Raw genomic sequence first — 288,358 nt, forward strand, 5'->3', positions numbered from 1 at the left:
AGTTAATTATACTAAAGTGGAAGCCTTTGTAGTGGAGCTCTTTAAACTTGAAGAAAATGAATTCAATTCAAGCAAGTAAATTAATTGATGACCCGGTATCGAAATACGGGGGAAATATAAGTCAAACAGCACTTGTCAGCTTACTGTGACCATTTTTTTCCCCATTCCTGAACCTTGCTAATGTACAGCATTCAGTGTTTTATTAAGTAAAAAAATAAAAATAAAAATAAAAAAATAATATTCTTTCCACTTACTGAAATCGATGATTTCAGGAATCCTTTATTGCAAGATGAACAGGTTACACTAGTATCCCGTGACTCGCTCTGATTTTCGGACGTCGAAGTCATTTCAGATGATTCTAATACATAAAATAAGAGTTTCATATTAAGGGTTTAAAATTTCTCTCTAAATGATAATTAAAAACAGTTTTCTCAGTTTAGTTAAATATAGCTATATAACGATATATTAGAATATCAAATGTAAATGTAAAAAAGAAAAACAAAACATTCTAAAGCTCATTTGTCATCCACGGAGAGTAGCATTCTTTTTATTTTTATTTTTTTTTAGCATAAATTCTAAACGTGACACCAGATATTAATACAATCGTGTTCCTAATCCCAGTTAGCATTGTTTTAGGGTAAATTATTTTGAATACTATGATGGACTTAAAAATCGTTTTTCAGCAAAAAAAAAAAGTTCCTGTGGTCACTCACTGAAAGACGTTTTCTCTTCTGAGAATAGGCAACTAAAGCTATTAATGATAAAATATAACGTAATAGTAATGATAAAACATAAGCGATGAAGTTAACCTTAACTTCATCGCTCAAAGACACATAACCCCTATTTATCATTATAATCGATTTACCATGAAGTTCTGTTATTTACTCAGGCTTGTACGGACAAACAGAACTCTCTGTGAGCAGCAATTGATCGAAGCATTTAATGAAAGCTAGTCCCAACCATATCTAACCGACCTATGCTCAGGGAATTGGTATTGGTAGTTGCATGTTTATATGGGAACCACCGTTTTCTGCGAATAACTGGAAAGTTGGGGTACAATGGTGTCAGGAACACTGTGAATGGACACTAGAAGGCTAAAAAGTCATGCGATCCAACGATTAACGGTAAGCAGAGAATTTGGCAGAAGCTCCATAAAGCAGTGAACCTAGATTGTCCTGTAAACACAACTCAAGGGTCTGGAGGTGGTGTTGTGGTGCGAGCATGTTCTGTTGATACGGGACGGGTACCCTGATATTGCTAGAAGGTCGGGTATCCTTCAAGAAATATCTGAACGTTGTTGCCGATCAAGTCATTCCGGCAAAGTTGACTTTTTGTTCAGCAGGTACGGTTGATTCATGGACGACAATGTTACTATCCATCGCGCTAGAATTGTTCAGCTGCGGTTCAGCGGACATGGCAGCTACTTCCACCATCATCCTTAGCCACCACAAAGCTCGGATCCTATTGAGAGTGTATAGGACGTGTTAGAAAAACAGATCCGGGAACAGAGTAAGTCATCTTCCATCAAATCTGAGCCAGTTAAGGGTTTGTTCTGGTGAACGCTTGGTACGTTGTAGACTGAGATGCAATCCAGCACCTTGCGGGCTAAAGGAGATCCAACATGGTATTAAATAAAAGTTTCTAATTCAGTAGCCAGTATATGTATTTGGTATTTAGATTACATTCCCACGTGAAAAACTATTAAAATAAGCGACATATTAAATAAAATTCTTTCCCTTTCAACTTATCGGTATATGATTTAAGGAAGATGTTATTATATCTACCATAAATGATGATAACTAAAGACGTTATAATAAGAAAGATATAAATTCATACATTGCTTTTATGGGGTGAAAGCATAGAGAAAAAATAAATAAATAAAAATGCGAAAAATAGTTGAATAACTCACCAAGAGACATGATGAAAAATCTTTTAAAATACGATGAAAAGAGTTAAAATAGCATCCACATGAAAAGACAATTTTCTGTGATTACAAAGTACGCTTCTCCCGTATTTATAATTGTCTCAGTCCATGCAACATCACGAGTTAGGCAATTTTTGATCTGGTATCAGTGATAGTGACTCATTTCTTTATCACTCTCCTTACGTCTGTCTGCTAAATATGTAAACGCCAAATCGATGATTTTTCATGAATGTTTTATGCTATCGAAAATGGTAATAATAAAATTACGCCAATTACCGCATATAAAATAATACTCGACGCATGTGTAAAGTAAATACAGGGTGTTCGGGATAAATTTGACAGTTTCGTAAGGAAAAAGAAAATCTTCTTTGTATCTATTAAATTTAATGAATTGACAAAAAAACATTACAGGCAGAGTTAATTACAATACTATCAACAAGATTTACTCAAAATAACCACCATTAGCATCGATCACAGCTTCAATTCTGCTTCGGAACCTCGAACAAGCTGATGCTACAGTCTCCCTGGGAAGGGCCGCAAAAACTGTTTTAATTTTATCCATTAACTGGGCTTTTGTATTACTGGAAGTGCGATTGGTGTCTTTTTCAACTGCGCCCCATACAAAATAATCCATGGGGTTAAGGTCTGGGGAGTTTGGAGGCCAAACATTTGGACTGGTGAAGTCGTAGAAATTTTCAGACAACCATTTTTGACTTTTCCCAGAGGTGTAGCAAGGGGCCGAATCCTGCTGCCATACATACGGCCTACCATTGGCTACCCTTGTTATCCAGGGCTTGACTACAGTTAGCAACTCCACGAACAAAGCCCGAATTCCAATGCCAGGGTTCTTCAACACCTGTTCCTGCAGATTTGCGAGGAATTCTGCTGTACGAACGCAATCAGATCGTCTGCTAGGGATCTTTCTTCTTGCTACATCCTCGTAGTCACCATTGCAAGTCTCTAGTTCATGCCTGATTGTTTTTACTGTATTCAGGGAGCATTGGGCAGCAGTCGTAATATCCTTATTTTGATGGCGGGCACGAATCATCATGATACAAGTTATTCTCTTCCATGATTCAGGTGGGTTCCAGCTATCCATCCTTTCTGACATCTTGTATATGAATGAAGAAGGGTCCAAACTTTTAAATGAAGAGAAGTGTGTGTTAATACATGTAACTTACGGAAAAATATAATTAATTATAAATATGTCAAATTTATCCAGAACACCCTGTATATGTTCTTCATTTCTTTCAGTTGGATTGAGATAGTAAGATAAACAAAATACATGAGAGTGAATGGTATCAATATGCTTTTTTTATCAGCCAAAACTTGTCCAGTACAGAAGCCAAGTTTGTTTACGGAAAATTAATCAGTATCGCTGTTAAGAGGAAGTGATAAAAAAAGATCTGAACCTCCTCTTATCTCTCTTTCACAGGTGGTAAATGTCTTTTATAGGTAGGAACAATATCAACGCGATCAAATGTATATATGCGAGGTAATTTCCCTTGGTAGGTAAGTAGTTTTGGTTCTTCTTTTATGCTAACTTGAAAACCAAACGCTTGAAAGCCATGTTTTTTTCTTTGCTTTCTAACTGTGGCCTTCTTATATACATGTAAATCTTTTCATACTTTGGAAGTTCTTATTGTATCGTTACGACGAATCAATCTCTTTATCTTTGAGTTTTTTAAATGAATTACTAACGCTATTATGTAATGTACAGAGTTCAGAATTTCTACTAAAATATGTGGAGTCGTTTTATCTGAACCATTTGAACAGGAAAATTAGAAAAAATTAAATAATTTCTACATATGCCAAAACCGGCAGTGAATATTTCTCTTTTTGGATGTGATTGGCATACAAATAAACCTCTCTCTCTCTCTCTCTCTCTTAACACACATTTCACAATGTCATAAAGCAATGACACACTGAAATACACACTTGTGTTCAAATCTTTTAAGTCATGTACAAGTTTATAATTTTAATAAGTATTAACTTTGAATTCTCTGTGGGACGCAGAATGGGTTTGGAAGCATGTTGACCATTAGCACGAGGTAGGCTGAGCTTGATTACAATGAGAATAAGGAGCAGTAATCAATGGTGTTACTGAGAATAATCAAAATTAACACCCACCTCAAGAATTCACACACGATCCATGCGGAGTGTCATACAAACCCACAGCCTGTTGCTATCAAAGAACCAAGATGCTGTCCGCTAGGCGGCAGTAATTACTTTACATTGTAAGCACATTTATAAGATACCTTGCAATCACTCGAGTATATATACAAAGACGATAAAAGGTAAGAAGCAGGGTTCATCGACTGAAGAAGGGCCCTTAAGGATCAACCACTTTGGATTTGTCGTGTATTCTGGAACAGTTCTGAGGCGAGTACAATATTTGTAGTATCACTTCTTTCCGAATATGCACGAAATATTTCAGTATCCTTTTAATACTCGCGAAAACCAGCTTTCTCTAATTATTAATAATCCTGCAGCTTTACCCTCAAAGGACAGAGGATGTGCTTATTTACAGCATGTTATCCATACTTTCAAAATGCCACACGAAAGAAACTTGGACAGGTTAAAAAAAAAAAAAAAAAAAGACATCGGACCTCCGCGCAGGAGAAACAATTTGTCTGCAACTTTATTCCTTCGTTTTACAAAGACGCAACGTTAATGCAACACCAGATCGTAAAGTTTGATATTCAGAAGGTTTACTTGGCCATTCCATCATGTGCGGAAGGCATATTCTGAATATGCGCACTTACTTTTGCTTGAGATATATTCCTAATTTCTTGATGTAATAGCTACAATGACAGGGCAATGTATATATGTCGCCTACCATCCGTTTCAGGTGAGGTACAATATACAGTTAAAAATACTGATATGGTCATATTTAAGAACAATTGATAATCATTCTCCTTCTATATTAAAAGTTCCATAGTTGGAGTGATTCATGTCGAAATTTCTGAATTATGTCGACACAAATGAAATAACCAGTTTAATAACTAAAATTAGAAACCTGACGTTTCGCCAGCTCAAGCTAGCATTGTTAAAGGCACTTTTAAGATACACGCTTAACGGAGACTAGAATTAGTCGCCCCTGTCGCTTCCATGCACTTGGCAGTCTTGTTTAGCCAATGTAATTCTAGTTTCCGTTTTAAAAATGTAATTGATAATGCCAGTTTGAACTGGCGAAACATCGGGTTATAAATACTTCATTTAGGTATTGGATTGGTTATTTTATTCTTGTTTCTACGTAGTTTATCCAGAAATTTCAACATAAAGCAGTTATTCTCGATCTGGTGCACAGTAGTTATAAACTTTTCCATGTTTTAAAGCTAGTATATGTCAAGACATGTTTCTGTCATAAAATTTTATTAAGGCTAAGGCTTCAGTATGGTTAGATAAAAACACCGGTATCTGACTAAGAAGCACTTGTGTGCTTCTTAGTCAGACACAAAAAATTTCTGCAACTAACAATAATACCATGATAGTAAATGGAGTCTAGTCTTTGTTAGTTCATATTTGTGGAATTTCACTACTGTGATATTATTTCGAATTTTTTGGTTCTATTATTGTCATGATATTAGCTCCATAAAAAAACGTGCAATCACCGGATTTAAAAAAACATTTTTCTCATTAGTGCAAACATTAAGTTGCCTTCATGGCCGATAATATGAATATTTTAACCACCAATCGACATTGCCTCCGCCATTCAGGAAGATTCATGAATTCGTAATAATAGCGAAGATACGTCTCCACGATAGAACTACTCGCCTTTTGTGAATCTCATCTTCACAACTTCAATTCAGAAAATCAAATAGAACCCCAAATATGCATTGCACATTGAGCAACCGAACACAACTAAACCAAAGTGGTGAATGTATGCATTTTGTGACTGTGGAACGCTGACGTTCTGTACGTTATGGTGACAAACTACTACATGTTCCAATGGTAGCAGAAATAGACATTAATTATGTACACTCTACATTTCAATTTGTCACTCATTTGACAATAGGTGTGTTGCATTCGTTTACTTTTAAGAGTGAATTTACAATCGAGTTTAGCTACGTAAAATTACATCACAACAAACTACACGTCTGAAGAATGAGTTCCTAACGTATGGTCCATACTTCGCATAATATAGAACCAGAAATGGACTGAGTTACGTAAGCTCCATAGAAAACCAATAGCACGAGGTGGACTGAACTTGATTACCAATGAGAATAAGGAGCAGTAATCAGTGGTGTTGCTTAGAATAATCAAAATTAACCTCCACCTCAAGAATTCACACAAGATCCATGCGAAAACGGAAACGAAAATCAGGCATAAAGAAGTTTATGGTCTCACGCCATCCATCAATTCATTGGATACCATCAGATGCCGGATAGTCACTGTTGTATGCCCTTCTGGGAGCTTCAACTGGCTGAAGATCAGTCACTTCACAGCATTCATCCATCCATCTCATTGAGGATCTACTACTCCCATTCCTTTTTTCCCAGGAACTTTACCTTCTATTACTGTTCTGAGAAGTCCTCCTTCCATCCTTTCAATGTGTTTCAAGGAAGTAATGTTACGCGTCTCTTTAATTTTTAATTTATACGATATTATTACTCTAGTTGCTCTTTACTAGCGACTTTGAGTTTTCTTTTACCGTTATAAGCCCTGAAGAAGCCAAACAGCTCAGTTGGCAAAACCTGTAGGCGTTTTATATGTTTTAAAATCTGGTCAATTAATAATTGACTCAGATTCAATCTTAACGATGTTCGTTTCCATCTGTAATCTGGCAAACCACATTTTTGAACAAAAAAAAAAAAAAAAAACTCAAATTTCATCTTCTTTGACAATTGCACACTCTGAGTGTTCTTGTCTCAAACGTGACAATTTGAACATGTGTTCACTTTTATATTTGTATCATGTTTGATCAAAGAGCAGAGAATCTTCATAGAAAATGATAAAACCATGGCCAATAACTATCCCGAACTTTTTCATTTTCCTTTTTCAAATATTGTTAATTAATAAATCCATTTTTTTCATTCACTATAAGTGAAATTAACCTTCCTTGGAGATTTTATTGACAATGTCAACATGGATGATCTTCATGACTTCTCTGCCATATTTGCTTCGATGGATTATTGCTTTCCATCTACTATTCAAACATTTCACTGAAGCATCAGTCATACACTTCTTATTGTTCTGGAAACGCATTCATTCTTCGTTTCACTTCGTTTCATTCCTTATCTAAGCCTTAATTTTCGAAGAAGTGTCCTAGAACTGTACCACAGAAGAATCAAGCATATTTGGGGAAACGAAGAGGGCGCGTTGATGGTAATACTGCTTTTGAAAAGCTCTGAAAGATAAGTTATTTAGTTTGTTTTTTTAAAAAAAAAATAGCACTATTAATTTAAAAATTATACTAGAATTAGAATATAATGCGGAGTTAATTAGTTTGCATTAAAAAGGTTGTTTAAATAGATTTAATTTAGTATTTTGATAAGACACGTTAGATACGTAGAGTAGCACATGGCACCAAAGCGAAGAAAGGCAATGGTGTCCAATTCGTCGTATTTGTTTGAAGAATTTAACCAAAGGGAATTCGTCCAATGGAAGGTCTGTGGAATGTATGCTTTGCCGAGCGTGGCTGGAATTTGGTTTGAGAGCTGTAGTAGTGGGAAAGTGTACGAAAGTGTCATGAAAGCGAGGATCTGAAATGTGTCTCAGGTCGCGAGATTGATGACGTAGTGGATGAAAGTCAGAATGCGATAGAAAATTGTGAATGTGTGATAGAAAATTGTGATGTAATGCCATATAGCATATAGAGTGAGTTTAAAAGTGATACAGTTGATGGTGAAAGTAAAAGTTCAGAGCAAGAGAATGGTTTGACTGATAAAAAAAATGAAGAGTTAGCTGCAATGAAAGAGATAGCTCGGTTGCGCGGAATGATACATAGGGCGAAGCGGCAGATTGAGCGATTACAAAAATGTCTACCGAGTGGATCAGCTAACAAAAAGAAGCAAGTGAGTGATAAGATAAATGAGAACATGACCAGGAGTGAAAGAAAGAAAAATTAAGGAGCAATTGTTATATGGTGATTCAGTAGTAAAACGTGTAATAGATGAGAGTTTGATAAAACCGTGCTTTCCGGGTGCGAAAATTAATAATGTAAGTGAGGCTATTAGGGCACAGAAGCATAAGGTGAAAGAAATGATAGTAGTAGCAGGAAGGAATGATTTATAAGGTGAAAAATTTGCTATAAAAGAGGACTTGAAAGAATTACTAGCGGTAGCAAAAGGAAAAGAGTGAGAGAGTTAAGATAGTGAGTCTGTTGCTGCAGTAAGACAGAGTAGAGTTGAGAAGGAGGGCCATAATTGCGAATGACTCCATGCGTAGGTTATGTAGGAGGAGTAGTGTGGAGTTTGTGGATGTGTGGAGTGAGTTTGACGGGTGAAAAGGACTTATACGAGAAGGATGGTTTGCATCTGAATGGATTTGGTGTTCAGAGACTGAAAAAATTGTAACTGAATGAAGTGAAAGTGGATGTGCAGAATCAGGGAAACTAGAGCTTTTAGGGAGGGTGGGATGCTGTTAAGTGGACATGCAGACATCAGTGAGGCAGTTGAGTGTAAGAATGTGTATAATATGCCTGAGTTGGGATGAAGGATAACAAACCAAAATGGGATAGTTAGTATAAGATGTCAAAATAGGGGTGAGGCTAGGGTACTTCTGCACTTTATGTACACTAATGCCAGGAGGATTCGGAATAAGAAGGAGGAATTTTTGGCCTTGGTTAGTTCTTCCTGACCACAGGTTATTGGCATTATTGAGTCCTGGCTAACAGAAGATGGTATATTTAATTGGATAGAATGTGAGGGGGGTAGGTAGTGTGTTCAGGAAAGACAGAGAGAAAAGAATGGGAGGAGGAGTGTTATTGATGATAGCTGATGAACTGCAGCCAAATAGAATAGAAGTTCAACTTCAGGACAGTGAAAGTAGCACATTTGAGGCTATCTGGTGTGAGATTGTGGTCAGCAGAACAAAATTTACATTACGGTGATGCTATAGACCAGGCGATGGAATAGATGATGGAGACAATATGAATAGGTAAATAGACTCAGTGAGTGGAGGATAGGTAATTATTATGATTTCAACTATGGTAACATTGATTGGAGGGAGGAGAGGATAAATGGAAGGAAGGAAATGCATTTTATGCAGTTACTAAGGGTAACTACCTGAGACAGCATGTAATGCAATATACTAGGGGTTCGAAAGTGCTTGACCTAGTAATTGCATCTTAGAAATTTACTATTATGAATATAACCATATTGACACCAATTGGTGAGAGTGATCATAAGGTCTTGACCTGGGAAATGGCTAAATGTGTGGAATTTTAAGTTAAGACTGGGTATATGTGGAATTACCGGGCTGGTAAGTATGACAAGCTTACGAGATTGCTTGAATCAGCGCCATGGCATGTAAACCTGCAAGGGATGGATATTGATAGTTCATGGGCAGTGGTTAAGGAGCATTTGAGGGAGGTGATGGCTGACTACGTACCTAGAATCCGGAGAGTAAATCAAGTAGGAGTTAAATGGATGAATAACACCATTAAGTTTGAGCTGAAAAAAAAAAGAAACAATTGTGGATGAAATTTAAGGAGACAGGTGACCTGCAGGCACACTAACAGTACAAAGCACAGACCAGAATGATAACTAGTATGGTAAGAAAACCAAAAGCAGATTATGAAAGGAGATTAACAATGCAAACTAAAGTGAATCCCAAACAGGTCTTTCGATATCCATCCACCCATCCATCCATCCAATTTAACAGGCCTTTAAGGCCCACAATCTTCCAAACATGCTTGGATTTCGTAACCGAAATACGAGGATACGATGGTCAGCCCAATGCCGCTACGTATTCTTGACTGTGATCCATGTACATTTACGGGGCCGGTTTGCCTGCTTTGCGGGAGGAAAAACCCCAGGATAAACTGGTGGAAAAAACCCTGCTGTCCACACCCAAGACCGGCTAACTTCGCTATGGCTGAGGAAGATCCTTATGCTCCTCACGTCGCAGACGGGAATCGAACCTAGAACACTCCTTCCCCAGGCATATGGTTGCGAAGCGCAAAGCCACCGGCCTAACCCCGAGGACGTTCTTTCGATATGCTGCAAGTTAAAGAAAAATGTATATGGCAAAATGATTCTAAGGAATGACGATGGCAGGGAAGTAGCTAAATCAGCTGAAATAGTAGAATTACTAAGCGAACACTTTGCAAGAGTATATCATCCAGGCTATGATATTGAAGGAATCAGAGAACGAATGGCTGATACAAGAATTAAAATGAATGAAATGGAGGTGAATAGTATCAGAACCTTAATGTAAATACATCTATGGGATTGGATGGTATACCATCTCGAATCTTAAGTGAAGCAGCAAAAGAATTTTCAGTTCCCTTGACCATATTGTTTAATTTAAGTCTCAGCTCTGGGTTACTCCTGAGGGGGTGGAAAGAGGGGAAAATAGTTCCATTGCATAAAGGTGGTTCAAAGACTGCTGTTGCAAATTACCGACCAATCAGCATATCAGGAATCGTTGTCAAGATTTTGGAGAAAGTAGTCAAGGGGAAAATACATGAATGGATAGATGAAAATGGGATACTTCATCTAGGACAGCATAGTTTTGTGAAGGGTAGATCATGCCTCAGCAACTTGCTCACGTTTTATAACACAGTGACGGTTGAACTGGATAAAGGTAATGGATTTACTGTGAGCAAGTTGCTGAAGCATGATCTACTCTTCATAAACCATGCTGTCCTCCATGCAGTATCCCATTTTCATCTATCCATCCTTTACCACTAGTAAAGGCCTTATTCAGGAGTGGAATCCAAAAGAAGGCCTTTCTTAGAGGTGTGCTGCAGGGTTCTGTTCTTGGACCACTGCTGTTTAATTTTTTCATTAATGATATAGGAAAAGATCTGAGAGGAACTGATGATGATGCAAAGTTGGGTAGAGCAATAGTGAATGCACATGATGTCAAAATTTTGCAGGATGATTTGGATAAATTGGCAATCTGGTATAATGAGAATGGATGTCAGTTTAATGTAGCAAAGTGTAAGTTTATGCATTTTGGGGTGAAAACATTTCACATTGGTGGAACTGTACTCCAGGAGGTTTACGAAGTCAGAGATTTGGGTGTGTTAGTGGATAGGGAGTTGAAGTTTACGGGCACATAATAATAAAAGTGATTAAATTAGCTCATCAGATCACTTTGTTACTGAAGAGTACTTTGACTAGCAGAGATAAGCAAGTTATTGTTCCTCTTTATCTTTACCTTGATAAGACACCATCTTGAATACTGTGCCCAGATCTGGGCCCACGGGTTTCTTTTTGATGGGGAGGAGGTAGAGAGGATCCAGAAGTGAGTGACCAAGATGATAGCTGATCTATGGAATGAACCTTACGAGAACAGGTTGAAGATCTGTGGGTTACAGAAATTGGTTGATAGGCAGAAAAAGGGTGATATGATTGAGACATTCAAATTACTGAAGGGTTTCTAATAGATTAATTCAGAGGAAATTTTTCAGAAAAGTTCTGGTATTTGGGAGAACTAGGAGCCATCCATGGAAACTGAGCAAGGGTGTAGTTAGCAAGGGTGATAAAACTAGGTTTTTTACTTGGAGAGAGGTGAATGAGTGGAATAAGCTGCCAGAATTTGTTGTGAGTGCCATGACTGCGAATGAGTTCAAAGCAAAGTATGATAGATACTGTGCAAATGCTGAATAGTTCTTAACATGATGTTTAGGGCCTCCATCGATGAGTCTAGGGGCTCCTTGGAGTTGCCCGTAATAATCATAATAATAATAATTATTATTATAATATCGAGTTGGTTTTCACCAAAATTTCTATTTTTTAATTTTGTATATACTAAAGCTCAAAGTAGTCGCAAGAAAATTATCAACATATCCAAAATTAATTTTGAAAGACGCAAAATCAAGAAGTTTTCATCACGTCCAAAGTGATGGTCATGCATACTGTAAACTGTCGTGTAGAAAAAAAAATTTAATATTTTTTCTATGTCGATTTTTCATGGGCAATTAAATTGCAATTATATTTGTAAGTAAAACAATGTATAACTCACTGTTCTGAGATAAATGTTGTAACTAAATGTTAAAATATTTGAATAAGAACCACTAGATTTGTAACTAAAATTAATCTCAGACGAATTAGGCTAGGAGACTTAAGGCTAGCAACAGTCGCGATGGTCACCCGATTATGAATTTTCCCGCCAAAAACCCAACGATAGCGTGGGTGATAGAGAAAACCCTTCAGTAAATCTAGGGGACTTACGAGAAGAAGCGCCAAGGTCGGGAGAATGATATAAAAGAGTACAGTTCCACCAGAGATTGCATGGCTAGGAGGCTCTCGTTTCGAAGTTTGTTCCTGTGCCAGGTCTCTCCGAGGACGTGGAGAGTCCGTTCCTACGAGAAGCAGTTCTGACGAAGATGGGAAGTTCGTTAGGAGCATAGACGGCCATTTCAAGATATCGCAACGTGAGATTCCCCGATGATCTACTTGTGTGCTGAATTATCGCAGCCGTGTCCTAGTGCCCGATCGAAAGTTCGATGGGAAGAAGCAGAACGTGCCCATAAGCCTTGAGGATCTGTGATTGTGTAATTAACTAGAGAGATTGTAAGTAGAATATCCTAGATTGTGAAGTTCAAACGACAAATGTTAGTTCTGTTATCTAGTGGCATAGAAGATGTTAGAAAGAATCAGAAAGTCGTATTTTAGTTTGAGCGCGAATAATAGAATACAGAGATTTAAAGATTTGCTTATGTTATGTATTGCTAAGAGTGAATGTGGTTTGTGTTTTGCCTTTTATTGTTTACAATGTGAGGAAAGTTTAGGTGTGTTAAGTATCATCCAAGTGTCTGAAAAGTTATGTGTAATTATGATTTCTTTGTCTTAAAGCTTATGCGAAATGCTTAATTGATTTTGTGGAGAATTAGACACGTGACAAGTATTGTCACGTATCCAATGCACTTCTCATAAAAATATTGAACCTGTGTGATCTTAGAGTAGTAATAGCTACGACTGACTAATTAATAGGAGTTGCTTGAGATAGAGTTAAATTAAGATTTATTATTGTGTGCGGCCTGAAAATTTCTCTTATATGTAAGGGAAGGAAAAACAATTCTTTTAAGCGATCCTTAAATGGCACAGTCGATAAAAAATTAAATTTTTAAGGATCAATACAAGTGAAATATGGGAAAGTAGATTAAGGACTTCGATCCAGCCAGAGGCTTTTCCTAAGTCTGCAATTCAAGCACGTGCAAGAGCATACCTATAGCCTTGAGAGAGAGAGAGAGAAAGAAGGGGGGAGTAAAACTAAGTTACCGACTAAAGGATTAAGATTAATTGTGAGTTATATATGTGAATTAGAAATTGAAGTCTATAGACAGTTTGAACTAGCTCAAGCAATTACGATATAAAATAAACGTAGAAAAATATTACAATGGCGCAGTAGACATCCATTCGTTAAATCATTAAATAAGAAATAAAAAATATGAATATAAAAAAATTAACAGTGGTGCCGCAGCCGACAGGATTCACTGGGGTCTCCCTGTGCAGGGAGACCCCAGTGAATAATTTTACAATAGACTTTCTAGAGTTATTCAACTTTAATTTTTGTCAAATCTGCTTTTGTGTCTATCCCATACATGGAACAATCTTCTGACTTCTTATGTTTCCTTAAACGTAAGCAGTAAGAATCATTTCCAGTGATTGCCAAAATGCCATCTAAAAGATTGACAAAAAGAAAAGTATCTTTGATTCTTCATCAGAATCAAATCAGAAAGTAATCAGAAAATTCTTGTCCAGTTTTGATACCAATGCATTTCTTGATCTTATAGTATTTTTCTGTTCCAAAGATTTGTGCTCCCTCATCTTGTCCTTGTTTTCTATCATCTTTTTATTCTCTCTTATTAAACTGCTATTTATTCTACAGCTTGGAACCTAATCCATATTCCATATATTCATAATGAGGGCAACATGCTTTACCATCAAATTACGCCAAATTTCTTTTATTTCAAATCTTTCTAACTTCAGAAATCTTCTACTGTGTCTGAAAGCCTGTTAACTAATTAACGATCGCGACCATTGATTCCATAAGCATTCCATTTCATTGAGCCATAAGCAAGAAGATTCCCTATCGGTCAACAGGGAATCTTGCTAATGATTCCAATCTTCGGGTAGTTGGTATAGAGAAGTTAGCACATGGATCGGGCCAGCGCAATGGCCCATTAATTAAGATCCCATCATAAGGTCTATGTTATGATTTCTGTAACCTGATTTTTCGTTGTCTCTCTGGATTAATGTTCCCTCTAACATGAGGGTAACCGAAATGCTACCGCGCACAAAATAACATCGAATTTTTTTTGTTTCTACATGAAACCATGTAGCGATGACACTATGTAGAGATGCATGTAAAAGTTCGGTTAAAAAAAAGTAGCATTGCTCTGTGTATACATTCTGTATAATGTCGAAATGATTCTCAAATTATTCTCAAACCTTGCGAACTAATGCTGGCGTATAACAGGGTGCTTTCTTTGGGGAAAACAGAATGGAGAAGGCTGTTCCAGAAAACAGAAATTAATGAAATGAAAGAGAAGGCAGAGAAGTTGTCTCGGCGAGCTTCAAGCTGGACTGTAAATGGGTGTTTAGCAGCAGCTCTTGTTCGTTTGATTTCGGAGAAAATTGAAGGAATAACTGTGGCGAAATCAGTAGAGCCCTGTCCATAAACGTATCTATAGAACATGAATAAGACAGAAAATGAACGATTTGGGTGAGGGATTAAAGTGACTCTGGCATAGAAAGCGATCATTAATTAAACGGATTGCCTTCTTGTGGCTAGCATCGAACGACGTTAGAGGATTTCAGTGCACCATTTTCACCACGCTAAATATGGGAGCAATATTCCATTGCTAGGCTGATTTGGACTTTGTATAGAATTAGCAACTGTGAAGTAGTGTCTTGTACGAAAACGTACGCCAATTTTTTGGCGGCTGAAGAATCTATATTTGAAACGTGCTTTTGCCAGGAAAGATCACAAGTGCAGGTCAATTCAAGAAGAGAAGTCTGATCGTGTTTGGATATCTCAGTATTACTGAAGGTAAGAGGAAGGAACACGAAATCTTTCTTGCTAGAGATCAGAGAAGAATGAGTTTTGGTGGCATCGAAGTCTACAAGATTGTCTTCATCCCGATAAAATATAGCTAGGAGACTGAATTCATTGGATCGGTCATGATGTTCTTGAGGGTTCTAATAACTGCCCACTATAAGGTTTATCAAATGAAAAGGAGTGGAATATACTCTCGTCAAATCCTATCCATAGTTTTTATGGATAGGATTTGAAGTGTTGAGAGTAGAAGTAATGTGTCCTGCTATAAGTACTGCTTCTTCATCATTCAAAAAACCAGATTTTATTTTTTCGTTCAAGGCATGACATTATCAGCGAAAAACATTAAATTCTATACAGAGTATAATCTACCCAAATGTTCAATTTTGTTCTCATATTTTTGCTGGTGTTCCTAATAATCTCCGGAAATGTAATTTAAAACAATCCAACACTAATTCATTCACAGTTCTTATGACGAACAGTTTTCAACAAAATATCTGTTTTTACTTTCTACAGATATTTTGTAGAAAACTGTTCGTCATAAATGTATGAGTAATCTCTCTCGCATTCTCGCCGCATGTTAAAGCGTGCTGACTAGCTGTTTTAACAGACTTGGAAACTTAGACCAATATCGTCTTTGTTCATTCTATTTACTATTGTTCCCTTGAGTATCTTCCTTTTATTGCATTTCGTAAAGATTTCAACAGCAGGTGCTCAGATATAAAGTTAACAAGTTTCTTCTTTGTCCGCTACTTTCGACACTTTCATGGTACTAAAATATTATGAGTTAGACGGCGTATCACGTGTGTAAATTTCCTTTGAAAATAAAAAAATCATTGATTGAATGATTTTTGACTTTAAAGTAAAGTCAAAAGATTTCGATTTCGTCTTAACTTTGTTCCCTGCTATTATTATTATTTTTAATTGTTTTGTTATTAAAAAAAAAACATTGAGCAATGAATCATTCACATTTGTTGTAGTATGATGTATAATGTCTCAGAAGTCTTCTCAAACAAGGCTTATTATGTCGTGTAGGTGTTAGTTGTGATTTCAGTAAATTTGTTGTTAAACAAGTAAAATGACATAGAATTGTAGGCTACAACTAAAAAAACTAAATAATACACATTGCATTACAAAAGACAATTTAATATTTAACTGTTGCTATAATGATTGCAACAATCAATTCGTTGCAAAAAAATACAGTTTTATGATTATCTTATATCATTCTAACATGATGATGTTGATGGTAATGGAATGCATTATCTGTAGTGGATGGTTTTCCGCCAGATATCAATCCATTTATATTTCAAGATGGAAAAAATTGTCAGAACATTCTGCTTTTATTGCCTTTTTCCTTCCTAATATGACACTCTTTGGTTTACAGCACAAATAGCAAAAGAATAAGCGATCAGTCAAAATTCAAATAGTTCGCGGGTAGGACTAATTAAGGTGTTGTTGCATATACTTCCTTAATTTATTTTCAGTTAAAATAATGACTATTATTTTTACGGCTATTTTTGCCTGTTTTCGTTTAGGAATGCTCCTTTTTTTTTAAATTCACTGGCTTTTTACTCAAGAATTCTTAGGGCATTACAGACGTCTTTTAGAGACCAATAGATGCAGAATAATGGAGGAAGAAAATTTGCACACTTTCATTTCACACTTGCAAACAACAACATCCAAACACCTTGTTTGGATGTTGTTGTTTGATTGTCTTCATTCTAAGATGTGCATACTTCTGCTGTTGGGCTGTTAAAAGAGGGGAGAGGGGGTTTGGAAAAGTGGGGAGTATGAGACAAAGTTGGAGAATTAATTTGAAAAAACCCTGGTTATTTTAAAATAATATATACATATACTATTTTTAAGGGCCTTTCTTTGAGGAAGGGGAAGGGTTTATGGGAAAAGGGGCTGGGGAGAGAGAGTTAACAGGGTGCGAGCCGTTTCGACCGTGGTGTGTCATCATCGGTACATCTTAGAATAAGTGTAGGCTATCTAAAGTTGACATCCCTACACTTATCTCAAGATGTTCCGATGATGACACACGGTCAAAACGGCTGGCACCCCGTTAACTCTCTCCCCAGCCTCTTTTCTCATAAACTCTTCCCCTTCCTCAAAAAAAGCGCCTTTAAGAATAATAATATATGCATATATTATTAAAAAAGAAACTGGTTTCTTTTCAAATTAATTCTCCAGTTTTGCCTCAACCCCCCCACTTTTCTTAAACCCCCCTTCCCTTTTAACAGTCTAACAGCAGAAGTATGCACATCGCAGACGAAAATAACCAAACAACAACATCCAAACAAGGTATGTGCAAATTTTCTTCCTCTATTATTCTGCATCTATTGGTCTCTAAAAGACGTCTGTAATGCCCTAAGAATTCTTGAGTAAAAAGCCAGTGAATTTAAAAAAAAAGGAGCATTCCTAAACGAAAACAGGCAAAAATAGCCGTAAAAATAATAGTTTTAAAGAGGAATAACATGGGAATTTTCCCAGAAATAATACCTATAAAATAATGACTTTATATTTATGTTCTGCATTGCCTTAGGCGTAGTTACACAGCTGATATAACTCTGACTATATGAAAAATGTATCGAAATCCAATTTCCTACAGTTTTTTTTAAATAAAATTAAATAAATTAAATAAATCCTCTAACGCCTTTTCATTTCCAGAGGAGATGCAAGTGGAGCTTCCAGTATACTAACTAACTTCGAGTAAAGTTGGAATCTGTTCCTCATAGTTTTCTCATGCTGCAGAATTTTTTGTGATCCTGTAAAAAAAGATAAAAGATTATATATATGAATAAATTAATTTGCATACTTATATAATTGAATTCGATAAAGAAATAGAGCAAGTGAAATATCATAAAGACGGATGTTTTTCTGTCATGTTATTTTTATGAGTTAGGATACAAATTTGATGCATAGAGCCTACATCCAAAATTTTCTCCATTTCACTGTGGGAAGAAAGTAGATTTATATTCAAAATATAAATCTACTTTCTTCATAGTTCGCAGGCAGGAATTTTTAACTTTTACAAAGTAACACACAAAAAAAGCCACAAAAAAAATCCAGGTGATTTAGTGTGGCGTTTAGTTTTATGATATTAACGCACGGTGGGGTGTCACTCTCTGTGAGCTAACGAGTACAGCTTCATTCTAATGCTAATGGAATAGAATGATTTCCTTACATCCATACGGATGGCAGGGGCAGCTATGCTACCATACTAGGGACGTGACTATGAGCAAGGTAGTTCCCCCCTTGCCTTCCTTGCCGTGCTATGTCCTATGGCTGTATCCTGTGTGTTCACCGGTCCGGTTTGCTTGTTTGCGGAATGAAAACTCCCCGAATAAACTGGGGGGGGGGGAACCCTGCTGTCCACGCCCAAGACCGGCTAACTAACTTGGCTATGGCTGAGGAAGATCCTTAAGCTTCCTCACTTCTCCGACAAGAATCGAACCTAGGACACTTCCCCAGGTATATGGTTGCGAAGCGCACAGCCACTAGGCTAACCGCGAGGATCTAATGCTAATATCTAGTAGATATTAGATATAGTAGAATCTAATAAATGCTATTGTCTAGCAGATAACAACATCTACTAGACATCCCGTGAATTACTAAAGTGTATTAGCTCATCCACGTTACTAATTAGTATTAGTAACGTGGATAGGCTAAGGATCATTTAATCCGAAAAGCTCTACTTAATAAACCGCACATCCAACTTTTTTAAAGCAAATAACAGGATGGATGTCTTACATGCAGGCGATAATGTTTATTTACCACCTAATGATATTTCATAAAATATCCAAGAAAAAAAATTATGGAAAGTATGGAAGCTGGATTAAGTGACAGAATTACTCAACGTGAAACACTGACGAAATTTCTGCTACAGTGATCTGACTTAAAACTATATCAACTTTAATATATGTTTAATTTAACCCTAGGAGCTTACAGTGCAACTTACAAATGAGCAGAAGCTCCAAAAACAGAAAATTCTTGTAGAATACACTAAAGGAGAAATGTGATCAGCAATCTCATGAGCAGTACAAGAATCACACAAGAAAGATGACCAGCATAGTTAGGAAAGCAAAATCACATTATGAAAAAAAATATTTCCAGCAGGCCAAGGGACATCCCAAAGAATTTTTCCCCATCCGGAACGTAAAAGGAAGATTGACTATGGAAGAATAAGAACTGATGGTAACGAGCTACCGGAAGCAAACAAAATGATCACGTTATTGAGTGACTTCTTTGCAAGGGTCTATCATCCAAGCGAGATTATTGCTGCGATAGATGTGACAGGAAAGGTGAGAATAGCGAGTAAGGAACTGAAGTATATAGAATATGCAAATCAGACCGTGGGATTATATGATATTACGAGAATGTGCGAAGGAACCCTCATTGCCTTTAGCTAAGCTGTTTAATTTCGGTGTCAGTTCTGGCAAAATCTCAAGGAGGTGGAAAGAGGACAAAATAACTCATTTGCATAAAGAAGACTCTAAGACTAAAGTAACAAATTATAGACCAACCAATATCTCAGGAGTAGTGATAAACATACTGGAAAAGTAGCTCAAAGAGAGAATTCAGGAGTGGGTATATCTGAGTACGAAACTCTATGCTGCCCCTCATAGAGTATGATACTCTATGTGAGGCAGTATAGCTTATGAAAGTTTGGTCATGATATTTTACTAATATTTTATGACAAATCGGTGGAATAAAGAGAATGGCTATATGATGATACTGCTGGATTTTGCAAGGATCATGACAGAATATCACATGGAATTCTGTTAAGCATATTAAGGGAAAGACATTGATACGAAGGTAGTTGATGAACAGAAATAATCAGTAGTATACGCAAAGCCTAATCTATGTTTTAATTAGGCTGAGAGGATTGGGAAACGATAATTGGCATCAGATTAATGTAGGTAAATGTAAAATTATGCATTTTGGGATAAATAGATTACAAGCTGTGTACCACATTAATGGAACTCTACTCCAGGAAATAGTGAAGTAAGAGATATGTGGATGTTAATAGATATTTGAAGTTAACCCCCCAACCGGCCACGACGTCTCGTCGAGATAAATTTGGATGCGAAGCTCTAAAACCCATTGAATAACATGGATAAGAAGTGCAATTTGGTGTCACTATTTCATCCACGTTGGCGGAATATTGCTGCAACGTTGGACCAAGGTAACATATAGAATTACTTGGTTATTGAAGAACAGATTAGCAAGCAGAGTTAAGGGGGTTATCATTCCTCTTTATAAAACCTTTATACGACAACATCTGGATTATTGTGCTCAGATCTGGTCACCTGCAGAGAATCTGAAGGCGAGTGATGGTGACTGGTCTACGGAACGTTCTCTATCAGGATAAATTGCCGGTTGGTTTTTCGCAAAGTTTTTCAATAGGCATAAAAGACAGAATATGACAGAAAATTTTAAGTTACTTAAATGGTTTTAGAGGATTCATGCAGAAGATATATTGCAACATTCAGTTAGAAGGGGTAGAACAAGGAGACCATCCCTGGAAATGGAGTAAGCAAATGTGTAAGGAGTATATTTTTCACTTGTAGAACGGTGAAGGAGTGGAATGGGTTGTCTGAGTCAGTTATAAATGCTCTGTCTAGCGATGCGTTTATGGAAAGGTGAGACAGATGATGTGTGGATAGCTTTGGATCCCCCGATCAGCCTCAGGACTCAGTGGAGACATCTGTCTCCAGACAGATATAATAATAATAATAATAATAATAATAATAATAATAATAATAATAATAATAATAATAATAATAATAATAATAATAATAGAAGCCAGTGACATTCTCCTCTCGAAAGGTAAAAAACAGGCAGCAGCAGAATACACCAAAAGAGTTAGAAATATTCTGAAAACAAAACTAAATAGATTAAAAACAATTAGAGCAATGAATTCTTGGACTACACCAGGGATCCGATACACAGCTAGCATAACAGATTGGACAAAAGAAGACCTGGAAAAATTGGTCCGCAAAACTAGAAAACTAATGACTATGCATCATGCATTACATCCACGAAGTGATATTGGCCGGTTGTACCTACCAAGGAGAATAGGTGGATGGGATCTGCTGCAAGTGAGACAGACAGTGGAAGAAGAAGAAATTAGCTTGAAAGTTACATCTACACTAACTCTGAGCCAATGCTTCAAGCAATTACACAAGAGGGCCTTCTAAAAGCAACAGGAAACAAATCCGATTACAAAAAGGAACAACAAAATATCCGATGTGTGCACTGGAAAAATAAACCCATGCATTTCCAATTTCTTCGAGATACTGAGGACAAAATTGACGTGAACAAGACATGGCAATGGGTACAACACGGATACATTAAAAAAGAAACAGAAGGATTTATTCTAGCAGCTCAAGAACTGGCATTACAAACTAATGCAGTGAAAGCGAAAATTTTGAACATCAATAATAACAGCAATCAGAAAGGTGAGACTGTAGAACATCTAAGCAGAGCCTGCAGAAAAATAGCTCAAACTGACTATAAATACAGCCAAAATCAAGTGGTCAAAATAGTTCATTGGCATGTATGCACAAAATATGCCTTTCCTACTTCTGATAACTGGCGGCAGCATAAAAGAGAGAGATTATTAGAAAACGAAACAGTAAAAATTCTCTGGAACTTTCGAATACAAACTGATCGGCATTTGGAACGCAATACGTTTGGATTATCGATATTGCAGTACCCAGTGATAACAACATTAACAACAAAGAACTGGAAAAAATTACTAAATATCGAGATTTGGCAACAAAGTTGGCAGGCTGTGGCTTAAACACACCAAAGTCATCCCAATAGTTATCGGTGCACTTGGTGGAACTTCAAAGAAGCTATCCAACTATTTACAGTAATTAAACATTAATGAAGTGGCCCCATATGACCTACAAAAACTGCATTACAAGGAACAGTTCATATTGTACGACGCTACCTGACAGACTATTCTTAGATTCTTGGGTAGAATTTGTTGTTTAAATAATATTTGTTGTTGATGTAATGTTGTTTAATTAAATCTTGTTTTGACTGTGTATCAATTATGTGAATAATAATAATAATAAATAACTTTATGTAATAGAATATCAGAATCAGTAGTTAGGACTAGAAAACCAGCGCACACAAATTCATTTTAAGAGAAAAACTCAACATTTAACTTACCTCGACACCAGCTTTTAAGAACACCGTTTCACAATGAGGGCACATCTCATGCTCGTCCACTTGTTCTTTCATATATTTTTCAAGCATGATTACGTTGCTGAACATTTGTTCATGTTTCGGCTGGTTACATCTACGTTCATGTTCCTGTGGAAAGTAAAATAGCCAATTATTGATATGAAGATTTAACTGATAATTATGTTTAATAGCATAAAGTGCATGGACAAATCCATTCAACTTATAATCAATATGGTATAATACTAGACAAGAGCTCGTTTCAATGGACTCAAAACTCGTAGCAACAAAGGCCTACGTATATTCGCTTACTTTCTGTGATACGAAGTTACACTTAAAAAATACATATAAATAGTTTGATTCTAATTGTGAAGTAAAGACGCTTAATCCATGATTCTCTCTCTCTCTCTCTCTCTCTCTCTCTCTCTCTCTCTCTCTCTCTCTCTCTCTCTCTCTTTCTCTCTCTCTCTCCGATCAATTTCACAGTTGGTCTATTTTTTGGTCAGCCGACAGCCGATTTCTCTACTTAAAGAAACTCGTGTTGTTCTCCACAGAACTCATTAAAATTCACCGTACGTAGAATACACAAGACTACATACTAATAAACATCCGTTAAGATTAAAGAAGATGTCTTTATATCTCGCATACCGCAGAAATACATTCCATTGAGCGGAATGTATTTCTGCGGCATGTAATGTGTAATGGTTGGCTACCGAATGATTTTCAAAAGTTAGGATTAAACGATTCCCTCCTACTAGTTTTGTGGAATAAAAATCTGTTAGCGGATTACTTGTTTCTATCTCTAATAAGAAATTAATATTTAAGTATACAAACAATTCTCGTTATCGATTAGGTGTGGTTTGTTTTACTGAGTTCACACTTACTGAGCGTTCAGATCCTGTAAACGTGACCAAACAAAGTGGACACGTCAGAAGAACTTTTGAGCAACTGTTGTGCAAATGGTCATTCAAGTATTCCACATTTAATTTCTTGTAGCAGTAAACACATGAAATCCATATTATCGAGCAATATTTCTTGTGTTCCTAAAGGAAGGAAAGACAAATTATTTTAGAAGTTTTATAAATTATTGACTTTTATACAGTATGCTGTATAAACATCACACATAAGTATCGAATTGATGGAAGTAATTCAAATAATAATTAAAACTTACAACAAATTTCTCTTTAACTATTTTTTCGGAACAGTGGGGACAAATCTCCCATTCTGCAGGGCATGAAGACTTCAGATGGAGCTGAAGTTCTTTGCGAATAAACTGAACATCGCATTTCTGGCATTTAACTGGTGAAAGATCGCAAATAGCTTTGTGTTCCTGTAAATAAATAAATAATACAATATAATTAATAATTAATAGTACACACACACACACACACACACACACACACACACACACACACACACACACACACACACACACACACACACACACACACACACACACACACACACACACACACACACAGTGATTTTACATCCCTGTTATATAAAGGCCATAAAAAAGAAACTATCCTAATAATCTTGGAAATTAAACAAGATAAATAACTTCCGGTTATTCTCAAACCAATCCAATTCCACATAAACTTTTATCTCGTTAACCACTTGTGAAGTGCGAGAGTTTTCACTTTCTGCTATCTCGATGACGATTGTCGAAAAACCGCCGATGCACTGTCATATCGCTTGTTGCTACAGTTATACATTACTACAGTTTATTATTTTAAATTTTGAATTCTTAACCTTTCATGTCCATGTTTTTTTATCATTTTGTTTATCCTGTTGTGTTTCAATCATTCTGTCTTATCTTTCTATTTATTGGTTCTACATCTTCACATTATTACAAATCTAATACTGTTTTTGGTGTCAATACCAAATTTATGATCTTTACCTCGAAGGCACGTTTCTGTCCTAATACTTTTTCTAATTACTATTTTTTCAAGTAGATCTCTGACAAGTGTCAGGGATCCACTTGAAACATCGATGTAAAAACATCGATATTTTACATTACAAAATGAGTTCATATTTACTGAATTGGTTTATATACACTTTTATTATGGAGTTGCAACGGAAATGCGCATGAAGCTCGTTGAAATTTTCTGGTCGTCGAATTTCATGCGTCTCCAATGTTCCCTCACCTTCATCACCGTGTTTGTGAGCGTGTCACATCTGCATCACGAAATGAAGAGTGGGAGGGAAAAGAAACCGTCAGGATTTCGGAAACCGAGGAAAATACTGCGTCTGCTGTCACAGAATCAACGCAACAGCTTACGGAGGACTGCAGTGGAATAGGATATGTTCCAAACAGTTGTATGCAGGGCATTGCATTAAAATCTGCCTAAACCTACTTCCCAGCACGTCCGAGCATTTTACAGACATTCATAATCGTCGGTTGCTATTTTGTCAGTGGTTTCTATAACAGTGTACACAGCGCCAATAAATAGTTCGTGCAAGATGGATCTCCATCGTACTTCAATGTTGAGGGGAGAGAGACATCATGTTCGAAGGTTTCTTCAAAGATGGATTGGTGAAGGTAGGTAATTTACATGGCTTCTTCGGTCACCATTCTTAAATGCTTCGGTGTTTTATTTGGGGCAACATTTGGAATCGTTAGTGTACTGTTCTCCAATAAGGAATATAGATAAACTGCATGAACTTGTTGAATATGCATGTACTGCCATCAGACACTAACCCAGGAACTTTCAAGCGTATGGTTTCATTGACGTCGTAGCTAGCAACGACAACGGAGATAACTGAACAACTATTATGAGATGTATGCATCTTATAGCATATTTTTCAGTTATCAAGAGATTTATACATATTTCTGTATATCGCAAATGGAACGTTTTTTGTCATTATTTGGACATTTATGTTAGTTTTGAAGTGTAGAAACTCTCTCTCTCTCTCTCTCTCTCTCTTTCTCTCTCTAACATAATCTGAAGTTATATTTTATACGCAATGTTAAACATAGAGCTATATTCGAACTTTTCTTTGACTTACATGAATAGCCGTCTTTAAAAATACTTCCAAGCAATATGGACACTTCATGTGCATTTTAAGATATTCGTTGTTCATGAGTTCCATAAAGCAATTGGCAACCACCATCTGAATTATAGCTACCCTTTTCGAATGTAAAATTACACAGTCGAGTTCGTGTTCCTACCGAAAAAAAAAGTCAATGGAATTAAATAATGAATAAAATGAATATTTAATTATAATATATTATGAGAGAAATAAAATAATCTGAACATATAGCTAAAATAAAGTAAAAATTCAATTGTGTACTTTTTCCAACAAGAAACATGCAGTATCTTGTTAATGATGAGAAGACGGAAGACGTGCTGATTGGAAGACTGAAGTGGCATGAAAATGTTCCATGTTTGATCTCTCAGGGTTTCCGAATTACGTAAAAATAAATTTAAAAAATATATAAAATTAATGAAAACATAGAAGCAATCCTTAACCCGCTCATAGTACGAATGTATTATAGTTTATATAAATCTTTCGTGGGCAGAAGGCACATAAAAGTTTAAAACGTAAATAAAACTTATTGTACGATGACAGCTAAAAAAGGTCCTTGGTTGAGTTTGGGATTACATCTAAGTATGTTTTTAAAAGAAAACATATACAAGAAAAATGCATTCGAGTTAATACACCTTCTAAAATGCGCAAACGTTTGCACCTCTCGTTAATATGCTATTATTTTTTTATGAAGCAGCACTCACACACACACACATAACGCAATTTAAGAAAACTTGTGTGGACTGGAGTGTCCTCCCGCGATTAGTCTTTGGAGATGTCACGTAATAATAATAATAATTTGTAAATATAAGCATAAATCCTTTTTTCATCAAATGGTGACTTGTTTTTTCTTTATTTTCTAACTTAGGTTATCCATTATATCATTAAAATTAAATAAAAGCTAAAATAATAAATAAACGTTTTATTCTTTAGACTTCACTCCCTACGTTCCTTTAACATTCGAGATATCCTAAAATTTCCTGGATAGACTGAAAATCAAAACGCAGATTAATTTAATTAAAGATATTATTATTTCCCTCAGATTAGTTCTTCTATTTCTGATGAGAACTCTCCTGTAATCTTTCCTTCAGATCATGTTCAACACTGGCTGTAATTCTGTCTGAATGTCTGAAACGTTTCGTCCTTCAAGCATGCAACTTTTATTGCTAATGCAACTGGAAATACTGTTAGTCGATAGCTTGGCTGTAGGACAGATCCTTTCACAAAAAAATTATCATGCTCTTGATCTTCGACTGGAGTTGTGACGAGAGTTGCAAATAGTTTGGAAGCAGTTTTATTTAGTTGGAAAACAAAAATTAGAACAAACGTTTTGCCCTTTCATATCACTCCTATCAAATTACAATGGCAGCACTCAACAAACAACTCATAATGGGTAATAAAGCAATACTTCGTAGTAACTAGTCGTACTGCCTACCTGTTTGCAGTACGCAACCTTTTCAACAAGTCCCGAAATTTCTGTTTAGAAGCACCTCATTCGATGCGAATTGAAATATTCGAAATAGTAAGAATATTGAGAATATACACTCATAAAAAATAAATAAATAAATAAATAAAAAGTTAATATACTCATACTAGTATTCTTAATAAATCAATGTCATCATCATCCGCAATATATCGTATCTCACTGATATAATATATGAGTAATAAGCGAAGATAATGTACATTTAATCATATTTTCAAATACAAAAGGAGCCTTTATATTAATCTTTATCACAATGTATGTATCGAAATTCGTACATTATTTTTAATATATTCGTAAATTTTAAAAGTATTTCTGCATTTAAAACTGGTAACAATAACACTGATATTCTACTTGGAGAATTTTATGCAAATTACAAATGTTTATAATTATATTCATCCTTGCTCAAGATCAGTGGGTTCCTGATCTTGAGCAGGAGTGAATATAATTGATATAATCAGTGGTGCCTCTGTAACCCTGAGGGAATAACATGGCTTTTGCATCTATAGCGCATCCCCTCTCCCCCAAAGAGTGACTGTACTATGTTCGACTCTGATCTTCAACTAGAAGAACTTTTCAAGACTTTTTTCGACCGGTTACCGAAATTGTACATTTGTGGCACGTGCAAGAAGGGTTTTTAACTGCCAGGAACATGGGTTCTTCATCCATAAACTCAAGAAAACCGACCCTGCCTATCACATCATTACAGACAATAATGCAAGTACCCCCCCCTCTCTCTCTCTCTCTTGAAAAACTTTGATTTATTGATATGATCGTTTGGGCTTGTTATCAATAAATGCCTGAAGGATGGAGATTGGCTGCCAACTATTCTTCAAAAGTCATTTCTCGCTAAAGAAGTCAATGCGTGGCTTTTAAAGTATATTGACTCAGCATAAAAAACATATCGTATCTCACCGATATGATATATGGACGATAAGTGAAGAGATAATTGAAATGTATAAAATATATTAATTATATGAAGAGCCAAATATTTAATTATAAAAAGTATAAAATATATATTTAGATAACAATAAACGACTATTTCGTAATTTAGAATATTTAAAAAATAAATGTGCAACGTATGAAACACAGTATAAGCAGGGGTGAATTTATCACAAGGCATCAATCTGAAAGCTAACGATCCCCATTTATTATGATACATTCTATATTTTTAAAATCATAAAACCGAATGGATTAGTTAAATACGTGTTTTCAAACTCTTAAGATAAAATTTCATTAAATCAGTTTCCTTTTCTAAATAATAGTAAATTAAACTTCAGACGTTTTTGCCATCTTACCTTAATATAACGCCTGGTATAAGGCATCGAACAATGTGCACAATATTCATTCATCATAAGACAACGCTTGGATAAATGCTCCAGGATGTCCTTGCGGAAGAGCAATGTTTTGCATGAAGGGCAATTGATTTTAGACATGTCACAAACAGGCTCGTGTTCCTTGAATGAGAAAAAAAAATTAATATAAAAACGCGTATCTTAAAAAACGTACTCCACATAAAGAAAAATCGAGAACCTGACAAGATATTCCGTAAATTGTATGGAATCTCACATAAATTCATCAAACACATTTAGATATATTTCACATCGATTTATCAGACTGTTTCATGCTGAAGTATTCATGACTTACTTGCGTCATTTCCTCATATAATTGAAAATTCAAGCGTCAAGGACAAGAGATTCATTGTATTGTCCTCACCTTTAGTGCTACCAAAACGCAGTCTTACCTTTTCACTTGCAAAACTGCTCACCTACCCTTACCCCCAATAATACACAAATCATCAGAAAAGACCAGATTTCTCTGCTCGGAATAACATTTGTCTTCAGTCTCTCCCAGCATAAACACATCGCGTCAACATCTTTTTAGCATCCAAAAAATTAACCATCTTTCGTTCAAGGTGCTACTTTACACTCAACCAATTCTTAACTTTATGCAAATCCCAAATTTACCCATATCTAAAATATTGCTCACAGTTTTGAGATTGTGCACCTAAAACGTCCATGAAAAAAAATTCTTGACGCTATCTAGAGAAGATTAATTCGGCTCATAGATCATCGCTCTCTTACAGATTCACTTCAACCTCCACCTTGTAGGTCCTTCGTATATGGAATCAATCTAATAAAAAAATACAGTTTGATCGGGGAAACCGCTGCAAGCTACAAATTTTCTAAACTGAACTGTTGCACAAAGGTGAATTCCTATGATAGTGGCACGTTTTGAATTTCTTTCTTTAAATGTTGTTTTGCTCCAGTGCAACATTCTTTTTAATAATGAGGACCTTCTTTTTTTGGAGATTTTAATGTTTTCGGAGAAAACTAGCTTACCAGTTACAACTACATAGATCAAAAAGCTAGAGAGGCTGAGACATTTGCTATTGCAATGACCTTACAAAATTGTTCACATCCTCATCAGAATATCGGATAATACTAACCACTCTTCAAACAATTCTAAGTATAATCGTTCTAAATATAAAGTGGACATTCTTTGTCCTCTAGGAAATTCACACCCTAACCTTGTGTTGATTTCTTCTATGGAGACGCAGTTGCTATCATCCGCGTGTTGTCTGGCATCATAATAATACCAAATAGAGACTTCTTTGTGACTTCTTTGCCTTATGTCTTTATTTGTCTTTAACAGTCGACTACTAGTAAACACTAAAGTCATAGCTAAAGAAAAATATGTAGCAGCGTGAAGTAATATTTATATTAATGTTTATATACTAGTGGAATTTTTACATTCTTGTTTTCTTAACAAATGATATTTTCGTATGATGTATAGTTGATAAGATATCACTCCAGTAACAAGTATCAAAAAATAATTATAGGGCATTTTTATACTGTGGAATGATTTGTTGGGAAAAGTAAATGTGTAATTGTTTTCCTTATATTACATAATTCCTTGAGAAAATTATATTCACTTACCATAATTTCCTGTTTCTCGATCTTTGTAGCACAGAGCGAGCACTCTATGAAATGACTTTCAAAGTGCTCCTTCAGATCTTTTGGATGGAGTACAGCTTGACATTTTCTACATTCGAGCATTATTCCTTCACATTCTTCTATATGTCTCTGTATTCATAAAATAAAGTTGAAGATTGCGTGAAAATTACGCATAGAGAGTATTGAAAAATTCAAACATAAAATACTTTCTTCATTCATATTTCACGTCACTTTTATTTCGAGAAATTAATAAATGTCACAGTTATGGGATTAGACATCAGATATCATGAATGGGTCAAACTTACTTTCTCATCTTTCCTGAAAACCACTTGTCCACATTGTAGACATTGCCCTCTCTTCATGGGGCATGTGTTTTTCATGTGTTCAGCAAGATCTGTTTGTTTCATCGTAGCGTCACACATGGGACATGAGCGACTCGGAGATTCACATTTGTGTTTCTATATAAGTTATAAAATGAAGAACAATGTTAATAATGGATATCTAACGCAAACCATTGCGATTTCTCGTTCCGAATATCAAACAAGCGTCAATATTACTATTCTCATAGTAGGAAGAAAATATTTAACCATAACAAAGCGTCTAGAAAAGTTTCTATATTAAAACTACACTGCTTGAAAAGAAGTCAATGGACACCTCCCATAGGTAAGGTGCATCATGCCATGTAATGAGTCACGTGTTCGTAGCTGGTATAAATTTGAGGAATATGATGTTCTCAAGTCAGTACAACGGTGTCCGAGTGAAGTGGCTGAGAGAGGGAACTGACCGAGTTTGAAAAAAGCGTTGTGATAGGATGCCATGTTACAAGACTATCTGGTAGAAAAACTATTGGCAAATTGCGCCATCCCAGATTAAGAATCAATGATCCCTTACTGAGATGGAAGTGTATGGAGTGTCCACTAGAAGTGTGTCCGGTGAACGTCTCTTACTAGAGTGCGCCAATCCAACTATGAATTTCAGAGGTGGTGGTGTGGTGTTTTTCCTGGTTTGGTCTCTGACCTCTGTTGTTTGTGGTGCCACGAACTCTGAGAGGTATCCGAATATTCTAGGCAATGCAATGCAATGCTTCCTACTATGTGGCATTTCTACAGAGCTGACCATTCTTTTAGACAATGCACCTTGTCACAAGGCTGCTGTTGTAATTTAGTGGTTTGTGGACATGAATGTCACCACACTTCAATGGCCTCCATAACCCTATTGAATATCTGTGGGTTGAACTGAGGCATCGAGTTAGGTCAAGAAACGTCCATCCCACAACAGTCCAGGACCTGATTAGATGCCTATAGGAAGAATGGTCCAAACTTCCATTGATCGCTATCGTACGGTTCTGGAAAGTGTGCTCTGTAGGATTGCTGCAGTCATCGCAGGGAAAGGAAGTTCTACATCATATTAAATTGGGTGCCATAGGTGTTTGTTCCTCACGCTATGGTGTCATTAACTTCTTTCCAAGCAGTGCATATGAATTTCTTCATATAGCATAAAGTTTAAAAAAAGTTATACGTCATGTTAGACCATAAAATTCATGAAACCTTGGAAATGACTTTCTATTTATTAAAGAATTTTAATAATTTTTATTATTAAAATTCTTTACACTGCAAGTAATTCAACTTTCTAACAAATAATCAGTATAACTAATTAACTACTAAGAATGCAGGATGAACTCACCTTAATTTCTTTCCATTTAAATTCTGATGTACAACGTGGACATGTTATCATTCGTTTTGGACATAGATTCTTTAAGTGATGATCCATGTTCATGCGCTGGACACTTTTTTGGCATTGCAAACAATTAATTGGTGACATGCCACAATTCTGTTTGTGTTTCTGCAAAAGAATAGCAAAGGAAATCCGATTCCATGAATTATGTTTTTTCAAATAAACTGAAATATTTAAAAATAACGTGTATGTCACATATATTGAATTAAGAAACATATTCAAACTTACACTCCAATCTTTCTGGGGAAATTGTTCTTTACATTGCGAGCAATTCACGCATTTCATGGGACATTTGATGCGTAAATGTTCATCTAGATTTTTCCGTTTCATTTGAACCTTGCACTTGGGACAATGAACTAGTTCAGCTTCACATTTAGCTTCATGTTCCTGTAAAATTGTAATCGCCATAAAGAAACTAAAAAAGACTTCAGCTTAACAACGATAATTAAATAACTAAATAAAGGCAATCAAAAGTGTTGAGTTATCTGAAATCCAGTAGGAAATCCCTGCTGGAATCTCGTATAACTCATTTTCAGGTGAAATTTTCTGACTTTAAATGCTCTGTTGAATCTTAGATGCGATTCGAACTCAGGTTTTTTCCAAGAGGCTTTGGATAGGATATTGGGTAATATACCCTTTCACGAGTTTCCTCTGTATTACTTTACTTAAAGTGACTTAAGAAGAATGTTTGCTCTTTTAGTAGTATATTAAGATAATCTGTCAAGTAATGTTGAAAAAAAAAGTACAAATGATCATCGAGATTGACAAGTATCTTAGAGTTGGGTAACACAGCATAATCCTGAATGAACTGCAAAACTGTTAACAGGAACAATCTGAAAATCTGTAGATTCAGACAGAAGAAAAAGACCACGTGTGACTTGTATGCCATGTGTAGAATACTAACGGAACTTGATATCGAAAATTAGCAACTGTTATGCTAACCGCTTTATAAATGTTAGCACGAAATATTAACAAACTGTGAAAATATAAACATAAGACAGTTTATTCGTAATATATACACACGCACACATAGATAGTTCGATCTGAAACTTATATCTTTGTTTAACCAACAATTCAAACGTTAGAATAATATCACGGGTCTCACATTGAGATACGAGATCGATTTAAAGATATATTAAAATTAGTATAAAGTTAACAAAAAACATTGATTTATAGTTATTAAGAAAAAGACTCCCTAAACGCTTAATTATGAAACACAATCATAGAGATTCAAGTTAGGCTGATGTTGTAGCGCTTCAGCACTCTCTTTGAAATAAGCATTCAGATATAAAATAGCATCTATGTAAGCGACGCGTCTCTGTTCAAAGGATTCTGTGGTCAGTGTCGACTCAGTGCTGAGCAAGATCAGATTTGTGGAATTTCTTATAATAGAAGTATCAATGATGTTCTGGAGTCTCTGCTTAAACAGAACGTTCTATTTCGAGAGACGACAATCACAAGTGACTTGATAAACTCCTCGGAGGGACATTGGAAATGGTTCATTCTTGGTGAAACGTAATATAGAGAAGAGTTCTTGAGAATGTGTTGCTGTTTTGCATGGGTTAGTTGGACATTTTTGTTAATTTTTACATATTTTATCTGTTAAAAATTTATAAAATATATTTTATTACAATTTTATATTTTTTTATTAATAAATTAGACTTATGCGGTAAACTTACCGAAATTGAACGTTCCTGAAACTCCTTGCCGCAGGAAGAACAATTCACATTCTTTACTTGATCTTCCTTACTGGACGACGAAGCCATGTTGACAAGCTTAATACATTAAAAATGAATTAGACACGAATGCTTTTAAAAATTATTATATTCCAATAAGATCGCTGTTTCACAATAATTAAAATCGTTTTGTCGATTACTGCTGAAGTTATATTATTAGATGTACAATAATGAATAATTATATTCAAAATATACATAACATTATATATTTATATTTTGAATATCACAAACCACGAAAGAAACTAATTTCCTTTGGAATTATCTGCAATGTTCGAACACTATCGTCCGTAAATGTCTTTAGATGCTAGCCTTCAAACAAGTGAGGACATATACATCCTTTCGAATGCATAACCAAATACAAAAACATTCAAATAGCTCTAATCCAGAGAATTTTAATAATAAGAACAAACTGCAGCTTACCAAAAAGACAGCAAGGAAACACTTGACAGTATTGTAATGGAATGTCAGCTAATGTGTTAGCTAAACTCCCTTTTGTCCTATCTAACATTAGTTTCGGTTTTCAAGATAACTTTGATACCAATCACTTTGTAACAGATATAAAAGGTAGTCATCACTAATTTCGTATTCCCACCAATCCCTTGTTTCTGTAAAAACACATCTGCCAAACAAGCGACTTTTATCTTGTGAATGATAGAGACACATGAGATAGCAAATGGTGACCTCGTCAAGTTTTTACACTCTTTCACTAATTGTATATGGGAAATATATGACTTCTGCATTATTCAACCTTGATATTTCGTCTGGATCTGGCTACCACTGATGAGACTTCAATAAAGGGTTGAAAAACCGGTCGGAGTAATCACCTTTTCCATAATGCAAAGCATTATGGAAAAGGAGTTAGCAAAGAAGTTGTCACCAATTTTAGGGTTATCAAATTAAGAGTCTGTGATTTTCGCAATTGTGAACACAGGCTATTACACTGGGTCTGGGACTGGTAACTTGAACATAAAATGTTTTTCGCTGGCGCATGGTGGGGCAAACAATTAGACGCCACATGCGTTCTATGTATTGCTATCCTCCCTCCGTAAAATCACTCACCTTTCAGATATTCCCTCAAAAGAATCAGATATCATTTAGAAAATCAGTAATCAGCTAATAGAACTAACTACAAAATAGTACTACAGCATAATTTAAATATAAACACTCATAAATGAATAACTAAAAACAAAAATCTTTTTATGTATTTAATTATAAACAGCAGCTATTAATTCATGGGTATAGGTTCTGTTAACGATTTCATAAACAATACGCAAAAATTTAATAGCAAAGAACAAACTGTAGCTTACCAAAAAGATAGCAAAGAAACACTTAACAGTATTGTAATGGAAAGTCAGCTATTGTATTAGCGAAACTTCCTTTTATCCCATCTAACGTTAGTTTCGGTTTCAAGATAACTTTTATATCAATGATATAAAAGATAACTTTTATATCAATGACATTGCGAATATGCAATTAGTGGTGAGTAATTTCATATTCCCACCAATCCCTTGTTTCTATGAAAAAACACCTGCCAAACATGCGATTTTTATCTTGTGAATGATAGAGGCAAATGAGATAAGCAAAGGTGACCTCGTCGATGGAATTAAAATCGAATAAAGCGAAACTCCCTTTTGTCCTATCTAACATTGGTTTCAGTTTCAAGATAACATTTGTATCAATCCGCTGTGATAGATATGAGTTAATCATCACAATTTCAGATTCCCACCCATTGTTTTTCTCTCTGTGATAAAAATCATGTGCCAAATATGCGACTTTTATATTGCGAAAGATAGAGACAAATGAGATAATCAAATGGTGACTCGTCGATGGAATTAAAATCCAAATATCAGGCAGTATATTTTCTAGAACAAATTTATACATGATGTTTGTCAAACGAAATGACAAAACTATGAAAATATTAAATATAAAGCACTTGATTTTTTTCCATTTTTAATTGTTAGCAGCTGTAAGCTACTATCATTGACTGGAATTACAAACATTTCTTTTTTAGATTAGTAGACAGATGTGTAGAGCCTCGGTAGCTCAGTTAGTGTAGACAAGCCCTTTGGTTGGGAAGACAGGATTCGCATCCCGTCTACGCCGCGAGGAAACTTCAGGTCTTTACAAATTACCCGCTGTTATACGAAGGTAGCGATTTTTTACTCCCGGAAACTCGGGTTTTTCGTCTGCTAAAACAGATAGATCAGCCCTTAGGGGATTCAGCAGAGGAGTGATGTGCCTGATACATTAATTTGTCGTGACTCCTAATCAGGGGACTATACCCACCCTAAGGGACGGATGGGTTGAAGAATACAAATGTGTCTGAATTGATTTTACAAGTGCAGTAACTTATTTTAATATTCAAAGATAAATAAAGGACCAAATAAAGAACAATTATTCATACATGGAGGATGATTTTTTACAGAGTTCTGGTTTCTATTACTACGACAAGTATAGATTGTGATTTTGAACATGACGCACACAGCACCCGCTTATGACACATCCGTAAAGATCGGTATTATTTTGTAACATCTGTGAGAGTAAGTCCACAAAACGCAAACTCACATGCGCTTTTGATAATGCCACATTCATCATAAAACATGAACTCGAATTACTGATATAACACGAACACATAAAATAACAAAACATTCATCACAAACAACAGAATGATAAAAATAACATAACCAAGTAACTTCAAGAAATTCCACTAAAGAAAGGCATGAAAAAACAGTTTATGCGAAAGCAGAGAAACTGTTTTGCGGAAACCGTAAGGATGTTATGTTTCATTTAGGGAAGGTTCCAGCGAGCTAACAACAGCTTTATGTTAACTTTTTAACATGAATTTTAGACTGGCCCAAGTTTCAAAGGAGTGTAAATAGGGCCAAATTGTTCCACTTCATCTAGTTGGAGGTGGGGGGGGGAGTAGAATAAGTCTTCGAATTATAGGCCCACCTGCTTGTCTGGAGTTGTAATCAGGGTGTTAGAGAGGACCAGGATTCAGAACAGGGTTGACAGCAGTTCTGCTTGCTTATTATAACAAAGTGGCAAATGCATTGAACAAGGGGGATGCGTACAGTACTTAACTTAATTTAATTAAATGAAATTAAATTGGAACAAACGGAGTTTGATGGTAGACTAGTGCTTTGGATTGGAGATTGGCTGCCTGACAGGTAATAGCAGGTGTGTATGTGGGAGCCATATCCCAGAAGGAAATCATTACAGGTGTGCCCACCGACCATTGTTGCTGTTTAATTTATATGTAAACGATATTGGAAAAAGCTTGAATGGTGATATACAGTTGTTAGTAGGGAAGAGTGATGGGGAGTAGAACTGATGCTGTAGCTTTGGAAGATATTATTATTATTTACATCTGACTTCAATGATTTTTTCTAAGTTGGTAACAGTGCAATGTTATTGCCAAGAATACACGATGTATTAATATAAATTCCCTTAACATGGGTATTTTTATTTATTATATTTAATTAAATAATTAAATTATATTATATTAAATAATAATTACACACACACACACACACACACACACACACACACACACACACACACACACACACACACACACACACACACACACACACACACACACACACACACACACACACACACACACACACACACACACACACACACACACACAGCTCATCTGACCGTGCCGTAATGTGTCTACATTCACAATACACTCAGACAATACATTCCATTCACCAAACATTCCCCATGTAAAGAATCCGCTCCTCTGCTCACACCTTTTAATACAGCTTTCAGGGATGGCTTCTTGTTCTATCCCGCTCTCCCAGTCTATGAAAAATCTTTTCCATATAGACCTGATTACAATCACTGACTACCTTATATGTTTCAGTCATATCCCCACTCCTATTCACGAAGCTTTGCAACTTACATTCTCTCAATCTGTCCTCGTACTCCACATTCCAAAGACCACTTACCATTTTTGTGAATCTTTTCTGTACCCTTTCTAACAAAAAAACCTTACCAGAAAAACCTGGTGGGCAGATCTGTACACAATAATTCATACGATGCCTGATCAAGTCCTTATACAATGGCATCATAACCAATTTATTTCTGCATAAGACGCTCCTCCGCATCATTTCCATTATCCAATGTGACATCTTCAGAACCTCTACAATGTGTCCCCTCGAATTTCAGGTCCTTGTCCATCATCAGCACTCCCAGACATCTCTTCTCTCTCCTTTAAAGTTTCCCCACTAAGACTATACTTCGCATCCGATCGTTTCTTACCAAATTTCAAAACCTTATAACTTGCAACATTGAACTGACAGTTCCACCTACCTGCCCATTCATTCAATCTATTCAAGTCGTTTTGCAAAGCTATAACGCCGCTTGATTCTGCATTGCTCCTCCCAATTTTGCATCACCTGTAAACAGCTGCATATCACCTGTTAATCCCATCCCAATATCATTAATCTACAAACTGAACAACAATGATCCCAAACTGATTCCTGCGGCAAACCAGTGACCTTTGTCAGATCTTGAATGATGGTTCTATCAAGAATAGAACTGCTCCATTCAAGATTTAACAAGAACAACCATATCAAGCAAAAGCACACTTGTATTTTTGGCAAAACAGACATAATATGTAAAAATGCAGATGTTAACTTGCTTAAGAAGGGAATCAAAATATAAAGGAAGAAATTGAATCCTAAATTAAAATGAAATTGAAGAAGGAAATAAGTATTAGATTGTACTATGTTTAAAGTATTGTCTAAAATAGATGGAAATCTTAAACTTTCAAAAGCACCAATATTAAACTATTCATGTATAAAATCGCGTATTGTCGTGCGAACGAAAGTACAAAGGTTGCTGTGTGACCACCAAAGATGACGTAACGAACGATGGGTAGACATTCGTGGAAGGAGCTCGAATTTCGCATTCCCCGAAGAGAGCGATCCTCGTTCAGCGAGGAGGTGACAGCCAATTGAAAAGCGTCATAGACAAGCTTAGAGTACGGAAGAGGGCGCTATAGAAGAGTTTAAAAACGAACTCACGGGGCTGGAGACTGTTTCTTGGCTCCTTCTACGTTTCTGGTTTTGGTTTCTGTGGTGTTCCCCGGTCGCGTGTGCCCCCCCCACCCCCGTGGGTTACAGGCTCGTAGTTCCGAGGCGGGTCAGCACGGCTGATATCTGATAAGATGGCATGACGGCAACGTAACTCTAGTTGCTAAGTGGGGCGAATCGAAAAAGTTGAGCACGAGATGACGATATTGTTTCGAGTTTCGGCCATCGGTCTGGTTCTAACCGATGAGAAGGCAGCAAATGATTCCTTTTGAAGATGATTTGTGTTAAAAGCAGCGACGGGAAAAGTTTGTAAGCCCAGAAGAAACAAGGAAAAAAATCGGGACGAGCATGTGACTCCACGTGGCGGCAGATCACTGTACAGAGAGACAATCCATAACAAAGAACAGACGGAAGGATCGAGAAATCGTCTAACAAGGTGGTAACGTACAAAATCTTCATTTTATGTGTTATCTATTAGTGATGAGTGTGAAAAAATGGACAGAGATTAGAAAAGAAGATAGTGAGAATTTAGAGACAATTTCATGTGTTAAGTTGGTTGAATTGGACTGGTAGTCTACGTTCTTAGAGTGTCTAAACCCTAGTTAACGTGAATGGGTCGTTAGTAGCAGTAATTTAGTTTGATATCGAGAACCATGTTTGTGATTTAGATGAATCACGAGCGTGTATAAATAACTTGCCTGTTTGATTACCACTGCCTTGCTTTACCTGTTTTTTAGTATTGATCTTGATTAGCTTTGAATATACGTGATACTCATAGTGATCTAATAGTCTGAAAGCATGAGAGGATGCAACGCTTAGTTGAATGTGAATTGATCTTTGTTAGCAAGTTTTATTTAGAATTTGAATTAGTGTATGATGAATGTGTACTCATTTAACCTAGAGATGTAAGATTAGAGTATTTTGATAATTAGAATGTTCCTTATTGTTTAGCTAGTAAATTAGAATTTTGATATGACATATCTTTGATGTGTGGAAGCTTAATGTATGTAATCTTGATAATTAATAAACATGTGTTTCCTATGTAAGTCTGAGTCTGTCTGAGCATGAGATTGAAATTACCACTCGCTAAAGTTCGAACCTGTGAATAAGGGAAAATTAAAGAAAGTTTAGAAAGTTTAGGCCATGACTGCAATGTTGAATTTCTATAGGCACTTAATACTTTAATAAGATTAGGTAATACTTAAACTCTGGGAAGGTTTCTTTGTACAAGAACTCTTCTGTAGTAGGACTCTGGCTGGCGCAGCTAAAATAAATAAATTTTGTCAGAGTTCCGAATAGAGAAGTAGCCCCACAGAGATAGGTTAGAGATTTCGGGCTTAGTTGGTACGACAAGGATTTAAGATAGAAAATTTACAAGAAAGTGACGCCACACAAAGACGAAGAAAGGCGGTATAACACCTTCTTTGGTGATAATATACTTCCATATATAACCATCTGACACCCATCTGAGCCAGTCTTATCAAATTCACGTCTGTTATCCAATCGCATACGTTTCAATTCATTTAACAGATTGTCATGTGGCAGTTTATCTGAATTGATCAAACGCTTCTGCATAATCTAAGTGTACTACTCTATATGCATTGTTATGGTACATATGTCATATATGTTATATGTCACTTTGTTATAGTATATAAGTAAGTTAATGGAACATGATCTCCCCTTAACAAACTCATGCTGCTAACTACAGAGAATACTGCTGTTATCAACCCATTTCTGTATACTACTTCTCACCAATCTCTCTAGTACCTTCACCACAACTCCAGATTTACAGATTAGCCTCTAATTTGAAGTCACAATCTTATCATCGTCTTTATGAATTGGAACAATTTTACCTTCCTTCCACTCCCTTGGATTTTCTGCTGTTGTAAGACTAAACAGGCATGTCAATGCTACTGCCAATTCCCTGGAACATTCTCTTAAAATGCATGGTGATTATGTCATCAAACCTTATCGCCTTATTGACATCAACGTAATTTATTTCTTCAAATACTTCCTGCTCATTCACAATTAAGCCATCCTCTTTAATGTCCTCTATACTTAATTTCCTCATGATTTCACCCTGATCAGGATGAAACACCCTTATAAATTGATCACTGAATACTTCAACAATCTCTTCTGTAGTAGTTACCATTCTACCACTTTCATCCATTAACATCATCTTACCATGATCATTCTTCCTTCTACTTTCAACATATCCCTAGGGTTTTAATTCGCTTGATTTGTCAATTTCTGCTCATACTTCACTTTTGTTTTCTTTACTAAATGAGTCGCTCTCCTGGCTTGTTCTTTATACTCTTCATGTAACTGATTACCATTATTCATCTTGTACTTCCTCCAAAGTACCTTCTTTTTCTAGATTTCATGCTTAAGCTCCACATTCATCCATTTTACAAATACCTTATTCAGCCTTTTGGCCTTTGAATACATTCACACATTTATGCTGTTATGTATTTCTTTGTTAGTTCCCGTGCAACATTTATTTCCTTACCGCTCAACTTTTCGTTCCCTGTTAATAGCTCCAAGCTGTCTCCTAAGCTTATCATAATCCTCAGCCTAATAATTCCACATATATCCTTTCCTCATAGACGGTGATATTACTTTCACAATGTTCTTTACTGATTTACTAATCACAATGGAGGTGATTATTTCATCATCAGTCTCGCCAACTGCAGAAAAGTGCGAAATCCCACTCTTTTGTAAGATAAGCAGGCATATCAATGCTACTGCCAATTCCCTGGAACATTCTCTTAAGATGCATGGTGATTATGTCATCAAATCTTATGAAATCATCATCTGATGAAATGATCAAATCTAAAACTCTCAATCCTCACATGCCCTGCTTTACATACTGACGGAGATAGTTGTCTCTCAAGAAATTCATTTTTCTTATTTCCAGATGCTACTCTTCATTTCAGTCTATACCACATAATTAAAATCGCCCATAATAATTACTCTTCCTTTGTTCACTAATCCAAATTGTTTACGCATCCCGTCATCACCACTCTCCATATTCCCTGGACTATAACAATGTTTAGATACTTGAATTAACTGGATGAATGGGCTAGTTTGTGGGGGATCCCAGATCAATGGAGCAAAGTGTAAGGTTTTAAAATTCGAGAAACAAAGGCGGGGTGCAGATTATAAGATTGGTTAGGGTATTTTATAGTAGGTGGAGGAGATAAAAGATCTAGGAGATGACGGTGGATATGGACCTGATATTTCAGGGACATTTTGTTAAAATAGTGAGAACAGCACAGCGGAATATGACAATGATGTGGAAAACGCTGACATGTACAAGTAAGGATGTTTATGATTCATTGTGCATTGCTTTGATCAGGCCACATGTAGATTACTGTGTATAGATTTGGTTGCCTATATGACATTGCTGTGCACAGATTTGGTTGCCTATATTATCATTAGACCTCCATGGAGGTCTGATGATAATACAATAATTCTTCAAATCCGCGCCTTCAGTTTTAACGTTTACCAATGGCATCAGCAATAGACATTACTGCTAAACATACTCCATTATTCAATTTGTGAACTTTATGACTGTATCAGGGTTTGTTATGCGTTTATTTTTAATAAAAAATTTGTGATATTTGGGCCTTCAGTTTTGACAAAGTTAGTTATTCCAACAAAGTATACTTTTCAAGAATGAGTTCTTGATGTGAGGATTACAAGTAATAGTATTTTGGATATTCTGATACATAAATATGTTGTTTGTTTCTTTTTGAATTTAATTTTTCGCGTAATAATAATTAAATTTAATGTACTTTTTATTATCCTTTCTTTTCCAGTCCGCTGTTTAAAAATAGTTTCGGCAGACCTGCAGCTAGAATACTTTTTATAGTGAATCCAACTACAAAAAGTTAAAAATCTTATCGTGGATCGTCTAAGCGAAAAATTCCTGAAATCCTGCTATACAGACTAAACATGCAACTTTTGCACGTCACTTCAAGCATCCAATAAGCAGGACCTGAAACTTGCAAACTAATGTTGGCATATAACAGAGATCCATTCGTTCACCTACCTCTTCCTTCGTGTGTCAAAGGCCATTTGACTACAAACTGGTTTGTTGATTAACAAACTAATCAAAATCGTTGATTGAGTTTGTCATTCAATTTGAAAAGCGTTCACCTACAAAAAATCATCAAAACAACCAGAAGACTTACTACCACAGCACTGACTTCTCCAAATTCTCTGATCTCCAAACTCAGCCCTCTCTTATTTCTCACACACAGACAGGTATATTTCTTTCACTTACAGGCTCCTTTTATCAATATTCAAATATCTAGACAACGGACGGATTTAGTTTCTTGATATAATTCAAACTCAATCTTTATTGGCATGAATATATCACAAACATTGTTTCCTCAGCATTCAAGATGGATTTTCCTTTTTTGCTAAAGGCATGCTTTTATTCCAGAAAAATATTTGATTCTACACCCTCTGTCCAAAAAAGAAACAGAACTTTTCGAAAATAGAGGAAACTAGTGGCGTCACCTGTTGTATCTTTCTGTTGTCGAAAGCGGCAATTTTTATTAGTGTTGCTTCAACTGTTTATGATATTTGTTTCATTAGAAGCCGAGTTATGGTATCAAGAGTGAGAGTGTGTTTTGACGGACGGTCGGAAAATGAGTTTCAAACAGAGAGCTACGATTGACTTTTGTGTTAAACTTAGTAAAAGTTTTACCGAAACGCATCAAATGCTTCAAATAGCATACGGTTATGAATGCTTATCCTGCACTCAAGTTTACGAGTAGTCTAAGCAATTTCAAAGTGGTCGTGAGACGCTTGAGGACGACGAAAAGCAGGGTCAGTCCAAAAACTGGACTGAGCGAAGTTAACATCCAAAAAGTGTGATTTCATTAAAGAAAGCCGGAAATCGTCTGTGAGATTGATTGAAGATGAATTGGGAATTCCAAAAGCAACTGTGCACAAAATTTTGATCGAGAGTTCGGGCCTTCGTAAACTGAATTCGCGATTTGTTCCCCACAAGTTGACGACGACCAAAAAATGTATCGAATTGAACACTGCAAGTGTTCAATTCGATTGGAATAAAACAAAAATATAAGAAAGTCTCCAATTGCTATTTTGTTTTTTTATTACAAGAGAAACATTAATCCAAAACGATTAAAACCGCTCGTAAGGACTCAAACTTCCTTGCAACGATCAGTACTGGTGACAAAACGTGGTGTTTTGAGTATCATCCCGAAACAAAGCGCCAGAGTGATGAGTGGAGACCACCAGAAGAGGGACATCCGAAAAAAGTCGCGTGGAGAACTCAAAAGTAAAGACAATGCTGATTTGTTTCTACGATTCCAAGGGCATTATCCACAAAGAATTCGCTAAACCTGGCTAAACGGTCAATGGTGAGTCGTCTCGAAGTTTTCAAGCGATTGATAGTGAGAATTCGTCGCGTACGGCATGAATATCGTGACGACCGACCGTTCGTCAAAACACACTGTCACTCTTGGACTATAACCCTGCTTCTAATGAAACAAATGCCATAAACAGTTGACACAACACTAATGAAGGTTGCCACTTTCGACAGCAAAAAAAAAGATACAACAGGTGGCGCCACTAGCCACTAGTTTCTTTTAGTTTCGAAAAGTTCGGTTTCTTTTTGGACAGATGGTGTATATAAACCAAAAATCCTTCAAACCACTGAAGGGTTTGGGTTATATACCACTCTCTTTGATTAAATAACTTTTGACTTTTAATATGAAAACCGACTTCGATTTTACTGTAATTTTGCTTCTTTCTAAGAATAAAAATCTTAATTATTGTTACTTTTTTTGAACAATGAAGCATTCACATTTGTGGTAGTATGTCGTATCAAGGAGGAGACAGAAATTTTGATTTGAAACTCGTAACGAACACTTTTAGACAGGTTCGGATTAGATCGCGCCCTGAGGAAAACAATTAAATATCCCTCTTACGGATTATAAGACAAAAATATAAGAAAGTCTCCAATTGCTATTTTGTTTTTATTACAAGAGAAGCATTAATGAAAAACGATTACATAATCGTTTTGCATTAATGTTAATAATATTACTTAAATAATATCATTAAATGTTTGCTCTACGAGGATATCGCACAATAAAACTGTTCATAAGCTCTTCTAAATTTAAATTATAAGCTATGTCCGCCTCTATCGATATAGATGCTAGACCAACCAATCTTTCTTGGGTCATTGCTATTCGCAAATAATTATTAATCAGTTTAAACTTGGAAAATCGCCTTTCCAAGCTGGAAGAAGAATTAAATTTCCAAGAAGATTAAGTTATTCTTCTTCGTCCGAACATTTTTTACTCTGGATGGACGAATTTTACTGAAATTTGGTATTTAGAATTTCAATTAGGATGTGTCGAGTGGTCCCGGTTTTGAGCTGTCAAATTGTGTCAAAATTAAGCAAAATGACACCAAAATTGTATGCTATTATTGACAAAAACTAAATTATCTACATTGCATTACCAAAGCCGATTGTTTAATTTATGCTATAAAACATCACAATGCAGTAATTTGATTGCAAAAAATACCTGTTTTTTTTTTTATTGTTTTAGATCATTCTCGTATGTGTTTTTGGAAGACTGCTTTAATCTTCCCTCTAGGGTGATTTGGTGATAAACCATACGTTTAAAAATTTAAGCATTTCATAACATATTGTCGAAAGCTTGATCATTATGATAATGGAATTCATTATCATTATCTGAAGTGGATGGTTTTCCGTCAGGTATCAATCTACTTGTATAGTCCTTCCTAATAGCATCAGTGTCCTCATCTTTAATTCCTACAATTTTATTATTATTTTTTAAGTAAAATAATGATGTCGATTTTTTTTATGTTCAGTGTTGTGGCAGGCTATCAATAAGTTACACAAATTATATAACACTGAGATTTATAAATGCAATATGACCCACGTAGACTTTTGAATGAATAGCCTTCGCTGCAATGATGAGAAGAAAAAAAACATAATAAACATCCATTACGTTAATCACATTATAAAAAAGCAAATTTATTCCATAAATAATTTTAATAATAACAGACTACTGGGAACATGCTCAAATACTTGAATATGGTCCGATTATTATTATTATTATTATTATTGTGGATAGCTACGTCACTGTCTACGCTACCATTCGACTGCTATGTAATGTATTAAATGTATTTTTGCTTGTTAAACAAAAATACATCAACATTAAGCAAAGCAGACAAGTTTTCTGAATCTTGTCTGCTTTGCAAGAGAAAAATATTGCTCTCTCTATAGTGTAATGTTACGGAAAAATTCTGCATTTCTGTAAGTTATATAAAATCAGATGACTTATCTTCTGTGAAGAATGAAGACTTTATCGCTCCTTGTGATATCTGGTTCCTCTGCATCCTGAGCGTCTTGACGTTTCCTTGAGTAATTCTGCGTAAAACATAATGCACAAATAGCTACAGGTTCGTGTATCCTGCTCAGGATTTATCAAAATCACGAACTACGATGGACGGTAATCAGTGTACAAGAGTTCTCTTGATATTACTAGTTCGTTATAAAATACAGAAAACTTCGGCTTTTGTATACAGATTTAATGTTATGTACATCTAAACTAATTTCACATCTGGATACGATTAAACTATGAACATTCCTATAAATTATGACAACTAATACAGAAAACTAATTTAAGAAACTCATTACCCAACCCATTCTCACCTATTTGTTTCATATCCCTTCTGAGGTTTAGATGATTATTGTATGAAGATCCTATTTACATCCAACATTATATATCAAAATTCATATAAATTTTATAGTAATCGGATTGCTTAAGCTCTATGAAGCTTCATAATTTTATTAAAAAAAAAAAAAAAAATAGGCAGCCTATAAAGTTGAAATGGCATCTTCACAGCTCTTTCATACTGCAAGATTTTTTGTGTTCCTGGAAAGAAAAAAAAAAGTTAAATAAATGAGATAATCATATGGTGTTATATAACATTAAAGATTACCTGATTATACAGATGATATATAAACAAATTTGAACCATCGAGTCTCTCTGCCAAAAATTTTTCCCTTTGTTTGTGAATGTAAAATAAACTATGTTAAAGCCCAAACTCGCTTCTACAGGATAACTTTAGAAGCTGAATTTTATGCGCTTTTTAGTTTTATGGCATGCAGAGTGGGGTTTTTACTCCCTGTGCGCTTAAGCATGTTACCTCATTATCCAGCAGACTCCTTTCTTCAATAGTAAAAATTTAATATCTGGTACATACCCACGTGGATAGTAGATGACTAATCATAGCGCCATCTTATGCACTCCTATATAATACTGATAGCAATAAAATGCTTACTTAATTTTTTATTCTATATAATAGAATGTAAAATTAAGTTTTATTCAAAATTTCATTCAAAACAAATGCTGAGTTATAATTCCATGTTTCCCTGACCAAAATGTTCTACTTGCGTCTACCAGGTGGTATAGTAGTCACTATTTCAGCTGTCTTCACTACAATATCGTACAACATTGAACACCATAAAATATTCAATTCTGACAAAAGTAACAATAAAGCCAATGCATCATGTCTCTAACAGTAGTCAGTGTGCTAGTTTTGCAGAATTGAACTTGAATTTCCATAAGGAAAAATCTTTATAAAAATTCTTCACGTCATAAAGTGAATTCGACCCAGATCTTTCAACCATACAGGGCTATTTTGACACAGATTATTCTCTCTCTCTATGTTCACTGGGCATCTACAGATGCCGTATGGTCACTCCGATGCTCGATGATGTTCCACACCAGGGCTCGCCATGTAGTCCTGTTGTTTGTTTATCTGGCAGCCTCAACTCTCTGAAGATCAGTCACTCCACACACGCCATCCATCTCATTGATGGTCTACCCCTGCCTCTTTTTCCAGGAACTTTAAATTCTATTACTGTTCTGAGAAGTCCTCCTTCCATCCTTTCTATGTGTCCAAAATATTTTAACTTTCCTCTGTCAATATCCTTAAGGAGCCTTAAAGTTCTACTGATCTTTTCTAACACCCATTCAGTATATGTATGCCTTTCAGTATATGATATCCTCAACAGCCTTCTGTAACACCACATCTCAAAAGCAGATATCCGTTTCTTATCAGACTTCTTTACGTTCCAAGTCTCGCATCCATACGTCGCTGTTGGCAAAACAACTCTATCTAAAATCCTCAACTTTGTACCCATGGAGATAGATCCATCCTTCCAGATTTTAGACAAGTCTCTGACTGTTGTTTTAGCCATTCCTAACCTTTTTCTTCTGAACAGCAATTCTTCACATTAATAATGGACCCCTAGTACTCAAACTTGCTGACTTCCTCAATTCTTTCCCCATTAAGATACATTTGTTTCTCAAGAGTTTCTCTGGTTGCTTTTCCTTTGAGAACCATGATCTTTGTCTTGCTAGAATTGAGTTGAAGTCCTCTGTTATTATTGATCCTGTTAACTTTGTCAAGAATTAGTCCTAGTTCTTCCATGTCATTACAAATGAGTACTGTATCATCAGCGTACCTCAGATTACTGATCAATCTACCTCCTATCGTAATTCCTGTCCTGAGCTCATCCAATGCTTCACGCATGATGTCTTTTGCATATATACTAAACAAGTGAGGAGAAAGTAAACATCCTTGTCTAACTCCTTTTCAAACTTGAAGCCAGTCAGTCAATCCAACACCTGTTCTAACTGTGGCTTCTTGCTCCTTATACAAGTTGGCTATCAACCTGATAGTGTGTTGAGGAAAACCCATTATTTTCATTACTTCCCACAGTTTCACATGCTCAACACAGTCAAAAAGTTTAGAGTAGTCTAAGAAACACATTACCAGAGGGAGTCTGAATTCTTTATATTTTTCTATGATCTGTCTAAGGCAAAGGATCTGATCTTTGGTGCCCCTACCTTTCCTAAAACCTGCTTGTTCCTCGTGCATCTCTGCCTTAACTTTGGCCTCAATCCTATTTTGCATGATCTTTAATAAAATTTTGCTTGCATGAGATATCAAACTAATAGTTCTATAATTCTTCCATGCCTTCATATCACCTTTCTTGTGTAGTGGTATAAAAACTGACTTCTTCCAGTCTCTAGGCCATGATCCTGTCTCCCATATCCTTGTAATCAATCTATGAAACACTCTTATCCCTCCATTCCCTGTGGCCTTAATTAACTCTGCTGGAATTTCATCTGCACCTTGGGCCTTATTGCTGTTGAGCTGCTTGACTGCTCTTTCAACTTCATGCCTAAGTGGAGAAGGTTCCAAATCAAAATTTTCTTGGTGGGAGGATTCCACATTTTCTTTATCCACTCTGCTGTACAGTTCCTCACAGTATTCTTTCCATCTGATTTTGATTTCCAACTCTTCTGTTAGTAATGATCCATTCCTGTCTGTGATGACATTCAATTTAGGCTTAAACTTGTGCTTTAAGTCACGAACTAAATAAAACATCCTTTTATAATTATGCTTTCTCATCTGGAACTCTATTACTTCACATTTATTGGTATAGAACTTTCTCTGTCCTGCTTGATGGCTCTTCTGATTTCTCTATGTAATCTCTTGTATTCTTCGGTCCCTGTGTCTCTTTGTTTTTCTAACCGCCTTCTTTTGATTAGTTCCCATGTTGAATCTGATATCCATGGGTCTCTTGGTTTTCTTATTGGGCCGAGATACTTCTTCGCTGTATCCTGTATTATCACATTGACTCCTTCCCAAAGCATTTCTGGTGAGATTTCCTCATTGGTCTTCAAAAAATCATCCAGCCGAGTTGATGTTTCTTCTGTGAATCCACTAGGAATTACTCTAACATCCAGTCTAGTGGAATGTGCCTAACCTGGAAGTTTTCGGAGTCTTAGTCTTACTTTGGCTCTTACCAGCTGATGGTCTGTACCACAATCTGATCCAGGACAAGTATGCACATCAGAGATGCTTGTCTTCCACCGCTGGAGAGCCTGGATGTAATCAATCTGGTGCCTTGACCTATCAATGTTAGATGTCCAAGTATAGGTCCGTCGTGGGTTTTTCTGGAAACAGGTATTAGTAATAACTAATCTGTTAGCACGGGCAAATTCCAACAGTCTTTCACCATGGTTGTTACGGTCACCCAGACCAAACATGCCACACTCCGGCCTGACACTCATACTCTTTCCCACTTTTGCATTTAAGTCTCCTAAGATTATTCTAAGAAATGTAATTCTAAATTTTCAGTGGATGCATCATGTAACTATTATAGTCTTGTCCCTTACACATAAAGTATTTTTGATACTTTCCCATCTGTAATATCTGTAAAGATCATTATGAACATGATTTGGAAATTGCTGGATATAGACAGTTGATTGAGTGAAAGCGTTGTGAGCTTAACAACATACTGATGGTTTTTTTTATTTTCCTTTGCTGTATTACATTAATATAGATAAATTAGGACTCAGAAATATTTTGGCATTAAACCTGTTTATTTCAATATGTTTTCTCAAGCTGCGCTGCAATTATGTTCCATAATGTCGAAGTGATTTGATAAGTTCTAAAAAAGCTGTAAGCTTCTCTTACATGATTGAATATAATGAAATTTATAAAGACTTTTTTACGAATGGTAGAGATCCATATAAAGGTCATATATATTTGTAGAATTTTACATTACGTGCTGGATGTGTATGAGTGTATACGCACACACACTACTACTGGGTAAAGATCCCAAATACCAGCTTTAACTCATCTCACCTTCTCATCATGCATCAGACTTAATAGTTGATGGAACTCTTCCAACAAAGAATTCATCAACTAACAATTTCATAAGAATATAGAAAATGATGGTACAACATGACAAAATTTCATGCCGGCTAGGCGTCGCCCGGTTAAACAAGGCCCCTGTTGTTTTCGCCAGGGACCCAGGGCGTACAGCGAAAAGTCAGCTACTGAAGCAAATCTGAAAGCACACACCAACTCACATCATCAGAGTTAAAGATCGGTACTATCAACATAAAAAGCCTGAATGGCAAAGAAATGGAGCTAGTTGAAGAATTAGATAAGTACCAGATCGACATAATAGGGGTGACTAAAACAAAAAAGACAAAAACTGGTGAGATCTTTCTGAGCAATAAATACAAAATGTTATATTCAGGAAATGACAATCAAGGAAAAGAAGGAGTAGCCATATTATTCAACACAATTTACGAGGCTAATCTTCTTGAATGGCAGGCAGTCTCAAGTAGAGTGATGTGAGCAAATATCAGAATGGGGAATTGGACAATGAGACTTATTTGTACCTATGGTCCCACAGAAGTTCTACTAAGGTAGAATTGGAGGAATTTTTTGATGCTTTAGAAAAAGCAACTGACACAATGAAAAAGGAAAAGTTGGTCCTTGTTGGGGATCTAAATAGCAGAGTAGGAAATGATTGTGAGACATACAAAAATATTTGGGGAAATTTTGGAGAAAAGACCAAAGCTAATAATAATGGCAAATGCCTGTGATTTCTGCTCAGGACATGGACTGGTTATTACTAACACCATGTTCCAACATAAAAATGTGCACAAATTCACATGGATAGAAGAGGCAAGGAATAAGAAAAGACTCATTGACTACGTTATTGTTGATAGTGATGTTTTCTCCCTGGTGCAGGACACCAGAGTGTACAGAGGATTTGAAATTGGAAGCGACCACTATTTAGTCTTGAGCAGGATAAAATTGAATTTCTTATTGAAAAGAATGACATATAAGAAAGTTTTAAAGCAAATAAACGCTGAGCAGCTCTCAGATGTGAACTGTAGATTAAAATACACAAAGATTATTGAAGGAAAAATGAAAGTTTGAGAACAGAAATCAAACCTTGGAGATTCAGTTGCAAGCCTTGAAGAAAGCCCTGATTGATTCAGCCAGAGAGGCATGTGGTCAGGTTGTCTGCAAGGATAGAAAAATCAGAACTCCATGGTGGACACAGGAAGTTAAAGAGGCAGTGAAGGAAATGAAGAAAGCATATCAAAAGGTCCTGGCAAATAAGTCAGCTGGTGCTCTTAGAGAATGCAGAGACAAATGTAAGAAAGCAAAACGCTGTGTAAAACTAGCTAAACAAAAGTAATAGGAGGATTTTGGCAAGAACATAGAAAAGAAATATCAAGAAGGTGGTAAGATAATCGGAGGTTGTTGAAGAAGCTTAGAAATGGAGGAAAGAGTGCTGTAAAGGGAATTAGAGATGATAAAGGTGACATGAAAACAAGAGAAAATGATATCCTTGAAGTATTGAGTAATTACTTTGAAAAACTGCTAAAAGAAACAAGCAGTGATGATAGCACAGTTGTAAAAAAACACTGACCATGCATGCAGTCAGTAATACATATCCATACTTGAAGTAGAAACAGCCATCAAAGGCTTGAAATGTGGAAAGGCAGCAGGAGTAGATGATATTCGACCAGAAATGCTAAAGTATGGTGGTATAAAAGTCTTACAATGGCTGCACTGCATAGTTCAGAAAGCCTGGAAGAAGGACGAATTCCCGATGATTGGAGTAGAGCTCTAATAGTACCTATATATAAAAAGGAAAATAAAACTGAATGTGAGAATTACAGAGGTATTTCCCTACTGAGTGTTCCTGGCAAGATCTATGCAAGTGTACTTGAGAAATGGTTGAAAAGAATTGTGGAAGAAAAGCTTGGTGAAGAACAAGCTGGATTCAGACCAAATAGAGGCTGTCAGGATCAAATCTTCACTTTATGACAAATAGTTGAAAAAGCATGGGAATATAACAAAGATCTGTATTTAAGTTTTGTCGATCTGGAAAAGGCATACGACAAGGAGCCAAGAGAGAAGCTATTCAATACGATACAGTTATATGGTGTCAATGGTGCATTATATCAAGCAATACTTATTCTTTATTTGAGTTGTAAGTCAGCAGTTAGAATTGACGGAAGTTCAGGAAGATGGTTTAATGTGAAATCTGATGTGAGACAAGGATGTACATTATACCCTCTGTTATTCATTATCTATATGGATCACATTATGAAGGAAAGTGGTATTAAACAGGATATCAAAATTGGAGATGTTAATGTCAGCTCTTTGCTTTATGCGGACAATATTATACTTCTAAATAAATCCGCTACAAGTTTGCAAAATTCCCTCACTAAATTGAATAACTGTTGTAATAGATATGGTATGAAGGTCAGCATTAAAAGACAAAGACATTGAAAATAGGTAGAATTGGCGAAAATGTCAACTGTGTTGTGTACGGGGAACCTGTGGAACAAGTAAAATATTTTAGCTACTTAGGCATGATTTTTACTGAAAATGGTAAATTAAACATGGAAATAATCAACAGAATTAAAAAAGCTGTTATGGTAGGAAGTCAATTGAATAAATTCATATGGATCAAGAGAGAAATTAGTCGGAACACTAAAGCAGCTGCATACAAGACGGTGATCGAACCGATTTTAACTTATGGATCTGAGAGTTGGGTCAGAAGTAAAACACTTGACCAAACACTAGAAACCGCAGATATGAGAGTCCCGAGAAAGATTAGAGGCGTGAACAAATGGCATCAATGGCAATAATCAAAAAAAAATCAGCTAACGCCTTTTTATTCCCGTATATACGGGAGTAGGCGAGGCCATTTAGCCCTGTCTAACTTTTGGAGACTGAGTGGGCAGTTCAATCTCCACTGGTACCCAATCAGAGACAGATGGCCCAAGGCTATCACTAATTAAGCGGTACAATCCACCATATAGGTGGATTGATGCGGTACAAAGTGCCTTAGACGATAGAAATATAAGATCTGAAAATGTTGGAGTCTTGACAAGTAACAGACTGATTTGGAGGAAAATTGTATATAAGAAGTTAGTAATGATGTAAATTTTTCATGTAGTACTATCATATCCTGTACACCCCTTAAGGGTACATGTCAAGAATTTGATGATGATGATGACAATTTCATAGGATGCAATGTTCCAATGCTCATACTGACGACTTTGATATGAGAATGAACACTATTTCAATAACCATCCTTGAGTAGGTTTCTATTGAAATATTCTTTTAACATTAATTTAATATGTTCTAAAAAAAAAAATCAGCTAACGCCTTTTTATTCCCGTATATACGGGAGTAGGCGAGGCCATTTAGCCCTATCTAACTTTTGGAGACTGAGTGGGCAGTTCAATCTCCACTGGTACCCAATCAGAGACAGATGGCCCAAGGCTATCACTAATTAAGCGGTACGCAGTGAAGAGAGACGGCTCAAATGTGCCGCCATCTCGTGGTCTCTAACCCTAACACAATATATTTAATGTCTGAAATAATGTGGGTTCTACGGTCGATTTTCTTGAGTTTACAGGACGAAAAACCCGAGTTTCCGGGAGGAAAAACCTGCTTGCCCGTGCCAGAGATCGACTAACTCGGGAACCGGTCGAAAAAAGGCTTAGAAAAATTTCCTCTAGTCGCCGACTAGACTCGAAACCAAGACTTCCTTCGTGCGACCTAGCGCGATGGCGTGCAAACGCCACATCCACTGAGCTACACAGGCTCTAATATGTTCTATAACAACTAAATTATATTTAAATCTAACAAGTAAATTAATAAATGCTGTGAAAGAATATCCTTTTAGTACTTAAGCATTCAAAGAGTGACACTCTTTTATTACTGAAAACTGCTAGGCTGCCCGTTTATAGAGTATAGGACAAAATGCCTACGCCACTCAAGATACAGACATCATATAGAAGTGTCATTGAAACTTAATAATCATTTTGTTGCATTTTACAGCATTTTATATAAGTGTACATACTGCTTTATTGTGCAGACAGCGATTTACGTGTATGTGGAAAACAAATATCGTTCTATCAAATTTTGTCACAATAACACTAGTCAAACTGAAATAAAACTTTAACATATATTTTAATTGTAAAATTTCAATAAATTTCATCCAGCCAGAGCCGAACTGCAATATCATTTCGAAACTTCTTCACGAAAATGCTATGATAAAACTGATCGATTTGGAACTAAAACTGAACTGTGCAGACAGCTTCTTGTACCGAGAATTTCTGCGAACTCCACAAAGTCCCGAATTAGTTGAACAGAAAACTGAAAAGGTTCGAGAATTTTTTTGTTCTGAGTTATTTATTCTGAGTTAAATTATAATTAAATTCTGCATTAAAATTAAAAAAATCAGCTAACGCCTTTTTATTCTCGTATACGGGAGTAGGCGAGGCCATTTAGCCCTATCTAAATGGCCTCGCCTACTCCCGTCTCTAATGGCCTTTTAGAGACTGAGTGGGCAGTTCAATCTCCACTGGTACCAATCAAGACTGATGGCCCAAGGCTATCACTAATTAAGCAGTACACAGTGAAGAGAGACGGCTCAAATGTGTCGCCATCTCCTGTCCCTAACCCTAACACAATATATTTAATGTCTGAAATAATGTGGGTTCTACGGTCGATTTTCTTGAGTTTACGGGACGAAAAACCAGCTTGCCCGTTCCAGAGATCGACTAACTCGGGAACCGGTCGAAAAATGGTTTAGAAAAATTTCCTCTAGTCGCCGACCAGATTCGAAACCAAGTCTGCCTTCGTGCGGCCAAGTGCCGTGGTATGCAAACGCCACATCCATTGAGATACACATGCTCTTGAGCTACACATGCATGAAAATTAGTTTTAGCAAATGTTCAAAAATGTGTATACATGCTTTTTCTTTACACCGAAATTTCTCCATTTTAGTTTAGGAAAATTATCAGAAAAAATAAATAAATAAAATAATAATAATAATAATAAAATCCAAATCGAATAAATGTCATAATTAAGGGGTTAGATGTATTGAAAGGACCAAACTTACTTCCAAACTTTTCTTTAAAAACCTTTGACCACATTTTCTACACTTCATTCTATTCATTGGACACGTGGTTTTCATATGTTCAGAAAGAGCAGTTGGATTCACCATTGCGTTGCACAGTGGACATGGGAGCAACCAGGATTCAGGTTTCTATATAAGTTATGAAGAATGATTGATATTTAAGCAAAACATTGTAATCGCTTATTCTAAATATCAATGTTAATACTGTTATTTTTATATTAAAGGAGAAAATGGTTAATAATAAATAACTTTGTTTACAAAAGGGTGGTAGAAAAGCTATCTATCAAAACTATATGAAATTCTTCAGATAACGTAAAGTAAAAAAAGAAGTTATATGTCATGTATAAAACGATAAAAATGTTCGTCTATCGTTATCGTTATTGATTCAAACTTACATATAAATCTCTCTTGGGAAATTGCTCCCCACAGTGTGGGAGTTTCGCGCAATTCATAGGACATCTATTCTGTAAATGCTCATCTAGTTTTTTCCGTTTCATCACAACCTTACACCGAGGACAATGAACTAGCTCAGTTTCATATTTAGCTTTATGTTCCTGAAAAAAATGTAATCGTTTTAAAGAGACGAAAAAAGACTTAATCTCAAAAAATTATAAATAATGACAATCCAAAGTGCGCATCATGAAGTTAAATCCCTTTTGAAATGGATTCAAAATATTCAATTTGAAATGAGGTTCAGTTGATTACTTAGAATTTCTACAGAAGCAACCAAAGCTGTGAGTCCAGTGCATTGACAGTGTAAGTTGTGGCCCGTGTTCACATTTTCCAGGATGAAAAATCTAATATGGAAAAAAAACTCTTCTGCCTGGGTATAACCCGGATAACTTATCTTCAAGCGTAAACTCCTAATAAAGAGGATTCAAAAGATCAAAAATACATAAAGAAGTTCCTCTAAGCCAATCATGGACTGCACTTACCATCCTACTAATCGCATAGAGAAGTTTCTTGCATTTGATAAGCAATCATTTGTTCACTTCCGTTCTTTTATATAAAAATCGTCGAATTTCAGGGTTAAAATTTTAAAAAAATAATAATAATAAACTTATCGCTACGACCTACAGATATTATCATCAGTTTTAACATTTAGTTTGAAATTACCAACAGCTGAAACCCTTCGGCTGAAACCTTTCAATTGCTGTCACTATTCCCATCTCATATATTTAACCCCTTAACATACAAAGACGTCTGTGACACATCTTTTGTTTATTGCACCAAAATTGATTTTGAATTTTGGTTTCACATATACAGGGTGTTCGGGATAAATTTGACATATTTATAATTAATTATATTTTTCCGTAAGTTACATGTATTAACACACACTTCTCTTCATTTAAAAGTTTGGACCCTTCTTCATTCATATACAAGATGTCAGAAAGGATGGATAGCTGGAACCCACCTGAATCATGGAAGAGAATAACTTGTATCATGATGATTCGTGCCCGCCATCAAAATAAGGATATTACGACTGCTGCCCAATGCTCCCTGAATACAGTAAAAACAATCAGGCATGAACTAGAGACTTGCAATGGTGACTACGAGGATGTAGCAAGAAGAAAGATCCCTAGCAGACGATCTGATTGCGTTCGTACAGCAGAATTCCTCGCAAATCTGCAGGAACAGGTGTTGAAGAACCCTGGCATTGGAATTCGGGCTTTGTTCGTGGAGTTGCTAACTGTAGTCAAGCCCTGGATAACAAGGGTAGCCAATGGTAGGCCGTATGTATGGCAGCAGGATTCGGCCCCTTGCCACACCTCTGGGAAAAGTCAAAAATGGTTGTCTGAAAATTTCTACGACTTCACCAGTCCAAATGTTTGGCCTCCAAACTCCCCAGACCTTAACCCCATGGATTATTTTGTATGGGGCGCAGTTGAAAAAGACACCATTCGCACTTCCAGTAATACAAAAGCCCAGTTAATGGATAAAATTAAAACAGTTTTTGCGGCCCTTCCCAGGGAGACTGTAGCATCAGCTTGTTCGAGGTTCCGAAGCAGAATTGAAGCTGTGATCGATGCTAATGGTGGTTATTTTGAGTAAATCTTGTTGATAGTATTGTAATTAACTCTGCCTGTAATGTTTTTTTGTCAATTCATTAAATTTAATAGATACAAAGAAGATTTTCTTTTTCCTTACGAAACTGTCAAATTTATCCCGAACACCCTGTAAATACAACCGAATATAGACGCTAGACAATCTTTGCCTATTTCCTTTCAGCCGAGAAAAGTTTAAAAAAAAATCAACTAACTCCTTTTATTCCTTAATAGGAGTAGGCGAGGCCTTTATACCCTATCTAGCTTTTGGAGACTGAGTGGGCAGTTCAATCTCCACCGGTAGCCAATCAGAGATAGCTGGCCCATGTTAATCACTAATTATAGCAGCCACCGATGAAGAGGCTGGCAAACAAGTGCTGCCATCTCTTGGTAGCTAACCCTAACAAGATATGTCACTGTCTGCAATAATTTGGGTACAACAGTCGATTTTCTTGAGTTTACGGGACGAAAAAACCGAGTTTCCGGGTGGAAAATCCCGCTTGCCTGTGCCAGAGGTCGACTAACTCGGGAACCAATCAAAGATAAGCTTAGAAAAAGTTCCTCCAGTCAGCGACTACACACTTCAGCTGAAAAAAAAAAGCAGATGGAGGGGAATAATGCTGAGGAGTAGTTCATTCTCCTCTGGTATTTTTTATCTTGAACATTCTCAACTATCATTTCACGAACTTTATATTAAAGATATTTTCGTTATCAAGCTATATCCTGAAGCTACTTTCTTTTCTTCCAAGAAAAAAAAGCAACAACTTACATCCTCGTATTAAATTTCCAATGGAAAATGAAAAAAATATGGAGAATTAGTCTTCCTTGATATTCTTCTCCCCACCTTGGGCCTACAGTCCTAACAATTTTGCTCTATATATACTAACCTGGTTGGCCGAGTGGTCAGCATATCTGCTCTCCAGCCAAAAGGCTGCGGGTTCGAATCCCGCCATGAGCATGGATGTTTGTGACTGTCTGTGAAAATAATAGTAGTTGTGGTGGTCGGAAGTAGATGGCGTTGGTGTATATGGTGAAAGTACTTGGTGGAATGAGTGGTGAAGACGGAGAGTTGTGGAGTAGGTGCCCTTTCTAGATGAGTCTTTGGACTCCCTGGAGGTGTCATATAATAATGATAATAATAATATATCTTAAATCTAAAAGCAGTCTGTTATAAACAGGATTCAGCACATCATCAGTCTCAAACAATTGTCATAATCAAAACCCCATAGAGAGCAAAACACATAGAGCAGCACATGTCATCTGCCTCAAGCGTCGATTACCTAAACAGTAACTAGACACTATCAATACGGCAGAATGGATGGTCTGAACACAAAGAAGATTCTGTTATCACAAATACAAACCTAGTCGTAGGAACTCCAGTTCTAAACATGGAGTCTTAATATCCTACATTACTAGCATCCTAGCCTACGTTTTTGACAGTCAATAAACTGTCATTCTTATTACCTTTGGACTAAGGAGAAACACTCTTCACTCCCAGGAGCCTACCAAGATAGATTAAGCGTAAACCAAAATGAAATAAAAATATATACATTTCTAACTGTAATATGTGTATTACTTCTTTGCAGTTGTTAGTTGGATATTTTGTTTATTAATTTTTGTATATTTTATATACAAAGCATACACAGAGTCTAAACAGAAAAGATATAAAGCCCGGATAATCTCAATATGCCCGGAACGGTGGTGTCAGGGTGATGTAGAAGGCCCTGCGGTATCGTCAGTCATTGACTACTATAAAGAAACTCAACGCAGAAATTGCTTGAATATTGCTACTTGGAATGTAAGAAGATGGAATGAATGTGGAAAATTGGCTAATGTGATGAGAGAGAGATGGAGAGATTGAATATTAGTATACTAGGAATAAGCGAAAACCTTTTGGAAAGGATCATCAGATTTTGAGTGGAAACTTCCAAATGGCAAGATATATAAAGTACATACGTCAGGTGGTGAAATACCAAGGAGAGGTGTAGTGTCCATTGTAGAGAAGAAAACTAATAAAAACATTATCCATGTCATCAAAAAATCAGATAGAGTAATGGCAATTCTAGTGAAGTGAAACCTAGAGATATGCTGATCATTCAGATATATGATCCTACAGAAAAGAATGAGGAAACAGACCTCCAACTTCCTTCACATACCATTCTATTTCAGCATGTATGGTGAAATAGAATGGTGTATAAAGGATGTTGGAGGCAAGAAAGATCGAGTTATTTGTGCTATGGGTGACTGGAATGCGAAAGATGGATCAGAGAGAACATCTACACACATGGGCGCATTTGGACTTGGAATGAGAGAGGACAAAAACTGATTGATTACTGTAACAAGCATAGTCTCATCATAAATAACACTTATTTTGAGCAAAAACCAACAGCAAGATACACATCGCAAAGTCCAGATGGAAGATATAAAAATCATTAAGACTATATTGTGGTCAGTAAACGTTACTTCAATGGAATACAGAACTCAAAGGTGATGACATTGCTGACTGTGGATCTGATTATTGACTGGCTTAATGAAGATGAATATTCGCCTGAAAACAATAAAAATTAAAACAAGTCAAGCCTTAAAATGGGATCTGCAAATGGTACAAAATCCAATAGTAAAATCAAAAATTAATGACAATGTTTCAGAACTGCTGTTTGCACAGTTGCAAAACGAAAATGAACCCTTTCGGTGGAATAGACTACAAGCAGATATCATAACATCTGCTAAAAATCACATCAATAAACAAGAAAGAAAGAAAAAACCATGGATTACACAAGAAGTAATCAACCATATATCGATGAACGAAGAACATGGAAAAGTAGAGCAAATGAAGAAGAAAGATTAAGATATAAAAAACATTGGATAAAAGAATCAAACAGTTGTGCAGAAGATTGAAGAAAACTGGATAAATAGGCAAAGCACCGAGATAGAAGAATTACAAAATAGGAACAAAACTAGAGAAGCATTCCTGAAAGTGAAAGGACTAAATGGAAAAGCAAAACGTACACAGTCTAATAACATCAAGGACAAAGAATGAAACATAATCATTGATAATGAGAAGATAAATGGAAGATGGGTGGAGTACTTATCAGAACTCTATGACGATGATAATGGTAACATGATAGATAATTCACGACACCTTAAGTTAAACGTAACAACAGATACCACTCTAATAGAAAGATCACTTGAAAGAAATAGGAACATTTGCATATGCTTCATAGACTTTCAGAATGCCTTTGACCGTGTAAAACGTAATAAAATGTTCAATATATTAGATAAATTAGACATAGAAGATCATGCACTTAAGATTATAAAAAGGATTTACACCAAACGGAAAATGCAGCTGTTTAACTCTGAGACTTCTGAAGTGAAAATACAAAGAAGAGTTAGACAAGATTGTATCTTTTCACCAAATCTATTTAATATCTATAGTAAGGCAGTGATGAAAATGAATGAAAAACAAAAAATAGGGATTAGTATCAATGGTATAAAATACAACAATCAGATATGCTGATAACACCATTCTAATTGCAGAAAACCGAAATAAATTAATCAAATTACTGCAGCTACTAATTGAAGAAAGTAAAGAATCTGGATTAGATATAAATGCAAAAAAAAAATAAGACCAAATTTATGAAAATCTCAAAAGAAAACAGATTCGAGCCAGATATACACAGAATGCAAATTTTTAGTCACCTACTTTACTGCATGAGCCTGTGTAGCTTAGTGGATGTGGCGAAGTTGTTTGGATAGCGACCAGTGCAGACGTGTTTTTTTGTGCTCGATGTCTAAGCTATTTTCCCATTGTAAGTGGATTAGTTCGGCTTAAGCCGATCACCAGTGTGATTGCCCGTGTTCCCGAAAGTAATTGCCGTAGGAATGTCGACCACAGTTAAATCTGTAACTCAACCCTGCAAGTCTACAGTATCCAGTTTGGCCACTTTTATTGGAAAAGAAAATAAAGTAAAGGATTCTACAATGAAATCTCCAGAAACGTCGCCGAATAATTCTAAGGATATCGGAATGGACGTCTTGAACTCGCTAAACCTACCTGAAGAACTTGACTGGACAAAAGCCTGCATATTGAAATGCGATCCTGTCGGTGCCCCATACACAGAGGAGGATATAATAGAAGGTTTAAAAGCAAAGGTAAAAAGTTTAAGGTTCAAAAAATGACCGGAATAGTCATAATTCCAGGATGGCCTCCGGCATGTTTCAGATGCAGGAAAATTGGACATTTGCGAAAGCAGTGTACGGCACCTAAGTGTGATAAATGCAAAAGAATCGGACATGACACGGAAGACTGTAAAGGGCAAACATATGCATCAATGTTGGTTAAACGACCAGCAGTAAACCAACCAAACCAAGAAGAAGAGCTAGAGTCAGTAGATGATGTACAAGAAAATAATAATACTGTACATCATCTAGAAGAAGAAAACCAAATAGGCACTAACGAGGAGGAATTGGAGCGGGGTGATTCTCAAAATACATCAATTGTGACACCACAACCAGTGGATCCAGAAGGGAAAAAAACAACGGAAGAAAGAGAAAGGAATAGTACTAGTTTAGAAACAGATAAAGATCAGGTATCTATGAGAAAAGAGGAAGAAAAGAATATGACACCTGACGAAAGGGGAAAACATGAAGCAAACGGCAGCGCTTCTACCCCAGGGAGACGTAAAAAAATCCAGTTCGTACCTAATGTAAAAGCAAAAAGAGAAAAAGGAAAAACAGAAAGAAATAAAGCCTGCTAATATATATACAAAAAATGAAGAATAAGCCAATTAAGATAATTACAATGAATTGTAATGGATTGAATAACCAGGTTTCACAAAAATTGCTAACAAACACAATATATCAGATACCCAAGTAGATATAGTAATGCTACAAGATACCAGATTAAAACAAAATTCAGAAGCAGAACAAAAACTACACAGAAATCTGCAGTGCCACTACTACATTCTTGGCAAACAAGCCCAAAGTAATGGCATTCCAGGTTTAATGACTTTGATAAGTAAGAGAAGTAGCATACAATTATTATCACACTCTGCTCTAATAGAACACAGAGTGCTAGAGGTTGAAATAGTCTGGGAAGATGAAATAGTGTCGTTAATTAACGTATACGCTGAACACACACACAAAAAACACTTTTGGGAGACCCTAGAAACCAAACTAGCAAACACAAGAAATATAATTGCGGCCGGTGACATGAATTTTGTAGAAAACAATATATTAGACATAGAGGTAAAAAATGCTACAACAAAAAACAATTTTTCATACATTATACAGCGATGTCAACTCAAAGACATATTCCGAGAATTACATCCAACATGTAAAGCTTATACTCCTTATTCCCCCACCAATGCCTCACGGCTAGACAGAATCTACATAAGCCGATATATGGGATTAACTTAAGGAGGTTTGTCACTTGTCATTGACTTTTAGTGACCACTACATGGTTAAGGGCAAACTTTCCCATGAGGCTAACGACAGAAATATATACGCCAACAGAAACTACCCACTCTGGAAGCTAAACAACAGTATAATCAACACAGACACATTTACAACAGAAATAAAAAGAATATTAGACAACATAACAGAAATAGAAAATCCAGTGTATGCCTGGAACCAATTCAAAATACATTTAAAACAGGCTGCTATAAAAATAGGAAAACATAAGAAATATACAACAAACCAAGAAAAAAGAATCATAATCAAAGAACTAACACGATAATACAACACAGACAGAACCCTCCCAGAAAATAAAATAGCTATCAACGCTCTTAAAGCAAAATTGAAACAAATAGAAATAAAAGAGACTGAAGGGGCCTGGATACGTGCAAAAATCAGAACAATGGAACATGATGAAGGGAAGTCCAAAGCAGCTTGGCTCTTTGAAGAGCAGAGAAAACAAAAAAACACCATTCATAAAATAAAACATGAGGGGACAGAGGTCGAGGGAGATGCAAATCTCCTGCGATTCTTCCACTCACAATACACAACTACCTTCTCCCAAAAACAAAGTGATAAAACAGAAACATAAAATTTGTTAAAAACCTTACCGAGATTATCAAAGTCAGAAGCTGAAATTATAGATTCCCCCATTACAAAAACTGAATGCAAAAATACTATAAAGTCCCTGTTACTACACAAATCTCCAGGACCTGACGGTCTGACGGCGGAATTTTATAAAGCTTACTACCCCCTGTTTGAGACACTATTTGCGAAAATGCTAAACGAAATACAGAATTCGGAAAGCATCCTAGAATATTTCAACCTCGGTTACATAACACTCATACCAAAAAATAAAGACACCACAAACAACGCAAACTCACAATGGAGAGGCATTACACTCCTGAATACAGACTATAAAATCTTATCCAAAATCATATCACAACGAATTCAAATACCCATACATAAAATAATATCAGGATTCCAAACCTGCGGCGTTAAAAACAGAAAAATAGAAGATAATATTCTGACAGATAGATGCATATATGAACACAACAACCATGCCTGTTGGTAAGTCTGGACATAGAAAAAGCCTTCGATTCGGTTAGTCACCAGTACCTGAAAGAAGTCATTAAAGCTGCAGGTTTCGGGAAGAAATTTCAAAACGTAATGTCAAACATATATAACACTGCACAGTCACGACTCATAATCAACAAGAAACTGTCGGCACCTGTTAAAATTGACTGCTCGGTCAGACAGGGAGACAGCTTATCTATGATCCTATTTGCTCTTGCTTTAGATCCGGTGATACGAGCGATATCGGGACATCCCGGCATAGCGGGTACTCATATAGGAGAAGAAGGTAAAACAAAAGTACTAGCCTATGCCGACGATGTTACGTTAACGCTAACCACAGCCGAGTCCTTCACGATTGCTTGTAATGTATTTAAATCTTTTGAAAAGGCATCCGCATTAAAACTCAACTTTCATAAATGCCACGCGATGTTCGTCGGCAGGTGGGCAAATAAGCCAACCGTGCCAAACGAAATTAAAATTAATGAACACCTCCCTCTTTTAGGAATCACCATAGGGGACCAAACTCATCATAACAAGCAATGGGAAGTAGCTCATAACAAAATTACTAAAAAAATTTCACAAATGAGACTCAGACAACTATCAATTAGAAGCAGGGCAAAAATATGTAACCAGCTCTTACTATCAAAAATATGGTACCTTGTAGCCAACATTAATTACAATGGCAACGAAGTTGACAAAATTCACAGAGAATGTGCAAAATTTATTTGGGATTCGAAATACGAACCCATACGAAGGTGTACAATATTTCATGATATAGAAGCTGGAGGACTTGGTTTAATAAATGTACATTTAAAAACTCTAAGTGCAAGAGCAAAAATCATAGAGAGAGCTTACTCGGAACACAAAGCATGGAGTGCATATATCATACACTACATGCAAAGAATAATGCCCCACCAAATAATTTGTTCTCTTCCACAATCGAATGGCAAAATACCAAAAATGTTCATTGAAGTTGCGGAGGTGTACAAATTCATTAATAATCATATAGCAATAAAAGATTTCCTCAAAATGAAACCAAAAATTGCATTGCACTTATCACTCTCAAGCGAGCAGTTATACCACCACCACAACACCGAGAGTTTGAAAAAGGTAAAATTAAATTATCCAATGTACTCAAAAAGGCATTCAGATTACCCATACACCCGAAACTAAAAACATTTTATTATAAAGTTCACCACGCTTGCTTACCCACCAGAATGTGGTGCGCATACAAAGGTATTCCACTTCAAGCCCCAGCCAAATGCTACTTCTGCCCTGAACTAGAAACACTATATCACATAATGTTATACTGCCCCCACACCTCTCCAATATGGAACACTGTTCAGAAATTTATAAAACACAAAGTACCGGTCGGTCACAGAACACACACTATTCTGGCTAAAGGACGGAAACATAACAATAACCGAAGCAATTGTAATTATAACAACAATGTACTCTATCTGGACATACAGTTGTGACAGAATTTATGGAAGAGATACAGGCCCAGATATAATGCAAAAACTTAACAAACAACTAAATGAAATCATAACAGACACAATAAACAGAAAAAAGATAATCAAACACCAATGGCGGAAGACAGGCCTTATCTCTGATGACCCACCATAAAGAAAAAATGAAAACAAGCCAATACAGTTCACTCTGAAAGAAAAAATAATGGAATAGAAAACTAAACACATAATATAAATATGTATATATAAGTGTAGAAATATTGTATAGTAATGAACAGAGCTATTTGCATAAGAGGAAGTATATGTCTTATAATTTTCAGTTGGTAAAAATATGTTAATATTTCAATGGATGTTAAATGACAAAATAACTGCCCAAAAGATTGCACAGGACTCTAGGTGAAAATAGATATTGGGAATGTTATCATGTTGTGAAAAAAAAAATGTAAATAATAATAAATAAATCAATACATAAATCAAAAATGTTAACTGAAATAAGCATGCCATGTACTTATTGCATATATGTTATTGTATATTGTATTATTTTATTGTATTCATTGTCATACTGCAAATGAAAATTGTTAACTGAAATAAGCATGCTATGTACTTATTGTATATATGTAAATAGTTCGTCCGAATGTACATAGATGCTTTTGAGAAAATAAAATATTTTGGATGTGGCGTTTACACAACACGGCACTTGGCCGCACGAAGGAAGACTTGGTTTCGAGTCTAAATTTTTTTAAGCCTTTTTTCGGCCGGTTCCCGAGTTAGTCGATCTCTGGCACGGGCAAGCGGGTTTTTCCTCCCGGAAACTCGGGTTTTTCGTCCCGTAAACTCAAGAAAATCGACCGTAGAACCCACATTATTTTAGACATTAAATATATTGTGTTAGGGTTAGGGACCACGAGATGGCGGCACATTTGAGCCGTCTCTCTTCACTGTGTACCGCTTAATTAGTGATAGCCTTGGGCCATCTATCTCTGATTGGTACCAGTGGAGATTGAACTGCCCACTCAGTCTCCAAAGGAGATAGGGCTAAATGGCCTCGCCTACTGCCCGTATACGGGAATAAAAAGGCGTTAGCTGATTTTTTTTTTTTTTTTTTACTTTAGATGGAAAGCAAGATAAAGAAATAAAAATAAGAACAGCCATAGCTAAAGATGCCTTCTGGAAAAATAAAGATCTCCTCAGAAGTTCTGTGGGTATCGAGACAAAGAAGAGAATGATAAGAACATTAGTGTGGCCAATTTTCACATATGGAAGTGAGACCTGGGTATTGAAGATGAGAGTAAGACAACAGATAATGGCCTTTGAAATATGGTGTTATAGGAGAGCTCTGAAAATCTCATGGACAGAACATGTGACAAATACAGATGTCATAAAAAGAATGAGAACACAGAGATATTTATTACACGAATGATCCAAAGAAAGATGTGATTGGCAGGACATGTACTGAGAGGTTCAGCATGACAGAGGATACTAAGAGTTTTAGAAGGGAAAATTATGGGAAAAGGATCAAGAGGCAAAACACGAAGGACATGGCTTAAAGATATAAGATCATAGTCAAGATCACATGGCTATGCAGAAACAAAAAGGAAAGCCACCAACAGAGAGAACTGGAACGACATGGGGCTGCACCCTCTCACTGAGGAAGCTACATGAAGAAGAAGAAGAAGAAGATATTTTATATATAAAAGTAATAACATATTTTATTACTTTTTATATTCTTATTAATAAATTCGACATATACGGTATTAACGTACCGAAATTGAACATTCCTGAAACTCCTCGCCGGAACAATTCACATTCTTTATTTGGTGGTCTTCCTGGCTGGACGACGAAGCCCTGTCGACAAGCTGAATACATTAAAAAAATAAATTGGATATCCATGCTTTTAAAATTATTATATTCTTATGAGATCACTGTTTCACAATAATTAAAGTCGTTTCGTCAGTGTTGCTGAAGTTATATTAGATGTACAATAATGAATCATTATGTTCAAAATATACATGAGATATTTAATCTCATGTATTTTGAATACAGTATTTTGAATATCACAAACTACATAAAATTAATTTCATTTGCAATCAATTAGCAGACAGCGAAGAGATTATTATTATTATTATTATTATTATTATTATTTCGGGCAACTCCAAGGAGTCGACAGACTCATCGAGAGAGGCCCTAACATCATGTCAAGAACAGCTATTCGACATTCACACAGTATCTATCATACCTCGCCTTGAACTCATTCACGGTCATAGCACCCACAACAGATTCTGGCAGCTTATTCCACTCATTCACCACTCTCCAAGTAAAAAACCTAGCTCAAACACCCTTGTTAACCACATCCTTGCCCAGCATCCATGTATGTCCCTTAGATCTCTCACTACCAGTCCTATTCTCAAAAATATCTTCTGGATTAATTTTATAGAAACCCTTCAGTAATTTGAATGTCTTAATCATATCACCCCTTTTCTGCCTATCAACCAATGTTTGCAACCCAGAAATCTTCAATCTGTTCTCATAAGATTCATTCCACAGACATGCCACCATCTTGGTCATTCGTCTCTGGATCCTCTCCACCTCCTTCCCATAAAGATAAAAACCCTGGCACCCATATTGGGCACAGTAGTCCAGATGGGGTTTTATCACACTCATTATAGAGGAACAATAATTTGTTTGTCTCTGCTTGTTAAAGTATTTTTCAGTAACCAAGTGATTTGATGAGCTGATTTAGCCACTTTTGCAATGTTCCTCCTAAACTTCAACTCCCTATCCACCAACACTCCCAAATTAATAGCCTCATCAATCTCCTGGAGTACAGTTCCACCAATGTGATATACTGCTGCTAATCATTTCACTCCAAAATGCATAACCTTACACTTTGCCACATTAAATTGACATCCATTTTCCCCAGAACAGTCCTCCAAACTATTCAAATCATCCTGCAAAATTTTGACATCCTGTGCACTCACAATTCCTGTAGCCAACTTTGCATCATCGTCAAACAAGTGAACACTTCCTCTCAGATCCTTTCCTATAACGTTAATGAACAAATTGAAAAGTGGTGGTCCAAGAACAGAACCCCGCAGCACACCACTAGTCACAAGCCGTCTTTTGGACTCCACTCCTGAATAAACCACTCTCTGGTATCTCTCCATCAACCACCCACCTATCCATCTCACCAACCCTATATCCATCCCTATCTGCTCCAGTTTACTGATTAGAGTTCGGGTATCCTGTCAAAGGCCTTCGCAAGGTCCAGTAGAATCACTGTAAACCCATTATCCTCATTACCCTTATCCAGTTCAGCCGTCACTGTGTTATAAAACGTGAGCAAGTTACTGAGGCATGATCTACCCTTCACAAAACCATGTTGTCCCCCGTACAGTATCCCATTTTCATCTATCCAATCCTGTATTCTTCTCTTGACTAGTTTCTCCAAGACCTTGACAACGATTCCTGATATGCTAATCGGTCGGTAATTTACAACAGTAGTCTTGGAACCTCCTCTATGCAGTGGAACTATTTCCCCTCTTCCCACCCTCTCGGGACTAACCCAGACCCGAGACTCAGATTAAACAAAATGGTCAAGGGTACTGACAATTCTTTAGCCGCTTCACGTACGACACGCGCTGGTATGCCATCCAATCGCACAGATGTATTGACATTGAGGTTTTGCAATAGACTACTCACCTCCACCTCATTCACCACAATTCCCGTATAATCTATTGGTTCATTCATTTCTGCAATGTCACCACCTGGATGATATACTCTTGCAAAGTGCCCACTTAGTATTCAACTATATCAACTGATTCGGTTACCTCCCTACCATCGGCATTCTTTAAAATCATTCTGCCATATACATTTTTTCTTTTACTTCCAACATATCGAAAAAACTGTTTAGGATTCTCTTTAGCCTGCATGGCCAATGTTCTTTCGTAATCATTTTTGCTTTTCTTGCCACACTCGTTACCCTTCTGACCTGGGCTTTATACTCTGTATGTGCCTGCCGGTCACCTTTCTCCTTAAATTCACTCCATAGTTGTTTCTTTTTTTGCAGCTCAAGCTTGATGGTGTTATTCATCCATTTAACTTCTACTTGATTTATTATTCGGACTCTAGGTATACAGTCAGCCATTGATTTATGCAAACACTTTTTAACTGCCTCCCATGCACTCTCAACTTCTAGCCCTTGCAGTTGTGCATGCCATGGCACTGTACCAATCAATCTCCTAAGCTTGTCATACTTACCAGCCCGATAATTCCACATGTACCCATCTTAATTGTAAATACATTGACCACTAGGTGCCAGCAGAATCAACTGTTTGTATGGAAACAGCAGATTGACGTCACAACAAATTTTATTATGTTGTGACGTCATAATATTATTTTATTATGCTTTTTTGTTGCAATAATTTATTTTCATTTCATGAGAACCAAATTTAGAAAACAGAGACAAATCTATTACGATTTCCAATTTTCGAAGGATAACCAAGCATTTCGTTTCCTATGGAGTAAATGTTTACTGAACCCATCAACACTCTCGAATTATATTATTTGTCCCCTTCCAGTCATGCTTCCAACATTCAACGTTCCCACTCGCAACATTCTCTCCAGCTGCTGGGCTCGCTTCTTTAATCGCATCCGCCCTTGATGCAGTTGCCCTCGTCCACTTCTCAGAGCTGTAGGGCGATGTGGTACGTGTCGCTTAAGGGGTACGCCCTAGCCCTTGGATCACTTTCTTTTCGACTCATTTGATCATAGCTAGAGCTGGCAGTGAAGTTTTATGACCGGATGCCCTTCCTGACTTCAACCCTTGCCATTTATCCTGGCTTGGGACCGGCACCTATTGGGGCCAGCTTTCCCCCTTCAATGGCTGCAATAGGCGAAATGACATAGCAAAATATGAAAGATTCACCCCCTTGCCCTCGAATACTCTAATAGCATTGGGGGTAAGCAGCAAGAAGAAAAGAAAGAAGCAAAGAAAGAAGGGGAGAGGACCAGTCTACAGATAATATAACGGATGTATATTACATGATGTAAGGCATGGTTCAGCATCAGGTACCTCTGGTTTGCCATGCCTGTACTCACTAAAGTGAGCCCATGAGGATATTGTGTTCAAAATATAGATGAGATATTTAATCTCGTGTATTTTGAATATCACATACTACATAAAATTAATATCCTTTGCAATCAATTAGTAGCAATGCCGATAGCTATTGTTCATAAATATTTTTAATTGTTACCTTTCAGACAGCAAAGAGATACATTGACCACTAAGTGCCAGCAGAATCAACTGTTTCTATGGAAACAACAGAATGACGTCACAACAAATTTTGTTATACTATGTACACTTTTTGTTGCAATAATTTATTTTCATTTCATGAGAACTAAATTTAGAAAACAGAGATGAATATAGCACGATTTCCAATTTTCGAAGGATAATCAAGCATTTCGTTTCCCATGGAGTAAATGTTTACTGAACCCATCAACACCTTCGAATTATATTATTTCTTATAATATTATTATAACATTAATTATATTATATTAAAAAATTAATAAAATAAATTGATTTTTTTTGGAAGAATAGTGTATTTTGTCGATAATTTTCAGCCATTCAACTATAATAAGATATTATTATTATTATTATTATTATTATTATTATTATTATTATTATTATTATTATTATTACGTGTCAGATCCAGGGAGTCCACGGACCCACTATGGAAACAGAAAAACCCCGCTACATTCGTAAACGATCGGCTAACCCTCCGTCTTCAAATGAAAGATTCCTTAAAACGATTATTCCTCCCTTCAAGATAAGAATGGACACACATTACTTAAAGTTACATTCTTGAGCCTTTCCAAGCTATGTTGTAAATGTACAATTCTTTTAAAAAATTATGAAATATCGAAGTATTTTAATTGCATAAAATTTTATGTAAAAATCAAACCCTTAAAATTTCCTGATAAACTAATTTATTTTTATTTTCGTTTTTTATTTATTTTTACTTAAGTAGCTACATAATATCAACATCAAGAGTTTGTAATCGAGAAATAAATTAAATAGTGGATTATACTATCATTTAGTAATTTTACAGTCATTTGATCCGTTCTAAATTATGTTAAAGTAATACGTTTCGGATTCTAAATTTAACATTTTCTTTTAAAAATATTTTGGTTCTAGCCTGTAATGCCATTCTTCCACTGTAAAATGATTCACTTTTCAGACTTTCCCTCAAAAACAGGTTATGATATCATTAGAAATTCGGTAATTAGCTATTAGAACTAACTGCAAAAAAGTACTACAGCATAATTTAAATATAAATGCTCATAAATGAATAAATACAAACAACAACAGCTTTATGTATAATTTAATTTTAAACACAACAGACCAACAGCCATTAAGCCATTGGGTGGAGTCCATTCACGATTTCATAAACGTTAACTCAATATATATTGTTATTATTAGACACCTCCAGGGAGTCCAAAGACTCATCGAAGGAGGGCACTTCTAATAGCAAAGAAGAAACGTGAAAAATTGCAGCTTACCAAAATGACAGAAAGGAAAACACTTGACAGAACTGTGATGGAAAGTTTGCTGTTATGTTTGCAAACACCCTTTTGTCCTGTCTAACTTTAGTTTCGGTTTCCAGATAACGGAATTACAACATCACTTTGTGATATACATAAAAGATAGCCACTGATTTCCTATTCCCACCCGCCCCTTGTTTTTCTCTCTGTGATAAAAACCATGTGACTTTTTTTTCTCGAGAATTATAGACAAAGAGATAATACAACGGCGACACGTAGATGGAATCAAAATATCTGATAGGTTATTTTTTAGAGCAACTTTATGCATAAAAATGTTTGTCAGATGTTCAAATAAAAATATTTGTATTTTAAGCATTTTTTTCTCTCATTATTAACATCTGTGGGCTACTGACATTGATTGGAATAATAAACATTACTAGACAGAAGTGTCTGACTTTAATTGTTCAAAGATAAATAAGGGATTAACGAATCATCCATGCAGTAGGTACCAGATTTAAGTAACTTTCTGGTAGCTGCCTGTTTAGAATGCAATCTGATTTATTTCTTTAGTTCGTCTTAGGTGGAATAGTTTTGTTTCAGTATGTAGTCCTGATTGCTTACCGATAACTAATCAATTTATGATTACAACAATCCTTCAATTTTTACTCGTTATCATTTTCCACGGACAGCGCATGTTTTTTTATGTAAAGCTATAATTAGCTAAGGACTATGATACGTCAGGTAAACGGGAGAGTTTTAGTTTGGATTTGGTACAGTAGTAAAAGACATTGTGGATTTTGTATAAACGGGTAATTTTATATTTCGTTTATATTTATTTATTGCAAATTGCTCAAGTTGCATTTTTGTCGATATGAACTTTTTAACGCTATGTTGGCGTTAATGGTTATGCTGCTATTGCTGATAAATTTCTTGTTGAAGCGCTAGCCTTTAAATTAGCACAGACGAAAGCAGTGTGATTTTGTCTTCTGTTGTATGAATGTAACTTGATAAAGAAGTGTATGCTGGCTATTATATGACTAATAAAAGTGGGTTTGTACCTTTTTTTTTTTTTTTTTTTTAATTTCAAAAAACTAAGTTTTGCGGTTGTTGACATAAAATCTAAGAAGTATATATTAAAATGTGACCTTTCAAATTCCAGATATTGCTGGACTGGGTGGGGAATAATTCTGAATGTTTATTGAAGGAGTTGAAAGGTAAGCATGTTTTAGAGTAGATTACTTTCATATTTATGCGATACTACCGAAAACGATTTGCAGCGCTGAGTGGTTGAATACACCAGTAGAATTTGTAGCTCGTTTATCGGATAAACAATTTATCAGTTGTTTTTCAGCTGTACTGTAGTCTTCGCTCATGGTAGCCATAGTTCGGTTCTGTTATGGATAAGTAAGTTGTTTTCTAGCTACGAAGGCATTCAGTGCTTCATATTCTATCGACAACTAGAAACTGTCATGATTTTTTTAAAAGTGACAGTACAGTGTTATTTCTGAGAATAAACACATATTAATATAAATTCCCTTAACAAGGGCATTTTTTTTTTTTTTTGCTTATTAACTCTATAGCGTTTATTTTTATTTCATAGTTTCTTCCTATTGACATCTATTCATCACGAAATAAGTTTTGTATTAAACACTTTATTTTTCGTTACTTGACTTGCTACTTTTCAGTCAGCTCATTGAATTATACATTGTGTAATGTTATTATTATGTGACATTACACAATGTATAATTCAATGTATTCAATAATTCAATAATTTTTAGTCTCATCTTAGTGTTTAGAATGATGTAACATTAAATTTTCAGTTACTTAATATGCTATTTGCATATATATAGAGGGTTCCCACTCACAAGAAAAACGCTAGAAGTATTTATTCATTATTTTTGGCAGATTTTGCTAAATTAATTAACTCTTCAGAAATAGTAAAATCTGTAGCTGATGAATGTTTCAATTTTTCTTTTGTCAAAAGGAGTCCATTCATCAACGGAGTTTGTAGTTGATTTCTTATTTTATTCTTTTTATTTATTGTTGCTGCTGATGAATGAGGGAGGCACAATACAGCTTTAACTAATGTTGCTAAATTAGGAAACATTTGTTCTTCTACAGCATTTTTCATTTCAAAAACTTTATTAAAAAAAAAACATGAATTCTTGACATTTTTTAATGCTTCTAAAGTCTTCAATAGTTGCCCTTCTCTATCAAACTTCAAAACGGTCCTAATATCCATTTTCTGTGTCTAAAAACTGACCATTGTTGCCTGGATTTATCTTTTCAATGGGCAGGGGTGCGCCGGCCATATGTGCAATGTGTGCGACGCACACAGACGCCAGGATAGTAAAGGCGCTAAAGAGAACGAAATACTTTTTTTTAAAAAAAACGTTTTTTTAAAGTGATTTTTTTATCGGAGGTGGGGGGTTGGGATAGCGTCGCCAACTAAAGTTTTGCACACAGGCGCCGGACACTAATGGCGCGCCCCTGTCAATGGGCCCCAAATTATGCTGTGCATCAATAAAAGTTGGTTACTCATCTTAAAATATTTAATTTTGCCTCTTGTTTTCATTTTTGTAATGATCTTATAATGCGCGAGAAGTATTTGAATAGCGAAGAACATATTTTGCCAGTCGGATTGCGTGAGTATAGGATCAGGGGGAAGAGAAGGTTAGCGAAGAGGGGGAGGGGTTAAAAAAGAGAAATCATGCTTGTGTCACTGAATGTGATATGGGGAGATGGGAGAAGAGAAAAATATTAAACTGATATGTCTAACTTTCATGTTGTTATACGTGTTTAGTTATTAAAATTTTAAAGGAATTTTCAAACAATCGTTTATTGTGTATTCTCAAATTGTTTACTGAACTCTCCCCCCCTCCAAGATTAAACCCCTGAGTGCGCTACTGCTTCGCAGTAATATCTTTCAAATCGAGTGCAACAGTATTTTCATGAAATTATGAAAAATTGATGACTCAACACCTCACTGATGAATGACTTGTTTCGACTTCTGTCTTTGTAAGAACAGATATGTATATGCTTCTCGCTCTCGTTGTAGCAGTATTGCTGTCATTCTCTCAAGTTTTCCTACATTAATATCTTCCGTTGCATTTAAACCAACAAATAATCTGTTTATAGCAGTGGAATGTGAGCAATAGAGATTTCAGTGGGATCACCATTCCTCTAAAGTAGTGTTTCCCAAAGCGTGTAGTACACGTGCCACAATGAGAGACGCGAAAGGTTTATAGTGGTACGGGGCACTTTTTTTTTAAATTTTGGTTATCATTGTTATTTTAATATTTTTGTCATCAAATTCTGCATCAAAATGCAGATCTATTCTGTATTTAATTCTTCAATAACTAAAAATTTAAATTCTAATCTTTACTGTTTGGTTTTATACATGTTTGGTTATTAAAAATTTAAAGGAATTTTTAAACAAGATAGATCTTTTGGCATATATCTATAAACCTCCATTAGGGCAGTAACTGGATGATGATAAATGTGAACACTTAACTCAGCGACTATAGCTATTGTAAAGGTTGATCCTCTTATGATTAAAACTGATTTTTAATTTTGATATTACTGATGTATCCCAGAAATCAAACTTTAATTTTTTCTCCAGCCATGAATCGAAGCCGAGGCTTTACGTGCCAACCTCAAATCCTATCCTTCTCATCCATCTAGGATGGGTTGAGTCCCCTCATAATGAGGGGTTACTGGCATACTAATGCAGCTAGTTTGCCACTCCTCTGCTGTCTCCCCTAAGGGCAATATTCATGACTGTTTCTGTGTGTGGCTGCGGGGCTGGCTTGCCTGCTTGCAGTATGAAAACTCCCCAGATAAACTGGGGAAAAATGCTGTTGTCCATACCCAAGAACGACTAACTTGTCTGGCTGAGGAAGATCCTTAAGCTCCTCACATCATCGATGAGAATCGAACCTAGGACACTCCTTCTCCAGGCATATGGTTGCAAAGCGCATGGCCACTAGGCTAACCACATGGACTCAACCACAAATAGCTATCTATATCTTAACTTTAAAAGCTGTGAATTACTGATAAATAGTAAGCCTGCTGTGTTGCAGATATTTTCTGAGAAAACAGAAGTGGACATTTTATTTGTACTCTGTCATAAGTAAATAGATAAAGCAACATAAAGTTCAGAGTGACCTGGGAGTCACATAAAGATGATCCTAATGCTCAGACATAAACAGCTTTACCAAGAAATGAAGGGATCAGAATAGAAAGTCAGTTGGGTTAATTTTTGGAGAAAAGAAAATAAATCATATATTATGGAACTCTTCAGAAGGTGGACAGGGAAAATTACTTTCTGTGAGAAGGAAGGATTTTTTTTTTTTTTTTTTGAGGGAGGAAGAGAGAGAATCAAGTTGATCTTTAAAATAGAAGTGACATGGGGACTGTAATTCTGACTCAATTGCTGCTGAAGTTCCTGGGACCTGTTAAATAATCAATGAATGTGACATCAACATTAGTGGTTGCTAGGCACCTCCTGAAATGTAAGTCTTAGTAACTGAGCAACTTCTGACAATGGACTTAAGCTAACTTCTAATCGAGATATACTATTCAAATCTGGATCCATTGAAGAAGAGAAGGAGGTATGAAAAAATTCAAAAAGCTATATCATTTCAAGCAAGTTTTCATAAAAAAAAAAAAAAAGTGCATGCATAGGGCATAGTGAGTCTTCCCTCACCCCTCAGTGCATCAGTTGTTGAATAAAGGTGAAGATGAACCCTTTAGCAGTTTATTTGCAAATACAAAAGAATAAAATTTTAGCCTAAAATTACATTACATAAATGTCTGTCTTTATCGTTAAGAAAGATTAAGCACCTTAACAAGAAATGGTACCTGTAGAGTAGTCTGTATAATATCTCTTTATATTGTTACTGTATGTGTGTTTTATTTCATATGTTGTTATTATTATTATTTTAATTTTTCACATTCGTCATTGCTTCTTTCAGTTTTATGGGAGCATTTGGCAATTAATGAAATTCAAGAATAAAGAAACCTGTTCAATGAATCTCGAAGATATACAATCACAAATAGCTTTGTGGTCCATACCTAACCAGAAGATACAAGTTTGCACTATTACCTATTCACGTAATGTAAGAACTCAACAAAATTCCAATTGTACTCTGTTGCAACAAAGTACTATACCAAATTTGATGATTCTAGATTCTAGGATATTAGAAACCGTTAATCAGCCACCAAATATGAGATGTTACAAGACACAGCAGGCCTCCTTAAGCAGGGTGGTCATTACACTGTAAGGTTGGACGGTTCAAAAACCAAATTCATATAATTATGTTTTGGTGGGTATGATAATTTTATTTCTAAAAGAAATGGTCATTGCACAGCTTCTCAGGAGGTCATTGTACACTATATGAACCTTATCTTCACTGTTGCCATTACATAATAGATCTACCTACAATTAACTAATATTTATTTATATTTGTGTATTTATTTATTAATTGCGTGTGCTTTCTAGTAACGAGTGTGCAGGAGGTAACTGTTCAGTATTTTATTATTATTACTTGACACCTCCAGGGAGTCCAGTGACTCATCGAGGGAGGGCATCTACTCTACAACAATCCATCTCTACCAACCGCAACTACCTTCATTTACATGAACAAACGGCATCTACCGCCAACCACCATCACTAGTATTTTCACAGACAATTGCAAACATCCATGTCCACAGCAAGATTCGAACCCACAGCCCTTTGGCTGGAGAACGGATATGCTAACCACTTAGCCAACCAGGCTGGCCTAGAGCACGAAGATAGAGCGGATATGATCAAGACATAAGCTGTTAAGAGGTTATCGCCAGATTAATGTCAGGGAGGTTTTACACAGAATGGGTGAAGACAGGAAGAGAATAAGAGATCATCCCTGGAAGCTGTGTAGGGAGTGAGGAGCAGGTTTTTTGGAGAGTGGTGAGTGATTGGAATGCATTGCCCGAGAGTGTAGCGAGTGCAGAAACAGTGAATATATTTAAGGCGCAGTATGATACTTTATGTATAACAGTTGATCTCCCATGATGAGTCACTCCATGTAGGTTTTTATAATATTATCTGTGTTGGAGAATGATGGGTAATATGTGAAAATAAACCAAACCTGGCGGGATTAAAATAAACTTCTGATTGCTTAAAAAAATTATCTGTGGGATTAAAGGGTCTATCTGGTATTTGATAATGCAGTTTAATACTATTTAATTCTTAGCGATGTTTGTAAATAGTGTTGCCTTCATTGGCTCAAGATGTGCTATGTTTATTATCATATGTCACACAATTGTGATTTTGGAAGTTGATTATATACTTTTGACAAGAAATTCTGAGAGGCCAATCAGAGCTTTTCTATCTTACTTTTGTAGATAGGACTAGCACTGATTACATACTTAGTGACACCCCCCCCAAAAAAGCATTGTGTTGAAATAGGCAGACTCCTAAGCTGGTATCCATGTGGAGAAATTCGTTTTCATTCAGATAAGCTTTGGTTGTTTCATGTTGAATAAATCATTAATTTTTTTTTTATATTAAAAAAAAAAGTTGCATTCTCTCTCTCTCTCTTGTATGTGTGTCAATGTTTGTATACAAATTTGCACCATAAGACTTAACGATGAAATTTTTCACGACCTTTCCATTTGGATTGAAAATGGAAACCTATATATATATATATATTTGGACCATTATATAGTGTCTAGGATCATCTCCCCCTTGTTTTAAATTTTGAATTTGATTTCAAGCAGTATTTGCCTTATTTCTAGAACCATTGGGCCTAAAACCAACTACGTGGAGATTGCATTCCTTTACTCTCAATAATGTATTTCCTACGATTTTGAACCACTTATGCTGTTTAATGTTCCTGAGAACAGATTAAGGATTTAGTGCTTATTTTAACAAGTACTGCCCATATCTAGTGTTTACATCATATGTCTGTATGTTATGTATGTAGAGCCATTGGATTTATATATTTTTTTTTTCTCTTGCTCCAGGCAGCATTTGATGATTGTCAGTCTGCAAAGGACTGTGAAGTAGATATCGGGAAATATTTCTCAGAAATCTACTTATGCCTTGATTCACACTTTGCATTTAGCTCTAAGTGAGTGCCTGTCCAACTTTTTTTTTTATCGTGTATCCAGTTTATTCATCTGGGGAAAATGAGATTTTTGGATATGACACTGGTTAAGTGGATAAGATGTTGCTGCTGGTCAGATATCAAAATGGTATATGGAAGAGCAGAATGAAGGCAAAAACAGGTGACTAGTGGTGTGCTGCAAGGCTAAGAGCTGGGACCTTTGTTGTTTAATTTGAACACAAATGATATAAGAAATAAACTGAAAGGAAATATTTGGTTGTTGGGCAACATTTTGTAATTTTATTTTTTAGAGATCTGTCTTCCATTCTTCTCTGGGATATTGAAATCTCAACATATTAGCAGTTTTAAAAATGTTTGCAACAAATGTGTCATTACTTTCTGAAGATTTTTATTCTGCAGAATATTTCTCTTTACTGGGACTTTGTTTGCTGAAATCAAAAACTGAATTAAAAATAGTTTAAAATGAATAGATACCACTTTCTGCAGGGATATCATTTTCTCAGTTTTGTTCAAGTGAACTTCCTTGGACTAAGTGTCTAATAATATTCATGGCATTAGTTGTAGAACTCATTCGGGCCATGCTGTCCAACTGAAATCAGTTTTTATCCCAATCACTTCATCCTCATAAGCCACAAACGCTGACTTTCTTTTGAAATACAAGCAAACTAAGTTTTTTTTTTTTTTTTTTTTTTTTCTTTCTCAAAAGCATGAATAACTTATAAATTGTTTGAATCCCGAATTGCATTGGCTGATATTTGGGGCATTGTCATGTGATTGAAGGCACATCATAAGTATCTACAAACCACTTTACTCCCATTCAGAATTTCCTTGGTGATAGGTACATAGCTAGGTTTTTAGCACCCTTTGCAATTTCAATAACTGATAAAATCAGTTATTGAAATTGTGTCCGTAGTGTCCAGCATCTGTCTGCAAAACTTTAGTTGGTGCCCCTATACCCAGTAGCACGCCAGTAGTGTCTGGCACTGGTGTGCAATACTTTAGTCGGCACCCCTATTCCCCCCCCCCTCCAATAAAAAAATCACTTAAAAAACATTTTTCTTTATAAAGTGTTTCCTCCTCTTTGGTGCCTTTACTATCCTGGCACCTGTATGCATTGCACATATGGCTGGCATGCCCCTGGCTGCAGGTATCCTTTTGACACAGTTACTCTTGCCAAATGTTCCAGTGCCATGGCATTTCTACACCACTGCTCAGCGTAGTGTAGACTAGATAATAACTAAAAATATTTAATTGTTACTTCCTGTATGTTCTCTGATAGGTATCAGACAATTGTGTATGGTGGGGCAATATCCAGGAGTCAGAGGGTTACAAGTGGGGTCCCACAGGGCTCAGCACTGGGACCTGTATTGTTTAACCTTTATATCAATGACATTGTCAGTGGATTGCAGGGAGATATTCAGTTGTTTGCAGATGATGTGAAGCTGGGAAGGGCTATTAGTAATAGTGCAGATGTGGCAGCCCTGCAAAAGGATTTAAATAATCTAGACAGATAGGCAAATGAATGGGGATGTCAGTTTAATGCAGCAAAATATAAAGTCTTGTTGTTAGGGATACATTGATGGGAGGCTGCATACTCAATTGGAGAAGCTATACTGGGGGAAGTAGGGGAGACGAGATCCGGGGTGATGATTGATAGAAATCTGAAATTCAGGAAGCATATTGCAAAGGTGGTGAAGGTAACCCAGAGAATTACTGCAATACTGAGAAAGAAGCTGACCTGCAACAATATTGTTCCATTGTAAGACCCTGCTAAGACCACATTTAGGCTATTGTTCTCAGATTTGGTCTCCAGGATTTGAAGAGAATAAATTAACTGTGGAAAGGGTACAGAGATGGATAACAAAGATGGTTTCAGGACTGTACAATGTTAGTTATGAGAATCGGCTGAGGGAATGTGGACTTAAGAGTTTGGTGGATAGAAGGAAAGTTGATGTGATAGAGACTTTTAAACTGTTGAGAGGAGGTAGTTACAGGGTTGACATTCGGGAGTTCTTTCGCTTGGTGGAAGGAGCGATGACAAGGGGGTCATCAGTAGAAGTTACGAAAGGAAACTGTGAGCAAGAGGGTGAGGAGTGGTTTCTTTGCATGGAGGGTGGTTGAACCATGGAATGCATTGCCTGATGGAGTGGTGAGAGCGAGAACGGTCAATGAGTTCAAGGAGTGGTATGATAGACTTTGTGTTTCTTAGGGGGGGGGGACCTCCCCTCGATGAGTCTTGACAGACTTTATGTTCTTAGGAAGGACGTCCCACAATGAGTCTTTTGACTCCATGGAGGCCTGATTAATAATAATAATAGAAGCAAATTGGCATATCTTGTGCTTGCCAACACAGAGGCTATCTATAGGGAAAACAACATAGAATTGTGTTGTTTAGATCAGTAATAAGCACCTCTGTAGTACATCTGGAAGAATGATAGGACATCATGCCCTTTGATTGAAAAAGACATACATTTCATTCTCTGCATAGGCTATTTCAGTTGAAGGCAAGTTAACTGATTTCATTCAGAGGTAGCAGCATTTTTGTTGCCAGAAACTGGTTTTTCATTCCATCTACCTGCAAATATAAAAGAAATGAGTCAGTGTACTAGCTGTGAAATGTACGCTTTGCGGAGTGTGGTCGGAGTGTGGTTAGATGATAATAAAGGATTGAATGTGTGTAGAAAATGTAGGGAGAATGAGCAATTGAAGTGTATTTCGGATCGTGAGTGTGATATTTTTGTCAACCTTCAGAATGAAGGAAATGGGGATATGACAAGAAACGGCAAGGTTGTACATGAAAATTGTGAGAGTGTGAATGTAGAAAGTGTGAATGATAGTATAAATGGTTTCTCAGAGAACAAAAAAGATGAGATAGATGCATTGAGTGAGATCGCGTTGTTGAATAGTGCGATAGAAAGAGCAAAACAGCAGTTAGAGTGCATGAACAAAAGTAGACTGAATGAACCGACCAATAATAAAAGGTATGACAGGAAAAATAGACGTATGAATGTGAACATGAACAAAATGAAGGATAGAGTGCTGTATGGAGACTCGTTAGTACGAGGTGTGTTAGTAGGGGATTTGACAAAATCGTACCAACCTGGTGCGACCATAAAGGACGTAACTGCGTCTATTAGAGAGCAAAAGGAAAGGGTGAAAGAAATGATTGTTGTGGCAGGTAGGAATGATTTGAAAGGAGATAAAATGGAAATGATAGAAGACCTGAATGAATTGTTTGAGGTAGCAAAAGAAAAGAGTGAGAGAGTTAGAATGATTAGTCTTTTGCCACGGTATGACAGTGAAATGTTTAAAAAGAGGGCTATAATTGCGAATGACTTTATGCGTGGGTTATGTATGACGAGTGGTGTGGAATTTGTGGATGTGTGGAGTGAGTTTGATGGGCGAAAGGATCTATATAAGATGGATGGCTTGCATTTGAATGGTTACGGTGTAAGAAGACTTGAGAAAGTGTTGCTGAATGTAGTGGATGTGCAAATTCAGGGAAACTAGGTTTGTTAGGGGGGGGGGAGTAGATATACAGTCCTTATGGAGGCAGTTGAATGTAAGAATGAATATAATATGCCAGAGCAAATAAGGACAACAAATCTGAGTGGGATAGTTAATATAAGGCATCAAGGTAGGGTTGGGGCTAATAGGGGTCTTAAATTCATGTACACTAATACTAGGAGTATTAGGAACAAGAAGGAAGAGTTTTTGGCCATGGTTGGCACTTCCAGACCACAGGTTATAGGTATTAGTGAAACATGGCTGACTGTAGATGATATAACTAGTGGGATTGAATGTGATGGGTATAGTGTGTTCAGGAATGACAGAGAGAATAAAATGGGGGGAGGAGTATTGTTGATGATAGCTGATGAGCTCCAGCCAAGGAGAATAGAAGTTGAATTGCAGGATAGAGAAAAGAGCACATTTGAGGCCATTTGGTGTGAGATTGTGGCTAGCAGAACTAAATATACAATTGGGTGCTGCTATAGACCAGGTGATGGAAAAGATGGTGGTGACAGTATGCACAAGCAAATAGAAGAAATGAGTGGAAGGAGGGTGATTATTATGGGAGATTTCAACTATGGTCGCATTGATTGGAGTGAGGAGAGGACACACGGGAGGAAGGAACTGGATTTTATGCGGTTATTAAGGGATAACTATCTGCGACAGCATGTAATGGAAAATACTAGGGGTCAGAGAGTGCTTGACCTAGTAATTACATCTGAGGATTTGGCTGTAACAAATATGACCGCATTGCCACCAATCGGTGAGAGTGATCATAGGGTCTTAACTTGGGAGGTGGCTAAAAGTGTAGAATTTTCAATTAAGACAGGGTACATGTGGAATTATCGGGCTGGAAAGTATGACAAGCTTAGGAGTTTGATTGGTTCAGTGCCATGGCATGTACAACTAGAAGTTGATAGTGCATGGGAGGTAGTTAAGAAGTGCTTGCATGAAGCAATGGCTGACTGTATACCTAGAGTCCGAATAATAAATCAGGTAGGGGTTAAATGGATGAATAACACCATTAAGCTTGAGTTGCAAAAAAAGAAACAACTATGGAGGGAATTTAAGGAGAAGGGTGACCGGCAGGCACATGAACGGTATAAAGCGCAGGCCAGAAGGGTGACGAGTGTGGTAAGAAAAGCAAAAAAGGATTACGAAAGAACATTGGCCATGCAGGCTAAAGAGAATCCTAAACATATTTTTAGATATGTAGCAAGTAAAAGGAAAAATGTACATGGCAGATTGATTTTAAAGAATGCCGATGGTAGGGAGGTAACTGAATCAGTTGAGATAGTTGAGTTACTGAGTGAGCACTTTGCAAAAGTATATCATCCAGGTGGTGACATTGCAGAAACGAATAAACCAGTAGATTATACGGGAATTGTGGTTAATGAAGTGGAGGTGAGTAGTCTATTGCATAACCTCAATGTCAATACATCTGTGGGATTGGATGGTATACCAGCTCGTGTTGTACGAGAAGCAGCTAATGAATTGTCAGTACCCTTGACCATTTTGTTTAATTTGAGTCTCGGGTTTGGGTTAGTCCCGAACGGGTGGAAGGAGGGGAAAATAGTTCCACTGCATAAAGGTGGTTCCAAGACTGCTGTTGTAAATTACCGACCGATTAGCATATCAGGAATCACTGTCAAGGTCTTAGAGAAATTAGTCAAGAAAAGAATAGAGGATTGGATAGATGAAAATGGGATATTGTATGGGGGACAACATGGTTTTGTGAAGGGTAGATCATGCCTCAGTAACTTGCTCACGTTTTATAACACAGTAACGGTTGAACTGGATAGGGGTAATGGGTTTACAGTGATACTACTGGACCTTGCCAAGGCCTTTGATAGGATACCACATGGAACCCTAATCAGTAAACTGGAGCAGATGGGTATAGATATAGGGTTGGTGAGATGGATAAGAGGGTGGTTGAAGGAGAGATATTAAAGAGTGGTTTATTCAGGAGTGGAGTCTAAAAGACGTCTTGTGACTAGTAGAGTGCCACAGGGCTCTGTTCTTGGACCATTGCTTTTCAATTTGTTCATCAATGATATTGGAAAGGATCTGAGAGGAAGTGTTCACTTGTTTGTTGATGATGCAAAGTTGGGTAGAGCAATTGTGAGTGCACAAGATGTCAAAATTTTACAGAATGATTTGGATAGTTTGGAGGACTGGGCTAGGAAAAATGGATGTCAATTTAATGTGGCAAAGTGTAAGGTTATGCACTTTGGGGTGAAAAGAATAGCAGCAGTATATTGCATTGGTGGAATCATACTCCAGGAGATTGATGAGGCCAGGGATTTGGGAGTGTTGGTGGATAGGGAGTTGAAGTTTAGGGGGCACATTGCAAAAGTAACTAAAACAGCTCACCAAATCACTTGGCTTATGAAAAATACTTTAACATGCAGAGACGAACAAGTTGTTGTTCCTCTGTATCGAGCCTTGATAAGACCCCATCTGTACTTCTGTGCCCAGCTATGGGCACCACGGTTTCTTCGTGATGGGGAGGAAGTGGAGAGGGTCCAGAGACGAGTGACCAAGATGATAGCAGGTCTGTGGAATGAACCTTATGAGAATAGGTTGAAGATTTGTGGGTTGCAGAAATTGGACGATAGGCGAAGGAGGGGTGATATGATTGAGACATTCAAATTACTGAAGGGTTTTTATAAGATTGATCCAAAAGATATTTTTGAAAATATGACTGGTGGTGGGAGGACTAGGGGCCATGCATGGAAGCTGGGCAAGAGTGTGGTTGACAAGGGTGTTAGAGCTAGGTTCTTTACTTGGAGAGTGGTAAATGAGTGGAATAAGCTTCCAGAGTCTGTTGTGGGTGCTACGACCGTGAATGAGTTCAAGGCAAGGTATGATAGATACTGTGTGAATGTTGAATAGTTGTTCTTGACATGATGTTAGGGCCTCCCTTGATGAGTCTGTCGACTCCTTGGAGTTTCCCGGAACAATAATAATAATAATAAAAATCAGCCATATAATTATTTATCACACTTTACAGTGTGATAAACAATAGTATTAATAATGTTGATACTAATAATACTGTATTAAAGTATTAACTTTAATACAGTATTAGCAGTATCTTTTCACTGTTTTGAGAAGTTGTTAAAAATTAATTCTTTACTAAATGAATTTAGTAAAACAGGATTTTGTGAATAATCTGCATTGATGCCTTGATCTGTATTTTTTTAAATTTATAATATATAATATATTTTACTATATAAATATATTAAATATATATTTAATATATGCCTAGGTATGAATGTGGTGAGATGAGGCAGAGAGCAAGGATTATGAATGATATGCGGGCTGAAATGTGTGAGGAGATGGGAGTACAGTTTGTGTGGAATGAGTTCCAAGGAAGAATTGAACTGTATGGGAGCAATGACTGCATTTAAGTGGTTATTGTGTGAGTCACTTGGAGAGATTGCTGCTGGAAGGTAGAGAAGTGAGTAGAGTGAGAGAGAATGAATCAGATCAAGCTGGAAGTGATGTGGAAGAGCAGGAGAGTGAATGGTATCAGTGGAACTGGCTTCAGATCCAGAAATGAGCTGTTGTGTTTGTATACAAATGCTCAAAGTATAACAAACAAGGCAGATGAAATGGTTGCATTAATTGCGTCTGTTCACCCAAAGATTGTCGGAATAAGTGAGACATGGTTGGAAGAGGATGACATCCTGAACAGGAATAGAGATGCAAGGGTATGATGTGTTTCATGAGGATAGAAGGGATAAAATGGGAGGGGAGTACTATTGATGATAGAGAAAGAGTTATGTCCATACAAAGTAGAGATGCAAGAGGGAAATAGTGCCAGTGGTTTTGAGGCAGCATGGTGTGAGTTAGAGGTGAATGGAATCAAATACTTGGTTGGATGTTTTCATAGACCAGGTAATGTGGATGGTGGCGATAATGAAATGTATAATCAAATTAGTCAAGCAAATAAGAAAAGGGTGATCATTATGGGTGATTTTAATTATGGCAATATAGACTGGAATGATGAGATAGCAACTGGAAGTAAAGAAAATGAGTTTTTGAGGGATAACTACCTCAGACAGTATGTAACAGAGGGCACACGAGGATTGAGGGTCTTGGATTTGGTCATCTCGTCAGAGGATGTAATTATAAATGAGGTGTGAAATCATCCACCAATTTGAGTAACCATGAGGTGATTACCTGTGTGGTTGCCAGCAGTGTAAGGACCTCTGTGAGAAAAAGGGTATATGTGGAACTACAAGGGGGTTGATTATGGAGAGCTCAGGAGACAACTTGCAGGTCTAGCATGGAATGAGGAGTTAGCTGGAAAAGAGATCAATGCAGCTTGGGGGGGCATGCAATACAGAGAAAGAGGGCATTGTGGAGGCAGCATAAGAGATGTGGAAATAACCAATTCCATGAGGTCTGCAAAGACCAGGCAAGGAGGGTACCATGGTTGGTGAGGGTAGCTAAAGAGTGGTATGAACAGCAGTGAGGTAATGAAGCCAAAAAGAATCCTAAGGAGTTCTTTCAATATGTAGCTGGCAAAAGAAAAAATCATTATGGAAAGGATGACAATGATAGGAGAAAATGGTATAAAGACAGCTGTTGCAGAATGTGTGGTGGAGATACTTAATGAGCAATTCATAAAGATCTTTTAATCTTGTAGATGTGACTTCATGGACAGATTGAGAGTAGAAGATGATGGGGAGGAAAGACTGTCTGTAAGTGAGCAAGAGGTGTATGGGGAGTTGAGTAAACTAAATGTTAATAAGGCTGTGGGACTTGATAATATATCGCCACGTCTTCTGAAGAAATGTGCCAGGAAGTTGACACCTGTCTTGACATATTTTTTAATACAAGTCTAGCACTCGGTCAAGTCCCTAAGGAGGGAAAGATTATGCCACTTCGTAAAGGAGGTGATCGAACGCAAGCATCAAACTATAGGCCTATCTGTGTGTCAGGTATTGTGGTTAAGTTGTTAGAGGGGAAAAAAAAAAAGCTTGCGAGAACTAAGATCCAGAGTTGCGTTGACAACAGTGGTATTATCTTTGATGGACGGCATGGATTTGCTAAAGGGAGGTGATGTTTTAGTAATCTACTTACTTATTACAATAAAGTGACTGTATTATACTTAGATTTTGCAAAGGCTTTTGATAGAGTACCTCATGATAAATTGATAGTCAACTTAGAGCAGATGAGGTTGGATATTAGATTAGTGCATTGGATTTGAGACTGATTATCTGATAGGTAGCAACAAGTTGTGTATGGGGGAACAATATCCAAGAAAAGGAAAGTCACTAGTGGAGTGTCTCAGGGGTCTGTTTTGGGGCCATTACCGTTTAACTTGTATATTAACGATATAGGTGAAGATTTGGATGGAGATATTCAGTTGTTTGCAGATGATGATGCAAAGTTGCGACGAACCATGAAGAGTAGTAAAGATGTTGTGGCCTTACAAGAAGAATTGAATAAATTGAGTGATTGGGCATGGAAATAGAGATGTGAGTTCAATGTTGCAAAATGTAAGGTTTTAATATTTGGAAAACAAAGATGGGATGCAGAATTTATGCTTGGTGAGGATATATTGTTGGAGGTGTTGAAGAAATAAGAGATATGAGGGTGATAGTGGATAAGGATCTGAAATTTAGGGGACACATCGCCAAAATTGTGAAGACAACACAAAGGTGTCTGGGAATGATGCTGAGGACACTGACATGTAGAAGTAGGGAGATTCTTGTTCTGTTGTATAAGGGCTTTGATTTGGCCCAACATAGACTATTGTGCCGAGATTTGGTCACCTGGTTTTCAGGATGAAGAGATGTTGGAAAGGGTCCAAAGGTGATTGACTAGATAGTTTTTGACCTCTGGAATGTCGAGTATGAGGAAAGATTGAGAAGATGTAATTTGCAGAGTCTGGTGGACAGGAGGAAGAGGGGGAGATATAATAGAGACCTACAAGTTGGTAAGGGGCTGTTATAGGATCAATGCTGGAGAAGTTCTACAGAAAATAGTGGGAGATCGGAGGAGAACCAGGGGTCATCCTTCGAAACTGTATAAAGAGGGTGTGAGTAAGGAGTGAAGGACAGGTTTTTTTTGTGCAGAGTTGTGTGAATGATTGGAATGCCTTGCCTGAGAGTGTTGCGTCTGCAAGGAGTTTGAATGTGTTCAAGGCACAGTATGATGAGCTGTGTGTGTGATAAAAGGATCTCCCATATGAGTCTTCGACTCCATGAGGTCTTGGGGTAATAATAAAAATAATAATATATTCTCTTCTTAGTGTATGTAAATTCTGTCAGTTAATTAAGCTTGATGTTCATCAAGCTTACTTAAGTAGGGTTATATAGTTTGTTCTTTTCGATTGTTGTGGATTCATCCAGTCACTCGAAAAGAACAAAACCTTGAATGATGGTAGAAAAAGATTTTAAGTTAAGCAGTACCATTGCTAAAATTGTAAGAAATATATAAACAGCATATCACTGTCTTGAAGGAATATGCTAGTGAATTAATGCCACCTTTTTTACAATTCTTTAATGAGTCTTGCAACAGGCTGATCCTGAAGGGGAGTGGGAGATAAAACAGGCTAAAAATTTTAGGTCAATCTGTGTCTGGTATCAAAGATTGGTGACGACCAGGATTCAGATTTGGATATTCATAATAGATATTCTCTATGATGGTTAACATTGGTTTTGTTAGGGTGATGTCGTGTTTTAGCAGTCTGCTTATGTACTACAAGGAAGAAAGAAAGGAATAAGCATGATACATATGCAGTATATACTTTGATTTTTCAAATGCCTTTTGATAGATTGCTTCACAAGCTTAATGAAATTTGAAATGGATGTGATTAAATAACAGACTAAAGAGTTGGTTAGGTGATTGTCTGGGGTATCATCAGACTGTATTGGAGGAGTTGTATCCCAAAGGTGACTAGAATGCTGTAGGGGTATGTGGGGGCACTATTATTTAACTAGTATGATAATGAAATTAGGACAAGCCTAGCTGGAGATGTGTAGCTGTTTGCTAATAATGCTAAGTTGTAAAACTATGAGGATCAAAGTAGATGTTGTGGTTTTGAAGAAGGATCCAAATAAGTTATGAGTGGGTAATAAGTGAACCTACTAGTTCAATGTTGCAAATAAAAGGCCTTGAAATTTCATAGGCAAGGTTGGGATGCAAAGTATATGATGGGGGGGGGGGGGTGAAAAGTTCTGATAAACACCTGGAACAAAAGTAATATTAAAGCAACTGATATAACCACAAGAAAGAACATATCTTAAAACCCTTTAACCTCAATGTTTCATCAAACTGTAATATTTTTTTTTTAGGATATATAAGAAGACATTTCAGAGGTTTTGAAGAAATTACCACAACTTTGAGCACACTCTCATACATTTAATAGAGAAATTTTGAATGGCATGGCAGATGTGAGAGATCTGGAAGTGATGCTTAAAAGACTTGAAGTTTATGGTGCCATTGCTAAAATTGTGAGAAACATTACAGGTTATTTTATAAATCAAGTGGATATTAAATCCAGCATTATTTCAAAGCGGAATGCAGAAACTATGAAAGTTTCATATGAACTTTGATGAGAGAGCTTACGGGAATATACACTCACTGGCATTTATGAGTTTCCCTAGTGTAGACCTTATAGGAGACATGATAGCTTTGCCAAAGTCCATATATTTTCCTTCTATTGGTCCATTTTGATAAGGTTTCACTGGCATGACAGCTGTTTCAAACTGGTCTCAGTCATGTCTCTGATAAGGTCTGTGCTAGGGCAACTTGTAAATGCTGGCGAGTGTCTTCCCATAAGCTCTCTGGCCCAAATTTCATATGAAACTTTCATAGTTTCTGCATTCGGCTTTGAAATAATTCTGGATTTAATATCTGCTTGATTTATATCATTTTGTGCAGAAATGAAGTTTTTGGCTCTTTATTTTAGTAAATTACAAGTTATTATTAGTCAAAGACTCATCTAGGAGGTCCTTTTGTCATGCACCACTCATCATACCCTGCCTTAAACACACTCAAATTCTCTGCAGACACCTCCCTCTCAGGAAGGCATTTTCCAATCATTCACATCTCTGTATGCAAAAAACTTACTTCTCACTTCCCTGCTCATACCCTCCTTTTATAGCTTCCAGGATGACCTCGGCCACCATTTTCTGTAAAACCTCTCCAACATTGATCCTATAACAACCGCTTACTAACTTATAGGTCTCTATCATATCATCCCTCTTCCTCCTATCCACTAGACCAGTGGTTCTCAAACTTTTTTGTCTGGTGGCCCACTAAAATCAATAAATAAATTTCATGGCACCCCTAGTATTATTTATTTTTTATAGAGAGTAAAGTGCCGATTAATTGATTCTGAAGACTCGCATATATAACCATAAATAAATTGATATTACAGATAGTAAAGATATGAAGGAAAGTGTGTTTAAAAAAAAACAGATTTTATTTAAACTAAATTGGTTTATTTTCAAACAACCCCAAAACATATAAAACAAAAGCTATTATAAAGGTTCAAGTAATAAAATATGAACTTAATGTGAAATATGTGCCTGATGTTGTTTGCATATTTCTTTGATATTAGGCCTTGTTTTTGAGAGACATATTCTCATCTCATTTTCAAGGGCCTTTAATCTTTCTCTCTTTGTTTTAATATTTACGAGTGCAGAAAAACCCAGTTTACACAAATAAGATGTAGAAAATTGCAATAAGATGTTAAGTGCTTTGAATCCTATATTGGGGTACTCCTTCATAGTTGTTATCCAAAATGAATTCGGACACATTTCTGAATGCTTCAATCTCAACGTATGATCGTTACTTATATCAATTAATTCATCGGCTTCTATAAGACTTAACTCACTCATTGCTGATGTTGACTCTACAAATGGATTTCAAATCCAATCGTATAAATTGACTGAAATGTCTGGAAAATAATGGTCAGTTTTTTCTTCTGTTTTTTACAGTCATGTTAAATGACTGTAAATAAGCTTTTGCAGATCAGTGTTCTTACCTTTTCTGGAGGCAACTTTAAGGAACATTTCTACATTGTTGGTGCATAATTTTATCTTCCACATTTTTATTTTATCTTTAAAAGATTTAATTTTATCTGTAGATGTCAAAATATTCTAATTTCTTCCTTGCATGTTGGAATTCAGCTTGTTCAGATGATCGAATATGTCTGTTAAATAGGCTAGTTTGGAACAAAGAGGGGGAGATATAATAGAGACCTACAAGTTGGTAAGGGGCTGTTATAGGATCAATGCTGGAGAAGTTCTACAGAAAATAGTGGGAGATCGGAGGAGAACCAGGGGTCATCCTTCGAAACTGTATAAAGAGGGTGTGAGTAAGGAGTGAAGGACAGGTTTTTTTTGTGCAGAGTTGTGTGAATGATTGGAATGCCTTGCCTGAGAGTGTTGCGTCTGCAAGGAGTTTGAATGTGTTCAAGGCACAGTATGATGAGCTGTGTGTGTGATAAAAGGATCTCCCATATGAGTCTTCGACTCCATGAGGTCTTGGGGTAATAATAAAAATAATAATATATTCTCTTCTTAGTGTATGTAAATTCTGTCAGTTAATTAAGCTTGATGTTCATCAAGCTTACTTAAGTAGGGTTATATAGTTTGTTCTTTTCGATTGTTGTGGATTCATCCAGTCACTCGAAAAGAACAAAACCTTGAATGATGGTAGAAAAAGATTTTAAGTTAAGCAGTACCATTGCTAAAATTGTAAGAAATATATAAACAGCATATCACTGTCTTGAAGGAATATGCTAGTGAATTAATGCCACCTTTTTTACAATTCTTTAATGAGTCTTGCAACAGGCTGATCCTGAAGGGGAGTGGGAGATAAAACAGGCTAAAAATTTTAGGTCAATCTGTGTCTGGTATCAAAGATTGGTGACGACCAGGATTCAGATTTGGATATTCATAATAGATATTCTCTATGATGGTTAACATTGGTTTTGTTAGGGTGATGTCGTGTTTTAGCAGTCTGCTTATGTACTACAAGGAAGAAAGAAAGGAATAAGCATGATACATATGCAGTATATACTTTGATTTTTCAAATGCCTTTTGATAGATTGCTTCACAAGCTTAATGAAATTTGAAATGGATGTGATTAAATAACAGACTAAAGAGTTGGTTAGGTGATTGTCTGGGGTATCATCAGACTGTATTGGAGGAGTTGTATCCCAAAGGTGACTAGAATGCTGTAGGGGTATGTGGGGGCACTATTATTTAACTAGTATGATAATGAAATTAGGACAAGCCTAGCTGGAGATGTGTAGCTGTTTGCTAATAATGCTAAGTTGTAAAACTATGAGGATCAAAGTAGATGTTGTGGTTTTGAAGAAGGATCCAAATAAGTTATGAGTGGGTAATAAGTGAACCTACTAGTTCAATGTTGCAAATAAAAGGCCTTGAAATTTCATAGGCAAGGTTGGGATGCAAAGTATATGATGGGGGGGGGGGGTGAAAAGTTCTGATAAACACCTGGAACAAAAGTAATATTAAAGCAACTGATATAACCACAAGAAAGAACATATCTTAAAACCCTTTAACCTCAATGTTTCATCAAACTGTAATATTTTTTTTTTAGGATATATAAGAAGACATTTCAGAGGTTTTGAAGAAATTACCACAACTTTGAGCACACTCTCATACATTTAATAGAGAAATTTTGAATGGCATGGCAGATGTGAGAGATCTGGAAGTGATGCTTAAAAGACTTGAAGTTTATGGTGCCATTGCTAAAATTGTGAGAAACATTACAGGTTATTTTATAAATCAAGTGGATATTAAATCCAGCATTATTTCAAAGCGGAATGCAGAAACTATGAAAGTTTCATATGAACTTTGATGAGAGAGCTTACGGGAATATACACTCACTGGCATTTATGAGTTTCCCTAGTGTAGACCTTATAGGAGACATGATAGCTTTGCCAAAGTCCATATATTTTCCTTCTATTGGTCCATTTTGATAAGGTTTCACTGGCATGACAGCTGTTTCAAACTGGTCTCAGTCATGTCTCTGATAAGGTCTGTGCTAGGGCAACTTGTAAATGCTGGCGAGTGTCTTCCCATAAGCTCTCTGGCCCAAATTTCATATGAAACTTTCATAGTTTCTGCATTCGGCTTTGAAATAATTCTGGATTTAATATCTGCTTGATTTATATCATTTTGTGCAGAAATGAAGTTTTTGGCTCTTTATTTTAGTAAATTACAAGTTATTATTAGTCAAAGACTCATCTAGGAGGTCCTTTTGTCATGCACCACTCATCATACCCTGCCTTAAACACACTCAAATTCTCTGCAGACACCTCCCTCTCAGGAAGGCATTTTCCAATCATTCACATCTCTGTATGCAAAAAACTTACTTCTCACTTCCCTGCTCATACCCTCCTTTTATAGCTTCCAGGATGACCTCGGCCACCATTTTCTGTAAAACCTCTCCAACATTGATCCTATAACAACCGCTTACTAACTTATAGGTCTCTATCATATCATCCCTCTTCCTCCTATCCACTAGACCAGTGGTTCTCAAACTTTTTTGTCTGGTGGCCCACTAAAATCAATAAATAAATTTCATGGCACCCCTAGTATTATTTATTTTTTATAGAGAGTAAAGTGCCGATTAATTGATTCTGAAGACTCGCATATATAACCATAAATAAATTGATATTACAGATAGTAAAGATATGAAGGAAAGTGTGTTTAAAAAAAAACAGATTTTATTTAAACTAAATTGGTTTATTTTCAAACAACCCCAAAACATATAAAACAAAAGCTATTATAAAGGTTCAAGTAATAAAATATGAACTTAATGTGAAATATGTGCCTGATGTTGTTTGCATATTTCTTTGATATTAGGCCTTGTTTTTGAGAGACATATTCTCATCTCATTTTCAAGGGCCTTTAATCTTTCTCTCTTCTTTGTTTTAATATTTACGAGTGCAGAAAAACCCAGTTTACACAAATAAGATGTAGAAAATTGCAATAAGATGTTAAGTGCTTTGAATCCTATATTGGGGTACTCCTTCATAGTTGTTATCCAAAATGAATTCGGACACATTTCTGAATGCTTCAATCTCAACGTATGATCGTTACTTATATCAATTAATTCATCGGCTTCTATAAGACTTAACTCACTCATTGCTGATGTTGACTCTACAAATGGATTTCAAATCCAATCGTATAAATTGACTGAAATGTCTGGAAAATAATGGTCAGTTTTTTCTTCTGTTTTTTACAGTCATGTTAAATGACTGTAAATAAGCTTTTGCAGATCAGTGTTCTTACCTTTTCTGGAGGCAACTTTAAGGAACATTTCTACATTCTTGGTGCATAATTTTATCTTCCACATTTTTATTTTATCTTTAAAAGATTTAATTTTATCTGTAGATGTCAAAATATTCTAATTTCTTCCTTGCATGTTGGAATTCAGCTTGTTCAGATGATCGAATATGTCTGTTAAATAGGCTAGTTTGGAACACCAAAAATCATCTGGTAATAATTTATAGAATTATGGTTTGTCTTCATTTTGGAAAAACATTAATATTTCTTCTTTAAGTTCAAAAAAACGATCCAATACCCGACTTTTTGAAAGCCATCTTACTTCGGTACGAAGAAGAAGATTCTTGTAATGAGATTGCATCTCTTCACATAGTCCTGCAAATATTCTAGATTTTAATGGTCTGGCCTTAATATAATTAACCATCTGAATGATTTCTTCTAATATACTTTTTAATTCCAAGCCTATTGTCTTTGCCACCAATGATTCATGATGAATGAAGCAATGAGTCGTTATAATGTTCTCATTTTCTTTTCTAGCAAAGGAAACAAACCCTTTTGTAATTCCAACCATAGAAGGTGCACCATCTGTGCATATACCCACACATTTTTCAAGATAGACCATTTGTATTAAAGTATGTGTTCATTATATCAAAGACATCTTTTCCCATCATAGTTTTTTCGAATTCCTTGCAGCATCGAAATTCATCGATAATTTTATCATCTTCAATGAATCGAGTAAAAACAAGTAAGTGTGCTTTACCACCAGTATCAGTTGACTCATCTAACTACAAACTGAAAAATTTTGATTCGATTATTTTGGTTATAACTGACTTTTCAATATCGACTGACAGATCATTAATGTCTACTCATGGTATCATTTGATAATGGAATCTTCTTTATTTCTTCTTCTGCCTCAGTACCAAAAATTATTCTCACAATTGCTGAACAGGCCGGACGAATCAAGGTTTTGCTAATAGTATGAGACTTCATTTCCTTCGCAGTTATTTCAGCGACTAAACTCGCTTCTTGAACTCGGTCGGAAATTGTAAACTTTCTTACAAAACTTTTACTTTGTTTTTCTTGTAATCTTATTAACTCTTTGAAATATTCAGGATTTTTATTCGACAAGTTGTCATATTTAGTGGAGAAATGTCACAATAATTGTTAGGAACCATAGCCTCATTTGATAGAACCAGACCACACAAAATACACTTAGGGCTGGGAATTAATTTATCACCACACCACGTAAATCCCATTTTTAGATAGCTCTCTTGATATAAACGAGTTTTTACATTCTATTTCATTGTTCCCTTTTTACATGAACTTATTCTTTCTGTTGTTTCATTAGTGCTTTTTTGTTGCTGAACATTAAAAATAGTCAATAGTATAAGATAAGGAATTAAATGAGGAAGGACGTAGGCATCTGGAGAGATTGCTGTTCTGAACGAGTCAGTGTGTCCCAGGGAGGATGATAGCAGGGATGGCCTCTTGTGGGAATGGATACTTGGGAGAAGGGAGACAATGTCAGGTAACACTGAGCCCAGTGGAGTCTAGAAGGGATAATGCCGGGTATAGAAACAATGGCATTTATATGCTGTATACTAATGCCAGGAGTATCCGGAATGAGGGAGAGGAATTGGTGGCGCAGATAGCATCAGCCTGGCCAAAAATTATTGCGATCACTGAGACGTGGTTGACAGTAGGGGATATAAAAACAGGAATAGAAGTCGCTGGGTATAGCATTTTTCGTCAGGATAGGAGGGAAAAGCGTGGTGATGGGGTGCTGCTTATGATAAGTGATGACCTATGTCCTCTAAGAGTGGAAAATTTGGAAGGAAGTGAGACAAATGATTTTGAGAGCGTATGGTGTGAGGTACAGGTAGGTAAGACAGGATATTTATGGGGTGTTGCTACAGACCCAGGAGCACAGAGGATGGGGACCAGGAGATGTTTAGACAGCTAAGTTTGGCAAGTGCAAGAAGAATGATTGTTATGGGAGATTTTAACTTCAGTAGTATAAATTGGAGAGAGGAAGATGCATGTAACAATAGGGGAATGGAATTTCTAGAATTCTTGAGGGACAAATGTCTTAGGCAACATGTAACAGAGGGAACAAGAGGTTCAAAAATTTTGGAGTTGGTTATAGCATCAGAAGAGTTGATAATAACTGAGTTGACGTCTCTCCCACCAGTTGGAGAGAGTGACCATATGGTGTTGACTTGGAAAATGAATAGACATGCAGGAGTATCAAAGAGACGGGAACTTATGTGGAATTATAAGGCAGGTGATTATAATAGTCTTAGACGTCAACTTCGGGAAGTTTCATGGAGGGAGGAATTGGAAGGCCGGGATATCACCAGTGCGTGGGAAATTGTGAAAGAATATTTGTTATCAGCAATTGTAAGGTGTATACCACGAGTGAAGAAGAGGACGCGATTTAGAGTAAAGTGGATGACAAACAATATTAAACAGGAATTGCATGCGAAAAAGAGGCTATGGAAGAGATATAAGGAGACAGGTGAAGAGATGCATGAGGAATATAAGACACAGGCCAGAAGAGTGACTAGTGTGGTAAGAAAAGCGAAACTGGAATATGAGAGGAGATTGGCCCTAAGATCCAAAGAAAATCCTAGGGAATTTTTTAGCTATGTGGCCAGTAAGAGGAGAAATGACTGTGGAAGAATGATATTGTGAGATAAAAATGGGAATAGAGTGACTGATGCAGAGGACATAGTGGAATTGTTCATTGAACACTTTATTGGAGTATTTCATCCTAGAGGAGTCAGTTTTAATGCTAGAGGGATAGGACAGGTACGAGGTCTGGAGGTACAGGAGGAGAGTGTGTTGCAGATACTGAGTACTCTGGATGTCAGTAAAGCTGTGGGACTAGATGGTATTTCGCCATGAGTTTTGAGAGAATGTGCTAGGGAATTGACAGTACCTTTAATGTGGCTTTTCAATGAAAGTCTTGCTTTGGCAAAGGTGCCCAGGGAATGGAAGGAAGGTAAGATAGTGCCATTGCATAAGGGTGGTAACAGACTGGAAGTGTCTAATTATAGGCCAGTCTGTGTGTCATCAGTAGTTGTTAAGATCTTGGAGAAAGCAGTGAGGGACCGTGTACAGCATTGGGCAGATGAGGGTAATGTTATCGGTGTGAATCAACATGGATTTGTGAAAGGATGCTCTTGTTTTAGCAATATGCTAGCCTTTTATAATAAAGTTACAAGAACATTAGATGAGGGAAAGGCATATACTGCAATTTTCTTAGACTTGGCGAAGGCATTTGACAGGGTGCCACATGATAAGCTGATATTTAAGTTGCAGCACATGGGTCTGGATGTCAGATTGGTCAACTGGATTCAGGATTGGCTGTCTGATAGGTATCAGAGAGTTGTGTATGGTGGAGCGGTTTCCAGGAGGCGGAGGGTTACAAGTGGGGTCCCACAGGGCTCAGTACTAGGACCTATATCATTTAACCTTTATATCAATGACATAGCCAGTGGATTGCAGAGGGATATTCAGTTATTTGCGGATGATGCGAAGCTGGGAAGGATTATTAGTAATAGTGCAGATGTAGTAGCCCTGCAAGAGGATTTAAATAAGCTAGATAGATGGGCAAATGAATGGGGGTGTCAGTTTAATGCAGCAAAATGTAAGGTCTTGAGGTCTGGGAAACATCGATGGGATGCTGCATACTCTATGGGAGGAGTTATACTGGAGGAAGTAGGGGAGACAAGAGATCTGGGGTTGATAGAAACCTGAAGTTTAGGGGACATATTGCAAAGGTGGTGAAGGTAACACAGAGGATTGCTGCTATTATGAGAAGGACACTGACCTGCAGAGATAAGAGGGTTATCATTCCGTTGTATAAGTCTCTGATCAGACCACACTTGGACTATTGTTCTCAGATTTGGTCCCCAGGATTTGAAGGGGATAAATTAACTGTGGAAAGGATACAAAGACGGATGACAAAGATGGTTTCAGGACTGTACAAGGATAGTTATGAGGATCGGCTGAGAGAATGTGGACTGCAGAGTTTGGTGGATAGAAGAAGGAGAGGTGATATGATTGAGACTTTTAAACTGTTGAGAGGTGGTTACAGGGTTGACACTGGGGAGTTCTTTTGCTTGGTTGATCAGCGGGAAGGAGTGATGACAAGAGGCCATCCCTGGAAGTTACTAAAGGAAACTGTGAGCAAGAGGGTAAGGAGTGGTTTCTTTGTGTGGAGGGTGGTTGAGCCGTGGAATGCATTGCCTGATGGAGTGGTGGGAGCGAGAACGGTCAGTGAGTTTAAAGAGTGGTATGATAAACTTTGTGTTTCTCAGGGGGGGACCTCCCCTCGATGAGTCTTGACAGACTTTGTCTTAGGAAGGACCTCCCTCGATGAGTCTTTTGACTCCTTGGAGGCCTGAATAATAATAATAATTTATTAGTGCGAATTGGTTCGTTAGCTTTGCTACAAGTAGACATTTCTTGATCATCAGAATCTTCACTTCTCCTTTTTTTAAGGAAAAAATTATTCATTATTTTGAAGGGCATATGTAACTTTAAAATTTATTTCAAGTAAATAATTTTTTTTCCGGATGGAAAAAGGAAAAACATTTGTTTACGATGTCTCTTGTTATAGTTGGAATATATAACAATAAGAAAAACCTCTACTCACTGAATTTAACGACTTTAATATCGTACTTCGTTTATTCTCACTGATGACAAAAGACTCAAGATTTTTGTTTAGGGGAAATGATCATGTATAATACTTGTCACACTGAACAGAGAAATACTAAAACAGACAGCAGGACAACTAACCATTCATTAGTTCATTTTCCCCAGTATTTATGTACCGTCACATATCTAGTTTCTACGACACGTGGTGATCTAATGAAATCCCAGGATATAATATAAGAGTGATACAAAAAATGATAATTTTTATATACGCTTCATCCATTAAAATCAAAATATATAATTTTTTTTGTTTTTGATTTAGTTATTTGTGGCAATTGAATATTTTGCTTTTTTCAAATAAACAATTCAAAATTTCGTGGCACCCTAGGGTGCCATGGCACCCAGTTTGAGAACCACTGCACTAGACTGTAAATTGCATGTTCTCAACCTTTCCTCATATTCAACATTCCAGAGATCAGAAACTACATTAGTCAGTTGCCTCTGGAACCTTTCCAACATCTCTTCATCCTTTTGAAACCAAGGTGACCAAATCTGGGCACATTATTTCAAGTAAATGAAATAATCATGCTCATCAGGCACACATGGACTACTGTCCATGTGTGGCCTGATCAGAGCCTTATACAATGGAACAAGAATCTCCTTACTTCAAGTCAGTGTCATCCACATCATTCTCGAAATTCTTTGTTTTCCTCACAATTTTGGCAGCGTCTCCTAAATTTCAGATCCTTATCCATTATCCCCACAAGATCTCTTATTTCCTCTTCCTCAAACAATATATCCACACAAAGCATAAATTCTACATCCCACCTTTGTTTCCCAAATTTTAAAATCTTACATTTTGCAACATTGAACTTGCATCTCCATTCCCGTGATCTATTAGAGTCTGGATCTTCAACTCTTAACTTCAAGTCTTCTCTACTCTTTATAGTTCGTCCCAACTTTGTCATCTGCAAACAGCTGAATACCCCATCCAAATCTTTGCCAATATCATTAACATACAGGTTAAACAGCAATGGCCCTAAAACAGACCCCTGAGGTATACCGCTAGTGACTCCTCTTCTGGGATATTGCTACCCCATACACAACATGCAGATACCTATCAGATAGCCATTCTTCCATCCAATGCACTAATCTAATATCCAACCCCATCTACAGGGTGTTCGGGATAAATTTGACATATTTATAATTAATTATATTTTTCCGTAAGTTACATGTATTAACACACACTTCTCTTCATTTAAAAGTTTGGACCCTTCTTCATTCATATACAAGATGTCAGAAAGGATGGATAGCTGGAACCCACCTGAATCATGGAAGAGAATAACTTGTATCATGATGATTCGTGCCCGCCATCAAAATAAGGATATTACGACTGCTGCCCAATGCTCCCTGAATACAGTAAAAACAATCAGGCATGAACTAGAGACTTGCAATGGTGACTACGAGGATGTAGCAAGAAGAAAGATCCCTAGCAGACGATCTGATTGCGTTCGTACAGCAGAATTCCTCGCAAATTTGCAGGAACAGGTGTTGAAGAACCCTGGCATTGGAATTCGGGCTTTGTTCGTGGAGTTGCTAACTGTAGTCAAGCCCTGGATAACAAGGGTAGCCAATGGTAGGCCGTATGTATGGCAGCAGGATTCGGCCCCTTGCCACACCTCTGGGAAAAGTCAAAAATGGTTGTCTGAAAATTTCTACGACTTCACCAGTCCAAATGTTTGGCCTCCAAACTCCCCAGACCTTAACCCCATGGATTATTTTGTATGGGGCGCAGTTGAAAAAGACACCAATCGCACTTCCAGTAATACAAAAGCCCAGTTAATGGATAAAATTAAAACAGTTTTTGCGGCCCTTCCCAGGGAGACTGTAGCATCAGCTTGTTCGAGGTTCCGAAGCAGAATTGAAGCTGTGATCGATGCTAATGGTGGTTATTTTGAGTAAATCTTGTTGATAGTATTGTAATTAACTCTGCCTGTAATGTTTTTTTGTCAATTCATTAAATTTAATAGATACAAAGAAGATTTTCTTTTTCCTTACGAAACTGTCAAATTTATCCCGAACACCCTGTACTTTAGTTTGACTAGAGCATATGGGATTGGATATCAGATCAAATTGGTTGTATATCCCTCTCCTCTGTCCAAGGGAGCCATTACCTTACTGTAATAAGTAGATTAATAAAATATGACCTCCCTTTAGAAAATCCATCCTGTCCAATGATAATATAATTGTTGTCAACCCAGTTTTGGATCCTATTTCTCATCACCTTCTCCAGCAACTTAACCACAACAACACACAAATAGACCTATTATTTGATGCTTGAGTTTAATCACCTCCCTTATGAAATGGCACAACCTTTTGCTCAGTTAGTCAGTCTCTCCTGCCCATTAACTGCTCTCAAACTCTCCATGATGTCACATTCATAAGAAAGAAAGACCTTTATAAACTGCTCATTAAGTATCTCCACTATATCTTCTACAGTAGTTGTCTTTATACCATTTTCTTCAATTTTTGTCATCATCCATAATCTTTTTTTTTTTTGTTGGCTACATATTTAAAGAACTTCCTAGGATTCTTTTTGGCTTCATTAGCTAACTTTTGCTCATGTTTCACTTTTGATACCCTTACCAACCAAGTCACCCTGCTTGCTTGGTCTCTGTAATTCCCTTGGAATTGGTTATTACCACTTCTATTAAGCTACCTCTATCAGGGCCAGCTCTAAGAATTTTGCTGCATCATGCAATAGTTTATTTTGCTGCCCCGTCCCCCTAAAAAAATCTTTTAATGACTAAAAGCCATGATGTTATTGCTTAGTTACAGCTTAAACAAATACTGCGAATTGTTATAACCATCAGCAGTGAGCGAAATTTTATTACTGGAAAACAACTTGCAACAGAAACAAAGTACAGAATCTTTTTCTTTAGAATACACTAACCATGACCAATTAATATGCTCTCAATTGCTTAGTTCCCTAGTGTAATGATTTAATGAAAATTTCCAACCATTAGAGCTGCATGGTAAAACAAAATCACTTTCTGGTCTCACCAGCAGACCTTTCATTACAATTTCCAATCTTTGGAATCACTTAAAGAGGGATTCCATCTTGCTGGATCAATGTTCATTCAAATTCATCACTTAATTTTATTATTATTATTCAGGCCTCCATGGAGTCAAAAGACTCTTCATGGGAGTTCCTTCTTAAGAAACATAGTCTATCATACCACTCCTTAAACTCATTGACCGTTCTTACTCTCACCACTCCGTCAAGCATTGCATTCCATGGTTCAACCACCCTCCATGTAAAGAAACCACTCCTCACCCTCTTGCTCACGGTTCCCTTTCGTAACTTCCAGGGATGGTCCCTTGTCATCACTCCCTCCCACTGTTCAACCAAGCAAAAGAACTCCCCAGTGTCAACCCTGTAACCACCCTTCAACTGTTTAAAAGTCTGAATCATATCACCTCTCCTTCTATCCACCAAACTCTTCAGTCCACATTCCTGCAGCCAATCCTCATAACTAACATTGTACAGTCCTGAAATCATCTTTGTTATCTGCCTTTGTATACCCTTTCCACAGTCAATTTATCCCCTTCAAATCCTGGGGAACAAATATGAGAACAATAGTCTAAGTGTGGTCTGATCAGAGTCTTATACAACGGAATGATAACCTTTTATTTCTGCAGGTCAGTGTCCTTCTCATTATTGCAGCAATCCTCTGTGTTACCTTCATCACCTTTGCAATATGTCTCTGATGGTTTTGAAAGCATATGTTGTGAGGTAGAGGTGAGCAAGACAGGATATTTAGTGGGGTGTTGCCACAACCAATGAGCGCTGAGGGTAGGGAGCAGGAGATGTTCAGGCAGTTGAGTTTGGCAAGTGCAAGAAGAAGAATGATTGTTATGGGAGATTTTAACTACAGCAGTATAAGCTGGAAAGAGAAAATGCATGTAGTAATAAGGGAATGGAATATCTAGTATTCTTGAGGGATAAATCTCTTAGGCAATATGTAATAGAGAGAACAAGAGGTTCAAGAGTTTTGGATGTGGTCATAGCATCAGACGAACTGATAATAACTGAGATGATATCTCTCCCTCCAGTTGGAGAGAGTGACCATATGTGGTTTTGGAGTAGCAAAGAAAAGGGAACGTATGTTGAATTATAAAATAGGTGATTATAATAGTCTTAGACATCAACTTGGAGCAGTTCCATGGAGGGTGGAATTGAACGGCCATGATATCATTAGTACTTGGTAAATTGTGAAGGAATATTTGTTAGCAGCAACAGTAAACTATATTCCACATGTGAAGAAGAGGACACAATTTGGTGTAAAGTGAATGACAAACAATATCAAACAGGAAATGGAGGTGAAAAAGAGGTATTAGGTGAGGGGTGGACAGCAGATGCATGAAGAATATAAGACTCAGGCAAGAAGAATGACTAGTATGGTGAGGAAGACAAAACTGGAATACAAGACGAGATTGGCATTAAGATCCAAAGAAAATCCTAGGGAATTTTTTAGCTATGTGGCCAGTAGGAGGAGAAATCATTGTGGAATAAAAAGAAATAGTTAATGATGCAGAGGACGTAGTGAAGTTGTTCAATGAACACTTTATTGGAGTATTTCATCCTGGAGAAAGTAAGTTTTAATACTAGTGGAATAGGGAAGGTTCGATGTTTAGAGGTACAAGAGGTGAGTGTGTTCCAAATAGTGAATACTCCGAATGTCAGTAAAGCTGTGCGACTGGATTGTATTTCACCATGGGTTTTGAGAGAATATGCTAAAGAACTGACAGCTCCGTTGACCTGGCTTTTCAATGAAAGTCTGGCTGCCCATGGAATGGCGGGAAGATAAGATATTTCCTTTGCATAAGGATAGTAGCAGACTGGAAGTGTCTAATTATAGGCTAGTTTGTGTGTCATCAGTAGTATTTAAGATCTTAGAAAAAATCAGTGAGGGACAATATACAGCATTGGGCAAATGAGGGTAATGTTATCTGTGAGAATCAACGTGGGTTTGTTAAGGGGCGCTCCTGCTTTAGTAATATGATTGCCTTTTGTAATAAAGTAACAAGAGCAGTTTATGAGGGAAAGGCATATACTGCCATTTTTGTTGGATTTTGCAAAGGCATTTGACAGGGTACCACATGATAAGCTGATAAGTTGCAGCACATGGGTTTAAATGTCAGGTTAGTCAACTGGATTCAGGATTGGCTGTCTGATAGATATCAGTGAGTGGTGTGTATGGTGGAGCAATATCAAAGAGGCAGAAGGTTACAAGTGGGGTTCCACAGGTCTCAGTAGTGGGACCTGTATTTTTTCAACCTTTATATCAATGACATTGTCAGTGGATTGCAAGGGGATATTCAGTTGTTTGCAGATGATGCGAGTCTGGGAAGGGTTATTAGTAATAGTGCAGATGTGGCAGCCCTGCAAGAGGATTTGAATAAACTAGACAGATAGGTAAATGAATGGGGGTGTCGGTTTAATGCAGCAAAATGTAAAGTCTTGGAGTTTGGGATACATCGATAGGAGGCTGCATACACAATTAGAAGAGCTGTACTGGAGGAAGTTGGAGAGACGAGATCTGGGGAGGGGATGATTGATAGAAAACTGAAATTCAGGGAGTATGTTGGAAAGGTGGTGAAGATGATGAAGTATTGCAGTAATCCAGAGGATTACTGCAATACTGAGAAGGACGCTGACTTGAAGAGATAAACGTTATCATTCTGTTGTACAAGACCCTGATCAGACCACACTTAGACTATTGTCCTCAAATTTGATTCTCAAATGTCTGCAGAGTTTTTGTGAATAGAAGAAGGAGAGGTGATATGATCGAGACGTTTAAGCTGTTGAGAAGCAGTTACAGGGTTTCATGGGTAGTTGAATCGTTAAATGCATTTCCTGATAGTGGTGAGAGCAAGAACGGTCAGTGAGTTCAAGTAGTGGTGTGATAGACTTTAGTGTTTCGTAGCAAGGTCCTCCCAAGATGAGTCTTGACTTCATGGAAGCTTGAATAATAATAATAATAGTTATTATATTTTACCTTGGAAATTAATTTTATTTCAACTTTAATTGAAATAAAATCTGATATCAGCATAACACTCTTGTCTGAAATAGTGAATTCTATGTTAATTTTCTTGTTGCGGGGCTAAAACCAGAGTTTTCCAGAGTGAGAGAGACTGATCAACTAACCTATTTGCTTAAGTCAAAAGATCAACTACCTCAGGAACCTGCTTGAAAACCCAAGGAAAGAAATTCCTCTAGTCAGCAACCAGAATCAGGTTTTAACTTGTCTTTCTTCTGGAAGGCTTGTGCTATGGAAGCAAACAGCATTTTCGACAGGAGACTACAGAGGTATCTTAAACTCTAATGAATTTGTAAATTATTTCAAGTGTAAATTTGTTGTAAAAGTTGTAAATTAGTTACTGAGATCTTTTTCTTCTTTTTTTTTTAATAATAGGGATAATTATTTTACTTATGAATAAAGGTGTGAAAAGCATTTCTATTTTTTACAGAACAGTTTCATTTTAAAATGACTGCATTGGAGAAAAGTTTTGCTGAAGTTGTGCGTACAAATTGCGATGGTCAAATTACCCAGAATGAGCAGGAAAGAGTTGTTGTATGTATTCACTGTAAAAATACATTTGGGTACTTTAAAATCAGGGTAAGTGTTAGTTGAGTTATTTAAATAATGCCATAGAATTACAATCCTAAATAACAAGCATTTCTTGCTGATGAAAAAAAGCAAGTTTTTGACCTATCATAATACCTAAATCTACATAAATACATTACTTTAACAGGCATCTGTTTCAAGAATGGACAGATGAAAAAGAAATTGTCCTTTTTATGCTTTATCCAAGCATAAGCAATAGTTAATCAAGGTGATTGTAGAGAGCTTGCAGGATGATTTAAATAAGCTGACAGTATGGGCAAAACATAATGGATGTCAATTTAATGTGGAAGAGTGTAGTTATGCATTTTGGGATATAAAGATTACAAGCTGTGTACCACATTGAGGATACTGTACTCCAGGAAATTGATAAAGCCAGGGATTTGGGGGTACCAATAAATAGTTAAAGTTTAGAGTACATGTTGCTAAAGTAGCCAAGGTAGTTCACAGGATTACTTGGTTATTGAACATTAGCAAACAGATATGAGGTAGTTATCATTCCTCTATATTATTAAGCATTGCTACAACTGCATCTTGGTCACCTTGGATTTCTTGGGGACGAGGAAGTGGTGGCAAAGATTCAGAGATGAGTGATCTGTGGAATGCCCTTATGAAGATAGACTGTGGGTTTGTGGATTGCAAAATTTGGTTGATAAGTGACAAAGGAGGGATATGATAAAAACATTTAAGTTATTTAATTTATAGGATTGATGCAGGAGAAATGCTTTGGCACTTGACTAGAATGAACAGAACAAGAAGTCATCCCTGGAAGTTGGATAAGAGTGTGGTTAGCAAGTGCACGAATGGAATAGGATGCTTGAGTAATTTGTCTGTTAATGGTTTCAAGGAAAGGTATGATAGACATTTTGTTCATAGTTGAGGGCCACCATGATGAGTTTTAGAACTCCATGGAGGTACCCATGCAATAATATTATTATTATTATTGCATGGGTACAATAATAATATAAACATACTCCCTAATCACATTCTTGCACAATTTCCGGGGATAACCACTAGTTCTCTTCCTACTCATCATGTATTGAAAAATTTATTTTGTGCCACTTATAGAATCCCTTTAGCAATTGATAAGATTCTGTCATATACGCTCTCCTCTCTGTTTATTGTCAGGCACATAAACTCAATGATTGCAACAATTTTATCTCCCTTATTTCTGATACTCCTGGGATTCATAAATAAGCATAAGAATCCATTTCTTGTCTACAACCAGTTCTACTCATGCTGCCTATATCTGTAACCTCTCCTCATCTGCTCCTGTCTTCTCACCTTCTGTCCCATACATTATCTCCCCCAACTCAACCCCAATATATTCTTGGCAGTTCTATTTCTATGCTGACCATCCACAACTAAACTCTGAAGTCCACATGCCTCAATGTATCATCAGAGTGAGCATTCCACGGACCTGTCTCTGGATCATCATTACCATCTCCTGATCCTCAAGAAACCCAAATGACCAAATTTATGCACAGTAGTCAAGAGACAGCCAAATCATAGCATAGCTTTCTCAGGAGGGAGAATAACTTCCTGATCTTTACTTCTCAATGTATTCTTTAATATCCAAGTAATTTTTTGCCAACTTTTGCAATATGCACTTTGAAGTTCAAATCTCTGTTCACCATCACCCCCAAACCCCTAGCCACTCAATTTCTTGCAATCCAGTACCATTGATATGATAGAAAGTATGTAATCTTTTCATCCCAAAGTATATAACCTTACATTTTCCAAAATTAAATTAATAGCCATTATCTTTTGCCTACAATACCAATTCATTTAAATCACCCTGTGATGTATAAATATCATGCAGGATGTTTAAGAGAAGAGGGATGTTAACTGATGCTCTTTCCTGTTTTGCATTGTCAGCAAACAAGTGAATATCATTCCCTGTATATGAGGTGAATGGATTTCGAAAATGATAATGTATGTGGGTAGTTAGCATAGGAATGAATAGTGAAGAATACAACAAGCATTTCTGTTCATGCCTATAACCTTTCTCAGGACTCTCATATCTGCGGTCTCTAGTCTTTGGTCAAGTGTTTTACTTCTGACCTAGCTCTCAGATCCATAAGTTAAAACTGGTTTGAACACTGTCTACAGCTAATACAGCTAATTTAGTGTTCCAACTAATTTCTCTCTTATTCCATATGAATTTATTCAATTGACTTCCCACCATGCCAGCTTTGTTGATTCTGTTGTCTATTTCTATATTTAATTTAATATCTTCACTAAAAATCATGCCTAAGTAGCTGAAATGTTTTACTTGTTCCACAGGTTCTCCACTCACAACACAGTTAACATTTTCAATGATTCTGCCTATTTTCATTGTCTTTGTCTTTTTATTGCTGACCTTCATACCATATCTATTACAACAGCTATTCAATTTAGTCAGAGAATCTTGCAGACTTGTAGCGGATCTATTTAGAAGTATAACATCATCCACATAAAGCAAAGAGCTGACATTAACATCTCCAATTTTGATATCATGTTTAATACCACTTTCCTTCATAATGTGATCCATATGGATACTGAATAACAGAGGGGATAATGTACATCCTTGTCTCACACCAGATTTAACATTAAACCATCTTCACGTACTTCCTTCAATTCTAACTGCTGACTTACAACGCAAATAAAGACTAAGTATTGCTTGATATAATGCCCCTGCCCCATTCACACCATATAACTCTTTCTCGACTATTTGTCGTAAAGTGAAGATCTGATCCTGATAGCCTCTATTTGGCCTGAATCCAGCTTGTTCTTCACCAAGCTTTTCTTCCACAATTCTTTTCAACCGTTTCTCAAGTACACTTGCATAGATCTTGCCAGGAACACTCAGTAGGGAAATACCTCTGTAATTCTCACATTCAGTTTTATTTCCCTTTTTATATATGGGTACTATGAGAACTCTACTCCAATCATCTGGAATTCATCCCTCTGTCCAGGCTTTCTGAACTATGCAGTGCAGCCACTGTAAGACTCTTATACCACCATACTTCAGCATTTCTGGTCGAATATCATCTACTCCTGCTGCCTTTCCACGTTTCAAGCCTTTGATGGCTTTTTCTACTTCAAGTATGGATATATATTCCTGATTGCATGCCTGGTCAGTGTTTTTTACCACTGTGCTGTCATCCCTACTTGTTTCATTTAGCAGTTTTTCAAAGTAATTACTCCATACTTGAAGGATATCTTTTTCTCCCGTTTTTCATGTCACCTTTATCATCTCTAACTCCTTTTACAGCACTCTTTCCTCCATCCTAAGCTTCTTCAACAACCTCCAGAATGTTTTGCCACCTCCTTGAATTTTCTATATTCTTGCCAAAGTCCTCCCATGACTTTTGTTTAGCTAGTTTTACAGAGTGTTTAGCATTCTTGCATTTGTCTCTATATTCTCTAAGAGCACAAGCTGACTTATTTGACAGGAACTTTTGATATGCTTTCTTCTTTTCCTTCACTGCCTCTTTAACTTCCTGTGTCCACCAGGTAGGTCTGATTTTTTAATTTTGTACATTGATTTATTACTGTGGACGAGACTTGGATTCACCATTACACCAGAATTCAAACAGCAGTCAAAACAGTGGACAGAAGCCGGGTGTTCAGCAGGAAACGTCATGGCATTGGTGTTTTGGGATGCTAAAGCCATTTTGTTTATTAATGATCTTGAAAAGGGTAAAACAGTGACCAGTGAATATTATTCTGATGTTTTAACCAGACTAGACAAAAAAATTCATGAGAAAAGAGCCAGTTTGCAGAAGAAAAAAAAAATCAACTTTCATCAGGATAATGCACTTGCCCACAAAGGTATTTTGGCAATGGGAAAATTTAAGGGATTTGCACTATGAATTTTTGGAACATCCACCCGATTCTGCAGATTTGGCTCCCTCTGACTTCTATCTCTTCCCAAAACTAAAAATCTTCCTCACTGGTCAGCATTTTTCTTCGAATCAAGAGATGATTGCAGCTGTACAGGGGTATTTTGAAGATCTTACTACCACTATAGGGAATGGGATAATGGCACTGGAGCATTGTTGGAATAAATGTATTAGTCTTAAGGGAGATTATGTTGAAAAATAAAAATAATTTATGAATTTGTTTTTTCATTGTTAGGCTGAGAACCTTTTAGACCACCCTCGTGTGTGTGTGTGTGTGTGTGTGTGTGTGTGTGTGTGTGTGTGTGTGATATTATTTAATGACTGAATTCTGAGATAATAGAGAAACAAGTAAATTTAATATAACCACACAACTTGTTTCTCTATTATCTCAGAATTCAATCATTAAATAATATTAAACATGTCTAGAAATTGGGGCGATCAAATGATGGGATAACCAAAAACATGATTATGATTAAAAGAAGATGGATAACATCAGTACAGCAATGTCCAACTTTTCAAGGAGCGGATATAGACTCGGACCATAGTTTAGTAATTGCAAATATCAAGATGAAATTAAAAAAGAAATATAAACCCCAACATTAGAATAGAAGAGATACAGCATGAATAAGTGAAGCAGAAATAGGAAGAAGGTACAGAACAGTGTTAGAAGAGAAACTTAAAAGTGTGGAGAAAGAAAAAAAACTCTAATTTAAGAGTGAAAAGAGTAATGAAGGTGATAGAAGATGCAGTTGAAGAAACAGTACCAGAAGAAGAGAAGATCAAGAAGAAATGGATTACACAAGAAACACTTAAGTTAGTACAGGAGAAAAGAATGTTGAAGATAAGAAGGGATACATCAGAACAAATAGAAGAGCAATATAGAAGAAAGTGTAATGAATTGAAGAAGGCAGAATGGATAAGATGAAATGGTTAGAAGCCCAATGAAATAATACAGAACAGCACTATGGAGAGCATAGAACTAAGGAGGTGTATAAAATGATCAGAACCATTAATAAAAGATGGCAACCAAAACAGATCACAATTAAAGATGAAAAATGCAAAGTATTGATGAATAAAGAAAAAATTGTACAGTGGTGGACAAGATACTGTAGTGAGTTATATGAAGAAAAACTAGATTCAGATAGCGTTGGGAAACTGACTGAAGAATTGAAGCAGATATCACCACCAGGTAATGAGCATGATATGGACATTTTAAGAGGAGAGGTAGAAAAAGCAATAGGACAGCTAAAACACAACAAGAGTCCTGGTAATGATAACATTACTGGAGAAATGATTAAATATGGTGGTGAAAGTATGGTTACAGAAATGCACCAACTATGTAATATGGTATGGAAAGAAGCGAAATGCCAGAGTAGTGGGTGAAATCAATATTAGTAACATTATACAAGAAAGGAAATAAGCTAGAATGTAAAAATTATAGAACAGTTGCCTTGATAAGTCACCTTGGTAAAGTGATGATGATCATATTGACAGAAAGATTGAGAACACAATTGGAAGCATACCTTGCAGATGAGCAAGCAGGATTTAGGAAGATAGAACTACAATTCAACAGATTTTGACAATGAGGTTAATAGCAGAGAAAGCTAGGAGAAAAAACAAAAACATATATACTTGCTTTGTTGATTTTCAGAAAGCATTTGACAGTATTGACCAGAAAGTGACATTAGCAGTTCTGGAATCCTATGGAATTGATAAAAAAAAAAAAAAAACTAATAGCTATATTAAAAGATGTTTATCAGAATGCAGTTGCAGTGGTTAGAATAGGTGATGGTTTGTGGAAATGGTTTAAAACAAGCAGAGGTACCAGACAGGGAGACCCAATATCACCAAGCATTTTCATCACACATTTAGAAAGAGCAATGGAGGATAAAATGAAAGAAGATGCCAAAGGAATATCTGTACATGGAATGAGAATTAACAATCTGAGATTTGCAGATGACATTGTTATTATTGAAGAAGACAAAAGAGAACTACAAAAAAAAACACTGAAACTGTTAAATGAGGAAGGGAAGATATTGGGACTTGTTATGAACTTTGAAAAAACAAAGACAATGGTATTTGGTGAGAAGAACATGAAACAAAAGATACAAGTGGATGGAACTGATATAGAAAATGTAGAACAATTCACATATTTGGGAAGTAAACTGACATATGACTTGGACCGTAAAAAAGAAATAAAGATCAGGATTGCAAAAGGAAGAACAAATCTGAAGGCCATAGATAACATTTGGAAAAGTAAAGTGATCAGTCTGCAAACAAAACTAAGAGTATTGGAAACATGCATCTTCAGCAGTGTACTGTACGGATCTGAAACTTGGGTAATAAATAAGGAATTGAGAAAAAGAATTTTGGCATTTGAAAGAACTTGTTACAGGAAGATTCTAAGAAAAGATGGGTACAGAAATCACCAATGAAGAGCTCTATCAGAAGATACAACCAAAACAGAATCTAATGCAGAAGATTATAAAATGGAAGCTGCAGTTATTTAGACATATCTATAGAATGAGTGAAGACCGGAAGATAAAGACATTTATCTTTGGTATTTTGGATGGTTTAAACAGAAGAGGTAGACCATACAGAGAATGGATAGACGATATAAAAGACTGGTGTGGAATGGGTGTACAAAAACTGTGACACTGTGCACTGGACAAAGAAGGGTGGAAGAAGATAGTGAAACAGGCATCAGACATCAACGGGCACTGAGCCCATGGTTCGTGATGATGTCTAGAAAACAGAGTCAATTTGCTTACCAATAATGCGTGTGTGCGTGTAAAAATGTTTCTTGTATTTTTAACATATTTGAGTTGGCCGAGTGGGTTAGCATACCCACTCTCTTGAATTTAAATACTGCATTTTTGATATCTTTCATAATTAACTATGATATAATCCTTAAGTGCTTAATATGCATGCATGACCTTTGGATAATATGGTTTTTATTCTGTGTATTCCATATTACATGAAAGGAAGCATGATGCTCAATTTCATTTCATCTCCCACATCTTTAATTTTGTCCAATCTCATTCTTCCCTTGCTGTGCAGTGTTTCATAATAAGTCCTTCAGATTCATTAGCAGATGACGAGTATATTTCAGATATTTGATTATCAATTTGTTCCAATGATCTCCAGTTGGAGAGCGATCATGTTGTCTTGATATTGCAAGATATTCAGAATTTTCAGTTAAAAAAAGATGTGTGGAATTAAAAAGCTGGTAATTATGTCAAATTGAGGAGACAGCTTAGAGTGAAAGGTGATCAGCAAGCTCATAAGCATTGCAAAGCCCAGGCAGAAAGGGCAAATAGTATTAAGAAAAGTCCCACTAAGCTAATTTTCAGAGAATACTAGCCGAAGGTGCACACATCCCCCCCCCAAAAAAAAAAACAAACTATGGAGGATGACTGAGTGCTGATGGTAAGAAGGTAACAGAAGCAAATGAAATAGCTTGGTGATAATTTTGCAAGGATTTACTATCCAGGTGGAGATATTGCAATGGAATATTGCAGTGATGTGAGAATAAAGCTAGATGTATTAGAGATTGAACCTTAATGAAAATACAGCCATGAGATTGGATGGGATATCAGCTCGGGCATTAAGAGAATGTACAAGGCAATTAGCAGTTCCTCTGTCAAGATGCTTTAATTTTAACTTCACTTCCAGGAAGATGTCAGTGGAGTGCAGAAAGAGGACAAAATAGTCTCACTGCATGAAATATGCTGCAGGGTAGAGATAGCAAATTAATAGTCCAATCCTTATTTCATGTTCAATGGTTAGGGCATTAGAAGTTAGTATAAAGCAAAATTCAGAACTGGATGGACATGAACATGATCCTCTAGAGGAACAACATTTTGTGAATGGCAATTCTTGACTTAGTAATTCATTCACTTTTCATAATTAAATGATGAGATGGATATAGGAAACAGCTACAGTGATATTTCAGGACTTAGCAAAGGCATCTAGCAGGATACCAAATGGAACTCTATCCCATGAATGGGTGCAAATGGGAATGGATATGATGCTAGTGATAAGATGTAGCTGATAAAGAGATTTAAAAGAATGGTATATGGACAAACTGAATCCAAAAGAAGGAAATGGTGTACCATAGACCTCAGTCTGTTGCAGTTTAATTCCTATATCAATGATGTAGGAATTAAACTGCAAGTTCCTACATCATTGATGGAATTTCAGTGCAGTTCTATCAGTGGCAGGAATTTGGGAGTAAGAAGGATAAGGAGTTGAAGTTTAGAGGGCATATTGCAAAGGCAGCCAAAATAGTGTACTTTGTTGTTGAAGAGCATACTGATAATCAGGAATAGGAAGGTTATTTCCTTTGTATGGCTTTAATAAGGCCATATCTAAATGAATAGAATGGCTTATGTCTTGGCAGTACATGACAGTTTATTTAATGGTATTAATTCACAACACAGTATATAAGAAAATAAGTTATTTTTTTAACTTATTTGCTAATATTTTGTCACAGTACACAAAACCACAATGTTGTATAACAGTGGGACTAATTTAAAAAAAAATGTAATGGAAAATGCAAGGAACTTTAGTTCTAAATGGCACAATTTATTGTTGGATAAAGAGAGAGAGATAAACAAGTGCTGATTCCAAAACAATCTCTCGGACTTATGACTTCTGTATATTGAAAGTTTATTTTTCACTTGGTTAGAGTATAATAAATTTAGTTTAATCCTTTATCCAAGTGTGAGCAAACAAATTTGCGCCTGAAAGTATCTTCAGGACTGGGGTAAGGTGGTACAACACCATATAGGGGGACAACTCCTATAGGGGGAGATGACCTGCGAATGCTTCTGCCTGCTATCTCAGCTTGGGCCTGGCTCCCACTGAAGAGACCTCAATAAAGGTCGAAACTAGTCTGGGTAGTGGCCCTTCCCTTAATGCATAACATTAGACATATCTGCGAGGAGATGTGTTTTGCATTATAGGAGATACTGAGACAGGAGTGTTGGTAGCTTGCTCCACCTTTGCAACGAGTTGCCCTGGTGTACCACCTTACCCCAGTCCTGAAGATACTTTCAGGCGCAAACTTTGTTTGCTCACACTTGGATAAAGGATTAAACTGAATTTATTAGACTTCTGTATAGTATAGTCCGACCACAGAAGCGAGAGCTGTCATTGGCAGACTGCCAAGAAGAGTCAATTCATGTTGAGGGGAAGAAAGAAATAAGGCAATGTATGAATTGGTCACTAACATGCAAAATCACGTACTTATGTAAACATTTTCGAACTGTTATACAAGCAAAATAGTTATTATTTTAAAAACTACAATGATCATAAAAGAGAAGTTAATTTTCCGACATGTAATAATAAACACTCATCCCACAATACGGATTGATTACTCTATTATCAGAATGGATTCTCCTTCTTTTGACATGCGCAGAGGTGTTGAAGGGTCTCGTATCTTTGGGCGTACTATACTTCTGTTTTCTTCTATCTGATCCTGTGTGAAAGGGGTATCCAAGGCATAGTTTGCTAGTCCCAACATGCCATAACGATAGTGACAAATGTATTTTTTATGTTCTCCAGGGTGGATGTCAACAATTCTTCCTGTCTGTCCATAGTAAGCCAGGTTACAAGTACATGGCATTTCATATACTCCTGGAGATGATAAAAGAAAGAATTTATCCTCTTTCCTTTATCATCTCCAGGATGAATGGATGAGAATTGCCAATTTGACATATAGTAATTTGGTGTAGAGCTGATATTTATTAAACAATATTGTTCTCGGATCTGGTCCCCAGAATTTGAAGGGTATAAATTAACTGTGGAAAGGGTACAAAGGTTGGTAACAAAGATGGTGTCAGGACTGTGCAATGTTAGTTATGAGGATCAGCTGAAGGAGTGTGGACTGCAGAGTTTGGTGGATAGAAGAAGGAGAGGTAATATGATTGAGACTTTTAAACTGTTGAGAGGCGGTTACAGGATTGACACTGGGGAGTTCTTTCGCTTGGTTGAACAGCAGGAAGGAGTCGTGACAAGGTGCCATCCCTGGAAGTTACGAAAAGAAACTGTGAGAAAGAGGGTGAGGAGTGGTGCATGGAGGGTGGTTGAACCATGGAATGCATTGCCTAATAGTGGTGAGAGCGAGAACGGTCAATGCATTTATGGAGTGGTATGATAAATTTTGTGTTTCCTAGGAGGGACCGACCTCCTTAGTTGAGTATTGATAGACTTGTATTTCTTAGAAAGGACCTTCCTTGATGAGTCTTTTGACTCCATGGAGGCCTGAATAATAATAATAATATCTTTTCAGATGTGCCCTTCAAGGCACATCTGAAAAAATATCTAAGGAATGGTGAAAGTTTTGTTGTAGTCTTGTATATCAGGTAATGTAGAAAATTTCTAGGAGGACATTTAGTATTTTTTTGGGTGATTATAGCCATTGGCTAAAAAAGTGGGACACAAGTGAGTTCAGTCATAAGGGGATTGTCATTGGAGCAGATGGTCTGTCTCTCTGAGTTAGTGTTTTAAGGAAGGATACCATATTTTTCATCTGGATGGTGGTATAATTGTTTGTACAGATATCTTCCTTTATGTGTAGATTTTTTATAAACAGAAAGATAATAATGAACCATCAAGAAGGTTATGTGACTAGTATATCTAAGAAGAGCAGAAAGTCATTCATTCTCTGTTCCATTGTGAAGTGCATTTTACGGTGTTGGCTCTTTAAATGTACTGAAAATGTGTATCTAATGTGTCTGTATCATGCAGCCAAATAGTAAACACATCATCAAACACCACCTTTACATGCAAAATAACTGCATGTACTGTAAATTTAAATAATTCAAATATATGTTGGAGGAAATGTAACTTTAGCAAATCTAGGGTTTCAGCTAATTGAACATTGGTAAATAGTGAAGTGTTACGTCTTTGCAATGATTCTGTAATGTCTTTACTTTCTCTTTAATTTTATATCTTCTGGTTACATGTACCAGAAATCAGTCTCTGACAAATTATTTTTAGATCGACTGTGCCAGCCAGTAACTAGTTCCTGATACTTAGGTACACCCCACTCGACAATTTTATTGAGCATAGGGATCACATGGTGTGCAGTCATGGCTCCCCTCTCTACCTAATATAAAATGTCCCCCCCCCCACTTACATAAGTCCGAACTTTTCTAAGTGTTAATTCAGTCTCAAACAACAGAACTCACAAGCTTTGATTTTAAAGAATACATTTAATTGAACTAAAAATCATATACAGAAATCATGTAATAACAATATAGAAAAATACAAGTTCATGCACAAATACTCGTGCTACTGCAATAAACTTGCTCAATTATCCTAAGCGTTAAAATCACTCTCACATACTTCTTAATATACAAGCGCATATGATTATATGCGCTTGTATATTTACACAAGCTATAGGCTTAATATAAAGAACGGTGCCTTCGCACATTTATCACATATAACGAATCATCTCATAATTGTCCTATTATAGTGTCTCTCATACACAGAAGTTTAAGCTACAGGAAGGTCTTATCACAGACAATTAGTCCCAAAGCGGATCACCTAGTTGGGTTGAGCAGGGCTATGCTTAAAGTTCTTCTTTTCGTTTCCTCTGGTTCTATAATACTTGATATATATATATATATATATATATATATATATAAGGTAAAAGATATGCACCCTACTGGCTATTTTCCTTAGTGAAGTGATCCCTTTGCTTCAGTTCCGGGTTTTCCTCGGACGTGGCAAGATTCCCTTGTCGCTCCGCTATCTCTTTTCTTTCTTTTCGAAGGATCCCCTTCGCTATCTCCTGACATTGGCATGGTTCACCAATGGCTCTGTCTGCTGTTCTCCTGATGTTCTGTCGGATGTCTTGTACACATCAGGTCCCACAGCAACGTGGAAAGTTGCTGGATACTGGGGACAAGCTTCCTCAGCCCTCACGGCCTTTGAACAGGAACACAGGAAAAAATGCAGGAACAAGAGAGTGTTTAAAGTGCACGTCGCTCCGTATATCTCATCAGCAAGCGCCCTCTCCCTCTGTCTTCGTCACTCACTTAGCCATCTCTGATTCGTCAGGTGCCAATGATGTCATATCCTTTTCTTAACAGCTCTCTTGACGAAACTGTTATGGCAGGGGTTACCGGATGACTATGCGGGTTTTCTGCTGTGTCACTGTGGACTACTACGTAGTGATCTGACCTTCTGTTGATTGGTTAACATAATTCTGAATTGTTTAACATAATTTTCCCTATATTGGGCATGATTCTAAAACAGTATTTGGACTACTTTACAACAATATTATTAATTAAGTTGATATACCTTTAGATTACAATTTATTTATTACTTCTTTACCCCTGATCTTGAGAGTATAAGCATGTCTTTATCTTAAGTCACTAATTTCTCATGTTGGGTCTGAACCAAATGGCTGACGGATAGTTGATCAGTTATTTCCGACACAACAGAAGTATTTCAAATTTAATCCTTGTCTGAATTATTTAAGATATGGTTTTTAATATACTGATAATATGGTAATAAACTGACACCCCATTCATTTGCCCATCTATCTAGCTTATTCAAATCCTCTTGCAGGGCTACCACATCTGCACTATTACTAATAGCCCTTCCCAGCTTTGCATCTTCCGCAATCCATGGACAATGTCATTGGTATAAAGGTTAAATAATACAGGTCCCAGTACTGAGCCCTGTAGAACCCCACTTGTAACCTTCTGCCTCTTTGATATTGCTCCACCATACACAACTCTCTGATACCTATCAGACAGCCAATCCTGAATCCAGTTCACCAATCTGACATCCAGACCCATGTGCTGCAACTTGAATATCAGCTTATCGTGTGGCACCCTGTCAATTGCCTTTGCTAAGTCTAGGAAAATGGCAGTATTTGCCTTCCCCTCATCTAATGCTCTTGTAACTTTATCATAAAAGGCTAGCATATTGCTAAAACAAGAGTACCCCTTCACAAATCCCTGTTGACTCTCACAGATAACATTACCCTCATCTGCCCAATGTTGTATATGGTCCCTCACTACTTTCTTCAAGATCTTACTAACTACTGATGACACACAAACTGGCCTATAATTAGACACTTCCAGTCTGCTACCATCCTTATGCAATGGCACTATCTTACCTTTCTTCCATTCCATGGGCACCTTTCCCGCACACAGACTTTCATTGAAAAGCCAGGTCAAAGGCACTGTTCCTTAGCACATTCTCTCAAAACCTGTGGTGAAATACCATCCAATCCCACAGCTTTACTGACATCCAGAGTACTCAGTATGTTGGACACACTCTCCTCCTGCACCTCTAAACCTCAAACCTGTCCTATCCCTCTAGTATTCAAATTGACACCTTCAGGATGAAATACTCCAATAAAGTGTTCATTGAACAATTCCACTATGTCCTCTGCATCAGTCACACTATCCCGTTTTTATCCCACAATGTCATTCTTCCACAGTTATTTTTCCTCCTACTGGCCACATAGCTAAAAAATTTCCTAGGATTTTCCTTGGATCTAATGGCCAATCTTTTCTCATATTTCAGTTTCGCCTTCCTTACCATACTAGTCACTCTCCTAGCCTGTGTCTTGTATTCTTCATGCATCTTCTCTTCACCTGTCTCCTTATGTCTTCCATAGCCTCTTTTTCGTGCAGTTCATGTTTATTATTGTTTGTCATTCACTTTATTCCAAATTGTGTCCTCTTCTTCACTCGTGGAATACAGCTTACCATTGCTGCTAACAAATATTCCTTCACAATTTCCCAATCACTAACGATATCCTGGCCTTCCAATTCTTCCTCCACGAAACTTTCCCAAGTTATTAGATATATGAAGAGCCAAAGGCTTCAATTCCGCGACGTATGACTTGTTTAAGTTAAGGGATATAACATCCCATATCGTTTCTTAGCCGAATAAGAAACTCAGAGTTTCATGCCGAATATAGTAGAAACTATATAAAGTTCGGCGATTCCAAGCGTAAGCAAATACCTGGATACTGCAGCAACTGACCCTTAAGGTAGTGCAAGCTGAGGCAACTCATGTCAAAGGTGGAGCAAGCTCTGATCACTATTCTTGATATTTACCCATAATGTGGACTTAGCTCCTAGGAGCTGTATTACTGTCCTACATTATGAGTGTCCTACATTATTATACATTATTATTATCCTACATTATTACTGTCCTACATTCTTCTTTCCCAAGTTGATGTCTAAGACTATTATAATCACCTGGCTTTATAATTCCACATATGTTCCCTTCTCTTTGATTGTGTCTATTCATTTTCCAAGTCAAAACCATATGGTCACTCTCTTCAACTGGTGGCAGAGATGTCATCTCAGTTATTATCAACTCTTCTGATGCTATAATCAAATCCAAAACTCTTGAACCTCTTGTTCTCTCTGTTACATGTTGCCTAAGAAATTTGTCCCTCAAGAATTCTAGAAATTCCATTCCCTTATTGCTACATGCATCTTCCTCTCCCCAATTTATACTGCTTTAGTTAAAATCTCCCAAAACAATCGTTCTTCTTGCACTTGCCATGCTCAACTGTCTCAACATCTCCTGGTCCCCACCCTCTGTGTTCTTTGGTCTGTAGCAACACCCCACTAAATATCCTGTCTTGCCCACCTCCACCTCACACCATATGCTTTCACAATCATTAGTGTCACAGCATTCCAAAGCCTCCACTCTTAGAGGACATAGGTCATCACTTATCATGAGCAGTACTCCACCACAACACTTACCCTTCCTATCCTGCCGAAAAATGCTATACCCAGCAACTTCTATTCCTGTTGTTATATCCTCTTCTGTCAACCACATCTCGGTGATCCCAATAATCTTTGGACAGGCTGATGCTATCAGTGCCACCAATTCCTCTCCCTTATTCCGAATACTCCTGCCATTAGTATAAAGCATAAAAATGCCATTGTTTCTATACTCAGCATTATACCCTCTAGACTCCACTGGACTCAGCATTACCTGATGTCGTCCCCCTTCTCCCAAGTATCCATTCCCACAAGAGGCCACCATCCACACTAGGACACACTGACTCATTCACAACAGCAATCTCTCCAGATGCCTACGTCCTTCCTCATTCAAATGCAAGCGGTTACTCGCATACAATACTTCTCTGCTCTCTAACGCACTCCAAGCATCCACATATTCGAATCCTCTCTTCTGACACATTCTCGGTCTTCTGCTCAGCTCAACATTATCATACCTAGGCAACACACACACACACTGTCTTTCCTCTCTGTGTCATCTTTTGTACAGCCTCAAGCAAGAATCTCATATCTCTCGCTGCCCTGTTTACACCACCACTCAAGTCATTTGTTCCTGCCATCACAATCATCTCATCCACCCTTTCACCTCTCTTAAATGTGATAGCCACACTTTCCATCATTCCTCCTGGCAAGCACTGCTCACTCATCCTATCTTGAACACCACGGATCATTGAGTCCCCATACATTACACCTCTTACCATCCTATTCCTCAATTGCTCACATGCATCCCTCACTCTCTCTCCTATAACAGTTTCTCTCTGTGCTCCCCTACTTATCTGCCTTCCTGACATCACTCTATTCCTTGTCCCTGTACTCCCTTGCATTCCTCTCATTCACTCTCTCTCTCCTGCTGTTTCCATTCTTTCCTCTTCTATCATTCCTATATCTGACACTCACTCCCTCTCTGCCACTTATCCTATTCTCACCTCTTCTATCATTTATACAACTCTCTCTCTTCTACTGTTCCCATTCTTTCCTCTTCTATCACTCCCATGACTCTCTCTCATTCCCTCTCTTATGCTGTTCTTATTCTCTCTTCTACCATTCCCATAACTCTCTCTCATTCCCTCTCCTCTTCTCTCATTCCCATAACTCTCTCTCACTCCTCCTCTGATTTGCCTTTCATTAGTCTCTTTTCCATTCACCTAATCTCATCTCATTCCCCAGACATTCCATCTGCTCTTTCAGCTTGTCTATCTCTCTCTCTCTCTCTCTCTCTCTGTAAGTCAGCCACTCTTGCTTGCCATTCATCCTCCCAATTGAGACTATCTCCTAAAACTTCGGAATCAATGTAAAATCTATGAAATAATTTTGGATCTAAGATCCACTTTGCCTATGTAATTTTACATCGCCAAAATGAAGCTATATGGGTCTATTCTTTTAGTAATAGACAATTCGGCTGAACCCAGAGGTAGTCCAACACCAAGGCAACTCATTGCAAAGATGGAAAAGTTACACTCACACACCTTGCAACCTTTCAGAAATCAGGAATATCTGGAATTGTGCACTAGTCTGAAAAGCTATTGGTTATTGAACACAAGTACTGCAATACTGTTGCAGTACTTGTGTTCAAGTAACCCTTATTTTACTTAATAATGGCCCCAAAGTGCAAGAGTAGTGATGCTGGTAATTGGGGTATGCCAAAGAGAAGCCTTAAAAAAAAAAGTGTGCCGAGGTTACTAATTGTTCACATGTGAATGTGAATAATAAGATTATTCGCATTCAGATGACTTTTATTACAGTATTGTTATAATTGTTCTATTTTATTATTAGTTATTGTTGTTAATCTCTTACTGTGACTAATTTATAAATAAAACTATCATAGGTATGTATGTATAGGAAAAAATATAGCATTTATAGGGTTTGGTATGTATCCCCTGCAGATAAGCGGGGAGGGACTACTGTACACATTAAATGAAGGAAATGTATTTTTATTTCTTTACCCATTCCACAGGAACATGAAGACAAATGTGACATGGCTAAGATTAGGTGCCCTCAATGTGATGCTAAAATGAATAGAAAAACACTGGATGTTCACACAAAGAACAGATGTCCTGGGATTGGCCAAAAATGTCCTTATTGCTTTCTTAGGTTTCGAACAGAATGTTTTGGCGTAAGTTTTTATTATTATTATAATACAGTTTTTCCATGGAGTCAGAAGACTCATCCTGGAAGATCCATGCTAACCATTATTCACATAATACCTATCATACCTTTTTAAACTCATTCACTGTCAGGGCACAAACAACTACCTCTGGCAATCCATTCCACTAATTTGCTACTCTCAAAGCAAAAAAATTATTAGTCTGCACATATGTACTATCACACTCTACATAATTTCTAAGATTCTACTCATGTACTGAAAAATTTGTCTATCTTATAGAATTCCTTCAGTAACTTCTTATAACTTTCTATCATGTCCCTCCCCCACTCTGCCTGTCAAACTCTGCAACCCATACACCTTTAATGTGTACTCATAGGGAGCATTCCACATTTGTAGTCATTCATTCATTCATCTCTGGATCATCTTTACCACCTCCAGATCCTAAAAAAAAAAAAAAAAAAAAAACCTAAGTGACCACATTTGTGCACAGCAGTCAAGATGCAACAAAATCATTGCCTTCTAAAGAGGGCTTCTAATCTTTACTTGTTAATGTAATCTTTGACCTCCAAACAATTCTTTGAGCTATTTTGCTAACTTTTGCATTATGCCCTCTGAACTTCAACTATCTGTCCACCATTACCCCCAAATTCCTAGTTTTGTCATTTCAGTATCATCATTATGATACAAAGTAATGTAATCTTTTTTGTCCCGAAGTGCATAACCTTATATTTGTCAACATTAAATTGACAATCGTTATTTTTCACCCATGCTGCCATACTTGAACTACTTTTTAGCTGGTTCTCAAACTGCTGGAAATATGAGCATAGGTTACATCTGCTGACATAGTGAAAATGCTCAATGAGCATTTTGTTAGTTTATTTCATGTAGTAGAGTAAGGAGTAGTGTTAAATAACAATAGAAAGAAACTTCCAATTCAGGAATGGTGGGAAGTATGTAGAATGTTAATTAACCTTGATGTTAATCATGCTTCGGGACTTAATGTGATACCACCATGTACATTATGGGAATATGAAAAAGAGTTGGTAGTGCCCTTGACTTAGTTGTCTGGCAACAGGAACAGTTCCAGAAGAGTGGAAAGGAAAAATAGCATCAATTTTTTATGTGTGCTATAAAGCAGAGATATGAGTCAGTCAATCAGTGCACTCTAACTTTGTGTTACTCTTTTTTGTGAATTTTAACTCTTTTAAAATGTCATTTGAACCAGGTGTAATTCGGGCTTGTTTGCTTTATGAATTTAAACTCAGTTCAAAGTCTTCAAAAGCATCTCATAAGATATGTGTGGCATTTAGAAAAGATGCGGTAGCAGAATATATTGTGCAGAAAGTTTTAAAAAATTTTGTTTCTGGTGATGAATCACTTAAAGATGCACCATGTTCATGAAGACCCTCCATTATTAATAATAAAGAATTACATGCTGCAGTTGAAAATAATTCTACATTAACATGACAGGAACTTTCACAAATGTTTAACGTGAGTGGTGAAACAATTCATTTACACTTGCATCAACCGGGAAAATCATGGCAGCTAAGCAAATGGGTCCCACATGCATTATCAGATGACAATAAACTTCAAATTCATAGTTAAGAATTTATAGAGACACAACACGTTAAAATAATTACTTAACTTAATATTAGGAAAGTAATATTCGACGTTTTGACCTTCGTATTGAGGTCATCATCAGGAAAATATATACCGTATATTATTGCGTATGATGCGAAAAATTTATGGTAAAAAATATTACTTAAAGTTAGGGGTTCGCATTATGTGTTGATCCTAAAAAATATAACATCTTATTAGACTTGCACACACAACATATACTGCCTAATGCCTGTGCAACCAAATCTACTTGACCCACTCTCATTCGGTGACCGAATGCGCATCGTATCTGAGCATGCACTCCCCGTCACCGAATGATAGAGCACAGTTAATTATATCAGTTTAACCACAGTTCATTTTAAATATTATTTGTTAAACAAACCTAGCCTGAAAATGAGCCAACAGAAACGTAAATGTTCATCTTTTGAAGCAGGATTTAAATTGCTTGTCGTGCAGTTTACAGAAGAACATAATAACGGTGTTGCTATGAGAAAATTTGGTGTAGCAAAGAGTAATATTAGACTTTGGCGTAAGCAAAAAGACAGTCTTGAAAAAATCCCCAAAATGAAACATACCTGTCATGGAGATGCAGCATCCTTTCCAGAACTCGAAGAAGAGCTAAATGAATGGATTTTGACGCAATGACAAGATGGCATTATAGTAACAAGAAATGCAATTTGTTTTAGAGCTCTACAACTCAAGAATGGTAAATACAAAGACACACCAGGTATTTCATCTTTTCTTGCTTCGCCTGGGTGGTGCAACAGATTTATGGAACGCAAAGCATTGACTTTACGAAACCGAACAAAAATTGCGCAGAAGTTACCAAAGCAGCTTGAAGAAAAAGTGCAGTCCTTCCATAAATTTATCATAAAATTACAGAAGTGTCACGGATATGAACTTTCCCAAATTGGCAATATGGATGAGATGCCCATGTACTTTGATATGCCTGGGAATCGAGCAGTAAACTCAGTTGGTGAAAAGGGTGTCTTCATAAAAACAACGGGACATGAAAAAACGCATTTCACTGCAGACGGAACCAAATTAAAGCCAATAGTGATATTCAAAAGGAAGAAAATTCCAAAGCATATGAAATTTCCACCAGGTGTAATTGTTCGCGCCAATCAGAAAGGTTGGATGGATGAAGAAGGTGTACAATTATGGATAGATCAAGTATGGAACATACGTCCAGGTAGCTTATTATGTCAACAAAGCATGTTAGTCTGGGATATGTCATCATCATCATCATCATCATCAAATTCCTGCCATGTACCCTCAAGGGGTGTACAGGATATCACAGTACTACATGAAAAAATTACATCATTACTAACTTCCTATCTACAATTTTCCTCCAAATCAGTCTGTTACTTGTCAAGACTCCAACATTATCAGATCTTATATTTCTATCGTCTAAGGCACTTTGTACCGTATCAATCCACCTATATCTTGGTCTTCCTCTGGGTCGTTTTCCTGCCAACCTGGCAGAGAACACTTGTTTTGCTAATCTTTCCTCTCCCATTCTATTTAAGTGACCATACCATCTGAGATTAGCTCTGGTAACGCATTCCTGGATGCTGACAATGTCAAGTTCTTTCCTAATATCCTCATTTTTAATATGATATTGCCATTGATGCCATCTGTTCACGCCTCTAATCTTTCTCAGGACTCTCATATCTGCGGTCTCTAGTCTTTGGTCAAGTGTTTTACTTCTGACCCAGCTCTCAGATCCATAAGTTAAAATTGGTTTGAACACAGTCTTGTATACAGCTAATTTAGTGTTCCGACTAATTTCTTTCTTATTCCATATGAATTTATTCAATTGACTTCCCACGATACCAGCTTTGCTGATTCTGTTGTCTATTTCTATATTTAGTTTACCATCTTCAGTAAAAATTGTGCCTAAGTAGCTGAAATGTTTTACTTGTTCCACAGGTTCTCCATTCACAACACAGTTGACATTTTCAATGATTCTGCCTATTTTCATTGTCTTTGTCTTTTTATTGCTGACCTTCATACCATATCTATTACAACAGCTATTCAATTTAGTTAGAGAATCTTGCAGACTTGTAGCGGATTTATTTAGAAGTATAACATCATCCGCATAAAGCAAAGAGCTGACATTAACATCTCCAATTTTGATATCAGGTTTAATACCACATTCCTTCATAATGTGATCCATATAGATAATGAATAACAGAGGGGATAATGTACATCCTTGTCTCACACCAGATTTAACATTAAACCATCTTCCTGTACTTCCTTCAATTCTAACTGCTGACTCACAACTCAAATAAAGACTAAGTATTGCTTGATATAATGCCCCATTGACACCATATAACTGCAGCGTATTGAATAGCTTCTCTCTTGGCACCTTGTCATATGCCTTTTCCAAATCGACAAAACTTAAATACAAATCTTTGTTATATTCCCATGCTTTCTCGACTATTTGTCGTAAAGTGAAGATCTGATCCTGACAGCCTCTATTTGGCCTGAATCCAGCTTGTTCTTCACCAAGCTTTTCTTCCACAATTCTTCTCAACTGTTTCTCAAGTATACTTGCATAGATCTTGCCAGGAACACTCAGTAGGGAAATACCTCTGTAATTCTCACATTCAGTTTTATTTCCCTTTTTATATATGGGTACTATGAGAGCTCTACTCCAATCATCGGGAATTCGTCCCTCTGTCCAGGCTTTCTGAACTATGCAGTGCAGCCACTGTAAGACTCTTATACCACCATACTTCAGCATTTCTGGTCGAATATCATCTACTCCTGCTGCCTTTCCACATTTCAAGCCTTTGATGGCTTTTTCTACTTCAAGTATGGATATGTATTCCTGACTGCGTGCCTGGTCAGTGTTTTTTATCACTGTGCTGTCATCACTGCTTGTTTCATTTAGCAGTTTTTCAAAGTAATTACTCCATACTTCAAGGATATCTTTTTCTCCTGTTTTCATTTCACCTTTATCATCTCTAATTCCTTTTACACCACTCTTTTCTCCATTCCTAAGCTTCTTCAACAACCTCCAGAATATTTTGCCACCTTCTTGATATTTATTTTCTATATTCTTGCCAAAGTCCTCCCATGACTTTTGTTTAGCTAGTTTTACACACTGTTTAGCTTTCTTACATTTGTCTCTGTATTCTGTAAGAGTAAAAGCTGACTTATTTGCCAGGAACTTTTGATATGCTTTCTTCTTTTCCTTCACTGCCTCTTTAACTTCCTGTGTCCACCAGGGAGTTCTGATTTTTTTTATCTTTGCACACAACCTCACCACATGCCTCTCTGGCAGAATCAATCAATGTTTCCTTCAGAGTTTGCCACTGAATCTCCAAGGTTTGATTCCTGTTCTCAAACTCTTTCATTTTCTTTTCAATAATATTTCTGTATTTTAGTCTACAGTTTACATCTGAGAGCTGCTCAACTTTTATTCGCTTTAAAACTTTCCTACATGTTATTCTTTTCAATATGAAATTCAATTTTATCCTGCTCAAGACTAAATAGTGATCACTTCCAATTTCAAATCCTCTGTACACTCTGGTGTCCTGCACTAGGGAGAAAACATCACTATCAACAATAACATAGTCAATGAGACTTTTCTTATTCCTAGCCTCTTCTCTCCATGTGAATTTGTGCACATTTTTATGTTGGAACATGGTGTTAGTAATAACCAGTCCATGTCCTGAGCAGAAATCCAACAGATATTTGCCATTATTATTAGCTTTGCTCTTTTCTCTAAATTTTCCCAAAATGTTTTTGTATGTCTCACAATCATTTCCTACTCTACTATTTAGATCCCCAACAAGGACCAACTTTTCCTTTTTCATTGTGTCAGTTGCTTTTTCTAAAGCCTCAAAAAATTCCTCCACTTCTACCTTAGTAGAACCTTCTGTGGGACCATAGGCACAAATAAGTCTCATTGTCCAGTTCCCCATTCTCATATTTGCCCACATTACTCTACTTGAGACTGACTGCCATTCAAGAAGATTAGCCTCGTATTTTGTGTTGAATACTATGGCTGCTACTCCTTTTCCTTGATTGTTATTGCCTGAATATAACATTTTGTATTTATTGCTCAGAAAGATCTCACCAGTTTTGGTCTTTTTTGTTTCAGTCACCCCTATTATGTCGATCTGGTACTTATCTAATTCCTCAGCTAGCTCCATTTCTTTGCCATTAAGGCTTCTTACGTTGATAGTACCGATCTTTAACTCTGGTGATGTTGAGTTGGGGTTTGTTTTCAGATTTGTTCCAGTAGCTGACTTTTCGCTGTTCGCCCTGGTTCCCTGGAAAAAACAACGGGGGCCTTGTTTAACCGGGCGACGCCCCAGCCGGCATGAAATGGGATATGTTCCGGGCGCATTTAACAGAGGTAAGCAAAGAGAAAGCACGTGAGCTACGTACAGACCTAGCAGTCATACTGGGTGGTCTAACTTCTGTTTTGCAGCCATTTGATGTCAGCTTGAATAAGCCATTTAAAGATCACTTACGTGAAAAATGGAGAGAATGGATGTCATCTGGTTTGGTGAAGATGACAAAGGGTGGGAATTTTCAGAAGCCTGAGATCACCCTAGTCACCAGCTGGTAAGAAGAATGGGATTCGATACCATCTGAAATGATTCAATGCTCATTTCTTAAATGTGGAATAAGTAATTCAATGGATGGGTCCGAAGATCACATCATATATGAAAGCGAGGATGACGCACAACAAATTGAAGAGCATGAAGACGATGACGACAACTGCTACACTGATGACGCAATCCCTACAGATGAATTTATAAATGAAATGTTTGACGACTCAAAAGATGAAGAATTTAAAGGATTTTGACATTTTGTTTTAAAATAAATATTTCTTTCGTTAATTCATATTGTATTATTTATAATATTATGGAACAAGATTAACAGATTGCATTATACGTGGACATGGCATTTTAGGGCTAGTTTTCAAACAAAATTTCTAGTTCGCATTATACGTGGATCGCATTATACGCGATAATATATGGTAGTTAAGTTACATGCTACTGTACTTTACTTTACAAAGGTAAAATGAATCTAAGCTGCTTATTAATCTTTTATCTAGCCTGACATCTAGTGGGAAAAAAAAAATAAATTAATAATATTAAAAATAAATAAAAAATAACATTCTGAAAAAAAAATGATAAAAATGATAAAATAAAAACAGAACTACGTTAAACTTTTCTAAAGTCCTCTCGTATTGAGGTTTTCTTCTGGGCCTATCAATTTCTTCTTCACTTCTTTCGTGTCATAAAACAAGAGATTTATGGATTACTTTTTCACTTGTGATGAAAAAAATGGATCTTGTACCCTAACAGGAAGTGACCTTATCATTGGTTGTCACCATATGATCTAGTACCGTGCACTTCAAGGGCACCGCTTCATCCCTAGAAGACTATGCTTTGTGTGTGGTGGACTGGAGCCAGTATTGTTCACTAAGAGTTTCTCGTTGCAAGCTAAACAGTTACAGCCAAGACCTACTCAATGCAACTTGAGCTTGTGCAGAATGCATTACTTCAGAAACGGCCAGGACTAGTTAATCAGAAGAAAGTGCTATTTTTACAGGACAACGCAACACCTTGTACTGCAAAACTTGCCCGTGAGAAGATTTGTGCTTTAGGATCGGAGATAATTCCTCATTCTCCATATTTTCCTTACGTTTCTCCAAGCGATTATCACCTTTCTTTTTTTCACTAGACAATCGCATGTGAAATAGACAGTTCTGCAATACAATTATTACATGACTCCTCCAGGGAGTCCAAAGACTCATCGAGGGAGGGCACTCACTCTGCAACTCTCTACCTCCTCCACCGATTATTGTACAAGTACAGAAATCTGTTAGTAGCTGTACAAGTACCGTTATCAATTTGTTCTTCACTTCTTTCATGTCATAAAACAATCCATCCCACAAAGTAGTGTATACTCTTACACTTCCATTCTACCACCACCACCATTATGCAATTCCACTGTCTTTCCCTTGGGCACTTTTCCATAGTCAGACTCATCTCATCGAAAAGCAAAGTCAGTGGAGCTGTCAGTTCCGTAGCACATTCTTATAAAACACATAGCAAACTCCTATCCATTCCAGAGTACTTTGTATTGAAATATCTTCCTTTTGCCAAGTAATGAAACCATATCATTCAAGATGAAATACTGCAATAAAGCTATCATAACTATCATTAAACTAATTCAAGGTCTTTCTGTGTCAGTCACTCTGCTCCTTTTTTTTTTTTTTTTTGTCGAAAAATACCATTCTTTGCAATCATTTCATCTCCTACTGGCCACATAATGAAAAAAAAAAAATTTCCTTGGATTTCAGAGCTAATCTTTTTTTCATATGCAAGTTTGACATCCTTACCATGCTAGTCACTTGCATTTAGTGATAGTGCAACTGCATTCCACATTCTTCATCTGAAGATCCAATTTAATATCATTAGTCATATCCACTTACATCAAATCATGTTCTTTTTCACTTGAGGTATACAACTTGCCATTGCTGCTAATAAATATTATTCATCACTAGTTCCCATGCACTAGTTCCAATTCTTCGATCCATGGAACTACACAAAGCTGATTTCTAAGATTGTTGTAATCACCTGCCATATAATTCCACATAAATTCCTTTCATCCTGATACTTCTGCATGTCTATTTATCCAAGTCAAGACTTGCAGGGTCAATCACTCTCTCCCAAATGGAGGTAGGAACATTTCAATTACAATCAAATCCTTTGATGTTAGGACCAAATCCAAAATTTTTGAGCCTCATGTTCTTTCTACTGCATGTTGCCTAAGACATCTGTCCTTCAAGAATTCCATAAATTCCTCTTTTACTACTAAGTGCTGTTTCCTCTTCCCAGTTTATGGTACTGTAGTTAAAACCCCACTCATTTCCTGCCCTTCATCCGATGTGTTCCCAGGCCCATAAAAACATCCCACTATATATTATTATTATTATTATTATTACGGGTATCTCCATGGAGTCAGTAGACTCATCGCGGGAGACCCAAACTAGCAAAACAATATCTGTCATATCTCTTCTTGAATTCATTTACAGACGAAGAGCTCACAACTAAGTCAGGCAATGAATTCCACTCATTCACCACCCTCCAGGCAAAAAACCTTGTTCTGACACCTTTGTTAACCACACTCTTCTTTAATTTCCAGAGATGACCTCTTGTTCTTCCATCACTTTCACACAGCTGAAACATTTCCCCTGCATCAATCCTATAAAAACCTTTTAGTAATTTGAATGTTTCTATCATATCCCCTCTTCTTCGCCTATCAACCAATCTCTGCAATCCACAAGCTCTCAATCTATCAATGTAGGGAGCATTTTTTATATCACTCACCAACTTGGTCACTCTTCTCTGAACCCTCTCCACAGCCTCCTCATCTCCAAGGAATCCAGGTGACCAGACCTGAGCACAGTAATCCAAATGTGGAAGTATCAATGCTTTATAAAGGGGAATAATAACCTCTTTATCTCTGGATGTCAGTGTGTTCCTCAACAACTAAGTAATCCTATGTGCAATCTTGGACACCTTAGCAATGTGTCCTCTGAACTTCATCTCCCTATCTACCAATACCCCTAAGTCCCTAGCCTCATCAATCTCTTGGAGTACCTTTCCATCGATGTAGTACACAGCTGGTAATCTTTTAATCCCAAAATGCATGACTTTACACTTTTCCACATTGAACTGACATCCATTTTCTTTTGCCCATTTTACCAGCTTATTTAAATCCTCCTGCAAACTTTCAACATCAGCTTGATTTTTTATTGCACTACACAACTTTGCATCATCAGCAAACAACTGAATATCTCCCTTTAAGCCGTTTCCTATATCATTTATATACAAATTAAACAACATTGGCCCAAGCACAGAGCCCTGAGGCACACCACTGGTCACCTGCCTCATTCTGGACTCGGCTCCTCCATACACCACCTTATGGTATCTCTCCCTGAGCCATTCTCCTATCCATATCACCAATTTAATATCCATTCCCATCTGCTCCAATTTGCGTAACAGTGTTCTATGGGGTATCCTGTCAAAAGCCTTAGCAAAATCCAGAAGTACCACTGTGTAGCCAGTTCCTTTGTCCAACTCAGATGTTATTCTATTATGAATAGTTAATAGATTGCTAAGGCAGGATCTACCTTTAACAAAACCATGTTGGCCTCTATAGAGTATCATATCCTGATCCACCCATTCTTGAATTTTGTCTTTAACCAACTTTTCCAATACTTTTACCACTACTCCTGAGATGGTGATTGGTCTGTAATTCAATACCGCAGTTTTAGAGCCACCCTTATGCAAAGGAACCACTTTGCCTAACTTCCACTCCCTAGGGACCATACCAGAGTTCAAACTTAAGTTAAATATCCAGGTGAGAGGGGTTGACAATTCATTTGCACATTCACGCAACACCCGAGCTGATATTCCATCTAAGCCTACCGCAGTGTTTGCATTTAAGTTTTGCAATATATTTAATACCTCTGATTCTTTAGCTTCAATTCTCACATTAGGTATTGCTGTAGGTATAGAGATATCCTCACTTGGGTGATAGACTTTTGAAAAGTGATCACTCAGTAACTCGACTATTACATCTGATTTTGTCACCTCAATACCATCAGCACCCACTAAGGTTATCCTTCCGAAGTCATTCTTCCTCTTACTTGCCACATAGCGGAAGAACTCTTTGGGATTACCCTTGATCTCTTTGGCTAAGGTCTTCTCATAATCTGATTTAGCTTTTCTTACTATGCTGGTAACTTTCCTAGCTTGAGCCTTGTACTGCTCATGGGTGTCCTGATCGCCTTTCTCCTTGTAAATTCTCCATAACATTTTCTTTTTTTGCAGTTCAAGCTTGATACTACTGCTCATCCATCTAATGCCTGCCTTGTTTGACCTCCTAACCATGGGGACACAATCTGATATTGCTTTCCTCAGATACCCGCTGATTTTATCCCAAGCACTGCTAACATCTTTCCCTTGCAATATGTTCTGCCATGGGATGGCTGCAAGCTCACTCCGAAGCTTGTTATAATTGCCTAACCTGTAGTTCCGTACATACCCCTTCTTAATAGAAAAATCCACAGATTTTGCAACCTCCCAAGTCAATACCACATGATCGCTTTCACCAACTGGAGGTAACGAGGACACCTTACTTATGCATATAACCTCTGAACCAATAACCAGGTCCAACACTCTCACACCACGTGTCCCTTCAGTTACGTGCTGTTTCAAGTAATTATCTCGTAGAAGATGTATGAATTCCATTTCCTTTTTGCTACGTGATATTTCCTCCTTCCAATTGATATCACCGTAATTAAAATCCCCCATAATAATCACTAAGCCTTCACTCATTGCACTAAGTTGCTGATGCATGAATTCAATATCTCCCCCCGTACTCCCTGGCCTATAGCAGCATCCAACTGTATATTTGGTTGCGTTGGTCGCTATTTCGCACCAGACTGCCTCAAATGAACTCTTATTCACATGTCTATCATCATGATATACTACTTTCTTTGGCTGCAACACATCAGCTATCATCAACAGTACTCCTCCCACTGTTCTATCTTCTCTATCCTCCCTGAAAATAGTGTACCCATCACATTCAATTCCAGTGACCACATCTTCTGCTGACAGCCAAGTTTCACTAATGCCTACAACTTTTGGTGAGATTTCACTGACTAATGCCAAAAATTCTTCTCTCTTATTTCGAATGCTTCTAGCATTGGTGTACAAAAATTGCAGATTCCCTCTAGATCTTGTACCGGCTTTAGAACTGATATATAAGTCATTAACTACCGTAGTCCTATGCCGATTTTTATCCCCTCTCTTCTGCAATTTATTCAGCCTATAAGGATCAATAAATACACAATGAGTGCTAAAGTTTCTCTCTCTTACACTCAACCTTTTCAATATTAGTTTCCCTGCCCAATAACTTCAACCTGTTCAGAAAACAATAACTTCTTCAATCGCTTATGTCCTTCCATGTTCAGATGCAGTCCATCTCTAGCATACAACTGCCTTTTTCCTTCAAACACACTCCAAACATCAACAAACTCCAGACCTCTTTTTCTGCACATTCTTGCAATCATATCATTCATTATCATTGCTCGTCTACTTAACTCGTAATTGTCAAAACGAGGCAGCACACACACTATTCTCCCATTGACACTTTTCCTCTTCACAATATCTAATAATGTTCTTAAATCTTTTCCTACACGATTTATACTACCTCTCAGGTCATTCGTACCCACCATAACTATCATCTTGTCTGCTTCATACCCTCTCTTTATTGCTAAAGCCACTCTTTCTATTGTCAGAGGCACTATTATATATCCTGTCCTTCTCACCCTAGCTCACATCATATAGCCTCAAAATCACTAGTGCCATTTTGTTTCCTACATCATCCATAGTGGAGTAGTACTCGACAGCTGCTTCTGCATTTGCCCTTCTTATCTTGCAGAAATATGCTATACCCTTCTACTTCTATTCCTGTTGATATACTGTCTTCCATCAACCATGTTTTTCTGATCAAAGTAATCTTTAGACCAAAGTATTTTCAGTATTTCTGAACCTATTATTATTCCCTCCAGATTCCATTTAACTGTATTACACCATACACGAGGCCTCTTGTATGGTGTAATTGTAGGAATAAACAGTGTTTATTCCTACAATTTTATTCCTCTTGTAGGAATTAAATTAAAAAAAATATAAAGTTTATTCCTACAAGAGGCCACTCCTGCTTTCATCAACCCTGACAACCTGAGTTTCCCTACACTAATGCAGAACAAGAATGGGCATTCATTCTTGCTTTTCTGTTGAGTTTGTTTTTAGAAATTAGTGGATGCATGAAAGGGATAAATGAGCTTAAAGAGTAGTTCAGGTATAAAGTTTAATTCAAGCCAGTGATTTAACAAGATTATTTATACGGGTACTCCATGGAGTCGAGATTCATTAACTATCCATTAACATAATACCTATCATACATCTCCTTAAACTTATTCACTGTTGGGGCTGCTCACAACCACCTCTGGCAATCCATTCCATTCATTCACTACTCTCCAATCAAGAACCTAGCTCACACGTCTTTATAATATATAATTATACAAATTATACATTATAATAATATATAATTATTTTTGTATGATTTGATAAAATATGCACTTATTTCCATATCACTATTTCCATTGTAGAATAATATTTATTAAATTATATGTAAATAAATAAATTTTAAATGAAGTCCCCCAGAGGGTGTCACTACACGTGAAATGAATAGTTCATTTCACATGTTGTGAAATGAACTATTCTGTATAGTTTGAGGTAACGTTGTTTATTGTTTTTACAAGGATCACAAACAAACTTGTGACAGGAGGAAGGGTCACTGTGAGCATAGCAATGAAGATGTCACTCACAAACTGAAGGATCACAGACCCCTTAAAGACAAGAAACAATGTATTCATTGCAAATTACCATTTGCAAAATCTCACATTGAAGTAAGTTTGAAATTTATTGGGAACTAATTCAAAAATCTAATTGAGTAAAATTGTCACTTGCAAGTTTAGTTCTCTTTTTAACTAGGTATAGTGAAATAAAATTTACAATTTAATGCACAATTTTGTTTTCAGAAACACCAAGAGAAATGTGATAGAGCACCTGTAAACTGCCCGCATTGTAAGGTCACAATGAATCGTAAAACTCTTAATGAGCATATAAAACAAAAATGTCCCATGGTTATTGTACAAAGATGTCCGCACTGTTCACAGAAATTCATCAAGATGGAGTTCCATGTAAGCAAAACGATTTGGTTTTCAACATGAACGAAACTGTTACCGAAATAAATTAACTATTTTGTACATTTCTAGTCCTAGGAATACTTACTGGATTATCTAGTTTTTCTTGCAATTAATGATATTCAACTAACTAAACTTTAATCAGAGGACATTTGCAATCTCTTATTTGTAGGTGGATTTAGGTTCCTAGAAACTGCAGACATTTCATCCTGCAAACCTTGTACAAGAATTGCTTAATACAAATTATGTATTTAGTTTAATCCTTTATCTGAAGGTACTTCAGATGCACAATTTGCACCTGAAGTACCTTCAGGACTGGGGTAACTCGTGGCAAAGGTGGACTAAGTTCTCATCACTTTCCTTAGTATCCCATAATGCAAAGCACATCTCCTTGCAGACATGTTACACACCCAGAGGTGATACCAAGGTTAAAGCAATGCAGAGCTCATATTTCCATATGCCAGTCCCACTGTTCTATCTTCTCTATCCTCCCTGAAAATAGTGTACCCATCACATTCAATTCCAGTGACCACATCTTCTGCTGACAGCCAAGTTTCACTAATGCCTACAACTTTTGGTGAGATTTCACTGACTAATGCCAAAAATTCTTCTCTCTTATTTCGAATGCTTCTAGCATTGGTGTACAAAAATTGCAGATTCCCTCTAGATCTTGTACCGGCTTTAGAACTGATATATAAGTCATTAACTACCGTAGTCCTATGCCGATTTTTATCCCCTCTCTTCTGCAATTTATTCAGCCTATAAGGATCAATAAATACACAATGAGTGCTAAAGTTTCTCTCTCTTACACTCAACCTTTTCAATATTAGTTTCCCTGCCCAATAACTTCAACCTGTTCAGAAAACAATAACTTCTTCAATCGCTTATGTCCTTCCATGTTCAGATGCAGTCCATCTCTAGCATACAACTGCCTTTTTCCTTCAAACACACTCCAAACATCAACAAACTCCAGACCTCTTTTTCTGCACATTCTTGCAATCATATCATTCATTATCATTGCTCGTCTACTTAACTCGTAATTGTCAAAACGAGGCAGCACACACACTATTCTCCCATTGACACTTTTCCTCTTCACAATATCTAATAATGTTCTTAAATCTTTTCCTACACGATTTATACTACCTCTCAGGTCATTCGTACCCACCATAACTATCATCTTGTCTGCTTCATACCCTCTCTTTATTGCTAAAGCCACTCTTTCTATTGTCAGAGGCACTATTATATATCCTGTCCTTCTCACCCTAGCTCACATCATATAGCCTCAAAATCACTAGTGCCATTTTGTTTCCTACATCATCCATAGTGGAGTAGTACTCGACAGCTGCTTCTGCATTTGCCCTTCTTATCTTGCAGAAATATGCTATACCCTTCTACTTCTATTCCTGTTGATATACTGTCTTCCATCAACCATGTTTTTCTGATCAAAGTAATCTTTAGACCAAAGTATTTTCAGTATTTCTGAACCTATTATTATTCCCTCCAGATTCCATTTAACTGTATTACACCATACACGAGGCCTCTTGTATGGTGTAATTGTAGGAATAAACAGTGTTTATTCCTACAATTTTATTCCTCTTGTAGGAATTAAATTAAAAAAAATATAAAGTTTATTCCTACAAGAGGCCACTCCTGCTTTCATCAACCCTGACAACCTGAGTTTCCCTACACTAATGCAGAACAAGAATGGGCATTCATTCTTGCTTTTCTGTTGAGTTTGTTTTTAGAAATTAGTGGATGCATGAAAGGGATAAATGAGCTTAAAGAGTAGTTCAGGTATAAAGTTTAATTCAAGCCAGTGATTTAACAAGATTATTTATACGGGTACTCCATGGAGTCGAGATTCATTAACTATCCATTAACATAATACCTATCATACATCTCCTTAAACTTATTCACTGTTGGGGCTGCTCACAACCACCTCTGGCAATCCATTCCATTCATTCACTACTCTCCAATCAAGAACCTAGCTCACACGTCTTTATAATATATAATTATACAAATTATACATTATAATAATATATAATTATTTTTGTATGATTTGATAAAATATGCACTTATTTCCATATCACTATTTCCATTGTAGAATAATATTTATTAAATTATATGTAAATAAATAAATTTTAAATGAAGTCCCCCAGAGGGTGTCACTACACGTGAAATGAATAGTTCATTTCACATGTTGTGAAATGAACTATTCTGTATAGTTTGAGGTAACGTTGTTTATTGTTTTTACAAGGATCACAAACAAACTTGTGACAGGAGGAAGGGTCACTGTGAGCATAGCAATGAAGATGTCACTCACAAACTGAAGGATCACAGACCCCTTAAAGACAAGAAACAATGTATTCATTGCAAATTACCATTTGCAAAATCTCACATTGAAGTAAGTTTGAAATTTATTGGGAACTAATTCAAAAATCTAATTGAGTAAAATTGTCACTTGCAAGTTTAGTTCTCTTTTTAACTAGGTATAGTGAAATAAAATTTACAATTTAATGCACAATTTTGTTTTCAGAAACACCAAGAGAAATGTGATAGAGCACCTGTAAACTGCCCGCATTGTAAGGTCACAATGAATCGTAAAACTCTTAATGAGCATATAAAACAAAAATGTCCCATGGTTATTGTACAAAGATGTCCGCACTGTTCACAGAAATTCATCAAGATGGAGTTCCATGTAAGCAAAACGATTTGGTTTTCAACATGAACGAAACTGTTACCGAAATAAATTAACTATTTTGTACATTTCTAGTCCTAGGAATACTTACTGGATTATCTAGTTTTTCTTGCAATTAATGATATTCAACTAACTAAACTTTAATCAGAGGACATTTGCAATCTCTTATTTGTAGGTGGATTTAGGTTCCTAGAAACTGCAGACATTTCATCCTGCAAACCTTGTACAAGAATTGCTTAATACAAATTATGTATTTAGTTTAATCCTTTATCTGAAGGTACTTCAGATGCACAATTTGCACCTGAAGTACCTTCAGGACTGGGGTAACTCGTGGCAAAGGTGGACTAAGTTCTCATCACTTTCCTTAGTATCCCATAATGCAAAGCACATCTCCTTGCAGACATGTTACACACCCAGAGGTGATACCAAGGTTAAAGCAATGCAGAGCTCATATTTCCATATGCCAGTTGCCAAAAGGTGTCACACCTTATTATTAAATTACTCTGGATTAGAGAAAGATGTTGGAAGTTTTTTCCCCACTTGGTTAAACTATAAATTATATATTTAGTTTAATCCTTTATCCAAGTGTAAGCAAACAAAGTTTGCGCATGAAGTATCTTCAGAACTAGGGCAACTCGTGGCAAAGGAGAACTTAGTCCACCTTTGCCACCAGTCTGGATAGTGATCCTTCCCATGATGCATTATACATGTCTACAAGGAGATGTGCTTTGCATTATGGGATACTAAGGAAAGTGATGAGAACTTAGTCCACTTTTGCCACGAGTTGCCCCAGTCCTTCAAGTGCAAACTTTCTTTGCTTACACTTGGATAAAGGATTAGTGGGAAAAAACTTCAAATTGCTTATTACACTAGACTCATAGCTCTGATTGCCTTGGCCCATAACTGACTCTCCTTTCAGCACATCATGAATAATCAAGAATCAAAAACTTGTGACTTGTAAATATAAGAAACTTTAGGAAGTTTGCTTATATTTATTTAACTTTTTTTTTCAGCAGATACGTAAAAATCTTCCCATTTACAGTCAACCAACCTTCCACATATATTCAAACCCTAAATGTAACTTATCACAAAGAACATTCATCTAAACTGTCAACTCAAATTATACCATTTATGCTACCTTCTATGGGCCTTTCAGTACACTAAAATTAATTAGTGTAATAGGGTATGGCTGAAACAGAAACAACAAAAAATAAGTCTATAGTTCTAAAATAGTGCCACCTGGGAGAGTGTTCTGGGCTGTTGAAATGAAGATCATAGGATAAGTGTTTCCCAGATTTGCGGCAACATTATAGCCATATTTATTGAGGTTTGAATAAGACTGAGGCAGATTCCAGGAAAAGGCTTTCATATTTGAATTTGTTTCTGTGGAGAAAGGAATAAACAGTATCCAGTTCACCTTGGGAAAAAAAAATAAAATAAAATAAAAATTCCTTAGACAACTTAATTACACACCAGTCTGATGGATCTTTGGCATTCTCACTTTGGCAAATACATTCACCACCAGTCACCTCTTTTTTCCACTAAATTACCACTAAATTCGAACACATTTACGGAATCTTCTCAGCCAATGGCTATAATCCCCACCAAATCTAAAGAATATGAAAACCCCACAACCCCCCTCATCCTCCCCATCTCCATAACAGACTACACTACATCTATTACCAACACATATATCAGAGAAATTCTGAAAAAAACTGATAAAAATTTTAAAAAGGTACAACTTTATGACCACTCACAGACCATATAAAAAATTGACATCCGTTATTTTCTTCCTTGAGGACCAGCCACAGTCACTAAACCTGTCAGGTTCCATGCAGTTGTAAGCTATCCTATTATGGTCAAACAGGCAGGACAGCCAACATCAGAATCATTAGAGTAAAGGTTCGACCACAGCCACTCAGGACTTGCAAACAATGCCTTGGAAAACCTGTTACAAGATATTATGGAAAAAGGCCACCTTACTTCACAGAAACAAATTCTACTACAAAAAAAAATTTCTGGAATCTGCCTTATGGAACTACCCAAACCTCAACCAATTGATCAAATTAATAGCAGAGACAATCCAGAGATTAGTGTTTTCTGGGAAACTAATCCTGAGAATTTCAGCCCAACAGCCAAGAACACCCATCCCCATTAGGAGGCACTATTATAGGACATTACTTACTTTTGTTGTTTCTGCTTCAGTCATACTTTTTTAGTGTCTGTATGCACATATCAATTGGTTCTTTGTTCCCTGATAATGACAATCAATTTGACTTTGCCAAACTTTTGGAAGTATTAAGTTTTCTATTTTATATATAGTATATGCTGTTAATTTCCTCAAGTACAGAACAAGTAAGTATTTTACTGTCTTCATGATGTATTATGTCTTTCAAAGCATATTCCCAGGCCAATTTGTCTGTTTACTGCATTAGTGGAAAGAACAAATTAGATAACTGTAATTGTATTAATATAATGTAATTAATATAAACAACCTGCCAGTCATTCCAAGCATGACTATCACATCCATATCTGTTATGTCATTGTAGTGCATTTGAAGGTTTTTTTTCCTCCTCTACTCTTTGATTAGTATAAATAGTGTTGCCATAGCACAATTGGAATAATAATGGCATGATGCACCCTCCTGTTTTTTTTTTTAATTCAGTCACATACATTATTATTATTATTATTATTATTACCCCAAGACCTAATGGAGTCAAAGACTCATCTAGGAGGTCCTTTTATCACACACACAGCTCATCATACCGTGTCTTGAATACATTCAAACTCCTTGCAGACACCACACTCTCAGGCAAGGCATTCCAATTCATTCAAAACTTTGCCCAAAAAAAACCTGCCTCTCACTTCCCTACTCACACCTTTTTTATAGTTTCCAGGGATGACCTCTAGTTCTCCCACCATTTTCTGTAGAACCTCTCCAGCATTGATCCTATAACAACCCCCTTACCAACTTGTAGGTCTCTATCATATCTCCCCTCTTCCTCCTGTCCACCAGACTCTGCAAATTGCATCTCCTCATACTTGACATTCCAGAGGTCAGAAACTACCTTAGTCAGTCGCCTTTGCACCCTTTCCAACATCTCTTCATCCTTCTGAAAACCAGGTGACCAAATCTGGGCACAAAGTCCATGTGTGGCCTAATCAAAGCCTTATACAAAGAAACAAGAATTTCCCTACTTCTACACGTCAATGTCCTCCGCATCATTCCCAGAAGCCGTTGTGTTGTCTTCAAAAGTTTGGCTATGTATCAAATAAATTTCAGATCCTTATCCACTATCACCCCCAGATCTCTTATTTCTTCCAACTCCAACAATATATCCTCACCAAGTATAAATTCTGCATCCCATCTTTGTTTTCCAAATTTTAAAACATTACAATTTTGCAAAATTGAACTCGTATCCCCATTTCTGTGCCCAATCACTCAGTTTATTCAAGTCCTCCTGCAAGGCCACAACATCTTCATGGCTTGTCCCAACTTTGCATCATCTGCAAACAAACAGAAGTATAAGAATTTATATAACATCATTATTGCCATGTGCTGAGTACAAGTGAGGGCTGGAGAGGAAGTTTGACATTTTCTTAAAGTAGGTGTTTGCACTTTTCTGGGAAAACTTAATGAGGAAGGCTATTCCAGAGGACAGAATTAGACAGAATAAAAGAGGGATAGAAGAGCTGGTTTGGTGTGTTTTGCAGTTGCACTGGAAGGATGTTCTGTAGATACTGCTGCTTTTTTTTTTTTTTAATAGATCCAACAGACAGTGGAGAAATGGTTGTTGCAGTTCAGTGGATTAGTAGCCATGAAAGTATTTATGACACTTGCTATTTCAGCTGAGTGGTAAATTGAGGCTTTTTCAATCGAAAGAATTACTCTTCTACTATTAACTAGATTTTGTACAAGGAGAGCAGGATTTTTTCTGCCTAACAGTTGGGATTTTTTTATCATACATACCTGCAAGGTATGACAAAAATACTATTAGTATTTTATTATTGAAAGTTTATTTTTCACTTGGTTAGAGTATAATAAAATTAGTTTAATCCTTTATCCAAGTGTGAGCAAACAAAGTTTGCGCCTGAAAGTATCTTCAGGACTGGGGTAAGGTGGTACAACACCAGGGCAACTCATTGCAAAGGTGGAGCAAGCTACCAACACTCCTATCTCAGTATCTCCTATAATGCAAAACACATCTCCTTGCATATGTCTAATGTTATGCATTAAGAGAAGGGCCACTACCCAGACTAGTTTTGACCTTTATTGAGGTCTCTTCAGTGTGGGAGCCAGGCCTAAGTGGAGATACCAGGCAGAAGCATTAGCAGGTCATCTCTACCTATAGGAGTTGCCAAATGGTGTGCCACTGGTGCCATATGGAGATACTGAGATAGGAGTGTTGGTAGCTTGCTCCACCTTTGCAACGAGTTGCCCTGGTGTTGTACCACCTTACCCCAGTCCTGAAGATACTTTCAGGTGCAAACTTTGTTTGTTAACACTTGGATAAAGGATTAAACTAATTTTATTATACTCTAACCAAGTGAAAAATAAACTTTCAACATCTTTCTCTAAATCCAGAGTAATTTATTAAAAAAGGGTGGCACACCATTTGGCAACTCCTATAGGTAGAGATGACCTGCTAATGCTTCTGCCTGGTATCTTGGGCCTGGCTCCCACTGTAGAGACCTCAATATCGACATCACTCAACATCGACAGAATGCAGCGGATTCCAACGACAGTTCCCAAGGACCCCCGAGAAAGCTCCGGCCAAAGGCGGACGTCTTCCTCTCAAGAAGATCCAGTTTCAACGGCCCGAAAAGAGAGTTCCATGCTCAGATTCCACAGTAGTACCCCAGCTTTGGTAAGACCTTTTTTCTTTTTATTGCCTGTTTTATCCGTCTATTCTGCTATCGCTTTGTTTGCGGCGAGGAATGCCCAACGTTCCTATATTTTGCCCTCCCTTACATCCCCTTTCTACAGCCAGTAGTCAGGGATTTCTGTAACCGTGTCGCATTTTTTGCCTAGAACTAGGACACTCAGTATTGAGCTCATGAAGCCCATAGATCAGCGGGCATTAGCGAGAGTTCTAATTGAAACAGTAGGGGCTGAAAATATATACGGTTTTATACCTTACGGGAACAATAGATTCCAAATAGTGGTCAAAAACGAACAAACAAAAAAGAAATTATTAGAGGGTTTCATTTGTTGTGGACAAACAATCAGACCGTTTCTAGTAGGGAGCCTATGCAAAACGCTAAAAATAACCAGGTTTCCACTAGAATACCTAGAGAACAAACCTGAAGTCAAGAAATTCTTTAGTCAATGGGGGAAATTCACGAGATTAAAGCAATTGAGCATGCAGACTATAAAGGATGGAAAACAGGAGACGTCGAAATCCAGATTGAAATGAAAAAAGAAGTCCCCAACTTCATTTTTTTGGGGGGAAATGAGGGTAATGATCAACTACCCGGGTGTGAAAAGAAGGTGCTTTAGATGTAACTCGGAAGAACACCTTGGGGCAGATTGCCCTTGAATACAATGCAGAAATTGCAAAGCATCAAAACATAAAATAGAAAGCTGTACGGAACCTTGTCTGAAGTGTGGGGATCTGACCCACAAAGTGGACACATGCCCAAACAGGACACTCTCAGAAGCAATTGGAGGGACCATAACACCGATTAGGGCTACACCCATTGGGAAGCCTGAGACAGTAGCAAGGAGCGATTTTCCGAGCTCTGCCAACAGGCTGAAAAGGGAGCATCAACGGATAACACAACCCCCACAAAAACCCAAAAGATACCCAAGGCAAGCCGCCACACGCAGGACAACATCGCCAGCATCAAGGTGGCACCATGAAATGTGCAGGAAAGAGGAAGAAGTCACACCCAACGCCTCAACAAAGCGCACAAGAGAAATAGAATCAAAAGAAAAGAAAAAAGCGAAACAAAGCAGCCTGATGTCATCGGAGGACGAGACAGAGCATACCCATACTACAGGTCGACGTCAAACAATAGGCACAAAGCCCCTCGACAATGACGTAACAATGCTAGAGAGCATACCTCCAGTAAGGGATCAACCGGCAGAACCACAAGTCCACGAAATGGACTCTGAAGACGAAGAGGGGAGGGATTCCCCAAACAAGCTCATCATTGACTCAGGTGCTGAATGTGCAACCAGCACCGACGAGGAACCAGAACTGGCCTGCATAGAACAACCAACAGATAATGCCCCCCCCCATACTAACACCAACATGGAAGTTAAAATCGCAACCTTAAACACTAACGGACTACGCAACCCCTTTGCGCAAAGCGCTGTCTGGAGGCTAATATTAACACACAAAATCAATATCCTCCTGATACAAGAAACCCATTTCTATAAGCACTGGGACGTGGAGAAGTTCTCTAGAAGCTATCTGGTCACCAGCTACTGGTTCTTCGGGGACGCTCACTTGTGAGGGGTGTGGATACTAATTCTCCCCCCAATCGTGGGGGGGTTCTTCAACGTCCAAAAAGACGCCACAGGACGCCTAGTAACAGTGGCCGTACCATCCGACTTGCTGCAGTTTACGCCCCGAACAATCCACACCACAGAACTGGTCTCTTCTCTGCCCTTGAAAACTATCTCCTGGGAGCAGAACACCTAATAGTTGCAGGAGACTGGAACTCTGTGGAAGACACACGTCTAGACAAAATCGGTGGGAATCCAAACACCGGAACTGCAGCATTGCCACTTTAAAACGATGCTGTATTAATTTTGATCTCGTCGATATCTGGAGGCGGAATAACCCCTCCAAAGTAGAAACTACGTGGTGCCACGGCCAGATAGCGACAAGACTAGACAGGATGTACGTGTCCCAAAACTTGGAACAATATGTTCAGAGGATACGTCACACCGCAGTGCACAGCATGACAACCGACCACAAAATGGTCATGCTCAAAATCATGCTCCCAGAGGTTATGGAAGCAGCCAGAGGGCCTTGGAGGCTTCCTCCCACCTTTCCCAGTCTTTTTAGCGACCAGCTACAGAACCTCTGTGACAGATGGACAAATACCAACTTGGACTGGGAAAACTGGCTGAGCTTCAAGTGGCAGGCTAGGGAACTGTTCCAAAAAATGCGGGCGCGAAAGGGCCTACCAACAACGCAAATGGCTGAGGGATCTCTACAGGGAACTCAGCTGATACCAGACAAACGAACGGAGCGGAGTTCCCTGTGGACATCTTATCAGGCAAGTAGAAATAGAGCTGCAGCAAGAGCGGCAGAGTAGAGTCGAGGACCTCGATTTTCGAACGAGACTCTATCTCAGAAATTTGGAAACACCTTCTGCCCCATTCTACAACCAACAACGGGTGGCGGCTAATGATGAGAAAATGATTTACCAGATCGAAGAGAAGGGCCAGATTCTACACTCAACCCACGAAATACTCTGTCACTTTCATCAGCAGTATATTGGCATCTTCTCTGACCAGCAAGGCACAGATGACTTCAGTGAGTGGGATGCAACACGTTTTCCAAATCATCTTAGTGCCCTGCATGACAGGCCGATAACTGCAGCTGAAATAAAGGCTATGTGCAAAACGATTAAAACAAAGAAGACCCCAGGGCCAGACGGACTGGGGATAGAATTCTATAGATCTATCTGGGAATTTGCAGTGGCAGCATTAATAAACATCTTTAACGAATTCCTCACTTCGGGAAACATCCCTGAGGAATTCGTTAAGAGCTATACCATATTTATCCCCAAGAAAGACCGAGATCAGACTTTGTTGAATAACTGGCGTCCAATCTCCTTAACCAATTTAGACTATAAGATCTTTGCAAAAATTATCTGCACACGCCTTAAGGGCAGTATCGAAAATATAATAACAAGCTCACAGGTCTACGGGATCCCTGGTAGATCTATGGAACTCAATCTCTTCTTGTTAAGAGACTTGATCAGACTGGTAAGGAAAAAAAATACCCCCTGGCACTTCTCTCCACCGACCTGGAGAAAGCGTTTGACAGCGTCAACCACAGGTACTTGCAGAACATCCTCCAAAAAACAGGCGTGGTCCCGAGACTTCGGCGTACAATTAAAAACATGTACGCGGAAGCCACGACCCAACTATCTATTAATGGGTTTCTGACAGAACCAATCCGCATAAAGAGAGAGGTTAGGCAAGGCTGCCCGCTAAGCCCCCTCCTCTTCTCCCTGGTATTAGAACCCCTAATCAAAAGAATTGATAACACCCCCGCAATTAATGGTATTCCACTGCCCCAAGTCTCCAGATAATGCAAAATAGTAGCATGTGCGGACGATGTAGTGACCACACTCAGAGATTCTGAGTCCATCTATATCTATCTGCACATGCTGCAAAAGTTCAGCATAGTCAGTGGTCTTCACGTTAACGCACAAAAAACTAAAATCAAAAGTTTTGGAAATTTCCATAGCACTGGACTTCCCTACGGTTTAATGCTACAGACACAACCCCTAACAATATTAGGCATGCCTTTTTCAGACACCCTGGCACTACCAATCCAAAAATTGCAGGAGACAAGCAGGGACAGGATAAGGCTGTTCAAACCAACCTTTTTCTCCTTTTATGGCAGAGCGACAGTAATAAGAACAATTGTCATCCCAATGCTGATGCACACTGTCACAAGAAAATAAATTATCAAAAGAACTCATTGATTTCTTCTGGAATGGTAGAAAACACGAAGTAAAGAAAGAAAGAATACCTACAACTCAAACAGGAAGAAGGGGGGGGTTACGCTCTGCCCGATCACTAAAACTTGCTACAAGCAACCGCGTTCAAAACCGTACGGAAGGCCTTAAACTCCAACCACATTTCTGGCCTGCTAATTAGAAACTTTATAGGACTTTTCCTCCCCCTCTTTGGGATCACGGAATATTGCTGGACCCAGCTCAAGGAGGGTGCCCAAGTGGTACCGTACATTAGTTAAATCGATCACAACACTCAGAGACAGAGGAATAGCAATCCTCACACACAAACCCAAAGCAGTATACTGGGATTTCTTCCAACTTTCCAGGCGTGATACACCCAATCTCAGGACAAATAATGAAATTCTCTTCAGAAATATCAAAAACAGCTGGGGACAGCCTTTTCATCAGGATCTAGCCTGGAGAATAGCCTACGGGCAGCTCCCGGTGAAACAGGTGAAATCCCGGTATGTACCTAACCTGTGTGACCCCTTCTGTGATGTCTGCCGGGACATGGAAACGGTGGAGACCATTTCTTTTATTTTTGCCCACCAGCCCAAAGCATCTGGCAGAGACTCAGCACAGCATTGGGAATCCCCATGCTGACAGTAGAAGAGGTCGTACGGCTACAATTCCCCCCACCTGTCCAAAAAACCCAAAAGTTCACTATCTTCCTAATCAATGTGTTAAAATATCACATTTGGAAGGTACGGAAAAAATCCCAGGTACGAGATGCAATTTTAATGTATGCAAGAATAAGGAAAGGTTTCTTTTTCTACCTACCCAAATTTCTTGCACAAGAAAGGCACTTACTAGGAGATTTTAAATTTGTGAATCAATACTGCAAACCACTGACAATATGCTTTCTTATACAGCGACGCATCAAGCCCTGTATATCTCTTTAGAACTCACAACCCTCCCCCCCCAGGAAAAAGAATAACCACTCTGTCTTCCCTAGCCACAAAGCTTTCGCTGGCACGGTTTCTTTTACTCCAAATAAGGGGGGTAGAGCTGAGAACCTGGGCTGCGAAGGCTTACAGCGAGGCGGTGCCGCTCCTCACGAGCGGCATCTCCCGGGCCAGTCTCTACCCCAGTCTAAGTCCCAATGGTACCAGGTCTATTAGTCCCTATTCATTTCAACTCACCGGACCTTAAGTCCTGTTATTTTATTATTTGAATTTTTTTAAATTCAAATAATAAATAATACGGGAACAGATAAATGGAGATTATGTGTTACAGACCAATTAGCCTAATACGGCTAAACAGGTTGACTGAGGTCTCTTTTACCTCCTACTATCCTACTCTATCTTACATCATACTCCTCTCTTACTGTCTGCTGATCCTCACCATGCTTTATTCTCCAAAGGCCAATGATGAGAGACATGAACTCCCATTCTACCTCAATAAAGGTCGAAACTAGTCTGGGTAGTGGCCTTTCCCTTAATGCATAACATTAGACATATCCGCAAGAAGATGTGTTTTGCATTATAGGAGATACTGAGATAGGAGTGTTGGTAGCTTGCTCCACCTTTGCAACGAGTTGCCCTGGTGTTGTACCACCTTACCCCAGTCCTGAAGATACTTTCAGGCGCAAACTTTGTTTGCTCACACTTGGATAAAGGATTAAACTAATTTTATTATAGTATTTTATTAGTAGACAGTAGGTGGCACAGTATAATCATGTATTCATAGTATGTGCTGATTGGTGGTTTGCCTAAAAGTAATATTTACTAGGCTTTTTTTTCTCTCTCCTCAACTGAAGCTGAGTGAGCTTGAATCATGAGGTGGAAGAGTGTTCCTCCAGAAACCAGTTCTTGTCAACAAAATGAAAACCAGCCAGTGAACACATACTGTTCATAGTTAATGTCATCATCCTAGATATTCCATCTATGCTGTCTGTTTTTGAAGCCTAATGAGTATCTAAACATAATCAACTTAGAAATCTTACTTTAGTTGCTTAGCTGCCTTATCATAAATCTAAATAAGTTTCTTTATAACGACTTCAGTACATACTTTACAGTAGTTAGGCCAACTTCATAAAATAAATAAAACTTCGTTATTAGACCTGCTAAAAAACCTTATTTCCAACACAGCAGTCCAGTTTAAAGCATTTATAAGTATTTTCCAAGAATTATGAACTATTAATTAAGCCCCCATTTTTTTCAACCAGTGATTCGTTTGCCAAATTATCAGCTTCAATATTATATTGAAGCTGATAATTTGGATAAGTAGACTGTTAGATTGTTAAGAGTGGTGTAGGGCAAATGAAGATGGCAAACCTGTGTACCACCGGACTCAGTACTTGGTCTCCCACTGTTTAATTTCTGCATCAGTGATGTAGGAAATCATTTAAGAGGAAATATTCAGTTGTTTGCTGATGATGCAAAGCTAGAAAGAGGGATAGTCAATGAAAATTATTATTATTATTCAGGTTTCCATGGAGTCAAAAGACTCATCGTGGGAGGTCTTCCTAAGAAACAGTCTATCAAGACTCATCGAGGGGGAGCCCCCCCCCCAAGAAATACACTATCATACCACTCCTTGAACTCATTGACTGTTCTTGCTCTCACCACTCCATCAGGCAATGCATTCCATGGTTCAACCACCCTCCATGCAAAGAAACCACTCCTCACCCTCTTGCTCACAGTTTCCTTTCATAACTTCCAGGGATGGCCTCTTGTCATCACTCCTTCCTGCTGCTCAACCAGGTGAAAGAACTCCCCAGTGTCAACCCTGTAACCACCTCTCAACAGTTTAAAAGTCTCAATCATATCACCACTCCTTCTATCCACCAAACTCTGCAGTCTACATTCCCTCAGCCGATCCTCATAACTATCATTGCACAGTCCTGAAACTATCTTTGTTATCCACCTTTGTACACCTTTCCACGGTTAATTTATCCCCTTCAAATCCTGGGGACCAAATCTGAGAACAATAGTCCAAGTGTGGTCTGATCAGGGTCTTATACAACGGAATGATAACTGTTTTATCTCTGCAGGTCAGTGTCCTTCTCATTATTGCAGCAATCCTCTGTGTTAACTTCACCACCTTTGCAATATGTCCCCTAAATTTCAGGTTTCTATCAATCATCAACCGCAGATCTCTTGTCTCACCTACTTCCTCCAGTTTAACTCCTCCCATTGAGTATGCAGTGTCCCATCAATGTTTCCCAAACCTCAAGATCTTACATTTTGCTGCATTAAACCAACATCCCCATTCATTTGCCCATCTGTCCAGCTTATTCAGATCCTCTTGCAGGGCTGCCGCATCTGCACTATTACTAATAATCATTTCCAGATTCACATCATCTGCAAACGCAAACAACCGAAAATCCCCTTGCAATCCACTGACAATGGTATTGATATTCGTGTGTAGAGGCTTAAGTGCTGTGAGGACATCATGTTGGAGGCTTAATGGATTTTTTACAACACTCAAAAAGAATTAAAATAGAATTTAATACTTCATATATTTCATCCTAGTCACTAGGACATCTACAGGGATTACAAAAACAATTAATGTAACATGCAGACAAATATCATACAATACTAAGCCCAACCATGTGGGTGACACTAAAGTCCTATCTAGGTGGAGCACCCTCTAAGGGCGGTAGTAGGTGTCCTGGAATGTAAGGTGGGACCTCTGGTGATGAGTGTTTCCCAAATCTTCGGAAGCTTAATGCAACCGTATTTATTAAGATTTGGTTTGGTTTCTGAGAGTTGCTGCTGCTTCTAAGAAAAGTCTCTCTTTCTTGAATTTACTGTGGTGTAGCATGGTGGTTTTCTTCCATGATATCCTGTGGGTGGTGTCCGAAACATGGTCAGCCAAGCCTGAATGGCCATAGTTGTGTTTACAGATGTAAGACTTGTGTTCCTCCAGGCGGATGGATGCTGATCTGCCTGTCTGTCCAAAGTACGCCAGCTTACAGGAACAGGGTACTTTGTAAACTCCAGCTAGAGAGATAGGAGGGAGCTGATCTTTCGTAGAACGGATAAGCATAGCAAGTTTGCAGTGAGGCTTATATGCTGTGTGTAGGTTGTACTTTTTTAGTATCTTGGCTAATTTTTCGAATATGCCACGGATGTAGGGTATGGTGATGATGGGGGTTCCTCCCCCATCCTTCTCGTCAACATTCTTGTTGACGAGAAGGATGGGGGAGGAACTGATTATTTTTTTGATACTGTGTTCGCTGTAGCCATTGGAGAGGAAAGTGCTGTGTATGTGGTTAAGCTCAGTAGTGAGGGCGGTTCCACTGGAACAAAGATTGTGGATGTTTCACAGAGTTTGTGAATGTATCTGCCTGTGTGTGTGGGTTTTCTGTATACAGTGAAGGCAAGTGTATCATTAGGCAGGCATGTGACTAAGGTGTCTAGGAAGGGTAAACAATTGTTCTTTTCCTTTTCCATAGTAAACTGGATTCTTGGATGTAGGCTATTGAGATGACTGAGGAAGGAGTCTAACGTGTCTGGGCCATGAGGCCAAATGTAGAACACATCATCTACATATCTTAGCCAGATAGAAGGTTTGAGTGGGGCTGAGTCTATGGCTCCTTTTTAGAAATCTTCCATATAGAAATTGGCAGGGGAGGTGAGAGGGGGGAACCCATGGCAGTTCCCTCTATCTGCTTGTAGATTTTGTTCTTCCAAGAGAAATACCCAGAGTTAATGGCACAGGAAAAGAGATCTAAGATGTCAAAGGGAAAAACGTTTTCTAAGAGAGATAAGGTTAAGGGAATATTGGTAAACAGAGGAGATATCAAAGCTTACCAATATGTCTGCATTATTCAAGGTTAAATTTTCTATGAGAGCTTTAAAGTGGGTCGAGTTTTTTATATAGGAAGTGGACCTTCCGGTGAGGGGGGTCAGAGAGTTGGCCAGCTGTTTAGGCAGTCTGTAACAAGGTGCATTGGTGGCATCTACTATAGGCCTGAGTGGGGAATTGGGTTTGTGTACCACAAACCCAATGAGCTCCATGAGCTCATTGACCGTTGTTGCTCTCACCACTATCAGGCAATGCATTCCATGGTTCAACCACCCACCATGCAAAGAAACCACTCCTCATCCTCTTGCTCACAGCTTCCTTTTGTAACTACCAGGGATGGCCCATTGTCATCACTCCTTCCCAGTGTTCCACCATATGAAAGAACTCCCCTGTAACTACCTCTCAACAGTTTAAAAGTCTCAATATTATCACCACTCCTTCTTCTATCAACCAAACTCTGCAGACCGCATTCCCTCAGCTGATCCTCATAACATTGTACAGTCCTGAAATCTTTCTTATCTGCCTCTGTACTCTTACCCTTTATTTTATTTATCCCCTTCAAATCCTGGGGACCAAATTTGAGAACAGTAGTTTAAGTGTGGTCTGATCAGGGTCTTATACAATGGAACAATAACTCTTATCTCTGCAGGTCAGCATCCTTCTCAGTATTGCAGCAAACCTCTGAGTTACCTTCACCACCTTTGCAATATGTCCCTGAATTTCAGAGTTCTATCAATCATAACCCCCATTTCTCTTGTCTCCCCTACTTCCTCCAGTACAGCTTCTCCAATTGAATATGCAGGCTCCCATCGATGTATCCCAGACTTCAAGACTCTACATTTTGCTGCATTAAACTGAAATTTCCATTCATTTGCCTATCTGTCTAGTTTATTGAAATCCTCTTGTAGGGCTTCCACATCTTCACTCTTAGTTACAGCTCTTCCCAGCATCTCACCATCTGCAAATAACTGAATATCCCCATGCAATCCATTGAAGATATCATTGATATAAAGGTAAGTGAAACATCAGTTCAATGTTGCCAAGTGTAAGGTTTTGAGATTTGGTAAACAATGATAGGATGCAAAGTATACACTTGGTGGGAAAACTTTAACAGAAGTAGAGGAGATGAGAGCTCTAGGAGTGATGGTGGACAAAGACCTGAAATTCAGGGACCACATTGCACAAGTTGTTAAGACATCACATCGAATCATTGCCATTATTCGATGTGATGTTAAGACATCACATCGAATAATGGCAATGATGCGGAAAACTCTGACATGCAGAAATTGATATAAAGGTAAGTGAAACGTCAGTTCAATGTTGCCAAGTGTAAGGTTTTGAGATTTGGTAAACAATGATAGATTAGAGGCGTGAACAGATGGCATCAATGGCAATATCATATTAAAAATGAGGATATTAGGAAAGAACTTGACATTGTCAGCATCCAGGAATGCGTTAACAGAGCTAATCTCAGGTGGTATGGTCACTTAAATAGAATGGGAGAGGAAAGATTAGCAAAACAAGTGTTCTCTGCCAGGTTGGCAGGAAAACGACCCAGAGGAAGACCAAGATATAGGTGGATTGATATGGTACAAAGTGCCTTAGACGATAGAAATATAAGATCTGATAATGTTGGAGTCTTGACAAGTAACAGACTGATTTGGAGGAAAATTGTAGATAGGAAGTTAGTAATGATGTAAATTTTTCATGTAGTACTGTCATATCCTGTACACCCCTTGAGGGTACATGGCAAGAATTTGATGATGATAGGATGCAAAGTATACACTTGGTGGGAAAACTTTAACAGAAGTAGAGGAGATGAGAGCTCTAGGAGTGATGGTGGACAAAGACCTGAAATTCAGGGACCACATTGCACAAGTTGTTAAGACATCACATCGAATAATGGCAATGATGCAGAGAACTCTGACATGCAGAAATATACAGAGGTTATAATTCCATTGTATAAGGTCTTCATCAGGACTCGTATGGATTGTTGTGTACAGATTTGGTTACCAAGTTTTCATGGTGATGAGGATATGTTGGAAAGGGCACAGAGAAGATTCACAAACAGTAGTCAGTAGTCTTTGGGATGTGGATATGAGGAAAGATTGATAGAATGCAAGTTGCAGAGCCTCGTAAATAGGAGGAAGAGGCAGGGGGATATGACTGAGACATATAAAGCTGGTCAGGTGAGGTTATCAGGTAGGCATGGAAGAGATTTTTCATAGATGGGAGTAGAAAAAGAGGCCATTGCTGTAAACTGTATAAGGAGGGTGTTAGTCAAGGAGTGAGTAGCAGGTTCTTTGCATGCAGGGTGGTTGGTGAGTGGAATGCATTGCCTGAGTGTGTTGTGGATGTGGACACATTGAATCAGTTTAAGATGCGGTTGAATGACCATTGTATGGAATAGTGAGTATCTCCCACGATGAGTCTCACTGCATGGAGATCAAATGTTAATATAAAAGTTAAACAATACAAGTCCCAGTACTGAGCCCTGTGGAACCCCACTTGTAACCTTCTGCCTCTTTAATATTGCCCCACCATAACCAAATGATGATGCCTATCAGACAGCCAATCCTGAATTCAGGTGACTAACCTAACATCTAAATCTAGCCTTTGCAAAATCCAAAAAAATGACAGTATATACTTTTCCCTCATCACCTGTTCTTGTCATTTTATTATATTGTTATTATTATTATCTCAGGCAACTCCAAGAAGTCGACAGACTCATCGAGGGAGACCCTAACATCATGCCAAGAGCAACTATTCGACATTCACACAGTATCTATCATACTTCACCTTGAACTCATTCACGGTCATAGCACCCCACAACAGACTCTGGCAGCTTATCCCACTCATTTACCACTGTCCAAGTAAAGAACCTAGCTCTAACACCCCTGTTAACCACATTTTTGCCTAGCTTCCATGTATGGCCCCTAGTCTTCCTGCCACCGGCCCTATTCTCAAAAATATCTTCTGGATTAATCTTATAGAAACCCTTCGGTAATTTGAATGTCTCAATCATATCACCCCTTTTCTGCCTATCAACCAATTTCTGCAGCCCACAAATCTTCAACCTGTTCTCAGCAGGTTCATTCCACAGACCTGCTATCATCTTGGTCACTCGTTTCTGTATCCTCTCCACCTCCTCCCCATCAAGAAGAAACCCTGGTGCCCATATCTGGGCACAGTAGTCTAGATGGGGTCTTATCAACGCTCGATATATAGGGGAACAATAACTTGTTTGTCTCTGCTTGTTAAAGTATTTTTCAGCAACCAAGTGATTTGATGAGCTGTTTTGGCCACATTTTGCAATGTGCCCCCTAAACTTCAACTCCCTATCCACCAACACTCCCAAATCCCTGGCCTCATCAATCTCCTAGAGTACAGTTCCGCCAATGTGATATACTGCTGCTAATCTTTTCACTCCAAAATGCATAACCTTACACTTTGCCACATTAAATTGACATCCATTTTCCTAGCCCAGTCCTCCAAACTATCCAAATCATCCTGCAAAATTTTGACATCCTGTGCACTCACAATTGCTCTACCCAGCTTTGCATCATCAGCAAACAAGTGAACACTTCCTCTCAGATCCTTTCCTATATTGTTAATGAACAAATTGAAAAGTAGTGGTCCAAGAACAGAACCCTGTGGGACACCACTAGTCACAAGTTGTCTTTTGAACTCCACTCCTGAATAAACCACTCTCTGGTATCTCTCCATCTCACCAACCCTATATCCACTCCCATCTGCTCTGGTTTACTGATTAGAGTAACATGTGGTATCCTGTCAAAGGCCTTGGCAAGGTCCAGTAGAATCACTGTAAACCCATTACCCTTATCCAGTTCAGAGGTATAAGAGGCAGTCATATTACTAAAGCAAGAGCACCCCTTAACAGATCCATGTTGACTCTCACAGATAACATTACCATCATCTAGTCAATGCTGTATATGGTCCCTCAGTAATTTCTTCAAGATCTTAACAACTACTGATGAAACGCAAACTGGCCAATAATTAGACACTTCCGGTCTGCTGGCACCCTTATCAATCTTGCCTTCCTTTGGTCCCTTTCCTGCAACCAGGTTTTCATTGAAAAGCCAGGTCAACTGAGCTGTCGGTTCTTTAGCACATTCTCAGGAAACCCATGGTGAAATACTATCCAGTCCCACAGCTTTACTGACATCCAGAGTACTCAGTATTTGGCCCACTCTCCTCTTGCACCTCTAAACCTTGAACCTGCCCTATCCCTCTAGTATTAAAATCTACTTCTTTGGGGTGAAATACTCCAATAAAGTGTTCATTGAACAACTCCACTATGTCCTCTGCATCAGTCACTCTATCCCCATTAATATCCCATAATGTTATTCTTCCACAATCATTTCTCCTCTTACTGGTCATGTAGCTAAAAAATTCCCTACGATTTTCTTTGGATCTTAGTGCCAATCTCTTCTCATATAAAAAATTCCCTATGATTTTCTTTGGATCTTAGTGCCAATCTCTTCTCATATTTCAGTTTTGCCTTCCTCACCATACTAGTCACTCTCCTGACCTGAGTCATATTCTTCATGTGCAATTGTTCTCCATCTCCTCTCCGTATATCTCTTCCATGACTTCTTTTTCACCTGTAGTTCCTGTTTGATATTGTTTATCATCCACTTTACACCAAATTGTGTCCTCTTCGCTCATAGAATACAGCTTACTATTTTTGCTAACAAATATTCCTTCACAATTTCCCAAGCACTAATGATATCCTGGCCTTCCAATTCTGCCGTCCATGGAACTACCCCAAGTTGATATCTAAGACTATTATAATCACCTGCCTTATAATTACAAATATGTCACATTTTCTTTGATACTCCTGCATTCATCTTCCAAATCAAAATCGCATGGTCTCTCCAGCTGGGGGAAGAAATGTCATCTCAGTTATTATCGGTTCTTCTGATGCTATGACTAAATCCAAAACTCTTGAACCTCTTATTCCACGCTGTCTAAGACATTTGTCCCTCAAGAATTCTAGGAATTCTACCCTTATTACTACATGCATTTTCCTCTTCCTAACTTATACTGCTGTAGTTAAAATCTCCCATAATAATTCTTCTTCTTGCACTTGCCAGTTCAACTGCCTAAACATCACCTGCTCCCCACCCTCTTTGCTCATTGGCTGTCACAACACTCCATTAAATATCCTGTCTTGCCATCTTGCCCACCTTTTCCTCACAGCATATGCTTTCAAAACCATTAGTGTCACTTGTTTAAATTAAGGGGATATTAAATCCCAAATAAGTTTCTTATTTGGTTTTTTTTAAAACCAAATAAGAATCTCAAAGATTGGAATCAGAGAGTTTCATGCCGAATATAGTATAGTAAACTATAAAAGTATCGGCGACAACTAGCGTGAGCTAATGCATATAGTCCTAGTATGTAGTACAAGCACAGGCAGCTCATAGCAAAGGTGGCAACGTTCCAATCGCTATTCTTGTTATTTTCCATAATGTAAAACGCATTTTCTAGGAAATGTATGCTGTTATACATTATGGTGGGAGGTCACTACCCAGACCTGTTTCAGCCTTCATTGAGGCTTCATCAGTGAGTAGCTAGACCAAATTAATACAAGGGTATAGTGAAAAGAACTTATATACTCTGCTATACGCGTTGTCAAAAAGGTGCGCCCATTAAGTTACTTAAATATAAAGATCCAATCGGCTTCATTTCGGCGATATAAACATTATTTAAATTAAGGGGATATTAAATTCCACATTGTTTTAAAATCGAATAAGAAACTCAAAGATTGGAATCAGAGTTTCATGCCGAATATAGTATAGTAAACTATAGAAGTATCGGTGACTACTTGCATGAGCTAATGCACGTAGTCCTAGTACGTAGCACAAACACGGGCAGCTTGTAGCAAATTAATATCCCCTTAATTTAAATAATGTTTATATCACCGAAATGAAGCCGATTGGCTCTTTATATTTAAGTAATTAGTGTCACTGCCTTCCAAAGCCTTCACTCTTAGAGGACATAAGTCATCACTTATCATAAGCAGTACTCCACCACTGCATTTTCCCTTCCTATCCTGCTGAAAAATGCTGTACCCTGCTACTTCTATTCCTGTTATTATATCATTTTCCATCAACCATGTCTCAGAGATCTCAATCTTTGGCCGGGTTGATGCTATCAGTACCACCGATTCATCTCCTTTGTTCCAGATACTCCTGGCATTAGTATATAAAAATGTCACTGCTTCTATATCTATCATTATCCCCCTCCAAACCCCACTGGACTCGGTGTTACCTGATGTCATTCCCCTTCTCCCAAGCACACATTCTCACAAGAGGCCACCCCTGCTACCATCGACCCTGGGAATTTTAGTTTCCCTACATTGACACACTGGCTAGTTTCAAAACAGCAATCTCTGCAGATGCCTATGTCCTTCCTCATTCAAATACAAGCGGTCTCTCGCATACAGTTCCTTTCTGTTCTTAGATGTCCTCCAAGCACCCACATATTCCAATCCTCTGTTCTGACACATTCAGTCTATTATGCTATTCATTATTACTGCTCCTCTGCTCAGCTCATCATTATCATACCTGGGTAACACATACACTATCTTTCCTCTCTGTATTTTCTTTTGTACAACCTCGAGCATGAATCTCAGATCTCTCACCACCCGATTTACACTGCCTCTCAAGTCATTCATGACCACCATCACAATCTATATTCATGCATAGGTTTCTGTGGTTAAGAAGTTCAATAGAAATATTCCAGTTTTTTGACCACATGTTTATTAGAGAACTGTTTTTAAAAACTAAAGTACTAAAAATAACCCAACAAGTTTCATTAGTCATAAGACTAACATCTTCAGGGGTAAAGAGAACTAACAGTTTAAAGCACAAACATCTTCAGGGGTAAAGAGAACTAACAGTTTAAAGCACAAACTATAAGAAATTGCAAAAAAACAAGTTCATTTGTTGGTATTATGAACATCAAAAAAGTTCATTAAAAATCTGAATAACAGATCTATACAACCGTTAAGGTTGATCAGGAGAAATCCACATGAGCGTATATCAAAAGGACATACAAAAGAAGAAAGAACATAAATCTAGCTTGGCATATCGCACAGCGTCTACCGGTCATGATTTACTCTGGGATAGAACAAACGTGTCCTATATTGATAAGAATTGTTTCATAAGAAAATTCAAAGAGGCAGCAAATATGGTTAAAATTCCTATGCAATGCAACAAAAACCAAGGTTTGGTTTTAAATCAAGTTTGGTCATCGTTTATTAAAAATTTATCCACTTCAGACCTCAAACAGAGTGAGCATGAACCACAGAACGCGACAACAAATAGCATTGTCTCCAACTAACATGCATTGACAGTTATATAAATCTATTATTAGTTTTTTAATAAACTTTTTTTATTATAATAAATTTTGTTTAATCCTTTATCCAAGTGTTGCACCACCTTACCTCAGTCCTGAAGATATTTTCAGGTGCAAACTTTGTTTGCTTACACTTGGATAAAGGATTAAACAAAATTTATTATAATAAAAGAAGTTTATTAAAAAACGAATAATAGATCTATATAACCGTCAATGCATGTTAGTTGGAAACAATGCTATTTGTTGTCGCGTTCTGTGGTTCATGCTCACTCTGTTTGAGGTCTGAAGTGGATAAATTTTTAATAAACGATGACCAAACTTCATTTGCTGGTATTATGAACATCAAAAGAGTTCTTGGAAGTTTATTTTGCACTTGGTTAGACTATAATAAATTTAGTTTAATCCTTTATCCAAGTGTTGCACCACCTTACCTCAGTCCTGAAGATATTTTCAGGTGCAAACTTTGTTTGCTTACACTTGGATAAAGGATTAAACTAAATTTATTATAGTCTAACCAAGTGCAAAATAAACTTCCAAGAACTCTTTTGATGTTCATAATACCAGCAAATGAACTTGTTTTTCATAATCTCTTATAGTTTGTGCTTTAAACTGTTAGTTCTCTTTACCCCTGAAGATGTTAATCTTACGACTAACGAAACTTGTCATGTTATTTTTAGTACTTGTTTAGTTTTTTAAAAACAATTTTCTAATAAACATGAGGTCACAAAACAGAATATTTCTGTTGCATCATCACAATCATCTCATCCACACTTTTACCTTGGTTAAATGCCATAGCCACTAAGTCAGTTTAGTACAACCATATTTGTTGAGCTTCCATTAGACACTGGCAGATTCCAGAATAAGTTTTTTTTTTTGTACTTGAATTTGTTTTTGTTGAGTAAGGTGGCCTTTTTCCATATTGTCTTGTGGCAGGTGTTCCAAGGCATTGTTGGGAAGCCCTGAGTGACTGTAGTCTAACCTGTACTCTGTTTTGTGATTCTGTTGGTTGTCTTGCCTGTTTGACCATAATAGGATAGCTTACAACTGCATGGAACCTGGTAGACACCTGGTAGGTCCTCAAGGATGAAAATAAGGGATGTCAGTTTTTTATATGGTCTGTAAGTGATTTAAAGTTATACCTTTTTTTTTTAATTTTTGTCAAGTTTTCAGAATTCCTCGAATATATGGGTCGGTAATAGATGTAGTGTTATCTCTGTTATGAAGATGGGGAGGAGTGTATTCTTGGGGTTTCATATTCTTTAGATTTGATGGGGATTGTGGCTGTTGGCTGAGAAGGTTCAGTAAATGTGTTTGAATTTAGTTGTGAGGCATTATCATAGTTAATCAATCTTGCTTTGTTGTACAGGGATTTAATGATCCCATTTTTTTGGGTGGGGGGGGGGGGAGAAGGTGACTGAATCTACTTGCCTGTCTGCGGGGTTAGCCTAAACTGAGAATGCCGAGGATCTATCAGATTGATGTGCTCTAGAAAAGGGAGGCTTTTTTTTATTATTATTATTCCTTTTTTTTTTCTCCCCAAGGTGAATTGGGTACTAGTTATTCCTTTCTCCACAGAAGCAAATTCATATATGAAGGATTTTTCCTGGAATCTACCTCAGCTTAAGGAACTAACAGAACCTCAGTAATTACTTACCAACCAAATCACTCCATCTTGCCTCTAAGAACAGGCAAGATGGGTGACTTGGTTGGTAAGGATAGCAAAAGTGAGGTATGAGCAGCAGCAGTTAGCTAATGAAGCCAAAAAGAATCCTAGTGCGTTCTTTCGATATGTAGCAAGCAAAAAAAAAAAAAAAAGAATGATTATGAAAGGATGACAATGATTGGAGAAAATGGTATAAGGACACCTGCTGCGGAAGATATAGTGGAGATACTTAATGAGCAGTTCATAAAAGTCTTTCATTCTTGTGAATTGGGAATTGATAATATATCACCACGTAATTTAAAGGAATGTGCCAAAGAGTTGACATCTGCCTTGACATATTTTTTTAGTATGAGTCTTGCACTGGGTTGAGTTCCAAAGGAGTGGAAGGAGGGCAAGATTGTGCTGCATAATAAGGAAGGAGATAGAACTCAAGCATCAAATTATAGGCAAATCTGTGTATCAGGTTTGTTAACTTGTTGGAGAAGCTGATGAGAACTAGGATCCAAACTTTTGACAACAATGATATTATCTTTGATGGACAGCATGGATTTGCTAAAGGGAGGTCATGTTTGAGTAATCTATTTCTTATTACAATAAGGTTGCTGCTTCCTTGAACAGAGGAGGAGGATACACAGTAAAATACTTATATTTTGCAAAGGCTTTTGATAAGTTACAACATAAGTTGATATTCAAACTAGAGCAGATAGGATTGGATATTATATTAATGCATTGGATCAGAGACTGGCTCTCTGATAGATATCAGCAAGTTGTGTATCCAAATCTTTGCCAATGATATTGGCGAAGATTTGGATGGAGATATTCAGTTGTTTGCAGATGATTCAAAGTTGGGATTTTATTATTATTATTATTATTATTCAGGCCTCCAAGGAGTCAAAAGACTCATCGAGGGAGGTCCTTCCTAAGACATAAAGTCTGTCAAGACTCATCGAGGGGAGGTCCCTCCCCCTGAGAAACACAAAGTCTATCATACCACTCTTTAAACTCCTGACCGTTCTCGCTCCCACCACTCCATCAGGCAATGCATTCCACGGCTCAACCACCCTCCACACAAAGAAACCACTCCTTACCCTCTTGCTCACAGTTTCCTTTCGTAACTTCCAGGGATGGCCTCTTGTCATCACTCCCTCCCGCTGATCAACCAAGCGAAAGAACTCCCCAGTGTCAACACTGTAACCACCTCTCAACAGTTCAAAAGTCTCAATCATATCACCTCTCCTCCTTCTTCTATCCACCAAACTCTGCAGTCCACATTCTCTCAGCCGATCCTCATAACTATCCTTGTACAGTCCTGAAACCATCTTTGTCATCCGTCTTTGTATCATTTCCACAGTTAATTTATCCCCTTTAAATCCTGGGGACCAAATCTGAGAACAATAGTCCAAGTGTGGTCTGATCAGAGACTTATACAACGGAATGATAACCCTCTTATCTCTGCAGGTCAGTGTCCTTCTCATAATAGCAGCAATCCTCTGTGTTACCTTCACCACCTTTGCAATATGTCCCCTAAACTTCAGGTTTCTATCAACCCCAGATCTCTTGTCTCCCCTACTTCCTCCAGTATAACTCCTCCCATAGAGTATGCAGCATCCCATCGATGTTTCCCAAACCTCAAGACCTTACATTTTGCTGCATTAAACTGACACCCCCATTCATTTGCCCATCTATCTAGCTTATTTAAATCCTCTTGAACTATGAAGAGTAACAAAGATGTGGTCTTACAAAAAGACTACAACAAATTGAGTGAATGGGAATGGAAATGGGGATGTGATTTCAATGTTGTGATATGTAAGGTTTTAGAATTTGGGAAACAAAGATGGGATGTAGAATTTATGCTTGGTGGGGATGTATTGTCGGAGGTGGAGGAAATAAGAGTTCTTGGAGTGATAGTGGATAAATTTTTGTAATAGATTTCATGGTGTGGTATGAACACAGATGATTAAGAAAATAACTATTTATTAACTTAAAAGCTAATATTTCGCTGGTATTATATCCAGCATCTTCAGAGCACACAACACAAAGTTTGTTACAAATGCAAAACAAACACAATCCGGTGTAACAGTGGGGCTAGTAAAAGCAATTGCAGCGTGCAACACAAGACTAAAGTCCTAATATGGCACCATTCTAGGTTAAAAAAAAAAAAAAAAAAAAAAAAATTCAAAGTTTTGAAATAGTAGTCTAAATGATAGTCTTAGAAAGTTTGAAAAAATGAAATAAAATAAAAGTAATAAATATTAATTTGCTCTTAAGATGACTGTCTCCCAAATCTTTGGTAGATTTATACAGCCATACTTGTTAAGGTTTGGAGTATGTTTTAAGGCTTCTGTTGATTCCAGGAACAACCTCTCTGACTTGTAGAAGCTTCTGTGCATTACTTTTGTTTCTTTCCAATTGATCCTGTGTGCAGGGGTATCCAAAGCATGGTCTGCCAGACCCGACTTGCCATAGTGAAAGTGTCGAATATATTTTTTGTGTTCACTGAGGCGGATGTCCAAAGTTCTTCCTGTCTGTCTGTAGTAGGCTTGATGGCAAGAACAGGGCACTTCATAGACTCCTGGATGTGATAAAGGAGTGCATTTGGCCTTAGGTGAACGGTTGAGACTTGCTAATTTTACATAAGGTTTAAATACCGTGCGCAGTTGGTGTTTGTTAAGCACCCTAGATATCTTTTCAGATGTGCCTTTAATGTATGGGATGGTGATAGTTTTGTTGTAGTCTTCTGTGGTAGATAGAGGGGATTTCTGGATAGCATTTAGTATGTTATCTATTTTATGGGGATTATAGCTGTTAAGAAGGTGTGTCGTAGGTGAGAAAGTTCAGCAGTGAGAGCAATGTCATTGGAACAGATTGCTCTAGCTCTATGGGTTAGGGTTTTTAAGACACCATATTGTTGAGAAGGGGATGGTGTGATTGTTTGTGTAAGTGTCTCCCTGTATGTGTGGGTTTTCTATAAACCAAAACGATAGGGAACCTTCTGGAAGACGTGTAATCACTGTGTCCAGGAAGGGTAGGCAGTCATTGGCTTCTAGTTCCATTGTAAAGTGGATTTTAGAGTACTGGCTATTTAGATGCACTAAAAATGTATTCAATGTGTCTGGGCCATGTGGCCAATAGCAAACACATCATCAACATAGCATAACCAGAGACTAGGTTTGAGAGCGGCTGTGTTGATAGCTAATTTTTCCAGATGTTCTATGTAGAAATTGGCTAAGGGAGAAGAAAGGGGCGAACCCATAGCTGTCCCATCTAATTGTTTGCATATTTTCCCTTTCCAAGTAAAATAACCTGCCTTTACTGTGAATTTAAATATCTGAAATATATCTGGGGGAAATTGTGAATTTAGTAAGTTAAGTTTTTCAATCAGTGATACATTAGTGAATCATGAGATGATATCAAAACTCACCATTAGGTCTGAACTATTTAAGGTGTGGTTTTCTAAAATACTTTTTAGGTGAGTAGAATTTTTAACAAACGAGGAAGAATTGTTTGTGTAAGTGGTTAGTAATTTGGCTAAATGTTTAGCTAGTTTATATGTAGGACTGTTTATACTATCTACAGTAGGACGCAAAGGTGTATCTTGTTTGTGTATTTTAGGAGCACCATATATTCCGGGTGTTTTAACATGCAAGGGTTTGAGTTTTTTGACAATTTCTTTTGGCTAGGAAGTGACTTTGTTCAATAACTTGCACACCTTATTCTTTTGTGAGTTGGTGGGATCTCGATTTATGATTTGATATGTAGACTGGTCTTGGAACAGTGTATGCATTTTGCTTTCATATCCTGTTGTATCCATTACTACAGTGGCGTTACCTTTGTCTGATTTTGTTATTGTAATGTGGTTATTATTGCATAGTTCTTTTAGAGCTTATTTCTTTGTGGGATATTATTTTTGGGAGGCTTAGAATGGATAAGGATATTGGCCATGTCTAACCTAATATTATTGGCTATAGCTGGAGGCAAGTGGTAAATCCCTGTTCAACAGAAGCCATTATTTTGGTTTTAGGCACAATTTTAGGAGTAACGGCAAAATTGTGTCCGAGACTTAATGCACTCGTGGCCTCTTTGGATAAGGTTGTCGATGATAGTTTCACAACACCGCCATCTTGATAAAATTGTGGCCGCTGCATAGCATTGCATTGTTGGAGGATTTCAAATTTTTTCGGTGTCGGTTTTTAACTTTAGCGAATTCTTTATTGCCTGTCGAGTTGGAGATTCTATCCAAGCTATCCCATAGCTCTGGGTTCAAAATGTCAGATAATATATCATGTAGTACACTGATGGAGGAATTTATTTTTGAAAGTTCTCGGTGAGTAGTGTATATCTGTTCTAGATAAAGATAGTGGATAAAGATCTGAAATTTATGGGACACATTGCCAAAATTGTGAGGACAACACAAAGAATTCTGGGAATGATGCAGAGGATACTGACTTGTAGAAGTAGGGAGATTCTTGTTCCATTATAAGGCTTTGATTAGGATATACATGGATTACTGTGCACAGATTTGGTCACCTGGTTTTCAAAAAGGGAGAAGAGATGTTGAAAGGGTTCAGAGGTAACTAAATTAGTTTCTGATCTCTGGAATGTTGAATATGAGGAAAGGTTGAGGATGCAATTTACAAAGTCTAGTGGATAGGAGGAAGATGGGAGATATGATACTACTGCAAGTTAGTAAGGGATTGTTATAGGATTGTTGTTGGAGAGGTTTTACAGCAAATGGTGAGAGATCAGGAGAGAACCAGAAGTCATCCCTGGAAGCTGTATAAAGAGCATGAGTAGGGGAATGAGATGCAGGTTTTTTGCATGCAGAGTTGTGAATGATTGGAATGCCTTTCCTGAGAGTGTGATGTCTTCAGAGAATCTGAGTGTTTAAGATATGGTATGATGAGCTGTGTGTATGACAAAAGGAACCTCCTAGATGAGTCTTTGACTTCTTGGAGTCTTGGGTAATAATAATAATAATTTTGCATATCTGGGAAACACTTATCCTAAGATCTTCAACCCAACAACCAAGAACACCCTCCCAGCCCACTAGATGACACTAATTTTGGGCTTGAGACTTACTTTTTTGTTGTTTTTGCTTCAGTCATACTTGCCCTTTGTAGTGCCTGTGTGCACATAGGAAATTAACCATATATATTATGAATTTTCTTAAGTAATATCATTATGATTTTAATAATTAATGGATTTTCTTTGTTTGGAGGGTGATGAATGGAAGGAATGGGTCTGTCAGAGGTAGTTGTGTGTGCTTCATTGGTGAATGAGCTCAATGAGAGGTATGATAGGTGTTGTGTGAACAGTGGTTAGAGAAAGTCTCCCATGACAAGTCTTTTGATTTCACATATATGTCCCAAAATAATATAGTATTTTAAATGCTTCTGACTACACTTGGTGACAATTATAATTAAAATATACTTTCCCTGTCATTAGCTTATTAATCCCTATAAGGGATTAAAAAGCATTAGCTGATTTTTTTAAGCTTATTAATTTCCCTTAAATTCCGTGAAATATTAAAGTATTATTCACTATAAGATGACTTAGTTTTAATACCTTAAGGAATTTTTTAAATGTTTCTTTTCTTTTAAATTTTCATCAGAATCATGAAAGATCTTGCAAGCAGCCATCAGTATCAAGCTCACATAAAGAAGAAAAACAAACTAAGCTGAACACATATCAAAGAACAGAGTATTTGCTAACAAGACTGTCATGTTCTCTGTGTAGTCTTGAATTACCAAAAGAAGAGCTGCTGGTAAGTTTTTGGTAGTGGCAAATTTTTCACATAATTACAACTCAATTTGTTGAAATAACTTTTATCATTCAGAATGCTTTAAAATATATGAATAGATCAGAACATTCTATTATTAAAATACATATTTTGGTTACTCCTTGCTCTATAGTCACTTTTATTCTTCTTCATCCCATAGTACACAAAGGACTGTAGAGTAGATATTATTATTCAGGCCTCCATGGAATCAAATATTCCTCACAGAAGTGTTCCACTCATTCCTTGACTGATACTTTGCTTTCAGCTCTGAGTGAAACACCTGTCCAACTTTGTTATATTGTCTATCCAGTTTATTTTAGGTCTGCCTCTTTTTTGAGTTCCTCGAATAAGTCCTTCAAGAACTTGCATTGGTAGATATTATTTGATCTGCCTATATGAACAAGCCACGTAGTTGTTATCTTTGAATCTTAGTTATGTTATCTCTTATACTGATGAAAGAACTGATTGTCTTACACTGATCACATCACCAATTTTGAAGTATGGTATCTTTTATGTGGCTCACCCAGGGAGCCCAGCTCCCTCCCTCTCCAAAAAAGAAAAAGGAAAAAAACTCTAAAAAATTTTTCCAAAAATCTTTTCCTAATTAAAATTATTTTTTTTTATATATGTTTTCCTGTCTTCTATTTCTATAGTACTTATGAATTAGCGGTCACATAAGGTGGTCACAGTATCTGAGAGTAAAGAGAATAAATTTCATTCGTTTCAAGGGACAAATAAACTATCTTAAGCAGTACATAACAAGAGGGTTCATGGGGATTAAGGATCTTAGATTTGATGATCTCATCAGAGGACACTATTGTAAATGAGGTGTTAAGTCTTCTTCCAGTTAATGAAAGTAACTGAAGTGATTACTTGGATTGGGACAGCCATATGAGGAATTCTGTGAGAAAGGGATATGTGAGGAACTATAAAGCTAGTGATTATGACAAGCTCAGGAGACAGCTTGTGGCTACATCATGGAATGAAGAATTGGATGAAAAGGAGATCAATACTGCTCTGGACCTGTTCAGCAACTGTTTGGCAGAGCCAATGTCTGAATGTATTCCCGAGGTGAGAAGGTGAAATAAAGTAGATGGGAAATGGATGAATAAAGAGGTGGAGCATTCATTTTGGAAGAAGACGTTATGGAAGCAGCACAAGATGAGTAGTAAGTCAATTGCATGAGAGTATAAAGAGCAGGCAAGAATAGTAAAAGCACAGTATGAGCAACAGTTAGCTAATGAGACCAAAAGAAATCCTAGGGAAGTTTTTCGATATGCAGCCAGTAAAAGAAAAAATGGTTATGGAAGGATGATACTGGCTGGAGAAAATGGTGGAATCATAACCAATGAAGAGTATATAGTAGGGATGTTAATGGGCAATTCATAAAGATATTTTACTTTGCGAAATTAACATAATGTAGAACTTAAAAGCAGTGGGAAGAAAGGAGGAGCCACTGATGGTCAGTGAGGAGGAGGCAGTGGTGCACTCAAGATTTAATCTTGGGGGGGGGGGGTGCAAGTTGATTAGGCGATTTGAGAATAGACACTACGCATTGCATATGACCTATGACTGAGCATCTGCAGTGATTGCCAATATATGAAACCCGTGACCTCCTCTGGCCCAGCTCGGGCAAACAAAGTAGCACTCGGTCCACCTGAGCACTACCTCGTTTGCCTTGTGTTCACAGCGGCCATGATTCCTGAGAGCTATAGGGTATTCCCACCTTATGTGACTGTTAATTCATAAGTAGTATAGAAATAGAAGATACTACACAACATAAATTTTAAAAAAAAATTAATTTTAATTAGGAAAAGATTTTTGGAAAAAGTTTCTAGAGTTTTTTTCTTTTTTTTTGGGGGGGGAGGGGGCTGGCCCTCCCATGGTATGCCACTGGAAGGAGGTATATATGAGGAATTGAGTAAACTTGATATTACCATGGGCATCTGCAGAGGAGGGACAAACGGGACACTTGCCCCATTTGTCCCTTCTCTGCGGATCTGTTTGACTTGAACTCTGCTTGTTCTTCTCCACAATATTTCGCCATTTAGCAAGAATATTTGCATGAATCTTACCAAAAACACTCTGAAGAGAAATTTCTCTGTAATTCTCATTTTGCATTTATTTCCTTTTTCTATAGATGGGTACTATGAGCACTCTACTCTAGTCATCTGGAATTCTACCCTCTGACTAGGCTTCCTTCTGAATTATGCAGTGTAACTACTGTAAAACTTTTCTACCTCCATATTTTTCCCTGGTAAATGTGGCGGTCGAGTTTAGCTAGTCTAGAAAACGTGTTTTTAAAGTTAAATATAGTGTGGCTTTTTGTCACAAATTGTGCTGCAATTGTGCATCGGTTAGAAACAAGTGTCCTTCAGTGGTATTATTGTTTAGAACTGTGTTGTATATATTGTGTTTTCACTGCCGTTTGTTTCACTATATCAACGTGTAAAGATGGCGTCCAACAAGAAACGTACGTCAGCGGCGCGCAGGACTTCTACTACTACACGAAAGGCTGGCTCAGCGTTAGATTTTTCACAATGGATGCGTTGCGGAAACTGCTACATGTATGCACCGAAAAATGTGAAGGATCTGTGGTCGGTCTGGCAAAATGAGAAGAACGAAAATGTCGACGTATGTGAGAAGTGTCGGGATAGGCTGGAGCGTTTAGGAATGGAAGCTGACATCGGGACCGTAGCGGAAGAACTTCGGCGGGAGTTTATGAAAATGAAAAATGACCTTCGTCTTCTTCATGAGGAAGTGGAAGTGATCGGTAAGGAGATACTGGAAGTTAAAGCTGAGTTTAATGTGTTAAACAGAGAAATTAGGACTATAGAGATTAGTTTAGCTGAAGTAACTAGAACAGGATTACATACGGGTGAGTCTTTGGTGAATGATTCAGTAATAAATAGTATGGGAGTGATTGGGAGTCAACATAATAAAACCACAAGTGGCCTAGAAGAAATGAGATGTAGTGAGAGTGGGGGGGTAAGTAATAGAGAGTTGAGTAATGAAGCTGGGAGAGTCATTCTGAATAGTGTAGAGAATGAGTCCATGAGTGTGGACTTGAATGAAGTTGAGAGTGGTAAAATATATGGTGATTCTATGATTAAGGGTATGGAGAGTGGTATGCATGAGGAGTGCTTGGCTGATGGGACAATAGAAAGAGTGGCTTTAGCAATAAAGAGAGGGCATGAAGCAGACAAGATGATAGTTATGGTGGGTACGAATGACCTGAGAGGTAGTATAAATCGGGTAGGAAAAGATTTAAGAACATTATTAGATATTGTGAAGAGGAAAAGTGTCAATGGGAGAATAGTGTGTGTGTGTGCTGCCTCGTTTTGACAATTACGAGTTAAGTAGACGAGCAATGATAATGAATGATATGATTGCAAGAATGTGCAGAAAAAGAGGTCTGGAGTTTGATGTTTGGAGTGTGTTTGAAGGAAAAAGGCAGTTGTATGCTAGAGATGGACTGCATCTTAACATGGAAGGACATAAGCGATTGAAGAAGTTATTGTTTTCTGAACAGGTTGAAGTTATTGGGCAGGGAAACTAATATTGAAAAGGTTGAGTGTAAGAGAGAGAAACTTTAGCACTCATTGTGTATTTATTGATCCTTATAGACAGAATAAATTGCAGAAGAGAGAGGATAAAAATCGACATAGGACTAAGGTAGTTACTGACTTATATATCAGTTCTAAAGGCGGTACAAGATCTAGAGGGAATCTGCAATTTTTGTATACCAATGCTAGAAGCATTCGAAATAAGAGAGAAGAATTTTTGGCATTAGTCAGTGAAATCTCACCAAAAGTTGTAGGCATTAGTGAAACTTGGCTGTCAGCAGAAGATGTGGTCACTGGAATTGAATGTGATGGGTACACTATTTTCAGGGAGGATAGAGAAGATAGAACAGGAGGAGGAGTACTGTTGATGATAGCTGATGTGTTGCAGCCAAAGAAAGTAGTATATCATGATGATAGACATGTGAATGAGAGTTCATTTGAGGCAGTCTGGTGCGAAATAGTGACCAACGCAACCAAATATACAGTTGGATGCTGCTATAGGCCAGGGAGTACGGGGGGAGATATTGAATTCATGCATCAGCAACTTAGTGCAATGAGTGAAGGCTTAGTGATTATTATGGGGGATTTTAATTATGGTGATATCAATTGGAAGGAGGAAATATCACATAGCAAAAAGGAAATGGAGTTCATACATCTTCTACGAGATAAATTCTTGAAACAGCACGTAACTGAAGGGACACGTGGTGTGAGAGTGTTGGACCTGGTTATTGGTTCAGAGGTTATATGCATAAGTAAGGTGTCCTCGTTACCTCCAGTTGGTGAAAGCGATCATGTGGTATTGACTTGGGAGGTTGCAAAATCTGTGGATTTTTCTATTAAGAAGGGGTATGTACGGAACTACAGGTTAGGCAATTATAACAAACTTCGGAGTGAGCTTGCAGCCATCCCATGGCAGAACATATTGCAAGGGAAAGATGTTAGCAGTGCTTGGGATAAAATCAGCGGGTATCTGAGGAAAGCAATATCAGATTGTGTCCCCATGGTCAGGAGGTCAAACAAGGCAGGCATTAGATGGATGAGCAGTAGTATCAAGCTTGAACTGCAAAAAAAGAAAATGTTATGGAGAATTTACAAGGAGAAAGGCGATCAGGACACCCATGAGCAGTACAAGGCTCAAGCTAGGAAGGTTACCAGCATAGTAAGAAAAGCTAAATCAGATTATGAGAAGACCTTAGCCAAAGAGATCAAGGGTAATCCCAAAGAGTTCTTCCGCTATGTGGCAAGTAAGAGGAAGAATGACTTCGGAAGGATAACCTTAGTGGGGGCTGATGGTATTGAGGTGACAAAATCAGATGTAATAGTCGAGTTACTGAGTGATCACTTTTCAAAAGTCTATCATCCAAGTGAGGATATCTCTGTACCTGTAGCAATAACTAATGTGAGAATTGAAGCTAAAGAATCAGAGGTATTAAATATATTGCAAAACTTAAATGCAAACACTGCGGTAGGCTTAGATGGAATATCAGCTCGGGTGTTGCGTGAATATGCAAATGAATTGTCAACCCCCTCTTACCTGGATATTTAATTTAAGTTTGAACTCTGGTATGGTCCCTAGGGAGTGGAAGTTAGGCAAAGTGGTTCCTTTGCATAAGGGTGGCTCTAAAACTGCGGTATTGAATTACAGACCAATCACCATCTCAGGAGTAGTGGTAAAAGTATTGGAAAAGTTGGTTAAAGACAAAATTCAAGAATGGGTGGATCAGGATATGATACTCTATAGAGGCCAACATGGTTTTGTTAAAGGTAGATCCTGCCTTAGCAATCTATTAACTATTCATAATAGAATAACATCTGAGTTGGACAAAGGAATTGGCTACACAGTGGTACTTCTGGATTTTGCTAAGGCTTTTGACAGGATACCCCATAGAACACTGTTACGCAAATTGGAGCAGATGGGAATGGATATTAAATTGGTGATATGGATAGGAGAATGGCTCAGGGAGAGATACCATAAGGTGGTGTATGGAGGAGCCGAGTCCAGAATGAGGCAGGTGACCAGTGGTGTGCCTCAGGGCTCTGTGCTTGGGCCAATGTTGTTTAATTTGTATATAAATGATATAGGAAACGGCTTAAAGGGAGATATTCAGTTGTTTGCTGATGATGCAAAGTTGTGTAGTAGTGCAATAAAAAATCAAGCTGATGTTGAAAGTTTGCAGGAGGATTTAAATAAGCTGGTAAAATGGGCAAAAGTAAATGGATGTCAGTTCAATGTGGAAAAGTGTAAAGTCATGCATTTTGGGATTAAAAGATTACCAGCTGTGTACTACATCGATGGAAAGGTGCTCCAAGAGATTGATGAGCTAGGGACTTGGGGGTATTGGTAGATAGGGAGATGAAGTTCAGAGGACACATTGCCAAGGTGTCCAAGATTGCACATAGGATTACTTAGTTGTTGAGGAACACACTGACATCCAGAGATAAAGAGGTTATTATTCCCCTTTATAAAGCATTGATACTTCCACATTTGGATTACTGTGCTCAGGTCTGGTCACCTGGATTCCTTGGAGATGAGGAGGCTGTGGAGAGGGTTCAGAGAAGAGTGACCAAGTTGGTGAGTGATATAAAAAATGCTCTCTACATTGATAGATTGAGAGCTTGTGGATTGCAGAGATTGGTTGATAGGTGAAGAAGAGGGGATATGATAGAAACATTCAAATTACTAAAAGGTTTTTATAGGATTGATGCAGGGGAAATGTTTCAGCTGTGTGATAGTGATGGAAGAACAAGAGGTCATCTCTGGAAATTAAAGAAGAGTGTGGTTAACAAAGGTGTCAGAACAAGGTTTTTTGCCTGGAGGGTGGTGAATGAGTGGAATTCATTGCCTGACTTAGTTGTGAGCTCTTCGTCTGTAAATGAATTCAAGAAGAGATATGACAGATATTGTTTTGCTAGTTTGGGTCTCCCACGATGAGTCTACTGACTCCATGGAGATACCCGTAATAATAATAATATTTTAGCATTTCAAATATCATCTATTACAGCTGTCTTTCCACATTTCAGGTTTGTGATAGCTTTTTCTACTTCAAGTACAGATATAGATTCCAAATGGTATTCCTGTTAAGTGTCTTCTACCACCATGCTATCACTTCTCATCTCATTTAGCAAAGATTGCTAAATGAGATGAGAAGTGATAGTTTATTATTCCTTTATTACCTCTAATTCTCAGTACTCTTTCCTCCATTTCTGAACTTTTTCGATAGCCTCCAGAATATTTTGCCACTTTCCTGATATTTATTTTTAGTGTTCTTACCAGAGTCTTCCCATTACTTTTATTTATCTAATTTTACACAATGCTTTGGTTTCTTACATGTTTCTCTGTATTCCCTAAGAGCACAAGGTGACTCACTTGCCAGGAACTTTCAGTATGCTTTCTTCTTTTTCTTGACTGCCTCTTTAACTTCCTGAGTTTACCATAAAGTTCTGATTTTTCTATCCTTTGCAGACTACCTCACTACATGACTCTCTTGCTGAATCAATAAGTTTTCTTTAGGGTTTGCCACTGAATCTTGAAGGTTTGGTTCTTGTTTTCAAACTCTTTGTTTTTATTGAATAATGTTTGTGTATTTGAATCTATAGTTCACATTTGATAGCTGGTCAACTTTGATTAGTTTCAGAACTTTCTTACATACCCTCCTTTTCAATATGAAGTTCAATTTTATCCTACTTAACACTAAACGGTGATCACTTGCTGTTTCAAATCCTCTGTACACTGTTGTGTCCTGAAACCATTTGGAAGTCTCATTGCTGTCAATGAGACTTTTTCTTATTCCTTGCATATTCTCTCCACGTGAATTTGTGCACATTTCTGCTCAGGACATGGAACACATTGTTCCAACATAAAAATGTAGCAGGTATTTATGATTATTATTAGCTTTGCTCTTTTTATCTAAATTTTCCCAAAACATTCTTGTCTAGTAATCATTTCCTATTCATCTCCTTGTTGGAGATCTAAAACTGTTTAGATCTCCAACAAGGAGATCTAAACAGTTTTTCATGGTGTGAGCTGCTTCTCTAAGGTCTCAAAAAATTCCTCAATTTCTTCTTTGGTAGAACCTTCTGTTGTACCATATACATAAATAAACCTCATTGTCCAGTTCCCCATTCAGATATTAGCCCATATCACTCGACTTGATATTGTCTGCCATTCAAGAAGATTATCCCCATATGTAGTGTGGAATACTATAGCTACTCCCTCTTTTCCCTGATTTTGTATTTGTTGCTTAGAAAGACTCGCCTGTTTTTGTCTTCATTTCAGTAACACCCATTATATTGATCTGATACTTATCCAATTCTTCTGCTAGTTCCCTTGCTTTTCCATTAATGCTTCTTATATTGATAGTGCCAATCTTGATCTCTGCTAATGTTGAGTTGGGGTTTGGATTTTCCAGCTTTGTCCTGGAAAATCCAAACCCCAACTCAACATTAGCAATTTGGATTTTCACTCTTTGCCCTGGTTTCCCGATGAAAACATTGGGGATTTTGTTTAACTGGGTAACGACCTAGCTGGCATTTTGCCATATTGTACCATCAGTTTGAGTTATGGTTTAAGCCAATAAGAATACAATTTGGTCAGCTAAATTCCAGATTGTCAGTCCCTCCTTGTTTATTCAGTATCTTGGTAGATATCCAACAAGGTGCACCACAAGAAAGTGAGGATTGGACATCAGGTCAGAAGCCCTGATTGGTTATCCATATTCCCCAAAAGGTCACATCTTCCCAGTTATCTAGCTTTGACCTTTAAGCACTCCAATAGATTTTATTAGAAATAGAAATCTTTGATAGATTTCCATATGACAAGCTGATAATTAAACTGGAACCGATGAAGTTAAATAGATTATTACACTGGATTGGAGATTGGCTGTCTGATAGGTATCGCCAAATTTTGTATTGGGGTAGGGGTGATATCTTCTTTTTTACTATGTATTAGGCCTTACTGACCTATTACAGAGCTGACTTGAGCTCCTCTAGGTCATGCCCATCCTGAGGATAAAGTGACTAGTCGTATGGCTGTATGTTCATGGGGCCAGTTTGCCTGCTTGCAGGAGGAAACATCTCAGATAAACTGGGGAGAAAAACCCTGCTATCCATGCCCAAGACCGACTAACTTGGCTATGTCTGAGAAAGATCCTTAAGCTCCTCGTGTTGGTGATAGGAATCGAACCCAGGACACATCTTTCCCAGTTATATGGTTGCGAAGCGCATAGCCAATAGGCTAACTGCGTGGACTGGGGGGGGGGGGGGACATCTTTAAAGAGGAAAGTCGCATCACTAGTAGTGTACTCCAAGGGTCTGTTTTGAAACCATTGCTGTTTACTTTATATGTTAATGATATTGGGAAGGGCTTGAATCATGATATACAGTTGTTTTACAGATGATTCAAAGTTGGGAAGAACTATAACAATTATGGATGTCGTAGCCTTGCAAGTGGACTTGAATAGACATTGTGAATGGACAAATGAATGGGATAACAGTTCAGTGTGGCCAAGTAAGAGGTTTTAAAGTTCAAAGGATGTTTTAGAAGTGGAGATGGGGGGATGTTGGTGGATAGGAAACTTGAAATTTTACGTGCAATTTTCCTAAAATGGTGAGCACAGCATAATGTTTTATAGCAATGATGCAGAGAACACTGACATGTAGGAGTAAGGATGTTATGATTCCATTTGTATAAGGCTTTTGTTAGACCACATACATATAGATTGTTGTGCATAGATTTGGAAAACTAGTTTTCAAAAGGATGAGTAGTTGTTGAAAAGGGTTCAGAGATAATTAACTAAAGTGGTTTCTGGTATCTGGAATGTTCAGTATAAAAATAGAATGAGGGAATGCAATTTGCAGATCTCAGTGGAAAGAAAGAGGGGGGGGAGTTGGTACAGGGTTATTACCACATTAATGTGGATCAGATTTTATGTAGAATGGGTGGGTGGGTGGGGGAAAGGGAGAGAAGAGGCCATCCCTGGAAGCTGTATAAGGAGGGGGAGTGAGGAGTAGTTTTTTTTTTGTATGAAAAGTGGTGGTTTGTTGGAATGTGTTACCTGAAAGTGAGGTGACTGTGGAGACAGTGAATGCATTCAAGTCATGGTATGATGAGCTGTGTGTGTGTGTGTGTGGAGAGATGGAGTATCCTGTGTGATGAGTCAGACTCCAAGGATCTGGTCTATTTTGTCTTTGTTTTGGTGACACCAATTATGCTGAGCTAGTACTCCTGTAGTTCTTTTATTAGTTCCACTTCTTTTCCATTGATTCTTCTTATGTTGATTATGAATACCTTAAATTCTGGTGATTTTGAGTTTGTTTCAGTGGCTGAGTATTTAGTGTTCACTCTAGTTTCCTGACAAAAACTTTCCTCTTAAAAACAGGATGATGTCTCCAGCTCCAACTGCCATCGTATTCTCATTTTGTGCCTTTCATTTTCACAAGCTTGACTGTCCTTTTTTCTTTGTCCTGGTTTGCTGGGTGGATATTGTTTCCAATTGCCTTTAACAAACTAAGATTGAAATCTTACTGTAGTTTGGGTGAAAGTCTTTAAGCGAGAGATCCACCAGCTCACTTATTTGGGCTTGGAAAAAAACCTTCCCGATTTTTTTTTTTTTTTTTTTTTTTTTCAAATACTCTAACATTACAATGTTTGAGAAATACATAACTATATTATTATTAAGAGAGGCCACCAGGGAGGCCACAATATATATGTATCAGATGTCCAAAGAATAACAAATCTGCATTTTGAAGACCGATACAAATCTAACCTGAGATTAGCATCAAAGGTAGAGACTGAAGAATTAATTTACAGTATATATTCTTGGAAGTTTACTGAGTAATTGCAGATTTCAGATTACACAAATAGCTGGTATATGACGTATTGTTGCCAAGAAAGAAAGTGCCTTTCTGCTCATTAGACTTCAGATAATGTGAAAAGATATTTAGCTTTTAAGATGGCTTCTAGGTGATCTAATATTTAGTCCACTTAGAGTATTAATTATAATTATTATTTGGTGGCATCTCCATGATGAGTCTGGAGACTCATCATGGGAGATCCAAATTAACCATTATACACACAGATCCTATCATTGAATCCATTCACCATCAAGGAACTCTCAATCAATTTTGGCAATCCATTCCACGCACTCACCACTTTCCACATAAAATCTGGTCCCAATGTCCCTACTAAACACATTCTTACACAACTTCCTTCTATCTTGTCTCCCACTTTTCTGCCTATTAACTAAACTTTATAATCCACATACCTTCAACCTATCCTTGTAAGGAGTATTCCAAAGACCCATCTTAGTCACTTATCTCTGAATCCTCTCTACCACTTCCTGGTCCCCAAGAAACCCAGGTAACCAAATCTGTACACACTAGTCAAGATGTGGCCAAATCATAGCCGTATAAAGAGGGATAATAACTTCCCTGTCTTTAATTTTTAGCTTGTTTTCAAACATTCAAGTAATCCTTAGAGCTATTTTACTAACTTTTGCAATATGCCCTCTGCACTTCAACTCTTTGTCCACCATTATCCCTAAGTCCTTAGCCTCATCAGTTTCCTGCAATTCAATACCATCAATATAATACTACGCAACCTTTTCAACACGAAGTGCATAACATTTTGCAACATTCAGTTTACGATCATTATCCTTTGCCCACAGTGCCAATTTATTTAAATTATCTTGCAGAAAATCTACATCACCTTTATAAACTATTGTTCTCCCAACTCCACCATATACTACTCTCTGGTGTCTGACCTTTAGTCATCTTCCTATCCTGGCTACTAGCATCATATACATTTCCATGTGCTCCAGTTTTAGTAATAGTTTTCCATGTGGTATTCTGTAAAATGCCTTGGCAAAGTCAAGTAGTATTGTGGTGTAGCCATTACCTTTATCCAATTCTGCTGTCACTTTATTATAATATGTGAATAAGTTACTAAGACAGAATCTACTCTTTACAAAGCCATGCTGCCCACTGTAGAGTACCACATCCCTATCCACTCACTGTTGTATTTTACGTTTCATCAACTTTTCCAATACTTTGACAACTCCCAATATAATTGGGAGTTGTCAAAGTTTTCTACCTCTGTCTTGGAGCCACTTTATGCAATGGTACTATCTTACCCTCTTTCCATGCACTGGATAAGTATTAAACTTAACACAGTTTATTGAGGATGGCTTTGAAAGAGGGTTAGCAACAGGGGCTGTGTTTATAGATTTGACAGCAACATATGACACACTAAATCTTAGATTGCTTCTAGTCAAAATTTACAGCATGACAAACAGCTATTGGTTAATGGAGATATTTAGGTCATTTCTGTTCAGCAGGAGATTCTTTGTTGATTTTCAAGGAAAAAAGAGCAGATAGCGTATCCAGAAAAAGGTCTACCTCAAGGAAGTGTGCTATCTCCCCTCTTCAATATATATATACTAATGATCAACCTATAAACCCACTGTCAAGAACCTTCTTATATGCAGATGATTGGGCAATAGCTTATCAAGCAAAATCCTTTGATAACATTGAGAAGCAGCTTGCACAAGAGTTAGAAACCCTTACAGTTTACTATAAGGAAAACCAACTAAAACCAAATCCCAGTAAAACCCAAATGTGTCTTTTCCCCTCTCAATAATAGGGAGGCAAAGAGAGAGTTGAATATAGAATGGAATGGTGTGAAACTGGTCAATTATCCAAATCCAACTTACCTAGGTGTTACACTAGATAGGACCCTAAATTATAAGCGACACATAGAGAAGACAGCAGCTAAAACTCAAACACATAATAATATTCTGCGCTGATTAACATCATCTCGGTGGGGTGCAAATCCACAAGTACTACACGTACCTCTGCACTGGCACTCTGCTTGTTGACTGCCGAGTATGCTAGCCCTGTTTGGGAAAGATCACCACATGTCAAAATTATTGATAAGGTTCTTAATGAAACATGTCGGCACATTACCGGCTGCCTTATGCCTACAAAAATTGACCATCTATACTCACTGTCTGGTATTGCACCTCCTCACATCAGAAGGACTACACAGAGTAGATATGAGCAGAATCATCATTTAGTTGTTGTTTCCGCTCATATCTAAAGGACTACTGTGTAGTCCTTTTGATGTACTGCAACATGTCCATATGGTATCCTTTGTATGGACACGTTGCAGTACATGACAGGCTAAGATCAAGGAAAAGTTTTATTCACTCGGTGGAAGCATTGGTTGATTCCATGAAAGCTACAAGGTTAACAATGTGGCAAGAACAATCTCCAGAGGCTCTGAACTTAAACAAATCTCTTCCTTCTGGCTTACATCTTGACTGGCAAAGATGGAAGACATTGAATAGACTTTGTTCCGGAATGGGCAGATCAAAACAGAATATGTCCAGATGGGGCTACACAGACAATGACAGTTGCTCATGTGGTGAAACACAAACCATGGATCAACTTCTGCAATGCTACTTAATAGACATTAATAATATATGTACCCAAGAAGATTTAATGCAATGTAATGAAACAGCTTTAAAGTATATTAGTCACTGGATGAGTGAAATTTGACATTTTATGTTTTTACTTAATATTTCATGCAAGTGGCATTTTTGTCTTTTAATGTATGCTTTTAATCCCAATTATTTTAATGTCTGTTTCTTTAAACGTATGCATTTAATCATTTATATGTATGCTCTTACATTTTCTGTAGTTTGCTCATGAAATAAATAACCCTCTTTCCACTCCCTGCCAGAGCTGAGACTTAGATTGAACAACTTCGTCAGAGGCAATGGCAGTTCTCTTGAACATTTACATAGTACATGGGCTGATATGCCATCTAATCCCACTGCTGTGTTTACATTCAGATTTTTTTAATATGCTCAGTGCCTGCTGTTTATCTGCACAGACAGCCTGAAATGAACCCTCTCCCTCAGACCTCCTTAACTTCAAATTTTGTTGGTTTGTAATTCTTTAGCTATCATCAGCAATACCTCACTTCGTATCCTGTTTCCTCTATCCTCCCTGAAAATGCAGTACCCTTTACATTCTATCCCTGTAACTATATCATTTTCAGTCAAGTAGATATTGCTGTTGCCTATAATTTTTGGCCAAGTTCAGCTTACCAATGCCAAAAACTTCTCACCCTTATTACTGATACAGGAATTCCTGTCCATGCATTTCAACATTCATTTGTACCCATAGTTATCGTTGTACAACGTCGTTTCTAACTCATTCAAATCGGAAACCTATGAAATCTCCCATTTGGATTGCATAATCATTACTGTACATATGCTGATTTATCACAGGGGTGGCCAGATACATGCTTTGATTTCATCCTCCCTAATATCTCTAGTTTCCGTAGTTTTGCACTACCATACTCTTACTAATCAACACATTCTCCAAACACTTAACTCCATAACTAATTAAATGTAGTCTGCCAGGCATATATAAGTGCTTTTGTCCATCAATTTCACTCCCTACATCAATAAACAGCACACCATTCCTTTTGCACAACCTTCTCATTGGCCTTCATCTCATTTCTCCTATTATCATACCAAGGCAGCAGACTCACAATCTTTACTTTCTTACTCTTCATTAGTGTGCTGGACACTGACATAACTCTTATCTATAAATCATCATGATGATGATGATGATGACCAATTAATGTTACAAGTTTTTGAATTTTCATTATTATATGCATACCACCATGGAGTCTAGAGACTTGTTGAAGACCCAAACTATTTAAACAATATCTTCCATATCTCTTTGAACTAAATGATAGAAAAAGCACTCGCAAACAAACACTACTAACTGATTCCACTCGTTCACTGCTCCAAGTGAAAGTCTACTCTTCCTGCCCTTGCTAACTACGCTGTTACCCATGAGATGATTTCTTGTTCTGTCTCTCTAGCCAAGTGCTGAAATATTTTCTCTACATAAGTCCTATAAAACAGTTATAGTAACTTTCTACCCTATTTGCTGTTTGGTGCTTACCAGCCAACTTTTGCAATCCACAATCCCCCAATCTGTCATAGGAAACATTCCACCGACCACTTGCCATCTTGATCACTCATTTCTGAATACTGTCCAGCACAGGCCCTTTTTGTACTGGGGTGCAATGAACCCAGGCAGCACAATTTAGGGGCGGTAAAATCAGACACATTCATAAAAAAATAGGGAATAAATAATACACTGAACTGTTTGTGCATAGTTCTTAAAATCGCTTACGACAAGTATGTCACAAGAAAGATTAAAAAAATTATCCATATTAAGTATAGAAAATAAAATATGTAGCATTCCCGAAGTACAATAACATGTTATTGTACTTTGGGATCTTTCAATTTTTAATGGAAGGGGGGGGGGGCACAAAAATTTTGCACCCAGGCAGCGCAAACCCACAGAACGGACCTGGTCCGGCACATACTTATCATCAAGAAACCCAGATTACCTTGACCACCTTAACAATATGCTCTCTGAACTTTAACTCTATCTGCCAAACATCTCCAGCTTAATCAGGAAACTGTACTCGAGTTTTCTGGAGTACAGTTCCATCAGTGTGGTGCACAGCTTGTAATCTTTTTATCCCAAAATGCATAAATTGCACTTTTTGTTTTTCACATTAAACTTGGCATCTAGTTATTTTTTGCCTATACTATCAATCTATCTGTATCATACTGCAACTACTCTACACTGCCTGGATTAATAAATATGCTACCCAATTTTGCTTCATCAGCAAATACCTAAATATTTCCCTTTCAAATCATTCCTTATATTATTTATGTACAAATTATAGTAGTGGTCCAATTACAGAGCCTTACAAGCAGTGCACTAGCCACCTGTTTTCTCCTGGATTCTGCTCCTACATATACTAATCTTTGGTATCCATAAATTAGCTACCCTAGAATTCACATCATCAGTTTCATATCAAACCCCATTTGTTCCAATTTGTGTATCCTTTCGGACATCTTTGCAAAAGCTAGCAGCATCATTAGGTCAAATCAGCTTCTGTTGCTATTATAAAAAGTTAGTAAATGAAGTAAATTACTAATGCAGAATTTACTCTTCAAAGTTATACTGCCTCAGTGAGTCATATTCTTATTACTCATTACTGAATTTTTGTCTGACCATCTTTTCCAATAGTTTTACCGCCACCACTCTCATGATACTGATTGGTCACATTTGCTACTGCTGTCTTAGTCTCCTTTATGCAAATGAACCATTTAGCCTTCATCCAGCTCCCTTGGGACTTTTACAATGCTGTCAGACTTAGGCGATACCAATTCTATTGCACGTTATCGTAATGTGCATAATTTGGGAAGCAGAAGCTGAGTTATCCTATAAATCTAACTGAAAATTTTTGTTCAGTTTCTTTCCTAGTTTGATTTTAACTAATCGATAACTTATGTACAAGAATTATTACCTCTCTGTCTCTCTAATTACAAAAGCAGAATTGTCTCTATATTTAAAAATAAAGTTAATGAATTTTGTTATAAAAATAAACAGAACATAATTTTCTTCTATAATAGATTCATTGATGAGTTGTCATTTTGTCCCTCAATTTAATTATGTAATAATTGGGCATATTCTTAGTACCCCCCCCCATAAGAAATTAAGGACTAAGACTTTTGTCCTAGTCTTTCATTTTTGTGTTTCGTCTAATTTCAGAATCATGAAGAATCTTGTGAAGGACCAGTGGTTAACAGTCCTATCTCTCCACTAATACTAAGACAGACAGATTATGAACCACAAACTCCACCAGACAGTTCAACCGAAGGAGATGCAGATGGTCACCTTGAGGAAGAATATTTGACAAAAAGTGTTCTGGTAAATAAGTTTTGTGCCATCTTTTTGAAGAAACTTTGATTTCAACTCCTGTATCATTACTTTCCCTATCATGCTTATATAAACTTCATTATGCTTGTTCTTAATTTGATGTTTAATTACTAATGTATGGGGAAAAAAAGGACAAGTTACAACAGAGAATGCTTTCTTATTCAACTATAAGTGGCTGATAATCTTTAACTCGGCAATCATTTGTTACTTTTTTCTGAATCAGTAAGAAAAAGTAATTTTTCTTTCTCTTAATATTTTTTCTATTCTGCTCTTTTGCCAGTTACAAAGGATTACACATACATGCACCAAAATTGGAGTTATGTAATTGAACTGAATTTGTTTCCTGACTTTATTCTGCTATTCAGTATTCTCTTACTGAGCATTTGTGAGAATTTAAAAAGATGTACTTCCATTGTATATATATTTTCTTGTTAATGGAGGTACAAGGGTTGTTTGAAAAGGTTGGTAAATTTCCAATAGATGGTGACACAATTCATTCATTCATAGCAGTGTCAGCACGTATCACTTTTTCACAACCCCTGGCAAAATTTTAGCCACATTCAATGCGTAGTTCTCATTTGGCAAACATTAAAAATGACTGTTTTCATTTTTCATAAAAATGGAGAAAAATGAGTTTCATGCAGTGATAGAACACTTTTATTTGAAGAAGTGGATGGTTGCACAGATCAAAGCTCAGTTAGATGCAGTTCATGGGGACTCTTCACCAGCATTAAAAACTATTTATTTTTTGGATAAATGAGTTTAAACACGGTCGTAAGTCCATCGAAGATGAAGCACGCTCTGGACACCCGACTGAGGTCACTGCGAAGAAAATTATTGACAAAATCCATGGTATCGTTATGGAAGACCACCGAGTGAAAGTGCATGAGATTGCTGAGATTGTAGGAATCTCAACGGGTGTATAATATCCTGCACAAAAAATTGCATGTGAGAAAATTGTGTGCGCAATGGATGCTGCAATTGGTGAATGTTGATCAAAAACTCGTGCATAAAGACATTTCAACACAGTGTTTGGCAATGTTTAATCGCATTTCGCAGGATTTTTTGCATTGATTTGTGACTGTAAATGAAACTTGGATCCACCACTATATATCTGAGTCCAAGCATCAGTCAAAACAGTGGGCAATGCCCGGTGAAAGAGCACCGAAAAAAGTGAAGATCATTTTGGCAGGTGATGGCCACTGTTTTTTGGGATTCCCAATGAATTATCATGATACTCTATTTAGAAAAGAGCAAGACAATAATAGGAGTATTATGCATCACTGTTTGACCGTTTTAAAGAAGAACTAAAAAAAAAAAATGACCAAGATTGGTGCACAAAAAAAAATGCTCTTTCTGTATTCTCTGGACTTTGCTTTGTGTGCCACCTTCTTGTTCCCAAACTTAAAAATTTGGCTCAGGAAAAATTTTCTTTGAATGAGGATGTCATCAAGGCTCTCAGTGACTATTTTACACAGTTTGACAAATCCTACTTTTTAGATGGGATCAAAAAATTGGAAATTTGCTGGACCAAATGTGTAGACCTCGACAGAAGGCTATGTTGAGAAATGAAGGTGATTTTTTTCCAAAAAAATGTGTTTAATTTATTTTTTTACTAATTTTAACTTATTTTTTAGCCAAACTTTTCAAACGACCCTCGTATATTCATAGCCTCATATTTCCACAATGCTAGATCAGCAGTAACACCTATTCTGACTACTAACTAGAGGAATCTTTAGTTTGGCTGTCCTTTTACTACAATTTCCTGAGTTAACATGCAGTTGTGAGGTTAGCATGACATTTGTCCTGTATTTTGAAAGGCCTGATTATTTTCTCCTTTAGGAAGCGAGAACTTTTTATAAAAGCTAGATGTTAATAAGGCTGTGGGACTTTATAATATATCCCCACTTATTCTAAAGGAATGTGCCAAAGAGTTGACATCTGCCTTGACATATTTTTTTAATATGTCTTTCACTGGGTCAAGTTCCTAAGGAGGACAAGATTGTGCTGTTTCATAAGGGAGGTGATAGAACTCAAGCATCAAATTATAGGTCTGTGTCATGTGTTGAGGTTAACTTCTTGGAGAAGCTTGTGAGAACTAGGATCCAGAATTGGGTTGACAACAATAGCATTATCTTTGATGGACAGCATGGATTTTCTAAAGGAAGGTCATGGTTTAGTAATCTACTTACTTATTACAATAAAGTGACTGCTTCCTTGGACAGAGGAGAGGGATACACGTGTATAGAAGCTTAAGTGCTGTGAGGACATCATGTTGGAGGCTTAATGGATTGTATACAACACTCAGAAAGCATTAAAACAGAATTTAATTCTGTTTTGATTCTGTGAGGACATGATGTCCTCACAGCACTTAAGTCTCTACATACGGATTCTAATCATTCATGGAGAAGATATAGCTCGCAAATCCAGACAATACAGTAAGTCAAAACTATGACTATCTAGGCAACTAAATAGGCAGGCCTTTTTAAAAAGATGTCGGGATACAAGAGTAATACCGAACTCTGTTAAGCTAAAGATCAACTTTCACTCCAAAAAAGCCCTCCACATTTATAACCACGCCAGCTTGGCACTACTGAGGGAACAAATCGCCGCTAGTCGTGCCACCCTCTCTGTGACAAACGCTGCCATTAGCTCCTTACAATCGGAGCTCTCCACTGTACTTAACCCTAAACTTTGGTCTATTCTCTCTGGCATCTCGGAAGCTTCTGCACAGAAAGAATTTCAAAAATAAATAAATAAATAAACATATCAAGAAATTTAAGAACCTTTGTAAAGCCAAGCTGCAACTGCAAATTCAACTGCTCCAGACAGTAGTTAACTTATTGTCCAAAAGGCTAAACGATGATGCCGTCAGTGCCCTAAGCCTCGGCCACAATTTCGCGGTCACTCTGAAAGAAGTGCCGGTGCGTAATGTGATGTTCAACGTTGAATGCAGGATCTGTCGCTTAGCGCCGGAGATAGCACACAAAATCAGACTTGACGTCGCCAACATCCTCACCCAGTCTTCAACTCCAAAAAGTAATTTATCGTCTTCCCAATGCACTGATCTCATGAAATTACGAAAAGAAAAAAGTATCGTCATCACCAGAGCTGATAAGGGTAATACCACGGAATACAATCGAAAAATGGAGATTATCCTCCGAGATTGCTCTACCTACACCCCACTAGAACACGACCCCACAAAAATACAAGCAAAAAAACTTACTTAAAAAAGTGTCTTCCTGGCCCTCGGAAATCACAAAAAAACTCGAACCTTTCTGTCCCCCCCTGAATATACGGTTGACCAAAAATCCACAAACCCAATTCCCCACTAAGACCTATAGTAGATGCCACTAACACCCCTTGCTACACACTGTCAAAACAGTTGGCCAACTCTCTGACCCCCCCTCACTGGACGTTCCACATCATATATAAAAAAACTCTACCCATTTCAAAACCCTCATAGAAAATTTAACCTTAAATAACAGACATATTGGTAATCTTTAACATCTCCTCATTGTTTACCAATATTCCTTTAATTGATACCTTAACACTCTTAAAAAACGTTTTTCTTTCTGACATCTTAGATTTCTTTTCCTTTGCCATCTATTCTGGTTATTTTTCTTGGAAGAACAAAATCTACAAACAGACAGAGAGAACTGCCATGGGTTTCCTCCTCTTGCCAATTTTTTTATGGAAGATTTTGAAAAACGAGCCATAGACTCAGCTCCTCTCAAACCTTCTATCTGGCTAAGATATGTAGATGATGTGTTCTCTATTTGGCCTCATGGCCCAGACACATTACTCTTTCCTCAGTCACCTCAACAGCCTAATTCCAAGAATCCAGTTCATGATGGAAAAGGAAAAGAACAATTGTTTACCCTTCCTAGACACCTTAGTTACACGCCTTCCCAACGGTGCACTTTCCTTCACGGTATATAGAAAACCCACGCACACAGGCAGATACATTCACAAACTCTCCCACCACCACCCTGCTCAACAATATGCCATTATTAAAACTCTTACCAAGAGAGCCCACTCTCTTTGTTCCAGTGGAACCGCCCTTACAACTGAGCTTGACCACATACACAACACTTTCCTCTCCAATGGCTACAGCGATCACAGCATTAAAAAAAAATAGTCAAGTCCGCCCCCATTCCCTGGTCTTATCTTCAGAAAGAGTTTAGAAATGCCATCACCATACTCTACATCCATGGCACATCTGAAAAAAATAGCCAAGATTTTATAAAAGTACAACCTACACGCAGCATTTAAGCCCCACCACAAACTTGTTACCCTTATCTGCTCTACAAAAGATCAGCTCCCTCCTCTTAGTGCCTGGAGTCTATAAAGTACCTTGTTCCTGTAAACTGGCATACTTTGGACAGACAGGCAGATCATCTACTATCCGCCTGGAGGAACATAAGTCATACATCTGCAACCACGACTATAGTCAGACAGGCCAGGCTGACCATGTCTTGGATACAACTCATAGGATCTCATGGAAAAAAAAAAACACCATGCTCCACCACAGCAAATTCAAAAGAGGGAGACTATTCTTAGAATCAGCAGCAACTCTCAAGAATTAACCAAATCTTAACAAATATGGTTGCATTAAGCTTCCTAAGATTTGGGAAACACTAATCACCAGATGTCCCACTTTACATTCCATACCACCTACAACCGCCCTTAGAGGGCGCCCCACCTAGATAGGACTTTAGTGTCACCCACGTGGTTGGGCTTAGTATTGTGTGTTATTTGTATTTATGTTACATTAGTTTTTTTGTAATCCCTGAAGATGTGTCATTGACTGAGACGAAATAAGGAAGAATTAAATTCTGTTTTAATCCTTTCTGAGTGATGTATAAGTTGCTAGTCAAACTAGAGCAGATGTGATTGAATTATTAGATTAGTGCATTGGATCAGAGACAGGCTATCTGATAGGTATCAGCAAGTTGTGTATGGGGGAGCAATATCCCAGAAAAGGAAGGTCACTAGTAGTGTGCCTCAGGGGTCTGTTTTAGGGTCATTACTGTTTAACTTGTATATTAATGATATTGGTGAAGATTTGGATGGAGATATTCAGTTGTTTGCAGATGATTCAAAGTTGGGATGAACTATGAAGAATAACGAAGATGCTGTGGTTATAAAAAGACTAGAATAAATTGAGTGAATGGGCACGGAAATGGGGATGTGATTTCAATGTTGCAATAATAAAGGTTTTAAAATTTGGGAAACAAAGATGGAATGGAGAATTTATGCTTTATATTGATATGTTGTCGGAGGTGGAGGAAATAAGAGATCTTGGGGTGATAGTGGATAAGGATCTGAAATTTAGGGCACACATTGCCAAAATTGTGAAGACAACACAAATACTTCTGGGAATGATGCGAAGGACACTGACTTATAGGGAGGTTCTTCTTTGATTGTATAAGACTGATTAGGCCACACTTGAACTACTGTGCCCAGATTTGGTCACCTGGTTTTCAAGAGACCTACAGGGGTCATCCCTGGAAACTATTAAACTGATTCAATGTGTCCACACCCACAACACACTCAGACAATGCATTCCACTCACCAACCACCCTCCATGCAAAGAACTTACTCCTCTGCTCACACCCTGCTTATACAGTTTCCAGTGATGGCCCTTTGTTCTACTCCCCTCTCCTATTCTATGAAAAATGTCTTCCATGTTGACTCGACTAGCTTATGTCTCAATCATTCCCCCCCCCTTCCTCCTATTCATGAGGCTCTGCAACTTACATTCTCTGTCTGTCTTCATACTCCACATTCCAAAGACTACTGACTACTTTTGTGAATCTTCTCTGGACCCTTTCCAACATATCCTCATCACTATGAAAATCCCCGCGGCCAAATCTGAGCACAATAATCGCTATGAGGCCTGATCAAATCTTATACAATGGAATCATAACCTCTCTATTTTTGCATGTCAAGGTTCTCTGCATCGTTGCCATTATCTGATGTGATGTCTTCACAACTTGTGCAGTGTGGCCTCTAAATTGCAGGTCCTTGTCCACCGTCACTCCTAGATCTTTCATCTCCTCTACTTCTGTTAAAGTTTCCTTACCAAGTGATACCAGTAATCTTTGGAGAGAACTGAGTCAATCAGTGCTACAAACTCATTCTCTTTATTACTAATGCTCTTGGCATTTTGCATAGACAAATTCCAGTGCATTGCTAGTATTCATATAGCTATTATTACTCCCTTTCCCTGCATACTTCATTTTTTCTTTTATTTTTTATTAAGTATATCCCCTACACTATTGACCTCTCTTCTCTCAAATTCTTTTATCTACTGTACTGCTCCAAGATGGTGCAGTGCATATCTAGTCAACACTTAGCTTTACAGTATAGTATACACCCTCATTTCTCAAGCCACTTTCTCCACATGGCCATCCCCTCTTATGTTCCACCCCTGCAGTTAATTTCCCTGCTCTAATACACTCATTTGCCCAAAAAGCAAATCTCTCCCAATTCTTGTGTTCAAATATAATCAGTCCCTATACAGTTCCTTTCTATTCTCAAATGTTACTCCATGCATTCACATTTTCCAAATCTCTTCCTACACATTCTCACTATCATCTCATTCATTGTCATTGGTTTTCTCCTCCACTCTGCATTATCAACCAGAGACAACATACTCACTATCTTTTCTCTTGCATGTTTCTGTTTCACTATCCTTAACATAAATCTCAAATCTCTTGCTACATGATTTACAATTCCTCTCATATTATTCATGTCAACCATCACTATCATCTCCTCTACATTTTTACCTCACTTGATTACCATTACCACACACTGTTGTGTGTCTCCATAGCTCAGTTGATATAGACGAAGCCCTTTGGTCGGAAAGGCCTGGATTCGATTCCTATCAGTGATGTGAGGAACCTTTATCTGGTCTCTTTTGACTAAAGGTGAGTTAGCCAGTCTCATATGAAGGTAGGAGGTTTTCTTACCCGGAAACTCGGATTTTTCATCCCTCAGAACAGGCAAACTGGTCCCGTGAACACACACGGATTTACAGTCATAAAATAGATGCTTAATCCCTCATTAGGAAGGCTCAACCAGTCCTAAGGAGACCATCGAGGAATGGGGATAATAAATACGAATAAATAAACTGTATTGTTCCTCTTAGAGTACCCAAATTATTGAATCTCGAATTGTGACAGTTTCATTCATTCTTTTTTCACCAGCATCTCTTACCCTTTCAGCTTCCAGTGTCTCCCCCTCCCACTTCTTCCTCTCATCTCTCTATCCCTTGCTTCCCCACACTCTTGACTTTCCAGTTTCTTCTCCTACTCTTTGTCTTTCATTCTCTCACATTCTTCTCTCATACCTACTCTTTTTATTCTCCTCACACTAGTCAACCTCTCCTGTCTCCTAATTCTTCATTCAACATCCTTAACTCAGTCTTCATGCCTTCCATCTCCTTTCTTGGTAGGTCTATTTTTCTCCACATATCCTGCTTTCACCTAGCATTCATTTGGAAAATCACAGCCATGAGACGAAACATTTCCCTCTTCCACACTGTCCAAGGTCAGATCCATGGACGTTCTCTTCACCCTTTAATGGCACTGTTTTTAGGTCAGCACTTACCTATTTCCAAAGCAACATCTGCCTTACTGCATCCCAAGATTGAAAAAATTATTGTCACTCTACATTTCCCACTGTTTACATTTAATGCTCACATAAACATCCCCATTTCTAACCTGCCACATTTTTAACACAGGAGGTACATGCCACATGCATAACATGTGGCATGTACCTCCTGTGTTAAAATGCAGTCTTTCAATGGTAGTGGGCTGGGGAAAAATGTTAGATCTAGCAGCTGCCAAGATGGATACGAGCATAGTTAGATATAAGAAAGACAATGAATTTGTAACAAAAACAACACCAATCATACAAAAAAACAACTCAGTATTGCAAACTTAAACTGTTATTAGTAAAGATATACATACACCAAGAAGTTCTCTAAATACTAATACTTTTTTTTAGTACTTTATTTGTGCATGCTAGCACCCTCTCAAAAGAAGTCCACTGATAATTGCGTTGATGACAGAGTTCAGTGATTGCTATCACACTTGAAGTGCACAAAAAATTTTGAATGCTCCAAAAATGTTGAGTTGTCATATAGTTGACAATTAGACAATTTCTGCACATCCTCTTTTTGTCCTTCTTATTAACAGATTTTTGGAATGTGCTTTTTGAGTGACTCAGATATTGGCAACCTGACTACTGTCTGTCTGTGCATACCAGAAATGCACTCATCTAATTTTGAATGTGAAAACTTACCATCAACTGTTATTTAGAGAGTTGCTCTGCTTCGTTTTGGGTGTTTTGAAAAGGCATAAAAAAAAGCAACTTTTTTTGATTATGCATTTAAATCTTAACATTTATACATCTTTGTTTTAGGAATCAAAAAACAAGGAGATGGAAGACCTGAAACATAAAGTGAGAATAGCAGAACACACCATTCAGGTATTTTCCAGGAATTCATATTTTAGTTATTAAACATAACTATATGTGATATTAAATGATAATTTGTTTCTCTTTGGCAATTTAATAGTAATGAATAGTTGTGAATATTGATATAATTTTATTTTATGAAAAAAAAAGAGAGAAAAAAAATCAAAGAGTTTGAGAACATGAACCAAACCTTGGAGATTCAGTGGCAAGCCTTGAAGAAAACCCTGATTGATTCAGCCATAGAAGCATGTGGTGAGGTTGTCTGCAAGGATAGAAAATCAGAACTCCATGGTGGACACAGGAAGTTAGAGGCGGTGAAGGAAAAGAAGAAAGCATATCCAAAGTTCCTGGCAAATAAGTCAGCTTTTTCTCTTAGAGAATACAGAGACAAATGTAAGAAAGCGAAACATTGTGTAAAACTAGCTAAACAAAAGTCATGGGAGGACTTTGGCAAGAACATAGAAAATAAATATCAAGAAGATGGTAAGATATTCTGGAGATTGTTGAAGAAGCTTAGAAATGATATGGAAATAGACAACAGAATCAACAAAGCTGATATGGTAGGAAATTCTTATTCCATATGAATTGAATAAATTCATGTGGAATAAGAGAGAAATTAGTCGGAACACTAAATTAGCTGTATACAAGACAGTGTTCAAACCAATTTTAACTTGTGGATCTGAGAGCTAGGTCAGAAATAAAACACTTGACCAAAGACTAGAGACTGCAGATATGAGATTCCTAAGAAAGATTAGACGTGTGAACAGATGGCATCAATGGCGATATCATATTAAAAACGAGGGTATTTGAAAAGAACTTGACATTGTCAGCATTCAGGAATGTGTTTGCAGAGATAATCTCAGGTGGTATGGTCACTTAAACAGAATGGACAAGGAAAGATTAGCAAAACAAGTGTTCTCTGCCAGGTTGGCAGGAAAACGACCTAGAGGATGACCAAGGTATAGGTGGATTGATATGGTACAAAGTGCCTTAGACGATAGAAATTTAAGATCTGATAATGTTGGAGTCTTGACAAGTAACAGACTGATTTGGAGAAAAATTGTAGATAGGAAGTTAGTAATGATATAAATTTTTCATGTAGTACTATCATATTCTGTACACCCCTTGGGGGTACATTTCAGGAATTTGATGATGATTTTATTTTGATTGTTTACAAGTTTAAATGTTATTATTAAATTGGCAAACTAATTTAAATTCTTTAATTGCATTTAAGTGATGCAAACTACCATTTTTTTTTATTTTTTCATAGGAAATTCAAAAGGAAAACAAAGATTTGAAAGAGAAAATGAGAGCAACTGAAAATCGAATTAGTGGTCTTCTCTATGATATTGCCATTTATAATCTGGTGGGTGATTTTAAAAATGTTGGTTCACAAATAGTTCTCTACTTTCTGGGTGGTTTCTTTGCTAATGTTTCTCTCTTTCTCCCCTCCCCTTTACTTTAACATTTTTTTCACTTATGCTAGATGAAATGTTTTACTATAAAATTTGTTATGATTAGCATATGATTTTCTACATAAAAATGAAAAACAAGGTGGTACATATCACTTTGTTCAGCACGTAGTTATATGCTGAACAAAGTGATATGTACGCGATATTATGCGATACTATACTTATAGTATCGCAAAAGTAAATTTAGCTTACAGTTGAACATACAACATAGTATAGTAGAGTATTTAGCATTTAGTTGTAGTAGTTCCCTGGCACTATTTGAATGCTGGCAGCAACCACCTTCAAATTTCAAATGGCGTGTTGCCAAGTCCTCCTCCATTTCAGAACTATTTTTGCATAACATACTACAGGATTTTGTGGCATGCGGTGCTTGGGGTATATATGCATTCCAGTAGTTGCATATGTGGTTGGTGAGAGAGAGAAGGGGGGGGGGGGAGTACATATATATATATGCACAAAATGTAAACAATGGGAAGAACTTAGTGAGTTAGATAATACCATAACTGACTTCATTGCATCAGCCGTGGGAGAATCTTAACCTAGAGATATAAGTAGTGTGATGATAGAGGGTGAGAATAACGAGTGAAATATGAATGAAAAAATAAGAGTGGAAAGTTTAAACGATTGAAGCTTTCGGAGATGGTCTTAATTGGGAGGATGAATGGCAAGCAAACTTGCAGAGAGATAGATGAGGTGGAATGTCTCAGGAATGAAAAGAGAAATGTGAAATGAGATTAGGCGAATGGAAGAGATGAATGCAAGGTGAATCAGAGTGTGAGTGAGAGTTCTGGAAATGACAGAGGAGGAGAGAATATAAACAGTAGAAGAGAGGGAATGAGAGAGAGTTATGAGAACAATAGAAGAAGAGAGAATAGAAACATTCAGAGATGGAATGAGAAGAATGCGAGGGAGTGCTGGAACCAGGTATAGAGTGATGGTAGGTAAGTAGGGGAACACAGAGAGAAAGGGTTAAATTAGAGAGAGGGACACAGGTAAGCAATCAAGGAACAGTGATAAGAGGTTTGATGTATGGAGACTCGATGATCCGTGGTGTGCAAGAGGAGTGTTTGCCTGAAGGAACGATAGAAAGTGTGGCTATGGCAATTAAGTGGGGTAAATGGGTGGATGAGATTATTGTGACGGTGGGCACGAATTACTTGAGAGGCAGTGTAAATTGGGTGGCGAGAGATCCGAGATTCATGCTTGAGGTTGTACAAAAAAAAAAAAAAAAAAAAAAAACAGAGAAGAAAGATTGTGTGTTTGTTGCCCAGGTATGATAATTAAGAATTATCAACACATTAGCACAAGTAGATTATATTTATTGTATCGCCAGATATTTCAGTTTGAAAATTACAAACTATCATGACATTTTTTTAATTTATTTAAGAAATCAGAAGAGTTTTTCAAAAAAGAGTTGCATCCACATTACTTAAAGCCCAGCTTGCCTCATCTAACATATCTCTATCTGAAAAGAAAACTCTACATTCCCTAAGAAGCAACAGTCACCTTGTTATCACTAAAGCAGAGAAGGGAAAAGTGACAGTAATTATGGATTCTTCAAATTACTAAAGAAAAATTTCTCTTTTATTACAAGATCGCTCAACATACCAAGAACTGGTATGTTGAGTGATCTTGTAGTTAAGTTTAGATACAGTCGCTATAGAAAGGTTAAAAATTCATTTTGCAAGACTTTCTAGGTTTTATGGTCTACCAAAAATCCACAAGACAGACATTCCTCTGCATCCTATTGTAGACTGTATTGATTCACCTACTTACTGCATAGGCAAATATCTAGTGAACTTATTGAAATCGCAAATCTTGATCTTTTTTGAAAAACTCTTCCAATTTCTTAAATTGAAAAATGTAATTTTTTAATTTATTTAAGATACGAGTATTTCATGTGTCAAAATCTACAAGCACATAGAAGGAATTGTCATAGAAAGTTCACTTTCTCCTGCTCTAGCCAACTTTTATTTGGAGCATTTAGAAGACATCCATTTTTCATGTATATACCCACAATCTTCATTTTGGGTTAGATGTATAGACAACATTTTTGCATTAAGGTATTTTAACATCTGTTTACAGAAAACCCACTTTTACTGGACATTACGTTCTCATAGAATCTGCTCATCATCCTTCTCAAAAGACAGGAATCATAAAATGTTTAATTCGACTATCTAGAACCAATTGTTCAACTCCCCGTCAGTTACAGAAAGAACTACATGACATCTGTTTGAATCCCTCAAACTAAAACAACAAAGAATCTATATGTCGAGTTCCAATCCCATATATATCTGGAATTTCAGAACCAATTTCAAGAATGCTGATGAAATATGATCTAATAGCTACTTATATTCCTATCAATAAAATATCCGCCTATTTCCCATTGTCTAAAGATAAATGCTCAACTATCTCTTCCTGGTGTACACCAAGTTCAATGTAACTACCATCTTTTTTACTTTTGACAAACTGGATGCTCTACAGAAAAAAGAATACAAGAGCATCAATCTTATATTTTTCACAACAAATTCGATAAATCCAGATTGGTGCAACACGGAATAGTGACAAACCACAACATTCTCTGGTCTAAAACTCGGCTTCTATACAGATGCCAATATAAATTTGGACACCTGTTCAAAGAAAGTGCTGAGGCCTTCCTTCAATACCATAACTTGAACCGGAATGACTGCATATCCTTGTCAAAAATATGGGAAAGTTTGATCCCAATAACACGTTCATTTTTTTTTTTCTCTTTTAGATGCTACATCTGTCTACTGACATCATTAATATAATTTTATAAATTAGGTTTTTTGTATGACATCGTGAATTTATACATGTAATTTATTTCTGTACTCTGTTTGCATTTCTTCAGTGAAATGATATCATGATTAGCAATGTAACATCATGCGACTCGTTCTAATTTTGAGTGATTAATTCTTTGTATTCTACCTTGTGAAAGACTGTTTCCTGTCAAGCCACTCATGGTAGTTTATTTACAAACCGAAATATCTGGCAGTATATTAAATATAATCTTCTTGAGCTAATGAGATAAAATGGTTATCATTCCGTTGTATAAGACTCTGATCAGACCACACTTAGACTATTGTTCTCAGATCTGGTCCCCATGATTTCAAGGGATAAATTAACTGTGGAAAGGGTACAAAGATGGTGTTGGGACTATACAATGTTAGTTATGAGGAGTGTGAACTGCAGAGTTTGGTGGATAGAGGAAGAAGGGGTGATGTAATTGAGACTTGTAAAGTGTTGAGAGGTGGTTACAGGGTTGACACTGGGGAATTCTTTCGCTTGGTTGAACAGCGGGAAGGAGTCATAACAAGGGGCCATCCCCGGAAGTTACAAAAGGAAACTGTGAGAAAGAGGGTGAGGAGGAGAAGAGGGTGAGGAGTGGTTTTTGGTCATATCATCAGACAAATTGATAATAACTGAGATGACATCTCTCCCCTTAGTTGGAGAGACTGACCATGTGGTTTTGACTTGGAAGATGAATAGACATGCGCAGGATTATCAAAAAAAAAAAAAAATTGCATATGTTGAATTATATAGCAGGTGATTATAATAATCTTAGATATCAACTTGGGGCAGTTCCATGGAGGGTGGAATTGGAAGCCCAGCATATCATTAGTGCTTGGGAAATTGTGAAGGAATATTTGTTAGCAGCAATAGTAAGCTGTATTCCACAAGTGAAGAAGAAGACACAATTTGGAGTAAAGTAGATGAAAAATAATATCAAACAGGAACTGCAGGTGAAAAAGAAGTTATGGAAGAGATATAAGGAGAGAGGATGGAGAACAATTGCATGAAGAATATAAAACTCAGGCCAGGAGCGTGACTAGTATGTTGAGGAAGGCAAAACTGTAATATGAAGAGAATGGCACTAAGATCCAAAGAAAATCCTAGGGAGTTTTATAGCTGTGTGGCCAGCAGGAGGAGAAATGATTGTGGAAGAATGACATTGTGGGATAAAAATAGGAATATAGTGACTGATGCAGAGGATATAGTGGAGTTGTTCAATGAACACTTTGTTAAAGTATTTCATCCTAGAGAAGTAAATTTTAATACTAGAGTGGGTCGAGCACGTTCAAGGTTTAGAGGTGCAAGAGGAGAGTGTGTTCCAAATACTGAGTACTCTGGATGGTATTTCATCATGGGTGGCCTTGCTTTTCAATGGAATTCTGGCTACAGGAAAGGTACCCAAAGATTGTATGGAAGGTAAGATAGTGCCATTGCATAAGGGTGGTAGTGTCTAATTATAGGCCAGTTTGATTCATCAGTGGTTGTTGGGATCTTGGAGAAATTAGTGAGGACCATATACAGTGTTGTGCAGATGAGGGTAATGTTATCTGTAACAGTCGACATGGATTGTTTCTTATAATAAAGTGACGAGAGCAGTTGATGAGGGAAAAGCATATACTACCATTTTTTTGGATTATGCAAAAGCATTTATCAGGGTGCCACATTGATAAGCTGATATTTAAGTTGCATCACATGGGTTAGTCAACTGAATTCAGGATTGGCTGTCCGATAGGTATCAGAGAGTTGTGTATGGTGGAGCAGTATTATCAGGGAGGCAGAAGGTTAGAAGTGGGGTCTCACAGGGCTCGGTGCTGGGAATTGTATTGTTTAACCTTTATATCAATGACTTGAATTGATATAAAGAAATTGGATTTGAATGAACTAGACAGATGGGCAAATAAATGGGAGTGTTGGTTTAATGCAGCAGAATGTAAAATCTTGAAGTTTGGGATATATTGATTGGTAGCTGCATACTTGATTGGAGGAAGTAGGGGAGACAAGAGATTTGAGAGAAAAGAGCTATAGTTCCATGTATGAGACCCTGACCAAACTACACTTAGGCTATTGTTCTCAAATTTGATCCACAGTTAACGCTGCAGAGGCGGATAACAAAGATGGTTTCAGGACTGTACAATGTTAGTCATGAGGATCGGCTGAGGGAATGTGCAGAGTTTGGTAGATAGAAGAATGAGAGGTTACATGACTAAGAATTTTAAAATGTTGAGAGAGGGAGTTACAGGGGTTGACACTGGGGAATTTTTTTGCTTGGCAGAAAATTGGAAAGGAGCGATAACAAGGGGCCATCCCTAGAAGTTATGAAAGGAAGCTGTGAGCAAGAGAATGAGGAGTGGTTTCTTTGCATGGAAGGCGGTTGAACAGTGGCATGCATTACCTGATAGAGTGGTGAGAGCAGAAACAGTCAGTGAGTTCAAGGAGTGGTATGATAGATTTTGTGTTTCCTAGGAAAGACCTCTCACGATGAGTCTTGATTCCATGGAGGCCTGAATAATAATAAAAATAGTGAAGACCATGCCCTTATGCTTAATATTGCTGTTACCTACGATACACTACCCTAGTTACTACATTACTGAACATCAGTAATGTAGTAACTAGGGTAGTGTATCGATTTCATTTATGTTCAAACTTGAGTTTGAACATAAATGAAATCATGTATATGATATATGACATGCTTCTTGGGATGCTTAAGGGTCAAAGCTGTGTAACTGAGAGGAGACATCCACATAGCCTTTAAAGGAATGCGAGAACAACTAGGACTTCTGACCTAATGTCCAATCATCACCTTCATGGTGCACCATGTTAGATATTTCCCTAGATGCCAAATGAATGAGGATGGGCTGGCAATTTGGGATTCAGCCAACGAAATTGTGTTCTTATTGGCTTAAACCAAAAGTCAGCTACTGGAACAAATCCTAAAACACACCCTAATTCAACATCACCAGAGTTCAAGATCGGTACTATCAACATGAGCCTGAATGGCAAAGAAATGGAGCTACCTGAGGAATTGGATAAGTAACATATTGACACAATAGGGATAACAAAAAATTATGATCTTTCTGACCAATGAATACATAATGTTATATTCAAGTAACGACAATCAAGGAAAAGGAGTAGCCATAGTATTCAACACTAAATATGAAGTTAATCTTGATTGCTAAGCTATATAAAGCACAGTCATGTAGGCAGATATCAGAATGAGGAACTGTACAGTGCAACTTATTTGTGCCTTTGGTAACACAGAAGATAGAGAAAGCAACTGACGTGATGAAAAATGAAAAGTTGGTCCTTGTTGAGGATCTAAATAGCAGAGTACAGATGATTGTTAGGCATACAAAAATATTCTGGGAAAAGTTTTTTCCAGAATATTTTTGGAAAAAAAATGTTGGATTTCTGCTCAGGACATGGACTGGTTATTACTAGCACAATGTTCCAACATAAAAATGTGCACAAATTCACATGGAGAGAAGAGGCAAGGAATAAGAAACGTCTCATTGACTACGTTATTGTTGGTAGTGATGTTTTCTCCCTGGTGCAGGACACCAGAGTGTACAGAGGATTTGAAATTGGAAGTGATCACATTTACTCTTGAACAGGATAAAATTGAATTTTATATTGAAAAGAAGAACATGTAAGAAAGTTTTAAAGCGAATAAAGGTTGAGCAGATCTTAGATGTGAACTGTAGACTAAAATACATAAACATTATTGAAGAAAAAAAGAGTTTGAGAACACGAACCAAACTTTGGAGATTCATTGGCAAGCCTTGAAGAAAGCCCTGGTTGATTCAGCCAGAGAGACATCTGGTGAGGTTGTCTGCAAGGATAGAAAAATCAGAACTCCCTGGTAAACACAGGAAGTTAAAGAGACAGTGAAGGAAAAGAAGAAAGCATATCAAAAGTTCCTGGCAAATAAGTCAGCTTGTGCTCTTAGAAAATACAGACAAATGTAAGAAAGCTAAACACTGTGTAAAACTAGCTAAACAAAAGTCATGGAAAATCTGGAAAAAGTATACTTCAAGGTGCCAGGGAAGAGAGAAGCTATTCAAAATGCTACAGTTGTATGGTGTCAAGGTGACATTATATCCAGCAATACTTAGTCTTTATTTGAGTTGTAAGTCAGCAATTAGAATTGAAGGATGTACAGGAAGATGGTTTTATGTTAAATCTGGTGTCAGATAGGGATGTACATTATCCCCCTCTGTTATTCATCTATGTTATACTCTATGGATCACATTATGAAGGAAAGTGGTTATAAACCTGATCAAAATCGGAGATATTAATCTCAGCCCTTTGCTTTATGCAAATGTTATACTTCTAAATAAATCTGCTACAAGTCTGCAAGATTCCCTGACTAAATTGAATAAATGTTGTAATAGATATGGTATGAAGGTCAGCAATAACAAGACATAGACAATGAAAATAGGCAGAAGCATTTAAAATATCAACTACATTGTGCATGGAGAACCTATAGAACAAGTAAAACATTTCAGCTACTTATGCACGATTTTTAGTGGTAAATGAAACACGGAAGTAGACAACAGACAAAATTGTAGAATGGAAGTTAGTAATGATGCAAGTTTCATGTAGCACTAGCATATCCTGTACACCCCTTGAGGGTAAATGTCAGGAATTTGGTGATGATGTTGACTACCTGCTTCTTCAGGAGAAATGCAAAATTATATTAGCACTTATGTAGCTATGGGAATGGAGTTTGCTTCCATAGTACTAAGCTGTCCGAGTCTAGATTATTTTAAGTTTGAGCCAGTTCCAAATTAGTTGATCTTTAGCACAAGAAAGTCAGCTTTTCTTATTTCTCAGACTTGGGTTTTTAACCCAGCAGCAGCTTTGCCATCCTGGTTGGTCGAGTGGTTAGTGTATCCGCTCTCCAGCCAAAAGACGCTGGGTTCGAATCCCGGCATGGGTGGTGGTGGTGGTGAGCAGTAGATTCCATTGGTGTAGTTGCAGATCGTTGTATGTGATGGAGATGGAGAGTTGTATAGTTGGTACCCCTTCCTCGATGAGTCTTTGGACTCCATGGAGGTGTCATGTAATAATGACATGGAATCTTTACAAGTCTCGCCCTCGCCTTGCTAGCTGGCACTAGGCACAGAGTTGTTCGAAATTGGACAAATCTTCTTCATTCCAGCAAGTTCAAATTTGATCGCATTTTCCTTGAAACGTGAAAATTCTGTGAAATCGTCCAAACCTGAACTGATCAGACTGCACTGATATATCCAAGCTTGAAAAATCAACAATAGATCTCTCACTGTTTTCAAAATATACCCATTAAAAATTTAGGACACCAGATGGCAACACTCTTCTACTATGATCTCTTTCCTTGAAAATCTCAGATTAATTCATAACTTAAGCTCATTTTAAGTTATTTAGGGCTAAAGGAGCTCTGCCTACTTCACTTCAGGATTAAAAAAGAGAATTTAAAGTTAGTTATCCTTCTGTACCCTCCTGAGCTGGACATCTCCTTTTCACAGAAATTCTCATTTCCTTGTGGGTTGCCAATCTTCAATTTTTTTTTAATCTCATTTTCAGGATGAATTGCTTTCAAGTAACATTCAAAATAAAAACAACTGTTGCAAAAATAGTTATATTATAACTTGTGAATGAAATTCCATTGGCAAACAAAGTATTATAAAGGACCAAACATGAAATTTTTCTTCTCAATGAGTATTCAACCATATTAACATATTTAAATTTTTCAAAAAAAAAAACAAAACAAATGAACAAATATTCACCTGCCGTTATTGATGAGTTATTGCATAATTTCATTTCTGATTGTTTTCTGACACATTTAGAATATATTTTATTATATTATAGATATTATACTGTTTATTATATGATATTATGTCCACTCGGTTATCCTAGTGGCTATGTGCTTCGCAACCATATGCCTGGTGAAGGAGTGTCTTAGGTTCAATTCCCGTTGACGACATGAGAAGCTTAAGGATCTTCCTCAGCCATAGCCGAGTTAGCCAGTCTTGGGCATGGACAGCAGGGTTTTTCCACCAGTTTATCTGGAGGGTTTTCATCCTGCAAGCAAACCAGCCCCCGAACATATGGTTTACAGTCATGAATATCACCCTTAGGGGATGCAGAAGTGGAGTGGCCAACCGGCTGTGTTAATACACCAGTAACCCCTCCTAATATTATAGAATTCATCTACATAACAGAATTGGAATACATACAAGAATGGGCTATCCTTTTGGACAATTTAATTCACTTATCCTGACCAGCGCTAAATAAAACTAGGGAGGTGGGGAGGTCATGTTATCCTTAGCTTTAATTTAATTGTATGTATTCAGTGTAGTTGAATTCTACTACATGAAAATATAGTGAAGAAAGAATTTCATTCAGGAATGATCGAATCTAGGAACTTGTTAATTATTATTATTACCAAAGACTCATCTGGGAGGTCCTTTTATCATACACACAGCTCATCATAACCTGATTTAAACACACTCAAATTCTCTGTAGACACCACACTCTCAGGCAAGTCATTCCAATCATTCACAACTCTGCATGAAAAAAAACCTGCTTCTCACTCCCCTATTCACACCCTCTTTATACAGTTTCCAGGGATGACCTCAGGTTCTGCCCTGATCTATCACTATTTTCTGTAGAACCTCTCTGGTATTGATCCTATAACAACCCCTTACTAACTTGTAGGTCTCTATCATATCTCCCCTCTTCCTCCTGTGCACCAGACTCTGCAAATTGCATCTTCTCAGTCTTTCCTCATATTCGATATTCCAGAGATTGGAAACTACCTTAGTCAACTCTGGATCCTTTCCAACATCTCTTCGTCCTTCTGAAAACCAGGTGACCAAATCTGACAGTAGTCCATGTGTGGCCTAATCAGAGCCTTATACAATGGAACAAGATTCTCCCTACTTCTACAAGTCAGTATCCTCTGCATCACTGCCAGAAGCCTTTGTGTTGTCTTCACAATTTTGGCTGTTCTCCCCCTAAATTTCAGATCCTTATCCACTATCTCCCCAAGATCTGTTATTTCCTTCACCTCCAACAATATATCCTCACCAAGCATAATTCTGCATGCCATTTTTGTTTTCCAAATTTTAAAACCTTACTTTTGCAACATTGAACTCGCATCCCATTCCCGTGCCCAATCACTCAATTTATTCATGTATTCTTGTAAGGCCACAACATCTTCTCTACTCTTCATGATTATTCCCAACTTTGATCTCTTTTCTAGCTTACTCATCATTCCATGCTACACCTGCATGCTGTCTCCTGAGCTCTTCATAATCACCACCCTTTTCTTACAGAAGTCCTCGCACTGCTGGCAACCACTCAGGTAATCACCTCATGGTCACTCTCACCAGTTAGTGGGTGATTTGAGACCTCATTTATAATTGCATCCTCTGATGAGATGACCAAATTCAAGACCCTCAATTCTTGTGTGCCCTCTGTTACATACTATCTGAGGTAGTTATCCCTCAAAAACTCAAACTCATTTTCTTTACTTTCAGTTGCTATCTCATCATTCCAGTCTATATTGGCATAATTAAAATCACCCATGATGATCACTCTTTTCTTATTTGCTTGGCTAATTTTATTATGCATTTCATAGTCACTACCATCCACATTATATGGTCTATAACAACATCCAACCAAGTATTTCATTCCATTCACCTCCATCTCACACCCTACTGCCTCAAAACCGTGGTACTATTTCACTCCTGCATCTCTACTTTGTATAGGCATAACTCTTTCTCTATCATCAATAGCACTCCCCCTACCTTTTTATCCCTTCTATCCTCACGAAACACATCATACCCTCCCATCTAACCATGTCTCACTTCTTCCAACAATTTTTGGGTGAACAGACTCAATTAGTGCAAACATTTCATCTTTTTTGTTTGTTACACTTCAAGCATTTGTATTATTATTGTTATTATTATTATTCAGGCCTCCATGGAGTCAAAAGACTCATCGTGGGAGGTCCTTCCTAAGAAACACAAAGTCTATCATACCACTCATTGATCGTTCTCACTCTCTCCACTCCAAGAACAATAGTCCAAGTGTGGTCTGATCAGGGTCTTATACAATGGAATGATAACTGTTTTATCTCTGTAGGTCAGTGTCCTTCTCATTATTGCAACAATCCTCTGTGTTACCTTCACCACCTTTGCAATATGTCCCCTAAATTGCAGGTTTCTAGCAATCATCAACCCCAGAACCATCTCTCACCTACTTCCTCCAGTTTAACTCCCATAGAGTATGCAGTGTCCCATCGATGTTTCCCAAACCTCAAGACTTTACATTTTGCTCCATTAAACCAGCATCCCCATTCATTTGCTCATCTATCTAGCTTATTCAAATCCTCTTGCAGGGCTGCCGCATCTGCACTATTACTAATAATCCTTCCCAGTTTTGCATCATCTGCAAACAACTGAATATCCCCTTGCAATCCACTGACAGTGTCATTGATATAGAGGTTAAACAATATAGGTCCCAGTACTGAGCCCTGTGGGACCCCACTTGCAACCCTCTGCTTCCTTGAAACTGCCCCACCATACACAACTCTGATACCTATCAGACAGCCAATCCTGAATCCAGTTCATCAATATGACATCCAGACCCATGTGCTGCAACTTAAATATCAGCTTATCATGTGGCACCCTGTCAAATGCCTTCGCTAAGTCTAAAAAAAATGGCAGTATATGCCTTTCCCTCATCTAATGCTCTTGTAACTTTATCATAAAAGGCTAGCATATTGCTAAAACAAGAGTTCCCCTTCACAAATCCATGTTGACTCTCGCAGATAACATTACTCTCATCTGCCTAATGCTGTATGTGGTCCTTACTAACTACTGATGACACACAAACTGGCCTATAATTAGACACTTCCAGTCTGCTACCACCCTTATGCAATGGCAATCTTACCTTCCTTCCATTCCATGGGCACCTTTCCCACAGCAAGACTTTCATTGACAAGCCAGGTCAAAGGCACTGTCAGTTCCCTAGCACATTCTCTCAAAACTTGTGGTGAAATACCATCCAGTCCCACAGTTTTACTGACATCCAGAGTACTCGGTATTTGACACACTCTCCTCTACCTCTAAACCTCGAACCTGCCCTATCCCTCTAGCATTAAAATTGACTCCTCCAGGATGAAATACTTCAGTAAAGTGTTCATTGAACAGTTCTACTATGGGAAGTAAACAAACACAACAGCTCATTCTTATTATTGACAGAGAAATTTTCCACTGCTTTGAAAACAATGTTTCTTTTGATAATACTATTATTATTATCCAGACCTTCATGAAGTCAAAAGACTCATCATTGGAGGTCATTCTTAGGAAACACAAAGTTTATCATGCCACTCCTTGAACTCATTGACCGTTCTTGCTCTAACCACTCTCTCAGGCAATGCATTTCACGGTTCAACCACTCTCTATGCAAAAAAAACTCTCTTCACCCTCTTGTTCACAGCTTCCTTTCGTAACTTCCAGGGATGGTCCCTTGTCTTCACTCTTTCCCACCATTCCACCAAGTGAAAGAACTCCCCATTTCAATGAAAGAACTCCCTGTAACTGGACTGCACTAAACGCTGCAGTGCACGTTCACTTAGTCGATCCTCATAACTGACATTGTACAGTCCTGAAGCCATCTTTGTTATGTGCCTCTGTATCCTTTCCACAGTTAATTTATCTCCTTCAAATCCTGGGGATCAGATTTAAGAACAGTAGTCTTAAGTGTGATCTGATCAGTGTCTGGTGATGATAATATGAAATCCACTTATTTATTTTGATAGTATTTAGTCCCATTGCTTCAATAAAAAGGTTCCCTGTGTTAAATTTATTATGAAATAAGAGAAAAATCATTTGCATATTGACAGGGTAAAATCAATCATCAAATTCATATGTACCATTAAAGGGTGTAAAAAAATTTTTCCACTTGGTTAGATATTAAGCTTGCCAAGAAACTATTCTTCCTTTATACAAGTGAAAGCAAACAATGTTTGCACATCTCATGCAAACATTGTTTGCCTTGTTCATCTCGACTTGGATAATGCTTATATTTAGAGGCTAATGAGTTCATTTTCAAAGTACATGAAGGTTATGGCCTTCACGTACTTTCATTATTGAAAAGCAGGTCTTTTCCATAATGACCATGTATATGAAATATGACTGGAAAGGCACCCACTCCTTATGTTGGACCAAAATGTAGTATGAACATAAATTCAAGGAAGGCTGAAATGCTTATCAACCAAAACTAAACAAAAGTGATAGCCTGGATGTTTCAGGTATTTCAATGGCTTGGCTCACTTATGACCCATATAACTGGAAAAAGAAGAATTACCCACATAGTGAATACCAAACCTTACCTGGAACTGGATGTTCCGGAAGATGAGAAAATTTGTGTGTGTGTGTGTGCATGCATGCGCACACAATACACACACACACACACACACACACACACACACACACACACACACACACACACACACACACTGCTGCATTTAGTGGTCTCCAAACTGAAAACCACTCTGACCTCTTCACCTTTCTCTCCACAAAACTAGACCATCTGAAATCTGGCTATCCAAACAGTGAGTCATCTTACCTAGGTGATCTCACTGTATGCTACTCTAACTGGCTCCCTGCTCCAACACTACAAATCAAGCTGGAAACGAATCATAAGTTTTTGCTATAATCAATGATCTAATGTAAATCATACTTCTACTTATCCTAATTCCTGATAACCCCTCTGTTTCACCAATGCTCTTGATATCTTTTTAAACCATTCTTCTTCCAGATATACCATAGAGGTCACCTCTCCTCTCAGCAACTCAGACCACAATCATGTACAAGTTTACCATTTTACAGAAAGGCCCTTTGACCGCATCCAGTCTTGTCCTTTGACACTACAAAGGTACCAAGTGGGATGACCACTGGAACTACTGCTTCTATATTTCTAATCCAGACACCTGCACTGAGCAAGTCAGAGAAATTATCCTTGCTGACATGAAAATAATATGCTGAAGCACAGAATAAATGTAAAAAACTATCAGCAAATCCAATTTAACAAGGTCAACAGCAGTAAACTTGCCTCCTGTCCAAATGGAAGCTGTTGTAAAGGCTATCAGACTCAGTTTTTGCTGATCTGTGCTTCCACCATCTCCTTCTCATCTATATGGTAACACTGTTATAGCACCTGAAGAAAAAGCTCATCCTCCTGCATTGTCCTTTCACTCCAACTCCTTCATAGATAACATTGGCAAATCTCCTTCTACCATACCAGTAACTGAGCACAATATTCCTCCAGCAGCCTTTCAGCAAAAAGACACAAGAAAAATGTGAAATAATTTGGACACTGAAAACATCTAGTCCTGATGGCATCTCTCCAACTGTACTCAAACGTGCTTCACAGCTAACATATGCCCTCTCTTGTCTCTTCAATTTTCTATATTCAACACTGGCACTTATAGCAACATAAAGGAGCAAACTTATATCCAATCTATTCCAAAAGAGGTAGATAAAAGCCTGCCATCCAACTAGTGACAATTACGATTACCTCAATCCTCCACCTAGAGGCTCACCAGTTAATCACAGACCATCAGTATTGATTCTGCCAATCTAAATCATGGCTGTCTTGACCTACATCACCTACCACCAGAAAGGTTTAGAGAAACATTTGCTGAAATATCACCTCACCCTTGATATTTACAGGAATTTTGTGTCTGGTATCAAAGTCTGCTTAGCAAAAACTCTCTTCCTTCATTCAAACCCCCCCCCCCCATTATGTAATTGGATAGTAAGCTAGATTACCTGTATGGTAAAAAAAATACCATACAGGATTGTATCTGGCATTTACCTCCAGCCTCTCCTGGCATAATACATCACACCAATAGCTTTCTCTGCCTGTTAAAATAAACTAGGCACTTTTTCTTGATGAAGATTGGTATTTTACACTCATCCAGCTAATAATCCTATGCAAATCCTAAAGTCCACTCATTCTTAGGATACGTTTCACACATTCAAGGTGGACCACCTCAAAAACCCTCCCAAAAAATCCTTAATGCTGACCTGAGGAGAACAATTCAGCTGATAGATGATATCCTTCCCTCTCTGACTTAAATCAACCTCAGTCTTAGTGCAGAGTTTCAGCTGAGTCCTCTACATGTACTTTCATGGTTACTGCTCCCATGAACTATACTCCCATGAACTATTATTCTGACATGACCCCTCCAGGGAGTCCAAAGACTCATCGAGGGAGGGCACCCACTCTACAACTGTCTCCACCAACCACAATGAACAGCAACTATTATCATCACCCACACAATGCCATTTATCACCCATCATCACCACTAGTATTTTCACAGACAATCGCATCATCCATGCCCACGGTGGGATTCGAACCCGTAGCCTTTTGGCATGACTGTATTTCCTTCACCAGCAATAGCTCACTCCTCGGCATGTCCATGGCAGAATAACGTCACCTTACCATGGGCAGGTCACCAAAAGTTCAAGCCGCTATCTTCAATTGGTCCTGTTAAAACAAGAGCAGAAGCTGCTTAAAATTCCTTTTTTTTTTAGTACAATAGCGGATGTTTAATCTGCTTCTCTTTTTTCTACCTACTTTTTATCCTCTGGAACAGCCTTTCTTATAATCTGTTTTCCAATAATTACGAAACCTCCAGCTAGCTTGTCAAGAAAAATGTCGATACACTTTTTTTCTCAGTTTCTGGCATTTACCTCCAGCCTCTCCTGGCATAATACACCATATAAATATCTTTCTCTGCCTGCTAAAATAAACTAAGCACTTTTTCTTGCTGAACATTGGTAAATTTACATGCCATGCAGAGGTAGAAGAACAATAGGTTCTTGTACCTCTTTGTGTGGAGGACGTATAAAGTATGTAGTAACCAACTTCCATTCTGAACATTTTCGTAAGTCTTTCTTATACCCTTGCTTTTAGGAGAAACTTGATAGCTTGTAGTATAACTATTTAGTTTTAAAATATGTTTATCTGTGGAAAATCTTTTTTTTTTTCTTGTCCTCACTATGTTATACAACTCTGCTTTAAATGGATAAGAAATATTATCCATTTAAGTGTGTGTGTGTGTGTGTGTGTGTGTGTGTGTGTGTGTGTGTGTGTGTGTGTGTGTGTGTGTGTGTGTGTGTGTGTGTGTTTCCAATTACTCAATGGACTTTAATGTAGTTCAACTTGGTTACCACTAAGGTATACTGCTATGAACATGAAAGATGCAAATTCCATTGTATCATAGTTTCATGTGGTTTAATTTAATGAGACACGGTTTAATGCAAGATCTTCTTACACTGGGTAGTAGTGGATAACAATGAAAGCACATATTTCAAGTGACAAGAAGAAACAAAGAACTGGACCTCCTTGGTGCAACTACCCCAAATAACTATGAAGAGAAAGACACCTAAATCTTCTTCTCGTAGGAAAACCTTCCATCTCACAGGAAAGCTTTGAAAGGCCAATACAACTAGAAATAAAGATAAGCTTTAATGCTGTCATACATCTGTCTCATTAACACTTTCGCTGCCACGCTACTTTGGCATAGTCTGTTCCCGTACGCCGAGCAATTTCACTTCTTCAAGGTCAGTACGGTAATTTCGTTGCCGCGGGTAAGCGTGATACGAGTATACTCGTAGTTGGCTTGTGCAGAGCATATACCATCTATGAGCATACACAGTTTTGATGCTAGCTCCACAAGCCAAGCATTTTCACTTCTTCAAGGTCAGTACAGTAATCTCGTTGCCGGTGGTTAGCGTCATACGAGTGGCTTGTGTAGCTGGTTTACCAACTACGAGTATACTCGTAGTTGGCAGCGAACGTGTTAATTTGAAAATCGTGAGAAATTCCGTAGCTCAGTCAGTATAGATGAAGCCCTTTGGTCAGAAAGACCTGGGTTCAGTTCCAGTCCATGACATGAGGAAGCTTTATCAGGTCTCTTTGACTAAAGGTGAGTTAGCCGATCTCATACAGAGATAGAGGGTTTTTTTTTTTTTTTCACCCAGTAACTCGGATTTTTCATCCCTCAGAACAGGCAAACCTGCCCATGAACATGCATGGGCAGGCAAACCTGCCCATGCATGTTCATGACAGTCAAAAATTCATAAAATTCCTCATTGGTGGGCTCAACCTGTGCTAAGGGACGAATGAGGAAAATTGGGGGGGGGAATCCCACGACAACATTAGAAAATCATGTTGATTTAGAACAATGATATAAAGGTAGCCTTCAAATCCATTTGATATATTCCTATATCTACCCAGACTATTAAACTGCAAATGTCACTCAAGAAGTAGATGTTGTAATCTAAACTAGCCACTTGGAATTCCACATGACAGAACACCAAGGATGTGTTGAAAAAAAAATGTAAGTTGGATTTTGCTTCCCGTACAAAATAAAGTGTGCTAGCAACAAACAAAGATGACATATGTTGTCCACAATATCTCTATCAAAAAAGTTGAGGCTAGCCAGAAATGTAATGCACATCCTCTGGTGTAGCAAAGAATAAGATCTTATTTCATTAAACAAATAAACCACATAAAACTAGCTTATGATGGACATTACAGATTTCTTCTTAACAGTATCACAAATGAATTCATATGCAGATATTTAAACTATCCAACAGGTATGATGTGTTTGAATGTATCTCTCTCAAAACATGAGAAAACTAATAGAGTAATAATCCGGAATCCACCACATACAAAAGTACATGTGTGATATGAATGCACACCACAGAAATTTACTTTGAGGATCTTGCCATGCTCACTAAAGCAAATCTTATTTTATATATCATTTGTTACAATAAATAAATTCATTAATGAATTTCTGATCTTGTCATTGTTTTGTTTTGTTTTCCAGAAATTAGAACTTTTGCCTAATAGAGCAAATACATCCATTACATCACATCATCTTGAGAATCAGAAACTGTTCAGTGCTCAGTTGAGAATTTTGCTTCATGCTCACCAATGCCGACAACTGCAAGCACCAATAGCTACTAAGGTACGGTGGTGCTCTCTTCCACTCTGTCGAAGGATGAGAAATGTACTGAACCATATGAGTACCTGTCAGTTAGGAAATTCCTGTCTTATACCACATTGTGTCTCTTCTAAACTGATCATTGACCACTGGATAAACTGTGCTGTCAGTGACTGTCCTGTGTGTACTATCTCTGAATCTCAAGCTAAATGCCAATGAACTTGTGGTTGCTTTGAGGTCAACACCACACTAATATTGAGTGCTCTTTATCAAGTTTATTTTTGGAAACAAGCCTTCTACAAAAGGCTGATCAAGAGTTTTAATTCTACGAACTGATATCTTCATCAGCTGAAAGCAAGTAGGATTCTGACATTCTTGTAGAATTAGTACACTATTAGGTGTAGAGGGTGAGAATAATAAACACGTATTAATTGTGGGAACATTGCTTTGAACAAAGCATTGTTTAAACATAAATATTTGAACATAAATATATACGTTCCATAGATATTTATGTGTGCAGTTGCACATAGTATAATTTAAAGTTATATTTTTGTGAAAAAAAAACAAAAATAAAATTAAGTTTAGACTTAATAAAGGTGCTATGCTCTTGAGTTATGAAGACCAGTAGCAGATTATGTTCCTTTGAGGCCCTATGTGCAGTTTTGTTATAAGGCCCTGTATGTAAAAGAGTTTTTTTTTTTTTAAATATTAAAAAGACAAAATCCTTAAATAAGTTCTTTCTCTATAATTATTTATTTAATTTGTCTAGTTAGTATTACAACTTATAATCTTACCTTTCGTGCTTTTAAATCTGTAAATTAGTCTATAATTTTATCATAATTTAACATATTAACTGTACCATTTTCTATAAACATTATAGATATCTTTTAAATGAGTCTTCCCTAAACTATAATCATTCACTAAATTTTTAGAGGCATATTATCTTTTTTGCTATGCAAAAAATTCTTAATTTTTTGAGGCCCTAGGCATATACATATTAGGTAATCTGCCATTGATGAAGACAACATCTATATCTGAAAAATTCCATTTTAATTTTTTTTCTTTAACATGCTTACATCATGATAAAACCTCTTGTTGTTACTAAATCCTGCTGGTATTTTCCAGATTTTATGGCATGTTCCTTCTTTATTGAAACATCTACCAGTGTTACCATTGAACTAGACAAGGGGAATGGATACACCATGATACTTTTGGATTTTGATAAGGCTTTCGACAGAATACAGCATGGTAGACTGTTGCATAAATTGGAGAAAATGGTTTTGGGTTATACAATATTAGCATGTATAAGAGGATGGCTGACTGACAGATATCAGAAAGCGGTATATGGGGGATCTGAGTCTACAAGGTTTAAGGTAACAAGTGGTGTACCACAAGGATCAATGCTTGGTCCACTGTTATTCAATCTGTACATTAATGATATTGGGAGGAATTTGACAAGCGACATACAGCTATTTGCTGATGATGTGAAGATAGGTAGGGTAATCAGAAATGCTGCTGATATGCAGTACTTTGCAGAATGATTTGAATAGGCTGGAATTGTGGGCATAGGAAAATGGGTGTCAGTTCAATGGGATCTTGCAGTGTTAATAGATAGGAAGTTTAGAGGCCCATGTGGCAAATGATTGCAAATACAACTCAAAAGATAATTGCAATGCTGAAACGAATGTTCAAATGTAAAGATGAGGATGTTATTTTGCCTCTTTACAATGCCTTGATAAGACCTCACTTGGACTATTGTGTGCAGGTCTGGTTTCCATTGTGATTCTGATATATTGGAGAGAGAGTACAAAAGAGCGTTAAAAATGATATCAGGATTGTGGAATACTGACTATGGAGACAGATTGAGAATTTGTAGACTGCAGACACTAGCAAACAGGAAAAAGAGGGTAATATGATTGAGACTTACAAACTTCTGAAAAGGTCATACAGGATTTCAATTTACAGAGGGTGGGGAAAGAATGAGAGGGCATCCTTGGAAGCTGAGAATGAAGACCACCAAGAAGGTGTGAGGGCTAGATTTTTCTCTTAGAGAGTGGTGCGTGATTGAAATGAATTGCCTTTGGATGTTGCGAATGTAAGCAGTGTGAATGAATTCAAGAATAAGTATGATAGCTGGTGTGTGTGTGTAGTATGTGGCCTCCCTCAATGAGTCTGACTCCCTGGAGGTCTCTCTTAATAATAATCATTATTATAAGGGTCACAATGTTTGATGTAATAATGTGAAGTCTACTGTTTAACCCATTCATTACAGATTAGATTTATTTCCCTTCATGAATATTTAATCACAAAAGTGTATTAGTCTGTCATTTAGGATGACAATCATACGAATTCTACGGTGGTAACAAATTCCTACTGTGCACAGATAAGTAAACCTGAAGCTTCAAAAATGTTAAAGGCTAGTTTTATAAAAGATAAATGGAGCATTAATTAAGTTTAAAGAAAAACTACTGCACAGGGAAAGAGAGTGGTGACAGTCAGTCCATATACTAGATTGCATTCAATTGATAACCACAAGTTTAAGATGGAATTTTCCCATACAGTTGCTCCTTATAGATTGCCTTATTTATACTCTAACTACTGGCATTTTCCTATTACTCGTGCTGCTTTCTTTTTTTTTTTTTAATGTATGTAAACACATGTTCAGAAAAGACGGTTAATATAAAAATCTGTTATACTTATGGTCATGACATTAAATAATACCAATGTGTTAAATAGCTAATTGTCAGTTCATGTTTAACTTATTGCCTTTGATTTTGTGAGTTATAATTAAATATGTTGCTGAATGCTTAACAGTCACCTAGTTAATCACGTTATATTACTTCAGCAATTAAAATCAAGGATAATGTTCATAATGAAGCTTAACAGTAAAGCCAAGAAGAAAAATATATTTATTTAACTTGCTAATATTTTGCTGGTTTTCAACCCAGCATCATCAAAGCACGGTGATAACTGTGATAGGCACACAGCACTAAACCAAGTAATTGTAGAAACGATTTAAATTGTAACTGCCACCTAATAATCTTACGTGGTGTCCCCTATGGGTCGAATAACTACAAAATTAATTCAGAGAAGTCTGGCTATTAAGTCTTAAAAATGATACTCTCCCAGATCTTTGGTAAATTGGTGCAACTATGTTTGTTGAGATTGGCACAAGAAATATGCGAAACACTAAACTATCACACAGGGTACATCACACTTATCCTGAAAATTTCAGACATAGAGAAATTAAAAGATCTAAAGCAAGAGAGAGGGATAACTCTTAAATGCAGACCACAAAATTATAAGAAATTCTGTCCAACAGAATACAGAAGTACCTATAAAAAATATCCTGCACAGCCTTGAGTACTATATTATGAATAACAAGCCTTGTGTTCTACTAGGCTGGGATATAGAAAAGGCATTTGACACCATAAGTCATTTATATATATATATATACATATATTCAAAGTTGTAGAGGAAATAGGATTTTGCCCAAAATATAGGAACTGGCTGCAAGCTTTCTACAAGAATGCAGAAAGTCAAATACTCATGAACAAGAAGCTATTATTATTATTATTCAGGCCTCCATGGAGTCAAAAGACTCATCGCAGGAGGTCCTTAGAGGTTCACGCTCTATCAGGTAACGCATTTCATGGTTCAACCACCCTCCATGTAAATAAACTACTGCTCACCCTTTTCCTCACAGTTTCCTTTTGCAAATTCCAGGGATGGCCATTTGTCATTACTCCTTCCCACTGTTCAACCAAGTGAAAGAACTCCCCAGTGTCAATCCTGTAACCACCTCTCAACAGTTTAAAAGTCTCAATCATATCACCTCTCCTATCCACCAAGATAAAAGGAGAGGTGATATGATTGAGGTGGGAATGTGGCTGCAAACTCTGCAGCCACATTCCCTCAGCCGATCCTCACAACTAACATTGCACAGTCTTGAAACCATCTTTGTTCTCTGCCTTTGTACCATTAGTCTTAAGTGTGGTCTGAACAGGGTCTTATACAATGGAATGATAACTCATCTCTGCAGGTCAGCATCCTTCTCATTATTGTAGCAATCCTCTGTTACCTTCACCTTTGCAATATGTCTCCTAAATTTCAGGTTTCTATCAATCATCAATCCCAGATCTCGTCTGCACTACCTCCTCCAGTATAGCCCCTGTAATAGAGTATGTAGTGTCCCAAACCTCAAGACCTTACATTTTGCTGCTCATTTGCCCATCTGTCTAGCTTATTCAAATCTTCCACGACTGCACTATTACTAATAACCCTTCCAAGCTTCACATCATTGCAAACAACTGCACATCCCCCTGCAATCCATTGGCCATGTCATTGATATAAGGTTAAACAATACAGGTCCCAGCACTGAACCCTGTGGGACCCCACTTTTAACCTTCTCCCAAATCTAGTTGACCAATCTGACATCCAAACCCATTTGCTGCAACTTAAATATCAGCTTATGTGGCACCCTGTCAAATGCCTTTGCTAAATCCAAGAAAATGGAGTATATGCCTTTCCCTCATCGACTGCTCTTGTAACTTTAAAGGCTAGCATATTACTAAAATAAGAGCTCCCCTTTACAAATCCATGTTGACTCACAGATAACATTACTCTCATCTTCCCAATGCTGTATACGGTCCACTAATTTTTCCAAGATCTTAACAACTACTGATGATACACAAACTGGCCTATAATATATAATATAATTAGACACTTCCATTCCATGGGCACCTCTCGTAGCCAGACTCATTGAAATACCAGGTCAAAGGAGCTGTCAGTTTAGCACATTCTCTCAAAACTCGTGAAATACCATCCAGTCCCACAGCTTTACTGACATCCAGAGTACTCAGTATTTGGAACACGCTTTCCGCTTGCACCTCGAACCTGCCCTATCCCCTCTAGTATTAAACCATACTTCTCTAGGGTGAAATACTCTAACAAAGTGTTCATTGAACAACTCCAGTATATATCTGCATCAGTCACTCTATTCCCATTCTTATCCCACAATGTCATTCTTCCACAATCATTTCTCCTCCTACTGGTTACAGCTATAAAACTCCCGAGGATTTTCTTTGGATCTTGGTGCCAATCTCTTCATGTTACAGTTTCGCCTTCCTTACCATTCTAGTCACTCCTAGACTGAGTCGTATTCTTCATGCAACTGTTCTCCATCCCCTCTCCTTATCTCTTCCATAACTTCTTTTTCACCTGCAGTTCCTGTTTGATATTATTTTTCATCCATTTTACTCCAAATTGTGTCCTCTTCTTCACATGTGGAATACAGCTTACTATTGCTGGTAACAAATATTCCTTGAAGCTATCAGCATTTAAAATTAAATGCTCAGTGAGGCAAGGAGCCCTGCCCTCTTTCTCTATGGCCCTAGAAACAGTCATCAGATCAATTAACTCAAATGAAGAAATCAAAAGAACAAACATTCACAAAGAGAGCCAAGCAAAACTGCTGGCATATGCTGACGACATCGCATGAACACTATAGACAGAAAGATCAATGAAATTACTAGAGGCCTTTGCAAGAGCCTCTGTCCTGAAAGTAAACTTGAATAAATCTCATTGCATCCTTATACAGAAATGGAAAAAGAACCCTGAGATTCTTTTTCTTTTTAACTCCAAGAACCCCAGTTCTTGGAGTTATAAAAAGGTGGGCCAGAAATGTATGAAGAGTAGTGGAAAGAACTCCATGCAGCTGTTGCGAGGAAAATACCATACACCCAAGACAACTATGTGTAAGAAGAAAAGCAAGAATATGCAACACATATTTATCCTCTCGCCTCTGGTACGAAGTAAATAAATAACATCCCAGAGCGAAGACTGCAGAAACAGCAAACACTAAGTCATACCATGGATATGCAATAGCATTCCTACAGAAATGCCCCTTCTCCACAGAATAATCAACAATGCTAGAGATTCATAGAAGAGTTCCCAGGATGTTTACAGAGATGGCGGAGGGAAACATATTTGTGACAAACCACATCAGCACTGAAACCCTAATAAGTCAAAAAACAAAAGCAGCATACTAGAAACATTAGAACAACCTTTCCCATCCCACAATATAGAGAATTAAGAAGAGGACAAATCACAATCAGTCCTGTTTTTAACAATGTCTTCAAGCTAATAATACATCTGTGATATAAAACCTTTAAAAAGCCCACCTATCAACCAAGGTAGGTTGAGCATAGTTTTTACATTTTAAAATATTAAATTTCGGTATTTTATAACTTTTTTTTTTTTGTAAATGAATTCCAACAGAGAATTTTCAAATTAATTAAAAAAGAAAATAAAGAGCCCTATTAATTTAACCTGAAAGACAATTTTATTTTGTTTAATGTCAATTAGAAACATTTTAGTTTATGAAATAAGGGGTGGACTTGTAAACTTCGCCTAGGGCGCAAAATAACCTGGCACAGACAGTGCACATATATAATTCATTAGGATGTAAATATTTGCAACAGTTAGGAAATTAAAAAAAAAAAAATGTCAGTGGTAGTAGTGTTTGCACCCTGCACTTGACCACCCGAACCAAGCGCCGCGAGTTCGATTCTAGTTGATAAAAGGTTTTTGTAAGCCTTTCTTCGATCGGTTCCCGAGTTAGTCGATCTCCGTGAGGGGCAAACGCGTTTTTTTTTAATCGGAAAATCGGGTTTTTCGTCCTCTAAATTCAAAACCAATCGACCAACCTTTGCCAGCAGAGTTTGGTCGATTGGTAGAGCCTCTGCTACTAATGACTGACGCAAAAAATTAAGCAAGTTTAGGCGCGGTCAGTAGTTGGAAGGATTTATCGTTCGATGCTGTTGGCACACTCTCCCTTGATAAGTCTTTGGACTCCCTGGAGGTGTCAAATAATAATGATGATAAAAAATCGACGGTAGAACCAACACTATTTCAGGCATGAAAAATATTGTGGTGGGGTAGGGACCACGAAATGGTGACACTTGCTAATAACAGTTTCTTCAACTGCGTACCACTTAAATTCGAGCCTTGGGCCAGCTGTCTCTGATTGGCTACCAGTGGAGATTGAGCTGCCCACTCCTCCTCTAAAAGTTAGATAGATAGGACTAATACGGCCTTGCCTACTCTCTATAAGGGAATAAAAGGCATTAGATGATTTTAGCAAATAGAGTACCTATAGAAAAACTTACATTACGGGCATTTAATCTAATAAAACAAGGATGGATAGAGGAAACGGAGACAAAGAAGTAGCCTAAACAATATAGAATTTGTAGAAACGATGTTAAATAAATAAATAAATAGAAAATATCTTTCCAATTTCATTTCAGCTGTCAGTAAATATAATTTAAGAGCACAAAAGATAATAGAAAACGAAGGTTACTGAAAGTAAGGGGAAAAAAAAAAAAGTAAAATACTGACATAAGCAAGGAATACCAGAATATAATTTAGAAAACAAAACGAAACAATGAAAATATCCGGCGATTTTTATTTATAAGAAACTATACACAAGCCGAGCTCTCTATTTCAACTAGTACTGAAGAATCCATTGGTTGGGACAATCCCAGTTCGAATCTCGATGAAGTAATGAACCTTTATCAGGTCTTTTTAATTAAATGGCGAGTTAGCCAGTTTCATATGAAGGCTGAGGGTTTTTCTTCCAGAAACTCATGTTTTTACATCCCTGAAAACAGGGCTCGGCTTGTGTATAGTTATGTGGACACCTAAATACAATCCACAGGAATTAATACCTATTCTTAGGGCAGGGGTACAGCATTGGAGTGAAGGCTGCATTAATTTGCCATGATCCCTAATCTGAGAACGCTACCCGTCCTAGGGCGCAGATGGGTTGAAGATGATACATAGGCAGAGAAATAAATACAATCTCCTACTTTAGATGAGGTATAGACAGAACCACCAACTGTAATAATAATAGAATTATGGAAAGCTCTTAAGTAAGCAAAGAAAAAAAAATCTGTTGAAGATGGATGTTAACAAAAGATATAAAATCAGGGTTCGGCAAGTTCGTTCTCCTCCAATTTTCAGTAAACCAGTAGGAATTCAATAAAGTAGTTAAAATATCTATCACTAATTATAAGCAGCCACAGACAGAGAGGCAAAGAAGTGCTGCCATCTATTGGTACCTAACCTTAACAGGATATATGTTGCTCTCTGAAATAATGCGAGTTCTACGGTCGATTTTCTTTAGTTTACAGGATGAAAAACTCGAGTTTCTGGGAGAAAAAACCCACTTTCCATGCCAGAGGTCGACTAACTCGGGAACCAGTCGAAGAAAGTCTTAGAAAAAGTTCCTCCAATCGGCGACTCGTCTCGAACTATACACATATATCTAACTTCTTTCGACCAAGCGCAGATGATGCTAGCGCCACTTCCACTGTTACACAGGCCTATGGGGAAAAAAAAAAAAAAACTGCTTAGAAACCTCCAAGGAGTCCGATGACTCATCATAGGAGGGCACACCACTCCACTTACCTCTACTTAATCCTCCATCCAACTAAACGAAGACACTGTCAATACACACAACGCTAACTCCCACCACCAATAAATATTTTTTTTGTATGTATGTAAATTGCGTGTGTTCTGTAGGATGGAAAACCCAAATTTTTGATAAAGAAAAAAAACCTGCTACCTTATGAGATTGACTAATTTAAATTTACCTTCAGTTGAAAAAGCCCACATATGAAAATTCTCGTAACGACGAGAATCGAATTCAGTTCTTTTCCAAATCAAAGGGCGCATTGTTCGATTGTTCTTCCAATTGCGTTAGGAGGCGCATGCGTATTTTACTTTTATTATATTATTTATTTTTTTTGGTCTTGTTATCCTCTTTGGTGCATCAGACCGAAGATTGATAATTATAACAGCACATCACAACTCTTGTGACCTCTTTTTTTTTTTATCTCTTCATAACTCTTAGCACCATTATGTTATTTGTATATGAAATTCTTAGTCGGCCTCTTTCCTTCTACAGTCCCCCATGCCTCAAATGGTTTCCAGTTAGGCTTTTTCTTCTCTTATTGATGTGTTTCATTAATGACCGCTCTTCATGAACTATATTTTGAATTTCTTCATTACTTTTCCTTTCTGTCCAACTAATTTTCATGTTTCTCCAGCACTAAAGTTCAAATGTCTCCAACTTTATGATCTCGTGTTTTGTTGCAGTCTAGACCTCACAACCATATAATGCAATGTTCCATATGTATGTTTTCACTGGCCTTTTTTTTTTTGAACTGGATACTAAGTCCTTTACTAGTAAAAACGCTTCTTCTGGTGTAGAATGCCTTTTGGGCTAAGATTATTTGTGCTTTAATAATATCTGATTGGTTACTTCATTTTCTGATAAGACACTAAGATTTTTGAAATAGGATACCAGTTGTAGTAGGTTATTATTTCCAGATTTATTTTCACTGGATTTGCTTTACTTGTAATTAATAGTTTTGTTTTCTTATAATTAATTTTTTTGGATTTGCTTTACTTGTAATTAATAGTTTTGTTTTCTTATAATTAATTTTTAGGCTGTACTGCATGAAAATTTCTTCCATCTTTGTCAGGGTGGCTTTTAGTTTGTCTTCGTTATCGGCTATAACTGCTGTATCATCCGCGAACCGTAGCCAGTTAATATCAATTCCATTTATCTTAATTCGTTTCTATTAGTTCTTTTAATTTATTTATTGCATCTTCAATGTAGAGATTAAACAATATGGTGAAAGAGAGCATCCCTGTCTTAACCTCTGCGTCGTATTTTTGCTATTCAGGTTTGTGTTTTATTGCTGGCTGTTTTTATTAGGGCCTTCTTGGTGCTTGTAAAGATTAAATATGAGCCTTCTATCTCTCCAATCTACCTTTATTGTTTTTAGGAGGTGAAACATTTGATTCGAATGTGAATTAGCCAATTTTATATGGAGGCTGAGGGTTTTCTTCCAGAAACTCATGTAAGGCTTTCTCCAAGTCAAGAAAGACTATCAGAGTATTTTGATTCTTCTCAAATCTTTCGATAACTGTTCTTAGAGCTAGAATTGCTTCCTTTGTCCGCGACTGTTTCCTGAATCCAAGCTGGTCATTACCAACATATTCTTCAAGCTTTGTTAGTCTTTTTGGTATAATTTTTAGTAGTATTTTCGAAGCATGTGATATTAACCTTATTGTTCGATGATTTTCACACTTGTTTGCATTATTTGCTTTAGGAATGGGTATAATAGAGCATTGTATAAAATCTCTTGGGATGACCTCCGTTTCATAAATATCCTTTATGATCTTGAAAAGGTATGACTTTATTATTATTACCGGCAACTCCAAGGAGTCGACAGACTCATAGGGATGTTAAGAACAACTATTCATTTTTCACACAGTATCTATCATACCTCGCCTTAAACTCATTCACGGTCATAGTACCCACAACAGACTCTGTCAGCTTATCAGGTCATCCCAAGAGATTTTACATTGTGTAAAATCTCTTGGGATGACTTCCGTTTCATAAATATCCTTTATGATCTCGAAAAGGTATGACTTTATAATTATTATTATAAAGGTATAACCAGTAGTAATAATTATAAAGATGAATTAAAATAATTCATCTTTCACACAGTATCTATCATACCTCGCCTTAAACTCATTCACGGTCATAGCACCAACAACAGACTCTGGCAGCTTATCCCACTCATTTACCACTCTCCAAGTAAAGAACCTAGTTCTAACATCCCTGTTAACCACATTTTTGCCCAGCTTCCATGTATGGCTACTAGTCTTCCCACCACCAGCCCTATTCTCAAAAATATCTTCTGGATTAAACTTATAGAAACCCTTCAGTAATTTGAATGTCTCGATCATATCACCCCTTTTCCACCTATCAACCAATTTTTGCAACCCAGAAATCTTCAATCTGTTCTCATAAGGTTCATTCCACAGACCTGCTACCATCTTGGTCACTCGTCTCTGGATCCTTTCCACCTCCACCCCATCAAGAAGAAACAGCGCCCATATCTGGCCACAGTAGTCCAGATGGGGTCCTATCAGGGGTTGATATAGAGGAAAAATAACGTGTTTGTCTCTGCTTGTTAAAGTATTTTTCAGTAACCAAGTGATTTGATGAGCTGTTTTATCCACTTTTGCAATGTGTTCCCTAAACTTCAACTCTATACACCAACACTCCCAAATCCCTGGCCTCATCAATCTCCTGGAGTACAGTTCCACCAATGTGATATACTGCTGCTAATTTTTTACTCCACAATGCATAACCTTACACTTCGCCACATTAAATTGACATCCATTTTCCTTAGCCCAGTTCTTCAAACTATCCAAATCATCCTGCAAAACTTTGACATCCTGTGCACTCACAATTGCTGTACCCAACTTTGCATCATCAGCAAACGAGTGAACAATTCCTCTCAGATCCTTTCCTATAACGTTAATGAACAAATTGAAAAGTAGTGGTCCAAGAATAGAACCCTGAGGCACACCACTAGTCATAAGCCATCTTTTGGACTCCACTCCTGAATAAACCACTCTCTGGTATCTCTCCATCAACCACCCTCCTATCCATCTCACCAACCCTATATCCATCCCCATCTGCTCCAGTTTACTGATTAGAGTTCCATGTGTTATCCTGTCAAAGGCCTTGGCAAGGTCCAGTAGAATAACTGAAAACCCATTACCCTTATCCAGTTCAGTCGTTACTGTGCTATAAAACGTGAGCAAATTACTGAGGCATGATCTACCCTTCACAAAACCATGTTGTCCCCCATACAGTACCCCATTTTCCTCTATCCAATCCTGTATTCTTCTCTTGACTACTTTCTCCAAGACCTTGACAACGATTCCTGATATGTTAATCGGTCGGTAACTTACAACAGCAGTCTTGGAATCTCCTTTATGCAGTGGAATTATTTTCCCCTCTTTCCACCCCCTCGGGTGGAAAGAGGGGAAAATTCTTACCCTTGACCACTCTTAAACAGAATGGTCAAAGGTGCAGACAATTCTTTAGCCGCTTCACGTACGACTCGAGCTGGTATACCATACAATCCCACAGATGTATTGACATTGAGGTTTTGTAATAGACTACTCACCTCCACCTCATTCACCACAATTCCCGTATAAACTTTTGGTTCATTCATTTCTGCAATGTCACCACCTGGATGATATACTCTTGCAAAGTGCTCGCTCAGTAATTCAATTATATCAACTGATTCAGTTACCTCCCTGCCAACAGCATTCTTTAAAATCTTTCTGCCATATACATTTTTTCTTTTACTTGCAACATATCGAAAAAACTGTTTAGGATTGTCTTTAGCCTGCATGGTCAATGTTCTTTCGTAATCCTTTCTTACCACACCCGTTATCCTTCTGGCATGGGCTTTATACTGTTCGTGAGTCTGACAGTCACCTTTCTCCTTAAATTCCCTCTATAGTTGTTTCTTTTTTTGCAGCTCAAGCTTAATGGTGTTATTTATCCATTTAACTCCTACTTGATTTATTATTCGCACTCTAGGTATAGGTATACAGTCAGCCATTGCTTCATGCAAACACTTCTTATTCGCCTCCCATGCACTGTCAACTTCTAGCACTTTCAGTTTTACATGCCATGGCACTGTACCAATCAATCTCCTAAGCTTGTCATACTTACCAGCCCGATAATTGCACATGTACCCTGTCTTAATTGTAAATTCCACACCTTTAGCCACCTCCCAAGTCATGATCGCTCTCACCAGTTGGTGGCTACGTGGTCATATTCGTTACAGCCAAATTCTCAAATGCAATTACTAGGTCAAGCACTCTCTGACCCCTAGTATTTTCCATTACATGCTGTCGCAGATAGTTATCTCTTAATAACCGCATAAAATCCAATTCCTTCCTCCCATGTGTCCTCTCCTTCCAATCAATGTTACCATAGTTTGAATCTCCCACAATAATTACCCTCCTTCCACTCATTTCTTCTATATTTGCTTATGCATACTATCTCTACCATCTCTGCGTCTATAGCAGCACCCAACTGTATTTTGTTCTGCTGGTTTCAATCTCACACCAAATAGCCTCAAATGTGCTCTTATCCCTATCCTGCAGTTCCACTTCTATTCTCCTTGGCTGTAGCTCATCCGCTATCATCAATAATACCCCTCCCGCCATTTTATTCTCCTTGTCTCTCCTGAAAACACTAGATCCCTCACATTCAATCCAACTAGCTGTGTCATCTTCTGTCAGCCATGTTTCACTAATGCAAATAACCTGTGGTCTGGAAGTGCCAACTAAGGCCAAAAATTCTTCCTTCTTTTTCTTAATTCTTTTGGCATTTGTATATACATGAACTGAAGAAGCTGATTTGTCCCATTCCTATTTTTATGCCTTATATTAACTATCCCATTCTGATTTGTGGTCTTTCCTACTCGTTTGGGCATATTACACACATTCACACACTCACCTGTCTCCCTAAAATCTGCGTATCTTCTTCCCCCCCTTAATAACTCAAGTTTCCCTGGTTCTGTACATTCACTTCCACCACACTTGACAACACCTTTTCAAGTCTCCGCACACCGAATCCATTCAAATGTAATCCATCCATTTTATATAAATCCTTTCGCCCATCGAACTCATTCCACACCACTCATCAAACATAATTCACACATAAAGTCATTAGCAATTATGGCCCTCCTTCTATACTCTTCACTGTCATGCCGTGGCAACAGACTCACCATCCTAACTCTCTCACTCTTTTGTTTTGCTACCTCAAGCAATTCCTTCGCATCCTCAATTTGACAATATCACAAACCTTGTGATATTTGACAGTAAATTGTATCGGAGAGATTCGGCGACCTCCTATGTCAGTATAGTATGGTTTAGTTTAGTTTTTTTTTTTTTTATTCTTTGTTCAATAATTTCTAAATTGTAACTGAAAAGAAACCATCATGTATTACTGAAATAGAGAGCCAAAGGCTTATTTATCATACATGTCCTCTAGGAGATGTGCTTTACATTATGGAAAATACTAAGGAAAGGAATCGGGAGCTTATACCACCTTTACTACGAGTTGCCCATAAGGTTGCTTATGCTTGCATCCGCCGAAACGTTTAGTTTCTATATATTCGGCAATATATAGAAACTAAAAGTTTCTATATATTCGGCTTGTAGTTTCTATATTCGCTATGAAATAATGTTGGATTTAATATCCACTTAATTTGTGCCATCATGTATTACATTTGCAGTGTTTTTTTCTTTATGTTTTATTGCATTTTAGCGCATACTAGTAATGAATGTATATCTCAGATATACCGCGATCTACGTTGCAATTTTTATGGCCGTGAAGCTCCACAGGGTTGCATTTACTACGCAAAAACATGCAAGCGTCGTGGCGTGAGCGTGATGACGTCATTCCACCTACCCAGCCTCCTACGAATTATTAATACAGTAATCGATCATCGAAGAATTGTAATTTTTTCCATTGATTATTAGATTTGATTAACGCGATTTTGATATACGCGGTAATATCGAGGGATTAATTAACCGCGTTAATCGCGGGATACCTGTATATATATATAATCAGAACTCAACTAACAAATTAGAACATCAAGGAAAGAAGAATCGATATCACCTAGCTACTTTCTGGTACATTAGAAGTCTTAGAAATGTCTAATGGGAAAACTATTTAATTAGCCTCAATGTAAAAAATCTTAATCGTTTACGTTTTGCAGATCACATTGGTTTGTTAGCAAAAACATAAAATACCTCGGGAAATGTGATATGACCTTGTCAGATAAATGAGGGCAAAATATCCGCTAATGCATTTTATTCCCAGAGGGAATAGACGTGACCATTTCCGTCCTATCTAACTTTTGGAGACTGAGATGGGATGTTTAGCTACACTTTCAGCCAATCGGAGATAGCTGGCTCAGTACTATAAACTGCATCCAGTGAACAGAAGTAGGAAAAAGGAGTTTAAAAATTAAAAACTAAAACACAGTTGATGACAAATTCAGATCAAATTGAACTAAGATTTTGATTAAGATTTGTGTGTTAATTAAAATATTAACACACAAAAAGAGTTACAAATTCAATCACTGAATAGATGCCGGCCTGGTTGAGTGGTTAGCGTATTCGCTTTCCAGCCAAAAGGCTGCTGGTTCGAATCCCTCCGTGGGCATGGATGTTGTGATTGTCTGTGAGAATACTAGTGGTGGTAGTCGGCAGTAGATGGCGTTGGTGTTAGATGATGAAGGTTGGTGGAGTAGTGAGATGAAGAATTGTAGAGTAGATGCCCTCCCTCGATGAGTCTTTGGACTCCCTGAAGGTGTGATGTAATAATAATATAGATAGAAATGAAGGAATAGCTGCTGAAGAAGAAGATGGAAGTTGGAAGTCTAATATACAGATGTTTCAAAGGAGATAGGAGATATTGGCTAGACAGAAATGGAAAACACCTCTTCCATAAATTCTTCTTCAGTTTCTTTCCACTGGATGGAAAGATGTTAAAGAAACACACAGACACTATATATATATATATATATATATATATATATATATATATATATATATATATATATATATATATATATATATATATATATATATATATATATATATATACACACACACACACACACACACACACACACACACATATTCGATTTCTGGCATGGACAAGCGGGATTTTTTCCTACCGAAACTCAAGAAAATCAATCGTAGAACCCCACACTGTTTTCAAACAGTAAACATAGTATTAGGATTAGGTTCCACGAGATAGTTGCACTTGACAGTTGCCTCTCTTAACCGGATGCCATCTACAATTAGTGATAGTCTTGAGTCAGCTGTCTCTGATTGCTACCTGTGGAGAATAAATTTCCTTTTCAATCTCCAAAAGTTAGATAGGGCTCAAACGGCCTTGCCTAATCCCCGTAACGGAATAAAAGATGTTAAATGATTGATATATCTATCGTCATTGTATGTTATGCTTTCGGCAGGACTACACATTTTATGGGCTGGTTTGCCTGAGGAAAACCCCCAGGATAAACGGGAAAAAACCCTGCTGTCCATGCCCATGACCAGCGAACTTGGCTATGGCTGAGGAAGATCCTTAAACTCCACACGTCGTCGACGGGAATCGAACCTAGGACACACCTTCCCCAGGCACATGATTGCAAAGGGCATATATATATATATAGATAGATAGATATAGATATATTAAAAAACAGGTCATATGACTATGACTGTATAGACGAATGATGAAATAGAACTATTTCTAAAATGCACTACTAGTTTCATCCTTCTAGAAGACTTCAGGTGTATTACATAAAAGTGAAACAGTCAGTAATAGATAAAATGTTACTTAAGTATATCAATCATTGCTTTTAATTACCAACAGATTCCTGACCTTTGAGAAATACTGAACTAGTTGCGTTGTCCTCATGAACGAGTAAATGGTCTTGTGTCTGCCATAGCTGAATGGTAACAGAGTAACAATCGGATGGTTGTGGGGAAAGTTGACAATAAGGTGAATAGGATTCAATGTAATATTCCATTTTTTTCCCTTTCAGATTCACTCACATATATGGATGCTTTCCATCCCTCTCTCCAGGTACAGCTAAATGTATCCAAAGCAAGATTGTTCTATGTTTGATTATAGTCCTGCCCAGAGGAACATTTTCTGAGCCTTTTATCAATCTGTTATTCGATGTCTGGCAGGGAAGTGAGATTTCCTTCGGTTAAATCGGATTTTTAACCACACTCAAGAAAAAATATCGTAGAATTCGCATTATTACAGACAATAATATGAGGGATATGATTTAGGAATCGAGTTACTCGATCTCTGACACGGGCAAGCGGGATTTTTCTCCGAACTCGTATACTTTTCGTCCAGTAAACTGAAGAAAATCGACGGTAGAACCCATATTATTTCAGAGAGTAACACATCCTGTTAGGGTTAGGTATCAAGAGATGGCAGCACTTATTTGCCCATCTCTTCATCGTTTGCCACCTATCATTTGTCACATACATGGGCCAGCTATCTCTGATTGGCTACCGGTTGAGTGTGAACTGCCCAATGAGTCTCCCATAGCTAGATTGGGTTAAAAGGCCTTGCCTAATCCCTTTAAGTAAAAAAAAGTGTTAGCTGACTATTATTTTTGTTATTATAGGATTTAGGGTAAAGAACCTGGCAATTGCCTACCATAGTGTCTATCTCTCGGAAAGCATTGATTAATTAGTGTTTGCTGTCAGTAAAATATTGTAAACGATGGAGAATGACTGCCCTTAGTCTACTTTACTTTAAAAGTTGAGACTAACGCCCTTATAATACTATTATTTTTGGGGATAAAAGGTAGGTGTTTTTCTTAACTAATAATTACGGAATAATCCATGTCATAGCTTCTTTATATTTATCAAGAAATATCTGGTATCAAAAACATTCTCAGTATTAATTTAAAATTAAATGAATTAGATAGAAGAAACATCCAGAAGACTCAATAATGACAGCATGTGAGCTGCAGGCAATGACAGAGTACAGTTCTAAAATTGATTAAGGTCCTAAATGCATAATGTTATAAAAGATCTTACAGTATTCAACAAATTGAAATGTAGAAATCCTTAGCCCATATAAAGAATCCTTATATGGGCTTTTTAACTGAACCTGAGTTACCCAATCTCATACTGTGGTATACCACAGTATGAGATTCACAGGGTTTTTCCTACAGGAAACTCGGGTTTTTCATCTCGCATACAGACAAATCGGCGTTCAGAACACACGCAGTTTACAGACAAAAATATTGTTGTTGGTGATGTTGGGCGGTAGATGGCATTGATGGTGGTAGTATCATAGTAGGAGAATTAAGTAGTTATGGAGAGGGTGAGATGTATTAAGCAAAGAAGTACAGAGTACACTCTCGCGATCAGTCCTTGGACTCCCTGGAGGTGTCATGTAATAATAATAATAATAATAATAATAAAGAAAGAAATATTCCCGTATGAGGGATAATTACAGTCCATTCTGTTCCTGTTTGGATGGTGAAGCAAGGTTTTACAAATTTCTTTGCATAAACGATTTTAACAGAATCAATTTATTGAAGAACTAAAGGATTTCTCTAAAGGATTCTATGATTTGGTAAAGATTTGGACAGATCACGTTTTGCCTGTTGTGACTAATACAATCAATAAAGTACAATTGATGCATTCCTTATGAGTGAGGGATGTATAGCCCTATGGAAGTGATGATTGCATCCAAAGCATTAGGTTACACGAAGAAAGCTGGTCACATTTCAAATCTAGTCGAGTCACCCACTAGAGGAACTTTTTTAATCTTTTTCTACTTTCGGATCCCAAGTTAATCCCGGAAATTCAATGAAATCGACTGTAGAACTCATACAATCTCAGATAGTAAATATATTGTGCTATGGACAACATTATGATGGAACTTTTTAGTCTTCAGAAAGAAAAGGAAAGCTGTATAAGATGGTGGTGAGGCCGGCGATGCTCCATGGTGCAGAGACGTGGTCTATAACAATGGCACAGGAGATGAAGATGGAGGTGGCAGAGACGTGGATGTTGAGATGGATGAGTGGTGTGACAAAGAAGGACAGGATAAGGAATGACTACATCAGAGGGACTGCCGAGGTGGGGCCGATCGGTAAGAAGGTACAAGAAAGCAGGTTGAGGTGGTTTGGTCATGTAGAGAGAAGGAGTGAAGAGTATGTTGGTAAACGAGTGGAGTGTATGGAGGTGGAGGGAAGGAGGAAAAGAGGCAGGCCCAAACTCAGATGGAGGTATAAAGTGGCAGAAGATCATAGGGAGAAAGAATGGAGTCGGGAAGATGCCCTGGACCAGAGAATCTGGAAGAAGAAGATTAAAGATGGGAACGCTGACCCCATTTAACACAGGATAAGTCATAGCGAAAGAAGAAGGAATCTTCAGAAGTTAAATAGGACTAAAAGGGACTTATGTAATCTTTGTAGGGGATTAAAAGACGTTAGCAGATTTTTTTTCCCCTTATTACAAACAGCCACGGATCCACAAGGTTGGCTAAATAATAACCCGCAATGAAAGAGAATTTGATAAATACCAGTGTAGGCTAAAGCTGGAAGTTTTTGCTTTGCAACGACTTCCCAAATAGCAGAGATCTTGTTAACAGGGCACAAGAACACATGAAGACAAGCAGATCAAAGCAATCTCGCCATTCTTTCAGAAATGAATATGTCATAAAGAATAGCAATGGAATTCCTGCAATTGCTGGGAGGAAGATGAAATCCTATAGTTTTTAATGACCTTGTGGATATAAGACGCGACGAATCCATTAGCTGGGAAGGTAGTTTTAATAATCTTTTCATACTTCAGCAGCTACTATTGCTTTCCATTTATCGGCCTTAGTAATAATAAAAGAATATCTCTCCTAAAAGGAAAATGAGTAAAGCCTTAATTTCTAGATAAATTGGAAGGCAGAGGCTTGGTCTTAAAAAGGATTTGTGCTGCTTGGAAACAAAGTCATGCGCAGCTGTTTTTGTTTCCAAGCAGCACAAATCCTTTTTAAGCACAACTCACGTAGCACTTTGTCTGTAGCTAGAGGGGACGAGGAAACAAAGAAATCAATAACAAGACCTAATTGGAGCATGACAAAATCCGTACAATAACATGTCATGCTAATAATACTAATATTCTAACCAGTTTTAACCTTTTCACCATAAACACGAGATGGCGGCAGTGATTGGAGTTTGAGTAATATTCGAAATTACGCAAACACACGCGAAATTTAATTGTAAACTGTCATTGGCAGGGATGTATTGCAATTGTATGTTGGATTTTTAAATACGCGTTAATTTCAAAATGGGAAAAGTGAACGTATAGAACCATTCACATACTAAAAAACTAACTTATCGAAGTTTAAGTAAGAGTAATAATGGTGTCCTTCATACTATTTTGCTAAAGGAAAACCATTAATCTGCTTACTTTTTAAAGGTGATAGGGGCATTTTGGACAAGAGAGACATGCATACACAGTGGTATATTAAGTTTTTGCAGAGTATTTTGGTAGATTGTAGTATGATAAGTTGATAAATAAATTGGAACTGATGGAATATTAATTAATTAAAATGTTCGATTGGACATTGGCTGTCTGATAGATAGCAACCGGTGGTGTACCCCAAGGGTCTGTTTTAGAAACATTATTTTTAATTATTATTATTATTAACATCTGACCTCCATGGAGTCATACTCATTGTGGGAGTTACACACTATTGCACAAAATGCTCATCCACATGCTTTAAACTGATTCAATGTGTACGTTCACAACACACTCAGGCAATGCATTACACTCACTCTCCATGCAAAGAACCTGCCCCTCACCCTTCTGCTCACATCCTCCTTATACAATTTCCAGCAATGGTCTCTTGTTCTACCCCCTCTCCCATTCTATGAAAAATCTCTTCCATGTCAACCTGAAAACCCCTTCACTAGCTTATATGTCTCAATCACCCCCCCCCCCCTTGTCCTATTCACGAGGTTTGCAACTTACATTCTCTCAATCAGTCGTACTATACATTCCAAAGACCACTGGCCACGGAACCATTTCTGACATATCCTTGTTGCCATGAAAACAGGAAACCAAATCTGGGCACAATAATCCATATGAGGCCTGATCAGTGCCTTATACCTGTCTATTTCTGCATGTCAGGGTCCTCTGCATCATTGCCATTATCTGAATGTGATGTCTTCACAACTTGTGCAGTGTGGCCCCAGAATTTCAGGTCGTTGTCCACATCACTCCTATATCTTTCATCTCCTCTACTTTCTTTACAGTTTCTCCATCAAGTGTACTTCACATCTCATCGTTGTTTACCAAATCTCAAAACCTTATACTTTGTAACACTGAATTAACATGTCCACTTACCTGCCCATTTATGCAATCTATTCAAGTCCATAACATCTGCTTGACTGCATCATATGCAAACAGCTAATGATAATGATATTGGGAAACTGAATGGGGAATATTTAGTTGTTTGTGGATGATGTACAGTTAGAAAGAAAACTATGAGGAGTAGAGCAGATGTTGTGATTAATAAGAGAACTTCAATTAGCTGCATAAATAGGAACTGGTGTTGGGTTGATAGTTCACTGTTGCAAATTATAAGGTTTTAAAATTTGAAAAACAAGGATGGGATGAAGAGTATACAATTGTTGGTATATATTGGAGAGGTGAAGGTAGTAAAAGGTCTAGAGGTGAATAGGCTTAAAATTTAGAGACACTTTGTTAAAATTGTGAATGCTGCAAAACAAATTCTGGCAATGATGCTGAGAACATTGACTTGTAGAAGTAAGGAGATTATGGTTCCATTGTATAAGGCCATGATTAGGCTACATATGGACTATGCACAGATTTTGTCACTGCTTTTCAGAAGGGTGGCGATATTGGAGAAGGTCCATTAGGAATTGACTAATGTGGTTTGTGATCTCTGGAATGATGAGAAAATGCAGTTTTCAGAGTCTAGTGGAGAGGGGACATGATTACATTTGATATGATTACATCCAAATCTTGTGGTCATAATTCATGCATAGATTGTTGAAAAATGATTATCTTTCAACAATCTAGAAAATTTTCTTTTATTACCGTGTTTTTTCTCTTCATCAAGATATAAGCATTATCCTAATAGTTTTTACCCATTGCCCAAAATTGCTATTGTGTGCCATGGCATAAACCCATGTTAGAGGCATAATGGAGTGAATCATCACTGAGAAAGTGTTAAAAATATTTAATTCTTCCATTATTTCATGTCCTTCAGGGAGTAGATTGTGAGACTTGTCTCTCTCTCTCTCTCTCTCACACACACACACACACACACACACAAGGCAACACAAAACTAAGTGAAACATGGACAAAAGACTAACAAGGTGGGGTGCCCTTTGTGGACACCTGTTGGAAGCCTAATATATAAACTGGGATCTTGAAGTATTAGTGTTTCCTATATTTTGGGAAGTTTAATGCAACTATATTTATTTGAATAAGGCTAATTTTTAAAAGCCAGTTGCATTCCAAAAATAGTCTTTCTCTTCTAAATTTACTGCTCGGAACATGGTAGTCTTTTTCCAATTGATTCTATGAGCCATATCTAAAGCATGGTCTGCAAGGCCTGATTGACCATTGTCATCCCTGCAGATGTATTTTTTGTGTTTTCCATGTGGATGTTGGCTGATCTTCCTCTCTGAAGGCCAACATGCAGGAACAAGGCACTTAATATACTCCAGCCACATAGAGAGGAGAGAGCTGATCTTTAGTAGAATGTATATGGGTAGCAAGCTTTTGGTAGGATCTTGAAAGCCATGCGGAGACTGTATTTATTTAAGATTCTGGTTATTTTTTCTGATAAAAAGTGCCTCAGACATCTTTCTGAAGAGAACTTCGAGGATTGAGGAAAGGATTGTTTTTTTTTTGATGCTATGGAACTGTAGCCATTAGATAACGAGGTGTGGTGTATATGATTAATTCTGCTGTAGGAGAAGACTCATTGGAACAGAGGTTACAGGTTGTGTTGGTTAGTGTTTTCATGATACCATATGCTTGAGAAGGAGGTGATGGGAAAGTTTGTGAATTTATCTGCCTGTGTGGGTGGGTGGGCGGGCTTTCTGTATATTGAAAAGGACAGGTTGCAATTGTGTAGGCCTGTTACCAAGGTCTGTAGAAACGGGTGCAATATCCAGGAAAAGGAAAGTCATTAGTGGAGTGCCTCAGGGGTCTGTTTTAGGTCCATTGCTGTTTAATTTGTATATTAATGATATAGGTGAAGATTTGGATGGAGATATTCAGTTGTTTGCAGATGATGCAAAGTTGGGACGAACCATGAAGTGTAGCGAAGATGTTGTGACCTTACAGGAAGACTTGAATAGATTGAGTGATTGGGCATGGAAATGGGGATGTGAGTTCATGTTGCAAAATTTAAGGTTTTAAAATTTGGAAAACGAAGATGGGATGTAGAATTTATGCTTGGTGAGCATATATTGTTGGAGGTAGGAAATAAGAGATCTGGGGGTGATAGCCAATAAGGATCTAAAATTTAGGGGACACATCACCAAAATTGTGAAGACAACACAAAGGCTTCTGGGAATGATGCAGAGGACACTGACGTGTAGAAGTTGGGAGATTCTTGTTCTGTTGTATAAGGCTTTGATTAGGCCACACATGGACATTTTGTCAAATTTTATAAAACACAACCAAGGGACATCAATATAAAAGTGACTTTTTTTTATGTAACAGCTAAAGTATTTATTTGGTTGCCTTTGTTCTTACAAGCATTTCTGATAATATTTTTAACTAACAAGCCAAAAACTAATTCCAACTAACAGTAACTCGATTTTTAATGAGACAGTAAAGTTTAAATCTTTTCCCCAAAAACATCAATTTGGTGCTTGGTCAAGTGATGCATAACGCAGTCCAATCGATTGGTCTGTAATTTCTGCAATCTCTTTCATCTCCTTTCTTGTATATTGGGATGATCTTTCCATTTCTCCAGTCATTTGATATTTCTCCTGTTTCTAGTATTTTGTTGAATAGGATTGTTAAATATTCTATTGATGTGCTGTCTCCATATGACCACAGTTCAGTTGGGAAAAAATATTTTTAATCCTTTCCCTGTGCTGTTTCACTCTTTTAAGCCTTCAACATGAGTTTTTCCTTAAACCTTAAACTGAGCACTTAAACCTTAAAACAGTGGTGTAGTTAGGGGTGTGCGTTGGGAGCTGTCTGCCCTGGGCACCACCTTGAACCTTTTTGAACTTTTGCAGTTAATTCTAAAATACAGTCTCGAGAACTCATTTCCAAATATTGTAATACTACTGCAAATTTTCCTCACAATTGCTGTACGTGTTGCTAGTTGTGAGAGGAGTTTTTCTAAATAAAATTTGATTAAGAATTACTTACATTACAAGAAATAGACTTCGCCAAAGTCATCGACGATTTTGCTAACAGAAAAGCAAGAAAAATAACATTTTAGAATGTTAAAATTAAAGTTTTACTTCAAAAATAAAAGGAGCCTGTGTTGCTCAGTGGATGTGGCGTTTGCACACCACGGGGCTTGGCCGCACGAAGGAAGACTTGGTTTCGAGTCTAGTCGGCGACTAGAGGAAATTTTTCTAAGCCTTTTTTCGACCGGTTCCCGAGTTAGTCGATCTCTGGCACAGGCAAGCGGGTTTTTCCTCCCTGAAACTCAGGTTTTTCGTCCCGTAAACTCAAGAAAATCGACCGTAGAACCCACATTATTTCAGACATTAAATATATTGTGTTAGGGTTAGGGACCACGAGATGGCGGCACATTTGAGCCGTCTCTCTTCACTGCGTACTGCTTAATTAGTGATAGCCTTGGGCCATCTATCTCTGATTGGTACCAGTGGAGATTGAACTGCCCACTCAGTCTCCAAAAGTTAGATAGGGCTAAATGGCCTCGCCTACTCCCCGTATACGGGAATAAAAAGGCGTTAGATGATTTTACTTGGTATTTAGGGTCTAGCTACTCACTGAGGAGACCTCAAAAAAAGGTTGAAACCGGTCTGGATAGTAACCCATAATGTATTGCAGTATACATCTTTTAGTGAGATGTGCTTTACATTATGGGAAAATACTAAGAATAGTGATCAGAGCTTTACCCACCTTTACAATGAGTTGCCCTGGTGTTGTACCATCTTTAGACTTGAACTATGTTTCGGGTGCAAACTTATTTGTTTGCATACTTGGGATTAGGAGTTAAATAACCAAGCTTATAAAATTACTTGGTAACCCTAGTATATATATACATATATATATATACACACACTAAACAATTATAAATAAAATTGGACAGAACATTTATTATTATTATTTATTATTCGTGACACCTGCAAAGAGTTCAAAGACTCATTGCGGGAGGACACCTATTATACAATTGTCTCCACCACTACACCCAACCTCTACTACCAATCATCTACCACCCACCACCAACAAAACTAGACTAGTATTTTTTATCTGTAAATTGCGTGTGTTCTGAAGGGCCGATTTGTCTGTATGCAGGATGAAAAACCCTAGTTTCTGGGAGAGAAAACCCTGCTACTTTCGTACAAGATCAGCTAACTCACCTTCAATTGAAAAAGTCCACATAAAGATTCCTCCTGTCACGCCGAGAATCGAACTTAGGCATATTGCAATCGAAGGGCGCACTGTACCATCGTTCTTCCAATTGCACTACAATGGCGACATGTAAACTGAATGGCCAACACCCGATATCCTAAACAAATAATAAAATATAAACCAGTTGGAAAGAGAAGGCTGGGAATGAGACCTCAAAAAACGATATTAGATGGATAATGAGACTGGAACAGACCAATATAGTCTATATCCATAAATAGCGTTATTATGATGATCATTTCGACCAAATTCCTTCAGTTTCCTTTCATGCATTTATTGCTATGCATCATGGGAGGGTGGTTGAACCATGGAATGCATTGCCTGATGGAGTGGTGAGATCGAGAACAATCAATGCGTTTAAGGAGTGGTATGATAGACTTTGTGTTTCCTAGGAGGGACCTCCCTCGATGAGTCTTGATAGACTTGCATTTCTTAGAAAGGTCTCCATGGAGTCAAAAGACTTCCACGATGAGTCTTTTGACTCCATGGAGGCCTGAATAATAATAATAATAATAATAATAATAATAATAATAATAATAATAATCATGGGAAGAGTCACAAGCAGCAAAATGGTGTATCAACATATAAAATACTCTGTAGAAGAAGCAGTTATACAGAAATTTTTTAGTTAGTTAGAAAGTAAATAATGATGAAAGAAATTTTATTCTTATTTATCATCATTTACTAATATATTTACTTATGAGTCCTCAATGAATATTGAAATTGTCTGGGTGATGACCTTTCCTATTATGCATAACAATATTTGTCAGTGTGTTTTGCATTATAGGATATGGAGGCAACATTTTCTACCTTCTGTATAGTTGAAAAGATATATCGTAAGCAAAATTTTGTCTGTGTATGCTTAAAAAGGATTAAAACAAAAGTATGTGGGTGGTCTGAAAAGTTCTCAGCCACAACCATAGATGCCAACACTGTCACCATGTTTTTATTTTCTAAGTTGGTACATCTATCATAAGCATCCATGTGAAATTGCAAGGCATTCTATCAAGTAGTCTGTTTTATACAGCTGTCTGAAGCAAAGGTGTGTTGCCTGTATCCCTTGAAATGGATAAAATTGAGTATCATGCGATTTTAAAATTCTTTGTAAAAGAAGGTTTAACACCAAAAGAAATTCATTCAAAGTTCATAAAAGTTTATGGGCGCTCTCTTCTCCTTCATTTTCGACAATTAAGAAATGGACTGCTGAGTTTAAATGTTGCCATACCAGCATTGAAGATGATCCACGTGAAGGATGTCTAAAAAGTGTAACAACACCAGAAATCATTGATCAAGTGCACGATATGGTATTGAATGAATGGCGAGTCAAAGTTCGTGAAATTGCTGAGATTATAGGCATTTCAAAAGAATGTGTAGGATATATTTTGCATGAAGAATTGCAAATGAAAAAGCTTTGCATGAGGTGGGTGCCACGCTTGCTCATAGCAGATCAAAATGCACTCACATGAAAATATCTGAACAGTGCTTGGAGCGTTTTAACAAAAATAAAACTGATTTTGTGCATCAATTTATTACAATGTATTAGACTTGGATTCACCATTACACACCAGAATCCAAACAGCAGTCAAAACAGTGGATGGAAGCCAGTTGTTCAGTGCCAGAGAAGACAAAGTCGGTTCCATCAGCAGGAAAGATCGTGGCATTGGTGTTTTGAGATGCTAAAGGCATTTTGTTTATTAATTATCTTATAAAGGGTAAAACAGTAACCTGGGAATATTATTCTGATCTTTTAACCAGACAGACCCAGTTTGCAGAAGAAAAAAATCATCTTTCATCAGGACAATGCATCTGCCCACAAAGGTGTTTTGGCAATGGGAAAATTAAGGGATCTGCGCTATGAATTGTTGGAACATCCAACTTAATCCCCAGATTTGGTTCCCTCTGACTTCTATCTCTTCCTAAAACTAAAACCTTTCCTCGCTGCTCAGTATTTTTCTTCGAATTAAGAGGTGATTGCAGCTGTAGAGGGGTATTTTGTAGATCTTACTGAGAACCACTACAGAGACGGGATAATGACACTGGTGCATCATTGGAATAAATGTATCAGTCTTAAGGGAGATTATGTTGAAAAATAAAAATAATTTTGAAATTATAAATTTGTTTCTTCGTTGTTAGTCGTCCGACAACTTTTCAGTCCACCCTCGTATAATTTCTTGTTTATTTAATTTAATTGAATGAAGATATCTTCTCATAAATGTTTGTATTGATGAATTATATACACATGCATATTGATATGACAAACATAAGTTAGTTAAAGGGTTTTATAGGATTGATATAAAGGATGCTTTTCAGTTAACAACTAGTGTGGGGAGGAAGAACTATGGGTCATCCCCTGAAATTGAGTAAGACTGGTTAACAAGAGTTTGAGGAGCAGATTTTTTTTTTTTTTGCTTGGAAAATGATAGATGAGTGGAATCGAGTGCCACATTCATTTGTAAGTGCTTTTGTTAGTGAAAAAGTTCAGCTCGGAGTATGACAGGTATTTTACAAATGATGGTTAGTGCTTGGCGAAATGATGTTGAATAGCTGACCTCTCGCAATGAGTCCACAGACTCCATGGTGATGGCAATGTAATAATAATAATGTTACTTGTTGGTTTCCAAAGAGCTTCTTCGCACAGAATTTACATACTTGAAAATCTGTGGGTGCAAGCTGAATGGCAGATTATTATTATTATGATTCAGTATCTCTATGTAGTTACAAACTCATTGTGGGATGTCAACCCTAGAAAACACAGTCTATCATACCACTATTTGAATCTATTCGCTGCTTATGTGCTCTCACCACACTATCAGACAATTCATTCCATGATTTGACCACCCTCAATGCAAAGAAACTACTCCTCACCCTCTTGCTTGTGAGTTGCTTTCGCATCTTCCAGGGATGGACCCCTGTCCTTGCTCTTTTCTACCAAATGAAAGAACTTCCCAATGTCAACCTTGTAACTGTCTCTCAACAGTTTAAATGTTTCACTCATATAACCCTCCTTCTATTTACTAAACTTTGCAGTCCATATTCCCTCAGCCTGTCCTTATAACTAACATTGTACAGGCCTGATATCATCTTTGTTATCTGCCTCTGCACTCTTTCCAAGGTTAATTTATATTCTTCAAATCTTGGAGACCAGATTTGAACATAGTAGCCCATGTGTGGTCTGATCAGGGCTTTATAAATGGAATGTTAACAATTTATCTTTGCTGGTCCGCATCCATCTCAGTATTGCAGCAATCCTCTGAGTTACCCTCACTATCTTTGCAATATGTTCCCTGAATTTCAGGTTTCTATCAATCATCACTCTCACATCCCTTGCCTCCCCCTACTTCCTCCAGTACAATTCCTCCAACAGAAGAATTCCATCAGCCTTCCATCAATGTATCCCAAACTTCAAGTCTTTTTAGAACTTAGGATCAGAAACTCATTCTTCTGGAAATGATTACTCTGGTATACTATTGTATAAGAGATCAGATCACTGCAAACAGAAAAACTAAAACTATATATCAGGTTTATAATTGTACTTAACAATCATAGTAAACTACCTTAAAGTTTCTTTTTGATGCAAGAAATTTGCAAATTATGATGTATGAGGTGTGTGATGAACTGTGATTATAAATGAATGCCTATAGTATTGTTGTTACTAATAGCATATAGCAATAATAAGATTTGAAATGAAAAGCAATATATAGCTCTATCTTAAAACATTTTGTTTAGAAGAACCTCTAAACCACTATCTGTATTGAAAGCTCTCTTTTTATCCAAGTAAAGAAATGAAATCAAGTAAGTATGTGTTAATCCTTGTTTGGTTACAAATTTGCACCATTGAATTTCTGACTTCTAACTGCAGATCATAAAAATTCTCCTGCAAAAACAAATCCAAGAAAAGAATCTCCACCCTAAAAAAAAAAAAAAAAAAATATATATATATATATATATAAAAACTACCATTAATATTTTTGTGGCCTAAACAGCAATAAGAATGCAGCATTTGCATTCATCAGAGCTGACAGTCCATGTCAGAGATTGCAAAATCTTGAATCTCCCCCCCCCACACACATGCCCATTTGATGTGCCTTGGCTCAAAATTTCTTTACCAAATCAACTGTTGCTTTCTCTGTCGCTCCATAAACTCTGATAACCACTCTGACCTCTTCAATAATCTCTCTTTCTCTTTCTGAAGCTTGATTTTCTGCAGTTGAAATATCCTAATAGCGAGATCATTCTTCTTGAAGACTTCAACATCCACAGCTTCCTTCTCCATTTCCACCGATTAAGCAGACCAGAAGAGCTGAAAAGAAGATCCTACTAGAAGACTTGAACCCCTCTAACCTGCCATTCAACATACTCAATCATTTCTTAACAAAATTCCCCTTCCATATATACTGTGGATGTCACTTCTTCTCTTGGTAACTTGGACCACAACCTAATACAAGTCTCCTTTGCCATGGAACAACCTTCACTTAGTTCTTGGTCTCATGCCCTTTTGCACTACTGGGGTTGCCAAATGGGGTGACCTTTGATTTCTACTCCTCCTTTCCATGGTCTGATTACTGTTTAATTTTCCTGATCTAGACACTTGCTCAGACCAAATAACAGAAATCATCCCCACAGGAATGAAGGCCTTTATCCCTCATTCCACCAAAAATTCCCAACTATCATCCCACAGTTCTCAAAAACAAGTTGCCAGTTCAATACAAGAAAAAACTCCACATATCACGAGTGAGTGGCTCAAGACTAAAACTCCAATTGCTCACCCATCCTATGTCACAGCTTGCAACAGCTGTAAAAAAACCATAAACAAATCCAAATCAGATTTTGAAAGGGCCAGATGCTTCCAACTTGCCTTTTGTCCAGATGGAAGCGAAGCGTTCTGCCCCTTGCCAAGGCTGTAGGTGCAACTTTTGCCCACCAATATTTCCACCACCTGTCACATCTAGATGATACCATAGTAACTTCACCCAAAGACAAGGCTGACTTTCTAACATCACTCTTTTCTTCCAATTCAGGCATTGATGACCAAGTTAAAATCTTCCCTCCCCCAACTTTACCAAGAATTACCCACTTCATTCCACCCATAGTCTTCTGTCAGAAAAAAATAAGAAGAATCCTTAATAATCTGAATATAAACCAAGCATCCATTTCTGATGGTATCCCACCTATTTTGTTAAAAACTAATGCCACAGAATTAACTTATTATATATTGCCTCTTTAATCTAGTCTTTTATTTGCTACCCTACAGTGGAAATGCTCACATCCAGCCCATTTCAAAGAAAAGTGATAAAAGGCAGCCAACAAACTACCATCTGGTTGATCTCACTTCTGTTCACTCAAAACTGTGTAGAAGGTCATTAGACAACTTCTGCACCACCTAGAGACTCACCAACTAATTAGTGACTAGCATTATGGTATCTGGCACTCTTGATCCACAGGAAGGCATGGAAAAATTCAGGGAAACTTTTGGTTATCCTTGACATTTCAAAAGTATTTGATCTGGTCTGGTACAGTGGCCTACTTAACACACTGCCATCCTATGGTCTCGTTTCCACTTTGCACCTGGATTGTCAGCTTTCTCACTGATCACTCACGGTGGATGGTTTCCACTCCTCAGTTTTCACCACCAATGAACAGTTCTGTATTTTCACTCTCTTCCTCCTGTATATGAATGACCTGCTCTCACAGACTTCAAATCCTATCCATGACCTCAATAGACAACACTATGCTTCATTCCTCCTTTTCATTTAACAAACACTGTAGTGCCCAGCTAGAACCATCAAAATTCACCATGACCAAGTCTTGAGCACTGTTCATAACTTATTTTAATGGTATTACAACTCTAAACCAAATTATAAAAAGATGATTATTAACTGGCTTATATTTCACTGGATTTCAGAACAGCATCTTCAGAACAAACAATAAATTTTGGTTCACATGCAACAAAGAGTAAGAGAAAAACAATTCAAATTGTAACGGAAAAAATGATCAAAAGTCATAATTTGGTGCCCTCTAATGTGTATAAAAGAAATATTACAGTTGTGTAGGAGTTCATCTTAGGATGATAATCTCCCAAATTTTTGCAAATTAATGCAGCCATACTTGTGACATTTAGGAGAATGCTTCATAGCTGTTTGTCATGTGTAAACTGTACCATATTGTTTGCTGTGAAGATACTGGTTTGAATTCCAATGAAATATAAGCTGGTTAATAAACATATTTTTATAATTTAGTTTGTGGGTGTGTAATACTGTTAAAATAAGTTATGAATAATGTCCAACACCTAAGCTTGTCAACTAGTCTTGAACACTGATCTCCTGGCTTATATTTCAATAGGGGTATTGTAGACTTTAATATCACCAAAACCCAGTCCTGTCTAATTTCTCACAAGGAAGATCTCGTGTTTCTTCTCTTAACTTTTGATAATATCTAGATATCCAAACACAATTAGATTTCCCTGAGAGGACTGACGTATCCAACCTTTTCTGGCACAAACACATCTTAGCCATATCTTGTTCACCTGCTCAAAAACTCTGTATTTTTTCTGCTCAAGACACCACTTCATGCCTCTACAGCTGCTAACTTTATACAAATCCCAAATCTGTCTAACCATGGAATGATGCTCTCACATTTGGGGTGGTGCACTGAAATCCTCGCTGAGATTGCTCAATGCTATCTAGAAGAGGGCAATATGATAAATTAATAATCCATCTCTCTCTCTCTCTCTCTCTCTCTCTCTTACACAGATCCACTTCATTCCCCCCTATAAAAGACATTAATTTCCACATATACCCATTTTGTTTTCATGGATAATGCTCTGCTGAGTTGGCCTCAGACCAGCTACACTGCCTCTTTCATTTTATCAACCTCTGTTGTACAAACTTTGACTGTTCAAAAAAAAAAAAAAAGTCAACAGATTGTTTCTTTCTTTTTATTCTCTTGCCTGCACACAGTGCTATATTTACAAGGGATTCTGGAAAGATCTGATAAACACCTAGAACAAAACTGATATTAAAGCAAGCCTCCATAGCTCAGTCGATATAGACGAAGCCGTTTGGTTAGAAAGACTTGTGTTTGATTCCTGTCCAATGACTTGAGGAACTTTATCTGGTCTCTTTTGATGAAAGGTGAGTTAGCCAGTCTCATATGGAGGTAGGGGGGTTTTTTCACTTGGAAACTCTAGTTTTTTATCCCCAGAACAGGCAAACTGGCCCGTGAACATATATGGATTACAGCCAGGAATACGTAAGAAATAGTTCCTCCCAGCCATAGGCCTGATTCACCAGCTATGCCGGTTCAGAGCCCAGATAAAAATACTCAGAGATTAAGATGATGCCATACCTTCATGGCTGTTGTATCATCATATGAAATTAAAAAAAATAAAAAAATATATATATTAAAGCAACTTATATAACCACAAGAAAGACCATATGAGGATATACGAACAGTAACTCTGCTACTGTTATGTTCTTTCTCATGGTTGTATCAGTTGCTTTAATATCATTTTGTTCTAGGTGTTTATCAGAACTTTCCAGATCCCCTTCTTCATACATATACATCTTTGTTTCAATATTTTGACTGTAATTTGAGAAAAAGAAATGAAGAAAAATAATTAATTCATGAAGAATTTCAGGTGTATAAATTCATGTATACTAGGCACTTGCTGTAGTGAGCCTCTAAGGAATAGAGAAATGGTTTGTTATAGTGTAAGGTTTGAATTTAAGGTGGTGGGGAGAGGTAAAACTGTTCTCTTTCCCTTCTCCCATTTTAATGAAACAGGGGAAATAGTGAGTAACAGAACACAAAGGAATGGTAGGAATAATACAGCCCTGAAAACGATAACATGAAATAGCATTAATGCACAATAGTGGGAGCCATATGAGAAATATTTTAGATGTGTATAATGTATAGCATTATATGCATCTGGAAGGGTATGTGCTTTGAATTATGGGATACTAAGGCAACTGATGTGATGTCATTAGCCTCTTTATACAAGTAACTCGGTCATAAAGATACTTCATGTGTAAACATTGTTTTCTTACACTTGGATTCATTAACCATGAATATAATTTCTTGGCATCTTTAATTTATAATGAGTAAATATATGTGCAGTCTGTACTATTAAAATCAGAATTAATCTGTAAACAACAGTCATTCAGTTTAACAATTCTTTACTTCCAATTAGAAAGAAGGAGATGATGATGATGATGAGGCAAGTAATGAACATGTAGTCAACCTAAGGGCAGGGTTTTGCACAGCTGATGTGAACAAGTCAGCTGTGCCCATCACTTTTCCTATTTTTGGAGAGTGGTGAATGACTGGAATTGATTGCCAGAGGTAGTTGTGATTGCTCTCACAACTACCTCACTGCACACTTTGCACACTGCTTACAGTGTGCAAAGTTGTGTAAACTTTGCACACTGTAAGCATAGGTATGATAGGTATTGTATGAGCAATGGTTAGCATGGGTCTTCTGCAGTGAGTCTTCTGACTCAATGGAGATGTCTGTATAATAAATTTTATAGCTATTCTAGGACTGTCAATTTTCTTGCATCAACCAATAATGGAAACATTACATTTTATAGGTGTCCTCTATCCAGGGCGCTACTTACATTTTTCCCCAAGGTAGGCAGGGGCCCGAGGCTCTAGTGTTCCAGGACCCCCTCCCTCATTGCTGGGGCCCTTCAATTGGCACTAATTTTTTGGAGTCCCCAACTAGAACCTCATGCGGCCATGCATAAGTATGGCCCTGTGTTTATCTCAAATAATGTTTTGCAATATATTGCAATTGTACAGCTATATAAAGAAGAAAACTACTTTTGTTTCATACTGTGTTTATTTTCTGGTTATTTTATTTTGCTATTTTATTGTTTGAGTTTCATTCATTACATATGTAAGTACATATTATGTTTCTTTTAGCTATCTACAAGCATATATTGATATTCTAACTAAACTGATTTTAATGAATTTTTTATTTGAAATCTTTAAAAAAATTTAATTATTTAAATTTTTTCTGATCAGACCATTTTAGTGATAAAATTATCTATATAGGTTGGTCGATTGGTAGAGCCTCTGCTACTAATGGCTCATGAAAAAAGTTAAGCAAGCTTGAGTGTGGTTAGTAGTTGGAAGGGATCGTTCGATGCTGTTGGCACACTCTCCCTCGATAAGTCTTTGGACTCCCTGGTGGTGTCTAATAATAATAATATCAAATATAATAAACAATTTTTTTTTAATTTGATTTTTATGATGCAAAGACATTGGAGATCATACTGCACCAGGACACAGGTCACAGCAGTACATATGGTAATTGGTTGGTAAGACAATCACAAACATCCATGTCCTTGGTGGGATTTGATTTCGCAGCATCTTTGCTAGAGAGCAGATATGCTGACCACTTGGCCAACCAGGCTGACAATAAACTATTTGCAGTACCTATGAAATAAATAAGGAAGTGATCTTAATAGACACTTGTAAAATGGTGCGTTTCAAAATTTTTCCAAATTTTGTAGATCTAACTAAATTTTATTTAATTAGTTTGAATTGTTCAGCCAAAATTTGTTAATAAATGCAATCCAATTTGAAGCAGAAATATATTAGATATTATTATTATTATTAGACCCCCCATGGGTTTGACAGACTCATTGTGGGAGGTTCATTCAACTGATAATATATCTCTCATACTGATTCTTAAAATCTTTAAAATCTGCATTAACAACATGCTCTAGTAATGCATTCCATTCATTGACAATTCTCCATGTAAAACATATACTCCTCATATCCCTCTTCACCACACTCTTACATAACTTCCAGGGATAGCCTCTGATTCTTCTTCTCTCACCTTCAACTTTTTTTATAATCCTCTCTGGATTAATCTGATAAAATCCCTTCATTAACTTAAACTTCTCTATCATGTCACTTCTTTTACTCCTATCCACCAAGATCTGCAATCTGTATTTCTTCAGTCTCTCTCTCCATAGCCAACATTCCATAGTCCTAGTATTGTCTTAGTCATTCTTCTCTAGATCCTTTCCATTATTTCCACATCACATTGAAACCAGGTGACAAAATCTGAGCACAGTAATCCAAAACTGAAGCAGTGGTCATATTTGGATACAGTGGCATAACTACCTCCTTATCCAATAACTGTGACAATAAGTACTCCTACATGTTAGAGTACTTATTGTCACAGTGGTACTATGATGTGCAGTCTTTGCAGCACTTGCAATATGTTCTCTAAACTTCAATTTACTGTCATATTCACTTCCATATCTCGAATCTCATCCACTTCCTGCAGTATATCACCATCAATATAGTATGCTGCCTTATATTACTAATAAGCCAGCCTGGTTGGCTGAGTGGTTAGCGCATCCGCTCTCCAGCCAAAAGGCTGCAGGTTCAAATCCCACTGTGGATATGGATGTTTGTAATTGTCTGTGAAAATACAATGGTTGTGATGGGCGTTAGATGGTGTGAGCGTAGTTGCGGTTCGTTGTAGTTGGTGGAGACAGAGAGTTATAGAGTAGGTGCCCTCCCTTGATGAGTCTTTGGACTCCCTGGAGGTGTCACATAACAATAATAATAATAATAATAATATTAAAACTGCAACCCCACTTCTTTGTCTAAGTGAAAAATCTATTCATATCTTTCTGAAAGGAATTAACATCAGCAGTGATATATCATTTATGAACAAGTTAAACAGTAGGGGCCCAAGAACAGAACCATGGAGCATGCCAATGGTTATGCTCCTTTTTTTAGATACTGCTCCATCATACACAACTTGCTGGTATCGTTCAGAGAGCCAAACTTTGATCCATGTAACCAGTATTAATTAGAAGAAACACACGTATAAACCACAGTGAAAATTATTTAATTGTAAATGTTTCATCCTAAGTATCTTAGGACATCATCAGTACAGTATTTAAACAAAATTAGGAATAACATACAGTTAGGGCGCATGATTACAATAGAATCTCATGAAAACATGCATAACGTGCTAAAGTAGTAAAAAAAAAAAAATAAAAAAAAAAAGTTAATTATTTAACACAATTTTGTATGATAATTTCCCATACTTTAGGAATAGTAAGAACATCGTTGCGGTTTAGGTTTGGTCTGTGTAGTAGGGCTTCAGAACTTTCTTTGTATAAACGTTCATGTTTAAATAAAGATCTATGTAAAAGTTTAGCCTTTTCCCAATGGATCCTATGGTTTGGATTTTCAATTCTGTGTTGAGAGAGGCCAGATTTCTGCGGTTTAAGAAGACGAATGTGGTCTTGATGTTCCGAGATGCGTTTCTGAACAGGCCTGTCTGTCTGTCCAAAGTAAGATAATTTGCATGAGCATGGAATCTCATAAACACCAGGTAACATCAAGGGTGAGAATTTGTCCTTAGGAGAAGGTAATAAGTTGTAAATTTGGTTGATAGGTTTGTAAGTAGTGGCAAAATTGTATTTCTTCATAATTTTAGAAAGACGTTCCGAGATGCCTTTAACGTAAGGTATGGGAATCCTGTGCACTTCTTCCTGTCTGGTTTGATGTATGCAGAAGTGACTGATGATTTTTTGAGTTGTTTTGGGATTATATCCATTTAGGATGGCTGTATTTTTGATAACTTCTAATTCCTGGTTAAAGATTCTTCAGAGGAGCAGAATTTGTGTGCTCTGGAAACTAATGATTTAATAATGCCAGATTTCTGAGATGGATGATGAGCAGAAGAATTGTGAATGTAGCGACCTGAGAATGTAGGCTTGCGAAAGACGGACGTGGCGATGGAACCGTCTTCTTTTCTTTTGATGTGTAAATCCAAAAAAGAGATACCCTGTGGAGATTCTTTTTCTAACGTAAAGTTGATGCGATGATGAAGAAGGTTAATTTTATCTAGAAACAGTTGTAATTCAGTAGTTTCCCTAACTGTATGTTATTCCTAATTTTGTTTAAATACTGTACTGATGATATCCTAAGATACTTAGGATGAAATATTTACAATTAAATAATTTTCACTGTGGTTTATACGTGTGTTTCTTCTAATTATGAACGCACCACAGGTTTCATTATTTAAAAAAAAAAAAAAATGTAACCAGTATGCTATCTATTTCCATTCTCTGCAGCTTGTACACCAAGTTATCATGTGGTAATCTATCAAAGTCTTTTCAAAGTTCAAGAATATTACTGTACATGAATCTCTCTTATCTAACACTCATCACCTTATCATAAAATGCAAGTAAATTACTAAAACAAGACCTACCCATCATAAATCCATGCTGACTATCATAAAGAATACAACGTATATCAACCCAGTTTTATATTCTATTCCTAGCTAACCATTCTCTAAATCAATCTCTCTAACACCATGACTACAACACCAGTTATACAGACTGGTCTGTAATTGGAAGCTCCTGTTCTAGAACCATGCTTGTGGAATGGTACTATTCTGCCTTCTTTCCACTCCTTAAGAACTTTATGCACTGCAAGATTTTCATTAAATTACCAGGCCAAGAGTGTAGCTAACTGTAGTGCACATTCCTTAAGAATATGTGGTGATATATCATCTATTTTCACAGCCTTATTAATATCTAACTCAATCAACACCTGATATCCTAAATTATCTTTACTTCTATCTGACTACAGTGTTGAAGTTATATTATTATTATTATTATATTATCCAACACCCCATAGAGTCAAAGACTCATCTAGGAGGTCCTTTTATCATACACACAGCTCATCATACCATGCTTTAAACACATGCCAATTCTCTGCTGACACCACACTCTCAGGCAAGCATTCCAGTCGTTCACAACTATGCATGCAAAAATCCTGCTTCTCACTCCCCTACTCACACCCCCATTATACAGTTTCCAGGGATGCCTCTGGTTCTCCCCTGATCTCTCTCCCTGTTTTCTGTAGAACCTCTCCAACATTGATCCTATAACAACCACCCTTACTAACTTGTATCTCTATCATATCACCCCTCTTCCTCCTATCCATTAGACTCTGTAAATTGCATCTTCTCAATCTTTCCTCATATTCAACATTCTAGAGGTCAGAAAATACCTTAGTCAGTTGCCTCTGGACCCTTTCCAACATCTCTTCATCCTTTTGAAAACCAGGTGACCAATGTGTATAGCAAAATTCAGTAAAATCTGTTCAAACCAAAGACTGAGAATAACTTGCCTAAAGGCAAAAATACTTAAGTATCTATAAGATTCGCTTTGTCCATATGCAAGTTAGAAAAGCTCTAAATTCATTTGCAGTGATGATCATTATGAATAAGAGTGAGTAAGATATGAGTAATATGAGTATTATGAATAAGAGTGCCATTGCTAGACATCTATTTTACAATTGTCTTATTCATTTTCATTTCCTAATAGCATATACTTGAATAAGAATACTAAACTCCAAACAAAGAAATTTAATATTGTTCGGCATATTTAACACAGTTAATTTAATAAACTCATAATATTAAATAGCTATGGGGTAACATAAGAGAATATGTCTTGTTATTTTTTAATAGCAGATCGGAATAAAATTCTTTCATTAATGAATGAGCGTGAAGATGATTTGTATTTTTTTACAGAACACCAATTGATGATTTTAGAATGGCTGCAGTGAAGAAAAGTTATGCTGAAGTCGTGCATACAAATCTCAATGAATGGATAAAGCAGAATGAACAGATAAGAATTGTTGCTTGTGTTCATTGTGAAAAGATGTTTCCATACTTTAAAATCAGAGTAAGTCAATAATTCACTAAATAAATAAGCCAGTATGTCTGATTTCCAGAATAAAAAGGCACATCTGCTGGATATTTTACTTATGTTATTTTTAATGCTGATTTGTTTGTGTTCTAATCAGGGTTGATAATTATCATGGTATGGTTTTTGTGTGGAGATAAGTAGTTCCAGATTATTGAATAAGAAAAAACAGCATAACCATGATTTTTTTTTCCCCTGTATGTTTGAAAGTTTATTTTTCAATTGGTTAGACTATAATAAATTTAGTTTAATTCTTTATCCAAGTGTGAGCAAACAAAGTTTGTACCTGAAAATATCTTCAGGACTGGGGTTAGGTAGTACAACATCTTTCTTTAAATCCAGAGTAATATAATAATAAGGTGGCACACCTTTTGGCAACTCCTATAGGTAAGGATGACCTCTCCTATTGCTTCTGCCTTAGTGTCTCCACTCTTGGCCTGGCTCCCACTGATGAGACCTTAATAAAGGTCGAAACCGGTATGGGTAGTGGCCCTCCCTTAATGCATAGCAGTATACATGTCCACAACGAGATGTGCTGTGCATTATGGGATATACTGAGACAAGGAGTTGAGAGCTTGATCCACCTTTGCTGCGAGTTGCCCAGTGTTGTACTACCTTACCCCAGTCCTGAAGATATTTTCAGGTGCAAACTTTGTTTGCTCACACTTGGATAAAAGATTAAACTAAATTTATTATTGTTCCCTGTAATGTACTTATCATGGGTTCTCTAGGATTTTAGAAGAATCCCTTGAGAGGTTTCATTATTAGGTCTGTCAACTCTTGTACACATTTTCCCTCATTGCAGAATTTGGCAGCATACTAGTAGACTACTGGAGAAAAGGTAATAAACTTTTGTCCAGTCATTAAATTCCCAAACATAAATACATAAATTTACTGGTGTCCAAAATCTAAGGATGAACACTGTTTCTGAAGATTACAGCTGCAAATTCAGACAAATCAGCTTATGGCAGTTTTATAACTGATGATTTGGAGTAGAAAGCAGATACATATTCAGATTTTTTAATCATGTGCAAAGGGATGACGTGGTAGTACTCAACAGGATAAAAGACAAAAGAATGCACTAAGCAAATTGTGTTTGAAGGAAGAAGCTTTTTTGAGAATTAATAAAGTTGCAAACTTGGATGTCTTATAATGTCTCAAAGACATCATTTAGATGATTTCACATGGGAATTATTGGAAAACTTGAAGAAGGCTATAGAATTACTGATATTGCCAGAGAGATTGGAATCTCACATAGTGCTGTGAGATTCCAAGCTGGGCAGCAGTTCAAACCAATGGAATGTGTTCCAGACATTTATTAAGAGATTGTCCTCTCTACCATGGAGCATGAAGGTAGATTTTTGGTTATAACAGCAAAATGTAATTAATGCACCACAGCAGGTCAGCTTACGTCAGCTCCGTTCAAGCACAGGTACACAGATATCTCAAGACACTGTGACAAGTAGGTCTATCTGCCCGAAGGCCTGTAGTTTGTGTCCCTTTATCCACAGTTCATTGTAGAGCTCATTATCAGTGGTGATGTATCCATAAAAATTGGACAAGACACCATTGGGCTAATATAGACTTTACAGATGTGAGTCATTTTAGTCTTTCATCTGATTCTAGAAGGCACTCGATCTGATGTTCATGAAAATGATCTTGAATGGGATAGATAGGTGGTGCTGGTATCAGAGTGTGGAGAAGCATTATACTTAACAGATGCACAAAGCTACAGGTACTGGAAAAAGGAACTGTGACCATTGAACATTGCAATGAAGTTCTTCAACATCATGTTTGATTATTCTGTGGTGCTGTAGGCAAAGAATTAATTTTTATGGGTGACATTGTCACACTGCATCATACATGAGCAGTGGAGATACTTCTAGAGACCAAGGATTTTAATCAAATCGAGTGGGCATCATACTCCCCAGATCTCAATTCCATAGGACATGTTTAGGGCGCAATAGGGAGATGCTTTGTTGCTTGAAATTCCCTTCCAGAAAACAAATAATGCCTTATCCTTGCTCTGAAGAAGGAGTGGACCAGTTTACCTCAAGAACTCCTGAATCACTTGGTGCTAAGCATGATGCAATGTTGTGAGTGCCACATTGCAGTCAGGGTGGGCATATTCTATACTGAAATGTTTCTCCGCATAGTTTTCTGTAAGCACTGTACATTAATTCCTTAACTTTTCTTAAATTCCTAGACTTTTAAACTGTTGAGAGGTGGTTACAGGGTTGACGCTGGGGAGTTCTAAGAGGCCATCCCTGGAAGTTACGAAAGGAAACTGTGAGCAAGAGGGTGAGGTGTAGTTTCTTTGCATGGAGGGTGATTGAACCATGGAATGCATTGCCTGATGGAGTGGTGAGAGCGAGAACGGTTAACAAGTTCAAGGAGTGGTATGATAGACTTTGTGTTTCTTGGGGGGGGGGGGACCTACCATCGATGAGTCTTGATAGACTTTGTGTTTCTTAGGAAGGATCTCCCACGATGAGTCTTTTAACTCCATGGAGGCCTGAATAATAATAATAATAATCCTTAAGAAACTTGTAACTTTTTCCAAAAATGTATTGCAATTTAATTTGTATGAATTTATAACACATTTTTTTATGTAATATAATTGATTAGTATGCTAGTAATAAATTTATATCCACATTTGGTATGGTATTTGGATGAAATACTGATGATTTTCATCAGTATTTCATCAGTACTGATGAAATTGATGGGAGTCTCAGGAAACCCATCATTTCCCAGTGCTCCTATCATTTTTCATTGAGTGCTAGATGAGGCACTCTGTGCTTGGCAGTGAATATCAGTTAATGAACTTTAATAATTATTAATTAAGTACCAGGTCTGTTGATCTATTTAGAATTCATTTTTCAGTCAATGAACAGTACTTAGATGTTTACAGTGATTGCGCAAAATTGGCATATAGCTTTAAATGGAAATTATGTGGTTGCATTTATGTGAATGCTGGAATTATATTTATTAATTATAATAAATCCAAAATCAAATCTGGTGTGAGACCAGACCATCTAGCTTATTAGAGTCCTGAAGTGGCTTGAAAAAGTTCCATGTTTAGTCTCTAGAGCAGGGTTTCCAGACAACGTAAAAATTAATTTAAAAAATACAAAAAAATCTTTAGCTCACCCATGGTACAGAATGTACTGTAGGTTTGCAAATAACCTTTCGTGGGTGTGAGCAACATTTAAAAAAAAAAAAAGTAAGAAAGATAGGGAGCAAGAGTGAACAAGTTGAGATTATGTTTCTGATAAATAATTTCAATAACATTCTGGAATCTTCTTAACAGTCATTAAGAAGTTTAGTAACCTGAAGGTTATTCTAACCTGTCTATCCCTGTTTGTTAGTGTGGTCTTCAACAACCATGTAATCTGATCTGTTGTTTTGATTGCCTTCACAAGATGCACTTTAAACTTCAACTCCTTGTCCACAATCAACCCCAAGTCCCTGAGCTCATTAGTTTCCTGCAGTTCAGTTTCATCAATATAGTATATAGCTTCTGATCTCTTCCCATTACTTTACACTTGGCCATATTAAACTGGCAGCCATTTACCTTTGTCCATACTGCTAGTCTGTTTAGTCTTCCTGCGGGATCTCTGCATCGCCTTCATTTACCATTGCTCTTCCCAGTTTAGCACTGTCAGCAAATAACTGAATATTCCCTGTCAGATCATTTCCTCTATCATTTATGTGCAAATTAAACAATAGAGGACCAAGCTGTGCATAGCCTTGTGGTATAACACTGGTCACCTGCCTTCTCCTGGACTCAGCGACTCCGTAAATGACTCTTTGGTAACAGTTTATCAGCCACCCTCTAATTCAAATCACCAGATTAATAATCCCCCATTTGCTGCATTTTATCAACAGACTTCTCTATGGAATCTTGTCAAATGCCTGGGCACGCACTCTAGCGATATCAATGAGTAGCCATTATCCTTATACAACTCCATTGTCACTTTATTATAAAAAGTAAGCAAATTACTAAGGCAAGAACTACTCTTCACAGAATGTTATCACACTCATATCAGAGAGTTTTAATATTCTTATCCACCCAGTCCTGAATTCTATATTTCACTGATTTCTCCAGTACCTTGAGATTTGGTCTATAATTTGCTACTTCTCTCTTAGAGCCTATTTTATGCAATGGAACTGTCTTATTGGAGGATTTTTGTGACTGATACACAATATCATTGTAAAGTCAGTAAAGCCACATATTATTAGAATCCATAAGTGTGTGTGAGAGAGAGAGAGAGAGAGAAATTACAGAAGATCAATAAATATCGAAAAAAGTAAATGAGGCTTCATTGATAGAAAATCACATCATACCAAGAAACAGTTCTTTTTAGATAATGCTCAAATTAAAGTACTTGAAAGCATTTTAAAAAAGTCTTAACTATGAGCATGAAAGCTCAGCTATGAAAGTGTGAAAATAATAGAATGAAAGAAAAAAAGGATAAAAGAGGTGATGAGTAATCCCAGGATAGCAGTATGGAGATTCTATAGTTAGAGGATTAGTTAATGAAATAGTCCATAAGGTCTGCTATCCAGGAGGGAGAATGAACAAGATAATTTAGGCATTAGGCAGGAGGAGGAAGTGAGAACTAGTGGTAGTCATGGGACAAATGATTTAAGTAGACATAAGGAATATGTAAGCATGAATATCAGGAGTTATTGAGAAGATTGAAAGATAACAATATATTGGGAAAGTATAGTAGGTTGACAGTGTGTTGCTAAAGTATGACAATGATGAGTTCAGACAGAGATTCAGAATTATGAATGGCATGCTAGTGGAGCTGTGTGAGGAGAAGGGAAGAATGGAATTATACAGGCATGATAGGTTGCATTTGAATGCCTTTGGATTGAGTGCACTGGAGAAAGTGTTGCTAGATACTGTGTGTGTGTTCTGCAAGCAAGAGATCAGAAGTAAGAGATGGAGTGAAAGATCAGAAGAATTGTATTGAAGAGTTTGGTAGTGGAAACAGTACTAGTGTGAAGGTTGAAGAGAGAATGGGAACAAGAGGAAGAGGGAAATGGGAGAGGAGCCAGGTGGACAGAGAGACATGGCATAGGGAGAGTGGATGTTGAAAGTAGCAGAGAAAGTGTGTATGGAGATGGAGTATATTGCCTTGTGAGTGGGGAAGGTGAGACTGAGTGGATATATGCGGTAAGCAGTGATAACGGTGATTGAGCAAGGGTAGGTGTGGTGAGGAAATTACAACCAATAAGTGGCTTGAATAGAACTGGTTATAGACCTAAAAATGAATTGCTGTGTTATTTTTTACAAATGTCGGAAGTATCAGAAATATGGGAAACAAAATGGTTTCGCTGATTGAGTTTATTTGTCCCAAAATCATTGGAATAAATGAAATGTGATTGAATGAAGATGATATCCTAATGGTAATAGAAATGGAAGGATACAGTATTTTTCACAAGGATAGAAAGGACAAGAAGGGAAGGAGAATGCTGATGATAGCAAGGGAATTAAGTCCACAGCTCTGCAAGAGGATATGAATAAGCTAGATAGATGGGCAAATGAATGGGGGTGTCAGTTTAATGCAGCAAAATGTAAGGTCTTGAGGTTTGGGACACATCGATGGGACACTACATGCTGTATGGGAGGAGTTATACTGGAGGAAGTAGGGGAGACAAGAGATCTGGGGTTGATGATCGATAGAAACCTGAAATTTAGGGGACATATTGCAAAGGTGGTGAAGGTAACACAGAAGATTGCTGCAATAATGAGAAGGACACTGACCTGCAGAAATAAAACAGTTATCATTCCATTGTATAAAACTCTGTTCAGACCATACTTAGACTACTGTTCTCAGATCTGGTCCCCAGGATTTGAAGGGGATAAATTAACTGTGGAAAGCGTACAAAGGCGGATAACAAAGATGGTTTCAGGACTGTGCAATGATAGTTATGAGGATCGGCTGAGGGAATGTGGACTGCAGAGTTTGGTGGATAGAAGAAGGAGAGGTGATATGATTGAGACTTTTAAAATATTGAGAGGTGGTTACAGGGTTGACACTGGGGAGTTCTTTCACTTGGTTGAGCAACAGGAAGGAGTGATGACAAGAGGCTATCCCTGGAAGTTATGAAAGGAAATTGTGATCAAGAGGGTGAGGAGTGGTTTCTTTGCATGGAGAGTGGTTGAACCATGGGATGCATTGCCTGATGGAGTAGTGAGAGCGAGAATGGTCAATGAGTTCAAGGAGTGGTATGATAGACTTTGTGTTTCTTAGGAAGGACCTCCCACGATGAGTCTTTTGACTTGATGGAGGCCTGAATAATAATAATAAGGTAGACATGAAAGGGGAAATAGTGGCACTGGTTATGAGGCAGTGCGGCGTAACATGGAGGTTGAGAGGATGACATATTTAGTTGGATGTTGTTATAGGCCTGGAAATGTGGAGGGTAGTGATGAAGAAATATATAAACAATTTGGATTAGTGAACGAAGGAAGGGTAATTATTATGGTAATTTTAATTATTATAGTGGGAATAAAAGTTCTAGATCTGAGGATTTCATCAGAGGATGTAATTGTTAGAGGGGTTTCGCACTTTCCTCCATCACACTTCTGTGATGATGCATGTGCATACATCCAAGGAAAGGATGTATGTGAAATTACAAGGTTGGTGATTATAACAAATTTAAGTGACAGTTTGGAGCTATAGCATGGAATGAGGAGTTGAGCAGTAAGGAAATACATGCTGCTTGGGAACTGACAAAGAAATACATGACAGCATCAATGTGTGAATGTTTTCCAAAGTCCAAAAGGTTGAATAAGGTAGGTGTAAAATGTATCAATGAGGAATTTAAGCATGAAATCTGGAAGAAGAAATTACTTTGGAGGCAGTACAAGATGAACAGTGGTAATAATCAGTTACATGAAGAGTATAAAAAACAAGCCAGGACAGTGACTCATTTAGTAAAGAAAACAAAAGTGCAATATGAGCAGAAATTGGCAAATCAGGCAAATAAAAACCCTAGCAAGTTTTTTAGATATGTGGTAAGTAGCAGGAAGAATGATTATGGTAAGATGATGTTAATGGATGAATATTGTAGAATGGTAACTGCTGCAGAAGACATTATTGAGGTATTCAATGATCGATTTATAAGGGTGTTTCATCCTGATTGGGCTGGAATCATGAGGAACTTAAGTGTAGAGGACATAGGAAAGGATGGTTTAATAAATGTGAGTGAGCAGGAGGTATTTAAGGAAATAAAAAACCTTGATGTCAATAAGGTGATAGGATTTGATGACATATCACCACATAGTGGAATGTTCCAGGGAGTAGCATTGGCATGCCTGTTTAATAAGTCTTACAACAGCATAGGTTCCAAGGAACTGGAACCTATGCTGTTAAAATTGTTCCACTTCATAAAGCTACTGATAAGGCTGTATCTTTAAATTATAGGCCAACCTGTATATCTGGAGTTGTAATGGTACTAGAGAGATTGGTGAGAAGTAGAATACAGAAATGGGTTGATAACAGCGGTATTCTCAGTGGTTATCAGTACAGGTTTGTTAAAGGGAGATCATGTTTTACCAAACTTACTTATGTACTATAACAAGGTGACAAATACCTTGGACAGGAGCGATGCATATACAGTTATGTTCTTGGATTTTGCAAAAGCTTTTGATAGACTGCCACATGACAAACTGTTAAATTAATTGAAACAGATGGGATTGGCTGTGAGATAAGTATCAGAAAATTGTATATGGGGTGTGCAGTAGCCCAAAAGAGGAAGGTCATTGCCCCCCCCCACCCCAGTGGTTCATCATTTGAAACTTTGAGACCATTGTTGTTTATTTTGTATATTAATGCTATTGGGATAAGTTTAACTAGTGAAATCATCTGCAAACTATGTGGCTGTTTGCAGATGATGCAAAATTGGGGACAGCAATACAGAGTCAAGCAGATGTTATGAACTTACAGGACTTGAATTGATTTCATGGGGCAGGTAAGTGGAACAGTCAATTCAGTGTTGCAAAGTATAAGGTTTTGAAATTTGGTAAGCAACGATGGATGCAAAGTATAAACTTGGTGGAGAAACTTTAAAGGATGTAGAGAAGATGAGAGATCTAGGAGTGGTGATGGACCAGGATCTGAAATTCAGAGGCCACATTGCATAAGTTGTGAAGATGTCACATCAGATAATGGCAATGATGCAGAGGACCCTAACTTGCAAGTCAGGATCCTTCGCATCAGAAATTTTCATAGAAGGGCCCTCTGCATGAAAGATATACATGCAAATCAGAAATAAAGAGGTTATGATGCAATTCTATATGGCTGTGATCAAAGCCTCATGTGGATTATTGTGCACAGATTTAGTTGCTGGGTTTTTATGGTGATGAGGATATGTTAGAAAGAGTTCAGAGAAGATTCAAAAAGGTGAGACAGTGGATTTTTGGAATGTGGAGTATGAGGACATATTGAGAGAATGTAAATTGCAAAGTCTCCTAAATAGGAGGAGGAGAAGGGGGAGGATATAATTAAGACATATAAGCTAGTCAGGGGTTGTTATCAGGTTGACATGGAAGAGATTTTTCATAGAACGGGAGAGGGGAAGTAGAACAAGAGGCCCTTTTTGCTGGAAACTGTATAAGGAGGGTTAGTGTAGATGAGTGAGGAGCAGGTTCTTTTCACAGAGAGTGGTTGCTGGGTGCAGTGTGTTGCCTGACTGTGTTGTGAATGTAGACACATTGAAGCAGTTTAAAGCATGATTGGATGGGTTGTGTGCAGTAGTGTGTACCTCCTATGATGAGTCTCTGACTCCATGGAGGTCAGATGTTAAAAATGACTATTTTCAGTTGACTTGTTCAGTTGACTTCAGTTGATTTTCAGTTTCATTTTCAGGAGGGGATATAATTGAGACATATAAGCTAGTCAGGGGTTGTTATCATGGAATAGATTTTTCATAGAATGAGAGAGGGAAGTAGAACAAGAGGCCATTGCTGGAAATTGTATAAGGAGGGTTAGTGCAGATGAGTGAGGAGCAGGTTCTTTTCATAAAGAGTGGTTGACAAGTGCAATGCATTGCCTGAGTGTGTTGTGACTGTAGACACATTGAAGCAGTTTAAGACACGATTGGATGGGCATTGTGTGCAGTAGTGTGTACCTCCTACGATGAGTCTCTGACTCCATGGAGGTCAGATGTTAATAATAATAATGAGTATTTTCAGTTGATCTCTAGAACTTTGTTAGACTCAGCCAGACGAGCCCAGTCTCATTAGTAATCTCTACTATTAAGAAGAGGGTTATAAATTTAGCAAAGAGACATTCGTGAAAGATTAATTAAATGTTTTATCAATATGTCTGAATTTTATCTTTACTCTTTGATAGATATCATCTTTATAAAATTTCTTATAGGTACCCTCAAGAATTCTATAGTATCCTGTACAATTCATGAAGTACAATATCTATACTGTACAAGTACTTGGCAGCATAGCTAGATTTTTGACATTCTTTGCAAATTTGTAGCGAAACACTTTTTATAGTGTGACAGAAGCTGGCCTAGTTGGCTGAGTGGTTAGCATATCTGCCCTCCAGCCAAGAGGCCACAGGCTCTAATGCTGCCAAGGGCATGGATGTTTGTGATTCTCCTTCCAACGCTCTGTGAAAAGGGCATCTGCAACTCTGCCACATCACATCCTCTGGCAACTTCAGTTGGTCCCCTGCCAAGAGGATGTAAAACTAGGCAAGAAACCAATGGTAATTACTTATTATGGTAATTAGTAATTACAATGGTAATTACTAGATTATCTGCTCTCCAGCTAAGGTACCCATAGCAGTGTACTGATTAAGAGGGAGGGCAGCTCCAATCCAGACACCAGTTAAGGGATTAAAAGAAAATAAAAGAAAGCATCAGAGACAAATAGCACAAGTGGCGCTAGTGTCCTTCGTGAATGTGGCGGTTGTGTTTAGTTATTCTAGAAAACGTGTTTTTAAATTTAAATATGGTGTGGCTTTTTGTCTCAAATTGTGCTGCAGTTGCATCGGTTAGATACAAGTGTCCTTCAGTGGTGTTATTGTTTGGAACTGTGTTGTATATATTGTGTTTTCACTGCCGTTTGTTTCACTACTTCAACGTGTCCAACAAGATGGCGTCCAAGAAGAAACGTACATCAGCGACGCGCCAGACTTCTACACGAAAGGCTGGCTCAACATTAGATTTTTCGCAATGGATGCATTGCGGAAACTGCTACATGTATGCGCCGAAGAATGTGAAGGATCTGTGGTCGGTCTGGCTAAATGAGAAGAACGAAAATGTCGACATATGTGAGAAGTGTCGGGATAGGCTTGAGCGTTTAGCAATGGAAGCTGACATTGGGACCGTAGTGGAAGAAACTTTCGGCAGGAGTTCATGAAAATGAAAAATGACCTTCATCTTCTGCATGAGGAATTGGAAGTGCTTGGTAAGGAGATACTGGAAGTTAAAACGGAGTTAAACAGAGAAATTAGGACTATAGAAATTACTTTAGCTGAAGTAACTAGAACAGGATTACGTATGGGTGAGTCTTTGGTGAATGATGCAGTAATAAATAGTATGGGAGTAATTAGGAGTCAACAAAATAAAACCACAAGTGGCCTAGAAGAAACGAGATGTCGTGAGAGTGGGGGGGGGGTAAGTAATAGAGCATTGAGTAATGAAACTGGGAGAGTCATGCTGAATAGCGTAGAAAATGAGTCCATGAGTGATGCTTGTGTGGACTTGAATGAAGTTAAGAGTGGTAAAATATATGGTGATTCTATGATTAAGGGTATGGAGAGTGGTATGCATGAGGCGTGCTTGGCTGGTGGGGCATGAAGAAGACAAGATGATAATTATGGTGGGTACAAATGACCTGAGTGGTGGTATAAATCGGGTAGGAAAAGATTTAAGAACATTGTTAGATATTGTGAAGAGGAAAAGTGTCAATGGGAGGATAGTGTGTGTGCTGCCTCGTTTTGGCAATTACGAGTTAAGTAGACGAGTGATGATAATGAATGATATGATTGCAAGAATGTGCAAAAAAAGAGGTCTGGAATTTGTTGATGTTTGGAGTGTGTTTGAAGGAAAAAGACAGTTGTATGCTAGAGATGGACTGCATCTGAACATGGAAGGACATAAGCGATTGAAGAAGATACTGTTTTCTGAACAAGTTGAAATAATTGGGCAGGGAAACTAATATTGAAAAGGTTGAGTGTAAGAGAGAGAAACTTTAGCACTGATTGTATATTTATTGATCCTTATACACAGAATAAATTGCAGAAGAGAGGGGATAAAAATCGGCATGGGACTACCGAAATTAGTGACTTATATATCAGTTCTAAAGCTGGTACAAGATCTAGAGGGAATCTGCAATTTTTGTATACCAATGCAAGAAGATTCGAAATAAGAGAGAAGAATTTTTGGCATTAGTCAGTGCATTCTCACCAAAAGTTGTAGGCATTAGTGAAACTTGGCTGTCAGCAGAAGATGTGGTCACTGGAATTGAATGTCATGGGTACATTATTTTCATGGAGGATAGAGAAGATAGAACAGGGGGAGGAGTACTGTTGATGATAGTTCATTTGAGGCGGTCTGGTGCTAAATAGTGACCAATGCAACCAAATATACAGTTGGATGCTGCTATAGGCCAGGGAGTACAGGGGGGGGGATATTGAATTCATGCATCAGCAAATTAGTGCAATGAGTGCAGGCTTAGTGATTATTATGGGGGATTTTAATTACGGTGATATCCATTGGAAGGAGGAAATATCACGTAGCAAAAAGGAAATGGAGTTCATACATCTTCTACGAGATAATTACTTGAAACAGCATATAACTGAAGGGAGACGTGGTGTGAAAGTGTTGGACCTGGTTATTGGTTCAGAAGTTATATGCATAAGTAAGGTGTCCTCGTTATCTCCAATAGGTGAAAGCGATCATGTGGTATTGACTTGGGAAGTTGCAAAATCTGTGGAATTTTCTGTTAAGAATGGGTAATTGCCTAATCTGTTCGCTACAGGTTAGGCAATTATAACAATATGTGCTAGGGAATTGACAGTGCCTTTAACGTGGCTTTTCAATGAAAGTCTGGCTTTGGCAAAGGTGCCCAGGGAATGGAAGGAAGATAAGATAGTGCCATTGCATAAGGGTGGTAACAGACTGGAAGTGTCTAATATAGGCCAGCCTGTGTGTCATCAGTAGTTGTTAAGATCTTGGAGAAAGTAGTGAGGGACCGTATACAGCATTGGGCAGATGAGAGTAATGTTATCTGTGAGAGTCAACATGGATTTGTGAAGGGGCGCTCTTGTTTTAGCAATATGCTAGCCTTTTATAATAAAGTTACAAGAACATTAGATGAGGGACAGGCATATATTGCAATTTTCTTAGACTTAGAGAAGGCATTTGACAGGGTGCCACATGATAAGCTGATATTTAAGTTGCAGCACATGGGCCTGGATGTCAGATTGGTCAACTGGATTCAGGATTGGCTGTCTGATAGGTATCAGAGAATTGTGTATGGTGGAGCAGTTTCCAGGAGGCAGAGGGTTACAAGTGGGGTCCCACAGGGCTCAGTACTAGGACCTATATTGTTTAACCTTTATATCAATGACATAGCCAGTGGATTGCAGGGGGATATTCAGTTGTTTGCGGATGATGCGAAGCTGGGAAGGATTATTAGTAATAGTGCAGATGTGGTAGCCCTGCAAGAGGATTTAAATAAGCTAGATAGATGGGCAAATGAATGGGGGTGTCAGTTTAATGCAGCAAAATGTAAGGTCTTGAAGTTTGGGAAACATTGATGGAATGCTGCATACTCTATGGGAGGAGTTATACTGGAGGAAGTAGGAGAGACAAGAGATCTGGGGTTGATGATTGATAGAAACCTGAAGTTTAGAGGACATATTGCAAAGGTGGTGAAGGTAACACAGAGGATTGCTGCTATTATGAGAAGGACACTGACCTGCAGAGATAAGAGGGTTATCATTCCGTTGTATAAGTCTCTGATCAGACCACACTTGGACTATTGTTCTCAGATTTGGTCCCCAGGATTTGAAGGGGATAAATTAACTGTGCAAAGGATACAAAGACGGATGACAAAGATGGTTTCAGGACTGTACAAGGATAGTTATGAGGATCGGCTGAGAGAATGTGGACTGCAGAGTTTGGTGGATAGAAGAAGGAGGAGAGGTGATATGATTGGGACTTTTAAACTGTTGAGAGGTGGTTACAGGGTTGACACTGGGGAGTTCTTTCGCTTGGTTGAACAGCGGGAAGGAGTGATGACAAGAGGCCATCCCTCGAAGTTACGAAAGGAAATTGTGAGCAAGAGGGTAAGGAGTGGTTTCTTTGTGTGGAGGGTGGTTGAGCCGTGGAATGCATTGCCTGATGGAGTGGTGGGAGCGAGAACGGTCAGTGAGTTTAAAGAGTGGTATGATAGACTTTGTGTTTCGCAGGGGGGACCTCCCCTCGATGAGTCTTGACAGACTTTATGTCTTAGGAAGGACCTCCCTCGATGAGTCTTTTGACTCCTTGGAGGCCTGAATAATAATAATAACAAGCTTCGGAGGGAGCTTGCAGCCATCCCATGGCAGAACATATTGCAGGGGAAAGCTGTTAGCAGTGCTTGGGATAAAATCAGCAGGTATCTGAAGAAAGCAATATCAGATTGTGTCCCCATGGTCATGAAGTCAAACAAGGCAGGCGTTAGATGGATGAGAAATTGTATCAAGCTTGATCTGCAAAAAAAGAAAATGTTATGGAGAATTTTCAAGGAGAAAGGCGATCAGTACACCCATGAGCATTAGAAGGCTCAAGCTAGAAAGGTTACCAGCTAAGTAAGAAAAGCTAAATCAGATTATGAGAAGACCTTAGCCAAAGAGATCAAGGGTAATCCCAAAGAGTTCTTCCGCTATGTAGCAAGTAAAAGGAAGAATGACTTTGGAAGGATAACTTTAGTGGGTGCTGATGGTATTGAGGTGACAAAATCAGATGTAATAGTCGAGTTACTGAGTGATCACTTTTCAAAAGTCTATCATCCAAGTGAGGATATCTCTGTACCTGTAGCAATAACTAATGTGAGAATTGAAGCTAAAGAATCAGAGGTATTTAGTATATTGCAAAATTTAAATGCAAACATTGCTGTAGGCTTAGATGGAATACCAGCTCGGGTGTTGCGTGAATGTGCAAATGAATTGTCAACCCCCTCTTACTTGAATATTTAATTTAAGTTTGAACTTCCCTAGGGAGTGGAAGTTAGGCAAAGTGGTTCCTTTGCATAAAGGTGGCCCTAAAACTGCAATAGTTAATTACAGACCAATCACCATCTCAGGAGTAGTGGTAAAAGTATTGGAAAAGTTGGTTAAAGACAAAATTCAAGAATGGGTGGATCAGGATATGATACTCTATAGAGGCCAACATGGTTTTGTTAAAGGTAGATCCTGTCTTAGTGATCTATTAACTTTTCATAATAGAATGATATCTGAGTTGAACAAAGGAACTGGCTGCACAGTGGTACTTCTGGATTTTGCTAAGGCTTTTGACAGGATTCCCCATGGAACACTGTTATGCAGATTGGACCAGACGAGAATGGATACTAAATTGGTGTTATGGATAGGAGAATGGCTCAGGGAGAGATATCAGAAGGTGATGTATGGAGGAGCCGAGTCCAGGATGAGGCAGGTGACTAGTGGCGTGCCTCAGGGCTCTGTGCGTTGGCCATTGTTATTTAATTTGTATATAAATGATATAGGAAATGGCTTAAAGGGAGATATTCAGTTGTTTGCCAATGATGCAAAGTTTGGGTAGCGCAATAAAAAATCAAGCTGATTTTGAAAGTTTGCAAGATGATTTAAATAAGCTGGTAGAATGGGCAAAAGATAATGGATGTCAGTGCAATGTGGAAATGTGTAAAGTCATGCATTTTGGGATTAAAAGATTACCAGCTGTGTACTACATTGATGGAACAGTACTCCAAGAGATTGATGAGGCTAGGGACTTGGGGGTATTGGTAGATAGGGAGATGAAGTTCAGAGGACACATTGCTAAGGTGTCCAAGATTGCACATAGGATTACTTGGTTGTTGAGGAACACACTGACATCCAGAGATAAAGAGGTTATTATTCTCCTTTATAAAGCATTGATACTTCCACATTTGGATTACTGTGCTCAGGTCTGGTCACCTGGATTCCTTGGAGATGAGGAGGCTGTAGAGAGGGTTCAGAGAAGAGTGACCAAGTTGGTGAGTGATATAAAAAATGCTCCCTACATTGATAGATTGAAAGCTTGTGGATTGCAGAGGTTGGTTGATAGGCGGAGAAGAGGGGATATGATAGAAACATTTAAATTACTGAAAGGTTTTTATAGGATTGATGCAGGGGAAATGTTTCAGCTGTGTGATAGTGATGGAAGAACAAGATGCCATCCCTGGAAATTAAAGAAGAGTGTGGTTAACAAGGGTGTCAGAACAAGGTTTTTTTCCTGGAGGGTGGTGAATGAGTGAAATTCATTGCCTGACTTAGTTGTGAGCTCTTCTTCCGTAAATGAATTCAAGAAGAGATATGACAGATATTGTTTTGGTAGTTTGGGTCTCCCGCAATGAGTCTATTGACTCCATTGAGATACCTGTAATAATAATAATAATAATAATAATAAAATATCCATAGCAGTGTACTGATTAAGAGAGAGTGCAGATCCCATCCAGACACCATTTAAGGGATTAAAAGAAAATAAAAGAAATCATCAGAGACAAATAGCACAAGGTTTGGTATAGAAAATTTAGGGAAAGAAATAGACCCTCAAAAAGTCATGGGTAAAAGAAATCCCTCAGAAATAAAGAAAAGATTTGGGAATTGAAGGGATTGTGGGGAATAGACCAAATTGTGAAAAACGAAACAAAAAAAAATATGAGAAATTGTATATTGATGACAGAACACAAAGGATTTACAAGAATCATACAAAAGGCACAAAATGTCAACATGAAAAAAATAAGTACAGATGTCAACAATAATGATAGACATAAGAAATAGGTAGAGCAGTGAAATTATAAAAATGAAAATCTAGAATTAATGTGTATATTTTGAAATGTTTCACTAGCCTAATTTAGTGTTTGTCACGTACCTGAAATTTTCATAATAAACAAAGTATGTTTAATCTGTATTGTCGTCGTCATCATCATCATCATCAAATTCCTGCCATGTACCCTCAAGGTGGTATACAGGATATGATAGTACTACATGAAAAAAATTACATCATTACTAACTTCCTATCTACAATTTTCCTCCAAATCAGTCTGTTACTTGTCAAGACTCCAACATTATCAGATCTCATATTTCTATCGTCTAAGGCACATTGTACCGTATCAATCCACCTATATCTTGGTCTTCCTCTGGGTCGTTTTCCTGCCAACCTGGCAGAGAACACTTGTTTTGCTAATCTTTCTTCGCCCATTCTGTTTAAGTGACCATACCACCTGAGATTAGCTCTGCTAATGCATTCCTGGATGCTGACAATGTCAAGCTCTTTCCTAATATCCTCGTTTTTAATATGATATTGCCATTGATGCCATCTGTTCACGCCTCTAATCTTTCTCAGAACTCTCATATCTGCGGTCTCTAGTCTTTGGTCAAGTGTTTTACTTCTGACCCAGCTCTCAGATCCATAAGTTAAAACTGGTTTGAACATTGTCTTGTATACAGCTAATTTAGTGTTCCGACTAATTTCTCTCTTATTCCAAATGAAATTATTCATCTGACTTCCTACCATACCAGCTTTGCTGATTCTGTTATCTATTTCTATATTTAATTTACCATCATCAGTAAAAATCGTGCCTAAGTAGCTGAAATGTTTCACTTGTTCCACAGGTTCTTCATTCACAACACAGTTGACATTTTCAATGATTCTGCCTATTTTCATTGTCTTTGTCTTTTTATTGCTGACCTTCATACCATATCTATTACAACAGCTATTCAATTTAGTCAGAGAATCTTGCAGACTTGTAGCGGATTTATTTAGAAGTATAACATCATCCACATAAAGCAAAGAGCTGACATTAACATCTCCAATTTTGATATCATGTTTAATATCACTTTCCTTCATAATGTGATCCATATAGATAATGAATAACAGAGGGGATAATGTACATCCTTGTCTCACACCAGATTTCACATTAAACCATCTTCCTATACCTCCTTCAATTCTAACTGCTGACTTACAACTCAAATAAAGACTAAGTATTGCTTGATATAATGCCCCGTTGATACCATATAACTGCAGCGTATTGAATAGCTTCTCTCTTGGCACCTTGTCATATGCCTTTTCTAAATCGACAAAACTTAAATACAAATCTCTGTTATATTCCCATGTTTTCTCGACTATTTGTCATAAAGTGAAGATCTGATCCTGACAGCCTTTATTTGGTCTGAATCCACCTTCACCAAGCTTTTCTTCCACAATTCTTCTCAACCGTTTCTCAAGTATACTTGCATAGATCTTACCAGGAACACTCAGTAGGGAAATACCTCTGTAATTCTCACATTCAGTTTTATTTCCCTTTTTATATATGGGTACTATGAGAGCTCTACTCCACTGATTGGGAATTTGTCCCTCTGTCCAGGCTTTCTGAACTATGCAGTGCAGCCACTGTAAGATTCTTATACCACCATACTTCAGCATTTCTGGTCGAATATCATCTACTCCTGCTGCCTTTCCACATTTCAAGCCTTTGATGGCTTTTTCTACTTCAAGTATGGATATGTATTCCTGACTGCATACCTGGTCAGTGTTTTTTACCACTGTGCTGTCATCACTGCTTGTTTCATTTAGCAGTTTTTCAAAGTAATTACTCTATACTTCAAGGATATCTTTTTCTCCTGTTTTCATGTCACCTTAATCATCTCTAACTCCTTTTACAGCACTCTTTTATTATTATTATTATTATTGTTTCGGGAAACTCCAAGGAGTCGACAGACTCATCGAGGGAGGCCCTAACATCATGTCTGGAACAACTATTCAACATTCACACAGTATCTATCATATCTTGCCTTGAACTCATTCACGGTCGTATCACCCACAACAGACTCTGGAAGCTTATTCCACTCATTTACCACTCTCCAAGTAAAAAACCTAGCTCTAACACCCTTGTCAACCACGCTCTTGCCCAGCTTCAGAGAGCCAAAGGCTTCAATTCTGAATTAAATTGAATTGAAGCCTTTGGCTCTTCATATAATTAATAATTTATTAGGACACCTTCTTGGCAATTCTCATAGTAGGGTATGTAAGTTCTGTTCGCTACAAACTTGGTATTACTGGGTCTGCCTACTCACTGATGAGAACCTCAATAAAGGTTGAAATTGGTCTGGGTAGTAACCTTCTCTCATAATGTAGAACAGTAATACAGCTCCTAGGATTTCACATTATGGGTAAATACCAAGAATAGTGATTGGAGCTTGCTCCACCCTTACTATGAGTTGCCTCAGTGTTGCACTCCCAAATGGGTCAGTTGTTGCACTATCCAGGTATTTGCTTACGCTTGGACTCGCCAAACTTTATATAGTTTCTATATTCAGCATGAAACTCTTTGAGCTTCTTATTAGGCTGTGAAACAATATGGGATGTAATATCCTTTAAGTTAAATTAAAAATAATTATCCTTAGCCTACCCACAGTACAAAATGTACTATAGGTTTGCAAATAACCTTTCGTGGGTGGGAGCAATATAATTATCCTTAGCCTACCCACAGTACAAAATGTACTATAGGTTTGCAAATAACCTTTCGTGGGTGGGAGCAATATAAAAAAAAAAAATTGTACCCAGCAATTTTGATGTTGGCAATCTTGGTTGGACATAATAGGATAGTTTACAGTTGTGAGGTACCTGATTGAACATCTGCCACTTCTATTGACTGGCTGGTTTTGGATTAACAGATAAGGTATGTAATGATTTTTTTTTTTAAATGTCTGAAACAGGTTACAAGTTTGTGGTTTTTTTAGATGATTTTTGCTAGTTTTTCACACATGTTCCAGATATAAGGGATGATGATAGATTGGGTACAGTCTGTTTTTTTTTTTGGTAGTGGGGGAGAATCTTGATTTTTTTGGATTATTCGGTGTAGATTAAGTTTATGCTGAGAAGGTGTTGTTGAATGTGGTCAAGTTCAGTAATGAATACATTATTATTGGAACAAATAAATTTTTCCAGTTGTACAAAGTTTTTATGATCCTTATAAAGCTGGGGGTGGGGGGGGAGTAAGCAATGGTTGTTCAGCGTATCTTCCTGTATGTGTGTGTGTGGGATTTCTGTAAACTAAAAATACCAAGAATTGGTTAGATTGATGTGTTGTAATCCAGGTAAGAAGTGGGGAGACTATTGTTTAATTTTTTTAAGGCAAATTGGATCTTGTTTGTTGTTTAGGTATATTAAAGAAGGAGTTAAGAGCATTAGGACTATGTGGCCAAATGGAAAACTGCTGTTTGGCTAAGCTACACAGATGTTTTCCATTTGGCCATTGGATCTTGTTTCTTTAATACACCTAAACAACAAACAAGATTCAATTTGCCTTAAAAAAAATCAAGGTAAGAAGGGGGAGACAACAATGTTTCCCTTCTTAAGTTGATTACAACACATCAATCAAACCAATTCTTGACGTTTTTAGTTTACAGAAAACCCACACACATACAGGAAGATACACTGACCAACTATTGCTTACTCCTACACCCAGCTGTATAACGTTCATAAAAATCTTGTACAACTGGGAAAATTGATTTGTTCCAATAATAAAATGACTTTCTCTTCCAAAATCTCTGTGAAGTAGTTAGTGTGGGATTGCTTTGACCATTAGGTCAAAGCCAAATAACTAGGAGGAGACCTCCACATTGCCTTTCAAGAATGCAGAGAACTGACTAGGCTTCTTACCTAATGTCCAATCCTCACCTTCATGTGGTGTGCCCTATTAGTTGGTATCTACTGGGTACTGAACAAACAAGGATGGACTGACCATTTGTGACTTAGATGACTAAATTTTACTATCTATTGGCTTAAACCATGAATACATAATAATGGTACAACATGATGGGATCTCATGCTGGCTGAGGCAGTTCCCAGTTAAACAAGGTCTCCCGCTGTTTTTATCAGGGAAGCAGGGTGAACAGTGAAACGTCAGCTACTGGAACAAGCTCCAACTCAGCATCTTGAAAAAGAATAATAAACCCAACATCAGAAGAACTCAAGATAGGAACCATAAATATAAGGAGTATTAATGGAAAGGAAATTGAACTTGTAGACAGATTGAAAACGTACCATGTGGATGTAATTGGCATTACTGAGACAAAGAAGACAAAAAAGGTGAGATCTTACTAAATAATAAGAATAGGGTGTTATTTTCAGGTAATAATGATCAAGGAAAGGAAGGAGTAGTGATAGCATTCAACAACAAACATGATACTTCAAAATGGGGAAATGGACAGTGAAATTTATTTGTGCCTATGATCCCACAGAAGTTTTCCTAAGGAAGAAGTGAAAGAAATTTTTGAGTGATTAGAACATGCAGCTGACATAAAGAAAATGGAAAAAGTGGTCCTTGTTCAAGATCTATACAGCAGAATAAGAAATGAATTCTGTGAAACATACACAAAAATTTTGGGAAAATTTAGAGGGAATGGGCAAAATTAATAATAATGGTAAGTATTTGCTGGATTTCTGCTCAGGATACAAACTAGTCATTACTAACACCATATTCCAACTTAAAGATATGCACAGGTTCACGTGGAGAGAAGACACAAGAAATGAGAAAAGCCTCATTGATAATATCATTGTTGACAGTGATATTATTATTATTATTATGTGACACCTCCAGGGAGTCCAAAGACTCATCGAGGGAGGATACCTACTCTACATCTCTCTATCTCCACTACTCAATCCACTAACTGCAACTACACCAACGCCATCTACCGCCAGCCAGCCACCACCACTAGTATTTCCACAGAAAATTACAAACATCCATGCCCATGGCACGATTAAAATCTGCAGCCTTTTGTCTGGAGAGCAGATATGCTAACTTCTCGGCTAACCAGGGGCTGGCATGCTCTTCTTGCTCTGGTTCAAGATACAAGAATGTACAGAGGACTTGAAATTGGAAGTGACCATTACTTAGTGCTATGCAGGATAAAAATGGATATTGCATTGAAAAGAACAATGTGTAAGAATGTTTTAAAAAAGAATTAAAGTTGAGTAGCGTTTACAGGTGAACTGTAGACTCGACTATACAAACATTATGGATAAAATTTGAAGCAGTTTGAAAACATGAACCAGACCTGGGACTCTTAGAGGCAAATTCTGAAGATGACAATAATTGATTCAGCTCAGGAAGTATGTGGTGAAGTTGTCTGTAAGGATAGAAAAATAAGAACCCCATGGTGGACACAAGAAGTTAAGGAAGCAGTTCTGTAAAAGAAGAAAACATAAAGAAAGAAGAAAGTGATTTTTGATTGGTGAATAGTCTGTTTTTTCCCCCGTTTTTGAGTGCTAAATTGTTTCTCTGAATACGAGTGTACTTCAGCAGTTGTTTTTTGGAAGTTAGTTGCTGTTGCGATATAATATATTTTGGTTACCGTCGGAATTGAATGCATAACGGTGGAAGACAAAACGAAGCTAAGTTTTCATTATCATTTTATTTAATTATATTTAATGTACTTAAATGTTTTGTTTTGCTTGTAATTGTTTGTACTTTTTTTTTCTTATTTATTTAACGGAATTTATTAATTGAATAATTATTAAAGATTACGCTACTCGGCAGTAAGGAATGATGGTGGATTCAGCTGCAGTCGCAAGTAACGTATCGCCAAGTCCTCTGCCATTTAAGAACTCTATTATAAGCAATATCATAAGGGACTTTGTGTCATGCAGTATTTGCGGCATGTATGCGTCTCGGGAATTGGATATGTGGCTTGTGAGAGAGAGCGGAGAGCGTATGTGCGCAAAATGCAGGCAGTTGGAAGAAATAAGTGCATTAGAAATATCGACATACGATCTTGTTGCTCCAGGAATGGCGAATGAATGTAGGAAGACAAGTAGTGTGATAGGAGAGAATGAAAAAAATATATATATGAATGAGAAAATAATAGTTGATAGTGTGGAAGGTGTGAGTGACTGTGAAAGTTTAGGAGATGGTTTTGTTTTGAAGAGTGAATTTAGATTAAGAGTGACTGACCTGCAGAGGGAGATAGATGAGCTGAAAGAGGAGGTGGAATGTCTTGTGAATGAGCAGAAGTATGAAAGATAAAATTAGGAGAATGGAAGAGATAAATGCAAGGCGAATCAGAGTAGGGGAGAGAGAGAGAGAGAGAGAGAGAGAGAGAGAATTTTGGGAGTATGAGTGAGAGGTATGGGGGTGCTAGAAGAGGAGAGAATGGAAACAGTAGAAGAGAGGGAATGAGAGAGAGAGCTATGATAATGCTAGCAGACGAGAGGATGGAAACAGTAGGAGAGACGAAATGAGAGAGGGATATGGAAGTGCTAGAAGTGGAGAAAATCTAAACAGTAGGAGAGAGGGAATGAGAGAGATGTATGGGAGTGCTAGAAGAGGAGAGAATGGAAACAATAGGAGAGAGGGAATGGTAAGAGGTATAATGTATTGCAACTCAATGATCCGTGGTGTTCAAGATAGGATGTGTGAGGAGTGTTTTCCAGGAGGAACAATAGAAAGGGTGGCTATGGCAATTAAGAGAGGTGAAAGGGTGGATGAGATGATTGTGATGGTAGGAACAAATGACTTGAGTGGTAATGTAAGTCGGGCAGCGAGAGATAAGAGATTTTTGCTTGAGGCTGTACAGAAGAAGACAAAGAGAGGAAAAATAGTGTGCATGTTGCCTAGGTATGATAATGTTGAGCCGAGCAGAAGAGCGGTGATGTCGAATGGCATAATAGCGAGAATGTGTGACAAGAGAGGACTGGTATATGTGGATGCTTGGAGTGCGTTTGAGGAAAGAGAGGAATTGTATGCAAGAGTCCGTTTACATTTGAATGAGGAAGGACGTAGGCATCTGGAGAGATTGCTGTTCTGAATGAGTCAATGTGTCCCAGGGAGGATGATAGCAGGGGTGGCCTCTTGTGGGAATGGATACTTGGGAGAAGGGAGACGATGTCAGGTAACACTGAGCCCAGTGGAGTCTAGAAGGGATAATGCTGGGTATAGAAACAATGGCATTTATATGCTTTATGCTAATGCCAGGAGTAACCGGAATAAGGGAGAGGAATTGGTGGCACAGATAGCATCAGCCTGGCTAAAAATTATTGGGATCACTGAGACGTGGTTGACAGAAGGGGATATAATAACAGGAATAGAATTCGCTGGGTATAGCATTTTTCATCAGGATAGGAGGGGAAAGCGTGGTGGTGGGGGTGCTGCTTATGATAAGTGATTTCTATGTCCTCTAAGCGTGGAGGCTTTGGAAGGAAGTGAGACAAATGATTTTGAGAGCGTATGGTGTGAGGTAGAGGTAGGCAAGGCAGGATATTTAGTGGGGTGTTGCTTCAGACCCAGGAGCACAGAGAATTGGGACCAGGAGATGTTTAGACAGCTAAGTTTGGCAAGTGCAAGAAGAATGATTATTTTGGGAGATTTTAACTACAGTAGTATAAATTGGAGAGAGGAAGATGCATGTAGCAATAGGGGAATGGAATTTCTAGAATTCTTGAGGGACAAATGTCTTAGGCAACATGTAACAGAGGAAACAAGAGGTTCAAGAGTTTTGGATTTGGTTATAGCATCAGAAGAGTTGATTATAACTGAGTTGACATCTCTCCCACCAGTTGGAGAGTGACCATATGGTTTTGACTTGGAAATTGAATAGACATGCAGGAGTATCAAAGAGACGGGAACTTATGTGGAATTATAATGCAGGTGATTATAATAGTCCTAGACGTCAACTTCGGGAAGTTTCATGGAGGGAGGAATTGGAAGGCCGGGATATCATTAGTGCATGGGAAATTGTGAAAGAATATTTGTTAGCAGCAATGATAAGTTGTATACCAAAAGCGAAGAAGAGGACACAATTTGGAGTAAAGTGGATGACAAACAATATTATTATTATTATTATTATTATTGTTCCGGGAAACTCCAAGGAGTCGACAGACTCATCGAGGGAGGCCCTAACATCATGTCTGGAACAACTATTCATCATTCACACAGTATCTATCATATCTTGCCTTGATCTCATTCGCGGTCGTAGCACCCACAACAGACTCTGGAAGCTTATTCCACTCATTCACCACTCTCCAAGTAAAAAACCTAGCTCTAACACCCTTGTCAACCACGCTCTTGCCCAGCTTCCATGCATGGATCTAGTCCTCCCACCACCAGTCATATTTTCAAAAATATCTTCTGGATCAATCTTATAAAAACCCTTCAGTAATTTGAATGTCTCAATCATATCACCCGTCCTTCGCCTATCGTCCAATTTCTGCAACCCACAAATCCTCAACCTATTCTCATAAGGTTCATTCAACAGACCTGCTATCATCTTGGTCACTCGTCTCTGGACCCTCTCCACTTCCTCCCCATCACAAAGAAACCCTGGTGCCCATAACTGGGCACAGAAGTCCAGATGGGGTCTTATCAAGGCTCGATACAGAGGAACAACAACTTGTTTGTCTCTGCATGTTAAAGTATTTTTCATAAGCCAAGTGATTTGGTGAGCTGTTTTAGTCACTTTTGCAATGTGCCCCCTAAACTTCAACTCCCTATCCACCGGCACTCCCAAATCCCTGACCTCATCAATCTCCTGGAGTATGGTTCCACCAATGCGATATACTGCTGCTGTTCTTTTCACCCCAAAGTGCATAACCTTACACTTTGCCACATTAAACTGACATCCATTTTTCCTAGCCCAGTCCTCCAAACTATCCAAATCATCCTGTAAAATTTTGACATCCTGTGCACTCACAATTGCTCTACCCAACTTTGCATCATCAGCAAACAAGTGAACACTTCCTCTCAAATCATTTCCAATATCATTGATCAACAAATTGAAAAGCAGTGGTCCAAGAACAGAGCCCTGCGGCACTCCACTAGTCACAAGACGTCTTTTTGACTCCACTCCTGAATAAACCACTCTCTGGTATCTCTCCTTCAACCACCCTCCTATCCATCTTACCAACCCTATATCTATCCCCATCTGCTCCAGTTTACTGATTAGGGTTCCATGTGGTATCCTGTCAAAGGCTTTGGTATGGTCCAGTAGTATCACTGTAAACCCATTACTCCTATCCAGTTCAGCTGTCACTGTGTTATAAAACGTGAGCAAGTTACTGAGGCATGATCTACCCTTCACAAAACCATGTTGTCACCCATACAATATCCCATTTTCATCTATCAAATCCTGTATTCTTTTCTTGACTAATTTCTCTAAGACCTTGACAGTGATTCCTGATATGCTAATCGGTCGGTAATTTACAACAGCAGTCTTGGAACCACCTTTATGCAGTGGAACTATTTTCCCCTCCTTCCACCCGTTCGGGACTAACCCAGACCCGAGACTCAAATTAAACAAAATGGTCAAGGGTACTGACAATTCTTTAGCTGCTTCTCGTACTACACAAGCTGGTATACCATCCAATCCCACAGATGTATTGACATTGAGGTTATGCAATAGACTACTCACCTCCACTTCATTCACCACAATTCCCGTATAATCTACTGGTTTATTCGTTTCTGCACTGTCACCACCTGGATGATATATTCTTGCAAAGTGCTCACTCAGTAACTCAGCTATCTCAACTGATTCAGTTACCTCCCTACCATCGGCATTCTTTAAAATCATTCTGCCATGTACATTTTTCTTTTTACTTGCTACATATCTAAAAAACTGTTTAGGATTCTCTTTAGCCTGCATGGCCAATGTTCTTTCGTAATCCTTTTTTGCTTTTCTTACCACACTCGTCACCCTTCTGGCCTGCGCTTTATACCGTTCATGTGCCTGCCGGTCACCTTTCTCCTTAAATTCCCTCCATAGTTGTTTCTTTTTTTGCAGCTCAAGCTTAATGGTGTTATTCATCCATTTAACCCCTATTTGATTTATTATTCGAACTCTAGGTATACAGTCAGCCATTGCTTCATGCAAACACTTCTTAACTACCTTCCATGCACTATCAACTTCTAGTCCTTGCAGTTGTACATGCCATGGCACTGAGCCAATCAAACTCCTAAGCTTGTCATACTTTCCATCCCGATAATTCCACATGTACCCTGTCTTAATTGAAAATTCTACACCTTTAGCCACCTCCCAAATCAAGACCCTATGATCACTCTCACCGATTGGTGGCAATGTGGTCATATTTGTTACAGCCAAATCCTCAGATGTAATTACTAGGACAAGCACTCTCTGACCCCTAGTATTTTCCATTACATGCTGTTGCAGATAGTTATCCCTTAATAACCGCATAAAATTCAATTCCTTCCTCCCGTGTGTCCTCTCCTCACTCCATTCAATGCGACCATAGTTGAAATCTCCCATAATAATAACTCTCCTTCCACTCATTTCTTCTATTTGCTTGTGCATACTGTCACCACCATCTTTTCCATCACCTGGTCTATAGCAGCACCCAATTGTATATTTAGTTCTGCTAGCCACAATCTCACACCAAAACAGGAATTGCATGCGAAAAAGAGGCTATGGAAGAGATATAAGGAGACAGGTGAAGAGAAGATGCATGAAGAATATAAGACAGAGGCCAGAAGAGTGACTAGTGTGGTAAGGAAAGTGAAACTGGAATATGAGAGGAGATTGTCCCTAAGATCCAAAGAAAATCCTAGTGAATTTTTTAGCTATGTGGCCAGTAGGAGGAGAAATGACTGTGGAAGAATGATATTGTGGGATAAAAATGGGAATAGAGTGACTGATGTAGAGGACATTGTGGAATTGTTCATTGAACACTTTATTGGAGTATTTCATTCTAGAGGAGTTAGTTTTAATGCTAGAGGGATAGGGCTGGTTCGAGGTTTAGAGGTACAGGAGGAGAGTGTGTTTCAGATGCTGAGTACTCTGGATGTCAGTAAAGCTTTGTGACTAGATGGTATTTCACTACGAGTTTTGAGAGAATGTGCTAGGGAACTGACAGTGCCTTTAACCTGGTTTTTTTATGAAAGTCTAGCTTTGGCAAAGGTGCCCAGGGAATGGAAGGAAGGTAAGATAGTGCCATTGCATAAGGGTGGTAACAGACTGGAAGTGTCTAATTATAGGCCAGTCTGTATGTCATCAGTAGTTAAGATCTTGGAGAAAGTAGTGAGGGACCGTATACAGCATTGGGCAGATGAGGGTAATGTTATCTGTGAGAGTCAACATGGATTTGTGAAAGGGCACTCTTGTTTTAGCAATATGCTAGCCTTTTATAATAAAGTTACAAGAACATTAGATGAGGGAAAGGCATATACTGCAATTTTCTTAGCAAAGGCATTTGACAGGGTGCCACATGATAAGCTGATATTTAAGTTGCAGCACATAGGTCTGGATGTCAGATTAGTCAACTGGATTCATGATTGGCTGTCTGATAGGTATCAGAGAGTTGTGTATGGTGGAGCAGTTTCAAGGAGGCAGAGGGTTACAAGTGGGGTCCCACAGGGCTCAGTACTAGACCTGTATTGTTTAACCTTTATATCAATGACATTGCCAGTGGATTGCAAGGGGATATTCAGTTGTTTGTGGATGATGCAAAGCTGGGAAGGATTATTAGTAATAGTGCAGATGTGGTAGCCCTGCAAGAGGATTTGAATTAGCTAGATAGATGGGCAAATGAATGGGGGTTTCAGTTTAATGCAGCAAAATGTAAGGTCTTGAGGTTTGGGAAACATCGATGGGACACTGCATACTCTATGGGAGGAGTTATACTGGAGGAAGTAGGGAAGACAAGAGATCTGGAGTTGATGATTGATAGAAACCTGAAGTTTAGGGGATATATTGCAAAGGTGGTGAAGGTAACACAGAGGATTGCTGCAATTACGGGAAGGACATTGACCTGCAGAGATGAGAGGGTTATCATTCCGTTGTATAGGTCTCTGATCAGACCACATTTGGACTATTGTTCTCAGATTTGGTCCCCAGGATTTGAAGGGGATAAATTAACTGTGGAAAGGATACAAAGACGGATGACAAAGATGGTTTCAGGACTGTACAAGGATAGTTATGAGGATCGGCTGAGAGAATGTGGACTGCAGAGTTTGGTGGTAGAAGAAGGAGAGGTGATATGATTGAGACTTTTAAACTGTTGAGAGGTGGTTACAGGGTTGACACTGGGGAGTTCTTTCGCTTGGTTGAACAGCGGGAAGGAGTGATGACAAGAGGCCATCCCTGGAAGTTACGAAAGGATACTGTGAACAAGAGGGTAAGGAGTGGTTTCTTTGCTTGGAGGGTGGTTGAACTGTGGAATGCATTGCCTGATGGAGTGGTGAGAGCGAGAACGGTCAGTGAGTTTAAGGAGTGGTATGATAGACTTTGTGTTTCTTAGGGGGGGGGAACCTCCTCTCGATGAGTCTTGACAGACTTTATGTTCTTAGGAAGGACCTTCCACGATGAGTGTTTTGACTCCATGGAGGCCTGAATAATAATAATAATAATATACGGGACATCTGGCAAGCCTAAGTGCATGATCTGATAGGCCTGTTTTACCATAGTGGAGGTGTTTAATGTGGCGTTTGTGTTCATTTTTTCTGATTGGGATGATGCAGCCTGTTTTCCCTATGTAAGGTGTACTATTATTATTTTTACCCCAAGACCTCATGGAGTCAAAGACTCATCTGGGAGGTCCTTTTATCACACACAATGTATGTTACAGGTACATTGAATTTTGTCCCTAAAAGTTTCCTTAAATCCCTAAAAAATAACCCAGACATTGTGATTACAAAAGCAGATAAAGGTAATGCTACTGTTGTCTTTTATTGGACAGCATAACTGGATAAAATGAACCTATTGGTATCTGACAACAACACTTACCAAATCGTGAATTATAACACTACAAACTGCATCAAAAAGAAAACAACAGAATTAATCAAATCGCTGATCACATGGCCAGAGGAAACAACCAAACTCCACCCCTAAATAAAAAATACAAAACACATAAACAAGATTAATATCACACTCAATGACAATGATTTATTTGTCAGCTTTGACATAACTGCCCTTTTCATAAATGTCCCTATCGGCCCAATATCACTGCTCTCTTTGCCAACATACCTCCAGGTATTTTGTGTGGCAAAATTATTTTATTACCTACAAAAAGAAGGTACGGCCATAGGCTTACCACTCTCCCTCACTAACTTTTACATGGAGGATTTCGAGCAACAAGCTCTAGATTCGGCCAGCTTAAAACGCAGCAGTTATATTGATGATAATTTCGCCATTTGGCTCCACAGCCACAAAACATTAAATACATTCTTAAGCCATCTGAACAAACCACACAAATATAATTCACCATCGAAATCGAAAACAATAACTCTCTTCCTTTTCTAGACACATTCGTCATACGTCTTCCCTCAGGCTGCCTCTCCTTCACTGTCTACCACAAACCCACACATACTGGCCAATACATACGTAAAAATTCAGAGCTTGGTCCACCTTTGCTACGATTGCCAAGGGATGTACCACCTTACCTCAGTCCTGAAGATATTTTCAGCCACAAACTTTGTTTGTTTACACTTGGATAAAGGATTAAACTAAATTTATTATAAAGATAATCAGCTGAAAGGCTGTTTTACCGGCGAATTTGTTGATTGAGTGGGAGATGGTAAATCCCGTTTTATTTTATAGCCGGGTACGAAACTCGGGTCGAAATCCATCGACATCCATAGAGTTTCAATGCCGAAAAAACTATCGGCGGAACCAAGTGTAAATGATCACTTGGGTAGTACAACACCAGGGCAACTCCATGCAAAGGTTGAGCAAGCTCTGTCAATAACTTTAATATTCTCTCATAATGTAAAACCCAGCTCCTAAGAGATGTATAAATACTGTTTTACATTATGAGAAGAGGTCACTACCCAGACTGGTTTCAACCTTTTTTGAGGTCTCATCAGTGAGTAGGTAGACCTGGAATATCAAGGTTTTAAGTGAACCGAAACTTACATACCTCTACTATCGAATTGTTGAAGTGGTGTACTATATATTGTTAAATATTGTTAATTACAAAGATAATAAGCCGAAAGGCTATTTTACCGGCGAATTTGTTGATTGAGCAGGAGATGGTAAATCCCGTTTTATTTTATGGCTGGGTACGAAACTCGGGTTGAAATCCATCGACATCCATAGAGTTTCAATGCCGAAAAACTATCAGCGGAACCAAGTGTAAATGATCACTTGGGTATTGTATTCTGTTGGGTATTGGTGTTGTACTAGCCAAGTGATCATTTACACTTGGTTCCGCCGATAGTTTTTTCGGCATTGAAACTCTATGGATGTCGATGGATTTCGACCCGAGTTTCGTACCCGGCTATAAAATAAAACGGGATTTACCATCTCCCGCTGAATCAATAAATTTATTATAGTCTAACCAAGTGCAAAATAAACTTCCAAAAACATTCAGATTCATTTTACTTTTGTATAGTGCAGTGTGGTGTAGCTTGCATATTGTACATATGTTTATTTCCTGATGGACGTCAAAGTAAAGTAATTATTCTAACATGTGTGTTGTGTCTCCATAAATTCTTCACTATGAATATGTGGTAAATGGAACATTATACAGAGTAATACTTCATGTATATTTAAGTTGTAAGTCAGCAGTTAGAATTGAAAGAAATATTGGAAGGTGGTTTGATGCAAAATCAGGAGTAAGACAAGGATGCTCATTATCTTTGCTCTTATTCATCATCTGTATGGATCACATTATGAAAGAAAGTGGGATTAGGCCTGATATTAAAATTGGAGATGTCAAATAGCTTTTTGCTTTATGCGGATATTGTACTTCTAAACACATCTAGTGGAAGTCTCCAGGATTCTCTAATTAAGTTTAATAACAGCTGTAACAAATTTGTTATGAAAATCAGCAATAAAAAGGCTAAAACTATGAAAACAGGCAGAAATATAGAAAACTTTAATTGCATTAAGAATGGAGATCCTATAGAACAAGTAAATATTTCAGCTATTTAGGCACAGTTTTCAGTGATGATGATGGCAAGTTAAATCCGGAAATAGACAACAGAATAAGCAAAGCTGGGATGGTGGTAGCTTGCTGAATAAATTTATATGGAATAAGAGAAAAATTAACCAAAACACCAAACTAGCAGTATACAAGACAGTGTTCAAACCAGTTTTAACTTATGGATCTGAAGTTAGGTTAGAAATAAAGCACTTAATCGAGGACTAGAAACCATAGATATGAAGGTTCTGAGAAAAATTAGTCAAGTGAATGGATGGCATCAATGGCAGAATCATAACAAAAATGAAGACATTAGAAAGGAACTTGATATTATTAGCATTCAAGAACGTGTCAGCAGAGCTAATCAAAGGTGATATAATCACTTAAACAGATTACAAAGGTGAGGAAAGGTTAGCAAAACAGGATGGCAGGAAAGAGACCCAGAGGAAGACCAAAGTCTAGATGGATTGTTTCTAGGTGGAGTAGTATTGTCATATCAAACGAATAGATATTACGTTGTTAGATATGACGATATTGGAGTGCTGACTAGTAACAGATTAATTTGGAGGAAAATTGTGGATAGAGATTAATGTAAACTTAATCATGTAGTGCTGTCATAGTAGCCTGAACACTTCCTCTGGGACACATATCAGTAAATTAATGATAATGATGAAGAAATTAAAAGCATTGAAGCTCTGTGGCCAAATGGAAAACATCTGTATTGCATAGCCAAACAATAGTCTGTGTAGGGCAGACTTTATGGCTTTCTCTCAAAGGCTCCATGAAGTAGTTAGTTTGGGAGAAGATAAAGAAAAACCAGAAAGCTAATGGATAGTTTATAGAAATTTCCAAATATAAGGAATGATGATAGATTGAGTGTAGTCTGGTTTGGAGGTGAAGAGGAGGGAAAGAATATCGATATTTTTTGGATTCGGTGTTGTTGAATGCAATCAAGTTTAGTAATGAGAACATTATTATTGGAACAAATCAATTTGCCCAGTTGTACATGGTTTTTACAGTCCCATGCTGATGGGGAAGGAAGGAAGGAAGGAGGTGTTGGTCAGTATATCATCCTGTATGTGTGTTGGTTTTCTGTGAACTAAGAACGTCATGGATTGGTCAGATTGGTGTGTGTAATCAAGGTATCCAGGAAGGGGGAGACTGTTTTGCTTTTTTTTAAAGGTGAAATGGATTCTAGGATGTTGTATATTATTATTATTATTATTCGTGACACCTCCAAGGAGTCCGAAGACTCATCGTGGGAGGACACCTACTATACAACTATCTCCACCACTACACCGAAGCTCTGCTACCAATCATTGCCATCTACTGCCCACCACAACTAGTATTTTTTGTCTGTAAATTGTGTGTGTTCTGAAGGATCGATTTGTCTCTATGCAGGATGAAAAACCAGAGTTTCTGGGAGAAAAAATCCTGCTAGAGAAGGAGTTAAGGTATTGGAAATGTGTTGCCAAATGGAAAAGATCTGTGTAGCATAGCAAAACAGTAGGTATGTGTGGGGCAGACTTTATGGCTTTCCCTTCAAAGTTCTCCATGAAGTGATTAGTTTTGAATAGGGGAGAGAAAAAAGCAGAAAGCCCATGCCAAACGAAATTATTATTATGATTAAGAGAGACCTACGGAGAGTCAGGGACTCATCAAGAGAGACTAAATACTACACTCACCAGCTTTCATAATTGTTCTTGAATTCATTCACACTGCTTGTACAAACAACATCCGATGGCAGTCCATTCCAATCATGCACTACTCTACGAAAGAAAAATCTAGATCTTGTCCTCTCTCTTGGCGGCATTCATTCATATCTTCCAAGGAAGCCGTCGTGTCTTTTCAGTACCCTCCATAAAATGAAAAATTCCATCAAATGAAATTCTGTATGACCCTTTCAGGAATTTGTAAGTCTCAATCATATCATATCATATCATATCATATCATCCCTCTTTTGCTTGTTTGCTAGTGTCTGTCAATTTGTCTTCATAATCATATTTCCCAGTCGTAATATTATTTTAAACATTCTCTCTCCACTTTATCAGAATCACAGCAGAAACTAGGAGACCAGATGCTGCACACAATAGTCCAAGTGAGATTTTATTAAAACCTTGTAATGAGGCAAAATGACATCCTCTTTATGTGTCAAAGTTTGTTTCATTATTTCACTTTTCTTTTGAGTTGTATTTTCAATCTTTGCTACATGACCCCCCCTGAACTTCTACTTCCTATCTATTAACACTCCAAGAACCCTAGTCTGATCAGTTTCTTCCAGCATAATCCCACCAATATAATATGACATTGGATATCTAATTCATGCCAAAGTGTATGACTTTACATTTACTGACATTGAACTGACATCCATTTCCTATCTGTGCATCATCAGCAAATAGCTCTATGTTGCCTATCAAATCCTTTCTAGTGTCATTAATGTACAGGTTGAATAACAGTGGACCAAGGACTGATCCTTGTGGCACTCCACTTGCGGCTCTCCAGCAGACCAAGGACTGATCCTTGTGGTATGTGACGAGATGAATCTTTATATGGGTTTTTTCAATTGAAGGTGAGTTAGCCAATCTCATACAGAGGCAGCAGGTTTTTTTTCTGGAAACTCAGGTTTTTCATCCTGCATACAGACAAATTGAGAAAACATATAATTTACAGAACAAAAAATACTAGTGGTGGTGGGCAGTAGATAGTGTTGATGGTAGTAGTGTTTTGCTGTAGTTGATGGATGGAGTGGTGGTGGAGATGGAAAGCTGAAGAGTAGGTGCCATCCCTCAATAAGTCTTTGGACTCCTTGGGGGTATCATGTAATAATAATAATAAAAATCCTCACCTCACTCATGAGATACTGATTGTTTGATAGTTGGATACATCGGTCTTTGCACCACCCTTGTACAATAGGATTACCATACATTCTCTCCACTATTGTGGAATCTTCCTTGCTCTGAGGTTCAAATCATATAACCTTGTGAAAGGAATAGCTAGTTCAGCTGAACACTTTTAACTTCCATGCTTATATCCCATCAGTACCTATTGCTGAATTCTTATTAAATTTATGAATAGCCTGAAATAGATTAATTTCATAGTGATATATATGGAGGAAATTCAACTTATATAATGTTTGAGATGTTTTTCAGTGGATAGAGAGGAAACCTCAACACTGATCATTATATCAGTGTGTTGGAAGGGAGGTCTTCTATATTGGACTTAAAGGGAGCAGAGTTCACGTGAAGAAGTTTGGCCAGAGTAGTGTGACAGCTAATTTGTATGTAGATGAATCAGTACCATCCAAAAAATTGGGCATAATTTAAATACTAGAGAGATAGGGCAGGTTCGAGGTTTAGAGGTGCAGGAGGAGAGTGTGTTCCACATACTGAGGACTCTGGATGTTAGTAAAGCTGTGGGACTGGATGGTAATTATTATTATTATCATCATTATTATTTCCTGACACCTCCAAGGAGTCCGAAGACTCATTGCCGGAGGACACACCTACAACTGTCTCAACCACTACATCGAGCCTATACTACGAATCATCTCCATCAATGCCATCTACCGTCCACCTCCACCACAACTGGTATTCTATGTATGTAAACCACAAGTTTTCACCACAAGTTTTATGAGAATGTGCTAAGGAACTGACAGTGCCTTTGACCTGACTTTTCAATGAAAGTCTGGCTGCGGGAAAGGTGCCCATGGAATCGAAGGAAGGTAAGATAGTGCCATTGCATAAGGGGGCAGTAGCAGACTGGAAGTGTCTAATTATAGGCCAGTTTGTGTGTCATCAGTAGTTAGTAAGATCTTGTAGAAAGTATTGAGGGACCGTATACAGCATTGGGCAGATGAAAGTAATGTTATCTGTGAGAGTCAACATGGATTTGTGAAGGGACGCTCTTGTTTTAGCAATATGCTAGCTTTTATGATAAAGTTACAAGAGCATTAGATGAGGGTAAGGCATATACTGCCATTTTCCTAGACTTAGCAAAGGCAATTGACAGGGTGCCACATGATAAGCTGATATTCAAGTTGCAGCACATGGGTTGGATGTCAGATTGGTGAACTGGATTCAGGATTGGCTGTCTGATAGGTATCAGAGAGTTGTGTATGGTGGAGCAATATCAAAGAGGCAGAAGGTTACAAGTGGGGTTCCACAGGACTCAGTACTGGGACCTATATCGTTTAACCTATATATCAATGACATTGTCCGTGGATTGCAAGGGGATATTCAGTTGTTTGCGGAAGATGCAAAGCTGGGAAGGGCTATTAGTAATAGTGCAGATGTGTAGCCCTGCAAGAGGATTTGAATAAGCTAGATAGATGGGCAAATGAATGGGGTGTCAGTTTAATGCAGCAAAATGTAAGGTCTTGAGGTTTAGGACACATCAATGGGATGCTGCATACTCTGTGGGAGGAGTTAAACTGGAGGAAGAAGGAGAGACAAGAGATCTGGGGTTGATGATTGATAGAAACCTGAAATTTAGAGGACATATTGCAAAGGTAGTGAAGGTAACACAGAGGATTGCTGCAATAATGAGAAGGACACTGACCTCCAGAGGTAAAATGGTTATCATTCTGTTGTATAAAACTGATCAGACCACACTGAGACTATTGTTCTCAGATCTGTCCCCAGGATTTGAAGGGGATAAATTAACTGTGGAAAGGGTACAAAGGTGGATAATAAAGATGGTGTCGGGACTGTACAATGTTAGTTATGAGGATCGGCTGAGGGAGTGTGGACTGCAGAGTTTGGTGAATAGAAGAAGGAGAGGTGATATGATTGAGACTTTTAAAAATATTGAGAGGTGGTTACAGGGTTGACACTGGGGAGGTCTTTCGCTTGGTTGAACAGCAGGAAGGAGTCATTACAAAGGGCCATCCCTGGAAGTTACGAAAGGAAACTGTGAGAAAGAGGGTGAAGAGTGGTTTCTTTGCATGGAGGGCGGTTGAACCATGGAATGCATTGCCTGATAGAGTGGTGAGAGTGAGAACAGTCAATGCATTTAAGGAGTCGTATAATAGACTTTGTGTTCTCTAGGAGGGTCCTCTCTCGATGAGTCTTGATAGACTTGTGTTTCTTAGAAAGGACCTCCCACAATGAGTCTTTTGACTCCATGGAGGTTTGAATAATAATAATAATGGCACATATTGTTTGTGGATTTTAGGTTGTCTATAGGAGGGGAGTCTAGAATTGAATTCTCCTTGTTTTATGGTTTAGTGGTAATTTCCATAGTCTAGGGGGGTGGCCTTTGTAAAGGGCCTGCGACGATTACTTTTGTTGCTAGTAATTTCTAGAACGGTCTCAGATTTGTTGCAGTCAAAGTTGATTTTTTGGTTGTTCCGCATGTGTTAGGATATTCTTTAGTCCTTATGAGACTATTCATACCTCAACAAATTTGGCTGCATGAAACTGCCTCAAATTTGAGAAGCACTCATCTTCAGAACATTAACCTAACATCCTAGAATACTTATTCTTTGCCAGTTTGGGGCATTATTTAGAACTTAATGTTTGTTAATATAATGCCTATATGGATGTATCTTTCTGTACGTTGGTCCCTGATATGGCAATTTGACTTTGTCAAAACATCAGTTATTAATTAGGTTTCCCTTCATACTTCGTGATAATCTTTCGCCTTTTACTAAAGATTACCGTGGAGGTTTTTTCGCCAGCAAAGGTTGGTCGATTGGTAGAGTCTCTGCTACTCGTGGCTCATACAAAAAGTTAAGCAAGTTTGAGTGTGGTTAGTAGTTGGAAGAGGATCAATCATTCAATGCTGTTGGTACACTCTCCCTCTTTGGACTCCCTGGAGGTGTCACATAATAATAATAATTAAAGTTTTTAATATATATTCTCTGTTAAGTTAGTTAAATGTTGATGATAAATGGGAAGTGTTGAAGGAAGTCATGAATTGAGCTTCTAAAGGCCTTTATACATCCACTAGACATGAAGCATCCACTAGAAACATTCCAAAATTGATAACCGAATAAACTTCATTGATAAGCTTTATTATTAAATCTTCTATTAAGCTTTTTAAATTCCTTGTCTCTTTGCTCCAGAAGCTTTAATCATATTTGTAATATATTCTTATCAAGTGCATGTTCATTGTGTATTTTAAACATAATGTAGCTATTGAAATAATTATATATTTCTTTTTAATTTCTTTACACATTCCATAGGAACATGATAAATGTGACAGTCCTATGGTTAGGTGTCCTCATTGCCAAGCTACTGTGAATAGGAAAACACTGGATGGGCACTTAAACAATAGATGTCCTGTGACCAGCCAAGAATGTTCACACTGTTTACATAGATTTCCATTGGAATGTTTTGCAGTAAGTTTGAAAAAAAATCATTTCTTACCAATAAAATACGTGATAACAAATACAACTAGTGAATAAATCACTTGAGTTATAATTTGTCAATTGCTCATTTTCAGTGTGTTTGTAGCATGTATGTCTGTGTGAAAAGGTAGGACTACCAATTCCCCATATGACTCAAACCAAACATACATTCTTCTGAAATTTTCAGCTTGCAGGGTCAATCCTGATATTTCATAGCAGGCTGCTGAAAGTTAGCATCATATTTTGATTAATAGAAATGTAAGTATATTTAATTACCTAACCGGCCATTATGGATAAAATACGCATCCTCATACGCTTTGTATCCATCATATATTTCAATGTAATGTCAATGGTATGGTATTACAATTTTAGTATGCACTTCGCATCCTTGATAACCTTGATGTCTATAGATGTCTTGGCTGGTAGCGTGGTTAATGAAAGTAATAAATGGTGGAATTATTTACAGGTCAAATTGTTTATTATAATTTTTTTTCATCCATTTATAAAAGACATCTTCACTATAAATATGAATGTTTCAAAACAAACAAAAGCAAACATAACAGAAAAATTATTATCTTCAGAATTCTGTGGAGTCAATGACTCACTGTAGGAGTTCTCTCTGTCATACACACAGTTCGTCATACTGTCTGTAAAATACATTCATATTCTCTGCAGACATCACATTCTCATTTGG

General features: G+C 37.5%; 2 protein-coding genes, 1 long non-coding RNA gene and 1 pseudogene across 3 annotated transcripts; 2 read left to right on the forward strand and 2 right to left on the reverse strand.

Moving 5' to 3' along the window:
- Nucleotides 1-17,457: 17,457 nt before the first annotated feature.
- On the reverse strand, nt 17,458-34,560 carry LOC150106094 (uncharacterized). The gene is made up of 12 exons (XM_090393842.1): nt 34,542-34,560; nt 33,178-33,273; nt 31,727-31,885; nt 31,448-31,606; nt 30,070-30,222; nt 29,747-29,893; nt 28,106-28,264; nt 25,307-25,465; nt 23,469-23,627; nt 23,182-23,340; nt 22,286-22,429; nt 17,458-17,868 (listed from the first exon to the last, which is right to left on the reverse strand). Exons 2-12 carry the CDS (start codon nt 33,262-33,264, stop codon nt 17,833-17,835), a joined length of 1,521 nt encoding a protein of 506 aa, XP_090249968.1. The 5' UTR covers nt 33,265-33,273; nt 34,542-34,560; the 3' UTR covers nt 17,458-17,832.
- A 10,970-nt stretch (nt 34,561-45,530) lies between these two features.
- Nucleotides 45,531-63,798, reverse strand: LOC150106095 (uncharacterized). Its single transcript, XR_016548419.1, has 4 exons — nt 63,747-63,798; nt 55,524-55,682; nt 55,111-55,257; nt 45,531-46,228 (listed from the first exon to the last, which is right to left on the reverse strand). It is a non-coding gene; the product is annotated as an uncharacterized LOC150106095 (long non-coding RNA).
- A 9,091-nt stretch (nt 63,799-72,889) lies between these two features.
- Nucleotides 72,890-211,780, forward strand: LOC150106096 (uncharacterized). Its single transcript, XM_090394629.1, has 12 exons — nt 72,890-72,927; nt 105,819-105,967; nt 122,605-122,763; nt 135,743-135,889; nt 136,022-136,183; nt 138,444-138,590; nt 138,723-138,884; nt 167,009-167,161; nt 183,394-183,552; nt 191,995-192,060; nt 193,319-193,414; nt 211,228-211,780. Exons 2-12 carry the CDS (start codon nt 105,836-105,838, stop codon nt 211,561-211,563), a joined length of 1,719 nt encoding a protein of 572 aa, XP_090250755.1. The 5' UTR covers nt 72,890-72,927; nt 105,819-105,835; the 3' UTR covers nt 211,564-211,780.
- A 75,148-nt stretch (nt 211,781-286,928) lies between these two features.
- Nucleotides 286,929-286,980, forward strand: LOC150106097 (U5 spliceosomal RNA; annotated as a pseudogene).
- Nucleotides 286,981-288,358: the final 1,378 nt, after the last annotated feature.

The sequence above is a fragment of the Typopeltis vanoorti genome, chromosome 6, assembly GCF_054136105.1.
Source record: "Typopeltis vanoorti isolate ZY-2024b chromosome 6, IOZ_Tvanoo_1.0, whole genome shotgun sequence".
NCBI lineage: Eukaryota > Metazoa > Arthropoda > Arachnida > Uropygi > Thelyphonidae > Typopeltis > Typopeltis vanoorti.

What these genes read in the sequence shown, in the direction of transcription:
- LOC150106096 (XM_090394629.1), top strand. Translation starts at nt 105,836, where the DNA reads ATGACTGCATTGGAGAAAAGTTTTGCTGAAGTTGTGCGTACAAATTGC. An exon ending in TTGGGTACTTTAAAATCAGG is followed by an intron (nt 105,968 to 122,604) that starts GTAAGTGTTAGT and finishes CCCATTCCACAG; the next exon opens with GAACATGAAGACAAATGTGA. An exon ending in TCATCAAGATGGAGTTCCAT is followed by an intron (nt 136,184 to 138,443) that starts GTAAGCAAAACG and finishes TGTTTTTACAAG; the next exon opens with GATCACAAACAAACTTGTGA.
- LOC150106094 (XM_090393842.1), bottom strand. Translation starts at nt 33,264, where the DNA reads ATGGCTTCGTCGTCCAGTAAGGAAGATCAAGTAAAGAATGTGAATTGT. An exon ending in ATACCAGGCGTTATATTAAG is followed by an intron (nt 25,466 to 28,105) that starts GTAAGATGGCAA and finishes TTTTTTCGGTAG; the next exon opens with GAACACGAACTCGACTGTGT. An exon ending in TTACAGGATCTGAACGCTCA is followed by an intron (nt 22,430 to 23,181) that starts GTAAGTGTGAAC and finishes TACTTTCCACAG; the next exon opens with GAACATGAACGTAGATGTAA.